Source organism: Talpa europaea (genome assembly GCF_964194135.1).
Source record: "Talpa europaea genome assembly, chromosome: 7".
In the NCBI taxonomy this organism is placed as follows: domain Eukaryota; kingdom Metazoa; phylum Chordata; class Mammalia; order Eulipotyphla; family Talpidae; genus Talpa; species Talpa europaea.
In genome coordinates, this window is record NC_140074.1 from 70,128,057 (window position 1) to 70,416,414 (window position 288,358).

Consider the following 288,358-nt stretch of genomic DNA (forward strand, 5'->3'; position numbering starts at 1 on the left):
CCCAGCACTTCTCAAAGAGAGATTAATGGAACCAAGTCAGAGGATGAGGATGGATGTCTAAGCAGATGGCCTGGGGAGCACGGGAAAGATGAGCAAGAGCCTCTGGCTTCACTCTGCTGGGCACCAGCTGGGCCTCCTGCCCACCACCACGTTCCAGATCCCCACTTGCACAGACAAACTTCGGAATACCACGTGTGCGGAGTGCTGACTTATAATCAGCCGTTTCACTTTGGCCAAAAGTCCCCCAAAGTCCCCCTCTCAGGCAGGAGCCAGAGTATTCCCCGATCATCCTACCACATAGCTTTGTGCAGAAGGCAGATCACTGGCTCAGTCTTTCCCCCAGCTTTCCCCTGGGGGTGCAGTGATGAACCCACCAGGTGGAAAAACTGGGGTGAGGGAGGCCTGCCTGTATCCAAAAGGCCTCGGCCCCCAAATGTAAGCGGCATCCTCCTCCTACCCTGAGGCCTATTAATTCCACCATTAGTCACACCAATTGGTTTGAGGTATCAAAGTTCAAACTGTGCTGTGAAGGACACCAGGAGTCCCCAGAGTCCCTCAGGGGCTGGGGCAGGAGAAAGAATTTGGATAACTGAGAGGAGGGGGTTGCCAGGCACACCTTTAATTCAAATGCTTTGACTTTCATCTGATCTCACATAAGGATGAAAAACTAAAATCATTAGATTAAGGGATATTAAAAATCTCTTATTTGTATTATCTAACATCTGTTCAATGATGGCATGTTAATTTTGTGAAGTGGCAAGAATGGCCCGTGTTAAAAACACTAGCCCCAGAGCACTGAAGCACCCGTGCCCTCCCTGTGCGGGGGCATGGGCCCACAGAGAACATCATGGCTCTGCTCCTGCCTCTTGGCTGGCCCCCCAAGACGCCCAATCAGGAAGGTTCGGGAAGTGGTTCCATGGATCAGTTTATCATATGAACTCCTAGCACACCTTAGAGTGTAAAGTTCCTGGAAAATGCATTTGATCCTGATTCCTTTTCCCCTGCAGGCTGTTGGAGGAAGAGCTGCTGAGAAGGGGACCTCAAAACCAGCTCAGAGTGGCTTAGACAGGAAATTCCCCCAAGTCTGATGGAGAGGTCAGAGTAGAGATGGGGAAGGAGGTGTGAACACTGGCCCAACAGATGGTGGGGGGGAAGCTACCCTGCCTGCCACTGACTGTCAATGTGGATATCCTGTGATGACCTTGCAGAGACATCTTAGCTTCTTTTTACAAATGGCCACACAGGCACAGGAGTCATGTCAGCCACGGAATGAACTCTACAGAGCCATCCCTGGACACAGGCTCTTGGGTCCTGGGCCTGGTTAGGTGCAAGAGAGGGGGTTTTGTCTGAAAGAAGTTGAATGAATTACAGAGCAGACAAATGAGGGTGACTGAGCAGTGAGGTCTGGTCACTGGGGAGCTTCTCACTGACACTCCCCTAGGGGTATCAAGACCCTGAGTGAAAAATGAAGGGATTAGACCTAGAATATTGGATTTTTGTTTTGTTTTGTTTTGTAAATTGGGGGACTAACATAGATTGCCATCTTGTAATTTTACTAAGGTTTTACCAAAAAATCATCATCAACTATCACTGCCATTTAATTTATAAAAGACATGCACAGGAAGATACACATACTCTCAGAATACAGGTTGATTCAATAAATGGAAAGAATTTGCAATAAATAGAAAGGACTCACTATAGTTTCCTTATTTTTATAATTCTGACATAAACTGGTGAGGATGGATCAGTTCTGGGTGGCATGTGGCAACCTCTTGGTTGGACAGATGACCTATGAGGGTCCTTCCAACCCCAGGGGGGGCTGGGGTGTTAAACAGGGTGCCTGAGAATGTCTCTTTGGCCCCTTGAGCTTCGAGAGCTCTCTTATTTCTGGAAGCATAGCTGGGCAAAGCCCAAGAGATGAGCTGAGAATGACTTCTGCTTGCCTGCAGACAGACAGGACAGAAAGAACTGTCTAGGTTAAGAGTTGGCTACCTTTTTCTGCCAAGAGCCTGATGTAAACATTTTTGGCTTTTGGGTCTGTTGCAGCTACTCATTTCACTCTTGTAGGATGAAAATGGCCAACTACCATACAGCAACAAGTGGGCTGTGGCTGTGTGCTGATAAAGCTCTATGGGCACGAAGTTTGAATTTCCTATCATTTGCATGAATCACATACTATCATTCTTCTTTTGATTTTTTTTTAACCATCAAAAAATTCAAAAACTATTCTTAGCCATTCAAAAACAGGTGGCAAGCTGGATTTGTAGCAGTTGGAGCCTGAGCCTAGACTGCTTTCTCACCCTGAGTCTGTCACAGATCAGCCACGTGGCTCTGGGCAAGTTGCTGCAGCACTGTGACCATCAGTCTCTTCATGACTAAGAAACTGAAAAAACCCGATTCAGTCCAGACTCATAACAAGGTGGGAGGTACCTGCCACAGGCTGTATGCGCAGCTGCCTGCTTGACTTCAACCTTCACAAATGGAGAAAGTGGACAAATATCCTTTCTCGGTTGTGTCAACATACCTTCTCCTGAGACAGAAGGCTGCCCGGGCTCACCGACAGGGAGTCGTCCCCTCTGCATTTGGAACAGATCTGATCCTTACAGTTCCTGGGAATACATGAACAAATTCCACTGAGGGGGGGCATTCATGACTCCCCAGCACCAGCCTGCATGCTGGTTCCAAAAGCTCAGCCCTTGCCCAGGGCAACAGCTACTATATGTGACATCAGCGCCAACAATCCTGCACCCACCATTCCCAACCCTCGAGGGCATGGGGCACCCAAAGCTTTTCTGTAGTTTGCAGTAAGTTTCTTCAGCAGTCAAACCTGCCCTAAATAAGGCTATTACAGACCTTATTTATCCCATTTGGTGGAACATCTCATTGCAGAAATATTAACATGCTTGACTATAAGGTGCTGCCCCAACCCCTGCTGGAAGAATTATTAATACAACAGCAATACACTGATTGCTTCTCTAAAATCTAAAATAAATTCTGAATTCCCAAACACATCAGACCCAGGGGTTCAAGTAAGGGATTGTGGACGGGTGACTATATTTGTTTTTTCCAGGTTCCTCTATTTAGTTTCAGTCTTTTATTTTTAGTCATCACAGATGATTGTGGCCTCTTAGAAGGAGGGGTCCTGGAGATCACCCAGCTGGGGTGCTTCACTGGGGCTGGTGTCAGACTGACTGGTAACACAGGGATCTATGCTTCTTTGAAGCTCCTGAGAGCGAATGACCTGGAGTGAGTCACCAAGGAGGCCCATTTTACAGCTGAGGGAGTGGGGCCTCAGGGCACATAAGGACTGGCCAAGGGACAGTGATTCTGAGCACAGCTGGAGTTCTGGACAGAACTCTTCAGGCTGGTCCCTGCCACATCCAGTTGGCTCCTCCCCCTTCTCTGCCAGGTCTCAGAAGAATGGGCAGGGAAGCCAGGAGACCATTGCAAATCCCAAGATGAGCAATGGGCTTAGGGGGAAAACCAGTCAAGTTTTGCTCTGACCCTTCCACCACTTGCCCCTCCGCCTCACTCAGCCTCACCCCACCCCCATCACCAAATTTGACATTCTTACTGACCTGATTCAGTTTTCCCACCTCCTTAAGCTGTAAAACCCCAAGCAAAGGTCACTCTGGCGCACGTGGCAGTTTAAGAACATAATTGCCAGGAAATGGACCTGGGGCAAGCTGATGGTCTCTCTCCGTTAGGCCTCAGTGTCCTCATCTGTGAAATAGGAAACTAGTAATGCCTGCCCTTCCAGGTTCTTCTGCGGGCCCAAGGATAGAGAGAGCCGGGCACACAGTCGGTGGTTAGCAGTCGGTGAGATGCTAATGGTTGTATTAAAATATACCCCTCTGAGTTATTTATGTTTAAGTATAAATATATAAATGTTACCATATCATATACAATGTATTACATATTTTATATACATACAAAATTTCAGTCAATATGGGTCATAGACATATGTTCAAATATAAGTACAGCTATATACACATATATGCATTTTTATATATTATAAAATATATTTATCGAAAATACATACATATATTTTCCCCTTTAAAAAGGTCTACAGCAAACAGTATGAGCTTGGGTAATATTCAGAAGGAGATATATTTGCATACCAGTTTGTCATTTACCAAGGGAGTTTACATTCATTATTGCAAGAATGTTTTTTGAATATTCTCGGTTGGGCTTTATAACAATCCTGGGAGGTAGAAAATAGCTTTACAGGCATTTCACAAACAAGGAAGCTGAGGCGTGGAGAGGTTAAGCAATCTGCACCAAGTAGCCAGCTGGGCCTAGAGTGGCCCCCTCTGCCCTGGACAGCAATCTGCTGGGAGGGGGAGGGGCTGTCACCTTTCTGAGCCTGTGTCTCCTCATGCCCATAGTCAGAAAGGGCAGCATCAAGCACTACCGGGAAAGGATGTGGGAACTGAGGCCCAGAGAGGTGCAGTCACCAGTTCCTGTCACCCTGCTTTCCGTGGGGGTCCCTCCCTGGCACCTTCTAACCCACCCTTTGCTCTACTGTCCCCTCACCTCACGTTCTCAGAGAGACAGGTGGTGCAGCGGAGGGCCCTGGACGAGGATGGGTCCTGGCAGACAGCGGGGGGGCATCCAAAGGGAAACTCATTCTCATCAGGAGCCAGGCGGGGGCTGCTGGCTGAACCAGAGGCCATCCTGGGGTCCCAGCTTGCTCAGGCGGCCGGTCCAAGCTCCTCGGAGCAGGACACCAGCCCGTGGATCCTCTGCTAAGAAGAGATGAGTGCTGGTTGGGCTGCCCTCCTGGCGAGAGGGCGTCTGATGACTTTATCTTCTTCTCTCTGGCTTGTGTGGTTCAACGTCACAGCTGAGTCACAGCAGGGATGGGACAGGAATTACCCTTTGTGGTGAAAAAAAAAAATCCCCTGGATGGGGCCTGAAGGCTCTAGGAGTGTCCAGTCATTCTTTAGTGAGAGAGCAAGAGAGCACATCAGGGAGGAAAAAGAACCATGTCACTGCCTTTCAGGAACTAGCTAGTGTTTCCCCAGCAGAGGATCTGGGGCTCCCGCCAGCTTCCTCCACCTCCTCCCAGGGGGCACTCTGCAGAGAGCCACAGCTGGTGACTCGCCTGAGCTCCCCGGGACCTCGGAGCAGCCTAGAGAAATCTCGGAGGAGGTGCTGACCTCCCTGGTGGAAATTCCCCAGGGTTCTGGAGGCAAGTCCAAAAATGCAAGTTCCAGGCACATTAGCTCTTTCCTGTCCAGAGTGTCCCAGGTAATAAACACTTCCTCTCCGTGGTTCTTTGGTTACCCCATCTGTAAAAACAGGAATTTAACAGGTGGTTTCTAAGATTCTAAGATTCAGGGACTGGTATGGAGGCAATCAGAGGCAGCAGGGAGGTCTCCACTGGCCCAGCCTCATCGCTTGTGGCAATGACACGGGGCCCTGCCTGCCTTTGAAGTCCAAGACCTCAGCACCATGGCTTGCTCAGGGTCCTTCCCCACAGTTCCACTCAGGAAGTCATAGGTGGCTACACGGTTGGGTCAGGCGTCACCACTTCCCTACCCCGAGGAGACCAGAGCTCTAAATAAATACAAGGTCACAGGGAGTTAGTCTCAGCGGCCCAATGGGGCAAAGATCCACAGCCACGTGGGAACGATGGCCCTGGCGTGTCTACTTGGTGCCAAGCAAGGTTTTCCTTCTGGATCCTCAGAGCAACTGCCAGCTATTCTGCAGCCACATAAGGCTCAGAGCAGCAAACTGTCTGGTCCAAAGTCACACAGGCCCTGGTGGGGGAGCAGATTAATTCTGTTTCTCTGCCTGTACAAGGCAGCCTGGTAGAGCCCACAGAGACCCGGATGGAAGGCTGAGCTTCCAGCCTCCATTTTCTTAACTATCAGATGGAAATGATGATCCCTGCACATCTTTTTATCCTACTGGGTTGCATTTTACAAACTCTCAGTGGCTCAAACCACAGGCTTTGAGACATGTCAGCTCGGACAGCCCTGAGCTGGGGTCCTGAGTCTACCACTTACTAGCTATGGGTCCTGAAGTGCTCTGAACCTGTTTCTGCATCTGTGAAACGGGGTAACAGTAGTACCCACATCATCTGACTGCTGTGATGCTAACCGAGATGAAAGGCAGACAAGAAGCACTGTCTAAGGGAAGGGCTCGGAAGACAGTGACACTGGATTCTGGCCATGGCCACAGAGCCTCAACACGAAAGGACAAATATGGCAAATTATGCTGGTATAGTAGTTTCCCATTCATCAACTGCACTTGAGGCCCACAAGTGGACAAGGCAGATCAGATGTTGTTCTCTGACCCTAGATAATTACAACTGCTGCTCCTAACCTGGAAGATACTGGGGCTGCCCTCAACTGCTCACAAAGAGGGCATGGCACTCCAGTGCTGAGGTCTAAGTCAGGACCTCCACCCTCAACTGAGCAAGTCCTGACCCGGCCCTCTCAGCAAATGACCTTGAGACCTACGTCAGGGAAAAGACCACCTCAGAGAGACATTTAACTGTTTACCTCACAACTGCACCCCCGCTCACACCCCCACCTTTTCCCTCCAACCCTGGCTTGGCATAGACAAGGCACCCAAGTCTTCTCCCTGTCCACATTCTGGGTCCCCTTCTCTTTCTTCTGTCATAAATGACTCTTTTCCCACCAGTTCCTTCCTATCAACATCAAAATATGCCAACCTGCTCTGATAATAAGTGAAAAATGAAAGTGGTGCCTCTTAATGCTGCTAGGTATTTCACTGGCATCACCTCATCTAGTCTTCACATGGACCCTCATCATCCCCCTTGTACAGGTGACGGATGTGAGGCTCAGAGACATTAAGAGACTTGCCCAAGATATCACGGATAGTGAATGAGGACTCCTGAACCCCAGCCTGTGGTCTAACCACACATGCTGCTGTAGCTCTTCACTTTCACCCTTAATTCCTCTCTGGCAAGCACCTCTCTCCTCGTTTGAACAGTTTCCAGAAAGGACAGTCCACACAGGCTAACTCTCCATTTCTGAACTAGAACTTCCTTTAGGTTTTCCCAGTCCAGGTTGACAAAAGCCCTGGGCCCTCCCAGTTTCTATGGCCCTCCTTCCAGAAACTGCTCCTTCCCTTGGTTTCTCATATTCCCTCCCAGTCTCCCTTCCACACCCCCACAGCCCACCACCCTTCTCTAGATGCGCCTTGACCTCTCTCTTCCATTCTTAACTTTCATCGGATTCATCTCTGTGACTCCACCTGCGGGGCTCCACACACGCGTACCCCCATCTCGCAGGCTTCCACTTGTCCTTAGGGGCACATCTAGACCACATCTCACTTTCCCTGGGCGTTTCCGCGGGCCACTCCCTGGATGGGGTTGGGCGCCCGTCTTCAAAATTCCGCCTGCAAGAGCACAGCCTCCCGCCCTCGGCGATACCTGCTGCCCACCTGTACCCCCGCGACCGCCCCCCGCCCCCTCCAAGCGCCCTCGAGGGCAGGTGACGGCCGCGGGCCACCACAGCACACCTGCCCGGGCGTGCGCGGCGCCGCGAGCAGAGCAGCGGCCGCGCCTGGCAAGGATGCGCGAACTCCGGGGTGACCCCGCGCCGGCTAGGGGGGCTGGGGCCGCGAGTTCGGGGGCGGGCTCTACGGCGGAGACTTCCAGTCCCAGGCCGCGCGCGGGGAGCCCTGCACTGGGGAGTCCCCGCCTGAGCGAGCCGGACCTGGGGCGTCGGGGGACAGGCGGCGGCTGGGAAACTGCCAGCGGTCCTGGGGCGCGGTGGGGCGCGCGTGGGGGGTGGGGTGCCGTGCAACCAACCTCGGCGCGGCCGCCTCGCCGCTCCCCGCCGCCCGGCCCAGCGCTTCCGGCGGGGCGTCGGGGACGTGGCCCGGCGGCGGAAGCCGGGGAGGGCGGCGCCGGGGAGGGCCGGGGCCCGGGCGGCTCCGGGGTGCGGGGTGGGGTGCGGGGGGCGGGGTGCGGGGTGCGGGGTGCGGGGGTGCGGGGTGCGGGGTGCGGGGGGGCGGGGGTGCGGGGGTGCGGGGCCGCGCGCGGGGAAACTGAGGCCCGGGGCGGGGTCTACGGCGGAGTCCGCTCGGGTCTCCCTCGGGGGTCCCCCGCCACACTCCACCCCTGTCCTCCCCGCGCGGCCCTGGTGCAGGTGAAGGTCTCGGGAAAGTGTTCCCCGAATAAGGGGATACAGCCCGGGACGCGGGCCTCCAGCAGCCCCGACCACCTGCAGTCCCGCCTGGGGTTGGTGACCAGTGGCAAAGCCCGTTTTACCTGCCTTGGGTCCCACCAAGAGCCTGGGAAGGTACCGGGCTGGCCCAAACTTCCTGGCTTGGCGTGACCAGCGGCGATGGTCGCCCAGGTCGCTGTGCTTTTACACAGTGGGCATTTTAAAGAAGGATTTCTTCTTTCAGAACACACGCGGCTGACTCAGTCACTTATTCCTATGAAATTGTTGTCTCTGTTCGTCAAAGTAGTTAGGGAATTTAGTGTTGGGATAGAATTTTTCACAGATAACCTTTATTTTTAGGAATTTGGTTCCATTTCTATCAGACCTCTCAGATCCGCTGCAAAATGAGGTGAGGCAGGAGGGAGGCGGGCCACTTTGCTGGTGGTGTTTTGTTTTAATTACTCAGAGGCACTCATTAAATTCTCTTCATGTGAGAGGGTCCCAGTTTTGGTCTTGAGAGCCAACTGCCATTGGGAACTGCCTTTTTACTTCTTTGGTCTTGTTTGTTTAAACCTGGGATGCACTTAAACCTCTTAACCATCCAATGAGAGCTTCCTCCAGAATCTGAGGGGAGTCCTAGTTAACCCCTAGGCCTGGGGACCCCACCCAGAGGGCAGATGCCTGGTCTCTGACTAGTAGAAGGGTTCAGGATTCCAAGCATTCTGTGGGGCCTTTAAATTCTAAGAGAAAAGGATTCACAATTCTGAGTCTCTGACTTAAAAATTTATTGGTTCTCAGTCCACTGCTCGGAGGAGTTGGGGTCTGTCAGAGTTATGCTCTGGGCCTACCCCTGTCCCACCCACCCCTTCCTCTCTGCCTCCAGCCAGTGTAAGTGATAAGGACAGGCCACCTGATTCACTCTCTTCATGTGCCACATCCTGTTTTCAGATTAATGAGCTCATTTGGTGGAAATTTACCAAGGGAAATAGTTTAATTTTGGAAAGTACCAAAAACTTATTAGTAGTCACTCAGTTTAATTTGGGGGGCTCATGAAATAGAGGGGGCATCACCAGAGGAACTCTGAGCACTCAGGGCAGGGCAGAGCAGCAGAAGTTGAAAGTCAAGCCCAGTGAGGCTGAACCTGACTCAGAAAGGAAATGAAACCCCTCGGAGACCACTCATCTCTACCAAAAAAAAAAAAAAAGTAGAAAATTTTTTTTTCTAAAAATACATTTAAAAAGAATAGTCCATCTGGTTAGGACTCAGGCCTGGTGGCCTTAGCAGGAGGCCATGATTGAGGAACAAGAGAGCAAACAGGGAAATGAGATGTGTTCTTGCCACAGCGGTCCCTTTCACATCCATATCCTTTGCCTGTTCTAAGAGGCACCAAAATGCTTTCATTCTCTGGTTTTGCCACAGTTCTCTAGCATCAGGCTCTTGACATTGACATTGCCTACCTAGTCTTGTAGCTTTTTGAGCTGGTGGCTCCTGCGAGGAGCTAGGGAGGGACTGAAAGGCCAGGAGGACTCTGGTGCACTTGCCACAAGCTCCCAGACTTGGCCTGTCAGTGGCTGACCCCTTCCTGCCTTCTGTATTTCCTAGAGCAGAGAGTGGTGATCCCTTCTCATCTGCAGACTAGAAAAGTGGTAAAAACTGATAAAGCCCTGACAGTTCAGTACTGGGATGAAAGTAATTGTGTCTCCCCTCTTTCTGCCACATCAGAAATCTGTGCTGATATATTGGAGGATATATTTATAGGTTGGAATAAGGCCTGGACTGGGAGTCAGGAAACTTGTGTTCTGTTTTTTATCCACCGCTCTCCCACTAACCCAGTTGTTTGGAGGGGGGAGAAGAAATAAGTAATTAATGCATAAGCAATCATTTAAAAATGATCACTGATTTTGTGTGTGTATGCATAAAAAGACCTTAAAATCATAGCAGTGTCGGGGGTTTCAAACTTCCTATTAGCTGTAGGACTATGTCTTCAAATATTTTCTCACATGGAGTTCCAACAGCTAGACCAGCTGGAAGCTTAGATGCTCTGTTTGACACCTACTGTGTGCATTGTGCTTCTCTCCTCCCCAGATGACTTCTGTGCTCTAGGGACGTGGCTGGCATGTCGTGGACCTGATGAGATGTCCTCAGGCCCCAGAAGTGGAGTCTAGGATTCACTCCTTACTGACTTGCCTCTGCAGTCCCAGCCTATTCAACTTTTCCCCAGACAACTGTTAGAGTCAGGACACTGGTCACCAAGGGCATTTAGAGAAGGGAGAGATCACACAAGCCTGGAATATTAGCACTCTGGGGGGGAAGCAGGACCACATTGTAGCCTAAACATCTGGAGGATCAGGGTCCGATGACAATTATAGTGACTGCCCTTCATTCAATGACAGACACTCTTCAGCTATGCACATTACAAGCTGTGCTCCCTTTACTAACTATAGCTTATTCTATACACTTTGTGTTGGTGAGATGACTAAAAATAGACCAAGTTTCCTTCATTAATCTCCATCTTTGGTTCTTATTACACTTACTATATAACTGGCAGTTTACAAAATGTGCCTGTTTACAGGGTCTTTTTTTTTTTTTCCTTTCTGCCTCACTGGCATATATGAAGTTAGAAGGGTATATGAAATGAAATTAATTAAAGTCATTATAGTCAAGTTGTGTCCGATTCAACAATGACTAATAATGCAAGACACAATGCACAGACCCTTTCACTTAGGTAATGACAGTTGGTGATGATTCTGCCATCATCAGAAAATATTAATGAAGGATCTTTGGCTTGGTTTTTTCCAGGGTATTGTGAAGTTAGAAATAATATTCTAACTAAAATTGGAACTGAAATCTGGACTTGTTTGTTGAAGGGAGTTTCTGTGTTTGGTGATCTCTATCTGAATAGATTTCCAGATTTTTAGAAAAGAAACAAAGCTCTTTGAGTTGTGGGCATCAGAGCTGCCCCCAGGGTTTTTCCAACTATTTGTGGGACTGCCTGCCTTGAAAGTGCATCGGTGTGTGATAGGAGTGTCCATGACATTCATGGGGATGGTGACATGGTCCAAGGACAAGCTCCTAAGATGCCAGCAATGAGGAAGGCAAACACCTTCGCATCGATACCAGCCAACTGACCTCTTCCCTTTGCCATGTCCGGCCACCCATGTGTCTAAGAGACTGTGTCAAATTCTTTCATGAACTCTAGCGATAAAAATTCTTCCAAAGGTGGGTGCCCTGGGGTAATTTGCCAGGCTATGGAATTACTCTTACACTTACCCTTGTGAGGCTTGGGTGTCCTGGCTCTTGGCTAGTACAGAACAAAGGTAACTTGGAGTCCTAGCTCATTAGCAATCAACATCTGGCTGGAGAGGGAGGCAGCCTGGTGGTCCTTGGTGCACTCCATCCTGAGGACTCAGCCTGAGGAGAAAATCAGAGAGTGGGGAGCCCTTGCTCAGGGGCTGGGAGGCCTGTCTCTGCAGTTAACTTGAGGGTGATAGGAAAGCCTGGCCCACCCTTTGGTCTCATTTTTTTTTCTCCTGCAAAGTGGGAGAATGATCTCAGAGGAATCCATCAGGGTAAACTCTTTAATCATTCAAGCCCTGGAGCCAGGGAAAGGGTGCAGATCTCCCCACCTGGCCTTAGGGCAGCTTGGGGAACCCTTCTAACAGAAACTGGAAGATTTCACTATAAGCCCAGTCATTTTGGACTTCAGACAGTTTTTTTTTTTTTTCATATAAGAGAAAGCTATGTGAAAAACCTCTTCTGATGGATTTCTTTCAGAGCTCAAGCCAGCTGAATTCCCAGCACAAGCCAAGACTTGGAAGCAAGAATGCAGGGCAGGGAGTAAGAGGCCAAGAAACAGGGTTACAGCCTTCGATCCCTCAAAGAAGACCCAAGCTGGGGGCATGGAAGATTGTGAATGGGGGGTTGGTGTTTGCTCATCTATCTGACCTTATCTTCCTAAAGAGGTAACGGGTGTCCCAGGGAGAGGGATGAGCTTGCGCAGTAAGTCAGAGAGGCCTACAGGTGTCTTCCTCTATGTCCTGCTGTCCTCTTGTTCCCAAATGTCTCTGTGATACCCTGTCCCTTCTCGTTCCAGCACTTATCTCTCCTCGGATAGCTCTCCATGAAAATGAGTTTCCTGAAGGCTGGGAGTAGGGCATGTACATCTTTGCAGGCCCGGTGTGTCCAACCTCTATGTTGCACATTGGAGACTCAGCAAATATCTATGAGGAGCCATTGACTCGCCATCTTAATGTCTAGGGATATTAGGAACAGAGAAAACCCACCTTTCACAATTATTTAAAGGTATTTAATAAATAGATATTATTTATTTAACATATTTGATAAATACTTTTATTAAATAACCTTTAAAATTTATTAAGGGTATTTAATAAATACCCTTCACAATTTAACAAATATACTTTTAGCCTCTACTAGGAGCATATTTGCTCAGTTTTATGAGAATAGTTGCATACATATCTAGTGATACTTTCTGGGGAGATCAGTGTCTTAATCAGTTTTGGAGCTATACTTGGGGCATTTAAAAACGCAAACATTAAAGAAACAAGTCAAGCCATTTTGTTTAGCTTCCATCCTTGGTTAGTATCTTCTGTCACCAGTGTCCAGCTGTATAGCCAGAGAGCCTTGGGGAGGGCCGAGAGCTCTCCAGGGCCCGCTGATTGCAGAAACTAGAGCTTGAAGGGCGGGAGGCCGAGAGGGTCAGGCATGCCCTACACCAGCTCCTGCTGGTCCTGCTTCTCCTTTCACAGAGAACATGTCTGCACACAAGCCTTCTGGAGCCACCTTGGAACTCCTCCAAGGACAGACTTGGATGTCCGCCAGGGGGGAGGGCGCTCCCGGGAAGGACTCATCTCAGGAAGCTGAGACCATGGCATGCAGGCACACACACGCAAACACTTGTAGGTGGCCAATTCTTCCAGGGTTTCAAGAGGAACTGAAATCAGGACTTTTATATGCAATGTAAATGTTTCTAGACCCCTCCATGAGCTAAATAACAAACCCAAACCAAACAAGCATTTCCACAGTATCTGCAGGCCACTATCTGCAACCTCGGATAGTTAATGCTCAAGCCCTCCAGGTAGCTCATCCAGCCTTTGCCTATTGCATGTGCTTATCCAGGGGCAGACCTTGCCCTGGAAGTAGAGACCCAACGTCTGACACTGACACATGCTATCTCCTAGGCTGTCTTCTTAATATTTCAGCTTCCAGTTAAGGAGACTTGTGTCGGAGATCTCCAAGACTGTGTGGTGGCTGGTTGGCCTCGCATCCCAGGCCGCCTGACCACAAAGCCTGTGCTCTGAACCGCCACACACGGCCTCTCAGAAACAAGTTCTCTGAGCCGAAATGTCTGCTAATTTGCATCCCGCACTAAATTCAGCTCCGCAGAGCTGTATCTCTGTTACACCCCTACTGAGGAGCACAGAGCCCAGCGGAACACATAAGATGCCCCACAGAATGCACCTGGGACTGTGCCCACAGGCACACACGGTCAGGGCCGCCTGTGCCCAAGGGCTCGGGATACGCGCCATCCCCTGCCTCCCCAAGTCCCCCCTGCCAGCCTTGCCCAAAGCCTGCAAATTGTTTCCTGGAAATCTCGAGGCGGCTGTGGTGTTCTTTTTCCCTAACTCAGGAGACAACTCAGCAGTTTTGTTTTTCAAAGTCTGGGACTCATAAACCTGGAATCCTTTCTTCGTTTTTTCCACTAGAATTTTCCTTGGCGGGGCCTCTTTCCCCAGGGCCTCGGCCGGGAGGTTACACGCAGAGCGCCCCCTGCCGGACGCCGTCCCCTCAATCGGCCGGCAGTGACAGGATCAGGCTCGGGATTGCTTTAGAGATGGGGAAACTGAGTCAGGCAGTGGTCCTGGGGAGAGATTGGGGGATTGGGGGGGGGGTCTCATTCCAAGTGTGCGCCAAAGCCTGCTGCGAGTACGTGATTTTTTTTCCATTGTTGAAAATAACAAAAGAAGCAATAGCTTCTAGCTCAGACCCAGCAGAGAAAGGTCCTTGGCTCTCTCCAGGGGCTCTGTGTGAGGCAGACGGCAGAAGCTGGAGAACATCATCAGATTCAGTTTTATATCTGCGCTCCCAGCACACTTCATAGTTGAGGAAACGGAGGCACAGGGAGATGTTGTGGGGAAGGAGGAGTAATTATGGAGCCTCTGGCAGGAGCTACTTATGCTTAGGTGTTGTCACTTCACCTTCACAGCAGCCTTGTGAAGTAGGTGCCTTTGTTTCCATTTTACAGATTAAGATGTAGAAGCTGAATGAGGTCTCATGATCAGGAAGGGAAGGGGAAAAGCTGGGACTTGAATCCAAACCTGCTGTTTTCTTGGCTCCTCCGCCTTCTGGATTTTCCCCACTTGGCTCCAGAGGGTCCAGGGTGGAGCCTTTGCGGCTGGGCTCACGGAGGCCCTCCTGGTCAGAGGGAAGGGCTTCTCCTGGGCCTCTTCCAGAGGACAACCGTAGGGCTGCGGGGGATGGGTGGACAGGGCCATGGCTGGCGCTAAGGGCCCCAGAGCTGGAAGGAGGGCCCTGAACTGGCGGCTGTGTCAGGTGCCTTAACTAACAGTAAAAACAGGATTGAATGTCTTCATGAATGGAATGCAGGAGAGGTTCTGAAGGTCAAGGACTTTCCTGGAAAAGAAAGCAGGTCTTGGAAGGTTTGGTTTTGTTTTTCTTCTTAATGGGGCCCTGTTTAATGACTCAAGGAAATTAAGAACACATTTCACTGAGACTTAGTCACTGCCCTTCCCAACCCATCTTGCAGCCTGTTTAAGACCTTCAAACCTTCTTACTACCTGCTGGAAAAAAATCCAACCCCCTTATCGTGTTTTTGGTTTGGCTCACTTGTCTCATTTAAACAAACCACTTAGGGATCTCTCTCCACACCTCCCTTGAGTCCCACCAGGGACATGTGTTCATATTATTTCTCATCCAGACCTTCCTCTCTCAGCTTATCCAAACCTTAATCATTCTTCAAGACACAGCTCAGAGGTCGACTTCTCCATGGAGACACCACCACTAAGCTCAGCAGGAACTGTCCTGCTTTGTGCTAACCTTGAGGTTAGCATGTTCCAGCTCCCTTAGCAGACTGTTTCTCCCTTGAGAAACAGAGTTGGATTCATCTTTGATTCCCTACACGAGCATGCATGTGGTGTGTGTGTATACCCCCTCTGCGCTGCCTGATGGTCTGGTGCTGCAGGAAGTCCTGAGACCCTCAGCTCTGGCATTAGGGTTGAAGGTTAAGGTTGAAGGAAGATTGTGCTAGAGAGAGCTGTGTGCTTCTCCCCTTCTCCTGTCAAGAGAGAGAGGCTTTGTGGAGTCCACTCAGTCTGCACGGAGAGCTTACTTTGTGCCTATGGTAGTTTGAGATGGGAGACATGGTGGAATGTACCTAACAGTCACCAGAGAAATCAAAAGGATGTGGTAAGGGTGTCAGCTAAGGCAAATAAGACAAAAGGGAGGTGGTACTACCAGCTCAATGTGAACATGCAAAGCTGGTTTGTTCCCATGGACTAGAAGTGGGCCGTGCACTGGAACAACTGATGTCGAAGCCTTGTAGGTCTGTTCAACAAGAAGGAAAAATTGAATTTAACAGTGAATGCCTAGAGCTGCAGAAGGAGTGTGTGTAACATTATCAAAAGACTTTTCTAGATTCTTGGCTCATCTTTATGATGATCCTCTTTAGCTGCAACATAGTATTTCACAGAATGTGTGTAGCACTCTTTATGCAATTATTTCTCCCTTTTTAGTCATTGTATGTCACTTTAATGTATCATGTAAGTACTTCAATAAGGGTCAATGCATTACTTTATACGCCGTAATTCTGGACTCGTATATCCAGATGCTCTACTTGATATCTCCACAGGGATGTCTAAAAGTCTTCTCAAAACAAGGGCCTCACAGAAATCCTTCTTCTCTTCTGTATTAGGTTTCTAGGGCTGCTGTAACAAAGTACCACAAACTTGGTAACTTACAGCAACAGAAATGGATTTGCTCACAGTTCTGGAGGCCAGAAGTCTGGGTTCAAGGTGTCAACCGGATTGCTTCCTTCTGAGGACTCCATGGAAGAGTCTTTTCCATGCCTCTCCCCTAGCTTCTGAGGACAGCTGGCAGTTCTTGGTGTTTCCTGCTGCATAGACACAGCACCGTCTTACATTCACGCCACCGACCTCACTTCAGTCTCTGCCTTCACACACTATGCGGCATTGGATGTATGTCTGTCTCTATGTCCAAATTTGCCTCTTCTTATAAGTACCCTCCCAACTCCAGGATGACCTCATCCCTCCTGACTGTTTACATCAGCAACAAGCCTTTCTCCAAATAGGTCACACTCTGGGGTACTGGGGGCTAGGATTTCAACATGTCTTTTTGAAGGGACACAGTTCAATCCACAAGCTTCCTTCCTCATTTCCCCAATTTGCCCCTTCTCTGGCCCTGCTCCACTGGATAAATGACACCTATAGTAGTGGAAGCCACAAATCCACGAGTAATCCTTGATGCCTCTGTTTTCATCACTCTTGTTGTGATTCCTTCAGCAAACCCTTTTAGCCCTAGCTCCAAAAATATCCTGAATCCATTCTCTTCTCTTCATCGCTATTTCTACCTTCTAAGTTGATACCCCCGTCCCCCAGGACAGTTGCAATAACTCTTAACTCTCCCTGTCCCTTTCTTGTCTACCACCTGGTCTCAAGTCTTGCTCTGCACAGAATCAAATCCAAACACCTCACCTGTATTACCAATCCTCTTGATCTGGCCCCTCCCTCTCTTCTCACCTCATTTCCCATCACTTGCTTTCTTTAACTGGCCTTCTTGCAGTTCCCTGGACCACTAGGTGTTTATATTTGTCTGCCTCCCTTTCTGGAATGTTCTCTTCTGGGCCTTCATATGACTATCCCTTTTTGATTGAGATTCTCAATTTACATATCATCTTAGTGGCATCTGAGAGACTTTCCTTAATGACCCAGTCAAGAGAAGCCACCCAGTTTTTCTCTATCACAGACCCTTATTTTAATTCTCTGCAGAGAGTTTAAGTTTAGCAAATGGGTTATTTTTCTCACTTATGTGTGTATTTATTGTCTTTCTCCCCAGTTATAACCTTTGGGAGAGCAGGGACCTTGTTATCTTGATTACACCACCTAGACCTATGTCTGGTACACGGGAGCAATTCAGTAAATATTTATTGAACGAATAATTAATCTTGCACAGAAGATCTTTGTGTATAAACCTTTTGTTCCCTTTTGAGAATTTGCTTTCTATGAATAATCCAACAGGAGGAGGACTACTGGGTCGAGAGATATAAACATATTTTGATTCTCGAAATACATTGTCAAATTGCTTTGCAGAGAGGTAAGATCAGTTTTCATTTGTTAGGCAACCTTTGGAATTTTGAGTGCCAAGCTAGCGGTTTCTGGTATGTGGGGGAGAGAGGGAGGGCATGGGCTGAAAGTGGTGGTGGCCGGTCACAGCTGCTGTCGCTGGTAGGTCAAGGTGCTCAGCAGCAGTGGCAGTCAGTGAGCAACCAAGTGGGCAGGCCCTTACTTGGCCACCTGTTGCTTGGTCCGTTAGGAGGGCCAGTAGCTTGGCCTCCAGCACTATCCCCTGGTGAACCTGGGTCTGGCTGCAGGAGCCAGGGTGAACAAAAGAGTTCACCAGAGCACCTCGCTTCAGTGCAGCGAGGCTGTCCTGGAGGCCACCTGGTTTGGGGAAGTGATGAGGGGGTGAAAGTCAAGGACACTGGAGGTACTGGACTCCAGTCACGGTACTGGAGACCCCTTCATAAAGGCTATTTCTGGACTGGAGTCTTTCTGCTTAAGATGTGGTGTCTAGAGTATTAGGTACTCGAGCATCTCTGCACATACACCCCCGGGAATAAAGAGGCCTGTTTTATGCAGTTCCACACACAGCAGACCAGCATGGCCCTGCTCCTGTGTTCGTATCCTTGCTCAGTCACAGGAGCAATAGGAGATTTTTTTTAAAAATGAATGCATGTGAATAACAGTTGCTAGGAACATTATTTAAAAGGTGAAATAAAAAAGAAAATACCTCCCTAAGAAAAAGAAAACAGAAAACAGTAACTATAAGAGGTTAGTGACTAGAGAAGTGATTACAACAGCATAAAAGGAGATGCCCTGAAGTGGAGGGAAACCACAAACGGAACAAGCTCCGTTTGTTCTCATCACTGTATGCGCATGATCTGGTTACCTTGTTGAGGTCTCCCAGAAATCCCTGGAAGAGGGAATTACTAGTACTCCCATTTTTCTAATGTGAAAATGGAGGCTTCAAGAAAGATGGCAGGTGTTTTCCTTTTGCTAATGGCCTCTCAGCTGAAGGGACACCAGATGTCACAGGCCAACCTCCTGCCTTGCATTGCTCCTGCAATGTGGCTGGAAGGTGTAGGGTGGACTGTGCTTGGTCCCTCGTAGGAGCCTGCTCTCTCTCTGAACAGCTCTGGCTGTGAGAAATGCCTCTTTACAGGGAGCCAAAATGGACTTTTCTGTAATCTGCACTTGTTTGTGTGGTGGAAAGAACACCGGGCTGAGGGTCAGAGGACTTGGGCTCGAGCCCCAGTGCCGTGACCACTGGCCGGTGCTGCTCTGGGCCTCAGCGTTCCCAGGTGAAATGGAAGGAACTGGCTGAGATGAGCTCCAGGTCCTTCCTGGCTGGACATTTTAGGGTCATTTAATTCATGATAGCGTACATAACGCGGAGGCATATCTGATTATAATGATGGAGACAGTGAAGGGGTGGACACCGTGTTCCGTGTTCCAAGGAATAGTTCCATTTCTGCCAACGTGTCTGACATGGTGGGGACTCTGCCAGCTGAGAAAAATCCAGAAAGTTCTTAGAAATGGAGTTCTCATATTAAAACAAAGCCCTCTCCCCCTCCCTCTTTCTCTTCTACCCTCTCTCCTTCATTCTTTCCCTTCTTCGTCCTCATGTCCTTCCTTCTTTTCTTTCTGATTCAGAGGCATAAAGGAATATTTTAATCTCCCAACCAAAGTTGAAGATCTTGTCCCTGGTGACATGTCTCTGACATCACCTTAAATAGGCAGAGTCAATGATTTGGGGAGTAGGGAAAACTCATGGAAACCTGTTCCAGAATTGCTTTGTGTCTCTGTGAACCTCGAGGATTTGGCTGCTAAATTTCTAGCTTTCTAAGGAGGGGTTTTCAGTCATATGCCCCCTGAATGGACTTTAAGGGGCCACTGAAATAGCATGCAAATTTGTGCATTGTGTGCACATGCATTTTCTAAGAAAGAAAATCTGTAAGAGAAAAGCAGTCCTGGACACCTGGGAGCCAGGTTGGGAGTCAGGCCTCAGTATCCCCAGGGGCCAACCTGGTTCTCAGAGGAAGAGGTGGTGTTCCCTGGGTCTGATGTCACAGAATACCAGCATCAGGTAAATCTCCATGAACATGCGAACAGGGAATAAAATAAGAACATCACCCAAATCACAAAAATGACCACCATTCCCCTTTTCTTGCTAATGAACAACTACTAATTCTTTTCCTTATAGCTGGATAAGAATTAAGGTAATCATAGGATTACCCCTGGTTTTCTGTAACATCAAATCTCAAGCAAAGCCCCGCTTGCTTGAACCCTCCCTAATAGCCATCACCAACCCAAAGCCTGTAGTAAGTCCTGTTTAATATCCTTGAGAATCTCCAGAGAAGCCCCATGGTCCCCACAGCGTGTGTTCTGTCACAGAGTCAATGAACTCAATTTTGTTCGATTACCAGCAGCTCGTCCCTGGTTTGCAGTCATAGTCTCCTAAGTGTGCTCTCTAGTTCTACCTTTGCCTTATTTGCAATGTAGCAGTTAGAGTAAGTCTTGTAGGGGGTAAGACAGACCATGTCACTCCTTTGCCCCAAACCATTCAATGACTCCCCTTCCCTCCAAGTAAAGCCAACACCCCTTCCATGACCCTGTAATCTGGTCACTATGACCTCACCAGCCTGGTCTCCAACCCCCTTCTCCTTAACTCACTCTGCATCTGCCTGGACATCTCTTCTCTGACATACCAGGCAGGCTCTGCTTTATGCTTGAGCAGCAGCAGGTGCTCCCTCTGTCTGGAACACTTGTTCCCCAATTTCACCACCTCCAAGACTTTGCTCACCTCTCACCACACTTAAGCCCACCCTGATCTGACTATTCTACTTAAAATGCTACCCCTCCCAGTCTCCCTTACTCTACTCCACTCTTTCTTTTCCCACAGCTTTTATGACCTGCTAACATTCCGATCAATTCCCTAATTATTGTCTATATTATTTACTGCATATCTCTCCCAGCTGGAGTCTAAGTTCCATAGGCAGAGGTTTTGGTACTCAGCACAAGAAGAAGGTCTGACCTATAATTACCAACCAATACATACTTATTGGATGTTGCTGAATAGATTCATATCACAGGTATTGGGAGTGTAAGGCTGAACATGACTTTGGCTCAGGATCCCTCACTGAGAAATGTGGAGTGAGGTTGCCTGCCTCAAGCTTGACTTATCATCAAGCCCACATATTTTCTTAAGATAGAGTTTCCTGGGCATCCCTGGTGGCACAAGGGGTTAAGACGCAACCTTTGAAGCTATCTGCAGCCACTGCAGCATGAGTTCGATCCCTGGCTAGGGAGCAACCCACATGGTGCAGCAGACCTCTCCTGACTCGCCCGCTGCTCCCCTCAGCAGTGTATTTCAGTCATTCTGCCTATTCTGTTCCCCACTCTGTCTCTGATGGATCCTCTCACCCCCCCCACACTTCTGGCCTGTACCCCAGTCCTTGTATGCATAAATAAATCTTTAAAGAAAAATAGATAGAGTTTCCTAAACTTCACCTATTGATAGATGCCAACCTCCTGATTTTTGCCCTAAGAACAACCTAGACTTTTATTTACTTAAAACTAGTCCTTAAATAGACTCACTTTTAGAGCAATACATTTATTTTTAAAGAAAATGTTATAGCGTAGCTTTGATGTGCATAGCAGCTAGGGGAGAGAGGAGATGGTGAATTTCTAAAGTGCAGGCTAACTCACAAAGGTGGCTTTTATGTTTGAAAAGTCAAGTCCTGCTCTGTTGTGAGTTGATTAGGCCACTGAGGCCTCGCCTGCTCGGGCCATAGTGCTATGGAGAAGGTAACCCAACAACTGAAGGACTCTGGTACTTCAGAAGAGCTGCAGGGGTCCCCCTCTACCCTGTGCTCAGCAAGATGACCCCAGATGCTTCAGGCCTGTGCAGGAGAAGCCCTCATTTCTCACTGGCAGGGAGTTTGGGCAAATTGGACATGTTGATTGTCTTTGCCCAGGGAGCACCTATCCTATGAGCTCTGACATGAACAGAAATAAATCCTTAGTTCCTAGAAGTGGAAAATCCTACAATGACTTACAAGGCTAACTGCAAGCCTAGAGTCATTTTATCTAACTGGTAAAATATAGTTTTCCCAAAGGGCATGCATTTCAGACACTGCTATTACTACAGAGGATTTATCTCCATGTTTCCTTGTTCCCTAGGACTGATTAAACCATATCTAAGAAACTCCAACTATGTCCTGCCTCAGTCTTAGAAAATGTCACCTGACAAAGCAATGTGATTATGTAGTGATGTAGAATAAGGAAGTGTTTAGGGGATTTGGTCTCTGACCCTGTTCCTTACATGTTAGGAAAATTGTTTCATTTTTCTGAGGCTTTCATTTTCTGGGGATAGGAATTATTTCACTACCTTCTGAGATTCTTGAGACTTCAATGGCCATCTATGTGAGAACTGGTCCCTAAGATCTAAAGTGCTACAAAATGTCACTTAAGATGATCTTTCATAAAGCTCAAGCAGAGGCTCAGAGGCCTTGTAAGGACTGGAACCAAGGTCTCTGATTCTCTCAGCTTCTCCTCAGCAGGTTGCTGTACCGGAGCCTGCCGTCCTTAAGGGTAATCATGGCAAGAGCAAGTTCCAGGGGAAGTGTGTGCTGGGAGGGGGGAGTGGAAGAGGGAGAGGGATCTCTTACCCAGTTGGGGAGAAGGTAGAAGAGGGGAAGGGGAAACAAATTCTCCTACCTTCTCATTCTGCAGAGGGCTCTGAGGCTGGGCCTCTCCAGTTAAGGGTCTCTACTGGTGTCTTTCTCCACCTCTCTCAATTTGCCTGTCTTTGTGGGTGAAGCTGACCTAGCATAAAATCACATGCTTTTGCCCTCATTTTGAAAGCACAGTCAGGCTTTAATGATCAGTTTTCTGTTCCTTGGCATTTTCTTTCAAGCAAAGGCCGTGTTTTTGTAAGATACTACATTTCAATGGGCTCTTCTTTCATCCCCAGCAACAGTCCTGAGTGGCAGGTTTTAGGAGAAATTCCATTTTATTGCTTCTGGTGTCCGGTAACCTTGGAATGAGTGTCTGTCACCATCCCCCCAAGACCATGTTATTTCAGAAAGTTACAGTCTTGAAAGCAGTCTCTAATAAAAGCAAGTGCCACTAATCCTAGGTAAATGAGCGTTCCAAATAAGACCAGCCATGAATGTTTAAAAAAAAAAAAAAAGGCAAAAAGAAAGACTCTTCAACAATAGGAGTCCACAGTAAAAACTGTGCCAGCTCAATTTCTTCAGGCATTTTTGCAGCCATTTAAAAATATGTCTTCAGCAAATTCATCTAATCGCCCCAAAAATTCTTGGCAAGATGGACATGTTGTGTCTGTAGGCCAATATTCAATCCAGGTAAAGGAATCTAAAGGATAGATGTACCTGCCAAAAAAACATGAAAATGAAGCACTTGTGAGATGGCTACAGATAGAAGAGCTGCATCTGATGGCCTTTGTAAGAACCCAGCTACCAGCAGGTCCCCAGAGGTCAGGCTGCCCCCCAAACTATGCCTGACCAGCCTTTCCCTCTGGGAACACCCACAACCCCTGAGATCAGATCATGATGCTGCTTGGCCCTCTTATGGTTAAAGGCAGGGATGGCAACAGTTTCAATGTCTGCTTTTTAAAACCATATGATAAAATGTATATTTAAACATGTTCCTTTTTGAACACTCTTACACTGCTGGTGAGAATGTAAACTGGTCAAGTCACTATGGAAAGTTGTGTTCCTCAAAACTCTAAAATGGACCTACCATATGACCCAACGATTCTACTCCTAGGAATCTACCCAAAAAACACAAAAACACTAATTTGGAAAAAAAAAACAAAACCTGCACTCCTATATTTATTGCAGCACTATTTATATTAGCTAAGATGTGGAAACAAAACCCAAATTCCCCAAATGGATCACTGGATCAAGAAGAATATAGGGGAAGCAAATAATATATCAGGGGAAAAAATAATAACAACAACAAAAAAAACCACAACACAACATAACCAAAAACAAACAGACAATTACAAACCAGAGACATCCTGCAGGGGAGGAGGAGGGAGAGAGATCAAAGGGAGAGAGGGAGGGGCACAGGGGACTGAGGTGATGGTGCATGGGTGCACTGGTGAAGGAAACTCTGTGGGGACTACACCTGAGGTGGGGGGAGCGGGAAGCAAACATTATTTAAAAATGAACAATGATGTAAAAATATATACAAATTAAAAAAATAAAAACCTGAAAAAAAGAAGGTATGGTATATATACACAATGGAATATTACTCAGCGATCGAAAAAGATAAACTCAAGCCATTTGCAGCAACATAGATGGAGCTGGAAGGGATCATGCTCAGTGAAATAAGCCAGAAGGAAAAAGAAATACTGGATTGGTTTCCGTATATAAGGAATGTAGAGAAACCAAACAAAGGGTCAGGAAAAAGACAAAACTTACAAGCTGACCACAGATCTAAGGCATACAGGAGGGAAAGGGAGGGGGAGGGGTTAGAATAGGGGAGGGAAGAGCATACGGGATGGTAGAGTTGAATTACTGGTGCTGTGGTGGTGGGAAAACTACAGGGACCAAGCCTGAGGGGGAAAATCAAATACTGTCCAAAATTAACAATGATGTAAGTACATGAATTTATTAAAATTTTAAAAATTTCCTTTTTACAAACGGAATATCCTGAGGAATGTTCAGAGGAATATCACTAAAGAATCAGATATGGCATGGGGGTTGGGATGAGTGCCCTCAAATTCATCATCGGACTTGGCATTCAGTTTATCAGTGAGCCAGTGCAAGCCTTCCCTGATGGCTTTAAGTAGTTCTTCGTTCTAATCTCATTTATGTTCATAGCAAGCTGTTAGCAGCAGGGCATTTAAGAAACATGCAGTATATTAAAGAATCAACTATACTCAGTTTTGGAGGAAAGATTAGAGACTCCAAAATATTGGTGACTTACTTGAAACTGAAATTGTGTTTGATGTGGAGGCCTTCTTTACCCATTATTAAATACTGTCTTCCTTTTACTAGGTCAGCATTAGGACAGGTTGTCTTTTTGATGAAGGTGATTTCAGAGTTTTTCTCAGTTGCAGCTTCGCCTGAGAAATACACAAGTAATGTCATCAAATTCAAGTTTATAACGTCACAATTATAATCAAGCATTCTAGTTCCTCATGACTATTTATGAAAGAGCATAAATTTACCTCAAGAGGCTGATGGCTTTTGGAGAGCTGCTATGTCCACATAGTTAAGACTTGGGATTCTTTTTTTTTTTTTTTGATTGATTGATTGATTTATACAAGCACTGGGTAAAATCAGAAGTGTGAGAGGGTGAGAAGATTCACCAGAGCCAGAGCAGGGAACAGAATAGGCAGAATGACAAAGTACACTGCTGAGGGGAGCAGCGGGCATGGCAGGAGAGGTCTATCAAACCGGTGCTGCACAAGCTGCAGGCAGCTTCACAGCCCAGCGCTCAACCGCTGTGCCACTGGGGGAGGCCCCAAGACTTGGGATTCTGGAGTTGGACTCGGGAGTGAAATCCAGCTCTGCCACTTCTCAGCTGGGTGGCCCTGGACAATGATTTATGCTCAGATCCCTCATCTGAAAATGAGCATGATTATAAACCTACCTTGGAGAACTGTTGTGAGATTCAGGGGAGCAATGTGAAAAGTGCTTATTAGAGGAGATACAAGTGCTTCTTATCATCACTTTTGCAGAATGAAGAATTAAAAGAACCTTTCTGTAGTTGAACAATATTAATCTCCATATGTGATACAACAAAAGCTAAAAGCATTTGGTAGCTGGCAATGGGCAACTTTGTAAAAAGGTGCAAGATGTGTGAAAGACTTGGGGATTTTTGGACAACTTTTGTAACTTCAAATGAACTCAGACATTCTTTGCCTGTGATGCATTCCTTCCCATGTTAACACTGAATTTCTACCCATCTTTAATTGTCACAGTATTCCTAAACATTCTTTGAAGCTCTTTGTCATAAATATCTGTCTCTTACTCCCACCGAATTTCTATCACAGCATTTCACTCCACGCGTCTGTCTCTTCATCTAGGTTGAAAAGTTCTTGAGGAGTGACTAGGTCTGATGCTGATATTCAGGACTATAACAGCTAATAACTCTGGCAGGGTTATCCTAATTATTCATTCCTGAAAAACGCCAAACCTGTGGATAAGTAGTATGTAATAGAAACTGTAAATGGTAACTGTGTAAAAGGTAAACATTATTAGTGATATTAATTCTAGGGTACATACATTGCTTCAAACTAATTTTCAGCAAACTTCTGAAACTTCCGGCTATTCCAATCTAATACTATCAAATGTCTCTGGATAATACAATAAAAAAATACAGGCCAAGCAAACATGTTGAAACATGTTGAATATAATTATTGGCAGTTTAGCAATAACTGAGAGTGGACTCAGTGGCACAAACAATACCATTGCTATTAGGAGAGGTTATTTATTGAATCTATATGTAATGACTATATATTTGAAAGAGATGTGATTGGAGAAGTTTGATGTGGTTTCTCATTGTCAAACCAAAGCTCAGACAGGGGCACCCTATACTAAGGATGCAAAATAATACTTGACAGTTTCTAAAAATTGAAAATTTATTTGGAATTATTAGAATTATTTAATGAATCATTTGTGTTATAATTGATACCGGTAGGCAAGCAATTTTATACTATTTGTAACTTAGTTAACTTAGAGAGTAAAAGGAAACACACTTTACCATGTTGTTTTATGTTATTTTACATATGAATTCAATTTACTGTATTGCTATAACAATTGTCACTTATTCAAAACTCACATAACATCAAACTTAAGGCTTTATACTAAGGCATAGGTGCTCTTAATTGGTTTCCCTGTTTCTAATCTTGCTCCCTTCAACAGAAGACAACATAAGCAATTAAAATCATAAATTAGATCGTGGTACTTGCCTACCTAAAACCTTCTATTAGCTTCCCTTTGAACTTCTAGCATGAACTCCAAATTTCTTACCATGCCTTTTAATTTTTTAAATTTTTTAAAGATAGATATTTATTTATTTATGCATACAAGAACTGAAATGTAGGCCAGAGGTGCAGGGGGTGAGAGGATTCACCAGAGACAGATTAGGGAACAGAACAGGCAAATCTACTGAAATAAACTGCTGAGGGGAGCAGCCGGGTAAGATAAGAGAGGTCTGCGTTAGCTCCTTGGCCGGGGATCGAACTCATGCTGCAGTAGCTGGCAATAACTCAATAGTGCTGAGACTTTAACACCTGCGCCACCAGGGAGGCCCTTACCATGCCTTTTAAATCTCTGTATGACCCAGCTCCTGCCTGTCTCTTAGCTTCCTCTCACACTAGCCCCTCCCTCACTCATAACACTGATGATCTTTCAGTTCCCTTAGGGTGCCAAGTTCTTTCTGTCTCAGGACCTTTGCACATTCACTCTCTCTACATTCTACTCTGCCTTTTTAAGGAATGATTAACTCTTATGAGTACCTCCTAATTATTATTTATAATTATACATATATAATTATATCACTTATAATTATTTTATATAAGTTATTTATATAAAATAATTTATAATTATTATAATTATTTCCTCTTTTAAAATATGTATCCTCAAATAGAATACAAGTTTTATGAAGGCAGGAACTCTGGATATCTTATTAAAGTTATCTAATATAATGCCTGGCATATAGTAAGTAGACTACAAATATTTGATGAAGGAAAGAATGATTGAATGAATTCTCACCAGCTTTGAAGGTATCCAGGAGGGTTGCAGTGTACTTAACAAAAACATTTTCTTCCGTGATGGCTGTGATTTTAACTTTGTAGGCTTGTAAAAACAATAACAACAACAACAAAAAAACAATTCATGCTTAAAATCGCTAATGTTATGTGAAATAAAAACCAGAATTTGTCAAGCAAATGAGCCCTGACATAGGCCTTACTTCTTCCAAAAAACTTTCACAAATATTCTGTCTGATTCACTCTTAGTCTACTTAGAATCACTAGCCCTGGCCATTGTATTGAAACAGGCAGATGAGGATAAGACTTTTAATTAAATGAAAAGACAGAAGCACCAATACAAACAGACTGTTGTTACACATAAATTTCAGATTCTGATCCTTTAAGGTAAGTGAAGTTCTGCCTATGAACCCCTATCATTCCCCTCTGCATGGGTATCAAGGGGCCCTGACCTGTCATTCATTGCCTCAATTCCACCGATACCTCCACTGATTTTTGCTCTTTGATTTTTTGATCTTTGACTTTTTGATAGGATTCTGTTTTTGACTCATCTTTGCTGGGTTGACAACTGTCTGATGAAGCCATTTCCCTCCCATTTCTTCACTCAGGCATCAGTGCTCAATCCATGTACCTCTGGAGGGTAACTTGATGGGATCACCTTGATGGGATCTGTTTCTTCTGTGAGGCCTGAGAAAAGATCCTTATTTTTCACTTTTGGGTTGAACTGAGTGACCTAAAAGCTTTGTCCATTTTTGAGATCCCAGGGAGCTATCTAGGTATACAGATGAATGAAATGAATTAATTGTGGCAGGGCCAAAGACTATGTTAGTGGCTTAAAACAAATTGAAAAAGAAAAGTCCAGGTTGTCAGATTTATCATTCCTTATGGCAGATATGGACAATGGGCATAGGTGGAAAGAGGCATCTATTTTGTTCTTATTCTTTTATTCCAGTATCCACCTGTAGTCACCAAGAAAGCCAGCTAATGTAGTCTCAAAATTACCTTTTTGTAAATAAATGGCAAATCAATAAAATTTGATTACCCCCCCCAAAAAAGGAGTCTTTTTCTTGAAAGTGATAAGCTAAATCCAAATTGCATTTATTCTCTATGCTAAAGTGGGGTTCTGATATTTAAGAGTAAAAATAGTTCTAGAATGGAAGGAAGAAATAATTTAGCAATTTTTTATCTGCTAAAACAACAAAGCATCTCTTCAAGTCTCTGTGTATTTAAAAAAAAAAAACTGTAGTGGGTCTTAGCTGAGTTAAGCATATGTTTAGCCTTTTTAAAAAATCAAGGTAAATATTAAAATAAAAACTATAAACCATCCAAAATTAAATCTGATGGTTGAATTTCCATGAAGCGAATTCAGTGTGATAGCATGAAAATAACACTGGAGGCCAGAATGCACTTGAGATCCACCATCTACTTCCTGCATGACGTTGAGTGAATTACTTAATCTTTCTGAGCCTCAGTTTCTTCACTTGTAATATAAAGATAACCCTCTGTTACCTAGGAAGAGTCTTGTGGGACTCCAAAGAGAACCATATATTAAAGCCATTGGTAAACTCAAAATGCTGAATCAATTGTTCTATTCTTCCCTCCTCCTGAATTGTTCTATTTTTTATTTACAAATAATACCATGCCAACTTTCAAGAAAGGATTTTAGATAGTGTGCAACATTTACTCTCTCTCTCAAAAAAAAAAAAAAAGAAACAAAAAAAAGAAGGAAATATCACAGACAATGAACAGAAAATACAGGAGTTAATCAGCTGAGGACACTGAGAGAAATATTTGGGCATTTGATTTAACTCTGAGATCTGGACAATCAGAAGGGGAACTCCATGAGAAACGAAGAGAGTTTAAGACATGGATTCTAATTCTGTATATAGTAAACATTATTTTGTATTTATATTTTTAACTTTGTCTTTGAAAGGATTTTGGAAAAACCCAAACTCCCAAACTAACTTTGTTTCTGCTTCTGCTGGATGAACTGGAAGAATACAGTACTGAAACCTTATACCTTAGTGGTTTCTCTAAAGTTCACTTTGAATATGTCTTAGCAACATAATTCAAAGGGATATATTAGAGTAAAGTGTCTTGGCTGGATGTGCCTGTCACTCTCATCATTTTTAATGAAAATCACATTTCTTTGCTGAAGGATAAATAACTTTGCATGTTAATGCTGAAAAGGATGGCATTTTCCTTCAAAGGAACACATGGAATGTTGTATCCATATAATCACTGTGTAACAGTGTTGATCTTCCTAACTAATCATGTATTCATAAAATTTCATGTTTAATGGAACTGTATATTGAACTTACCATATGCAATTTCTGGTTTACAAGCTGTTTCTTTTCTAGTATCTGCAGAGATTGTCAGATCCAATTCTTTCTGTATTTGTCCACAGTCAGCTGGATTTTGTAAAAAATGGGTAGAAGTTAGATTAATGTAAGGAAGCAGACACTCTCTTTGGGAGTAAACATAGTTCCTCATGAGCCCTGAGACAGTCCAATATAACCTTACAAATACCAGATTCCTAAGACCTGTCCATTTTATGCTCTTGCACAAAGTAAAAGATCACATAAGCAAAAAACAAAACAAACAAGAAAACCATAACAAACAAAAACAAAATCTTGGCTGCAAGACTTATTCTTGAAATGGGTAGTCACTCCACATACAGTTTTTTAGACATGTAGCTCTGGGTATATAGCTTCCATTGAGGAAAGAAGGAAAGTTTTCCATTTTGAATATTATCAGAAGTCTCTTGAAAGAACTAAAATGATAATTGACTTATTTATAGCTGTAATGTGGTGCTATACATACCTAGGGAATGTGCAGATATTAAGGATTTTAAAAAATAAAACCTAAACCAATCCATGAAGTAGTTGAGCTCTTGTGAAGTAGTTGAGCTCTGGGTCTTTTCTTTGCCCAAGGAGGTTGCCTTAGATTTACAAAGGACTGAATGGAACTGAAAAATCAACAGAATGTCTGTCACTAATAAGGAATGACAAGGGGGGAGAAAGAGGTGCTGGCGCAGCCACTATAGAAAATAATATGGAGATTCCTCAAAAAAAAAAAAATAGAACTACCATAGTATTCAGTAACCCCACCTCTGGGAATATAGCCCAAGGAACTGAAATCAGAATCTTAAAGGGATATCTGTACTCTCATATCCATGAGATACTATCACAATAGCCATAATTTTGTGACAATCTAAGTGCCCATCAACAGATGAATGGATAAAGCAGATGTGATATAAAGACACAGTGGAATATTATTCAGTCATGAGAAATAAGGAAATCCTGCCACTTGTGACAGCTTGGATGAAACTTGAGTGCGCTATGCTAAGTGAGATTAGTCAAGCAGAGAAAGACAAATACTATATGATGTCACTTTTATGTGGAATCTAAAACAGTCAAACTCAGAGAAACAGAGCGGTGGTCACCAGAGGTTGAAGGAGTAGGGAAAAGGGGAGATATTGGTCAATGGGTACAAACTTCCAGTTGTAGGGTTAATGCATTTGGGAATCTAATGTATAGCATGGTGATCACAGTAAATAGTACTGTATCATACACTTGAATGTTGCTAAGACAATAGCCTCAAGTACCAGACCCACAAAAAAGAAATGGTGACTATGTGACATGATGGAGGAATTACCATCATGCTGCTGTGGCAATCATTTTGTATTACATAAATGATTCAAATCAACATGTTGTACACCTTAAACTGAAACTTGCACAATGTTGCTTGTCAATTATATTTCAATTATGGTGGTGGTATGGGAGAAACAGGAGCTAGCAGCTGTGTCCTGAGCCTCTGTTCTCTTAGGTTATGGGCCTGTAACATTAAAAAGACCAAGTGAAAAGTAAGAATTTCATATCATGTTACCTATATGATATCCAACAACTATTTGAATGGTGTTTCTCTGTCTCTGCTTCTGCTTAGTGGAAACTATGGGTTGTTCAGGTGTTGTCAAAACTTTACAGGGCTCAAGAAATTGGCTCTCAGTCAGGTAAGATTACATTTCTATTTCTAAGAAAAGAGAGTTTGTCAAACAGCTACCCACAGATGAGCCCCTGATTAGGAGTGGCGGCTTTAAGGAAGCTGCCCAAACATGTCAAGTGAAGCTTACCTTCTACACACTTGCATATTGCTCCTTCACAGACTTTCTGAAGCTCAGTACGGGACGTACTATAGAACATGGTGCACTGTTTATCTGTGGCAATGGAAGTTAAGAGAAGTGACTGGATTAATGTACAACAATATTTGCTGATCAGTGAGTCTCATGGGCCTTGGAGATCACCTATTTCAAACCCTCTTTTTGCAGCTAAGGACCAGAGAGATTATGAATTGTCTATCCTGCCATGGACCTCTCTGCCCTCAAAATGGTCTCCCTCTGCAAATTAGTTTTGGACTTGAAATTTTACTGTTCAATATTCATGTCTTAGAATGAAAATATTTGGTGCAAATGAGAGTAATAAATTATATTACAAGTGTCTAATGAAAGAACTGTATTTGCTTAGGGTGGAGAAGAGAAGAAAAACCCACATGTATGTAAGAGCTTAAAACACACACACATACACATACACACACAGGAAAAGACGGTATTTTCTATAAATGAGTGTGTGTCAGAGTTTGTCACCTTAAGAATTTTCTAACAAGTGGGGCCTCCCTGGTAGCACAAGGGGTTAAGACGCAACCTGCGAAGCTATCCGCAGCTACTGCAGCAAGAGTTCGATCCCCGGTCAGGGAGCAACCCACATGGCACAGCAGACCTCTCCCGACTCGTCCACTGCTCCCCTCAGCAGTGTGCTTCAGTCAATCTGCCTGTTCTGTTCCCCACTCCTTCTCTGGTGAATCCTCTCACCCCTCAAACTTCTGGCCTGTACCCTAGTTCTTGTATACATAAATAAATAAATCTTTTTAAAAAAAGAATTTTCTAACAAGTGTCCAAAGTGGAATAATCTGTGTGAACCAAAATTTTCCAATTAACATTCTCAGTAGTGGCTGAGTGGTCAAATGTGGGATCGTTCATTCAACAAACATTGTCCATACCCAATAGGTACCTGACACTGTATGAGATACTAGGGATACAAGAATGAAAACATTGTGTCTGCAGTTGGTGAAAAAGACATGCAAAGAGATCATTACAATGCAATGTGACAACTGCTATAAAGAAAGTATTACAAAATTTGATGAGAGTGTAGATGGAGCAGAAGTTGACTCCGGGAAGATTAGGGTAGGCTTCTCTAAAGGAGAGATGCAATGAATACTGAAAGTGAACAGCAAAGACAAACTCAAGGGAAAGAATTTTAAAGCTGGGAGAAATATAGTTATTTTAAAAATGAAGAAACTGAGACCTGGAGAGGTGAAATGATTTGCTTGATGCCATGGAGCTATTTATATGTCCAAGTAGGGACTTCTATGGAGAGTGAGCCCTGAGAGAGTCAATATACGAAATTTACAGGCCCTGAGTGGATCTCCTTAGGTCCTTTAATGAATACAAAGTATTCTTCTGAAGAAATATTAAAGTAGGTTTGATTACCTGGCCTGTGGTACTCATACACCGTGAAAGTTGCAGGACTCAGAAACCCAACTTGAAAAAGTTCAAATATCCGGAATCGGACACAAAGGTAGTCATTGGAGGGAATCTGTTTGATGAATTAAGGATTTAAACTTATAGGAGAGCAGAGACTCAACATATTTTAGCCTGTAAATTTTAAACGGTAATAGTGAAGAAAAAATTGTGGGAGTTGATGTTACCGAGCTCAGTTGCAGAATCACATGTCCATCTTTGACTTGGTAATCATCTAATAGTCGGTCCACCGCTTCAACAAGCTGAGGGAGGAAGAGAGAAGCTTGAATTTAATTTCGCAGTCTTTTGTTTAAATAATTCGCCTGATGAGATATTAGATCCCAGAGATGTAATCCTTGAGTTCACAATTCAAAGACAATGAAGGGCAACTCCTCTTGACAAAGTCTGAACATGTTATCACATGACTCATATTTTTTTAGAACATGCAAGTATATGCCACCACTTCACTTTGAAACATCAAAACTTAGGTAGATTGTCAGTTTGGAAAGAATATTCCAGGTGATTTTTTGAAAGTGATATAGTGGAAGGAAAGGAAATAACTTTACGAAATAATGCAGTAGAGAAAACCAATATCATACTAATACTTAAAAAAAACCCAGTCCAGGCTTTTGGTGGACTACAGGTGCTTTGGTAGTAGGTGTGCTACCATGACTGCACCTGGGAGTGGGGCGATCCTATGCTTAAAAAATGTTATTAATTATGTAAATCAATGGTACTTCAATAAAATTAAAAATATTCCTAGCATTTTCTCAGGCACAGACTAGTGCTTGACATTTTTGGGCTCAGCATAATTCTGTCCACTAACATAGTGTCTTGGATATTCAGTGAATATTTGTTGTTTTTCAATAAAAAAAAAATTACAGCTTTTAAGTCTTCTGAATTTGCACTGATTCCAGTAGGCAAAGAGATATCCATCACTGCATGGGAAGACCCAGATGATGATTCTTCACTGCTGGGCTTGTAACTAAAACAAATTAGAGATTATGAAATGGAATAAATAAATGAGTTATTTAACAAAGACTTTTTTCCTTTTAAGCTTTAATTTTTGAATTGGGTCTCTATTTATTTGCTTTTCTACAACATATACAACATACACATTGGGATCTCTGAGTTGCAAGAGAGCTCTGTGTCTCCTATTTCAACTCTTTACTCACTTAACTGGTAATCTTAATGGCCCACCATTCTGGAGCTGGAAGAGACCATAGAAGTCATTCAGCTCCAGCTGAGAACACTGAGGCTGAGAGCAAGACACTTATGCAAGTCACATGACTGACTAGCTTGTGGCAGAACTCGAAAGTCTCTTGACTGTCACTCTATTTCTTTTTCTCACAGGAGAAATTAGTCATATATTGGAAAGAGATACAGTAAATATATTCAGGAAAAGAGTAGAAGGACATACACTAAAAGTTAACAGCTACTTTTTCTGGATGATTATAATATCTCATTTCCCTTTTTTTCCCTAAAATTTCCACAACATATAATTTATTTTTAAAAATGTTTCAAGGACCATCCATTGTCTAGGAATTGTGCTTAGGGGATGTTTAAGGGAAGCTTAGGAGAAAGGTATTAGTGCTTTTATTGTTTGTTTTTTTTTCTGGTAAGAGAGAACACTGAAGTAAGGAATCAGGAAACTTGAGTTTTACCCATCCTCTCCTGAGAGGTTTCCACAAATCATTTTCCTTTTCTGGAGGCTATTATCTTACTATAAAGAAATATAAACTTGTGTTTTGAAGTTATCTTTGTAATTCCAAGGCTCCATTTTGAGTGGCGAGGGTTGGTATACCCTTTAAGGAGAGCTGGAAAATCTAGAAGAGGGGCAAATTGGGGCAGGGTGAATGTGCTTCTGTAAGGCTGAGAATCAGAGTGGGGCTGGGAAGAATGGTAAGGACTAAAGGAAGACTCTGGGAAGATAACCTCTTAAGGAGGACAATGAGTTGATCTCTCCTAAAGGAATGAGTAAGTGTGAAGGGAATGTTGTGAGTTTAGTCAGTTGGCAGGGATCACCCTTTCCCAATCCCACTCATATCACACATTTAAGAAGCAGAGCCTATCAGAAATTTTAGGTATAATATTTATGGTTATAACTTAAAATACCAGAAAAATCTCTGGCTTTAAATTTTTTTTTTGTGCTCAGTGTACTTTATTTTTTAAAAAAATTAATATTTTATTTTATTTTATATAATTTTTACATCATTTTTCATTTTTGCACAGTGTATGCTTTAAAATATTTAACCCTATTCTTTACCAAATTAACAAGGCAAGTTAGAGTATAATATGACATCTGGACAGCTCCCTAGCTGGATCAGGTGACTGTGACCAGAAACAGAGAACCATTGCTCATAGATGCAAATGCGCCCTGGACAGGATGAAAAGGGGCCTCCTGAGTGGAGACCAGCTATGAAAAGTTGCTGAGCCTTGACAACTTGTTGCCATGGCAATGGTTTCAACCAGGGAAAAGAAACCTTCCTTTCAAGAAGGCCTTTGCTTGCTGCCAAAGACAGCAATCTTTCCTGAGAGAAGGGGAGATAAAAAATACTTTTTTCTTTTTTCTTGTAAATACAACAGAAAAATTGTAAAAGTTAAATACACAGAAGAGAAACCAACATAGAACTGGAGGCTGGCATTTTTTTTTAAATGGGAAAGAGAATATTTGTAGGCAAAGACTTTCTCACATGAACAAGTACTATACTACACAGTTACTTTTGGAATTTATCCAACCTAACTCCAGCATCACAGAGCCAAACATATTTCACCTGGTATTTTTGAACATTCTGTCCCCAATTTGTAAAAGTCAAAGGATAGAATAGTCCATATAACTGGAAACAAGTTTAACAATCTAGAGGAGATGGACAAATTCCTACAACTCTACAATCACCCAAAGCTAGATAAAGAAGAAATAGAACACCTAAACAGACCAATTACAATTAGCGAAATTGAAATGGTAATCAAAAACCTCCCCAAAAACAAAAGCCCAGGACCTGATGGATTTACAAATGAATTCTACCAAACATTCAGAGACGAATTAGTGCCTATCCTTCACAAACTCTTCCAAAAAATTGAGAAGGAAGGGGCAATACCAAACACGTTTTATGAAGCCAACATTACACTAATACCAAAACCGAACAAGGACAACACAAAAAAGGAAAACTACAGGCCAATCTCCCTAATGAACACTGATGCAAAAATCCTCAATAAAATTTTAGCTATCAGAATCCAACAATGTATCCATAAGATAATTCACCACGACCAAGTAGGATTCATTCCAGGGACACAAGGATGGTTTAACATCCGAAAATCAATCAACGTTATCCAACACATCAACAAAAAGAAATATAAAAACCATATGATAATATCAATAGATGCTGAGAAAGCTTTCGACAAAGTGCAACACCCATTCATGATAAAAGCCCTTGAAATTCTTGGGATACAAGGAACATACCTCAACATCATAAAGGCCATCTATGACAAGCCAACAGCCAGTATCATTCTCAATGGTGAAAAGCTGAAAGCAATTCCATTAAGATCTGGAACAAGACAAGGATGTCCACTCTCACCACTGCTTTTCAATATAATACTGGAAGTCCTAGCCAGGGCAATAAGACAAGAGAAAGACATCCAAGGAATCCAAATAGGAAAAGAAGAAGTCAAACTATCACTATTTGCAGACGATATGATATTATACATAGAGAACCCCAAAAACTCCACAGAAAAGCTAATTCAACTCATCAATCAGTTCAGTAAAGTGGCAGGATACAAAATCAACACGCAAAATTCAGTAGCCTTCCTATACACAAACAATAAATCTGAAGAAGAAGAAATCAAAAAAACCATCCCTTTTGTTATTGAAACAAAAAAAATCAAATATTTGGGAATAAATCTAACAAAAGAGGTAAAGGACCTATACAAAGAAAACTATAAAACACTGTTAAAAGAAATAGAAGAAGACACAAAGAAATGGAGAGACATCCCCTGCTCATGGATTGGAAGAATAAACATTATTAAAATGGCCATCCTTCCAAAAGCAATATACAGATTCAATGCTATTCCAATCAAAATTTCAATGTCATTCTTCAAAGAAATAGAACAATTATTGATGAAATTCATATGGAATCACAAAAAACCCCGAATAGTCAAAGCTCTCCTGAAAAAAAAAGAAGGGAATGGAGGCATCACACTCCCAGACTTCAAACTATACTACAAAGCCATAATCATCAAAACTGCATGGTATTGGAACAAGAACAGACATACAGGGCCTCCCCGGTGGCGCAGCGGTTGAGCTCTGGGTTGCGAAGCTGCCCCCAGCCTCTGCGGCGCCAGTTTGATCCCCGGTTGCTCCCCAGCCACCAGAGGAGGGTCCCACATGGTGCGCAGACCTCTCCTGCCGCCCGCTGCTCCCCTCAGCAGTGTACTTCGGTCCTTCTGCCTGCTCTGCTTCCCGCTCTGGCTCTGGTGAATTCTCTCACCCTCCCGCGCTTCTGACTATCCCCAGTGCATGTATAAACAAAACAAACAAACAAATAAATAAATAAATAAAACATGCCTCTATAAAAAAAAAAAAAAAAAAAGAACAGACATACAGACCAATGGAATCGAATAGAAAATCCAGAAATAAACCCACAGATTTATGGTCAACTAATCTTTGACAAAGGAGCAAAGAATATGCATTGGAGCAAAGAAAGTTTGTTCAATAAATGGTGCTGGGAAAACTGGGTCGCTACATGCAAAAGAATGAAGCTTGACCACTACCTCACACCATACACAAAAATCAACTCAAAATGGATTAAAGAACTAGACATAAGACCTGAAACCATAAAATATATAGAAGGAAATATAGGCAAAACACTACGTGATTTGCACATCAAAGACATCTTTACAGACACATCACCCAAAGCAGTGATAGTGAAGGCAAAGCTAAACAGCTGGGACTACATCAAATTAAAGAGCTTTTGCACAGCAAAAGAGACAATAACAAAAACAAAGAGAAACCCCACCAACTGGGAGAACATTTTTGCACCCAACACTAATGATAAAGGACTGATCACAAAAATCTGCAAAGAGCTGATGAGACTCAACAACAACAAAGAAAATAATCCAGTCAAAAAATGGGCAGAAAAGCTAAAAAGAAACTTCTCTGAAGAGGAAATGCAAATGGCCAACAGGCATATGAAAAAATGTTCAACATCACTTGTCATCAGGGAAATGCAAATCAAAACTACCATGAGATACCATCTTACACCAGTGAGAATGGCACATATTAAAAAAACTAGCAACAACAAATGTTGGCGAGGGTGTGGAGAAAAAGGAACTCTTCTGCACTGTTGGTGGGAGTGCAAACTGGTCCAACCACTGTGGAGAGCTGTGTGGAGATTTCTGGACCTACTAAACATAGAGCTTCCATATGATCCAGCAATTCCACTCCTAGGTATTTACCCAAAGGACACAGAAACATCAATTCCAAAGAACACCTGCACCCCTATGTTTATAGCAGCACTGTTTACAATAGCTAAGCTTTGGAAACAACCCAAATGCCCAAAAATAGATGACTGGATCAAGAAGATGTGGTACATATACACAATGGAATATTACTCAGCATTCAAAAAAGATAAACACATGCAATTTGCAGCAACATGGATGGCACTGGAAGGGATCATGCTCAGCGAAATAAGCCAAAAAGAAAAAGAAAAATACCGGATGGTCTCACTCATAGCAGGAATCTAGAAAACTTAAATAAGGGACCAGAAAAATGAATAACTATAAGAAAGTGAAAATCAAAATCAACAAAAAACTATGAACCAGAGACACTTTTAGGGGGGCGGGGGCGGGAGGGGAGGGATTGGGGTCAGAATGGGGGGGCTGCAATTGTATGGGGAATATAACAATAAAATTTATAAAAAAAAAAAGAATAGTCCATATAACATTTCTATTCATCTTCTTTTGTATATTAGCAATGCAGAATTAAATCTCCTGTCAATGAATTGGAATGAATGAGTTTTTGATAAGAGCCTTTTTTGTAGAGCAGACTAGAACTGGAGGAAACTTGGAGAGCAGAGTCTAAGATCCTTGCTTTTTAGAAGGAGCCAGGAGAAGTCAGCTAACTTGCTGAAGACCAGTTGAGTACTTTATGGCAGAGACTCTCCCAGGTGTCCCACTGCACCACACAGGAGCTCTCCTTTATGTGCACTCCAGGAGCCCTCTGCAAGGTCCCCTTGTGCTGATCCTAGCTCTGCCCAGAACACAATCACTGACAGGGCGCTAAGACAGTACAGGGGGCTTAACCACAGCTATTATCAAGCTCCCTCCCCAGAGGGGAGCAGGAGTGGCAGGAAAGGAACTGCCTAGGACCTGATGGCGCAGCGGTTGAGCGCTGGGTTGCGAAGCTGCCCGCAGCCTCTGCAGCATCTGTTAGATCCCCGGCTGCTCCCCGGCCACCGGAGGAGGGTCCCATAAGGCGCGCAGACCTCTCCTGCTGCCCACTGCTCCCCTCAGCAGTGTACTTCGGTCCTTCTGCCTGCTCTGCTCCCCGCTCTGGCTCTGGCGAATTCTCTCATCCTCCCGCGCTTCTGACTGTAACCAGTGCTTGTATAAATAAATAAATTAAAAAAAAAAAAAAAAAAAAACAGCCGGCAGAGGCTGGCCAAGGAAGTGGAGTTGCAAGGTGTCTGGTAAAGGAATCCTAATATGGGCGGGCTGGCCTGAGGACCACAAACAAGGATGAGAATGGCTAGTAGGGAGGCAGTGAGAAACCATTTGTTGCTCCTCAGGTCAGTAGTCTCAGCTTACTCTGACTGAAGGAGGTGGTTTTGAAACTGGACTGGCTATCAGGGTCTGGGGTTTGAGATCTTTAACACTGTGAGAACTTGGCAGATTACTTCACCTCTTCAGGTCTCAATTACTTTATTTCTAATAACAAGTGAATAATTATATCATTCCTACAATCCTTTTCAGCTTTAATCTATTACAAAACTCAATAAAATATCTAAGTTATCCATACTGAGTGTTTTGCCATCATCATGTGTGATTACAAGTAAAAATAAGTGAAATACCAACCATACAAATCACTGTTATGAAAATAGATAGAATTAAGGGAAGAAAACAGTAAAAGTTTTTGAGGGGTGAGGGAAAGAACTAGTCTATTCCTGGCTCTGCTACTAATGTATTCACGCTGCAACTGCTAAGGTATGCATGTATATTTTCAAAACCCTACACTTTCACATACATTTTAGGATGGTGGCTGTGGTAGGCAGAATAATGTCCATATCATAATCCCCCAAACCTATGAATATTCTACCTGGTAAAAGGAACTCGCAGATGGTATTAAGTTAAGGATCCTGCAGTAGGGAGATTATCCTGGAGAATTTGGGTGGGCCCAGTGTAATCACAAAGGTCTTTATAAGGGGAAGAAGCAGGAGAGTCAGAGAAGATATGATGATGTGAAGCAGGGGTTACAGCCAGAGGGAGAGACTGGAAGATGCTGTACTGCTGACTTTGAAGATGGACGAAGGGGTCACAGGTCAAGGGATGTGGGTATTCTCTAGAATCTGGAAAAAGGAAGGGATTGGATTGGCCCCGTTGGCCTCCAGAAGGAAAGCAGCTTTGATGACACTTTGATGTTAGGACTCCTGACTTCCAGAACTGTAAGATAATAAGTTTAGGTTGTTTTAAGCCCTTCAGTTTGTGGTGAATTGTTACCTAGTGACAACAAAAAAATGAGCACAGTGGTCAATTTCAGTCTGTGGCATTAGTCTTCAGAGGGTTCAACAGAGTGGTTTTCAAGCCTACCTACCATCACAATAACCTCTGGGGGTATGGTTGGAGTTTGGGGATGGTTCTAAAAGTTCTCCCACTAAATTCAATGCACAGCCTGAGTTGAGAAGCAATGGTTGAAAATGGCCAAGGATTTTGCTGGGAGAATGTTATTTTTCTAAGAGAGCTGGGCTCCTTATAAGAGAATGTTTTGATCTTTCTTTTCCTAATACATATATTAAATCTCCACCTTTCTGAAAGACAGAAAAAACTAATATTATAATGTTTGAATAGAAGGAGGTCAAGAACAGGAGGAGAAAGTACATATGAGTAAAACAAAGTTGTTCTATATTAAGTAAGAAAACCACTATGTTCTACATTTTAAAATGTGCGCAATTTTATATCTGGCTGTTCTAAAATTAAAAAGATGTGAAGAAACGATATCATGACAAACATGAGATCTTGCCATCTGTACTCCCCTGCGGAAACTGGCTCACCTGGCACATGCCACTATGCGCTGATATCCTGAGTCCTGGTAGCTTCTGATGCTGGATGCTAATTAGCACAACAAGGAAACAAACAAACAAATGAACAAAAATGTGAGTAAGCTATTTTCAGCTGTTTGGGAACTATCAGAACAAAATCATTAATGAGCAGGTCTCTGAATACATTTAAAAATGATTTGTGATTTGGAAATTGGTACTTCTGGTAATTTTAAAGGAAATTCAGGCCTATTGACAACACCAAGAAATCTTTAAATAATGAGACTAGACTTTAAATTACTAGAACAACAAACTGTTCTAATTATCATTTATAAGATTTTAGATTATAAGCTGTCAAAGAATTAAAATTTGAGGAGTCATCTAAGGTAAATATGCATTCGGAACATGTTTAGGAGGAAGTTGAAAGGAGGAAGAGTGGATGCCCGACTTTGCTGGTAGTTGGATAGTTCCCAAGGGAACAGATTTCTGAGCCATGAATGGAAGATCTCAGGACAGAGAGGCAGCATGCCGTTGACCACTGCAGTGTGCAAGTGGATTGTATTTGGGTGAGAACCAGCCCACCAAAAGAGGGGTGTGGAGTCCGCTGATAGAAAAAGGGCACATTAAAAACAAGATCATAAGTAGTGGAGAGACCAAGGTAAAGGTGGAAGCAGAGAAATGTGCACTAGTCAGGCCTTTTGGCGTACAGACAAGGTGGGGATAGAAACCCAACAGGCAATAAGGGAAGCTCAGGGTCCTGGAGTGGGGACTCACATAAAAGTAACAGAATTCAAGGCCCTGAAATTAAACCTTTCTGTGGTTTTATAACTAGTTACATTCTGTAGAAATAATGTAGTCAAAATAATTTCTTGATCAATGGTACATATATTTAACTTAGTTATTAAATTATCTAATATCTGTTTCCAGCTATTTTTAAAGAGTTCCCTCTATTATGATAAAAGATGGTAAGGTTTACTAAGATGTCAACCTGCTAAGGAATTTAATTAAGAAATTTTGTTTTCCAAGCAAACATGTTTTTCCTAGTCAGGGAAGCTCTCTGACATTCTTTAGGCTCAGCCAAAATGACAGTGTAAGTCATGCTTTTTACCTTCAATGTCCTGGACTTCAATTTTCAAATGAAAGCTGCAAACTTCCTCAGAGGTACTGATTTTGTGAGCCACAGTTGTTACCTGCATTGGGACAAATAAACAAGAAGATTCTAGTTAAAATGGGAAGGTTGAAAGGACATCAAGGTAGTGCTGCTGTGCAAGTGGAGGCTCAGGTATCATTTTCATAATCCAAATGGTGAAAACTTGCAGCAGCTGTACTTTCAGTAAATTCCACAACTGAAGCATAGCTCAGAAACCCAAAATAAGCAAACCAACTTCTGACCAGGCAGAATCTTGGTCAGGTCCCATGCAGATAAATCTGAGTACCTTACTTCACAGGAAAGTTCCTAAAACATTAATCCCTGAGCCTGTACACTGTAATTTGACATGTAACACTAGTGGTCAGGGAGTGTGCATAGCACTGTGGTAAACAACAAATTATAGGTATGCATGGACGGGCAGGGGTGTTGCCAAAAGCAGGTATATTGAGAGTAGCTAGGAGTGACAAAAAGTAGACAAATCCATTCCACCTCCTTGCGCAATCTTATAAACAGTTTTTGAAGGAGTAAGTGTGCTAAAGGGAAGTGCATAATTAAAATCATCAATTTATTTTCAGAATACATAGTTTATTTTATTTTAGCCATTTGGTAGTTGCAAATTTCTCTAAGCTGTTTGTGTATGTCCATGCAACCTATGGCTAGTATACATATACACACATGAAGATATATATTTAATACACATATATTATGTGTCTATATTATGCATATGCATATTTAATACACATAATATATATTATTAACTACACATAAATACACACACACACACAGAGTGTCCACAATGGTGTTCCAAAAAGAGACTGTTACTAACCTTAAAATATTTATGTGTGTGTCCACACACACATCTGTGTGTATGTAACCATAAAACTTACAGATCCATAAATGTAATTATGTATTATGTTATATATATATTATCTCCACAAATACACAGACTATATAAATACAAGGATTAACATAGCCATTTTCAAAAAGAAATTGTGAGGCCAGCTGCCAAGAAAGCTAGAGAAGATTAGATCAACGAATTCTACTTTAGTCATGGTTACCCAAGTCCAGATTTCTGTGATTTTGTGGCAAAATCCCTCCCTTTCTCTTACATTACCTAGAACAAGTAGTCACGAAACTCCCACAAAAGCAGGCTCTCAGTGAAATACTTACGTGCACTGTAGCCAAGCCATTGCTGTATCCAGTACTGACCACAAGGTCATCATTGAGAGGCACCTGGAAAGGTGAATAGAGACCAAGCTTTCTTTTATCATTTAATAGGCAGGGGGGATAGAACAGTGGAAAGAGAGGACTGCCCCTCTCTTCAGTTTGAAGCAGCCTAGGTTTCACACTAAGGCAGCATCATGGGCTAAGGTTTAAACGATTTTAAGATGATGAGAGGCCCCTCACAGGATTTCCCGTAAAGAAAAGACGGCATGAGTGAATATTCTGTCAGCTCCTCAAAGACAATCAACAGGCACAAAAGATCCTACTGCCAGATCTTTTGGTTTTTCAAGAGCATTTGGAAACCAGATTTTTATTTGAAACCTCTGGATGTTTAAGTATTGGAATATGTCTGTGTCTCTATCCTTATTGATATTTATGTATGTCTTACTATGGGACACCAATTTGTAATTGTGATGTATCTTAAAATAATATAAATGTGATCATTTAAAAATATGTATTAGCAAATATAGGCTAGCAGTTACTATTATTGATATTGCTGTCCTCTGGGAAATTTGCATAAGGTTTTATTAAAAATTCAGTAGTAAAGAAAAGTCATGGGACATGTTGTTAGGGGATTTATTGGGCAATTTCGATTTGGTCACAGTCATCACGTGTGACCAATCCGGGTGGAGTCACTGGCAGATCTGCAAATGTGACTTGTCTTATTCTACAGCCATACCTGTGTGCCTGCTGTTCTCTATGCTGGAAGGTTCTTCCCTTTTCTTCACTGGTTAACTGTTTCCGATTCTTCTAGATTTAACCCTACCATTTGGATGTATTTGGCAAGCTCTTTCCACTTCTCAGCTGGGTCACAAGCCACCCTCTGTTCTTTCATGTCCCTATCAAGGGTCTTATTTTTCTCTGTCTTTTTAATGAGGTCTCACCCAACTCCACAGGTTCTTTGTGCTTTCATTTTGAATGCCCAGTGCCCAGGACACAGCAGGTACTCCTGCTTAGGCCATCTCAGGGACTCAGTATATGCTTAAGGAGATACATTTAAAAATAAAGAGCGGAACATATGATTTTTAAAGGTTCCATCTGATTATAAATATTATAAAATGTTAAAATTTTCATTTACCTCTACTGGCTTCCCAAGGAAATTATTCTTTGTCATCTTATAATGGTAGAAGTCACCTTTATTCTTGTAAGAAACTTTGATGTCCATGTTCAATTGAAGTTGTTTAACCAATAGTGAATATTCTGTTAGGCCCTCAATGGCACTGATTGTATCCTGTCAACAATCAGCAAGTCACAAAAGTAAGTTTTTTTTAATTTATATACACCCTGTTTCCAAATGCCCTTCCTGATGAGAGGGTGGGACATCACCATCTGAATATGAAACTCCAGCCGATGGAGTGAAACTAGTTAAGGGTACTGTGTGGAGGTGGAAGGTATGGTCCCTCTCACCCCCTTCACTACCCCCCACCCCTGCCTGTCAGTAAGGATGCTGTTGTTACCAGGGTCAAGAAGAACATGCAGCCTCAGGTCTGGGTTCTCTGTGTATCTATAGTGTGTGACAGCAGCAGATTGCCCCCACCTCCTTGCAGCACTCTCTCCTTCTCATCCTTGGGTCTCAGTTTAAATATCTCCTTATCAAGACACGTTCATGTCCCATTATTCTGTTTTCATATTCTCCTTCTACCCTTTTCAGTCTTTATCTCAATTTGTAATACTTTTAACTACAGTGGAACATTGGCCTCTCCCACTGTAACGTAAGTTTCATGGGTGTAAGCATTTTATCTTGGAACCCCTTACATTAGCAGGTATGCACTTGGTAGTCATAAATGGATGGGTCTCTGGACCTCATCTTCCTCAGAAAGATGAAATCAGGAAATGTATCTGGTTCAGAGATGTTCTTTGCCTATGGCCAGGTCAGCCAATGCTGATCAGTATGAAACTCCTACTAAGCTTACAGTGTCCCCAAGATGAAATCCCTTGGGGATTAGATGATGACTAAAGTAGTCCTGAAGCACCCCCCTAGCCCTAACTTTTACACACACATGCTCCATCACTGCCCAAACATTCATAAAACAGAGCCCATGTTAACATTTGAGCTAGACTGTAGAGGTACACTAGAATTTAAGTGCTAGAAGGGAACTTAACAATTCAAGTAATGTTTGAGTTGGAAATATCTTAGAAAACCAAACTTTTCAAACAAAATACAGCAAATCTGAGTTTTCAAGAGAGAAAGAAAATATCTTGTACACAATGATGCAAATACATACAGATGTACATTACACAACTACATAATTGTCATACTATGAAATATATATACTCAAATGAGTGTGCACTGGTAAGAAGATAAACATCTAATGATTAGTATTTGTTTTTGAGGGAGAAGGAATATCAGTAGCTTAGCCTGAGTGGCAATCATGGCAACATAGGATGTGACATAATTGCTGATAACCTTACTAACCCTGCATGGTCACTAAGAATCATAAGGGAAATATTGGGCTTGGTATCAGGAGTTGTGAGTTCTGATTTTGGATTCATCACTAACTCCTTGCATGAACCTCCAAGGGCTGACTTCCTTCTCTGAGTAAGAAGGGTGTCAGCAGATGTCCTCTAAGAGGTCTTCAGTTCTAGTCATTGACTTATATCTAAGATGCACTCATTTGGTGGATAAAAGCACGGAGTGCAGAGCAAGTATGCAATATGAGGTGTGGGAGGCAATAAAATGTCACCAAGAAGATGAAACCAGTCAAGGAAACATTACCTGGGTAGAGTAAAAGCCTCCTCCATACCTCTGCTCTTCAGACAGCCATTTGATGATTGGGTTAACATAATTCATGTCTTTTAAGCTCAGGCTGGTGAGTAAAGCATATGCAGTGGTCTCTACCATACGTGCTGTACCGGTGTGAGAAGAAGGGCTGGCTTTCTCTTCAAGATCATCTTTCCAAAAACGATACATGGGGGATGGACCACCTAATCATCAATAAATCATAACCATTAGTATGATTAGCAGTGTGAATATGACATAATTCTAGAGGATTTCTAGAAGGTCCTTACTCTGATAAGAAGAACTTCCTCAACATGGTCAATACAAAGCAAGATCCTTTAATACTACTTGTCTTTGTTTAGAAAGGAAGTCCACATACACAAGGGTGAAGCCCAGTGGAAAGTGCAGTAAGCTGGGAATTAGTACTTCCAATTTTTTAAAAATAATTTGTTACAAAAATATAGTGACAGGTTTAAATTATTAGAGAAATAACAATTATAATTTAGAACCTAATTTTTGAAAAGTGCTGCATATATGAAATCATCTTTAAAGCTTTATAGTGGGATAAGGTAGTCAAAGACTGAAGAAAGGCTTTGGATGTGATCTCATAATTTCTAGGATGTAGATTTTTTTTCAGTCAGGGAGAAAAGTTCTCCAGTTTATCTCATAGATAGTGTCAATAATGATAACAATAAGCCTTTATGTGCATATGGTGCTTTCTGGTTTAGAGAAATATTTACATTTGGTATCTCACTTAGTTTCATGGCAAGGAAGAAAATACAATGTACATTTTAGGTATGAGGAAGTTGAGTTCCACAGAACTAAAAGAATTTGTCCATGGACACATGGTCATGTTATGAGTAGAGTTATTTTAAAAGTATTGTATGTGTGGTTTTGAGGTGTATGTTAGCATTCAGTCATTTTTAAACGATGTCGGGAGTCAAATATTTTAGATAGTGATAAACCTCATATAAGATTTATTAAACTTTCAGAAAACCTCAGCCAAGAGAAGACTTAGAAATGCCCAACCAAGCCTGTACTATACAGGCACAGGGGTCAGTGGCACCACTCCTATCATCCTATTCTTTTACTCTTGATCTATGAGGAGCATTATCTTTATTCTGCAAAACAAGATACATGCCTTCCTAGTCAACCTCATACAATGTAAGCAGGTCATATATGCCTTTGCTCAACCTCCTCCCGTCTTCTTTGTAATAGAGTTAAAGTTCTAGGGCTTGCACCACCTTGATGTGAATAAGACACTGACACCCCTTGCTCTGGGTGGCACGGCTGGGGCACTGCAGCACAGGCTGGAGTTCAGTCACAATCCACCTACTTGCTTGGGAGCCTTGTCCATCGTACAACTACACACAGAAATCCTGCAGAGTTCTGGGGATGATCTCCATGGTCCCACATGACCTCTCACTCCCATACCCTTCCTCTCCATCAGCTCACTCCTCTCCAGCCTCACACACTTTCTTGGAGCTGCCTTATGTTGGATGCACATGCTACTTCTCCTCTAGAAACACCCTTCTACAAAGCCACCAACTTGCTTCCTCGCTTCCTTCGGGTCTCCATTTTCTCAGCTGGGCTTAAGCCCACACCCTCCCCTGCTTTTTTCCCCCTTCACATCTGTCTTTACCAACTAATTTACTGTAGCCAGCATTTTATTTATTCTCTATCTCTCACTAGAATGTAAGTTTATCAAGGGCTTGGAATTTTTGTGGTCTGTTTGGTTTGTTGCCTTACCTCAAAATCTAGAATTGTGTCTGGTACATAGAAGGTACTCAATACCAATTTGTTGCATTAAGGAATGAATAACAGATGTTGAATAAGTGAGTGACTAAATGTTAGCACTTATTATGTTAGGTTGTGATGGTTTGTTCCTTGAGGGCAGGGATTTTTGTTTCTTAGTCAACTTTTCAGGCCACCACCCCCTTCCCAGAATTAGCAGACTCTAGGTTTAGCAAGGCTTGCTGAATAAATATATGGAGCAAGTCATACCTTTAACTGAAGCTTTCTTCTTCAGGGCTGAAACAATTGAACGAAACTGTGGGTGAGTTTTATCTCCCAGGGAAAGAGCATAAGCAGCAATGGCCAGTGTAAAGGTGCTTTGGGCTAAAAGGGTGTTTTCAAGCAGAAAGTTATCAGCTTTAGTTATGGCCGTGTTGATTTGCTGGAAATGAGAGCAGAAGAAATCTGAGTTCCTTTGTTAAGCATCAACCTATCAACTGATGTGAGGTCTCCCAGGTGGCACTATCTTGGGGCAGTTGGGAAGAAGGGTGAGCAGAGAAATGACCTAATGAAAAGGATGGTATGTCGCTAAAGCAAATCATTCCAGGAGAAGGGGCAGTGCCTAATCTCAGAAGGGAAAAAGTGGTTGCCCAAATGGGCTTAAGCTTTTGTCTCTGAAATCTCACTTCCCCTGAGAGGCTTCTATCTTTAGTTTCTGCTTCCCTCATCAGACCTAGCTTCCAGAGAGAAGCACCAAGCACAACTACCTCTCATCCTTCTCTCTCGGCAAATGGAAGTTTACATTTTCAAAAGGAGTTTTAGTAAATACAATCATAAGTAGTGGGAAAAGAGTCAGATTACCACAGTGCTTTTTGATCCTAAGGATTTCTGGGAAAATATTCTCTATTACTTTGTCCTGAGACAACACAGTTATTTTGGTTAAGTGAACTAGGAGGAAACTTGGTGTGATGCTGCTAGCATCTCGCCAGGTTGCTGCTCTTCTGGCTCCATCTCTGTCTCCCATTTATGTGCCACAAGGTGCCAACTTGTCTCTTAGGCCCCTGGGTACTGGTCCTCATTGACTATTTTGTCCTGTTAAATATAAATAGCAATTCTCTTGAAGCAAACTAGAAACATTTCCTTGTTTAGCGGCTCATGTCCTGCAAATCCCCTTGGGTTTTTCCATCTCAGCTCTGTATGTTGGTATAAAGGATAAATCTAATTTACCTGTGATTAATGGGCAAGAGTCTTTAATCTCAGCTCAGGGATCTGTCTTTCCCCAGATCAGAGTATCATCTATGCTCCCCTTTGGGATTCCTTCTGTTGATCACTTAGGTGAGTTCTCACCTTTCTCTCCTCTGTTTTCAAGTAAATGAGATCTTTAGCACTTTCAGGATCTAGGGTGCCCGACTGTGTAACAACAGGCATATACATTTCATACAATAGGGCAGAATTAAGAGAAGAAAACTGGGAACACTGACTCATTCTCTCATTACAGTATGAAGTGATTGGTCCCAGCTCTATGATTCAGTAGCTTGCAACCCTGGACAGATAAATCCACCTTTTATACAGGCATCAGTCTTCTCAACTGTCAAGAGTAGGCTGGACTAGCTGGTCTTTAGTATCTATCCTATTTCTGAAGTCCTTAGACTTTGGAGTGCCCCCCACCCCCCAGCACGTGGAACAGAAACATATGATGGGTATTAGAGAAAGAAAACTTACTTACCATCAATGGGCATATATCAAAAGCCCTTCTAATTCCAATCACAGCAAAGGCTGTAAGATACAAAGTTTTTTCTCTGGTTTCAGCAGGCAAAGTACCCTAAACAATAATCAAAGTTTAAATAAGAGAGTAAAACGATGTTTTTAAAGTGAAACAACGTAAGATGTTTTTAAAGTGAAACAACGTAATCCTAATATGTTTTGAGGTTAATCTCTGTAACCTTTCATGCACACCACCTGGACTGCTCACCCCGTCTCAATAAGCTCCTGTGTGCCTTCACTTGTCCATCTCTCCCACCTCCCCATCCTGAAGTTCCATTTTATACCTTATCACCACATTTTAATTCACCCCCTCTTTAAGACCCTCTTAAAATGCCACCTCCAGAATGAAGTACTATTCAGGCTCTGTTTGCCCATATTTTTTCCTCTTTAGGGCAATGACATTTCAATGCAGTGCTTATAAGATCTTCCAAGAAGTGTGATGTACCTCTCCAGCTTTATGCCATGCCACTGACTGTGAGCTTTTCAAATGAACCACCCTCTTTCTCACCTCAAAATACCAGGTATATTGTTTGCTCTGCTTGGAGCACTCTTCCTGACTTGCTTCCTCCTGTAAGCCTAGGCAGCTCATTTTTTTTTTTTTTCAACTCTCCTGATCTAAGTTAGACCCCTGCTATCAATGAAAATATTTCCCTCTTCTGAACATGTATCATACACTTGAAATGTCTTAATGTCTGATATCTCTGCCAGGCTGTAAGCTCTATGGCTTTAATGACCACAACTGTTTTGTTCACTGTTGTGTGTCTACCATGTAGCGGCACTTAGTACACATTTAATAAATATTTATTAAATAAGTGAAAGAACATGTATACTTACATCTTTATTAGAATTGCTAGTATTTATACCCCACTTTTCGTACCAGCACGTGAGCTCCTTTGTGGCAGGGATACTCTCTGGTCCTTTCTTCCCACTTTTCCTCCCCCATTGTGCCCATAACAGACCAGTGCACATACTAGATACTCAGTGAATGGTTGCTGAATGAATGTAGACAGATGAATAGGTGTGTGGATGGAAGGCTGGGCCGATATGTGGGTATATAAAGAAAAAATGATTACATTATTTTGCTCTTCAAATAGCACCCAGATGATGTCAGTTACCCTCATTTCTTGTCAGAATCCTAATCTACCAGTGCAATGACGACCATTAGACAGGGATCACTTTGCTTTTAGATCCCTTTAGATAGGGAGTCACTTTGCCTGATATGAAAAGGATTATACTGAGGCAGGAAAAATAAACCCCAAATATGATGAAGTCTTTAAAAAATGTTCTAAGGAGAGGATATTGTAGCAATGGTTTTGGAAAGATAAAGTAGTGACATTTTGGAAAGATATTGTAATTACTTTGCAATTCAAGCATATAAGTGGATTCCAATCACAAATAACAGTTTGTTGCAGTGTCTAATAAACTGATACCAATCTCTCTTGCTAACAGTATAACTGGGTCCCTTCCACGTTTTATGATAACACCTTATAGCCTGGACCTATAAGAAGGCTCTGAATTTTAGGTATAGATTCCATACCAATGATACATGGACAAATTAGCACATTTCACACTTTCTGAGATCTCTAACACTCACACCTTGTGAACTACCAAGGCTTGTTATACAGGATGTCTAACATCATTTATCTGACCTATATAGAATTGACTGAAGAACAGTGCAAGAGGACCTTTTGAATTTTTTGTCTGTATACATGAGGAGTTTCTTGTAAGACTACATATATTTTCTCCCTCTCTCCTTCATCCTTCTAAAATGGAATGAGAACAAAATTCAAAATTCATGTAAATAAAACCGTTGCTAACTTGTAATTTTCACTTTCTTACCTGTAATTTTACTGGTTGATACTGGGACTTTTCCTGGAAAGATCCATTTTCTAGTTGACAATTCTCAACCAGCCACAATACAGAATTACAAATTGAATTTTGGTCCTGATCTATATATTTATTTACTTGCCCAAGCACTCTTAAAACAAAAGCTGTTAACCTTTAAGACAAAAACCAATCAATAAATATTTAGACATTGAGTTCTTTTTGGTTTCCAATTTATACGTTTATTCTTTAAAATAAAGCATTTATTACTTTTTTTTTTAAAGTTGACTACATCATTTCCTTTAGAATTCTGATCTTTCTTTTTTTTTTTTTTTTAGATTTATTTATTTATTTATACACGCACTGGGTACAGTCAGAAGCACGGGAGGGTGAGAAAATTCACCAGAGCCAGAGCAGGGAGCAGAGCAGGCAGAAGGACCGAAGTACACTGCTGAGGGGAGCAGTGGGAGGCAGGAGAGGTCTGCGCGGCCTTGTGGGACCCTCGCCCGGTGGCTGGGGATGGAGCTGGCACTGCAGAGGCGGCAGGCAGCTTCACAACCCAGCGCTCAACCACTGCGCCACCGGGGAGGCCCTAAAATAAAGCATTTAAATACAATTCCTAAGTAAGTTGTCATGGTTTTACAAGGGATGGGAAGATTTTAGGAAAATCTCCAAAACACTGTCAGTAATTGTGAGCAGCATAATTTCTGTGATTGCAATATCAAAAATGATGCCTGATGATAAAAAAAAATTATTCTCAAAAGTCAAAGATAATAGTTTCGAAACAAATTGTTTTGAGTCAGAGCACTGACCCATGAACATAAGCCATGGAGGAGTAAAATCATAAAATTTTAATTCATAAAATTTGTACAAGGCGTTTAATCTATCCCCATCTGAGGTCCGAATTCCCTTCCCCAACATTTGGGAGTACTTATCTCTCTTCCACCCAATCCACACAATAAGTAGAACTTATTACCTATCAAGGAAGATTTGTTTATTTTTGTATCTTCCCTGTATTTCTCAAAATTACTTTTGAAAGTGTACAGGTAACTGCCATTTTCTTCTATTTATTTCTTTCAAGAAACATGGGAGTTTGGTCTAGGACAGTCCCCAGGTGTTTCTATGTGTCTAACTAAACATTACCCACTTAGTCTTGCTCCAGAACTGTACAGAGGTTCTGGGTGTTTACTGAGAGGCACACCTTGTCTTGGGGATTTCCTGTCTCCACATCTAGTTACTGTTGTGGTAGTGTCCTGTCTGCGTCAATTCCCACCCCTGTACCCTGGTAGTTATTCTCTGGTTGGTGAGCTCCTGGGGTCTATATGCCTTTTAAAATGTGCCACCCACACATGGTTAGATCGGTGGGACTTGATGACTGATTAGATATAGAGCCAAAAGAAAAGCAAGGAGTCAAACCTGTCAGTGGGGACAAAGCAGAAAGTGTGGCTATGCACTGATTAAGGGAACAGAGAAACAAGAGAATGGAGTTGTTATAGATATGTTCAAAGGAGCTTAGGAAAGAAGGTAGGGCTTTAGATATCAATTAGGAAATGACTAGGAAATCATTGGCATAGAACTTGTGGAGGTCATGGGCAAAGATGAGATTACAGAAAATATGGGAACCAAAAATGAAATTCTGTGGAATCTCTATAGTGAAAGTACATGATCTGAAAGTCAATTATTCTATATTGTAAACTTACTAAAAATATTTGATATAGTAGAATCTATAAAGTATCTGGACACTGTTTTTTTTTTTTGGACACTGTTTTAATTAAATGTTATCAAACATTGATAGAATTTTTTAAATGAAATCCTGGGAACTTTCAGTAGTGAAAGGGCATGCTCTAAAAGTCAAGTACTCTAGATTGTAAATGTGTTTAAAATGTGCTCTACACCTGAAACTAATATGTTGTATATCAATTAGAGCTCAAAGTAAAAAAAAAAAAAAAAAGAGAGAGAGAGAGAGCTATGGGAAGCTCCTGAATGGGATTGAGCAGTGGTGTGACCTAACATGTTTTACCAGGATGACTCTGGCAGCTGTGTTGGGTATAGCCTGAAGAGGGCCAAGTGTGGAAGTCACAAGACCAGAAGAGGCTAGTGTAATAATCCAGGTGATATGTGAGTGTGCCAGGATGGTACAGTGGGGTTGGTGAGAAATAGTTAAGGATATATTTTGAAGGTGCAGCCAAAATATTTGCTGGATCAGATGTGATTTGTGAGAGAGAGAGAGAGTAGTGAAGGAGGACTGGCTTTTCAGCTGAACAATTGCATGAATGGTTTCCAGTAAGGTGTTATTTGTTAGTAAATCAATGAACATGAAAGCCAACCTTTCACTTACCAAGTGTTAGAACTTCCACCCTTCCACATGCTGTAAGAATAGTCAGCATTTTTATAGGACATGATGCTCACCATTCCTAAGAGGCATCAGAGAAAGAACACAGGGCTTCACTGACCTGCATTTTCACTCAAAAATCACTTTGTTAGCCCATGGGAATAGAAAACTTCCTTTGGGCTGGGCAGCAAGCATATTATTTTGGCCAACATTGAATTTGTCAAAGAAAATATATTAATTACTTGAATGGGAATTATCAAATAGAACATTCTGAGTTCATTCAAGGAGGAAGGGAGCTTCTACAGGGTTTGGATTGCAGGCATCTTGTCTCTCATCCAGGCCTTTTGGTAAGTTAAGCCAAAATGCTCCAAATAGCATTTATTTTTATAGTCAAGTTCATCTCAGGGGCTGAAGTGCTTTTACAGTTAAACTTTTGTATAACTCATAGCAACTTAATTATTCAATTAAATATTAGCCCAGAAATCACAAGATATTTATGTATAATAGATAAAGTAGATATTTTTTACCTTCTTTCATTTTTTTCTTCAAGTCCTGTTTTTTCGCTAACGAATTAGGATAAAAAATGTTCCAATTATTTCCTGCTTCCAGGTAGTGATAAACATAGAATATTGGGACAACACTCATCAGTTCTGCCTCTGCGCTCCCCTTGGGGAGGTGGGTAAGAATGTCAATGCTTTCCTGACTCAGAGCTGCAGACATAACCTCACCTAGAAGCATTCCTGAAACAAGCAAACAAAAATTCAAGTAGACCACAATTTCTATCAATTTTTAACTGACAGTGTATTTTATATACAGACAAGAGTAATCATCACTATTCTTTTCCATTTTCATAAAGGCAGTTTAATTACTTCTCAGCTGATGAAAGAGAGAGAGAAAAGATCTTGTTAAGAAGATAGTTTAAAAGAAAACACTAAAAACAAGCTTAAAATTCCAGTGTCATATGGTGGTGAGATTGTGTGATACAGTGAACTGCACAGAAGACAATGCAAATTGTTACTGTTCAACCTGATGTCTTGAGATACTGTAAGCCTCGTGAATCAATGCTTCTACAAAGAAAAGCAAACAGCCTGAAATGTGAATGCTCTATAAGCATTGGGAGGGCTCCATCTATAACTCACTTCAATCTTGGGCAAGCCACCTTATTACATATTCAACAGCAGGTTTGGAGGATCAAAAAGGTACTTTCCACTACTAAGATTTTGTGATTTCAGGATTTTATCTGATAAAACCATAAAATGTTGTCAAGACAGTCAATTATTTTGATGCTATGTTATTGAATGGTCAAGAATGGAAACCAGGAAAACCCCACCAAACACACCACTTCTGCAAACACACTGGAGGAAAGAGACCTCCTGGGAGTGGGATAGCACAGCGCTGCTCTCTTGGGGTCATTTGCAGGTCACCATGCCTTCTCTGAAGCAGGACTGGTCACTAAGATGGTGAAAAGTTCTTTAAGTCTAGAAGCAGCTGAGCCCCCATTTATGAGAAGCCTTTGAGCCAAAGAAGGCCCCCACTTTCCATTATAGAAGAATGAATCCCCCATTTGAATTAGGCCAGAGGAAGAAGATAGTGGGAAGGATGATTGGGGTTTTAATAAGAGTAGGGCACTCTCAGAAGTAAATTTGTAAATGCTGAGTAGAGAAGAGAAGAAATGAATTATCATGAGAATATTTGATTTTTGTCCAAAAAACAAATTAAGAAATAAAAATGACATTTGTTAATTTACCTTTTACACTGACAATCCTCTTGACTTTTGTTTTGGGGACCAAATCTAATGGAATCCTGTATGGGAACTCCTTTTGTCTACTAGGAGCACCTGAAATTTAAAAAGATTGTAGCTTTATATGGCATTCTTGAGTTAAGACTATTTGCAGATTATTTACAATATACCTACATCCAGGGAATTTTTTAAAATAAGGCTCTCTTATAATAGCAATATTAAAATTTAAACACAAAGTTAAAAATGCCTGAGTTTTATCAAACACTAAGCTTATATTTTCTCTTTAAATAAAACATTAATTTCAGCTCTAAGTTTTCTGGTCATTACAAGAGAGAAAACAAGTAAGTGGTATAAATCTTTTTTACCAGTAAAAGGGGCATGCCATTTTTTTCTCCAAAAAAAGAAAACTGTTCTTGGAACTGAAATCTAAAAGAACTAACATGTAATTTAGGAAATGACATGTGATGATGTGATGATTAGCTCCATTGGGAAGTGTGCCCTGAAATTCTTTCCACCTTTCCCTCAGATGGAATGCTGTTCTTCACTGCACAATAACAGTCTTAGTCTACCTGTATCAGAACATTTTTCTACTATAATAATTGGTTTATTAATAAAGTGATCATATTTATCATCTTACTGGTAGAATATGAAACATTAGAAAAAGTGCAGTAATTCACTGGATCTTCACAATAAACCTGCATGATAGGTATTTTACTTTTTTATCTTATAGATGAGGAACCTGATGCTTAGAAAGCAAATTACTCAAGGTAACAGAGCTAGTATAGGTGGAACTGTGATCTGAACAGTACATTCATTCCAAAGAGCATTATGATAGAAGTAAATGACTTTCAATATTTTCATGACCTTTGACCTAGTAGCCTCACTTCTGGATATAAAGTCTAGATAAATGTTCAATTACAGATTCATAAAGAGAGATGTATAAAGATGTTCACAGTAGCATATTTATGGTAGTGGGCAACCCATCACTAACTGATGGATATTAAAATTTTGGCGAGACACACTCTGGAATGCTATATAAGAACCAGTGAATTAAATGTACATATAACAACAGAGACATTTCTTTAAAACAGAGTATTGAACTTAAAAAGCTAAAACAATAGCATATGATTTATAGTACAACACCTGAGATATATATATTTTTTTAATTTATTGAGGTAACACTAATTTAAAACACATTGTATGATTTATGGGTATAGGTTCACACCTCTTCAGATGGATGTGACCATACCATACCCACCCCAAAGCACCCATAATCCTCTACCACTGCACCCTGGGACCTCTTCTCCTTTTACTTTCCTCCTCCAATAACCTCAATTCTACAGATTTCTAGGGTTTGTTTTGGTTTAGTTTTTTCTGTTCTTTTGTCCCACTTCTTTATATTCCACATATAAGTGAAATCATCCAGTATTCATGATAGATGCTACAAAGACACACAGACATGAGACATTACCTACCTACTCAAAGATTTATAGCAAACATGTTTGAGTAGTTGCCTTTGGAGGTAGGGAAATGGGAGTGGGGGTCAGGGATGAAGGGAGAAAATAAAATATGAGAGGGGCCTGCCCAGACCAGTGACAGTAGTTTGCCAGGAAGTGAGGGAGGGGTGAGGAGCTAACTCTGACTCCAAGATTTGAAAGGAGGGAGAAAAGGTAGAGACTAGAGCTGGTCTTGAGTATGGCATCTCTGTTTTGCCTCTTTTTAAGCTATGTCACACAATTTAAATTACTATTGGTCATTTTTCTGATAGCTCATTCTCCCTTGCTGATTTTTTTTTCAGATTTCCTAATATTACTGACCATTTACTTCTCCAAATACATTTTAGCCTTCAAAAAAACCTGAATTCTATGAACTGTCATACTGTTATAGTAAGTCCAATATGTAAATATTAGAATTATTTAATAAGATCTCTGAAATAAATGAGACAGAATGATTGTCATTTTTATCCTTTTAGATCTCTAGAAAATAACAAAGACACCTAAATCTAAGTAGTAAAAAATGACAAGGGTAAAGAGATTTATTCCTAGATAGAGGCCATTCCTACCTTGTGGACCTGATGCTTGCATCTAGAATGTATATGACAGGCCATTTTGGAAAGCTGCTTTCTATAATGTCAGTATAATCATGAGAAGGGAGAGAAGCCAAAGGACATGATAGCTGCAGAGGCAGAACTCTTGTATCTCCACTCTCAGATGGGAGGAAATTTGTGTGATGACATTAGAGAAAAACATTAGATTAGACATTAGATATGTATCCATATCTTGTATGGATACATGTACATGGATGAATTTTTCATTGCCTCCCCCCAAATTGAAGTCATCTTTATTCAGTTTACAATATGCAGCTGATTTAAAATGTAAATGTATTAACTCTTTCCTTCCCAGAGGATATGGCACCGTGAATATAGAGGTCTGATTTCTAGCTAACTCCCCACCCTACTACACAATATCACTGAAAGAAAAGCAATTCGATGAAACAATAAGGCAATTTTTAACCATGTAATAAGACCTAGGATGGTCTTTCTTTGTTGAAAACAAGTAAGTAGCACATTCTAAATTTAATTAATACATATTATACTTAGACTTTTATTAAGTGCTCAAGTGTTTATAAAATTCAAACGTTTGAGAAGATTCAAAATCTCTCATTTCAAAGGAACTCTCCTGCACTGCTGGTGAGAGTGCAAACTGGTCCAACCACTATGGAAAGCTGTGTGGAGATTCCTCAACCTGGTAAAGATGGAGCTTCCATATGATCCAGCAATTCCAAAATCTCTTCTATATTTACCCAATGACACAGAAACATTAATTCAAAAGGGCACCTGCACCCCTATGTTTATAGCAGCACTATTTACAACAGCTAAGCTGTGGAAACAACCCAAATGCCCAAAAATAGATGACTGGATTAAGAAGATGTGGTACAGATACACAATAGAATATTACTCAGCAATCAAAAAAGATAAATGCATGCAATTTGCAGCAACATGGATGGAGCTGGAAGGGATCATGCTCAGCGAAATAAGCCAGAAAGAAAGAAAAAAAATACCAGATGGTCTCATAGCAGGAGTTTAGAAAACCTAAATAAGTGAAAAAATCAAAATCAACAAGCAACTATAAATCAGAGACACACTACAGGGGGAGAGGAGGGAGCAGGATTAAAAAAAAGGGGGAGTGGGAATTGTATGGGGACTATAACCAAGATGAAAATGCATACTTTGTGCAAAAATGAAAAATGATGTAAAAAAAATATAAAAGTAAAAAAATAAAAACTCACACACAAAAGAACCCCAACAAAACAAAATCTCCATTTCATGGAAAAGTAAGGAAGCAGGAAAAATGAGAAATGGGTTTAAGTAATTAGAGTTATTGTGTTTTAAAACAAAACATGTAAATATGTATATACATGACTTTTTCTTAGATGTTCCTTGGACAGATAGTTCTCTAAAAAATGTTATAAATTATTATTGTGATGGAGAGAAAATGACTGATATATAAAGAAAGTAATACAGGGCCTCCCCAGTGGCACAGCGGTTGAGCGCTGGGTTGCGAAGCTGCCCGCAGCCTCTGTAGCGCCGGTTCGATCCCCGGCCACAGGGTGAGGGTCCCACATGGCGCGCAGCCCTCTCCTGCCGCCCGCTGCTCCCCTCGGCAGTGTACTTCGGTCCTTCTGCCTGTTCTGCTCCCCACTCTGGCTCTGGTGAATTCTCTCGCCCTCCCGCACTTCTGACTGTACCCAGTGCTTGTATAAATAAATAACTAAATCTTTAAAAATAAATAAATAAAAGAAATCCATGGTGAGCAAGATATTAAAATTTTAGGACAGGATCCTAAAAAAAAAAAAAAGAAAGAAAGTAATACAATTATTACTATCTCACAAAGCTTTGCATTTAAAACTAGTGGAGGGTCTCCCTGGTGGCGCAGCGGGTTAAGCGCCGCGCTGTGAAGCTGTCCGCAGCTTCTGTAGCATGGGTTCGATTCCCAGCAGGTCGTGGAGAAACCCACATTATGCTGCAGATCTATCCTGCCTCTCCTGCAGCAGTGTCTTCGGTCCGTCTGCCTGTTCTGCTCCCTGCTCTGTCTCTGGTGAATTCTCTCACTCTCCCGTGCCTCTGTTTGTACCCCAGTTCTTGCATAAATAAATAAATCTTAAAAAATAAAAATAAAAATAGTGGAATTCTTCTTTCTTCTAAACCCATCTAGATGATAGCAAAACACATATATAAGGAACGTTAAATAACTAAGAAGTATATATTTCTGATTCAGATAATTAACATTTTGAAAAACAGTGTTTCAAGATACACATATACTTTAGTTTCTAGAGCAAAAGATGTCATATAAAATACAAAATCATTTTGCCTACCATAAATTCCCTTTGGGTCCAGAGTAACACCAGCATAAATTTCCCTTTTGATACCTTCTGGCTAAAATAAAGGCAGGAAACATTAAGTTAAGAACATAATTGAAACATTACAACTTAAAACATTAAATTAAGAACATAATTAAATTTATATTACTTGAATTCCCTAGATAGCTTTTCTTGACCACATTTCTAATTAAAAAACATTTTTTTTTTCTTTTTGGGGAAGACCAAGTATGTATAAATACTTATATGCATACATGCAGGAATAAGTTTTTCTGGCTATTTGCATAATAATCAGAGCAAATGCTTAAACAGAAGTTACTATAAGCCAGATAACTGGTCTCAGTGCTTTGGATAGATGTGCTCATTTAATCTTAATGAAAACTTTATGAAGTAGTACTTGTATTTTGAGCCTGCTTGACAGATGAGGCAACTGACACACACACAGATATATATATATATATATATATATATAATATAAATATATCCAATGTCATCTTGTTAGGAGGTGGAGAAGCACACGATTTCAGACTTGGTGCAAGGAGCCACCATGAAAGGATGCATGGAATGTGCCATGCACAGAATAAGTTAATACATGTTCACTGAAGTGAATTTTAAGACTGAAAACAACTCAGAGATGAAGACTAGGAAGATGCAGTTCATCATGAACTAGCCATGTGACTCTTAGCAAGAATCTTAAGCTAACAGGAAAGTACTTAGCAGACCGAATAACTAAATAGCACATAATCAATGATAGTTTTCCTTTTTGTGCCTCTTTATTCATTTACAAAATGGAAGGTTTTCTAGACTATACCTTCTAAACTGTGAATGCATGGGCTATATCATATTTATTGTTGTATCTCAGCACCTATCATAATGTGGGGCACAGATTTCAAGATAAATCTTCTAAATGTCTTTTTTGGGGGGAAAATCCTAGAAAGATATATACCAACTTATTTAAATGGGTATCTCTATGTTTTGGGGTTACTGGTGATTTTTATTTTCTTCTTCGTGGTTTTTCAACATTACATATTTCAACAATGAACAACTGTTATTTGTTTGAAATTTTTAAACATAATTTCAGATTAAAGAAAAGTTATAAGAATAGTGCCAAAAACCTGAGATAACCAAATCCCCCCAGAATCCACCCAGAATCCCCCAAATGTTAACATTTTATTATATTTATGTTATCATTTTCTTTGTCTGTCTGAATCACTTAAGCATAAGTTGCTAATAATGTTTTTATAAGTGTGAAAAAGTGTTTTTAAAGAAAGAATTGGGGGCCTCCTGGGGGCGTAAGGGGTTAAGCACAGCACTGTGAAGATACCCACAGCCTCTGTAGCATAAGTTCAATCTCCCAGCTGGCCAGGGAGCTACCCACATGGCACAGCAGACCTCTCCTGACTCGCCCACTGCTCCCCGCAGCAGTGTATTTCAGTCTGCCTGTTCTGTTCCCCACTTGTCTTCGGTGAATCTGCTCACCCTGCCACCCCTGCACCTCTGGCCTGTACTCCAGTTCTTGTATGCATAAATAAATAAACCTTTAAAAAAAAAGAATTTGGAAAAAGCATTTTTTTTTTACCACCACTCTTAATGTTTTTACTAAGATTTCTCTTCCCAGCAAAGTCTCCAATGAAAAGTTGATGTTGTGGAGGCCAATTTCCAGAGGAAGCACACTGAAGGTCACCAAATGACTGGAGGAGCCCTCTATTTTCTGGCGCACACATTTGGAGGACTTAGTTCCCCGACGGTCCGTGGCTGGACTTCCCGACACACAGATTCCCTCCAGAGCAGACATTTTAACACAGAACTGCAATATTACCAGCGAACAATTACATACATATAAATGCTTTATGATAAGGAAAGGATGCCCTAAGTTTGTCTGGTCACAAACTCACTGCTGATACATCTCCAGTGTTAAACAATGTTGTGGATTCAATGCAGAGGAGAAAGCTCACACAAGTTGCTGTAGAGCTTAAAATCTCAACCCTGGCTAAGAAATGTTTTCCAATTAATTTCCAATTAGATTTCCAATTAGCTGTTACTAATTAATTCTGGTGGGAAGCTACTGACAGTCTGTTCACTTGCTATGATGGCATTTATTACACCACTTCTTTATACTCATGACAAATATATTTATATTAATATATTGAAGACAACGGGCACCCCAGGCTCTGACACGCTGTGTGTCTTACTCATCTTTGTATCCTTTGGTAATGAACAAACAATGGTTTTATGAAAGACTGAGAACTCTATATCTGGGCATTCAAGGTCCTGCCCATTATTTCCCCAATATACTTTTCCAACCTTACCTCTTATTAATGTCCCACTTACACCCCATCTCACAACAATAGTCTGGCTCCAGGATGACCTTGGTTCAAGTCCCGGCTGTGCCTTATACTAACTGTGCTTAGAGCAGGTTGCAAGACCCCTTTCACCCTCACTTTCCTCATCTTTATAATGGGGAAAATAACAGTACCTACTGACTTCTGGCTCAAATAGTGAATATTCTTCATCACCCCTCCAAAATCTAATGAGCTGACAGAATTGAGAATTATACCCCCAAAGAATTCATCTATATGAATAGATGAACATCCTGCAGGGTAAGGGAGGGAGAGGGATCAGAGGGAGGGAGGGAGGGAAGAGCACAGGGGACTGCTGTGTTGGTGCACGGGTGCATTGGTGAAGGAAATTCTATGGGGACTACACCTGAGGGGGGGAAGCAAACATTGTTTAAAAATGAACAATGATGTAAAATACATATAAAAATAAATTTTAAAAAGAATAAAAAAATTAAAAATGGAAATACCATTTAAAAAAGAAATGAATCTTCATTGTAGGTGAGAATACATACACAAGAGTGCGTACAGGCAGATTCAAAGGAGAATCACCTTAGATGGGTATTTTTTATTTTTTTATTTTTTTTTTAAATGACATTTGTTTTATTTATTTATTTATTTATTTTATTGACGCATGTTTTTGTTTTATTTATTTATTTGTTTGTTTGTTTTTTGTTTATACATGCACTGGGTACAGTCAGAACACGGGAGGGTGAGAGAATTCACCAGAGCCAGAGCAGGGAGCAGAGCAGGCAGAAGGACTGAAGTACACTGCTGAGGGGAGCAGCGGGCGGCAGGAGAGGTCTGCGCGCCATGTGGGACCCTCCTCCAGTGGCCAGGGAGCAGCCTGGGATCGAACAGGCGCCGCAGAGGCCGCGGGCAGCTTCACAACCCAGCGCTCAACCGCTGCGCCACCGGGGAGGCCCAGATGGGTATTTTTTAAATGGAGTGCTATGGTTTTAAAATTCTGCACTCTAATTTTCAAAATATCAATACTTAAATATTCAAAAAGTTATAAATTTGCATGTTGTTTTAACTTGATGAAAAAAATTTAGATGCTAACTTTTTAAAAAAGTGTCAATGGGGTACATAATTCTTTCTTAATAAGATTAGGGAGTATATAAGCAAAATGTTTGGAGATTATTGAAATACTCATTTGTAAGAATGAAATTAGAGTTTAAAAATATAGTTAGATTTTTGTTTTTAATTTTTGAATTGCCAAACTAAAAGTTTGTGATTTGCAAAGGAAATCAGTCTATTGTACATTTCTCTTCACAGATGTACTGGCAAAAAGAGACTCGCATGGTGAGTCTGACTCCAGTTTGTCATGGAGTGTACTCTGTTGATAGAGGACCAAGGAGGTTGGCATGATATTAATGATGGTTTGTGAATTCTAAACCTGAACAAGGAGTAAAGACCTTAGTGTTAGCAAGGTCTCATGGAGAATAAATAAGTGGTGGAGTCAATGGATTGGAGGTTTCCATGATGCAGTAGAGCTATGGTTTTGAAATAAGAGGTTTAATGAGTTAGAAAGACAGGAAGGAGATTGTGATTGCTTGGTGAGATGTTTGAAATAAAGATTTCAGTGGGATGACATGAGCTACAAAGTGAAGATGAGTATAAATCAAAAGGAAATCAAGAGACTTGAAGTCCAGGGTGCTAAATGAACGAAGTGTGAACTCATCTTTTTCTGAACCCCTACAACACATCGATTATCCTATGGACTTGTATTCTTTTTTAAGTTAAATATGAATGTGTAACTCTTCCTCTTATTTTCATCCCCTCATTTCTTAATTTGTACATCTAGTTTAAAATTCATTATGAATGCTCAGTTTATGATGTTGTGTTTTTATTTTTTGTTTTATGTGATAATTCTCAGAAAATTAGATTCTCCCTTTTCTATATTTATTCAAACATACAATAAATACTACTTACTTGCATCCCAGATGTCCTGTAGTTATAAACAGTTCCTTTCAATTGGATCTGTTCCCCTCGTACAACAGAATGTGGTATATGCATTTCCAGGAAGACATCTTTAAACACCTTTACCTTCAGAGTATCAGCGACACATATACCTTAAGCCAAAGGTGAAAGCAAAGGAGAAGGATATTGGGGAATTCCTATATTGCTTTATTAGTACTAAAATGTCTCACATTTGATTTGCTTCAAGGAAAAAGGAATATTAGATCATGTTTTTCTTTGCACTGTTGCCCCTAGAATTTCTACTCACTGATTTTATTTTAACAATTATTGGTATAAACAGAAAATTTCTTTTGTCCTATAGATATTTAACACTAAGGCCTGAGAAAGTTTATCAATCAGAGCATCAAATCTCTTTTTCAGATATTAACTATTGGCTCCACTAGACTGGTGTACAATTTTATTGTAGAAACCAAGATTTTCTAAGATAAAACAAACAAAAAGAACAACAACAAAAAAACAAAACCAATTCTGAAGTAATGTGTAAAGCATATGCATTAAACCACAAAAGGAGATCTACCCTGGAAGGAAGTTGTTTGTTTCTAACTCTACTTAAGCTGAGAAAAAATAAAGGGTAAGTGGGAATTGACAGTATTTATAAATTGCTGGCTAGTAGAAGAGACAAAAGAAGAAAATTATGTGGTGGACACATCCAAGCTTTTTGTAACACATTAAAAGTCATATTTTTTAAATGACATCATTTTTAAAATGATTGGTAAAATAGGTCTAAACAGAAAAACAACATTTTACTAATCAACTCATTCCTTAAATACAAATATAACTCAAGTGTGCTTACCACTATTTGAAATGCCAACACCTTGAACTTCCCAGGTAGTGAGAGAATCAGGTAGTGTAAATTGCAGCTGCTTTCTGGAAATTAAAATGTTGATTTTCAAATACAGTGAAACATTGATTCACCTAACTTGACAGTATTCATTAACAGAATTTCTGCCTCAGACTGCACTTTGGAAGAAGAAAAAAAATCACAGCAAGATATAATCCCATTATATCTTAAGAAATCCTTAAGAAGAAAAATACTTTCCATAACTCTTCTATTTGTTCCAAGTTTTTAGATATTTCTCTTCTATAATGAGAATTTGAATTAGGAAGATGCCTTTGAAACACTGCTAATTCAAAACATAGTAAGCAAGGAAAAATTATTTTCATTGTGCAGTATAAGTGGGGAAACAAAGTAATGTATCTTAACATTGCTCATTAAAAAGCTGGCATAACTTTAAATTTTTGATTTAGATTAAAGTTGTATATTTATTTATTTCATTCAAAAAATAGCTATTGTTCACCAACTTTGTGTCAGGCATAGCACTAATTTATTCTTAAGCTGTAAAGTCTAGTGGTAGGTACAGTAAAGTAAATAAATTGCAATTCACTGTAATTACTATACTAATAAAGTCTTTTAGAAGTTCAGAGGAAGTATATATTAATTCAACACATTTTAGTCCCCCCTATAAACTGGACTCTATTGCAGGCCCTGAATGTAAAACAGTTATCTGAATTGAGACTTTGCCTGGAGGTATTTATGGTTTAATGTAGAAGACAGGTAAAAAGACTATTATAATACACACAGTAACAACTGGGAAGGGCAATTATACCAATCACTTCTAGGGTGAGAAACAGTGGTGGGGAGGCTTAGCAAAGGAAATGTCAGGAGAAATGTCAGCTAAAATGGGCAGACACAAAAAGAAAAAGAAAAATACCGGATGGTCTCACTCATAGCAGGAATCTAGAAAACTTAAATAAGGGATCAGGAAAATGAATAACTATAAGAAAATCAAAATCAAAATCAACAAAAAACTATGAACCAGAGACACTTTTTGGGGGCTGGGGGCTGGGAGGGGAGGGATTGGGGTCAGAATGGGGCATGTGCAGTTGTATGGGGGAATATAAAAATAAAATTTACTATTTAAAAAAAATAAATAAATAAAATCAGATAATGTAAAAAAATAAATAAATAAAATGGGCAGACAAGAGGAGGAAGAATTACAGGGGACATGGTCAGGACAAGGAGACCCCTAGATGATTATTGCCAGGCTTGGGGCTCTGTTTTAACCGCTGCTTTGAAAGTCAGCGCTTTGAACCCCCAAGGAAGGATGACACTTAGTGATTTGGCACAGTGCATCACTGCTTTCAGTGCCTGGTACAGAGAAGGCATTCCATAAAAACGTGTTGTATAAAGGACTTTAACAAGAAAAGAGCCTTTCTTCTTATTAATCAATGTTTGCTTTATAGTTTGTTTTACAGACAATATACGATGAAAATGGTTGCTTTATATAGTACACAACATGTAACTGTACTCAGTAAATGTTTAATGAAATTGAATGATATTAAAGGGATAGTACCCTTTCCCCCCAAGAGTTAGTCTTGCCCTGGAACCAATCACTAGAGCCTAGGAGATATCTGAAATATAAGTCAAACAAAAATGGAACAAAATTTATCAAAAGTGGTAGTATTATCTTAACTCTTTAAATAAATTACTGGGAAATGAGTAGTTGATAGATTTTTGGTCATAATATTTGCATTCTACCACATATTTTGAGAAGAACATCAAGGAAGTATAATACCTTTGGGGGACTTGATGAACTTCCCATAACCAGCTTTCTGGAAAATAGCTCCTTATTTCTGGCTTGGTTACTGGTAGCAGAGTCTTTACATCTGGGGGAAAAAGACAATTAATTATGGAAAAAACAAATACTACTTATAGTCAAATTTTAAAATATGAACACTTGTCTATAACATTTTTTTCCCCTAAAGTCAGTGAAACATTTTGCTTAGTGATTTCAAAATAGAGCTATGAAGGTCTTAGGATTTCTATGCTAGTAACATTGACAAAACAAAACATAAACATACATTTAATGATTTGTTCCTTAAATCTTTAATGTTGGCTAAAAGTTGAGTGTTTCAAAGACTATGTAAGATATTGATGAGTATACAGTTATTTGTATTTTTATAATTGCAACATTCATGTTAAGGTTTTTTGATTCTCTGTGTTAGCTCTGAAATTTATTTATATTTATTTTAATAAACATGGGTAAAACTTCTGCTTCTGTCCAAGATGCAAGATCCCTCCACCTTAAAAAACTAGAAAACTATATAAAACAACAGTTTTCAGACTTAGAACACAAGCGATCCAGAAGTGTGATCCCTGTGAAAAGGGAGACAGATTAGGTGAACCCTAAAATTGTCCATGTTTAAGTGTGCAGGCAGTTTAAGGCTGCAGGATAGGGAGAAAACCCATGAAAAGACTTGAAGAAACACAGCAATAGCCACATGGATGGGAGTTTTGGAAGGTCAACTCTCTGAAATGAGCAACAGAGAGAGCTGTGGAGACCGAACTCGGTATAGCTGAAGCCAAATCAGCTAAAAAGTTGGGCAATGAAAAATGTATATACTACATAAATATATGTTACATATATCTTATATATACTATTAAGCATATTGTCTATTCATTAGATAGTTCATGAAAATGCTGCTTAGTATAAACAAAAATCTGAAAATAACCTAAATAATCTAATAACATGACTTAGATAAATGACCACACAAATTTTTATTTGCAGAAATATACCAATTCAAATAGACCATGTTTAACATGCAAATTTAGATTTTTTTTGTTAAGCAAAACAATCAGAATACAAAACAGAAACTATCAATCTGCTTTTGCTGTGTTTTGACATTATATATAAATAAAATGAAAGTTCTAAAAAAAATACATCTTGGTTGAAATGGAAATAAGATTTCAATTTTTTATATGCACACTTAACCTTGAGCTAAATTTATAATTATTTTGTTATATCTGGCCTGTATAGGTATAAATAGATTTTTTTTATTTATTTATGCATACAAGAACAGGGGTGTAGGCCAGAGGTGCAGAGGGGTGAGAGGATTCACTAGAGTCAGAGTGGGGAGCAGTGGGCAAGACAGGAGTGGTCTGCTGCACCATGTGGGTTAGCTCCCTGGCCAGGGACTGAACTCATGCCACAGTGGATGGAGATATCTTGATAGCACTGAGACTTAAACCCTGCTCTGCCAGGGAGGCCCTAAACAGAATTTCTGATTTCTATAAAATCACAGACCAATAGAATTTTATAACCCAAAAGTATATTGGTGATTATCTGGCCCAAGCTTCTTGCTTTAAAAATAGAGAGCTGGAGCTCAGAAGGGGTAAAGTTTTTTTAATGAATTGGTCTTGACTATGATCTACTGCACTCTGCTTTATAGAACACAGGCCTCCTTTCACTGAAAAAATGTTCACTAATTTTTTTGGGAGATAGCATTTACAAATCATCTTTTTTATTTCCAATTTAAAATAAAGCATAAAAATTGATTTTCTTAGCAGCATGAAATTACAGAGTTGGGCATAATTTCAGTAGAAAATGTCAGACTTACGTAGTCTTCCCAATATGAGAGGTTTATGAGAAAAGTTAGCACGGAACTCACTGGCGATGGTACAACAAGCCATGAAAGCTTGTACACATCTTGGGCCTACTGTAATCCGGGCAGCTCGCTGCTTACAGGTCTCATCATAATGACGAAAAGTTGCTCCATCATGACAACATTTCTTCACATTTACATGTTTATATTTAGAAGCTGAAATGGCAATAAAAGTGATGGATTATGCAGAGTCCTAACATCTCAGGCTTAGAAGGGAGCTCAAGGAATACCTGGTTACTACTGACATGAGATCCCCCTCACCTCACAGCAGCCATGTCTGGTTGACTCACCAGTCTCCCTTTGAAACAACTCCAGGAGTGGCAAGAATGTGCTCATTAGGTAGTCCACCACAATTCACACTAAATGGCTAAGGGCTCCTGTAACTAAGCTAATTACTAACCTTTGAAACTGGCACCTTGACTTCAGCAGTCTAAAATAACTATTTGAGAAATCCAGATATATGATTACAGCTGTCATCACTATACAACATTTCTTTCTGCAAGCTAAGTATACTATTTTTTCCAAACATTTTTTATATTACATGGTTTTTGGACCTTCACTTAGCATCATTCTTCATCATAAATGCTCAAATTAATCAGTTGCTCTTTTCATATCATTAGCACTGAAAATGAAGATTAGAATTAAAATGACTCAAAAAAAGAATAAGAATGACTCATACAAACAGAAGAAATTATTATATAACTATAGAGTCATGATTATTGGTTGAACTCAGGTCACTGCCTCTCTTGGTTAAATGTTCTTTCTATTGTAACATTGCCAGTTATCTATCATATGTCCATTTTAAAAACTGATCTAAAATAATTTCTATTAGGTGTATATCCCAAAGAAGAATCAAAAATACTGTATTTAGATTTTCATGAATTAATCTTTCTAAGGGAGTAAAGCTAGGCATATGTAATTATCTTTCTTTTACCCTTTCTATCTGAATTGGGGGAAGTCAGGTAATATCTAACTTTCTCCAGTTTTAGAATGATATATCTATAACTTTTTTACAATCATATGAAACTTTTAGTGTACCTTCTTCATCTATTTTCTTTTGTAGCATTCTTCTTGGTCTGAGAATTTCCTTACAAAGTTCATCTGTTTAAAAAAGATAAAGAAGATAAAGGAGGAAAAGGAGTTAAAAATCTCAAAAAAGAAAATCCCGTAAAATTAATTAAGAGTTTAAAACATTTACAAGTGTAAGAATGTGCAACAATGCGCTGCTGTTATTCAGAAATAGATCTAGTCCCTACAATATTCTCCCTATTATAGAAAGAGAGAATAATCAATTCTATATAGGAAGGATCCTTATAGATGAGATGAGGCTTATAGTAGCAGCTTCTCCAGGCTATTGACAAGGAAAAGTCCTGATGAAGAAAGGCCGCATGTGCATCACAGCATAGTGCCACCCACACACCACACGTGGTTCTGTATGGTTTAGACACAAGAAGGCCAGAAATAGTTGGAGAGATCTGGGAAGATTATGAAAGGCTGTGAGTACTACACTAAAGAATCTGTACTTTATCTTGAAGGTCCGTGAAATATTTCATATAGGGGAGTTATGTAGTCATGTCATTAGGACCAGTGCAGACAATATTCTGGAGGGAAAAAATGAGGTATGGGAGGCAAATGATCAATGTAAATTTCAGTAAGCAATTTGAAAAACACACCAAAAATGCTGAGTATTTTACCGTTTTCCTGGGTGCTATCTGCATTTGCATTGGTGAGGAAGGTGAGTCCTGCCAGATGGAAAACATCTGCATTGTTGAGACCTCCACCTGCTCCACAGCCCAGGTCACTCTTCTCTAAAGCTTGAAATACCTGTCCAAAGAGGTAAAATGTTGAGCCTATTCCCTTATGTAAGTCATTCCTCTGAAGAACTAAAGGTAAGTTATTGTATGGGGGTAACAAACGTGCAGTACAAAGGCCACTCATTTATCATATCACCAAAGACCAAATTCCTCAGCTTCATACCTTTAGTTTATCCTTTTGTATTTATAAATATAAATCTATTCAAAATTAAATGCAAAACTAAGTCTTAAGCCTTAAGTAGAGTTCTGGAAACTGACCTATGGTGTTTTGTTCAAAGCACGTTGCAATCAACATCCCCCAAAAAGAATAAACGGGCAAATGCATAAATGAGTGAATTAATTTTTAAGTTGTAAAAAAAAATCACAAACTCATGTGTCTTGGGGATATGGGTTCTAAGGTTAAAACTTACTTTGGGGGGCCTCCCCTGGTGGCCTAGTGCTCAACCATTCCTTCCCTGGCCACCAGCGAGGGTCCCACAAAAAAAAACTTACTTTGGGGGTTCATTCCAGTTTTAATTTCAATCCCCAATGTTTTCTATCCTTAATATCCTTAACTTTATAGTTTCTCATTTTTTTTTATTGTTAAAAAAATCAAACCTAGAAAATGGTAGCACAGGATAGATAAATGGGAACTTGGGGGAATGCAATCAATCATTTTTGAATTCTTCTGTGCTACAGACTTTAGTGAGAGCAAAACAAAACCCAAAAATCCCAAAGGATCCTACCCAGTCATCTTTTGTGCTACTATCGTCTCCTCCCCACCCTAATCCCAAATCCCTAAACCTCCACTTCTGCTCCTTGAATATAACTGTTCCCACAGTTATATGTTTTTAAAGTGCTTAACTCTATACTTGGAAACCAAAAAAGGATGAACTTGCACTTTGGGGACCAACATGAGGATGGCTTACCTTCCTATGAACCACTACTTTGAGTAGATTATAAATGAGCAAACTTAATCTTCCCTTAAGAACTCTGGTTCCTGGGGTCTCCCTGGTGGTGCAAGGGGTTAAGTCTCAGCACTATGAAGCTATCCGTAGTCACTGCAGCAGGAACTCAATCCCCACCAGGGAGGTGACCCACATGATGCTGCAGACCTCTCCTGACTCACCCGCTGCTCCCCTCAGCACTGTGTTTCTGTCAATCTCCCTGTTCTGTTCCCAACTCTGTCTCTGGTGAATCCTCTCACCCCTCACACCTCTGGCCTGTACCCCGGTTCTTGAATACATAAATAAATCTTTAAAAAAAAAACTTCCCTGGTTCTTGCTCCACAACCTACCCTGGTGCCACACTAGGTGCACTAACCATGTGCCAGCACCCAAGGTCAGGCATTACTTAACTCTTTCAAAGGGCTTCTTGACTGTCGTTTGAACTCCATAAACAGCACTGTCCACTGCTGTTAAAGCCACCCAGGACTCTGACTCAGTTGCCATATTAAGATAAACCTGTTGGCCTGGAGAATATGCATCTGTGCTTGGAGACAGCCGGACCTAAAAAGGTCATTTGAAAAATAAAATGTCACTTGTATGAGACAAACCTTCACAGAGAGCTGTAGATTACAATCTTTTTTATGCAGAAGAAAATTCAATTGTGATTTATGATTTGTAGTTTACCTGGAGCTGGTTACCACACTTTTCTTCAATATTTAACCAGACTGAGTCAGACACTAATTCTGCACTCTGCTCCCCAGTGACGATGTAATAGACCAGGAGACGAGCTGAAGGAACCATGTTCTGTGTTATTGGAATGTTTATACTTTGATAAGAAGAATCCAGAAGCTTCTCCCTTGTACCAAAATGAACGATTTTGCCCTTGGATAAAATCTAAAAATAAACAGCAGCAGCAACAATAACTACAAAAACGAAACCTTTGTTCTAGTATTGAGCTTAGAGGAGTAGAAATTATGTATGTTAAAGAAAAAACGGTTAACGTGTGAGCCTACTATGTGCCAGGAACTTTAACCTTTATTTAACTCCTTTGATTCTCACAGTGACCAGTAGGATTGGAATGTCACCCCCTTGTGCAGATGCAGGGACTAGACTTAGGAATTAGCTAAACATCATACCGATTTTAGTTAAAAATAACTAGAAAATCAGCTAAAATATGGGCCTAAGTTACAATCACTAAAATTCCCTTTGTTTTATTGATTGAAAAAAAATGACTAACAGAAGGAAAAAGAAAAATATCAGATAGTTTCACTTATAGGAGGAATGTAAGGGAACAAAATAAAATATCAGGGGAAAAAAATAGTAACAATACAAAACACAACACAACACAACAAAAACAAACAGACAATTATAAGCCAGATACATCCTGCAGGGGAGGAGAAGGGAGAGGGATCAGAGCGAGGAGGGAGGAGCACAGGGTTCTGTGGTGATGGTGCACGGGTGCATTGGTGAAGGAAATTCTATGGGGACTACACCTGATGTAGGGGGATGGGGGAGAAAGCAAACATTGTTTAAAAATGAACAATGATGTAAAATATATATAAATAAAAAATAATAAATGATTAAGTGGGGTATGTCTTATTTGGGAATTAAGCTTTAAAGTCAGAGATTAGGTTCTAAAATGGAGATATGGGGTTAAAAATATTACAAATTCCAAGAAGTCAAAATGTCCTCAAAGACCCCTTAAGTTTTTCTTAGAGAGCAAGATGCCTAAGTTTTTGTACATAGTCCCAGGTCCCCTAACTCTTCATCAGTTAATATGATCTAAAATCTTCACTTATTTTTTAATTTCCTCCTCAAAAATATTGAAGAAGCCATTACCACCTGTTTGGCCTGACCATTGGAATAATGTATTTTATTTCCTTGGCAACTGTCAGGAAGCCCTTAAACTTTTTCAAACATTCTTTCCTAGGCTTCACTGATGGGATTGATTAGCCACCTCTGTTTAACACAAGTGATACAGCAGGGATCTTGCAGAGCTATAAACCTGGATTTCGGTCCCTTAAGTGCAGGGTTTGGGTCCCTTTCTATGTCAGCGATTTCTGATTTGAAATAAAGGTGTAATCTTTGCCCATGAAATAGAGCAGAGGCAAAATGAGAATTTAATCAGGCTCTTTTTGGTGAAAGGCATATTAGACTCAGGCACGTGGTGTTCAAATCAAAACCTTCCTCTTTAAGATGAGTGACCATCAGAGAGACGTTTCTCTCTATCCCTCAGTTTCCTCATCTGTGACATGGTGATGAAAATCATGTGTTATCATAAAGATTTTTGTAAAAATAATCGAATTAGATGATGTTCTTGAAAGACTTTTAAAAACAAGTATATGGGATCATTCTAATGCTCTATAAGCAAGCAAAAATGTTTCAGTTGGGGCAATAGATATTATTATTATACTTACCAAATAATTGTAGTGACTTATTTTGTCAATATATGGACTTTTGGGGGTAACAATAACATTCAGATGTTCTCCCACAAGCAAAGGTTTATAGTTTTCAGTCCAGTCAATATAAAGGTAACTTTGGCTGAGAGATGAATATGCTACAGCTCTGTACTCTTTAACGGCCTGATTTTCCTCTGGAAGATGTGGGTCTTTGGTCCTCACCTGAAAGGAAATTTCCAAAACAGACATGTGCATTGTGATGACATGGTCTCTGTGAAACAAATATTTAAAATTTTTCTTTGCTTTATAAATTTCTAAACTTCACAACATCAAATGTTAAAGGGAAAATAAAAACCTCTGCTACTCCAATGTTTATACAGTTGTGCTGCTACTTTACAAAGACTATGGATAATAATTGGGATAATGGGACTATGGACAATGGTTGGAAAAGCCTGGTGAAGTAGACAGAAGGGTGCTCCTAGAATAAATATTGGCACCTTTCCTGAAATACCACAGCAAGTTGGGGATTCATCTTCCTCTGGATTGGGATGGCAGGAATTGGGGGTAAGAGAAGGATAGTGGTGGGGAAGTCTTGAAGACTGGGAGCAGGAGGTGTGAATGAGCATCACAGATACCCAATTTCACTGTGGCTCAATTTCACTGTGAAGCGGTGGCCCAGAGGAGTGCTTATAAATGATATTATAACAGCAGTGTTGGCCTCTGATAGCAAAAGGGCTAAGGGCTCACCCTCTGGAGTAAGATCTTCATTTGTTTACATCCCAGTTACTAACTCTGGATAAGTTATTTAATCATGAGACATTAGAAGCCTCTGTAACATCAGCTATGAAATGGCAAAGATAATGTTCTCTAATTCACAGAGCTGATCAAATGGGTATTAAATGTGCTCTATATAAAGCTCTTTGCACAATGCTTAGCACTTTGTAAGTGCTCAGTAGATGGTAGAAAATGTACATGTGCCGCAGTTGCTGACATGCATTAACTACTCATTTTTGATTTGGGATTGGAAATTTAAGCATCATTGGCCCTGAGAGAAGACCATTAACTGAGTTCTAAGATAAAGTGGTACATGCAGCTAGAAAAAAGGGAAGCTTTTACATTTGACCTTTTTATGGCCCTAAAAAGAAACAATAAGTAGGGGAAAAGGGAGGGTAGAGAATATTCCTACCACTGACTTCTATTGCTATTACTTCTATTACTCTGAAACTTCTAGATTCTAATATAGTCATACTGTGTAAAAGAAATGAAAAATTGATAGATTTGTCTTCCTTAAGGGCCAATCAATGGATTAGGAGATTGTTTCTGGTAGTTTTTTTTTTTTTTTAGATGCAAAATTGTGGAACTGTTCACTGGACTGAAATACAAAATCTGCCACATCTGTTCTGCAAACCAGCCAAAACACACAGTCAAAAGTACACACTGTCCTAGAAAATTTAACAGGAGAGTTATGCTCACATTAAATTCCAGCACCATCACTCCAGATGGGAGATTGACCACAAACGAAGCTACTCCATCAGAGGGACGTGTTACACTTTGCTTTGAGTCCAAGTTAGACACTTCTAGGTTTTCATCATGGGTTTGTGCGCTCAGGGTCACGGGAACCCCTCCTATCAACTGGTCAAGCGAGTCCTTAACCTGCACCTGTTTGTCAGAACAATCCAAATTCATTTCAACATTTCATCTCTTCTTTCAAAGCATAGCAATTCTGAAATAATTTTCCCTCCTCCCCACCAAAGTATAAATTATTCATCTTTAATTCAGTAAACAGAAGTTGTTCTCAGTTTATAGAAAGATTTAATTCTATTTAGTTAATTCAGTTGAATGGATTTTCTTGTATATCAAGCAGAAACAGAACATAAATATTAGTCTAATAAGTCTTCCAAGTAGATGTTACAAGGTCTTCTGCTTTCTAATGTCTGTTTGTTCAATTGACTTAGGATTGGATAAAGGAGAAAATGAAGCAATAACTTCTGGGAATAATTCTCTTAGATATGAGAAAAAAGTGTCTCTTAATTTCCCTTTAATTTCTACCTCTCACCACCAGGCATGTCCACAAAGGTATATTTCACATTATTTGACTTTTACATGATGTGAAATATAAAAATATATTTTATAATAATATAAATATTATATTCTATATAATGATGTATTTTATAATATATTCTATATTATTCTATATATTCTATATATATTATTATTCTATATATTCTATATATAGAATATTATTCTATATATTCTATATATATTATATATAATAATATATAATATATTCTATATAATAATAATCTATAACATATTAAATTTTATTATGTGTATACAGTAATCTACATTACTATATATTATATATGTATATAGAAGTTGGGATTGGTAAATCTTTTTCTCTTAAAAACCAGTACCCAAAGTAAGTAACAATACAACTTATGATACTAAAGTTGATTTTCAAAAGAAATACATTTTCAAAGAATGAAAAGATATTCTGCTCTAGTTTCCTAGAAGGTACAAAAAGAATTAAAGCTATAATAAAATATAATCCATATGATAGTATAGATAAAAACATATGAAACACTAAATATAATTTAAAAGTCAAATGAATGTTTTAATTCCATACTATCAACATTTTAAAAAGGATAAAGGAGGGCCTCCCCGGTGGCGCAGCGGTTGAGAGCTGGGTTGTGAAGCTGACTGCAACCTCTGTAGCGCCGGTTCGATTCCCAGCCCCAGGCGAGGGTCACATGACGTGCAGGCCTCTCCTGCTGCCCGCTGCTCCCCTCAGCAGCGTACTTTGTCAGTCTGCCTGCTCTGCTCTCCGCGTCTAACTGTACCCAGTGCTTGTATAAATAAATAAATAAACAAATAAATAAATAAATAAATAGGATAAAGGAAAAAACCTGAAAGAGGAAGGAGGAAGCATAAAAAAGACAGTCAGGGACACACAGTCAGATGAGAAGAGCAGAGAACAATACAGAGAGGAGACTCGATAGAATTAGACACAAAGAGAATACAGAGACTAGTGAAAAGCACAGGAGGGCATATTCAAAGACACATAGGAAGTAAAAAATGCTGAGAGAAAGGGATTTATTTTCAAGAAATGATATCATCAACCCTCAGGTTAAAGCTCTGTCCACATCCCCAGGAGGGGCGGGTTTTACAGAATTAGTTCCCTCTGTGATTTGCCTGTCCAGCATCCTTCCCATTTGCCATCCTCATGTTTTTGTAAGCAGAAAAAGACAACTACATTCAGCACTTTCCCTCTTCATCTACCTTGACAGAATACGGAATTCCAGGCTTTAAGAAAAGAGGAGTAGCCACCAAATTCAGTTTGTAGGGAGAGAGGACATATTGGATGCCAGAAATTTCTGCTTCTTCGGAAAGTCCACCTGAAGAAACCATAAGGATCATGTTGACCTGTTATTTTAGGAATATAATAATTTATGTGGAGATCTATTTGTCTGTGTCTACACACACTTACTGATTCTCTTACTCAGTTCCTGCACTCATTCACTTACCAACAATAGGTAGGATGGGAGTCTTGGTTCGGGGGGCAATACAAAGAAGAGTTTAGACCACAGGAGTTTCCAAGATCTTATGTACAAGGAGTGTATGGAGAGATGTCTGTTGTGAAAGTAGAGCTTTATGCCTGAACTGAGGAGAAATGTCAGGAAGGAACATTGCTTTTTATCAGTGGCTTGAGTTTTAGTTGAAGATACAGAAGAGGTTAAGAAGAGAAGGAAAGGTTAAAACAAGAGAGTGAATCTTAGAGAGGGTTCACCATTACAGCAAAAAAGAGAAGAATACAGAAAAAGAGTGATTGTAGTAGAGTGGATTCTGAGGGTTCATTGGCAAGAGCTCAATAGTATCATCCTCAAATAAAATTTAAGAATTAAAATTATGAAAAATATACAAAGCTCTATTGTTCCCAAATTCCTTCCTAATATGACCTCCCTAATACCCCTTTACATATTTTATTCTTCAGGCAAGCTAATAAGCCATAATACTCAAAGATCAATGATTCCATCCTTGGTATGTCCCTTCTATGGAGGGTGCCCTACTTCACCCTGCTTATCATCCATGCCTCCAAACCCTACTTTTAAGACTGGTAGAGTTTCATCTTTCAAAGCTGATCATCTTCAGAACACTGGTTGCTCAACAATCATCTAGAAGTTCACCTTCCTCTAAATGTCAAGCATTAAGCACTTTGCTTAGAATACATGGAATTCTTTTTTTTAAGATTTTTTAAAAAATTGAGATAGCATTAGTTAACCACACTGTGTATGATTCAGAGGGATAGGCTCACACCTCTTCAGATGAATGTTACCATACTATATCCACCACCAAAGAACCCACAGTCCTCCACCAACATCTCCTGTGCCCCTCTTCCCTTTGCTCTTCATCCCAGCCTCCTCCTCTGTGGCCTCAATGGAATTTTTTTCTTGTAACAGAGTTCTTTGATACCTAACTTATACCTGATACTAGTTTCTAAGCCAATTGACTTATACATCATTCATATTTGTTAGTCTGCATGTTTATTAACACTTTTTAAAAAGCTCATAAGTATTGTTTTACTATATTTTTAAAGAAATTGAGAAAAATAAAGAAGAAAAATTAAAATAATGTCAAAAACCAATATGTAGGGTAAGGAATATGTGTTCACCATCATTCTCTAACATCTACTGAGAATCAGACATATACAAAGTGCTCAATACCTAGATTAAATAGCACAATACTTCTATCACTTAGAAGGACAAAATTTAAAGAGGTGAAAGGGGCCTTAGGGATTATTTGTTTGAACTTTCATTTTACAAAGAAAAGGGTTCAGTTTAGTTATTTGTTTGTTTAGTTGGGTGCTCAATATATACCTGAAAACATTTTAAAAAGTTTTTTAACATTTTTTGTAGATATATCAGCTGACCCAAGTTGGAATAATTAATGAGTATTTGAAACTATTGGAGTGGGCTTGAGAGTGCTAGACAAGATGTTAAGGATGTTAAGAAGGACTCAAAAAAAAAAAAGAAGAAGAAGAAGAAAGAGAAGGGAGGGTGCAAAGAAAAGAGGGGAAGCAAAGGAGAAGATGAGGCAGAGATGGGAGAGGAGAAAAAAAAAAAGAAGCAGAAGAGGTGGTCTAAGTGCTTTGCATATTGATTCTTTGATCTTCACCACAATCCTAGAGGTTTATACTATACACCCATTTTAGAAACATTATTACTTCTAATCTTAGATAGAATTCCTGAATATTATAGCTGAACATGGTTTTGGACGCATTTAGTTCAACTCCATCATTGTAGAGATAAGGAGACTAAAATAATAATAGTAATGCTTTTCATTTGTGTACTACTTTATCAAAAGTTCTACATACATAATCTCTAAATTTGATTTTCACCAGGTGAGAATATCGGGGTGCCCATGTTCAAACCAAATAGTCCATAGTGCCACTTGAATTATCAGCTGGGAAGGTTTTATTCTACTTTTACCATTGAAGCAATAAGGATCCAATCACTAAAGAGTGGCAAAGCTATACTCTTACTCATTTTCGATGATATAAATATAGAGTAAAATTAACTATGAAAGAAAATATGAAACAGCTGTCTAAATTATTTATACCTTTAAGATGTTGTCTATATATTATCCAAGAGATGTTAAAAAAAGAAACTTACCTGTCGACTCTATGACGGTGACACCAACATAAAGATACTTGCTGTCTAACTCTTCTAGACTGCTATAGAACAACTCTTTAATTGCCATTTCAGAGTTAAATGTGATGTGAGCTACTCCATTTGACAACTTTTTAAAAGAGGAAAAATAAAAGAGTTATTTCAGAAAAGAACCTGAAAAGAAAAATGAATATCTGTTTTTACTGGTCTCTAAATTTTAGGCAAATCAGAGGAATGGTATATTTTCATCAGTAAAGTGAATGACTGTGTCCTCAGTTAAGTCCAGAATGTTATTTTCTAATGTATTTTGTATGAAATTATAGACTTGGAAGAGTCTTAAACATCAGAGGTTCAGTAGGTCTTTTTCTTACTAACAGAGAGAGGCCTTCTTCCCACCACCAAATCATCATCCATCCAGGCTCCTCAGCTTGTTTTTGCTCTTAACTGAGATTGTGTTAGGTTTTAAGATACTTAATTTGACTTCATTTCTTACACATTTAAACACTAATTTGAAAACATACAATGAGTTAAAGGATATGGGGTTAAGTCATATTTTTTATTAACCACAAAAGTAAAATAAATTTTGTCTAATTTTTTTTCTTTTAAAATTGAGTAACTTGGGGCCTCCCTGGTGGTGCAAGGGGTTAAGCACCACACTATGAAACAATCCACAGCCTCTGCAGCATGAGTTCGATCCCTACTGGCCAGCGAGCAACCCACATGGTGAGGCAGACCTCTCCTGTCTCGCCTAATGCTCCCCTTTGCAATGTATTTCAGTCAGTCTGCCTGTTCTGTTCCTCACTCTGTCTCTAGTGAATCCTCTTACCCCCAGCATCTCTGGCCTGTACCCCAGCTCTTGTATGCATAAACAAATAAATCTTTAAAAAAATAATAAAATAAAATAAAACTGAGTAACTTGAGGTCAGGGATTTTTATCTTATTTAGCTTTAAATCTCAGTGTCTAACACAGAATCTTGCATTATAAAGAGGTATTTAGTTTATACTTTGAATAAGCAAAACATTTTTGAAAGTGCAAAGGCTAAGTAACTGACAATATGAACTATATGAATATTAACAGTGAGAAAAATGACATGAGCCCTTATCATATCTGTGGTGTAATGTCAAGAACACTGAATAGGGGACCAGGGCCTCTACCCACTAACTGCAAGTAGCACCCCTCTTCCAGTTGTGACAGCCACAAATGTGTCTGGACATAGCCAAATGTCCACTCTGGGATAAAAGTCATCTCTGACTGAAAATCACTGCAATAAAGTATGAAACATGCTCCACTGAGAGTCAAGGGCTAAGGAAGTCGTGGGCAGGGAAAGTTAAGCTGGCTTCAAGGAGTCGGGGGAGATTGCCCAGGGAAAGTGTGTCGTTGTTGAGACTTAAAAGAATGGGGCTGAGTTAGCCAAGGAAATAAGAGGCAGGTGGGGACAAAGGGAAAGCACATTCCCAAGCAGAGGGAGCAGCACTGTAAAGAACTGGAGTGCAAGAGACACTACAGTAAATTTGAGAAACTGGAGTGACTTGCACAAAGGAGAAGAAAGGGGGTAAATGGTGTGAGACAGGCTGCTGAGGGAGGTTGAAGGCACGGGTATTGGACTTTATCCTAGGACATTGAGAAGCCAAGAAGGGATTTTAAGCTTCAATTTTCACACCTAGATCAAATGAGGGATGGAACTAGATGGTTTTGAAGTAACTTCTATCTCTAGCATTCTTGATACACCATGAGGTACCAGTGAACATGTCTTAACATCTTACCATTGTGTTTTGTGTTGCTTCTTTCATCATTTCTTTTTTACCACCTTTTAAGTCTTCTGTTATTCCAAAAAAGACATAAACATCAGCCTCGGGGACTACTTTATTATAAAAATATCTGTCGAACAATAATATCATAAAATTGTTTTGCTAACATGGTTATAATAATAAAGTTCAGACAAAATGTAACAATTTGAAATACATAAAGCACTTGATATACACTTTTAAGTGTCTTCCATCCACAGTTACATTTCATCTCATATTATATTTCATCTGCAATAACAAAGCCAAATTATTACTATGTTCTAGATGAAAAAACTAATCTTAAGTCAAAAGACTCAAGTCCGGAGCCCTTCTCTAGAGAGGACATGCCACTACCTTGATTCTGTTGGGAGCAGTGGGGAGCTGCTCCTAATATTTTTAAAAGCAGCAAGTCCAATCTCATTGTTATAAACGATGTGATAAGATATCTTTTAAAATAATTCTAGGGGGCCTCCCTGGTGGCACAAGGGGTTAAGATGCAACCTATGAAGCTATCCGCAGTCACTGTAGCACAAGTTCCATCCCCGGCCAGGGAGCTACCCACATGGTGCAGCAGACCCCTCCTGACTCACCTGCTGCTCCCCTCAGCAGTGTATTTCAGTCAATCTGCCTGTTCTGTTCCCCATTCTGTCTCTGGTGAATCTTCTCATCCCCCCCAACACACCTCTGGCCTGTACCCCACCTCTTGTATGCAAAAATAAATAAATCTTTAAAAAAATAATTCTAACTTCAGATTTTTTAGTTCAGAATGGAAGGAAGAATAAAGGAAACTTTCTACATAGTATAAAACTACTGTAGGAGTTAACTTTTGTTGTTTATAGTTTGAACAAAAGAGTGTCTCCATTAAAAGTTGGTTTCTATAATTCTGTCAGGGGGTCCTTTCATGTTGACTGAGACTTAGTGACACTCTAGGAATAAATACTAGTAAGAGAGGCAGCTTAAGGTAGCATTTGAGGGTATGGACTCTGGAACCAGCAGATTATATGACTTACTACTTGTGTCATTTTGAGTAAATTACTTAATGTTTATGTACCTCAATTTTTTCACTTATATTATGGGGATAATATTAACACCTACTTCATAGAATTTTTGTAAGGATTAAATGAACGAATATATAAAGAATGGTGTAAAACATGCCCAACACATACAGTTATATAAATTGGTATTGTTATTAGAAACTATATTATATTTTTATTTTCAAATGACCTCAGTTTTTGCTGCAAATTCCTTGCAAAACTAATCCAAACTCTCCACCTCTTTATGTATCCAACACCTTTGCAGCAACTTGCTTGCAGAGCATGTGAAAGCAATCTATTTCCTGTGGGCTAATCTTATAACTTGCTTTGGACAAAAAAATGTGGTAGAAATAATGGTGTGCTGGTTTTTAGCCTAGGCCTCCTGATGACTTTTTTCCATTCTTTCTCCTTAAGCATCATTACTGCTATAAACCAGCCTGTTAGATGAGAGTCTCAATGGTCTGATCATCCTTGTAGCTTCAGTAATCTGCCAGCCAAACACCAGATACATGAGTGAGACCCTCCACTAACCAGCCCCCAGCTGACCTGCTAACTGACAGTGGGCATGTGAGTGAGCCCAGCTGACATCAGTCTGGCCCACATCAGTAGAACTGCCCAGTTGCCTCACAAATGGTTGTGGTGTTAAGGCATTGAGCCTTGAAGTAGTTATGCAGCATTAGAATTTAATGGCTAATTAAGTAAAGCCTTTGTATCTCAATCCCAATATCCTAAGTCACACTGGCTCCTAAATGTATATTTGAATTTAAATCGTTAGGATTTGGGGGCCTCTCTGGTGGTGCAAGGGGTTAAGTCTCAGCACTATGAAGCTATCACCAGTCACTGCAGCACAAGTTTGGTCCCCACCCAGGGAGCACAGCAGTTCTCTCCTGTCTCATTCACTCCTGAGTATAATATAGTAATATAATACAGTTTTTAATAACAATACCAATTTATATAACTATATATGTTGGGCATGTTTTACACCATTCTTTATATACTCGTTCTTTTAATCCTTACAAAAATTCCATGAAATAGATGTTAATATTATCCCCATAATATAAGTGAAAAAATGGAGGTACATAAACATTAAGTAATTTACTCAAAATGACACAAGTAGTAAGTCATGTAATCTGCTGGTTCCAGAGTCCATACCCTCTCCTGCTCCCCTAAACAGCTATTCTGCTCCCCACTCTGTCTCTGGTGAATCCTCTCAACCCCCTCTGCCATCCCACACCTCTGGCCTACATCCCAGCTCTTGTGTGCATAATAAGAATAAAATAAATCTAAAAAAAAAAAAGACTTCATAAGCAAATAAAAAAATGAAATGTTAGGATATTTTTTGTTTGTCAATAACCCATAAAACTAAAACCAGAATCAGCTAGAATTTAAATCAATAAAATCATGGCAGATATTGATAATAAATCACAGATCTCAGCAATATATGTGCATTAAGTCAACATGCCATGTGCCTAAGTGTGTGTGTCATATGTTATTTACATCTCAACACAGCGGGGTGAGGGGGAAATCACAGATCTCACTTTGGGCAGCTCACCAACTAAAATGGGCACAAAATTTAGCTGGATGATCTGAAAAAAATAACTTTCTTACCTTGCTTTTATAGTAATTTCAAAATTATTAAAATCCTTATAACCAATGAAATGATTTTCTGGTTCTATTGAGACAGAAAAATGTGGCAACACTGAAAATAAAAAGAGTCAATATTACCATTTAAATTAGAGGAACCTATTAAGTGTAGCAACCAGTTGTGCTTTCTGATATACTGATATACAAATTGCCCATCAGCACAACATCCACTTTGTCATCATCATCACCATCATCAACAACATCCTGGAAAGTCTCCTACTCCACCAATCAGAGGTCAACTCAGTTTGATGTATCAAAAGCACTGTTCTTACAAATTTATTTCAGCCCTTACTGTGGGTGATTATTTTTTCCAGTAAAGGATGGGCTCCTTGAAATCAGAAATGATTGTTCCCTATTTATTTTCATTTATCTCCCCTCTTCATAATCCTTTATTTTATTATTTGTTTTATTGAGGTAATGTTGGTTTACACATTGTGTGTTTTAGGGGTACAGTGTCATAAATCCCTTTGTTTCTTTATATTCCACATAACCTCATAGATTTTGAACATAGAATATAATCAACAAATGCTTATTAAATTGAAGATAGAAAAGGAAACCTCTTTCTGACTTAACATTTCTCTTAAAATTCTAAATTGGTCAAGAAGAGAGAACTGACAACTAGGTATAAAAAAGAACATTCACACAAAAGTAGTCAAAAGAGGAGAATATGGGGCCTTCCCGGTGGTGCAATGGTTGAGTGCTGTGCTGCGAAGCTGCCCACAGCCTCTGCAGCACCAGTTCGGTCCCTGGCTGCCAGGTGAGGGTCCCACATGGCATGCAGACCTCTCCTGCCACCCGCTGCTCCCCTCAGCAGTGTACTTCGTCAGTCTGCCTGCTCTGCTCTCCGCTCTGACTCTGGTGAATTCTCTCACCCTCTGGTGCTTCTGACTGTACCCAGTGCTTGTATAAATAAATAAATAAATCTTTTTTTAAAAAGGGGGGGGAGGATATGGGCCTCCCTGGTGGTAAAGGGGTTAAAGACACAGTGCAATCAAGTAATCACCAGCCACTGAAGGATGAGTTCAATCCCCGGCCAAGGAGCTAACCCACATGGCACAGCAGACTTCCATCTCGCCCACTGCTCCTTTCAGCAGTGTATTTCAGTAGATCTGCCTGTTCTGCTCCCCTTTCTGTCTCTGGTGAATTCTCTCATTCCCCTGCACCTCTGGCCTATCCCCCAGTTCTTGCATGCATAAAAAAATAAATCTTTTAAAAAGGAGGGGGAGATTTCCCCCATCTCTTTGATATCATGACTGCACAAGAGAAAACAATTTGATCTGTCAAAATGGCAATGTCTTCTCTTTATAACAAGTCAAGCAATAGACCAGGGCTTAATGGATTCTAATTCTATTAACATGCATAATAGTTAATAGAAAATTGGATGAGTGATTGGTCCTGATATTATGGGCAAACAGAAACTAATAGACAAGAGTAAGATAATTGGCTTCTAGATGGTAAAAGAGTAATGAAGTTTATTGCTCTAGGTTGCAGTCCTATGTTATTAAAGTAGCAGGAGTGTTCCCCAGGATATGAGGTGCAGGAAAATATTTCATCCTTTCATCTAATACCTATTTGTTATGTAGCAGGCAGACTTCTATCAGCAAAGATATACCAGTGAACAAGACAGGTATGAAGCCAGCCCTTAATGATCTCACAGTCAGGCAGGGAAGATAGACAGAAGTAAATAATTATACAGATAAATACCTATGTCACAGTTACGAAAAACTACTATGAAGCATGGGGAATCTTTTCCAGGAAAGAGAATTCAGAGAATGCTTCCCTAAATAAATGACATTTCAGCTAAGACTTGAAACATGAGTATGATTTGACAAGGCAATGAGGAAGGGGGAAAGTATCCTACACAGACAGAACACCATGTGTAAAGATAGCACAACTGAAGGAAGGTGAGAGGAGGAATGGTATAAAATGAAGCTGAAGAGGAGGTAGGCAGGGGTCAGTTCAAAATAAGAATTTTTTTTTTTTATAGAGGCATGCTTTATTTATTTGTTTGCTGGTTTGTTTGTTTGTTTTGTTTATACATGCACTGGGTACAGTCAGAAGCGCGGGAGGGTGAGAGAATTCACCAGAGCCAGAGCGGGGAGCAGAGCAGGCAGAAGGACCGAAGTACACTGCTGAGGGGAGCAGCGGGCGGCAGGAGAGGTCTGCACGCCATGTGGGACCCTCCTCTGGTGGCCGGGGAGCAGCCGGGGATCGAACCGGCGCCGCAGAGGCCGCGCGCAGTTTCGCAACCCAGCGCTCAACCGCTGCGCCACCGGGGAGGCCCTCAAAATAAGAATTTTGACTTTGATTAAAAAGGAAGGAGAAGCAGCTGGGGACTCCATAGTGAAATAGATAATATGGTGATTTACATTTCTACATTATTTTGGCTATATCTGGAATCAGATATAGCTATTAGAAGGCCTTTGCAGTAATCCAGGAGGGAACCTGGAGGTGAATTGATGAGGGTGGCTAAAAGAATAGAGGTCGATGAATTCCACATATCTATGGAAAGCAGCATAAAAAAAGGGAGATCAGTTAGGATTCTGGTTTTTGTTTTTTGTTTTTTTTTTAGAATTGTTTATTTATACAAGAACTGGGGTACAGGCCAGAGGTGTGGGAGGGTGAGAGAATTCACCAGAGACAGAGTGGAGGGCAAAACAGGCAGACAGACTGAAAATGAAAATAATGCTGAGGGGAGCAGCAGGTTGAGACAGGAGAGGTCTGCTGCACCATGTGGAACTCTCCCTGGCCGGTCGGGAATTGAACCCGGGTTGCAGAGGCTGCAGACAGCTTCACAGGGCTGCGCTCAACCTGCTGCGCCACTAGGGAGGCCCAGGATTCTGTTATTGAGAGTCTATAATTTTTAAAGTTAGGTTTCAGTATAATAAGTTGATTTTGTCACTGTTTTGTCTGTTAATTGTTAACACTTTTGTATTTATTCTCCATATCTTTATTAGTCTCCTGGGAAAAAGAAAAAGACTTCAAGCAGAAGAAAGTTACATTTGTTATCAGAGCACATAAATACTGTAGTAAAAAACTACAAGAAGTGGAAACATTAAGCTGTTTACATGTTAATAGTTAAACCATTAATATGATTGATTTCACATAGGAGCATTATTCAGCAATCAAAAAAGATAAACTCATGCCATTTGCAGTGACATGGATGGAGTTAGAAGAGATTATGCTCAGTGAAATAAGCTAGAAGGAAAAAGAGAAATATTGGATGGTTTCACTTATAGGAGGAATATAGGGGAGCCATACAAGGGATCAAGGAAAAATAATAATAATCATATGATTGATTTCAAAATAAAAATATTTTAAATTCCAAATAAATGTATTAGGGATTTATGAGGCAGAAGGAAAACAAGACTGGACTGAGGATAAGGAAATCCAGTTGTTCTTGTTCTGTCACTAATTGGCTGTAATGACCTGGATAAATAATTTACTAGTCTCACTGAATTCTGTTTACCTCCTCTGATTGCTTAAGTATGTTCTAAAATCATAATTTTGGAAAGGACCTTAACTAGTCCAGGTACTCAAGGGACTAGGTCTCTTCCAACTTTATGATGAGGACCTGAAGTACAGAGAGGTTGATGTGCTTGTTCAAAGTAAACAAGTACATGCTGAAACTAGAGCCCAGCATTCCTATAACCATTTCTTCCCTGACCCCTCAAGCAAGACTTTTAACCATACCAGCAGGCTGCCTCACCCTTGTTTCGGGGTGATTTTGCAATAATTACATTAATAAAAAGAATTATTGCAAAATACTAATTCTTTATAAATAAACTTTTAATTGTCAGAAATTACCATATTCCTTAACTTCAAAATACGTGGTTCCAGTTGTTGAAAAATCTTTATATTTAGCTCGAATTTCCCACACACCGTATCTGTGGAAGCAAAATATTTAAAGTTACAGTTGTCATCAAATACTTTTAATTCACACAGAAAATATCTAATAAATTTCTGGTTTAAGGAAGGAAACGAAAGCAAAGATGTATATAGACTAAGGATATAGTTTATCTATGATAGCAATAAATAAAAACAACTGAATGTTTTCAGGAATTTTAATAATTTACTTTCAATAATTAGTTTTTTTATACATTGTGTTATTTTTGTCAGGTATTTTATCTTAACATAGTCAATACCTTTAATTTAAAGAGCTCATGATACTTGAGAATTTACTTATTACTGGAGTTTAATTATGCTATTGTAAAAAGTAAAATCCACATTATAATAGAAAATCTATAAAAATATCTTTAGAAATATATAATTCACAAGCCTATCCAGTGATAAAATTTATGCTTCACATAAATGAAAGTATGGTTGGAGACAAAATATGGTTTGTTTAAGAGGCAAATGATCTAAGTTTAATTAACAATCTATATTCAACCTATATTCAAAAATATTTACTAAACACTGTGTTAAGAACTGGAAATTAAAAATGAGTAAGCAAGAGTTTTTCAAAGAGTTAATAGTCATGAGAGTTCAATTTCCTATCTTTCTATTTACTAACATTGACTTGGACAAGTTACTTAACCTCATTTGTAAAATGGGAAAAATAAAATCTACTCTGCATATTGGTTATGCAATCAACACACTTTAAAATTATGGTAGTTACCATCATCATTAATTCAATAAACATCAAGTGCTTGTTATGTTGAAATGTGGGTGAGACCTGAACGAAACTGAATAATACAGACAAGACCCCTGTCCTCAAGGCACTTGCAATCTAGTGGGGAATAAAAAGGCAAGTAACTTAATAAGCACCTGCAGAATTGAGATACATGTCACAAAGTAAATAAACAAGAGAAAGTGGAAGAGAAGGACTACATTAGATTGTGCATTCAGGGATAGACTCTTTCATCTACATTGTGTCCTAAAAGATGAGAAGAAGCCAGTCTTGTGAAGAGCAAGTGAAGCACATTCTAAGTAGAGGGGACATCTGAAAAGGTACTGGGGGTAGGAAAGCACTGGTCATGGGAGTCCACTAGGGTTGACATAATGTGAAGTTAGAGAAATTATAATAGTTATTAAAAAATAATAGGTTCAATTCTGTGCTATAAAACTTTAGTATTTTCAAGAAGGCATATAATTTTAAAATTATCAAAATTATTTATATTGTCCAATTATATCCAAAATTCTAGATAATCTTTACTACAGCAAATTAACTGCAAACTCCCTTTTAGAAAGTATATAGCAAAATGACATTGAAAGATTTTGTATTAAAGTTATACTATAGTCACTTAAGGTACACTTTTCTTATTTGTCCTCCTCTAAGTTCCTTGAAAACAAGGATTCTTCATTTCTGTTTTGCATTTCTCATTTTTATTATACTTTGCACATACCAGAATGTGTTCACTAAATATTTATTATATTGTATTCTGATTAAAAGTATTCTTAAATACTTCAGCATGAGGCCAAATGAAAGAAATGGATCCACGAACATCCTCCATTGGAATCTGTCTTCTGGTAGTTTATGCAAAAATTACAGATGACCAATACTTTTATAACTCTTGGAACAAGGCATGAGACCACACCAGTCTTTTAGGTTGATAATCGACTAGATTCCTTGAAAGGTAGAGGGTTGATGATTTCAATTAAAAAAAAAAAAGACTGGGAACTATTTTTGTATCTTCCAAATTTTTATTTCTATGTGTGAAGAGGATTCATAAGAAGTACCTGGAATTGTTGGGGGTTTTACTGGCCATACACTGAGGCTAATTTCTCATTAGACTTGAAAATATTTTGCCTGTTTTCATTTCTTTCTCACTGGCACTCTCTGTTAACACTACATAGCTCAATTTGACTCATTATCTGCCTTAAAATGAAAAGTTCCAGATGTGCTTTTTAGAGATTTTATTAACAAATACTTTCAAAATACTTAGGATTAGATGGAATCTTGAAGTCAGGAAAAGATATAATTCCAGTATAATCATTTTCTTCTACAGTGTCAACTTCTGATCCTTCGGGATCCTTTGAATAAAGACAAACAACCTCAATGCACATAAGCTACATTAAAATATTTAACTGATCATGTTGTCTTTGATCTACACAAATATTACCAACAAATATTCCTATATTCAAATCAAACGTGAAGGAAGATCACTTAAATGTTATGGAAGACAAATAGATTCATTTAAATCACTTCCCTCTCTCTTTTTGGACCCTCCATCTCCTGCCTTGCCAAAAGAAAAATAAAAGTATATCAGTGTCCAGGGTACTCCAGTCTCAGTTACCAAGAAGAAACTCAGCTCTCTAATGTGTCACTAAAGAAAGAAGTGTAACATTAATTGATGTTACAATAGCCAAATGTGAACTTATAGGCTTTCTAGATGCCAGAATCAACATTTCATATTTGTTCATTTGAAGTATTCCAAAGCAGTTATAGTACAGACTGCATTTATTAACTAGATGTTTTATAACTGCATATGGCTATTTTGAGATTAATAACACAGTCAGAATGGTTAAACAAACTTGAAAGTTTTCACAAAGCTCCCTATAAAATTCCTTTTATGTGTAGTTTGAAAATTATTGAAATGAATTTTTTTTTTATTCTTAACTTTCTTTGGATTATATATGGAGGGCCATTTTGGCCTTAACCCAGAAATTTATGACTATGTGGCATGAGTGTGAAATTCATTGTTGGAATTTTAAGGTATTTTTTTCTCGAGTTACAAAGGTCTGTTTTGGACAGGATTTAGAATCATTGCTAAATATCTTCCTGCCTGTTCTTCATGCCTGCAGTTCTTTATGAACAGAACTCCCAAGATCATCTCTCTGGAGTGCTGTTTTCAGGACACTTTCTGTGCAATAACTCCCCACTGCCGTACGTAGGACTAGATTCCTCAATTTCCCTTACAGGGAATGACGGGTATTTGTTCTTCCTTGTGTGCTGCCAGGATTCTACATCATTTGAGTTCACCCACAGAGAGAGACAAGAACTGGGATATAAAACAGCTGTCCACATCCACTAATACTTTCTGATGGAAAAAGTGTATTCAAGCTAACACTTACTCTCTTCTGTCAAATTCCTGACTTCCAAGAGCACTGAGGCAGGTTATTTACCATCCTCATTTCTTACTTTTTCCTGAAATCATAGCTTAACTCATGCTGTTTCTTACATGTTTCTTACATGTTATTTCAAAAAATATCTATTCCTTTCATTGAAGCCCAGCTCAATGTTTCTTTAACCTGGTACTGTATTCCAGGAAGGGATTGCGTGAGCCCTCACTCTCAATGGGATTTTGTCTTCTCTGAGCTGAACTGTCATTGGTCCTATTGTATCATTTGCTTGGTTTATACTCTAATATGGTTCTGTTCTGTTAGTATCTACCCTTATATGTAAGTGTAATCACCTAAACTCAAATCTTTGTTTCCAAAGGTTTAAGGCTCCCAGAACCCTGCTTTAAAATAACTCATGTAAACCCATGGTTATAAAAGGGTAAATTTACAATGGGATCTAAGATTCATTTTCACACTGTCGAGCAGTTTCCTTATTTCTGTTGATGACACTCTCACATCCTTTCCTCATCTTCTCATTCAGTCAGTCTGAGAGGACTCTCTCTGCACTCGCCCTGCTGCCAAAATCTCTACACCTCTCCCTGTAGCAGCCCAGAGGGCTCCATTTAAATACAGCATGCCTTCCCTTCCATTCCAGCAATACTCATGGCTATACACTTTCCTTCCATCCTTTATCTTAGTCTCTTACAATAAATATACAGGGACTCCCTAAAACCCGACACAGGTGTGGCTATCTTAACTTCTAGGTGTGGCTATCCAAGTCCTAACTTTCAAATGTTATTTATCCTTCTGTTTCTGCTCTTAAATTGCCTTCTTCCTGTCCTTCTCCCTACTCTGTCAATGTCCTGCAATCCGCCTACGTCTTTTCCACATATATATATATATTTTTTTTTAAGATTTATTTATTTATTTATACAAGCACTGGGTACAGTCAGAAGTGCGGAAGGGTGAGAGAACTCACCAGAGCCAGAGCAGGGAGCAAAGCAGGCAGAAGGACCGAAGTACACTGCTGAGGGGAGCAGCAGGCGGCAGGAGAGGTCTGCGCGCCATGTGGGACCCTCCCCGGGGGCCCGGGAGCAGCCGGGGATCGAACCAGCAGCGCAGAGGCTGCGGGCAGCTTCGCAACCCAGCGCTCAACCGCTGCGCCACCGGGGAGGCCCTCCACATATATAAATTTAACGTACTGTTCCAGGCCCATTGCGAATCTCACTTCTTCCAGGAACCTTCCTTATCTGTTTGAATTCCTGGACTTTTGCAGTCACTAACAATAACTGTCAACCACAACCTTGAAATGCTCTCATATTTCACAAGTAGTTAACTATCAATTAGCTGGATGTGAAAAAAAATAAGGTTTTTATAAGTTATAAAGGGTTCAAAACTATCCCCCCCATACATCACTCTTTTTTACTTGCATTCTGCCAAGGTATTTTTGTTTTTGTTGATTTGAGTAACAGGAAAAGGGCTGTATCCTATTGTGAAGGACAGTTATGACTACACCTACTTTAATAAGTGAGCAGTTATTTCCTCCCCTCCCCAAAATTTTTTAGGGTTGTAAGACAAACTGGAGTTTGTTAATATATAAGTTCCTTAAGAACAAGTACCAAGAATTGCTATTCTTTATCCTCAATTATACAAATAAAAAAATCTCATATTTAATAAATGTTGAATTAATTTTTGTTGACTAATCAATGTTCATTAAGAAAGAAATCATGAAGGGTGTAGTTAAATGAATTTATTCAAACGCATAACTTGTTTGGCCTCCCTGGTGGCGCAGCGGTTAAGCGCCGGGTTGCGAAGCTGCCTGCAGCCTCTGCAGCACGTTGGACCGCTGGCCTCGGGCGAGGGTCCCACATGGCGCGCAGACCTCTCCTGCTGTCCGCTGCTCCCCTCAGCAGTGTATTTCGCCAGTCTGCCTGTTTTGTTCCCCGCTCTGGCTCTGGTGAATTCTCTCACCCCCCCCCCCCCCCCGCGCTTCTGACTACCCAGTGCTTGTATAAATAAATAAATAAACTTTTAAAAAAAATGAAAAAAAAAAGCATAACTTGTTGAGATTTAATTTTCATGAATTCTCTACATATACCTATTGTAGAGGAACACAACTACAATTTCAAATTCACAGAAGGTGTTCAATACCATTTACTAAACATTCACTGAGTTCCTGTGGTTCTAGGGTAGGATTTTGGAACAATGCATCTGAGTTAAATTATTACTTAAATAAATAACATACTTACTATGAAAGTTAAGACTGTTTCTCTTTTGGCTGGCTTCAAGTCATCATTCAGTGAATAAACTCTGATCTTTACTGTAAGAATAATTGTATCATTAGGGTTTTTTTTTTTATTTTTTTACAATCAACATCCTTACAAGAGATGAGTGTCATTAAAAAGAACTCAATCACAAAAATTCATATTTAAAAGAAAGTGCTAGCTTATAGAGATTACTGAAGATTCTCTTCTTTTAAAGTAAATCCTTTCAGATTCCTTTAAAGAGCTATTTTTCCTCGTGAATTTAAAGTACATTCACCTTATTAAAACATGTTACATACAACTTTTTCTTCAATACATGTGTAGTAAAAAATGAGGGATAACCATTGTTTATCAAGAGTTTCACAGTAACAAAGTAGTGATGTTTACCATATGGTTATATCTCATATTAGAGTCCAATATTTTAATGGGTTATTGGGTAGTTTGAGTCAAATATAATACATTCTTCCACTTAGAAAAACCAAGTCCCTAAAATACCACTTGTGTTGTTAATGGCATCTTCGAATGGTCTGGTTTTGCTGTATTTGCGGAGGCAAGTTCTTTTCTAGTAAAGACTAATGGCAGGAACTCCCTGGTGGCGCAAGGGTTAAGACACAAGCCATGAAGCTATCTGTAGTCACTGTAGCACAAGTTCAATTCCTGGCCAGGAGCTACCCACATGGCGCAGCAGACCTCTCCTGACTTGCCCACTGCTCCCCTCAGCAGTGTACTTTGGTCAGTCTGCCTGTTCTGTTCCTCACTCTGTCTCTGGTGATTCCTCTCGCCCCTGCACCTCTGGCCTATACCCCAGCTCTTGTATGCATAAATAAATAAATCTTTAAAAAAAAAAAAGACTAATGGCAGGGGCTCTATAATGATGGGTTCTTTTCCATTTCTTTCTGTCAGTTAGATTTCCCACTTTTTAAACAAATGCATCTGTTCAGCTTTTAATTCATAGCAGTTTGAGACATGCTGATCTAGCTCCTTCCAGTGACATATTGTAATTTCTCTAGGGTTTTGTCATTGCTTTAATCTCTTCATGTTCAAAACTTTATGCACAGAATAAAATGGAACTGGCACCATAAGCCTTTTAAAGGATCAATATTACAGTAAGTTCTACATAAGAAGTCACATTGGTTTCACTGGGGCCACAAAATCAAAGCAAAATGATCAGTAAATCTCCCCCTCTCCTCTTCTCTCTCCTTTCCCTTCCCCTTACCATTTGCCTTTATCTCCCACCTTCAGTTCTTCCTCCTGCCTTACAGACACACCTGGTCTAGGCTTGAGCATCATTGGGAAGCTGCCAGAGGCAATAAGTCACAATAGTTAAGAGCACAGGCACTAGAGTTCAAAATTTTAGTTTCTCTCCTGCCTCTGGCACTTCCTTATGTAACCCTGGGCACTGTATTGATTTATAATTATTGTTTCTATATTGATTGATTGATTTTATTATATTGATTTGTAATTACTATTTCTACAACTATTACCTGTCCAATATATGCTTAGGTTATAAAATTAATCTTGTCTTCACAGCAGTGGTATGTGAGAGACAAGGTCAATTCAAGTTTTTGCACCAAAGATATGGCTTATTAATTTTATTTTTATCTAATTGTAAGTTTTTTCTTTTCTTTTTTTTTATTGTGGTAACATTGATTTACAACACTGTATATGATTTAGAGGTATAGGTTCACACCTATGTATATCACCCCCACCATTAAAATGGCTTATTGATTAGACAAAAATGTACAGTACTATATAGGCATGAACGTGCAGTATTGAGAAAAATCAGACATGGAAATCTTCTAAGGGAGTAGAAGAGAGATACAGAAACATGATCACACAAGCAAATTCTAAGATTTGGTAAGCATTAGAAAAGGATGTAGCCTGGCTTTCTGATTGTATAAGAGGAAGATTTGAAGCATTGAGGGAAGTCGAGGAAGGCTGCCTTCTGAATGGTCTTGCAATGACAAACAAGGGTTGAAAAAAGTTCACAGGGTAGCGGAGGATAATGAATGTACCAGGTAGAGAGAGGTATGGTGCCTTAACATGGATGGGAAATGGTGTGAAAAAGCAATGGAAGAGAGGTAAGTTTGGCTGGTGTCCACAGATGAGGGAACATAGCGGATAATGAAGCTGGAGAGAAAGGTTAAACACAGTCATCTATCCTATAAAACTTTGAAGAGTTAAGCCTTTATCCTAAAGATGCATTTACTAAAAATAACTCAAAGATATTCAGGTTAAATGTGTCAATCAGAACATCAGAACCTAAGTAGCAAGATCTAATCAGTTGCCTTTTAAAAATTACTTTTAAGTAATTGCTTTTCTTCTGTATAAATGAGATTTTGTGCTACTCCACAGATTAAGTAATATTGGAAAACACTTTTCTAGTTCTTATTCTGTGCTGGGAAGTGTTTTAAGTGCATTACACATATGAATTCACTTAATTCTCACAACAACTCTATGAGTAAAATCTATTATTATCTCCATTCTCTAGACAAAGAAAGAGGGGCTCAGAGAGGTTGAGTAACTCCCAAAGGGTCACAGAGCTAATAACAGCCCAAGATGAAATTTGAACCCAGACAATTTGGCTCTGAAATCTGCTTTTTAACCATTATACCTCACCAGCTTTCAGTAAAGGTTCAATATCTGGAGGAAAGTTTTCTAGTTTTCCTCTATAATTAGAACAGATGAAGATATACCTTATAGTAAAAACCTGATCTATAATTAATAAGTGAAGCTGTTCTTAAGAAAAACCTTGATAGCTTAGAAAGGATTCAGGCTTTGACTATCAGACTACTTATTAGATAGATTGAGGACACTACATGGTAGCTAGTGTCAAGGGACTTAATTCAGGAAGCATCCTCTAACATAGAACAAAGACAAGAGAGAGGATGTGTTTACTTCTAGGTATGAATATGTTTGAAAGGGCCCACGCTTTATGGGTGGAGACTATTTCCTCATATACTAAGTCATCTTCTTGGAGTCAAGAGATGGCACTATCCTGGCAATGATATTTTGTCATAGCCAATGACAATATCCCATCCTGTCCAGGCCTTGTGTTCCAAATCAATCAAAAATCGGCTCCTGCTGAAATGGTAAGGGTGTAGGCATGTTCAACCCCACTACTGTCATCATCAACATTAACCACCATTTAGCAATTATACATGTGTCAACGTTTTTCAACAAAACTGGCTGGATCTGCCTTCTTTCTTCTGTGCCTTACCAAATATCACTATTGAAATTCCATAACCACCCCCTGCCACATACAGCTATATCACAATTCCACAGTCAACGATGGTGAAAGGGAGTGCAAAAGGGATCAAAAACTTTGAAGACATGTGAACATATCTGGGCAGCATTCACACTTTCTATTTCACTTTTGGTTCACCAGGAATAAGTCTAGTCATTTCTCAATCGTTGAGTTTGGCCACTCTGCCCATTCCCCCCTCTAACAAAGAAGCAGACTATGGAACACTGTTATAACAAACTTTCTTAGATAGATTCCCCTTAGAAAATGAATAAGGAGGGGCCTCCCTGGTGGCACAAGGGGTTAAGCACTGCACTGTGAAGCAATCCTCAGCCTCTGCAGCAAGAGTTCAATCCCCAGCCGGCCAGACAACAGCTCACATGGCGCAGCAGACCTCTCCTGTCTCGTCCAATGCTCCCCTCAGCAGTGTATTTCAGTCAGTCTGCCTGTTCTGTTCCCTACTCTGTCTCTGGTAGGTCCTCTCACCATCCCCCCAACATCTCTGGCCTGTACCCCAGTTCTTGAATGCATAAATAAATAAATCTTTAAAAAAAAAAAAGAAAATGAATAAGGAGAAACCTTTCATCCCACAGGGCTGGATTTGTTTCCTAAATTTGAAGATTAGCTCCAATGCCAGTAGAACTGCTTTTCAGGAACATCTCTATAGGTAAGTTATTTTCCCATTGCCAAAATTATATTTTCAGTTACAACTTACATTTGTTTAATAAGCAAGAACTTAATAATAAGTTTAATAATAAGTTTAATAATAAGTTTAATAATAAACTTAATAATAAGTTTAATAAGCAAGAACACATTTCACAAATTTCAAAGAGCTTTTTTTTTATACTTGAAAATAACTGATAGGATAGATAATGAAATTGTTAATTATGTAATTTCCATATGCATTTATAATTCATATATAAAATCAAATTTAAAATTACATTCCATTTGATTATTTAGCAATTTCCAGATAAATTTAAAATTAAACTGGTATTTATAACTGTAAAATTCATTGGCAATTACAACTTTAGTTAGCAGTTTGAAAATGTGAATTCATTTAAATCTAAGTGTTCAAAAGCTCTTCTATATAAGTCCATATCCCCTGTCCCCCCACTTCCCCTACCTCCCACACCCCTGCCCAAAAAAGAACTTATACTCTACCTGACTGGTGTGGAGTGTAAACAGGTTTGTCTGTATGAATGAAGAGAAATCCATTGTCATAGGTTATTGGCATTTTTTTTGATTTTGAAAAATGCTTTGATACAACTTCCAAATACACATGCGAAACTGGGGTTTGTCCTGCAGATAACTGTTTGGGTTGTATCTGTGAAGGAAAATGTTGATGGAAAAGAATATAGTAATTTTAAGCTTATAAAACAGGTTGACTTTCTAAATACCACTCTAGTGTCATTACAGCAAAAACAAAACAAAAAAAAGTATGAACATTTAATATTTAAGAAGTAGTACAGTAGTAAATTTATTTACTAAGATAGTAAATATTTACTAAAATAGTAAATAAATCTTGTCCTAAGCTCTTCAGTGTCAAATATCATAATCAAAATTTAGCTTTAAGCAGTTAGAAATCTTTCTGGTTTTGTGTTTCCTAAATTTTGTATGCACTTAAAAACTATTATTACAGAAGTTCTCTTAATGAACTCACTTCATCACCTTCCTGGTTCAACATCCTGTGTCATGTTTAGTACACTTTGTATTAGATCTATATCCTTCCATCCTGCTGGGTTGAGTTGCATGCTTTTTAACTTGTGTGTGCTATTGCAATTATCCACATTATATTGCATGATGTGCAAATTTAACATACAAAAAGTAATAAAAGAAAGAAAAGTATTTTCATGAAATTGAGAAATATGAAATATGAGATAAAAGTCAATCACTGAAACCAACTGCTATGGAGTTAGATACATGAGAGAACTATAAAAACTTGGAAAATAGGACAAATCTATAAGGATTCTTCACTCAGACTACTTAGCACATGTCTTTAAGTTCTTTCTCCACTTTAAGAAAATAGAAATGGTAGAACAAATGATTCCTTAAAGATATGACTCTTATTAGAAATAAGATTTGATGCCTCAACCAGTAGATCCATATTTACTGAAAAGATCTGGCACAGCATCAGCTGGTAAGTAAAGATACATTATAATGTTAAGATTAAATGCTGAAGACATGCATCTGTTTTTATGATTCCTTACATTGATCCACTTTTCCAAATAATCATTTAAGTGAGTACCTTTCTGTAAGACTCTCTTTGATGATGGAAGTGTTCTCTATTTGTACCATTCAATACAGTAGCCACCTGTCACATGTAGCTATTGAGCCCTTGAAAGGTGGAGCGTATGACTGATGAGTTTAATTTTTTTATGTAGTGCTCGCTTCAGCAGCACATATACTAAAATTGGAATGATACAGAGAAGACTAGCATTGCCCTGCTCAAGGATGACACACAAATTCGTGAATTTTTTTATATAGTTCTGACTAGCATGATTTGAAGGTAACAGTCATATACGTGTGTCTAGTGGCATCAGAATTAGAATTACTACTGGAAAAACACTTTTTGGGGCATGAATTTTAATTCTTATTACACAGTATGTGGAAGTATTTGTTAAGAGATTAAGGCATTTACTGTTAACATTAGTGAAAGAATTTCTACATTTGGTTAGAATTTCTACATTTGGTGAGTACTTCTTAAAGCTGGGTTATATACAGATATCTTCTAAAGGACGAAAGTTCTGAAAGACTCTTAATATTGATGTTTTATTTATTATTTATGATATAACAAAAATCAGCTTTATTACACTGTTACTTAAATATGCACAAATATAACACTAGATTTAGCCTCATTATGCATGACTTTTATCTAATTATAATTTTTTTTTAAATTATAAAATAAACTCAAAATGCTAAAAAGCAATATTAATTTTAAGCTCTTTACAAAATTTCCAATTTTTTTTTTTAGAGAAATGAGTTTTGAGAAACACTGGTCTAAATGAACCCCAAAGCCCCTCCCAAGTCTAGGAGTCTTTGATTTTCTGACTTTTTATTTTTGAATTTATACTGGAATTTAAAATAACATTTTGGCTATAATTATGGAAATTATTTTTAGTTAGCAGAATTTTTAATAGGAAATGGGTTGCAAGCACTTCTCTAACAAGCTACATCATAATGTCTTAGAAGGAAAAGTTATTCAGTCTACATTGTATTATTAACTACAGGTTAATGAGAACTATTCACTGTGGTAATCAATTTTACTAGTTTTTGGAGCTATAATTATAAAAGACTGGAGTTAAACAAACAAATGTTCAATAGCAACTATAGGATTTTGTAGGCAGTGCATTATATAGATCAATATGCACATTCATATTTCTCTATTTAATAATTTTCATAGTAAACAAGTTTCTTCAAATCATTTCCAAATATTTTCACATTAGTACAATTTTATTCCCCAATAGGAACATTACAACTTACATTGATCAAAAAATCAGAAAAAACTCTTTTCTACTTAGAGCTTTCGGTTTCTCCCATATTATCATCAGTGACTGATGACATCATCTATTTACACAGCAGTAGTGTTACTAGTGATCAAATGTCTATATTAGCAATATTCACACTTTGTACTTATTTTATTGAGAATGTAATGTATATATAAATAAAATAAAGGATAAATACATACTGTTAAGAATGCAGAGTTTTGGAATTTATTTTCTGTGGATAAGTGAACATACTCCGAAGAATAACTAATTTTTTTATCAGGATAACTTTTAATAGAGATTGTTGCATCAAATGCTTCAGTGTAGCCATAAACTTGAATTACAATATTTTCAGCGGCTCCAACTCGGAATACTTTTGGTGCTGAAATGACATACCTGTTGAAACATAAAAGAGAAGGATCAGTTTATTATGACTTTTCGTCTCTCACTTAAGATTCGATTTAAAACAGGCCTGCTTCTCAATTTAAAAATGATATTTTAAAATCAACTTATTTGTGATCTATGATAATTTCAGCATTATCCAAGAAGTTTTCAAGAAGAAATAGCTGAGAATTAAGACCTGAAAAATAAAGCCGGGGGGTTAGCAAGGTAGTAATAATACCTACTCTGAGCTAAGTTGCTGCAGTGAAGGAAATAAAGGAAAACTTTTAATGGTGTTGACTTGAACATATATACATGACCAGTATTTTTCACAATAAGGAAATAGCAAAATAGGCACCAGTGATTGAATTTTCCAGCCCTGCCACCTATTGGCTGAGTGATTATAGTAAAGTCACCAACACTCTATGGGACTACAATAATTTGAGTACTAGCAAGCTTAGTATTCAATAAATGTTAAGATTTACTGATTTCACTACATTAGTTGAAAGGAAGTAATACAAGTGAGCTGAGGGAATGCATTTGGAAGTGGAAGTAGTGATGTAGGTCGTTGAAAGTAACAATCGGATGGCAATAGTAATAATAAGATAATGGAGTGCTTGCCTGATACCAGCACTGGTGTGAGCCTTCTACAGTCATTCTTTTAATCTTGACAACAGTCAATGATGTAGGTACTATTCTTATTCCTACTTTACAAGTGACAAGAGGTTAACTTGACCTGGGTCACACTGCTCGTAAGTGAATGAGGTAGGACTTTATATTCAGGTCTCTCTCAGTTATGTGTATAATTAAGGTCAAGGTTACAAATTATGTTCACAACCTTCTGTTCCTCTATTTTATTTTTCATGTGATTTATACAAGAATGGATGACTTTACATACCAAATTTTCAGTGTGAATTTTTCATTGTTCATTTGTACACATATAAACTACATTACTAATTATATAACACAAAAGCACCCAATTTGAATGAGAGAGAGCTCATTAGAGAGAGAGTGTAGTGAGAGCTACATACACTATTAAATAGAAAAAGAAGTCTATTCAACCTAAAAGGTGATTGCTTAATTCAAATGGAAAAATAGGCCTGTGGGCACCTGCCAACCCACCCAGTCAAATTTTTTTTTAAGTTATTTATTTATTAAGATTTATTTATTTATTTATGCAAGCACTGGGTACAGTCAGAAGCATGGGAGGGTGAGAGAATTTACCAGAGCCAGAGTGGGGAGCAGAGTAGGCAGAAGGACCGAAGTACACTGCTGAGGAGAGCAGCGGGAGGCAGGAGAGGTCTGTGCGCCAAGTGGGACCCTCCTCCGGTGGCCGGGGAGCAGCCCGGGATCGAACCGGCACTGCAGAGGCTGCGGGCAGCTTCGCAGCCCAGCGCTCAACCGCTGCGCCACCGGGGAGGCCCTCTGTCAAATTATTGTGGGCTCCTGTCAATATTATGGTATTTTAAAAGTCTTTTTAAATCAGTAAGTCTTTGGTAGCAATGAAATTAATTTGGAAGCAATAAATCCTGTAAAGCATCTGGCAGTTCTATATTACAATAAATTGGGAATTACTTGTAGGCAAGTTGTACGAGGGAACAGAATCTTCAAACTTCCAACAATCATCTGAATTCCCTATGTACTTAGTCAAGACCAGCAAAAAGTGAGAAAAATTTAGCTTTGGTGATAAGGTACACTGAGTGAAAGCATGTTTTGTGCTAAGTACTGTTTTAAGCACTACACACACACACACATTGTGTTGTTTCAACTATTCTACAAGGAAGATCTTACTATTACTTTCATTTTACAGATGAGGAAACAGATAATTAATTTGCCCTAATTCACACAACTGATGTCATAGAATTAGAAACTGAACTGATCTGTTTCCTTAATTGTTATACAAACTGAATTGATTAAGTTTTCCCATCAAAAAAACCTAAAGAAAAAAACCTATTTTCATTTCAGGGTTCTTAGAAGTTACATATGTTTCAGTTTAGCATTGTTTTAATTTTGAATTGTTTATATGGTGGTGGAGGTGAAACAAAATATTGGTGTTTACTAGTCCCCAAAAGATGGTTCTGGAAACACCCTTCATACAGATTTTGGCCCTTATTGATTTACCAGTAGCACAACTTATTCATATAAACAACTCATTATTTTCTTATTTTCTTTCAATAGCTGCAGAGCATCAGGCCACTGAGTTGGTTGAGAGACAAGAATGTTACTTTGACCTCTATCTGGAATGTTCTTTCCCCAGCTATTCGCATGACTTTCTCCCTCATGTCCTTCAAAGTGTCACCTCCTTATAGAACCTTCCCTGTCCACAATTTTTTTTTTATTTTTTTAATTAAACAAAATTTTAATATTAAAATAAATAAAACAAAAAGGGATAAGAAAACAGAACAAAGGAAAAACAAGTAGTATCATGATAGCCTTAATTACAAAGGAATAAGAATTATATAAGAATAAAAATGAAGAATAAAAGAATAAATAAATAGAAAAAGTGAATCTGTAATCCAATATTACACTATTACAGTGAAGACAGATAATCTGAACAAAAATGCAAGATAAAGATTGTATCTATAGAAAATATTTTTTGCTCTCTTTTTTAATTTAAATATTTTATTTTATATAATTCTTACATCTTTTTTCATCTTTGCACAATTTTAAATAGCACCTTATCATTTTTATGCTCTTACTCTCCTTTATTTTTTTCTTCATAGCACAAATAACTACCTGACCTTATTTATTCATCCATTCACTCATAATTTGCTGCTCCCGCTAGAGCGTAAGCTCTATACAATCTACTACATCCCCAGTGTCTATCACATGGTAGGGGCTCAACAAATTCTTATTGAATAATCAATTGATTAATTAAATTGATAGATTACCATGTTGTAAGTGGCATACTGTCACTTTGTTAGAGAAATAGAGATCCTTATTAATTACCAGGATAATCCTGTGGGAAAAATTCAGAATAAGTCTGCATAAGAACCATGGGTCCCAGTCTCTAATCCTAATTCTAGTACTAATTTAACTCACACAATCTCTCTGAACTTCAGTTGTTGGTCTTTCAAAAAGGTATAAATAAAAACTAAGGTAAAGGGGTGCTTGTAAGAAAACCAGATTGAGGAGAGAGATGTTATAAATTTATGACATATTAAGTATATTTTATACTTATATTTTACACACATGTATACATTTGTGACAAAATGGAATAAAGTCAAAGCAGTAGAGACAAGTCCTTAATAATCTCCTGCTTCTGTCTTTCTCTAGCTGTGTGACCTTGGCAAGTCACTTCCCCTACAAAGAAGATTTATCTTTACATGTGAAATCAGTCGGTTCGATTAGATACTCTCCAGTGTGTTTACAGCATTGAAAGGCTATTTCTAGATATGAGATCACCATTTTTAAGACCGTTTAAAATGTACAGTATTTCAATAGAACACGAAAATTTGTGAAGAGTTAGCTCATATATTTAGAAGTCATTACAATAATTTTTTGATTCATATTAGAATTGACCCTCAAGTAATCCTTGCTTAACTATGTTCAGTACATGGAAAACACAAAGAAAATGATGTATCAAACAGAAAGAAGCAATAAAAGCCAAGATGTAGGTACTATTCCCATTTCTATTTTACAAGTGCTAAGGGGTTGATTTGACCCAGGTCACATGGCTTATAAGTCAATGAGAAAGACTCTGCAGTTCCTTTTTGGTACTGAAAGTCACCAAGTTTTATTTTTTCTTTAGTTTTTTGAAGAGATATTTAGTAATCTCTTATGTAGATTTTTACAAATAACGATCCCATAAAACTGTCATGTTGTTAGACACTCATCAAATCGAAATGCTTCCATGACTTTCTCATTCAGAGAGGAGACTATCCCTTTGGCATTCTCAGAAGTAGAAAGTTATGTTCAAATTAACACAATCTGTTGCATTTACTTTTTTCCTTACTACAACTAAGATGCATTGAAAAAACAAAGATGGCTTCTTTTACTTACGTTTGTTCCTGTGCCCAACTTTTCCCCAAGAAGATTATAAAACAAAGTATGCCCCAAAGGCCCATGGCTGGAGGTAAGCAGTAAACCAAGGATATAACTTTCTTGGTGTTACTCTCCTTTTAAATAAACCAAGTTGGAGAAGTTAGTTTAGTGGTTAATTATTAATGTCAGAAAGAGGGACTTCAAAATAGGAAAACCAACATTGGAACTGAAATACCCTTTATTTTTTTTTAAACTTCTTTCACATTTTATTTTTTAAAAATTTTAAAAAATTTTATATATATTTTACAACATTCTTCCTTTTTGTACAATGCATGCTTTCTGCTCTCAGGTGTACTCCCTGTAAAATTCCCCACCACTAATTCACCAGTGCACCATCCCAATAGTCCCTTGAGCTCTTCCCTCTCTTGTTTTGATCCCTCTTCCTCCCCATCCCCTGCAGAATGTCTCTGATTTATAGGTGCCTGTTAATTTTTTAATTATAATTATTTTTATGATCCCTTATTTGGTTCCCCTACATTCTTCCTATAAGAGAAATCATCTGATATTTTTCTTTTTCTTTCTGGTTTATATCACTGAGCATAATCCCTTCTAGACCCATCCATGTTGCCACGAATGACATGAGTTTATCTTTTTTGATTGCTGAGTAATAGTCCATTGTGAAATACCCTTTAAAGCCTAGGTATAAAGGTGGGAGATATCTTCTAGGGATTTACACTTAGAGAATTTATTTTAATTAATACAAACACAGGGTACCTATAATAAATAGCTCAAAGTAAGTCACCTTACCTTTGGTCTTTGCTCTCGCTCTCTCTCTTTTTTAAAATATTTATTTATTTATGCATACAAGAGCTGGGGTACAGGCCAGAGACAAGGGGGTGAGAGAATTCATCAGAGACAGAGTAGGGAACAGAACAGGCAGACTGACTGAAATACACTGCTGAGGGGAGCAGCGGGCGAGACAGCAGAAGTCTGCCTCGCCGCGTGGGTCTCTCCCTGGCTGGCCGGGGATCGAACTTGTGCTGCAGAGGCTGCAGATTGCTTCATAGTGGGGTGCTTAACCGTTTTGCGCCACCAGGGAGGCCCTGGTCTTTGCTCTCTCGACCAGGGCAATTACTCTGAAGTTGTATGGGCTGTGATCATGTCTCTGGTAGATCCACTCTGACTCTGACAAAGACCACTGGATTCAGTTTCAAACTGAGGAAATTTAGAATGGGCCTGGCATAGTCAGGTTATACATGGTGGTATTTCTAGAGAAGACCTAATTGATAGTATTGTAGGTACTAGAAATGGCCTAAAGAAAAACTATATCTGCAAAGGAAATCTATGGGATAACTCTGGTCTGTACCACCTAGAGAAGAAGGTGAAAATTAAGTAAAGGAAAGGTTTTTTTTGTGACTAACAATGAAAATGCTGTACTGAGGATGCTGTCATCATTGTCTAAGAAATAAGTAACCAGGTGCTGTAGTATTTACTAGGAAATTGATACCCTCCAATATCTATTAATTCAGTTACCACTAATCCAATACTTGCTTTCATTCAGACACAAAGGAAAAGTTAATAGAGAAATTTTACTAAAGGTGTCTCATGCATATATTATTGAAATGGCAAAAATATACCACTACTATCTGACCATCTAGCCTATTTGTTTCAAAAGGAAATCTGTAAAATAATTAAACTGGGTTACGAAAGATGGGTCAAGTTAAAGCAAACAAACCACTTTCGCCATCATTTTCGGGAAAAGATAGAACACTCAAATTATCATAAACAATATTTGTATTTTAAGTGTAAGGGAATTTGCTTATATTATAGGTCAATATAGGTAAATGATATTTGAAAACATTGGTATTTTTTTTAATCCCAAACTTATAAGTATCTCTCATTACTCACTTGTCTTCCTATATATTTAAACGTATTTTAAAAGATGCTTAACTACAAAGAGAGCTACAAAAAGGTGTGTTCTAAAAAAAAAAGTGTGTCCTGCCTGACACACTTATATTGACACACAATATAGATTGCTACAATCCTACACACATTTTTTTTTTAAAGAGTAAAAGATCATGAACATGTTTTAAGTCAATAACACTAATAGAAATACTATTGGCCACTTTCAAATTTATGATATGTGCCAAGAACTTTATATACTTTATATACTAGGTCACAAGAGTAATGGGTTGTAACAGCATGTCCCAAAAGACCACTGTCGGTTTCTAAATCAGTAATGGAAATGGGTAGGACTTCAGAGTAGAGGGTATGGAGGAAGAGGAAAATAATGTCAAAAGAGACAATCAGGTATTAATGATGGAATGCTGTTAAGCACATTTTCTTAAAAGCAAACCAAAAAAAGATACAAAAAAAGGTGCCCACTCTCCCTTTATCTGTTTTATTACCTCACTAAAGCTGGTCTATGCCCTAGACCTTCTCAAAAATCAAACTCAACCCATTAACCTCCACTTTGGCTTCACTGTCCCACACTTTCAGACAATCTTACTTTTTGTTCAACATAAGTTCTCTTATCTAATTCTTCTACCTATTACTCATCCAATCATCCAGTGGCTCAGTGCAGTAGCCAATCTCCAACATGGCCCCCAGTGTTCCCACCTTCCTGTTACTGATGCTCTTTTGTGGTTCGCCTACATACACACATTGTACCAGGGTTGGTCCATTTGACCAACAAGATATAACAAAAATAAAGGAGGAGTGTGACTTGTGAGGTTATGGCATACAAGACATTGCCATAAACACTTTGCACTCTCTTGGATTGCTTTCTCTCAGGGAAACCAGCCACTGTGGAGTGGAGACACTCAAGAAGACTATGGCCCCTCTGGAAAGGAACTGAAGCCTGTTGCCCAGAGTCACATGATTAGTAAGCCATGTTGGGAGCGGATCTTCCAGCCCTAGTCACACCTTTAGGTGACAGCAGACAACATCTTGACTGCAAACCTACGCCAAAATTCCTGTTAAGCCATTCCTAAATTCCTGCCCATAAAAACTGTGAAGATATTTAATGTGCATTGCTCTTTTAAAGCACTAAATTTTGGGGTAATTACAAGCAAGAGTTAATTGATATTAAAACAATTATCCAAGGAGCAGCTGTTTTTCTAAAAGTACAATTTTGGTGAAACTTCCTTGTATTCACTACCACCACTAAGGGGCACTTGCTCCTTTCTTTTTTTAATTTTTAATTTTTTTGTTTATTTTTTAAGATTTATTTTTATTTATTTATGCATCCAAGAACTGAGGTGTGGGCCAAAGGTGCGGGGGATGATAGGATTGACCAGAGTAGGGAGCAGAACAGGCAGGTACTGAAATACACTGCTGAGGGGAGCAGCAGGTGAGACAGGAGAGGACTGTTTGCCCTCATGTCTACTAGACAAACAATTGCTGAAATTCAGTTATAAAAAAGGATTGTGGGCCTCCCTTCTTTTTTTTAAATTGATCATCAATAGTTTTGTAAGTGCACTTTAATTCTTAAAGAACAGCAGCTTCAGAGGCCTACTTGAAGGCGCCACCTGCTGGTTGAACTGAATAGTACACCAGAGCGATAATTGGTGCTGACAACCAATGCTAACCCCACCTTTCCAAGGGAGACTCTAGCTTCTACCTTAAGTCAATTCTGAGATGTAATGTCTTCATTTCCTAGAGATAAAAACATTTACCCTCCCCTCTTCACAGAAATGATGAAATTTGATATCCCTGAGTACAGAAATCATAAAAATGTAAGGAATTATTATTATTCTGTCTAGTATCTTAAAAAAAAATTAAAGATATCCTCACCAACCTTGCTCCCATCCTCTTCACCTCTGGAAACCTTAGTTAAGTTATCAATGTCTATTAGTTTGCTTTTATTTTATCCATTTACCCACTTTGTTTCCTTATATTACACATATAGGTGAGATCATTCAATGATCTAATTTCTAATCTGACCTCATGTAATTCTAATTTTTAATTTCACCTCATGTAACTGAGTTCAATTTTGTTGCAAATGGCAAATTTTCATTACACTAACAAGTAAGTTACAGAAAGAAATGGCAATAACAGAAACTGTCATCCCTGTCTGAGAAGCTAGTCTGAGTCTTCTCTAAAGCAAATTTGCAAAATGATTAAACTGGTTGTGAAATATGAGGCAAGTTAAAATAAACAGTAGTTTTGCTGTCATTTGAAAAAAAGAACTAAGGATAGCCAGGTCACTCTGTCATGGTTATCATTTGTATTGTAAATTCAAAGATCAGTGCAGAATGAAAGAGTTGCCTTCCTTTCCTATCCTCATTTCTAACTTATGGAGGGAGGTTCTTTTAACATACTGAGAGGCAATTAATATTAAAGTAATTAGAGAATGATTTCCACTCTGACACTCTAAGGTCTGAGGTATATCTAAGGCCTTTACCACATCAAACAACAACAGAGGGTACTGCATCTGGATAAAGGAAGCAAACTGGGCAAGACTGGACTGAAGAATACCCACTCAGGGGCCTCCCTTGTGGCGCAAGGGGTTAAGAGACAGCACTATGAATCTATCCCCTGCCTTTGCAACATGAGTTTGATCCCTGGCCAGGGAGGTGACCAACATGGCACAGCAGTCCTCTCCTGCCTTGCCTACTGCTCCCCTCAGCAGTGTGTTTCGATGCATCCACCTATTCTGCTCCCCACTCTCTGTCTGGTGAATCTTCTCTCACACACACCCCCCCCATACCTCTGGCCCATACCCCAATTCTTGTATAAATAAATCTTTAAATAAAGAAGAAAATACCCATCCAAGGTTAACTGGGTAAGGACAGAGACTACCTGAGGGAAAAATATGTACTTTGCACCATTTTCTAGACTGTGTATATTTTTGATGGCTACTAATAAAATTGATAATGAACTATAACAGCACACTATGATTTGACAATGGAGCCCACCTGCATATCACCGCAGACTTTGAAGGGCATAGCAGTGAGGTTATGCAATATGTTCAATTTTCTAGTGGAAAAGTGAAAAAGAAATTAGCGTCAAAACAGAAAAAAAAAGAACTGAAATTCAGCAATATATACATTTCCAAGCATAAACTATTAACTGAACTTTGATTTAAAAAAATGGGTATATCTTTCTTTTAAAGTGTAGAGCTTTTCAGGATTTTCAGTTTTTCTACAAAGCTCTTTTAAAGTGTAGAGCTTTTCAGGATTTTCAGTTTTTCTACAACAGAGGGGAAATAGCACTGGGTACATGTAAATGTCAATGGTGCCCTCTGTAGGAAATCATCCGAATTTCCTAGTGAGGTGAACCCATCTGCAAGGTATACCTTCAGGAAATGTTGAAAGTGCCTCATGTGGCTTATAAGGCCCCTCCTCGAGCGTCAGTACCCTCACACCAGATTTCTGCACCAACCCACTCATTGCCAAGCCCTTCTCCCCACTTACCTGGGGCTTGCACAAGTTGTTCCTTTTGCCAGGCCCCTTCCTTCCCACCACCCTCCTCCTTGAGGGTGGAAATGTTGAAAGTGCCTCATGTGGCTTATAAGGCCCCTCCTCGAGCTTCAGTACCCTCACACCAGATTTCTGCACCAATCCGCTCATTGCCAAGCCCTTCTCCCCACTTCTCCTGGGGCTTGCACAAGTTGTTCCTTTTGCCAGGCCCCTTCCCACCACCCTCCTCCTTGACTAAATTCTTTCCTCTTTCAAGCCTGAGATGAGACATCCCTCCTGTTGGGGAACCTCAGTTGCCTAATAGCAACTGAGGCACGTGTGAACCGACGATTTCACTGATGGGGAAACCAAGGCACCAACAGCAGGACTTTGTAAAATCCACCTTCAAAGCCGGACCATGAGCTCTAGCATAAAGAAGGGCACAACAGATGATGGGAAAATGGCATGAGGAAGTCAGTAGAGTTAGAAGTCAGTAGAGTTAAGAATCGCGCTGGGACGTGGCTTTTTGAGCCAGCATGGAGAGTAGAAGGTTTCGGTAAAGGAGAGGTCATGTCAGCAATGGATATTTCTGGAGCCGGTGCAGCCTCTGTGGGTGACCCGGTCCCGGGCACAAGCTTGGAAATGGAGGCTGAGTGGAGGGCGCCTTGATGATGCTTAAAAACAATTCCCCGTGTCTTTCTAGCACCCAGAACAGTATCTGCGAGATCCGCTTCAACTACTTAATATGTGGGACAAAATGCAGCCCTGGCCGAACTCTCCTCCGAAGCTTTGTGCTTTGGCTTCCCTGTCCTCACGAGAGGACTTTCCCCCACAGCCCACAGGCACAGTCGCTCCCGAGCTTCCCAGGCTGGACTCGCGCCCTCAATCTAAGGAGGCAGCTGAGCTGTCCATCCACGCCGGGCGAGCAGTCCCCGGAGAGGAGAATTCGCCTCACAAGCCGGCCGCGCGAGGCGACGCGTGCTGCGAGGCCCGCGAGCCCCAGAGCCGGCCAGCCGCGAGAATGAGGGCGCTGGCTGACGCGCGCTCCAGAAGAGGCGCGCCGAGGCTCGGCGTGTGGCGTCTGCGGCTTTTTGTCAGGAGAAAGAGACCACTCAGCTGCCGGCCGCGGCTGGAAACCTCGCCTCGCGCTCGCTTCGCGCCTCCAAGAAGCCGCCCTGCTGCCCCGCGCGCCGGCCACTAGGGCGGCCAGGTCGGCGCGAAGCTCCGCCCGCCCCGCCCAACCGCCCGGGAGGGGCGTGTCCAGGGCAGGCCCCGCCCACGCCGCGCGGGGCCCCTCGGCAACCGGCACAACACAACAAAATGGCTGCCGCGCCGCTGCGCGCCTAGAGGGAAAGAGCCGCGCGTCTCCCGCCCCCCGTCGTCAGCCCGCCCGCTCCGCTCCGCTCCGAGGCGGTGAGTGCCAGGCCCGGTCGGGGCCGTTCTCGGGTCTCCGGACCGAGCGGTGGGGCCGGTGGCGACGGCGGGAAGGCCTGGATCGAGCGTGGGGTGGGTCGGCTCGGGAAGGGTTCGGGGCGGGGGCGTGTGCTGGGAACTGGGATTGGATGGGGAGGACGGGAGGGCCCGGAACCGGCGTGGGGAGGAGGCTGACGGAGGGAGGTGTGGACCGGGAGTGAGGAGGTCCAGGGTCGGGGTGGCGAGGGCGGTGTGGTGTAGTTGGGTGCGACGCCTAGAGGAATGGGGGTCCCGCCAGAGAGGAGGGAGGGGCGCGGTGTGCCAGGTGTCTGCGGGGAGTGGCAGCGGCAAAGGATGGGTCGATAATACCCTGACAGGTGTCACGCTGTGGGGCGGGGTAGGTACTGGAGAAAGACGAGAGGATATTGGGAAGAAATGTTAAAAGGCGGGGAAGGAGCGAGTACTTTATTGTATAAAGAATAAAGGACAGGTGAATTTTGAAGACAAAGCTTAGATTCAAGCGTTGATTCTGCCACCTTGTGCTGCTTAACCGGCTCTGTGATTTTGGACGTGTTCTTTAACCTTCCCGTTGTTTTCTCATTTGTAAGAATTATTGCCAATTACTTTTCAGCCTGCAAAATGTGTCCGATTCAGGACTAAATCCTTTGCATGTATTAACTATTAGAATTTAAAGTAACTTATATGACATTTCCACCCCTATTTTGAAAGTGATGATATTGAAGATCAGAGAGGTGAAGTAATTTGCTTAGTGTCACACAGTAAGAGGAAAATCAGGGGGCCTCCCTGGTGGCGCAAGGGGTTAAGCACCGCACTATGAAGCAATCCACAGCCTCTGCAGCACGAGTTTGATCCCCATAGGCCAGCAACCCACATGGCGAAGCAGACCTCTCCTGTCTCCCCCGCTGCTCCACTCAGCAGTGTATTTCGTCAGTCTGCCTGTTCTGTTCCTCACTCTGTCTCTTGTGAATCCTCTCACCCCCCTCCCCTAAATCTCTGGTCTGTACCCCAGCTCTTGTATGCATAAATAAATAAATCTTCAAAAAAAAAAAAAGAGGAAAATCAGGGTTTGAACTCAGGCTGTTTAGTTACAGAACCTAAGTACTTAATTCTTAATGATATTCTGCCATTTGTAAATAAGGTTAGTAATTCTGATCTTAGACAATATCTGTGAGGATTTAAACCTAGTCATGTCTTTAGAGGGCTTAGCACAGTCTTTATGAGTCCAACAAATATTTACTGTGCACCAAATAATAGAGAGATAGAATCCCTGCTGTCTGAACTTAAACACTAGAAGGAGAAACAAGCAATAATCAAATCATTTCACAAATAATCATTTAGTTTTAATTGTGAGTTGTGATAAAGAAGACTACTTGGTGCAGAGGCCATGTGTAATAGGGAGGTATATCCTGTTGTGCATCTTCAGTGGAGAAACCCTGCCTTCTCAACTCTATTCTTAGAGGCTGGCACAATTCTTGAAATATAAAAGTTCCTCAATAAAATCGAATGATTGAATAAACAAATTAATGGAAATTGATTGGAAACTTGGGTTTTAGGGTACCTGAGTAGAATTCAGGACATTATTAGGATTGGGAAGGACATAGAGGTCAGGGTGAATGAAGGGAAAGGCAAGTAGGAAATCAAATTTCTTGGGATAAAGAGAAATGGCTGGTGTTTTGATTATTTTGTTTGAGAAGGGGAATAATTAGAAGTCAGAGATTTGGAATGGGTTAGGATATCAGAAAACTTGCTGGGATGAACAGTTTGGGAAATCAGGGTGGTGAAGTGTTGAGCCGGAGTATTAGAACTATAAATGAAGGACAGTAAAGACAGTGTTAGTGTTAGAGAAATCGGGACAGTATTTGTGGGGAAACTTGGCAAAGAAAGATGGGAGGCAGAGGTTGATGGCACAAAATGGGGAATTGCCTTTGGAAAGGAGAGTGGCTGGGTTAGAGACTTTGGAAAGGAATGGGAATCAAGCGATTTGAAAAGACTGAAGAAAGTTCCAGTATGTAAATGTGTCAGAGGGCCTCCAGGGAAAGTATTGAGATGTGTGATTAAAGGGCTAAGGGTTGTAGTAGAGAGGACATGGAGGTTAAGAAACAGCAATGGCTATTTGCATATTGGAGTGGACTGGGAAGAAAGATGGAGGATTTGTGGATTATTGAGGTCTGCCTCATTTGGAGGAAATGAGAGGAAACAGAGAGTTAGCAATGTTAGGAAAGGCTGGATAGAGGAGGAATGGGTTCTAAGCTGTGGACAGGATTGTTAGATTAAGGCAAGCATCTGAGTTAGGGAACAACAGGATGGGTGTGTTTTGTGCCAGGTCATATGATTCTGAGTAGCACATCATTCCAATGACTTTCTCTCATTCCGTAGACCACCTTTTGGTTCTTCAAAATATATCTCCAGCTTGGGATTTGTTTTGCTTGTTTTCTCTTTATTCTGCTCCTTTCCACACTGCAGCCCTATTTCTCAGCTACATCTTCTCTTTCCTGTTGCTTGGTCTTTGTTTATGTGATTGCAAACTGCATCCTAGGGTCAAGCAACATCCCCATCGCTCCCTTAAAATTATTGTTCAAGATTTACTACTACCAAGTGATTGTCTCTGAAATAATGCCAGCCATTCTCAAACACAGTAAATCCCAAAGCCTAGTTCACTGAGCTAGCTATAGGATGGCAATGCATACCTGTCTTTTGATGTCCAGGCTTTATAGGAGCTATGGCAACCCAGGGAAGGGATCTGGGAATGCATTATGACTTTGGAACCATCGTTTAATTTTTAATGTTACAATTCATAAAAGGAAGGAGTTGATCTAGATTTTGGAATCCATTTGAGTATATATTCTAATATATATATTGAGCTCTTTGAGTAAGGCAGCGTTTTGCTAATCGGGGAGATAACGAAGGATCTCATGATAGTCTAGGATGCACAGAGGGCCTTGGTCATTACAGTAATATGAGAGGAATTCAGAGAAGTCAATTATTAAAAATTTAGAGAGAAGACTAATTTCCAGGTTGAAGAATATAATTACATTTCATAAAAATATAGGATGCACTTTTTGACCAAGAAGATATATTTGTTTTTGGTTTTTTTTTTTTTTTTTAATAGAGGCATGTTTTATTTATTTATTTGTTTGTTTGTTTATTTTGTTTATACATGCACTGGGTACAGTCAGAAGTGCGGGAGGGTCAGAGAATTCACCAGAGCCAGAGCTGGGAGCAGAGCAGGCAGAAGGACCGAAGTACACTGCTGAGGGGAGCAGCCGGCGGCAGGAGAGGTCTGCACGCCATGTGTGACCCTCCTCCGGTGGCCAGGAAGCAGCGGGGGATCAAACCGGCGCCGCAGAGGCCGTGGGCAGCTTCGCAACCCAGCGCTCAACCACTGCGCCACCGAGGAGGCCCAAGAAGATATATTTGTATACACACACACACACACACTCATAAAAAGTATATATCCAAAATATGTAGCATATACTGTTGTTCTAATTTTATAATTTTCTATTATGCTGTGAGATAGAGAAAGATATATAGAAGTGAGAACTGGGCCCTGTTTCTCTCCCTTTTTATTTTTTATATTTCTTGCTCATGTGAAAACTACATTTAATTCTGTAGTGAACAGTTTTACCTTCAAAGCACATGACTTTTAACTCTTCTCAAGTTGGAGCATATTGTTATCATTTAGAAAGAATGCTAGTGCAGCTTAGTATAAATAGCAGTTATGTTAATTGGAGGAAAGCTTTTGTGGACAAATGATAGTTCCAAAGTCATAATACATAATGCATGGAGGGTTTAACATGACAAAATGAAAGAGAAAGTAACTTTGCAGCTTAAAGTAGTGAACTAGACTATAGGAACTAGGCAGTTGACAATATTACAGTGTGTAGCTATGAAATAATAATTGACTTTTAAAAAACGAACGCACAGGTCTTTGTTCCCTTCAAACTCTAGTCACTTAAGAGGCTACATCATGATTTCAGTACTGTATTTTTCTAATAAACCTTAAGTTTTTCCTTTAAGAATTTTTTATAGTACCTGTCATTCTTTAATCCAAGTTATGTAGTGGCATTTGTTGATGGTCTGTAAGGCATCGTGCCACGCCCTAGAAAACAAATCAAGCGAATCAACCATGTCAGCAATAAGATACGATGATGAAGATATGGGCTTTAGAATCTGAAAAGGATTCAAGTCTTGGCTTAAGCAATCAGTTATGAAACTTTGAGCAGGTTTACCCTCTTCATCTTTAAAATGGGAGATATTAGCATAGAGTTATATTTAATCTTTCCGAAATACTGGTTCATATAAAATTTTACCACAGTATTTGGCACATTTTAGTGATCAAACTGGGGAAATAAAAACTATTATGTAGCTGAAGTGATAGGCCTGATTTTCTTGTCATACTTATAAATCAGTTCTGCAAGCAGGACCTGAAGAGAGATTCCAGAAGTGTTTTGGACAAGATCATCATTCTTAGAATAACTGTATGGTCATTGAAGGGTATTTATTTGCTAAAATGTTGGTTAATTAATTGAATATACTAATGGCAGCTCTCCTTTGCATATACTGTCTATATGTCATTAAAAAAATGTTTCTTCATAATTACTACCCATATACCTGCAGTTATATGTGAAGATTTAACAGTCATTCCACTATAGTGTCCCTGTGTAATTCCAGTTAATTCCATTAATATTTGAGCTACACCAAATCTTTGGATTAAAACTGCTTTCCTGAAAAATGATTTGTTTTGTCTTTATATTTTAATCAATGAGAATAGGGGTCATTGTGGATGCTGAGCAAAAGGTCCTTGTTTAATGCAGCCTTGCCAGAGATCTGTACATCTTACAAGGTTGTTTTGCCAAATATTTTTCAATTTTATAATTTTTGTAATGTTTTTAGACTGCATGTACTGATAAAAGCAAATGTATGTCATGAAAATCTTTTTTGCATAAACCTAACCATGCAAATTAGAACTCTTGACATTGAAGACTAATACTGCACATGAAATTATCCTTTTCTGAGGTATTAGGTAGCATTTTTATCATTTCCATGTATTTTATGACTCATTCATTCAATAACTATTAATTATCTACTATCTGCTAGGCTCTGTTCTAGGCTTGGACTACATCAGTGAACACTATCCCTGCTTTGATGGAATATAGCATCTTTTATATTGATGATGTTATATGACTGACATATTAGTTTGAGAGGAGGACTTGTTTGCATCTTTACTCTGCTAGCACTGTCTGACCAGGTAATTTATTATTCTGGGCCTTAATTTTCTTATGTGGAAAGTAAAGCAATTTGACTAATTTCATCAATTAATGCTTTAGTTCCTTCTCGAAGACCTAAATTTCAATAACATTGGTTTTTGAATAAGCAGTAGTAGGTATTTGAGTTTGAAGCATTGTTTGCTATATAAAAATTCATAGTACACTTACGATTTGTGCACCTTTCTATGTGTATGATGTATTGCAACAAAAACATGCACACACAAAAAGAGAATACTGTTGAAAGTATGTTTTTTTAAACAGGCTGATTTCTGTATACAAGAAAAATCTTGTATACATTTGTGACCTACCAATCAGCTTGCTGAGAATACTGAGATAAATAAGATGTTTTCCATGTGGGAGTTACATTCTGAAAATATACAAATTGCCAATAAGCACAAGAAAAGATGCTCAGCATCACTAATCATTAGAGAAATGTAAATCAAAATTACAGTGAGCCCCCGGTCTCATTAAAATGTCTATTATCGGGCCTCCCTGGTGGCGCAAGGGCTTAAGCACTGCACTATGAAGCAATCCACAGCCTCTGCAGCACAAATTAGATCCCCAGCCAGCCAGGGAGAAAGCCACATGGCGAAGCAGATCTCTCCTGTCTCACCCGCTGCTCTCCTCACCAGTGTATTTCGTTCAGTTTGCCTGTTCTGTTCCCCACTCTGCCTCTGGTGGATCCTCTCACCACCTTCATCTCTGGCCTGTACCCCAGCTCTTGTGTGCATAAATAAATAAATCTTTTTAAAAAATGGCTATTATCAAAAACACAAAAAATAACAAGTTTTTGCAATAATAAGGTAAAATTGGAACCCCTTTTGGGAAAGTAAAATGGAGCAACTGCCATGGAGAGCAGATGGTGGTTCCTCGGAAATTACAAATAGAATTGTATTGTGACCCAGCAATTCCACCTCTGAGTCTCTGCCCAAAATAATTATAAATAATGTCTCAAAGAGATATTTGTACACCATGGCCATAGCAATATTATTAACAACAGCTAAAACATGGAGGTAATACAAGGTCCATTGTTGGAAGAATGGATCAGCAAAATGTGTTCCATACATGCAATAGCTATTACTCAGTCTTAGGAAGGAAGGAAATTCTGACCTAGGCTACAACATGAATAAAACAAGACATTATAGTAAGTGAAATAAATTAGTCATGAAGACAGAAATATTGTATGAGTCCAGGATGGAAGGTGAATGAGGGAGGAATAGGGGGGAATGACATGTTGAATTTAGGGTATCAATGAGATATCCAGTAAGCTGTTGAGAATAGGATTCTGGAACTCAGAGAAAGGTTGCATTAATGATGTAAGTATCAGTGTACAGACTGCACTGGGCTCCCTGGGTGTGCATCAGATGTCAGCATGACATTAGAGAGAGACTAGAAGAGAACTTTGAGGAACTCTGACATTTAAAGACTAAATAGAGGAGTATAAACCAGCAAAAGAGACTAAGGAGTAGTCGAGCGCAGGAGGACACCAGGAGAGTGTGGTGTCCCAGAAGCTAAAGAAACTGTTTCAGGAAGGAGAGAGCACTCAATAGTATTAAATCAGCATTAATCACTGAATAAATCAGTATTAAATACTGATTTTGAGCTTCCTGAATTCTAGGACTGCTTATGGATAAAAAGGATGTTGTGACTAGCTTGGAACAAAAAGTTGAGAACAAAAATGACAGATAAGACTTCTGGCGGAAACATTTATCCATATAAGACCCTTTGGAGGTCTTTATCTCCCTCTGACAAGGTGATCAACAATGTTTGAAATTATGTTTGCTCTTATCATCTTGGAACAGTTGGGGCCAAGCATCTATAGCCTTTGAGCTTCTAACTTTGTAGTTTTGAAAATTTTAGAAATAATTTAATGGTTTTGACAGCTCAAAAGATAATCTTGTTAAACATACTGAAAACTCTTACAGGTTTTGATGGACACCGGGCTTTGCTTTTGCAATGAAGAGAGGTCCTAGGCAAAAAACATTCTCCAAAGCAAAGATGCCACCATCCACTCACTCTTCTAGTCCCTCATCTCTTAAATCTAATATGAGATCTAGATCACTTTCACCTTTAAGTGGAGCTGAGATTCTGCCTTTTCGTTCTGGAAGACAGTGGCCTGAGCAAGTCGAGATTACGGGTAAAAACAATATGCTTTTGGACTACCAAGACCATAAAGGTATTGCTTTCTAATCTAAGAATTTTACTGTCTACTGTTAAGTAGAAATGGAAAATATTGAGCTAATGTTTTCAGTTTGAATTAACGTGTATCCTGGTACTAATTTGACTGTTGTTTTTATTGGCAGAAATTATATAAGGACAATAGAGGATGGAGCCCTCTGGGTGAGGGTAAAGATATCTGAGTTAGGAAAATAGCACTTTCTCAAACAGAAAACTTTTATTTCCTGTGGTGGGAGAGTACCTTAAAGCTCAAACCCTAAAATTATCATCATCCTTGGATAGGTGGAGGGCATCTGTTCACTTCAGCATGATTGATTTATTTTAAAAATGTTATCTACTTTGGGCTACGCTAATTGGTTTGTTAGCAAAGTGCTTATCTATGAAGAGACTGATTTCATGGACGTATAAGACATGTATATGATTTGTTTGTACAAATTAAAATTTTAGATGTAAAGCACTTAGCAGAAAACTTGAGGCAAAAATGTTAAGAGTGTAACTGTTATTGTCATTATAAATTGCTATATAAGTAAAATATTATTAAAACATTGCAATTAGAACTAGCTAATTTACATTGATGTGACTTTTTAAAAGTTTGTTATATAATATAAGCCATTTGTTTTTCAGAGTATTTCTATCTTCCTCTACTGACAAGTATATGTTTCTATAATTTCAGAAGTTGATTCACACGTAGGAGTCCGATATATTACAGAGGAGCTTATTAAAAAACTTGCTAAACAGGACAATTTGGCCTTGGTGAAATCTCTTAATCTCTCACTTTCAAAAGATGGTGGCAAGAAATTTAGGGTAGGTTTTCCACAATTTCTGAATATAGGTGTTGTTTTTATTTTTCTGTGCTTTAAAACTGAAAAAAAAAAAAAAAAGGTTACTTTTACAGTGACATCTCAACCTCGGACCAGTTAATTTATAACAGACTCTTTATTGTTTCTGATGAAGTTCTATAGCAGAGATATGATATATCCAAATTCATAAGCTCCTATTATTCTATACATTACCACCTCTCTTTAGAGGAGGCAAGCTATAGTCTACAGGCCAAATTGAGCCTACTGCCTATTTTTTGAAATATAATTTTATTGAAAAATGCTCATTTTTTTAACATACCATCTGTGACTGGTTTTGCACTATAATAATAGTTGTAACAAAGACTCTGACCAAAAAAGCAAAAAATATTTACTGATCTTTAAAGAAAAAGTTTGCTGTTATCCTTACTCTATATAGTTATGTTACACATTATTTAAAGTAGAAAAATTTGAAATAACCAAATGTCTTAATAATCTCAATTTAAAATTTTTTTTCTAAATGTGTGTATATATATAGATATGAGTGAATAGAAAGTTCTAGATGTATATACACCAGCTTCTTAACAATTGTTACCTTTGAGCAGTGAGATTTTTTTACCAGGGCCTGGGGATCTGATATAGTGTGCTTCCTATATTTTGCTTAAACTTTTATAAGGATGCATTTATGTTTTGTATAATTACAAAGGAAAAAAAGGAACCATAGTGTTCCTTAAAAGTTGTAAAAATGAAATATTAAGTTTTTGTAAATCTTACTTTGTGGTTATTATATATCTGGCATTATATTAACTGTGGGAGTAGATACAGAGGTAAGTAAGCTTCCTTCCTGATCTCTGGGAATTTAGTGTTTACTATGAAGAATGCCTAGAATTAAGAGGAGAAATAGTAAGAGAGAATCAGAGAGAGATTGTGCACAGGAAATGCAGAACTAGTGAAGAAGTCTGAAGGGTTCTTGAGACAGAAGATCCAAGTGTATGATGAACAGACTCCAAAGGAGGGTGAACTTCAGGTCGGAAAGGATGATGTAAAAATGCTACAAGATAGTCATATAGGAAAACTTGGAAGTTACTGGACTTGATAATTTAAAAGTCATTTTTTCTATTTCACAAAGCCACCAAGTTCATTCTTTTAGGGCCTTTGCATTTTTTTTCCTCTGTCTGCTATTCTCTGCCCCCAGATGTTCACACAGCTGGCCCCTTATTATTAAGTTCTCCACTCAGTATTCTTTCTCTATGAGGTCTTCTCTTAACATCCAATTGCAATTAGCCACCTTCTCCTCTGTCACTCCCTCTCATTCTTTCAGTTGACAAATACTTCTTAAGCACCTATTGGGCCAGGCATTAGCATTATAGCAGCAGAGAAACTGCCTCCTTCGCTGGTTCTCCATTTCCTGGTGCCACAACTGATATGTAGTAAATGTAAAAAGAATATGTAGTGAATAATGACTGTTTTTAAGCCTGAGAGGGAAGATCCAGGTAAGAGAAAACAAGTGAGGATGCAGGAGCTTTGGCGAGGACATGGGTGAGATCATACAAGAGCTTAAGTACCAACTTGAACTTTGAAGAAGGATAGGAGGGAAGGAAAAGAATAGGAAGGTTGAGGTGGAATAGCGGATTTCGGGGGACTCTTGTTGGATAGTTTTGAACTTCTAAGAGAGCGGGAAGAGTTTGGAGACTGTGGAAAGCTGCTACTCCTGCCCAAGGGGAGCCCATCAGGGACTGTCAGGAGAGCAGCAGGGCTCATGGCTCTCTGCTGACTGGCCAGCCCACCCTGGTGCACATACTTACATGCTGTGATTCATGTCAAGACATCTGCTGTGTAAAGTATTTATTCATTTATTTCCAATTAGTACATTGAAAATTTGGAAAAATGCATTAAACTTGAAGTACTGAATCTCAGCTATAATATAATAGGGAAGATTGAGAAGGTGGACAAGCTGTTAAAATTACGTGAACTCAACTTATCATATAATAAAATCAGGTAAGTAAATTCTTCTTTAGGTAGCATTATATAGTCCTTATTTTTGTTTGAGACAGAGATTGATGCTGCAGATGTTGCTGAGAGAATTCTTTAAAACAGCAGGCACTGTGATCCTTACTCATTGATAATGTAACCTTCAAATGTGATCGCTGCCTTCATGTTTTGGTATTACTAAAGTACAGAATAATATCTAGCATCGTCAAAGGAGATATATATTTGAGTACCGAAGAAAGTTGACATAAAGCAGAATGTTTTAACCCTGTTATTTGATCCTAAAGATACTTCAGCCTGTTTTGATCCTACTTGTCCTTATGGTCTTTGCTCATTTCTTGTTTACACTTCATAATATATACTAACTTGAGAAATAAACATCATAAAACAGTCAGTTACTAACTAACACAGCACATTGACAACTTGTTGTAGACAAAAAGATGCAATTATCAAATCTTGAACATCTTTATATCTGAATACTCTCCCCCCACATTAGACATGGTATGTATATGGAAATAGTTGCCCAGTGTGCACTTACCTTGGGGAAATATTCAAGATGGGTGGTAAATGTTTTATTAACTTATTCTGATTAAAACATTTATCTTCATAAATTCAGTATTATTCTAGGGGTCCCACCAGCTCAAAACAGCAACTCTATCCTGCTGATACAGCTAATCTTTTAATGATGACTTAAGGCAATAGTTAAGGATAATTTTGTTGTGCAGGACTTCAGCACACAGCAGTGTGTTGAGTTTTCCAGCTTTCCCCTGGCTGTCCACTGGTACTCGTCACAGTGGTTAGTAAAGCTGTCTATCCAATAGTGACAGTATTCCAATATTGACACTATTGGAATATCTAGTATTCTAATAGTGACAATATTCTGTGTTGTGGGATCCTGACATCTGATAGTAAGATGGGTAGGGTTCCTGGACAAAGTAGAGAAGAGTTGGCAGCTTAGCGCTTCTGGTAGATTTATTTTTAGACACTTTATTTATTTATTTTAGTTCTTATTTATGAAAAGGGTTGATAAGCTATAATTAGGAAAATAATATAAAACCAAGGTGGTTTATTCTAAAGATATAATGGAGGGACTCTATCATTGTCTACTTACTGTCAATCTTGATATTATCCTTTTGTTTCCAGCAAAATTGAAGGCATAGAAAATATGTATAATCTGCAAAAGCTAAACCTTGCAGGAAATGAAATTGAACATATTCCAGCATGGTTCGGAAAAAAGTTAAAATCTTTGCGAGTCCTCAATCTGAAAGGCAACAAGATATCATCAGTAAGTTTTTGAAGTAACAAGAATTCATTTCAAAGTTTTGGATTTGTTGAAAAAAATTAAAATCTAAATTTTTTTAAAAAAAGGATTTCTTCTTTTATGGTCCTTGACCCTTTGACCAAATATCAAATTCAGACATAACCTAGGATTCTCTAGGGTAATTAAAGGATCCTAGTTCTGGTTTTGCGAGGTTCCATGCTAACTGAGAGTTGACCTTGTAGCATTTTCACATCTGTCCTTTCATTTGCACTCTTTTTTTTTTTTTAAGATTTATTTATTTATGCATACAAGAGCTGGGGTACAGGCCAGGGGTGTGGGGGTTGAGAGGATTCACCAGAGACAGAGTGGGGAACAGAATAGGCAGAGCGACTGAAATACACTGCTGAAATACAGGCAAGTCAGGAGGGGTCTGCTGTGCCATGTGGGTTGCTCCTTGGCCGGCCGGGGATTGAACTCATGCTGCAGAGTCTGCGGATTGCTTCATAGTGCTGTGCTTGATCCCTTGTGCCACCAGGAGACCCTGCACTCTTATTAAGGAGACACTGCAGGGATTATTTCTATAATGCTATGAATTAAGTATCATAGTCTTGTTCCCTAAGAGGGGTTAAGTCTCTTACCTAAAATCACACAACTTATGCCAGAATCCAGGTGACTGATTATCTAGAACAGAGTTCTTTTTTCCAAGCTATGGATTAATCTTTATAATAAAGTTAGGTGTTATAGTGGTTAATTACTAGCTTTTTTATAGTAGAGCAGCTTTGTTTTCATGGTTCACTTAATCTGATGATGAGGAAAAATTTCATATGATATTTATACAGCTAGATGTTCAGTAAGCATTTGCTAATTAAAAACATAATTTACCTAAATCTGTTTCAAAATTGAAACAATCATACTATAAAGAAAATCAGTCAGAGGATAGAAAACAATCCATGTGATTTCTGAGTCTGGACTTGCCTTCTGTGACTTTGAAGGTTCCCTTCATCTAAGACTCACCATTTCAGTTGGAGAAAACAATCCCTAGACTGCCTCATTCACAGGAGTGTTAAGGGGCTCAAATGAAGGGATAGATGGAAATGCTTTAAAACACTGAATAACTCCGAAGGTTGTGTTCCTTAACCTTTGCTAATGGAAACCAATAATAGCACACTACATTTAATGCTGTGCAGTTAACAATGTCTAGCTTTCTTATTTCATCTTTATAAAGATCTTGTAAGGTGACCCCATACCATTTCACTGCGACAACCTGAGAGCTTCAGCCCAAGCCTCATGCCATGGTGTAAAGCATCACCTTGGAGCTCATGGAGCTTGTGGGGTGATGGGAAGAGGTAGCCATGAAGCTAAAATTTGCAAAAATATTCCTCAAAGTAGTTGATACTTTAAAAAGTACTCAGCTGTTGTTAACCAGAAAACCATTCAATCAATATAATTTCTAATTTTGTATGACCTTTTTATCCCAGTTATATTTGTCATTGGCATCAGTGAGTGTGATATTTGGGAGAGAAGATTTGTTTCTACTAACTAGTAGGAATTGTGTTTCTCAAACTTTTAAAATGCCCTTTGGATAGTCAAAAATGTGGTATCTCCACGTATCCTCATTTCTTTTAATTGTCGATTATAACTGTTAGTGAAGCCTTGCCAAAATCTTTTTTTTTAACAGACATTTTCAGTTTATTCAATCAGTTTAGGGTTAGACAGACTTGAATTCAAATCCATTTTCAGTCATTTATAAGTCCTGAACTTTCGGCAACTCTTTTAAGCTTTGAATTTCAGTTTCTTCATCTGTAAAATTAAGATAATGCTTTTAGCATAGGTTTTGAGGAATCACCAATGAAATGGTATATGGGAAATGCCTAGTACTTCCTGGTATGTTATAGATGCTCCTTTTCTGTTCCTCCCCTCCTACCACTATTGGATAATAGGTTCTGTGAATAGGTTCCTTCCCATGTTAATAAAATTTCCATGATTTATTATTCCCTTTAGTTATGTTTACTCTTTTCAAATTTAATTATACCAATACTAATTCTATATATTGTTTCAGCTCCAGGATATTAGCAAGTTGAAGCCACTTCAAGATTTGACTTCTCTGGTGCTGGTTGAAAATCCAGTTGTGACCCTCCCTCATTACTTCCAGTTTACAATTTTTCACCTCCGTTCACTGGAAAGTTTGGAAGGTCAGCCAGTAACCACTCAGGCCAGACAGGAAGCTTTTGAGAGGTTCAGTTTAGGTAAGGTAACTTTTAAAGAAAAATTAAATTTGAGTGGGGGAGGAATTCATTTTTTAGATGTTACCCAGAAGAATATATTGCATTATGAGCTTTATAATGCCATTAAAATTGGCATGAAAAAAGTCATCATAAACTTATTCATTCAACAAGTATTTACTGAGCATGTACTACGAGCCTGGCACTAAGGATATAGTGGAATTTTAGTGAAGAAGACAGACAAAAAGCCAGTGAACTCAGATGAGGTATGTAAGGAGAAATATCCCCCTATTCCCCTTTTGGGAGAGGAGTATAAAAGAATGATTCTGAGGAAGTGATATTTAAGCTGAAAGCAAAGGCAAGAGAGGATCCGCCATATGAAGAAAGGTATTGAGGGAGAAGGAGCAGCGTGTCCTTTGAGGTTGGAAGACCCCGATGAGGTGAAGAACTGAAAGATCAGTATGACTGGAGGGTAGCTCAAGAGAAATTTTAGATAAGGAGAAATGAAGTAACACAGGGCCTTGGAGTTTGGATTTTATCTAGGTGTGCAGCTTTTTGTGAGGGTGGGACATAATCCATTTTATATATTTAAAAGATTGTAGATGTAGGATGAAGAATGATTTGGAACAGAGCAAACTGGAGGTAAAACGTTTGTTAGGAGACCCTTGCGGTTGGTTAGGGTAGAAATGTTGGTGGCCTATATGTAGGCGATGAATGTGGAATAGACCAATCAGTTTTGGAGGCAGAATCAGCCCCACTTCTAATGAATGGGATAATTCCCAGGTATCTAACTGAATAGGCAATTAGATGGTGATATCCCTTATAGAAATGGAAAATTTGAGGATTTGCATACAGAATTTGAATATCTGTAAGACAGCCAAGTGGAGATATCAAGTAGAATATTGGAAAAATGAGTCTGAAGTTCAAAGAAATCTGTACTAGAGACATAAAATTGGGAGCATAAAAATATTAAATTCCATGGGAATCAGTAAACTTACTTAGACAGGGGCTGGGAAGAGCACAATGGGGAACCTGACAGCGAGATCAGCAATTATTCTGAATCATATATAGTGGTATAAACCAATGTTACCTTAATAAAAGAATTAAAAATTTTAAAACATAATAAAAGTAAAAAGAAGAAATGTAAGAAGAGCACCCCTTGGAAGATGCCTCACTTCACAACTGAAAACTAAAATACATCATTTAATAAAAGTAAATAAAACATAAGTAAATGGAATGAGCAGGCTATTGAGGAGAGAAAGAGAGAGACCTACAAGGTAGGAGAAAACTAGGAAGTAGTGGGTTGCAAAAGCATAGAGAAGATTTCAAAAGAGGAAGTGGTCAGCTAAGTTGAATGTTGCTGAGATGTGAATTAAGATGAGCACAGAGATGTGCTTTAAATTGGCAACATGATCTTAGGGAGTGATTGGGACAAATGCTAGATTATAATAGATTTTTTTTGTTTTTGTTTTTGTTTTTGTTTTTTTAAAGATGTATTTATTTATTTATACAAGCACTAGGTACAGTCAGAGGCGCGGGAGGGTGAGAGAATTCGCCAGAGCCAGAGTGGAGAGCAGAACAGGCAGACTGACGAAGTACACTGCTGAGGGGAGCAGCAGGCGGCAGGAGAGGTCTACACACCATGTGGGACCCTGACCCAGTGGCCGGGGATCAAACCGGTGCTGCAGAGGCTGCGGGCAGCTTCGCAACCCAGCACTCAACCCCTGCGCCACCAGGGAGGCCCTGGATTATAATAGAGTGAAGAATGAATGGGAGGGGGCATTTGGGCAAAGAGTAAATAGAAGCAAAGAGGATATTCAAGAGTGCAGAGGACAGGCAAATCATGGCTCATTTGTTATGGTTTGAGAAGACAGGATGCATTAGAGGAAAAGAGAAAAGATTATCTCTTGGCCAAAGAGAGACTTTCTCCAGAAAAGAGGGAAAATGTATGCAGGCATTGGTAGTTTTGTTGCTTTGGTAGAAAGAAAGTGAGGAATTTCCCACTGGTGAGGTGTTTTCTTAATGAAATATAAGATTATCAGCTGAGAAAACAGAAGGAGAATGAGAGATTTGAAGAGAAAGAGGAAGGTATGAAATAGTATTTTTAGAATGTTGGGAAATGAGACTGTGCATTCAAACATTTGAAATTGATGTCAGTCCATTTGACTTATAAAAACAGCAGTTTTAAATAGTTTGAGTCAATATTTGAGAAATAGAGTAAATTTTTATTAGTTTGGGATCCCTGACTCAACATTTGATGCCCCAAAATTTCTATTTTGCAGTCATTAAAAATATAAATAAGGGCCTCCCCGGTGGCACAGCAGTTGAGTGCTGGGTTGCGAAGCTGCCCACAGCCTCTGCAGCGCCGGTTCGATCCCCGGCTGACTGCGAGGGTCCCACATGGCACACAGACCTCTCCTGCCGCCCGCTGCTCCCCTCAGCAGTGTACTTCGGTCCTTCTACCTGTTCTGCTCCCCGCTCTGGCGCTGGTGAATTCTCTCACCCTCCCGTGCTTCTGACTGTATCCAGTGCTTGTATAAACAAATAAATCTTTAAATATATATATAATACAAGAAAAGCCATGATATAAATATACTATGGGAAGAAATGTTTAAACTACTAATGATGCATCCATGACTTTGAATAGTAAGTAGGAGCCTTTAATGTGCAGAGTTGTTGGGATCCAGAGGTAAGACAGAGGAATGTGGTTTCTGCTTTCCCAGAGCTTCAGTGAGGGAGGCAGACAGCTCAACTATTTGATCACATTTCACAACTCAGTGTGTGACAAGGTCTGCATTAAAGGTGCAGGGTGGTGTGAGAACATCCCTGAGATGCATCTTACCTGGAGAAAGAGTGAAGTCAGGGTAGGCTTCTCAAACCAAAAAAAAAAAAAGAGAGAGAGAGAAAGAGAGAATTCTTAGAATATAAGAACAAAATAGTGGTTACCAGAAGGAAAGGGAGAAGGATGGGTAATTGGAGCAAAAAGGGTCAATTGAATGGAGAAAGAGGGAAACTAGACTTTCAGTTGTGTATATAATGTAGTATATACAGATGTTGAGTTATAATGCTATGCATGTGAAACTTGTATATATAATGTTGTACATCAATTTTACCTCAATATAAAAATTTTAAATTAAATTACATGTTTTCAAAGAAGACTTTCCAAATTGCCCCAAACAAAAAATGAAAAATTCAAGACCTGGAGGATGTAAAATAGCCTACTAGGAAACAGAAAAGGCCAGTTTCAGGCAAAAAGTGTGAATAAAAGCCTGCAGGTCAGAAGCAGGATCACCAATTCCAACAAGTAGAATCATTTCAGAAAGACCACAGTGGGGTGTGTTTGAAAATGAGGCTGGAGAGGGAGTTTGGGACGAAAGCAATGAAAAGCCTTGACAGTTCTTTATGTAAGAATGGGTCCTAGGGCCTCCCTGGTGGTGCAGGGGGTAGAGTCTCAGCACTATCAAGCTTTCGCCAGCCACTGTGGCATGAGCATGAGTTCGATACCCAACCAGGGGATCCTTTCCTTTCTTGCCTACTGCTCCCCTCAGCAATGTATTTCAGAGATCTGCCTATTCTGCTCCCTACTCTGTCTCTGGTGAATCCTCTCATCCCCTGCATCTCTGTCCTACACCCCAGTTCTTGTATGCATAAATAAAAATAAATCTTTAAAAAAAAAAAAGAATGGATCCTATCCTAACAGTGATAGGAAGCCCTGAAGGATTTTAAGTTAGCACAGTATTTTGAAAATATGCTTGTAACATCCTTTAAAGTATAATTACTAATACCAAATTTTTTTTATAAGAGGCCTGGGGAAAAAACAACCCTCATTTGTCAATGCATTAATTGAATTAAATACTTGGAAATAAAATGTTATCTTTTAAAATTGTTATCCAAGTAATAATACCTTTTTACCTTTAATGTAAATATAAATCAGTTTCAAGCTCAAAATAGTCTTTTTTCCCAAAACCATAGTAAATCTTTTTTTTTTTTTAAAGAGGCGTGCGATGGTGAGAGGATTCACTAGAGACAGAGTGGAGAACAGAACAGGCACACAGTCCGAAATACACTGAGGGGAGCAGTGGGCGCTACAGGAGAGGTCTGCGGTGCTATGTGGGATTCTCCCTGGCTGGCCAGGAGTTGAACCGGCGATACAGAGGCTGCGGACAGCTTCACAGCACTGCACTCAACCCGCTGCGCCACCGGGGAGGCCCCATAGTAAATCTTTTCAAAAGTGGAATTGTATTTATACTGTTCTAAGACTTCTTAGACTTGCTAAGTCTTCTGAGACTTGCTATTCCTTGTGAAATAATTCTTACTTTTTTTCAAGAAGAAACTATAACCAGTAAACTATTCAATTTGTATTGGCAGAAGAGGTAGAAAGACTGGAAAGAGACCTGGAAAAAAAGGTGACAGAAACTGAAGAGCTTAGGAGCAAACAAGCAAGGTTTCTCGAGGAAATTAAAAACCAAGATAAGTTGAACCAATCCTTAAAAGAGGAGGCTGTGCTACAGAAACAGAACTATGAGGAGCTAGAGAGTAACCTGAATACAAAAAATGAATTGGTAAGTCCCTGTTTTACATTGGGTTGACTTAATTCTCTTAAAATAGTAAATTCTTTACCCGTAGGCCTAAGAACACAGTCTTCTGACTATAGATAGGGGAATATTTGGCTTAACAGAAATAAGTGCAAAAGATTATATGAATAGTCATTAACTGTGCTCTGTATGATGTCTGCCCAAGAGGTGAATGCTGTCTTCGGTGGCTATATTATGTATGGCATGCTGTCCAGAGCCAAGGGGAAAGGTAAAACACACACTATGAAGAATTGGTCAGACTGCCTTTACATGTTTGTATTTTTTAAAAAGAGCAACAATGTTAGTGAGACTGTATACTGGCAAAGACTTTTAGAAGACAATTGGCAAAGTTAGCCAAACTTATAGGGACATACCTTTTGTCTTCTGCACTGGAAATATTACATGTAGTTATATTTCAATTGTTATGATATTAATTGGTATTATGTAATATGTAATATTTATCATGGAAAGTGGTAAATCTGTAACTCAGAGTGAAAAAATGTGCCCATATAAGAATAAGAAAGGTGCTAATAATCATATCTCAAAGGTAAGTTTCCAGCAAAGAGCAGCAAATATTATTACAGTTTAATTTCTAGAGTCTCCAGGTGATGGTCTGTTTGCTCTTTCTCCCTTTAGCCCTTGTCTTGGTTTCTTGCAGACCCTCTTCTGCTGATTCTTTATTCTTCCTTAAAGGTAGTTCCTTCAGGGCTGACTTGCATACTGTGTTTTTCATGATTTGCATGATAACTTTTATTTATATATTTGTGTACATTTTAAGTTTTGAAACTGGCTTGCCTTCTTGAGAAATGTGCTTGTGTGTATATGTATAAGTTTTTTATAGATGTGTAAATAGGAGAGGAATTTGAATGTGGGGGAAGAATTTATAACATTTTTCAGTTGGTAAATATGTTAACTGCAGTCAGCTCTTGATTATCCACAGCTCATACCAGAACTCTGGACTCCAATTTTGCTCTTAGTTATGCTAAGCCTAGAACTATGAAAGACACAAAAGTATTTTAACACACGCACAAACACACACACACACACACACACAGTGTTTGCTATTATTTGCCTACAGAGACCCATCCATGCATTCTCCATGTTTCCAGTCACATTTGCCTTTGACTCTACTGCCAGTGATCTTTGGGGAAAGGCGTCCAAGATCAGTTGATGCTATTGTTTGTGAATTGCTTTCTTGAGACATGGGAAATTGTGAGCATTCAGTGAATACAAGATACTCAATGTAGTAATACACTGGATACCCTGCAGTTCGCCATCAAGGCAGCAAAGTATAATAGTGTTGGATTTAAAATCAGAACACTTGAAAATTCATCTCTGCCTCTTCCACTGCCACTGTGCAGTTGGACAAGTTGTTTGACCTCTCTGTGCAGCTTTTATCATCTCTATAGGTTAACTGTGAAGACTCAGTGAGCTAGCACATTTAGATACTTTGTTGTCTGGCACACAGTGAATTCTCATCAGTATTACCTTTTATCCAGGTTAGCATTAATTCCACACTTTGGCAGGTAATCAGGAGGTGACTGTAAGTTAAATCATGCACGTCTTTGATTTCCTGGGCCTTGTAAAATGTTCATGTTTGTTTATGTTTTATTCTTTTTAGTTTGCATTTTTACATTATAAAATTTTTCTGCATGTTTTGGGTATGGTATCTAATGTCAGACACTGGTTTTAAAAAAAGGCAAAAATCACTTAGTGGACCTTTGAAATGAACTCAAAGAATTGGTTGGTATACTGGTACTTAGTTAATAAGCCATTTAACTCCTTTCACTAATATATTGTGTAACTTTTGACAAATCAGTTCACCAATCTGGGATGTAATTTCTTTATAAATTCAGAGAATTAAATCAGATGATTTTTCTTTTAGCTTCAAAAATTTCTACAAATAATTTAAAAGTTGTAATTATAATAGAATTGCTTTATTAAAATATAACACTACATATTTGGGTCCGATCAAACTTATTCACATCCTCTGTTACAAAAAATAAAGTTCTGAACAATTGAAACTGAAATGCTGTACATTAGCCAAATACAACAGCCATAACAGTGCAATTAAAACCAATTTCATATTTTTTTTCCTTCTCATTTCTCCTACTTCCTTTGTAATTAAGGTCAAATATCATATCCATCCATACTTTGGATGGAACAATCATTAAAATCATAGAGTAAGTCAAATAAATTAGTGCAAATTATTAGGAGAACAGGTCCCAGACATTTAGACTAGTTACTTAAAAATAATTGATAGAAAAATCAAATACATGGGAATAAACCCTAACAAAAGAGGTAAAGGACCTTTATAAAGAAAACTATAAAACACTGTTAAAAGAAACAGAAGACACAAAGAAATGGAAAGACATCCCCTGCTCAAGGATTGGAAGAATTAACATTATCAAAATGGCCATCCTACCAAAAGCAATTTACAGATTCAATGCTATTCCAATAAAAATTTCAGTGACATTCTTCAAATAAATAGAATATTGATGAAATTCATATGGAGCCACCAAAAACCCCAAATAGCCAAAGCTCCCCTGAAAAAAAAAGGAAGGGAATGGAGGCATCTCACTCCCAGGCTTCAAACTATACTACAAAGCCATAATAATCAAAACTACATGGTATTGGACCAAGAACAGACACACAGACCAATGGAACCTAATAGAAAATCCAGAAATAAACCCACAGATTTATGGTCAACTAATCTTTGACAAAGGAGCAAAGAATATGCGATGGAGCAAAGTTTGTTCAACAAATAGTGCTGGGAAAACGGGGTCGCTACATGCAGAAGAATGAAGTTTGACTACTACCTCACACCATGCACAAAAACCAACTCAAATGCATTAAAGAACTAGACATAAGACCTGGAATCATAAAATATACAGAAGGAAATATAGGTGAAACAAAGTCAAAAAATGCCAAAAAGAAACTTCTCCTAAGAGGAAATGCAAATGGCCAACAAGCATATGAAAAAAATGTTCAACATCACTTGTAATCAGGGAAATGCAAAGCAAAACTACAATGAGATGCCATCTTTCACCTGTGAGAATGGCACATATTTAAAAACTAGCAACAACAGATGTTGGTGAGGATGTGGAGAAAAAGGAACTCTCCTGCACTGATGGTGGGAGTGCAAACTGGTCTAACCACTATGGAAAGCTGCGTGGCAATTCCTCAATCTGCTAAAGATAGAGCTTCCATATGATCCAGCAATTTCATTCCTAGGTATTTACCCAAAGGACACAGAAACATTAATTCAAAAGGGCACCTGCACCCCTATGTTTATAGCAGCACTATTTACAATAGCTAAGCTATGGAAACAACCCAAATGACCAAAAATGGATGACTAGATTAAGAAGATGTAGTATATATACACAATGGAATATTACTCAGCAATCAACAAAGATAAACTCATGCCATTTGCAGTAACATGGATGGAGCTGAAAGGGATCATGCTCAGTGAAATAAGCCAGAAAGAAAAAGAAAAATACTGGATGGTCTCACTCATAGCAGGAATTTAGAAAATCTAAATAAGGGACCAGGAGAAAGACTAATTATAATAAAGTAAAAATCAAAATCAGCAAGCAACTGTAAACCAGAGACACACTACAAGGGGCTGGGGAGAAGAGAGTAGGATCAAAACTAGGGGGGTGGGAATTGTATGGGGACTATAACCAAGATGAAAATGCATACATTGTGCAAAAATGAGCAGTGATGTAAAAAATATATAAAATAAATTTTAAAAAATTAGACACAAAAAAATTGATAGAATTATTTTCATAGATAAAGCAAATTTAAATGATTCTTAAAGTCTTCATTGAATTCTAAAATAGCATATAAACTTCAAAGGTCTTTTATGTAATCTCTTATGAAATAATTTACAATAATTATTGTATTTTACAATAATTATTGTAATTTACAATGAATTACAAAAATACAATAATTTTGTATTTCATTCTTTCTGTTACATTATACTTAATATAAAATGCTCTGAAGTTTGTGCTATGTGCTGTGGGGTTTTAAAAATATTAGTTGTGATTAGTTATGATTAGAAGTTGCCATACTAACTTACTGATCCTATATATTGTTTCATATCATATTGGGCCAATAGCTAAAACAGAAGACCATTGAACTAACGCGAGCATGTCAGAAACAGTACGAGCTGGAACAGGAATTGGCCTTTTATAAAATTGATGCTAAATTTGAGCCGCTAAATTACTACCCATCAGAGGTGAGTTATTTCAGTTTTTTAATAACCTAAAATTAAGCCAGCATATGGGTGCTATAGGGAGGGCAGGGGACTGAGACATTCCAAAGACTTTATCAATAACCACTCCACTTTCTTGTTATGAAGACACAAGCATAGTAAAGTGTGTTTTGACTGAATCTGCAAAATGTTTTGTTCAGTGAATTTGAGCATAGTCCAAAAGAAGAAAAAAGTACCAGCTGTATCCATAACCCAAAACAGCTGTCTAGCCCCCAGTTATCTCACTCAGCAATGTGGTTCTCATTGTCAGCTCCCTTAAATTCATACTTTCAGAAAAAGTGTACTACATGCTTCAGTGACCACAGAATATCATCTCCCTACATTGTTCAATAATCGCTGGCTCAGTATAGTCAACATTATTTGTACAAAGTGCCATAAATGCCACTGTAAGAGATGTATCACTTATGACCCACTAAGTCTAATAACTAATCTGTTATAGAGTTTAAAAATGCAAATTTTTTTAAAGATTTATTTTTTATTTATACAAGTGCCGGGGTACAGGCCAGATGCACGAGAGGGTGAGAGGATTCACCAGAGACAGAGCAGAGAGAGCAGAACAGGCAGACTGACGAAATACACTGCTGAGGGGAGCAGCATGCGAGAGCGCCTTGTGGGATTCTCGCTGGCCGGGATCAAACCCTCTGCGCTGCAGAGGCTGCGGACAGCTTTACAGTGTGGTGCTCAACCACCTGTGCCACGAGGGAGGCCCTAAAAATGCAATTATTAAAATTAATTAGACTGAGAATCTATATATAAACTAAGAAACCAAAATAAAAATTCTAGACTTCTGACTTTAGAGATTCAGCATGTGAGAAATCACATAACTGTAGGTAATTCTCTAATCAGTTAATCCACATTCACTCTTCAGGGATAGACGGGAAGAAGAATCCTTTTGAGATCACTTTTTTCCTAGATCCTTTTCTTGTATTAAGACTAAGATAAAAGAATGATACATATATTTCAACTTCTAGGCATGTAGGGTTAATATTTAGACAGTTTTGTCTTAGTTTCTTCACTAATAAAATCAATGTTTCTTGACAACTTATGTATTAAACCATAAATCTATTAATTGATTTTGTTTTTAGTATGTTGAAATTGATAAAGGTCCAGATGAAAGCCCTTACATTGGCAAATCCAGATACAAGAGAAATATGTTCACCACAGAGAGTTACATTATTGATAATGCCCGGCCAATAGAGATCAAGAGGATGGAACCAGCTGAAGGAGAACAACTTAAACATGAACATGTAAACCTGAGAGTACATGAGCCCCTGGACATACAACTAGAAGACAAAGAAAAAAAAATAACTGCAGGTTTAAATGATATTTTAAATTCTTTAAAAATATAAAAGAATTGGACTATATAGGCAAATTTTGCCATACCCATTCTTTTAGTTAAGTATGCTGGAGGTATTGTTTACATGAAAAGTCTAAAAACAAAAGTAGTGACTCATCAAGCAGATTACTTTTTAGTGATTCCTATTATGGTGGAGAATGGGGTTTTTGACAGTAGTTTGGTGATATCATATCCAGCGGTCCAAGAATCCTCATCCTGCCAACATGTCCTTCTCACCGTTGGAGCTATACATTCCAAGGCATAACTAGTAATAATAAAAACAAGGAAAGTACCACCTCACTGATAACTATGCATGTAGCATAGCTGTGCTTTGGATAAGCTAGATGAGTGTACTTTCCTTAGACTTAAGCCTAAAAACTCCCCTCTAACTTTTCCTGATCTATCCCACCTAGCCCCCAAAACAATTCAGGGAAACTTACCACCTTCTGGTGAGTCACAAAGAGGAAGAAGTCAATCTAATAGGGGACCTAGAGACCCTGCCAGTGACACTCTGAATCTTCTGACCACTAAGCTGCATAGATGGGGTAGGAGAAAGCAGTCCTGAGTGCCTGCTTCACATTACTAATCATGGCCCATCTTGGATGCTCACCAGTCAGATTAGCAGCTTATCTTCCCTTGATTGATAGTTAAATGGAAAACATAGAAAGCCAGTGGAGTTTAATCAGCAGGAGAAAAGACACTTAGTTGTCTGTGTCTGCATATACTAAATGCAAGGCTGTGTAGAAGAGAAAAATTAACAGATATGTGTGCAGACTATCGTCTTGAGGCTCATAGTTTTACAAGAGGCAGGGAGGAAAGGAGAGAGAGAGGAATTGGAAATTTGAGGTAGAAAATAATTGATGTGAGATCACCTCCAGCTGAGAAGACTGTTCCATAATAAATTTCTTGATATTGCATCCCATCATATATAGCATTTGCCTCTTAACACAGTTTTTTTAAGGTTTATTTTATTTATTTATGCATACAGGAGCTGGGGTATAGGCGAGAGGGGCAGTAGCAGGGGTGGGGTGGGGGGCTGATGTAAAGGATTCACCAGAGAGAGTGGGAAATAGAACAGCTGTATCTACTGAAATACACTGCTGAAGGGAGCAGTAGGTAAGACAGGGAAGGTCTGCTAGGGCATGTGGGTTAGCTCCCTGGCCAGGAATCTGGATCTAATTAATGCTGCAGTGGCTGCTGATAGTTTCTTAGTGCTGAGACTTAATCCCTTGCACCATCCAGGGAGGCCCTCTTAGCTCAACTGCTTATTTACCAATAAAATTCTTATTCTCTAAGAGTTCTTTAATGTTGGGAGTATCAAGTAAAGTCCCTTTTATGTTAAATTTATAAATAAAAGGATTGATTGTAGTTCTATAGCATGTTGAGATTATTCTAGAGAATAATAGGAAAACTAATATGAAATCACTGTTTTTTAGTCCTTTGATCTGTAATAACACCCATTAATTGGGAGGAGGAAGTTATAACAGAAAAAAATGGTAGAAATGTGAGAATTCAAGATTTTTCTTCTCTGTGTCTCTGTGCATGGCTTTTAAATTTGCAGCACAAACTCGACTATCAGAACTGCATGATAAAATAGAGAAAGCAGAACAACAAATTTTAAGAGCTACTGAAGAATTTAAACAACTGGAAGAAGCTATACAACTCAAAAAAGTATGTAAAAGCAGCAATGCTGAGAGGAAATACAAAATATAGACATTTTTTATAATAGTACTGGCCAAAGCTTTAGATAGATTGACTGATAGATGTAAATACTGTACATAATTTTTGTACAGGATGGAAAAATAACTTAGAAAAAGTAGTTATTTTAAGTGAGTAAATATATTCCTACATTTATCATTATACTATAAATTTGTTTAACATACTAATAACATGGATAAGTACTACATAAAGTCAGCCACCACGAATATTATGGTTATTTATAATTTATAAACTGCCTTATGCTAGAATGACAACTTCATCTCTACCTGCTATTAAATTATTAGTTTTCATAAACTTAAAAGGTTTTTACATAAAAGTACAAAAATATAAGCTGAATGGAGTGCCTAGAGAACACCTACACTTTACTTTTGTTAAAAAACCTGGTAGAGCATAGAATAACTTTTTAAATTATGGAAGTTGTTTTCTTCCAATTTGTGAATCAGTGTTGCTGTTCTCTGTTAATCATGTGTTGGTTTGTGGGGGGGGGGATTAGATTTCAGAAGCTGAGAAAGACCTTCTTTTCAAGCAGTTGAGTAGTAAGATACAGCTTCTAAATAAATTACGCCAAGAAGCTCTGGATCTGGAAATGGAGATGGAAAAGCAAAAGGAGGAAATTGCTGAAAAGCAGAAGGAGATCAGGGACCTGCAAATAACCATAGACAACCTGGATTCCAAAGACCCAAAACATGTGAGTAAATGAAGAGATGTTGGCCTGTTCTATGGGAACTAGAAAATTTTTCTAAGTATTATATCTCCTCATTTTTAGAAGCAGAGTCCCTGCTGAAAGTCTCTTTTAGTCTGTTGCACAAATTTGAGTGATATTATATGTATGTGTATTGAGTATAAATACATAATATATGTATACATATTATATATACATGTGTCTGCATATTTACATACACACATGCATATATTCGTGTGTGGGTGTGGGTGTGGGTGTTTAAAGCAAAACAACCTAGGCTTGAAAAAAATAACTTTTCGGTAGAATGATCAATGCATGGTACATTTTTTTCTAAATGGTTGAATCTAATTATATTTCAAATCAAGAAACTTCATTGTGTCAAACCTGCTCCAAGTTGCTCTCCCAAGCCTCTTCCCCTTTCTCTCTCCCCGTGCTTTTTTTTCTTTATTATGCACAAAGTGGTGAGACAGGAGAGCTAAAGGGGGTTCAGAGATCTTTTTTTTTTACCATTTCTTTAATCCTTTATGCAAGTATTATACTAAAGATATACATTGTTTCATATTGTTTTGTCCTTAAAAAGGAAATATTTCTCCATAGTATGTCTTCCTAAAATGTGGCCAGAGGTGATTAAGGGTTAGGTTCTTTTTACTGTCCCTGCCATGAGAAGTCTTACTAATGGCTTATATTTTATCCAGCATTTGAAAGGTAGAAATAAAGTATTCCCTTCATGTTTTACTGGTATACTTTGAGTAGTAAAGTGATTTTTAAAAATAATTTTAAGATTTCAGAACTAAGAGAAATTGTAAAATTTAATGTGGTAAGGGCAATGAACTAATAATTGCTTTATGTACCTGTTTAATTAATCCCTTTAAACATTTTAGTAAACTATCATAGATATTTTTTGCAGGTCAGCTAATTTTGACAAAGGGTCACCTCATCTTCATAGATATAAGGTCCTTTCTAACAAAAGCCTAAGACAGTGTTAAAATTGAAACCAAAAGTAGCTTTGACTACTTTAAAGAATTTTTATTACAAAAACAAATTGAAGATTTTAAGTAATGTGTAATATGGCCAATAATAGCTTACTAGATTATAGTTATTTGTTCAGAAGTCTGCCATCATCATAAGGCCGCTGAGGATAACCGAACTTTATCCCCACAGACTATGCTTATGAATGCTTTCATCAAGGCAGATAGGAAGGAAGCAATCTATAACCACTACCCAAATATCCTTTCCTGCCTCTTCTATGAGTCTAACCAGAATCCAGAACTATTTGTTTGCTTTCAGTAAATGACTATGATATTCTTGCCAGGCAGGGAGTCTAATGCTCATTGGATTTTTGTAAAGAATTACATATAGGAAAAAGTTAAATGAGAACTAGGAATGGCATCCAAGTGTTGAGGGTAGCCAAAATCAATTTGTGTTAGTAGGAATGAGATATACAAACAGATTTAAGGTTCCTCTTTGGTTTTGTTAAAACTACTAGAGGTTGCTTCATTCTTAAGGTTATAACCTTAGTGGGAGTGCCAGAGCATCACTGATTTGTTCACCCAGAGGGAGCATCATTTTCTAAATTGTCACCTTATTGACTAGTGACAGACACACCATTTTAAGCTACAAAATGTGAAAATTTTAGCAAAAGAGAGAAAATGAATATGTAATACCTGCATATTTTTCTATAGCTGTAGGTACTTTAACTAGTTTTTTTTTTTAATCTAATCAAATGAAGTGTCTTTCCAAATAGCAAATAGCATTAAAAGTAAAAGCTTGTGAGATTAAGAAATAGTATGACTTAATAAGTGCCAGCTGTATATTTGCACTGTGCTGGGGTTTTTCCATATACTAGTGAGGAGTTTTATGTATCCATATGGGATTGGTGGCATTATATTTTCAATTTTCAGAAAATGAAAATGTGATTTTTAAAAGATTAAGTGATTTGCCCAAGGTCACTCTTTTAGGAAAAAGTAGAACCCAGGCATATGCTAATATAAATGGCTCTTTCTCCACAAGAGAATTAAAAGTCTAAAGAGACTAGTTATGTTTAAAATTAGCTCAGAGCCAAGCCCAGTCAGGTTTTCAACAAAGCATTTAACTAGTTTTCAAAAAGTAAAGGTATTATTTAAAAGTCATATCTCATTTTAGGTATAAAAAATGTTAATAGCTAGAAACACAAATATCACAGGCGCAAACATCATAGAGGAAGATTTGTTTTCCTCTTTCCCATCTGGAAATGCTCTGTGCAAGTAAGTAACAGGTAACAGTTCTCTGGAGGGAATTTGCCCGTAGTAATCTGTTGCAAAGGCTGTGAGTGATTGGCCCTCCAGAGCTTCCTGTGTTGTGATTTAAAGTGAGGAGGGTGGGGCCTGCCTGCTCAATCTGCCTGTGATTGGGCGACTAGGCTGCCGCTCATCCCCACCGGGACTGTGCTTTGGAGCACTGGGAAGTTACAGAGGCTCCTAGGCGTTTACCAAAATGTGACTGTCAGAGAGGGAAGTGCACATGAATTTGAAGACAGCATTAGAAAGCGTTCCGCCCACAATTTCGCTGTTCTCAGCGGCTCAGTTTTAACCGGACAAAATTAAGGTATGATCATTTTCTCTCTGTACAAAGGACTTTAAAGGAGGAGGAGTCAGAGATGTAAGTTCCTGTTTCGACAATAACTCTTTTGTGAGCGCCGAGATAATGAAAAATCGCTCTCTGTTTTTGCACCATGTGTTTAATGCTTCGGCATGTTGAGCCAGTTGCCCTCCCCCCCCTCCATTTATAGAATTTATAGAATTCAGTGGAATTCTTAATGGTGAATTTTAAAGATTCATTGGTGTAGATAAGAGAGCAGGAGGGTTTTTTTTTAATTCTTTCTTGACCCATAAAATCCTAAATTTGTGCAGAAGGTAAGCTGTATGTGCAGTTACCTTTTCAGAAAGATTTCAGATGGGCATTTTGAATGTGGCCAGGGAAGTTTTGAAAAGCCCATCAAATTTTACCAATAATGAAATAACCTTCCAATCATTTGGTCTTCAAAAACAAAGAGACTTTTCTTTCTTATTTTGGAGGCAGCAGACATCTAAAACTGAGAAATGTTCTTTTATAATCAAATGAGCTCTTAGACTTGGAACCTTGGAGTCTGATTTTCAGGCTGTGAGCTAGTTCTTTCTCTTGATATATTGTTCTGTTCTTCTCAGTCTGTGGAGACAAATGAGAGCAAGAAGAGTGTGAGTGAGAGGGAAGTGCTTCTTTGGGGAATTTTGTCTCCATATGAACAGTTGCCTATGGAATTATTTTCTCTCTCCATGGGCAATTCGTTTGATGGAGCTGATACTCAGAGTTGGCGAGATCATTGGTTCTCATTTTTGTCTCCCAGCATACCTGACAATCCACTCATTTCAGTTAATAGCTCCCTAATGTGATGACTATCAAGGGGTGAGAAGGTGTGTGGGTACCTGAAAGCTCTTTTCCACCATGCCTTGTGTGGTAACTGAAGGAATGCCTCCTTAGAGCCTGACATCTTGAGAGTTGTTGGACTGAATGCTTTTTTTTAATGATTTTTTATTTATGCATACAAGAACTGGGGTACAGGCCAGAGGTGTGGGGGTTGAAAGGGCCCACCGGAAACAGAGTGGGGAACAGAACAGGCAGATCTACTGAAATACACTGCTGAGGGGAGCAGCAGGCAAGACAGGCGAGATCTGCTGCGCATGTGGGTAGCTCCCTGGCTGAGCGGGATCAAACTCATGCTGCAGTGGCTGCAGATAGCTTCATAGTGCTGTGCTCAATCCCTTGCACCACCAGGGAGGCCCTGGACTGAATGATCATTGCAGCTTCCCTCAACTCCCAGTTTATGGGACCTAAAAACAAAATGTTTGTTTATGTCAGGGAAAAAAACTTAAATTCCAAAAAAAAAAAAAAAAAGAAAAAAAAAACCTTAAATTCCAAATTAGTATTTATTCAGAACTCTTTTTTTTCCCCCCAAGGTATTTTTAAAGTACATTTAATGTGGTGTTTTTTGGGGAGGAGGAGATTAGAAAGTTATGTTACTTATCCATTACAAAACTTTCTTAATATAAAAAAATCATTAAAAAAAGGAAAACATACCTCCACCCATATATAATCCTTGCTAATATTTTGGAATATAATCTTTTTCTATGGATAAATATATATTTATAATCAATTAATTTTATGGAAACCTTTTTAAAAAGACATATTTTAATGGTGTGCAAGGAACACTTGAACTTGATCACATTACCAGCTAGCTGTGCTCTTGGAAAAAATCATTTAACCTTTATGATCCTCAATTTTCTCATCGATAAAATGGAAATGATTCCCATATCAGGTTATCATGAGCTTTAAATGAATACCATTCACATGAAAGCAACACAGGGCCTAGCACAAAATAAATGCAGATTGTTGCATTTTATTTTTCATTCTTCCTTATTTAGAAATATTGTTAAGGGTTATTATTTTCTTAAAAAGTTTAAAGAATTTATTGTTTTGTTTTGTTTTTCAATTCAGTGCCATATGAAGGCTCAGAAAAGGGGTAAAGAACAACAACTTGACATTATGAGCAAGCAGTACAAACAACTTGAAAGCCGCTTGGATGAGATTCTTTCTAGAATTGCTAAAGAAACTGAAGAGATTAAGGACCTTGAACAACAGCTTACTGAAGGTGAGAATTTAAGTGTGATTTAGGTAAATCAGTTTCAATGTTAATAAAAGACAACCTATACAGCCATTGATGCAGATATTACCCGAATACTCAGGCTTTCAGTGTCTAGTTATAAGAAGAGAGTAAAAAGAATTTCAAACTCTACTTTTGCAGTGCAATTTTAAATTGTGGCATTGCCATAATAGTGGAGGCGAAAGATGGTTGGTGTAGTGGGGAGAGACTTGACTTGGTGTGAAAAGATCTCAGTCCCTATTTTGCCATTTTCAGCTGTTATTTATAACTAACAAGTTATTTCTTTCTATCTCTACCATTAGTTGTCAGAAAGATTAAATGAGATAGTGTTCATAACGTGCCTGATATATCGTAGGTACCCAATATATGGTAATCTTTTAATTTAATTTTTTTTTATTTTTAGTCTTCACGTTGCACATTTATACTGCAGTCCTGAATTAGTCTTGCATGTTGACTGGTTTTGTTTTGTGTATCTTAGCAGCAAGAATTCAGTTTTGCTGCACATTTCCATTATTTTATTTGCAAATTGCTACTTTAAAACTTTTTGCAGTATGAATTAAGCATTTTCTAAACAATGCCCACTGACTATACTATACTATTTCTGTTGTGTTGTCTAATACTCCTATGGGTAATAGAAGAAAAAATTTTATCTTAAAAAAGGAAAATGAGGGCCTCCCTGGTGGCACAAGGGGTAAAGCACTGCACTATGAAGCAATCCACAGCCTCTGCAGCACGAGTTTGATCCCCGGCCGGCCAGGGAGCAACCCACATGGCGAAGCAGACCTCTCCTGCCTCGCCCGCTGCTCCCCTCAGCAGTGTGTTTCAGTCAGTCTGTTCTGTTCCCCACTCTGTCTCTGGTGAATCCTCTCACCCCCCGCATCTCTGGCCTGTACCCCAGCTCTTGTATGCATAAATAAATAAATCTTTTAGAAAAAAAGGGGAAAATGAGACAAGACATAATTGAAAGCCTCAAATTTCATTCTTAGAAAGTAATATCTAAAGAAACTAAATGCAGTCTTTATTTCGTTATCTTGAAAGTATTTTCTTATGTACATTATTACCTTCCTTTCCCCCAATTTGCTTAGGCCAGATAGCAGCAAATGAAGCCCTGAAAAAGGATTTAGAAGGTGTTATCAGTGGGTTACAAGAATACCTGGGGACTGTCAAAGGCCAGGCAACTCAGGCCCAGAATGAGTGCAGAAAGTTACAGGACGAAAGAGAGACATTGCTGCAGAGACTGACTGAAGTCGAACAGGAGAGGGACCAACTTGAAATAGTTGCCATGGATGCAGAAAATATGAGGAAGGTATGATTTGCTTCTTCTTGCCTCTTTTCCTTAGCCTTAGAATCAGATGGTGCCCAAATTAAGTTAGCTAAGGAGATAGCAAGGTGCATTTATGTGCCAAAAGTATTAGTGGCTTTTTGGTGTTTTTTTCTTTTGCTTTCGTTATAATATACTTGGAATCATTATTTTTTCCACTAGGAAAAGGAAGGTCATTTTGAATAAATTTCTATCCCTGAAAGGTATTGTTATCTAAAAACTCCAAAGAATGAAATAGGCAAATGTTGTATTAAATGTTCAGATTTTATTATTTGTGCAGCAAAATTAAGCACAACCTAATTTGCTTTATCGTTATTACACAGTAGTGTAAATTATACCTTAGGGTATCTGATTTGTTGCCATTTACTTGGAGATTTCACTTGCTCTATTTTAGTTTTTGGCAAACTTGTCATGCTAGAGAACCCAGATTCCCAAACCTCATCCTCAGTAGGGCTGACTTTGGAAATTTGAATTAATATCTTTTAATATTTTGAAACTTCTCAGGGATATCAAAATATCAAAAGTAATATTTAATACCATGTACTCACAACTCAACTTAAGAAATAGAACATTGAAGATGTATTTGAATCCCTCTGCACACCCCCTTCTAGAGGTAACAAAGTCCTGAATATGGCTTTTAATATATACACTATGACAGCCTTTTATATAAATCCTAAACTTATGTAAAACAATACTTTTTTTTTAAGAGCTATACATCTCTTAAAAATAAGAATTTTTTTCCTACATTGTGATACCTTTATTATACCTAGAAATGTTAACTCTAATACCTGTATCATATTCAAAATTCCCTTATTGCACCAAGATGTTGAGTCAGGGTTTTATTTTCCCACCTAGATACACATAGCCTGCAGCTTCATCATACTGTTAATGAGCATTTTATTTACAGTACTCAGGATCCTTATTATGACTTGCAAATGCTTACAGCAGAGTGTGCGTTCTGTAGTTAAACATGCACTGAATCCCTCCAGGAGCTCGCAGAGCTAGAAAGTGCCCTCCAGGAGCAGCATGAGGTGAACGCATCCCTACAGCAGACCCAGGGAGATCTCAGTGCCTATGAGGCTGAGCTAGAAGCTCAACTAAAAATAAGGGATGCAGAAGCCCACCAGCTCAAGGAAGACTTGGAAAAACTTACAAGACTCAGCCAGGTAAGTAAGAGCATAAATCTGTCTAGAGACCAACTAGCATGTGGCCTTAACTCATCAGCTTTAATTTAATGTAAATTTAAACTTTTTTTTTAAAGATTTATTTTTATTTTATGCATACAAGAGCTGGGGTACAGGCCAGAGGTGTGGAGGATGAGACGATTCACCAGAGACAGAGTGGGGAACAGAACAGGCACATCAACCAAAGTACATTGCTGAGGGGAGCAGCGGGCGAGTCAGGAGAGGTCTGCTGTGCCATGTGGGTTGCTCCCTGGCCAGCCAGGGATTGAGTGTCTGGGGATCAAACTTGCGCTGCAGAGGCTGTGGATAGCTTCACAGGCTGTGTGTTAACCCCTTGAGCCACCAGGGAGGCCCAGTTTAAACTCTTAAATATAATGTATATGGAGTTATAGAAAGAGTTCATTTTTGGAATCGGATATTTACCCCTTGAGAGCATGGCTAATCAGTTCCTAAATCCGGACCTCTAAATACCTTCTCATGTGTAGAATGGATTATGGTAAAGATAGTGATAATGATCATAGAAGCATCTTGTAGTTGGTATTCAATAAATTCTCGTTTTTCTTTCTGAAAACAACTTAAAGAGAGCTCTTTTAAGTTGATGTTAAATTTTATTTTGCTACTTTATATTTTAGTTGGGTGAAATATCCACTAGTTCAAATTATACTTGCAAATTAGAAAATTAATTATTTATTCAGTATTTATTTGCCACTGAAGGTCTGGAGTTGTGTATGCTGCAGTGGACAGCACAGTCATAGTCACTGTCCTTGTGAAGTTGAGAATCCACTAGGTGAAGCAGGTGTAGGAGAAAAGTAGGGTGGTCAGGGAAGACTGTCTGACAGGGAGGATTCAGTCAAGACTTGAAGTGTGAGTAGGATTTGGATGTACAGAAGGACGAAGGATGAAAACGGCAAGGGTAAGGGATGAATACTCTAGGCTTCTCTGTGTGGGAGCCAGCACAGTGCATTGGAAGTGCCGAAGTATGCCTCCAGTGTCCCAGGAACAAGGAGAGGAGTAGGGAAAGACAGTGAGAAATAAAGACAGAGAGGCAGTGAGAGGTTAATTATAGTACATTCTATCAGATTGCAAATGCAATTTTATTTAGCTATCAGCCAAATGGGCTGTATCTTCCTCCAGGAAACATACCCAGATGTTCCCCCTCTGCCTGCTGAAAGTGCGGGTTAAAGACTCCAATTTCGTTTCCCTGCAGCTTGTGCTTTGTCAAAACGCTTTGTCAGGTGTACGATGATCATCTGTTTAGATGGTCTGTCTCCCCTTCTAGACTCTGCGCACAGCATATGCCCAGATTGTAGGTGCCTAGCCTGTAAGAGGGGTCAGTATGTACATAGTGGATGAAAGTGAAATAAATTAGAGAGTTTGAATCCCGGGGACACATGTAGAGTAGCATTCATGTGATTGGAAAAGGAAATAAAAAATAGGTTTAGCTTACTATAGTAATTATGATCATTTGTATTCCTGTATTTCTGAGATATTAAATGACAGTTTGCTAATTGTCAGGATTATATTTATCCAGATTGTCAAATTTTACAAATCTATAGTTGATAAAAGTACAGAAAATAGGCTAGGGGAAAGCAATTAAAATAATAGTAGACATATATCTTTAAATAACAGTAAGTACAATTTCTAGATGGCATTGTCCTTTATACTTCCATTATCCTTTGTCTTTTCTCATGAATCTTGACAAAATTATTAAAACAGCCTGGTCTTTTCACAAATCCACTGAGTAGTAAAAGGGACACTTTCTTCCTCATCAGCAGGACTGCCAGGACTGGTCCTCAGACCGCATAGACCATCACAGCTGAGATTTTCAATTATCTGCATTTTCATAGGCACACCAAGAGATTTTGATGCAGGTATTTGAGGGCCTTCATTTGAGAAACACAGTCTTAGGGGAAAAAGAGCAATAATTGTTGGTTCACTCATAGAGCTTTTAAAAGTAGGTACTGGGGCCTCCCTGGTGGCGTAGGGGGTTAAGTCTCAACACTATCAAGTTGTCACCAGCCACTGCAATGTGAGTTTGATCCCCGGCCAGGGAGCTGACGCACATGGCACAGCAGACCTCTCCTGTCTCGCCTGCTGCTCCCCTCAGCAGTGTATTTCAGTAGATCTGCCTTTTCTGCTCCCCACTCTCTCTCTGGTAAATCCTTTTACCTCTCCCCTGCATCTCTGGCTTATACCCCAGTTCTTGTATGCATAAATAAATACAAATAAATCTTTGTAAATAAAAGTAGGGGGACCCACCCCTGGTGATTCTGATTTGGTCTTTGTGCGATGAGCTGATTCTAACTCTTCCCTAAGTGGTCATTTCAGGAAGCATGTGAAAAATTACCTCAGGCTTTTAAAATCTGGCACACAAACATAATACTGAGTCATAAACCATAGTAATTTTATTTATGCCTTTTTATATCATGTATCACTATTTGATGTTTTCATATCATTGCTTCCAATGGCAATAGTTAGAACAGTCAGCCCTTCAAGCAGAACTTGAGAAGGAAAAGCAAGCCCTCCAGAATGCCCTCGGAGAAGCCCAGCTCTCAGAAGAAAAGGAGCAAGAAAACAGTGAGCTCCGCATGCAACTTAAGCAGCTGCAGGTAGAGACTTGTTTGTTCAGAATATATTCTTACATAGGACACTCAAAGTGTCCTTTGTTTTAAATCAAACACCTAACCAATTCTAACATGTAGCAAGCAACCTGAATTATTAGAAAAAGGGAATTCTGAGGGGAACAGTGCCATAGTCTCTGTTCCCTTGTGAGCCCATATTGTAAGATCATTACTATGCATATCTTTTGTGTTGTTATGATGGTGCAGAGATGGAGGCAGTGTTGATAGTAAGGAGAGAAAACTTGGTAAACGCATGGGTGAAAGTTAACACCTTGCATTTCTCCTAGCAGCAGATTTGTCATCAGACTCAGCTGAAAGGATCCGATTGGCGCATTCTTCTTCCACTGAAATATCTTTATGATTATCCAGGAATTTAACTAGAGTGGGTTACAGTAGAGCTTCTTAACTGTAAACAGTTATCACAACCCCCTTTCCAGAGGGGATGTTACCAAAAATGCAGTCCTATACATTTCTGGGGTCTTCTTTAGCAGAATATTTTTACAGCTATTGTCACAATAATCTGCCCAACAAATGGCAAGAGAAGCAGATGGACATGATTTTCCAGATAATTAAACTTTCTCAAAGAGGGCAGATGGCTGAACAAGCACCTGGGTCAAGGCTCCATATCTGCAAGCTCTGGAGCCACTGGGCAGACAGATGGCAGCTGTTACACTTCACTGGAGATGAAAGGGCAGGGTGGCTGTGGTTTGGGAGAAGATTTCCCAAAAATTGTTCTCCAGCGTTCTCTCTGCTTCTCTGCTCTCCTGCTTCTTCTGGTGTCCCCGTGACACCACCCTTAAAAGCCCAGTCTTAGACCAGGTGAATCCCATCTATAGATGCCCACACCCTACTCCAGGTGCCCGCCATCAGGCATGCATTCAGGGCCGCAAATTTCTGTCATCTATCCTAATGGCAGGAGGGCAGAAAAGCCTGGTACTTTTTACCTTACCCTACACACCCCTAAATATATCAGTATACGGGGACTCCCTGGTGGCTCAGGTGGTTGAGCGCAGCGCAGTAAAGCTGTCCGCAGCCTCTGCAGTGCCGGTTCGATCCCCACCAGCCGCGGAGCAACCCACATAGTGAGGCAGACCTCTCCTGTCTCGCCCACTGCTCCCCTCAGCAGTGTATTTCAGTCAGTTTGCCTGTTCTGTTCCCCACTCTGTCTCTGGTGAATCCTCTCACTCTCCCGCACATCTGGCCTGTACCCCAGTTCTTATATAAATAAATCAATCTTAAATAAAATAAAATAAATATATCAGTATACATAACCAAAGGAAAAGGATTAAAATACTTCTATAGGGATCTTCTCCTTTAAGACAGAAACTGAACTTGGCTTCCAGAATACTGACCAGTCCTGTGAGACTGCTTAGCTGGAACTGGACTTCACGTGACCGCCTGACTGGCTGAGATCACACACAGCTAAACTCACTTTACATTTATTTGTCGGAAATCACGTCTTCGTTGTGAACCAAATCCTACTAACACTTGCTCAATCAAGGAGGCAGCCTGCTAGGAACCAGAATAGCTTTCACTGATTCAAGGACTTCACAGATCCCTCATCTCCCCTTCCTTCCTTCCTCCTAGCATTGCATTTGACTGGAGTCCCCAGCCTGAGCTGACATATGTTTACAGGTCGAGCTCCTGCACAGACTTCCTGTACTGAATCTTGGTACAAATGTTGGAGAGAGTGAGTTTGTTTTGTATCTAGTGAGTGGATGGGCTGGTTTTGGTCCCTCATCTGAAGCCAGATAGATAATAGTGCAAATATGGGCAGCTGAGCATAGTGGGCAGAGAGTGTACATAGGTTAGCGATTCCAAATGGGACACCACTTAAAAACATTCATTGCAACTCTGAATTCTCCATATTAGTTCATAATGTTATAGCTCCTTTGAAGTTAATTAGTCATCCAGGTAGACCGTAGGTATCTAAGTGCATACAGTCAGTAGCTTAGGATGTGGAACTATTTTTCTTCACAATTTAGGAAAATTTTCACAGTTTCTTTTTACTTGAAGCGCTGTGTGAATTTAATTCTTGGGTTTAGGTATGTTCCTTTGTTATATCTTCCTTTGTTTGAAAACATGCTGGTTATAACATATACTGCCACAGAGAATTAGAACTTACTAGGAAAACTTGAGTAGCAAATGTTCCATTTTTCGGTGGATTCACAGATGGAGCAGAACATAATAAGGAAGTGATTTTGGTTTGTTTTTTTTTTTTGACTTTGATGCCTGGTTATGTCTTTTGTAACTTTAGTTTGGTCAATAAATTGGTCACCTATTGTCAGCCCAAGTGGAAAAGCTTTTGAAAAATTGGTAAAGGCCCAAAGGACACAGAAACATCAATTCCAAAGAGCACCTGCACCCCTATGTTTATAGCAGCACTGTTTACAATAGCTAAGCTTTGGAAACAGCCCAAATGCCCAAAAATAGATGACTGGATCAAGAAGATGTGGTACATATATACCATGGAATATTACTCAGCATTCAAAAAAGATAAACACATGCAATTTGCAGCAACATGGATGGCGCTGGAAGGGATCATGCTCAGCGAAATAAGCCAAAAAGAAAAAGAAAAATACCAGATGGTCTCACTCATAGCAGGAATCTAGAAAACTTAAATAAGGGACCAGGAAAATGAATATAAGAAAGTGAAAATCAAAATCAACAAAAAACTATGAACCAGAGACACTTTTTGGGGGGTGGGGGGCGGGAGGGGAAGGATTGGGGTCAGAATGGGGCGTTTGCAATTGTATGGGGGAATATAAAAATAAAATTTAATATAAAAAAAAAAGAAAATCTTACTTAACTATCAATTGGGTAATAAAGACTCAGACTTTATCATTAAAAAAAAAAAAAGAAAAATTGGTAAAGGGAGTTAAATAAAACTACCATATGACAGATAATGCTGGCTATATGTATATGTGAGTGTATTTTTAATTTTGTTTTAGTAACTTTTATCCCCCCACTTCATCCCCTCCATAGGATGACAATAAACTGTTAAAACAGCAACTTAAAGATTTCCAGAATCATCTTAACCATGTAATTGATGGTTTGATTCGTCCAGAAGAAGTAGCAGCTCGTGTGGATGAACTGAGAAGAAAACTGAAATCAGGAGCAGGAGAAATAAGGTAAGGGGAATCAAGCACCCTGAGTAGAGAGTGGGGTGAGTTGTAAATGTTAGGGTCAGTGATGAACTTACCTTCCCAAGTGTGTGTTTGTTTCCTTACACCCGCCCTTATACCACTGTGACACTTTCTCCCTTCCCCTCCTCCCACCCTCCTCTTCAGAACCTTGCTTCATTTATTAATATCTGCTAGTTTTTATAAGTATTTCGTTTTATTGAACTGCCTGCTATGTAAATGTCTCATGTTCGTCCTTGTCATTTTGACTTGCTTTACTGCACGTAATTCTGTCAATCTCATTCCATTTTGCGCTTAGGAAATGCTCACTGAGTTGCTATGTTGCCAGCATATTTGTACCCAGCATCAAAAATAAAATGCCATGTTACCATTTTTTTTGCCCCTTACCAGAATCCATAGTCCTTCAGATGTCTTAGGGAAGAGTCTTGCTGATTTGCAAAAACAACTCAGTGAAATCCTTGCACGCTCCCAGTGGGAAAGAGAGGAAGCACAAGTGAGAGAAAGAAAACTCCAAGAAGAAATGGCTCTGCAACAAGAGAAACTGGCATCTGGACAAGAAGAGTTCAGGCAGGCCTGCGAGCGAGCTCTGGAAGCAAGAGTAAGAAAAGGGCAAGAGGCAGCTAGAGGGAAGCATTTGGCAAATATTCATGTTTTTCAGCAAATTACAATGCTCTCTTTATCATGTAAATAAAGTATAATTATTGTTATTTTTACTTATAACTAGTCAAGCTGGGTATGACTAAAATTCATCTCTGAAAATGTTTACTGATGTCAAAGCTAGGCCTCTATGAGTTTTCCTAGTTTTGGAAACATGCAGGTATATCACACCATATTGCTGGAGTATATTGTGTGATGCCAGAATCTGATTTTTTGGTACAATTATTTCAGTGATGAGGCAAATACTAAAATGGATGCTAGGGAACATTCAAGATAAAGCCATCTCCCGTGGTTCATTAGTATAAAATTTCATCATGCTCCTTAGTCAACTGAATTTCCTAAAAAGTTTTTATTTTGCTCAAAAATCATCTTTGAAACTTGATTTCCCCACAGATTAATTTTGATAAGAGACAACATGAAGCAAGAATCCAGCAGTTGGAAAATGAAATTCACTATTTGCAAGAAAATCTAAAAAGTATGGAGGAAATCCAAGGCCTTACAGATCTCCAACTTCAGGAAGCTGATGAAGAGAAGGAGAGAATTCTGGCCCAGCTCCAAGAATTAGAAAAAAAGGTTGGGAAAACTAGAAGAGTGATATGCATGGGTCCTTGCTGCTGAGGTCCTTTCCCTGGCTGCATTGCCGGCCCGGATGTGAACCTGACCTGGGGAAAACCTGACTGCGTGTCATCAAATCTAGGGGCTGAGGCCAGGAGGTCGTTGGAGGTAGAAACGAGACCTGGGGATGTAAGGAGTGACCTCAGAGTTGCTGGATGGCACTTAAACGCTATGAACATGTTTTTTCCTAGCCCACCGGAACATCTCTGTGGAAAATTACTTTGAACCCTTCATCTTCTTTTCTAATACCTACCCTGACCTGTCTTTGAACTTCTCCATTCCACCTCAGCCAGCTACTCCCATGGTCCACATCCTAGACCTTGTCCAATTCAGAGATTGTGTGTTTCTGCCCCCTCTGAAATCTTAAACTGAAACATTCCATTCTGATCATAAACTCTTATCTGCTAGTACCCTCATACTGTTTGACAATTTTCACACTATTGAGAATTTCAGTGCATTAGGCTCCACCTTTTCTGTCAAGTCTTCCTGTTTTTATGTTTCTCCTTGTCCAAGTTAAATTTCAACTTAAAGTCTGCCACAATTATCAATTTTTTTGCAAATATGTATGTTCAAATCCCTTGTCCTTTTCTCCTATCTTATTTCTGACACTTTTCACTCTTCACACGACCCCCTCTCCCTTCTCCCAGCCTCAGTGAATGACTCACTTCATACTTCACTGAGAACCCATCAGTCAGAACCCATCAGTCCAAGTCCCATGGAGTCAGCTTCCAAAAGGCACTATGCTCGGCACAGGGCAGGTGGCAGTGAACAGAATCCCTGCTCTCATGGAGTTGCGATCATAACTCATTGCTACCAAATGACTCATATGTTTAATGTTTCTTTTCTTTTAGAAGAAATATGAAGATGCCAAATCTCAAGAGCAGTTCCTTGGTTTGAATAAAGAACTGAAGAAACTAAAGAAAGCTGTAGCTGCCTCTGATAAGCTGGCCACAGCTGAGCTCACCATTGCCAAAGACCAGCTGAAGTCCCTTCATGGAACAGTTGTGAAAATTAACCAGGAGCGAGTGGAGGTGAGTCACATGTACAGAATAAGTTTCCACCAGTGCTGCTGTCATGAAAAACATAGCAACTTGCATTACTGACTTCTCATAGAAGTTAGCTATTTTATAAACCACTGTACATTTGTCTGTTTCTCTTCGCATCTGAAGGTTAGATTTCCCCCAGCCCAGCCCCACCAGGGTCCTTTATTCTGTGGAGTTGTGCAGGGACCCATCAAATGAAGCATACATACCTCTCTCAAGGTGCAGGATCTGCCTGGGGAAGTAGCAGTCTATGCACACCTGAACAGAGGTCTTTGACCCTCCTGAACCTCAAACTTTTCATCTTGTGCAGTCAGATGATAATATGTCTCCTCCTCGAATGTTATGACTGCTGGGATAAGTCTGTTTTAATCTTTATAAGGTGCGGATGCTAATAGAGCACAGGAGAGGAAATGATGAGCATCCGGAGAGATGCCAGTCACAGAAGACTGTAGAACCACTCAGAAAAAATTAGCCTCCTGATCTTTCTGATGCAGCACCCTGCCCAGTTGGCCACCACAGAGGGGTAGAGCAGGCGGCCATGTGGTGGGGACAGCACAGGTGTCCTGTCCCCTCTTGGTGCTACCTCTTAAGGGATTTCAGGCAGGCAATATGAAGGAAACAGAAGAACCTGTCTGACAGGAAGGAAGAATGAGAGGACAACCTTGATAGCAGGGCGCCTTTCTCCCACCTCTGTCCCAACAGGAAATGCAAGAAACAGAGCGGTTCAGCAGAAAGGCAGCACAGGCGGCCAGGGATCTGACACGAGCAGAAGCGGAGATCGAACTCCTACAGAATCTTCTCAGGGAAAAGGAGGAACAGGTCAGTGCTAGTGCCCTCCTCTTTACTGGGTCCTGATGAGTTCCTGAAAGACTGAATTACTGTAGGCAATGGGTCAAAGAATTTGAAGTGCAACCAGTAGTTACTCAATACTCTATTCCTCTGCTGTGTTCCAGGCACAGTGTAGTTTAAATATGAGGAATAATCCCAAGTACATCTGGGAAAGAATATTTATTAGTGATTTTGTGTGTGGTTTTTCAATAGTTTCGAATTGAGATGGAGAAAGTAGACGTTGGCACTGGAGGAACAGACTCACAGGTGCTAGAAATTGAAAAGCTGAATGAAACAATGACGAGACAAAGGACAGAGATTGCAAGGCTGCGGAATTTACTGGACCTCACCGGGACTGGTAAGGTATTAGGCTTTGATTTAGGTAGTGGTTTTGTAGTTATTCTAAAATCAAATCATGCTATTTGGCTTTTACTTTTAACAAACCTGTTTAACTGTTATAGATCACTTCCATGCTTGATTTATGTAACTGTGATAACCAGCAGGATATGTTGATCCTCTTTAAGTGTTAGAAAAAACTTGTCACCAACAGGTGGGGTGAAAATCGGTTTTGCAGAACTGATAAAACTCATTAGCTCTCGCTGGAATCACTTTTGTATCTAGAGACAGAGGAAGTAGATGACTTCATGCTCAGCTTCATAGAAAGGCTTTCCTTTACAGATAACAAAGGAAACTTCGAAAACATTCTGGAAGAAATTGCAGAACTCCGGCGGGAAGTTTCTTACCAGAATGACTACATCAGCAGCATGGCAGATCCTTTCAAAAGACGAGGCTATTGGTATTTTATGCCGCCACCATCATCATCAAAAGTAGGAAGTCTGTGGTGCTGGGAATGTCTATTGAATTTTCTTGAAGAAAGTGTGACAGTGTTCCCTTCCCCAATTTTGTGAGCAGTTGTCAAGAACAGCTTCTCTATGCTAAGCCACATGTTGAGGTTTTTAAGGGTGTTTCATATTTGAGGTGAAAAGAGACCCATCCCTGGGAAGATGGCTCTGGCCTGTTTGGGCTCAGGTGGCATGTTGTTGAATGAGGATGCCATGAGGGGAGCAGCCTGGACAGCTTGTTGAAAATAGGTGTGGAATTGTACAGAGGCTCAGACAGAAAACAGGCACCTGGACTTCACTTCATTTGAACAGATGCTCGTTCAGTCCAGAATGGAGAGCAGGTTTAGTCCCCGCTCTCAAATACCTCATGGGACACATATGCCGATGTCATTGCAAAATAGTGACATGCGTGTGACAACTGACTTGACCTGTGTGCTCTAGTGAGAGGGGAAAAGGATTCCTGTCCTGGGGGAGTTGAGGAGGGAAAGCTTCATGAGCACTTGGTGTGCCTCAAGGATTGGGCCTTTAGGTGGGAGGAAGCAGTTTGTGTGGAAGAGGTGAGTTGCTTTAGCATTGGCATGGAGCCTGATGGGGCTGGAGAGCTGGATGGGAACAGTGAAGGTGAAGCTAGAAAAGTAGATTGGGGTCATGTCTTTTTTTAAAAGAACCTCAGAATCCTTCCACCTGATTAGGTAGGCCTTGGACAACTGAGGTCATGTAATAAGATCAGGACTGTAGTTAGGAAAAATAATTGGCTGAGTGTAGACACTGGACTTGTGGCAAGTGAATGTTCTGTGTTACTTTTGAACTCATTCAGGTGAAGAATAGAAGAAACCGGGACTAGAGCATTGGAGCTGGAGCAAAGGGGGTGGGATTGAGGGATGGGCCAGACTTGGTGCCTGAGTGTGGGAAGAGGAGAGACCTGTGACTAACACTCATGCAAAGCAGTGGGTCTGAGTGACATCCTGTTAGAATCAGCAGAGGAACATCAGTCAGGGAAAAGCATTTCCTACACCCCAAAGAATAGAATCTGAAATCCTTCTCCAAAAATCTAAAAGAAAGTCAATATCTTTGGCACAGTGGGGTGGAGGTAGAAGCTGTAGGTTACAGCAAAACATTGTAAGCCTGAGCTGGGTGAGGGTTTGGGGGACAGACCTGCAGAGTAGAAGGAGGTGGCAAGGAGCAGAGTAGAGCTTTACCACCACACCAGCTCCCAGGTCATGGGAAACGGATATCCCCAGATTCCCTTGAAGTTCACTGCATTCCTTTGCTCCATCGCGGACAAGGTCAGAGAAGGGAGCTCACCGGGAAAGATGGGCCTGAGGTGAGGCTGGCTCGCTTAGGGAGAACTTGCATTCCCTTTTCACTCATGGGAAGCTGCAGCATAAAATTAAGCCAGGCAAGGGAGCAGATTACATGCTTTTCCCATTTCAGTGTAGTCAAGGACTTGTTACTTTTAGAACTTCATACCTAAACACAGGAGAGGAGAGGAATGTTATGAAGTAACAATTTCTGAAGTCATCAGTAGACATCTGTTTGGGTCTGTTGCTTTCACCACGTTTCACGCCTTGCACTTTCACAGGGCAGTGTGATGTGGCCCAGCCATGGCACACAATCCACCCCTCTGCTTGCCTCCCTCATGCTGCCATGTCAGCTAAGTTCACCTGCCTTAAGAGGGACAGAAATAAACTAAACCTTGTGTCCAGGGCTGCAGCTTACAGGGCCATGTAATCATGTCTCACTTCTGTCTGTGAAAAATGAGAATTACAACGTATTTTAAAAAATCAGTTCTCTCTTAGCTTTGCAGTAGATTTTGACATTTCTTTCCATTTGTAATCAATGTTCAGCCATCTTTCATTTTAGGTTTCCAGCCACAGTTCCCAAGCCACCAAGGACTCTGGAGTTGGCCTAAAGTATGCAGCCTCAACTCCTGCTGAGAAAACACACCCCGAGCAGCAGGATGGCAAGGAAGGCAGTGGGCCGCCCCCTGCCCTAGGATACTGGGTTTATTCTCCCATCAGGAGTGGGTTACGTAAATCATTTTCAAATAAAGGTAAATCATATAAGGGAAGTAGCTTTTCTCTTGCCTATGTAATCACCTTATTGGTTCCCTGATAGTCATAAGACACAGTCTGAGCTCCTTAGCCTGCTTTGCAAGGCCCACTGTGGTCTGGTTGTGGCCAGTGACCTCTTGTCTCACCTCTCAGAGGTGAGACTGCTCATGTCAGCATAGCCAGCTGGTTAAGATACTCACTGCATGCTTTGTTCCTCCATGTTTTAAACCTTGTCTTTGAAATGTTCTCCTTTCCTCTCCCAATCCTATTCCTACTCATCTTTCAACAAGTCCCAGAGCCTCGAACAACATGCCTTCTACGGAACCTTCCTCCAGCCTGCCTCACCCAGGCGGGCGGACCGTTGCTTTGTGCTCCCAGAGTATGGCATCCTTGTATCCTGGCATGAAATAGCTTTACTGAAACGAAGTGTTATAGGGCTGTCTTCTAAAGCTCAGGGGCGTGTGTGAGAGAGAGAGAGAAAGAGACAGACACCTGGGTAAATCCTACTTATGTTATCCTAGGCAAATTCTTTATCACTGCTCTGGCACTGACATCTGTGAAATGGGCATCTGAGAATTTGTTCATTCAGGAGCTACTTAACGAGTGCTGCCATGTGCGAGGGTCTGTCACCATGATGAGCATAGTTCCTGCCTAGAGGAGAATCAGCAGCAAGCAGCACCTTAGGAGAATGCTGTGTTTCACGGCCGTGGTAAATGCCGAGAACTGGCTCTCATGGCACATGTCTGTTACTCTTCTCTGTAGCACGAAGCAGGTACCTGAATGATGCAAAAGGAAGGGAGGGAAGAAGGAAGGCATAAGGAAAACCTCAAGTGTCAGCCACTAAAGATAATCTAATCCTCACTTCAGAACTGCTTTTTACCATTTTTTCAGATTTTTATTCTCATATCTCTAGTATCGTGGCCTAAGTGCTGCAGTCCTTTACTAACTTGTTTACTGAGAAAGCCATGGGAGTAAAGCACTCTGCTTTCTTCTTCCCAACATGCAGACAGTGGAGGAGACAGCCAGGAGGAGAGTGAGCTGGAAGACCAAGAGGACCGCACCTTTGTGCCCCCCTCCGGGTACATGGTATACACTGTGTTTCCTGATGGGTCTCCCGTCCCCCAAGGCATGGCCTTATATGCACCACCTCCACCCTTGCCCAACAATAGCCATCCTCTCACTCCTGGCACTGTTGTGTATGGCCCGCCACCTGCTGGGACACCCATCGTGTATGGGCCTCCACCCCCCAACTTCTCCGTCCCCTTCATCCCCGTGGGCGTGCTGCATTGCAATGTCCCGGAGCACCATGACTTAGTAAGTACAACGTGGGAGACCCCTGTTTACTCTGTGTTCATAACTGAATAAGATTATATACTTAGTAGTTGACCTGTTTATGAATAAGTGACATCCCAAAGTATGTTTGATAGCTGATGTTTGGAACCGAGCAAGCATTCCCTCATTAAAATATTATTCTGGACAGTCATTTGGATAACAGACCAGTCTACAAACCTGATTTAACCTCTTACAACAAAAATGCTTTTAGTATTACCCATGGTTATTGACAAGTACTGTGTTAATGTGCATGTGTAAGTATGTCACATGCTTGTGCCTGTAGCTGTGCACATCTGTGTAAGGTCTGTGTGTGTCCACATGCGTCACATGTGTGTGAGCAGCTTACAGCAAGGTTTTGGTGGGGATAATCCTCTGGGTGGTGGGATTCATTGAATATTCCTTCTTTTTGTAGTTTTATATATGTATATTGTATGTACAACTCATAGTCTGTTTTTCTTGTGTAATGTTATAAGAATTTCCCCATCATTTTATAAATGTTTTAAAACTATTTTAATGGCACAGTACTTTTTTATTTGTAGGCACGATAGCCAACTTAACTGTATAAATTTTTATTGTATTTCATACTCTTTTTTCAGGCTAGATTCTGAAAAGTGAGCACTAGATTACCATGCATTTCCAGGGTCAGAATAGCAGATACATTATCTTGTCAGTCTTCGGTGTACTTGGTACTTAACAATATTCTAGCAACTCCACGTTTGATTATCTCTCAAGCTAGTTCTTTTACCTCTACCAGTACTTAGCCTTTTCTGTAATTTCCCAGAAACACCTTTATAACTCCATATGTTATTTCTTCAGCCCAGTTCTTTCTCCTTTCATTTGTTCTTCAAAACTCAGGCAAAACACCTCTTGGGACAGCCTGTCCCCACACTCCCCTCTCACATACCCCAATGGGGAGAGATCCCCGTGGCTGCCTCTCCTGCCAGATGCTCCACCTGAAGGCAGAGATTATCCTCAAGAGGTGCTTGGGAGAGGGGATGGTTATAACCATAGTTGGACTGAGGAAAAAGATAAAAGCTCTGTTAGTCCAACAGTTTTATCTGTGGTGTGTGAAAAAAATTCATTTGACTTAATTTTTCTCTTCATACTGAAGTCTTAGAAGCTGCCACTGTTTTCACATCACAGATACCACTTCATCAACTTTTGGCAGGAAGGAAAGGAAACATTGGTGTTTCACTATTGCATTTTTTTTCCTTTTCAGGAGAATGAAGTTTCAAGATTAGAAGATATAATGCAGCATTTAAAGTCTAAGAAACAGGAGCGGTGGAAGAGCACATCCAGGCAGCAGTCTGAGAAAGAAATAGAAGAACTGCATGATAATATTGACATTCTTTTGCAAGAAAAGAAGGACTTAGAGCATGAAGTAGAAGAATTACAGAGAACCATCCAGAAACATCATCAGCGAAAGTAATTATTCGTCATTTTGTAATTCAGATAAATATGAGTTTGTTAAGATAACCTGTATCAGTATTGTCCAATAGAACTTTCTGTGATCTTGGCAGTGTTTTAGATCTATACTGTCCAAAATAGTAGTCATTAGCCTCATGTGGCTAGCGAAGCTCTTGAAATGTGACTAGTGGAGCTGAGGGACATACTTTAACTTAATAGTCACATGGTGATTGCCAGACTGATTAGTGCAAGTCTGAATTCTCTTGACCAGTAATCCAAATCAGCTCATGTAGTCCCTCGGGGAGAATGACAGCCATCCCCTCTCCCAAGTTTCCTAGCTACAAACATATCAGAGTTCTTCAGCTCCTCCTCTTCCCTCACTCCTCCAGGCATTTAGTTGCCTCCAAGTCCTACTGACTATACATAAAGGGCACTTGTCCCCTTCTTCCACTCCCACTGCCCTGGTCTTTAATCAGTCTCTTCCCAAGTCATTGTAATAGCTTTTGCACTGACCTTCCATGTCTAGTCTCTTTCACTTCATTCTACTCTGGACATGGCCACTAATCTGACCATGCCTCTCCCATATGACTCAATCCCATTATATAATACATTGTCCTTCAGGAGCTGAACCTTGCCTGTGTTTATCTTTCTCGTGCCCACACAGTGTTTGTCCTGGTGCTGCTTGCTTCTCTGTGGTTTCTCTGAGCATCATATTTTTTTCCTGCCTTCCCACCTTTGCACATGCTGTCCTCGCCCTCAGATGCCTTTCTCTGCCTAACTCCAGCGTGTCTGGATGAAGGTCAGGGATCCTCTCTTACACGAGGTGTTTCTCATTCCCTGCTCCCACAGTTGAGGCTGACAGCCTTGAGCATGGTACTCCTCACGCCATGTCGTGAGGCACCTAGGAGTCAGCAGTGGGCCTCCCCTCTGTGCTCCCGCCGCCTGCACAGGGCCTATTAACCAGGGCAGCATCTGCTGCCTGGGTCAGTTGTATAGGAGCTCGTTTTCTGCAGTAGCTTGTAAAATATGACGGCTCCCTAGTTTTTGTCGTCTAGGCAAGACTGGTCCAGGCACCAGGGTTGGAGGGAAACCTGTGGTGGACACAGGTCTTTTAATAAATGTGTGTATGATTTTTTTCTAGAGACTTCATTGATGGAAATTATGAGACTCTTATGAATGAACTAGAAATAGAAAAGTCTCTCAAACACCATGAAGATGTTGTTGATGAAATTGAGTGCATTGAGAAGACCCTTCTGAAGCGCCGAGCAGAGCTCAGGGAAGCTGACCGACTCCTGGCAGAGGCTGAGAGTGAACTCTCAAGCATCAAAGAGAAGGTGTGTTCTGTTGTGGTTTGGGGTGAGATATAGCTTACTGCCTTCAACATGAAGGATTAGAAAGAAAACATGAGAAGAGCAGTCATCTATATCAGACAGCTGGTCTCCAGGCTGGATTCTGCTGGGAGCTGGGAGAATTGGGGTCAGTCTTAAGTCCCTGAGCTTTGCTTTCCTTATTTATAAGTATCTGTAAGTACCTAGGCTGCACAGTGTGAATTAAATGAAGCTCCCAGAGTCTTACAATTCTTAACACACCTCATGTCTTCTCCTGTGTCTTTTTAAAATTATTTGGGCTCTAAGATTTGTATTTATTAAATAGATCGCTGTTTTAGTCTTATAAAGCAATAAGGGGCCTCACAAGACTCCTAGTCTTTCTTTGTTCTCCAGGTTCAGTGCTATAAAGTCAAATAACTTTTTGGTTTAAGGTAGTATTTAGACTAAAACACAGAAGGAAGTTGGGCAAGAAGAGGAGGTACCATTTGTTGAGCCCCCATTATGGCTACATGTTGTCTGTTTTATAAATACCACTTTAGGGCCTCCCCGGTGGCGCAGCGGTTGAGCGCTGGGTTGCGAGGCTCCCCGCGACCTCCACGGCGCTGGTTCAATCCCCGGCTGCTCCCCGGCCACCAGGTGAGGGTCCCACATGGCGCGCAGACCTCTCCTGCCGCCCGCTGCTCCCCTCAGCAGTGTACTTCGGTCCTTCTGCCTGCTCTGCTCCCCGCTCTGGCTCTGGTGAATTCTCTCACCCTCCCGCACTTCTGACTGTACCCAGTGCATGTATAAACAAACAAACAAACAAATAAATAAATAAAACATGCCTTTAAAAAAAATTATTTATAAATACCACTTTATTTAATCTGTAAGACAGTTATTAGCCCTTCACAGATAAAGCCCAGAGAGGCTGGAAATGCACCCAGGGTCACACAGCTATAGTTCTGCCTCACCAAGAGAGCTTTTTAATTAGATGAGAATTCCAGGATGAAAACATCCCTTACCCACAGAACTTCTCAAGAACTACTATTTGTACATTGTTGCTTTGCCATGGACTGATTTAAGTTTTTAGAACTCTATTACCTAGGAGCTGAGATGGATGGTTTATTAAATTCTGTGAGCAGTGGCCTTTGATAAGGATGGAAAAGCATTCTTGACTCTTTTCAGGTGGTCGGTTCCTTCTGTCACATGTTAGATCATTGTGTAAGAAAGTAACTGTGAGCAGAACTAAGGAAGAATTTATCACTGGTCTGTAAAAGAAAATCAGTGAAACTGATAAGAGGAAGAGGGAGTAAGTGACCAAAGCTAATAAGCTCTTCCCCCTTCATCCTCCCAAAATGGCTCAGGAAGGCAGTCTGGTAAGGAGGAAATGAAGGGAGAAAGTGCTGCCTTTGTGAGGAATGTGTCAGACGCATTAACATCTGACTTAGGAGAGGAAAAACTGCTTAGCAGCATGGCCTTCTGGAGTTAATAGTGAGTTCTGTCTAATAACATTGCTGATGAAATTAATGGAAATGCACAATCTGAAATGGAAAGAAGTATGGCAAAATATCTAGCTCTTCAGATACCTACCAGCCCTTCTGCATCCACAGGATCCTTTAGTATACTAGCTTAACATACAGCACTTCTGATTTTAGTGCAAGTGCAGATCTTGATTTTTTTGACTGAAGGGGAATCACTGCTCAACCAAGTGCCAACCAAACTCTATTTTTGGACCTTGGATGACATTGTTTAAACCTCTTATTTCAGACAGAAAAAGAAACCAACTTGTTGGGAAAAAAAACAACAACCTGTTTTTGCCAAATCTCACATAGGAATATTTTGAAATGTTTCAGAAGTATTTAATATTTGTGTTTATCAGCCATAATTAGTTCATTTCAGATTAATGAAGTTTTAAACTTGATAACATCTACGGTATAAACAAGAACCCCTATGGGGAGGAAATACTGCTAAAATCACTTTATTGTCTCTTACTTGGATATTTTTATTTTATTTTTTTTAAGACTTGTCTTTATTTATTACAAGAACCAGGGAACAGGCCAGATGTGCGGGAGGGTGACAGGATTCACCAGAGACAGAGTGGGGAACAGAACAGGCAGACTGACAAAATACATGGCAGAGGGGAGCAGCGGGCAAGACAGGAGAGGTCTGCTTCACCATGTGGGATTCTCGCCAGCCAGCTGGGATTGAACCCGCTCTGCAGAGGCTGCGGACAGCTTCACAGTGCAGCGCTGAACCACCTGTGCCACCAGGGAGGCCCTGGATATTTTTAGATGAAAAAAATGACGTGTAATTATAGATTCGACAATAATAGTGTCACAGATTATTTTTAAAATAAGTCATCCATTGTCTCACCACCCTCAAATGATTTTTATTTTTGTATTGCCTTCCAATCATTGAAACAGATACAGTTTCACATGGTTGTTCTTCTAATGCTTTTATCATTTTAAGTTGTTTTTTTTTTTTCAGCCAACTTACTATCGTTAACATTCTTCCACATTTAAGGTTACACCGTATTCCATTGTGTTGATGCATTATCACTGACTGAATCTATTATTTGTCAAGTTCCTTTATTATTTCATTATACAGTCGGCATTGTTGTATAGTTGTTCCTTTCTTCTGAATTCTTTTCTGAGAATTAAGAGTCAAAGTGAATGAACATTTTTATAAGTCTCTGTATTGCCTTATTGTTTTCCATGAATTGTGCTAGTTTATACTACCAGTAGCTGTGTGTAGGTATTGTAATTGAATTGCTTTTAATGACAATTTCTCTTCTAGACAAAAACTGCTGTTGAAAAGTTCACTGATGCCAAGAGAAATTTATTACAAGCTGAGTCAGATGCTGAGGAGTTAGAAAGGAGAGCTCAGGAAACTGCTATTAACCTTGTCAAAGCTGATCAACAGCTCAGGTAGGTGGAATCCCTAAGTCATTGATGTGTTTAATGAGATGAATGAAACGTTTGCCTCTAAGGGATAGTAATTGCTTTATGACAAATAATGCATGTTAAGTCTGAGGGGCTGAGGGGAAATAAAGTGTGTGTTTTAGATTGCTCCAGGCTGACACAAAAGACTTGGAGCAGCACAAAATCAATCAAGAAGAAATCTTGAAAGAAATAAACAAAGTTGTTGCAGCAAAAGACTCAGACTTCCAATGTTTAAACAAGAAGAAGGAAAAACTGACAGAAGAGTAAGTCGTCTCCTGTGGGGCTGCAAAGGGCTTGTGCTGGGAGACAGTGCTCGGGGGTCAGTGTCCCTTCGGGTCTGCTGTAGCGATGCTCATGCTTTCTAGATTGCAGAAGCTGCAAAAAGATATTGAGGCTGCAGAACGCAGTGAGGACCACCACCTGCAGGTCCTTAAGGAATCTGAGACCCTCCTGCAGGCCAAGAGAGCAGAGCTGGAAAAGCTGAAAAGCCAGGTATGGCAGTCAGTGCCTTATGTACCCCTCACGCCACTTTGAAACCCACATTCATAGGATGATTATCAAAAGTAGTACATGTTTGTTTCTGGAAGTCTGAAAAATAACACCCCAAAATGTAAAACATCCACAAGGCAATACCACAGTGGTTAAGGGTAGAGTCCAATTCAAATTTGAATCCCATACAATACAGTAAAAGAAGTGAGTCTCAGGAAGGACAGACTCTGAAGTCGTTTATGTTAAATATGTTTATGGATGCTGAGTTTGTGTTTTCAGTGTATACCAGTACAGAAGTGGTCATCTGATAATGGGGGTTATGAGAATTTTCTATTTTCTTCCTTTGGCATGTATATATTTTTCTGTAAACAATTGTTTTTGTCCTTAAAATTGTAAGTAATTTGTAATTTACAGAATGAATAAAGTTTTAAAATCCTTGCTTAACTTCACAAATGTGTTAAGGTGTAGATAAGAAAGTTCTTTGAAAAACCACAACCATTATTCTTGTTCTTTAGCTTTGACTTATGTGATTTTACATATGTGAGTTCAAGGTCTCAATTAAGCATCTCATTCCTGTACTCTCAGTGGGGCCTGTCTGATTTGCTGCTAAGATAATCAGAATTAGACTAGCTCCTAATTTCTCCCCTCTCCCCCATGCCTTTTGCTGGACTAAATATTCTCTCTCTTAGCACTGAATCTACATGGCATTTGTCAAGTTTTACAATCTTCCCTTTTTGTTACTGCAGGTGACAGGCCAGCAGCAGGAGATGGCTGCCTTGGACAGGCAGTTAGGACATAAGCGGGAGGAGCTGCATCTACTGCAGGGAAGCATGGTCCAGGCCAAAGCTGACCTCCAGGAAGCTCTGCAGCTGGGAGAAACTGAAGTAGTTGAGAAGTGCAATCACATTAGGGTATGTTTTCCATGAGGTTCTCCTAAGAGTCATAGCGTTGTGCTGTAGATTTATTTTGAGATATCTTTATTACTTCTTCCTGAAATGCATATATAAATCCCTAAATCTTAACTCCACTGTAGCATCACTTTGATGGTGTGTTATGTGTCCATGCTGGCACAGCTATGTTATGACTGCCCCAGGTTTTCTGAATCTGCCCAACGTTTTCCTGTCTCTGTGTCTGTCTCATGCTATTTCTTCTCCAGAAACTCCCTTTCCCCCACCACTAGCCAGATCCTACCCATTTTTCATGCCCAGCTTCAGGCCACTAAGACAACTTCCCTGACATTTCCTTTGCCCTAGAATGTGTTTCTCTCCACTGAGTGTGATAGCACTCTGTTCTTTTCCTGTGGCATCTTAGCCCTTCGTGCCTCATTTCCCAGCAAGATGCTAGGTACCCTGAGGGCCGGAGAGGGGGGATAAATTAAACCTTTTTTTCTTTCTAATACATTGCCTTGCACTTAAATATGGTGTTATACATCTAAATGAATATATATAATGTTAATTTCTTCTGTATATGCAGAATATTTATATGTGCCATAAAATATGGTGCTGTTTGTAATATAGAAGGAAAAATGAAAACTTGTTTTCAAATTATAATTTCTATGAAATGAGAATTACCAACAAAAGAATATTTCCATTTATAATTTTGAGGAGGGAGGCTGACCCTTTTTTTTTTTTTTTTTTGCACAGGAAGTAAAATCTCTTCTAGAAGAACTGAGTTTTCAGAAAGGAGAACTGAATGTCCAGATTAGTGAAAAAAAAACTCAACTTGCACTTATAAAGCAAGAAATTGAAAAAGAGGAAGAAAACCTTCAGGTAGTTTTAGGGCAAATGTCTAAACATAAAACCGGTAAGTTAAAACAACGTTATAATGTTTGAGTATACATAAAAATACAAATGATCAAATAAATTTAAACATTAACCTTACTAGTAATAAGCAAAGAAAAGTAGATTATAAAAAGCACGTTATTTTCTGCCATTCAAATTGATAAAATTTATTTAAATGCAAAATAATCACATTACTGACTAGAGTGTGTTGAAGAGCATTTATAGGTTGTAGATTATTTATATAAAATGCAATAGTTCACTCTTGGTGATACAAATGCTATTTTTTGACAATATTATTTCTGATATCAGTAGCATTATTTTCTGCTTCATTTTGTGACTCTCTCCAAGTTCATTTAATAGCATGGACCATACTTTGTTTCTGTTAGAACTAAAGAATATTCTGGACATGTTGCAACTTGAAAACAATGAGCTACAAGGTTTGAAGATACAACATGACCAAAAGGTGTCTGAGTTAGAGAAGACTCAGCTTGAAATGCTAGAGGTAATAAGTGAAGCCATGTTTCTCTTAGCAAACTGCAGTCTTTCCCTTTTAACATGTTTGAATCCTCTTTTATTTGGTTTAGGAGAAACTGGAGTTAGAAAACTTGCAACAGACAGCTCTGCGGCAGAAAGGGGAAATAGAGTGGCAAAAGCAGGTCCTTGAGAGAGGCAAACGGGAAATAGAACAAATATCTGCTGAGACACGAGCATTACAATCCTGTCTTGAGTCTTTGGGTAAAGAAAAGGAAGACCTTGAAGATAAATGTGACAGCTGGGAAAAAAAGTTGGAGCAAACCAAACGGTAAGAGCAGAAACACATAAGTTGGCAGGATCACTTATTGAAAGCTAAAGCATCGTAAACACTATTAAAGTAAAAAATGTTCAACAAACTCAGTCTCATAATACAGTTCACTGATAGTATTTTGGGGAGAATGTCCATTTCGACCACCCCAAGGCATTCTTTAAAATAACCTGTTGTGATTTTTCTAAGTACAATAACACATGCTGGAAGATATAAATAAAAGAAGAAATATACCTTGTTTGTCGATGGGAACACAATATCACAACAAAATAATGTCTCAATTGATCTGTAGATTCAAAACAATCATAAAGTCCCAACAGACTTTTTTTTTTTTAAGATTTTTTTTTTTTTTTAATGTATCCAAGAACTGGGGTATAGACCAGAGGTGCAGGGAGATAAGAGGATTCACCAGAGACAGAGTAGGGAGAAGAACAGGTGGATCTACTGAAATACACTGCTGAGGGGAGCAGCAGGCAAGACAGGAGAGGTCTGCTGCACAATGTGGGTTTTAGCTCCCTGGCCAGGGATGAAACTCACATTGCAGTGGCTGGCAATAGCTTGATAGTGCTGAGACTTTAGCCCCTGTGCCACCAGGGAGGCCCCAACAGACTTTTTAAACAGAAGTTGACAATATGGTTCTAAAATCCATACAGATATGCAGAGGACCTGGAATAGAATCCAGCTGTAAAAAGGGAGTGAAATGTTGCTACACAAAATGACATCGATGCATCTCAAAGTAATTGTGTGTTAGTGAAAGAATCCAGACAAAATAAGTCCATCCTGTTTGGTTTCACTTATGGGAAAGAATGCAATAAATCATATACATACAGTTGTTGAAAAACTTGTGTTTCATGCTTTTTTACTGATCAGAAGTTAGCAGTCTAGTCTAACCACTCAAATTTTTGGAATTCTGAATGCTATACATATTTTTATCCCTGATTTTATAAAACTTAAATTTAGGGAGTCACTTTTGGAAAAAGCTCATTTGGAAAGATAAAAAAATTTCTTTGGAAAATGAGTTGAAGAGCTTTAATTTTGTTAATATTTATAATTATTTAGACTCCATAATTACATCATGAAAGCATAACAGTATTCCTCAGCTATCTCTTCTGTGTACTTGAACATCTTGTATTTGACAGTCTGACTTTTCTCTGCTTGTATGGTAGGGTTTTAGCAGCTACAGAAGAGAATAGCAAAATGGAACAGTCAAACTTAGAAAAGTTGAGATTGGATGCCAGAAAACTGCAACAGGAGCTAGACCAGTTAAACAGAGACAAGCTCTCACTGCATCAAGACATCACAGCAATGCAGCAGCAGCTACGAGGTAAAAGGCTCACATGGGAGAGGTGTGGCTCTTCCTTTTGGTAGATTCTTTTTTGAAATGCATGGTTTTCCCACTACAGAAGTAATTAATGCAAATGAGAATGGAGTTTCTTTTAGAAGTAACAAGAATGTTCTAAAATTAGATTGTGGTAATGGTTGAATATACTTTTTTTTTTTAAAGATTTATTTATTTATTTTATACAAGTACTGGGTACAGTCAGAAGCGCGGGAGGGTGAGAGAATTCACCAGAGTCAGAGCGGAGAATAGAGCAGGCAGACTGACGAAGTACAATGCTGAGGGGAGCAGCAGACGGCAGGAGAGGTCTGCGCACCATGTGGGACCCTCCTCCGGTGGCCGGGGAGCAGCCGGGGATCGAACCGGCGCTGCAGAGGCTGCGGGCAGCTTCGCAACCCAGCGCTCAACCGCTGCGCCACCAGGGAGGCCCCTGAATATACTTTTTAAAAAAGCCATTGAATTGTATAGTTGAGGAGAAACAAGAGGTATGTGAATTATATTGCAGTAAAGCTGTCAATTCCTATTTCTTAGAGAACAATTTAAAAACACATCAAGAAGATGAAATAAAAATTATAATTGATCTTCCCCCTCAGAGATAATTCCTATTATCAGTTTAGTGAATATTCTTCCAGATTTTTTATTGGCGTTCAGGGGGATAGGTGGAAAACAAAGATGCAAATAGCATGTTTATTACCAAATCTTTTTAAACATTCATGATTATTTAGGAAAAGTTACTAAGTAATTCTATTTGATAATGTATTTGTTGAGACAAAACCATTGCTGATAAAAAATTTATACCCTAGTTGTCTTCCTGAAAGGTTGTGCCAAATTTACATTTCTACCTAGCGTTGTAGAAGATACCTGTTTTTAAGCCATACATCATCAACAGTAGGTCTTACCTATCAATTTTCTTATTGTGAGGATTTGAATATATACATCTCCAAAAATGGAGGCTCCAGCCCAGATCTGGGTTGTGCATATCATGCTGTCCTTTGGCTTTTAGTGAGATCATGTGGTATAGTCTTACATGTCACAAAAAGAAATTTAAATTAATTTCCACTCTACTTTTGGAAAAACTGATGGGAATATGAAAGATTTCTACATATGTACTTGTTCTTTTTATAAATGTTATTTCTGTAGAAAAACGAGAAGCAATAAACTCACTACAGGAAGAACTAGCTGATGTCCGAGACCATTTGAACCTAGCAAAACAGGTAAGCTTAACAAATGCTATCTAGTAGTATCCTGAAGGCATACAGACAGCTAGTTAAAATAACAAACAAAATAACAAACAACGGAAGTAAGCTGGCTCCTTTTCAGACCAGCAGATCTCAGAAGGTCACGGACATAACATAGACATCCTATGTACACAAGAGTTTTGAAGCAGAACAGTGGCTTTCTAGTCTGTTTTAGCCCTGGGACTCTTGAGTCAAAGCTAATGAGGAAGGTGATGTCTGGACCAGAGCCTCACTCCTCAGGGTTTCGGGGATCAAAATGACTGTCTCTTATCAGTGGCACAGAGGAAGAAGAAGCTGGGTTCAGATTTGAGCATTCAGTGAGGTACAAAGTAACTGCAGATCTGGACTCCTCCTTATTAGATGTAGAATAGACTGGATCCTTGTCTCTTGTACTGCCTACAATCCAAGGTCAAGGTAATTCAGTGTTGTCCTGTGAGAATAATGCTACAATTCGAGTGCTAGCCTCAGTTTCCACTGGTTAAATTAAGGGTTGGATTAGACATCCAAATTCTCTTCATTCTACCTTTAGGATTCTGTGTTTATAAGATGAATGAAGCTTTAAAGTGTTCTTTCTTTAAAAAATTTTTTAGAAAGATCCTTATAAATATATTCTGTCACTATAGGTATAATTTTTCCAAAAATGCTTAATTTGGGGTCCTTAAAAAAGAACTATTTATTGTTTTCTGAGATTTTCAACCTGTATATATATTTCAAATACTAACAAAGCCATTACTGTTAGCTCATTTCCCATAAGGATTAAACCTTTTCTTAGTCTTCATAGCAATCCTGTGAGGGTGGGTGTCACTTACTCCCACCTCAGTGACAAGAGAACTAAAGCTCAGAAGACTTGAGTCTCTTGCTGAGGTTTTGACATCTTCTCTCATCTTAATATTTAGGTACTAAAAGGTGGAAACCAATGATTAAATTGAGTTCTAGGTGCCTTTGTTTAAATAATAATGTGGCACCTTTATTCTTCTCATTCTGTTAGACATAATAGTGACTGGAGTGGTCCTAGCTACCTCTGGTAAACATAGATGTGTCATAGTTTCAGTTTTCCTTTCACCCAAAGGACCTGCTTCACACCACCCAGCGTCAGGAAGCCCTGCTCAGCGAGCAGACCAGGCTCCAGAAAGGCATCAGTGAATGGAACACCAAGGTTGAAGACTGCCGAAAAGAAGGGGAGACAAAGCAACAGCAACTTCAAATGCTTCAGATTGAGATAGAAGAAAGCAAAGTCAAGCTAGCCCAACAAGAAATGGTACTATACACCTTTCTGGCTTTACATAAAAGGAAGCACTTTGTCACTTGTATGTTATTTGCTCCTGGAAGAAAGCTGCTGAAGTAGCCCCCCTGGGACAAACTTCCCTGTGTAACCAGGAGTAATTTTACACCCACTCTTGGACATTTTGGTATTAATATTGACAGACTGTGAAGACTGTAGAACATTGGTTCTGGTTAGAAATTTGATGGCACATGCCTTTGCTGTTTAAATCTCCCCTCATGTGCTGGCCAAATGTTTCTTTGTAAAGGAAACTCACTTTCTGTCACTTAGAGTTGTTTTCTACTTTATATTGAACCGGAATCCATCTTAGCATCCATGAAGTTTCCCTCAACTTGGATACTGGGTATTAGTTATTTTATGACTGTTTAAGGTTGTTAAACCTGTTAAGGTTAAACTGATTAAGGTTGTTCTCTATTCAGTTGGTTCAGAGACTCCAGAAAGAGATGGAAAGTGAAGAAAAAAAGTTCGAAGCCAGCAAAATGATGCTGAAGGAGCAGCAGCACCAGCTGGAAAAAGAATTAACAGACCAGAAAGGGAAACTGGACCAGGTAGTCACTGAAGTGTTAGTGGCTGAAGAGCGTGTCAGGACTCTGCAGCAAGAGGAAAAGTGGGGTGAGACCCTGGAGAAGACGCTTTCCCAAACCAGTATGTATCCTGAAACACTACTCTGAGGGGGGTCTCTCCTGCTTGTGAGGTGTGTAAAAGAGGGAAGCCCAGGCCCCCAACACAGCCCAGAGAGGGGATAGGCGAGGGGGGGTGGGAAGTAGTCCCGGGAGGTGAGGAAGCGGGTTCAGAGATGAAGGAACTGGTGCTTTGGGAAGTGAGATTTAACCTGAGCCTATCAGGCCACTTTACTTGTCTGCATTGCCTTCCTCAGACATGTCACCTCAACGGTTCACGGGTGATGTGGTGGTGGGAGATTTATGGGATTACACCTGAGGGAAGAAATCAAATATTGTACAAAAATCATCAATGATGTAAAAATAAATAAATTAAAAAAAAAAATGTCATCTCAAAAAAGTGTGACATGAAGGTGAAGCTCTTAAGACTTTCCAGGAAGAATATGATTTCTGAGCTTTGGGACAGTGATCAGCTAGCTTCACCTCAACCAGTCAAAAACCAGTATCAACAATTCTAGTTCTGTCCAAATTTGACATATACTGAATAGTACCAAAATACAGGTGTTTGCCTTTGGTTCTGTTTGCTCTTTCTTGAGCCAAATATAAGTGAAGATGATTGTTCTCACATTAGTAAATGATTTTTCTCTTTCTTAGGCTGCAGAGTTCCAAAATGCTCAGAAAATGTTGTTTGCACTGCAGATATCCCTCTAAACTCATTGGGCTTAGCAAACTAAAGGGTTCTCTGGGAACTCTTTATACATCCAAACCTAACTATTTCATTGTAAAAATGAAACTTAACAACTATGCTGAGTCTGGCCAAGCCAGAGGTGTGAAAAGTGAAAGGGTGGCAACCTGTTACTTTAAAGAGAGTCATTAGAAAGATTGGTTTGGAATGTGACTATGAGCTTCATTTATTGAGTTTTCACTGTATGCTGTTTGCATTCATGATTCCTATTCAACAGTAGGAGGGAGATTCCTTCTGTTAGCAAACAGGCTCACACTGCTCCAGATCCCTGTCCTCCCCATTGCACCTTCTCCTGTGAAGGGAGAAGTACTGGTGTGCCTCCTTTATTAAATCAAGGTTTATATGGAGCAGTTCCACAGTCTGCTATATTCCCTGTACCTCAGGATTGATGCTGTTTCCTCTTGCTGGTCTCAAAGACTCAAAGGGCAGGACAATAGGTCTGTGACTTTGGAATCAGGTGCTCCAGGAACCAGTTATATCAAGAGGCCTCTGGTCCTTTTCTGGGCCTCCTGTGTGGGTCAGGGCACTTGGAAGAGAGTAGTTGAGTGGATGGCATGTGGTTATGGATCTGCCCACAGGAAACAGCTCTGCCTGCTGCCAGTCCTGGCCTCTGGCTAACCTACTAAAAACGCTCATTTCAGAACGACAGCTTTCAGAAAGGGAGCAGCAATTAATGGAAAAGTCAAGTGAGCTGCTGGCTCTCCAGAAAGAGACCGACTCCATGCGGGCAGACTTCAGCCTCCTCAGGAATCAGTTCTTGACAGAAAGAAAGAAGGCTGAGAACCAGGTTGCCACTCTGAAGGAAGCACTGAAGATCCAGCGGAGCCAGCTGGAGAAAAACCTCCTTGTGAGTACCTCCTGCCCTGACACTTTATGAAGAAATGATGAATTTAAATGTTTAAACTAAACTGCCTCTGTGCAGAGAAAATAAATTACCTGGCAACCCAGTCCTTAACCCAGCTATTCTTGGTGTAATTATGCATCATTTGTTCTAGACGTTGATGGTAGATTTTGCCAGATTCTTGGGCTGTAGCCCTAAAACCGGAAAGCTAAACCTACCATGTTCAATGAGTTCAAAACAATTTATGGTGGGTGGTGGGAGCACTCAGTGCTTTCCCAGGAGTGGAGTCTCACAACACCCTCTGTTAACTGGAGGGTGTTAACAGAGCCCTGTGTGAATGGAACTTTCATATAATGTATTTCCCAAAGGGTAATGCCCTTCCACCTAGATAGGCAACATAAAGGTAGAATGTAGATGTCTAGACTTTAATCCAGCAACCCTGTGGTGCTGGGTTTTATTATCCCCACTTTACAGACAATTAATGGAGACTCAGAAAAGGAAAGTAACTTAATATCAAAGGCACTGTTGCTTATCTAGGATTCAGACTTTGGGCTAACGGACTCTGACCACCTAGGTGCCCCACAGCTGCTCAAGAAGGCAGGTAGTTAGCCCCATTTTCCAGCTAGAGAGACTGAGGCCCAGGTGGGAAGTAAAGTGCCCGTGCTAGTGAATGTGGAGGCCAGAACACACACCTCCATACACTGGACCCCAGATAGCTTTTCTCCTTCCCTTCTGCCTCGTGCTAGGAACAAAAGCAGGAGAACAGCTGCATGCAAAAGGAGATGGCAACAATCGAGCAGGTGGCCCAGGACAACCACGAGCGGGCCAGGCGCCTGATGAAGGAGCTCACCCAGATGCAGCAAGAGTACACGGAGCTCAAGAAGCAGGTGCGCGCCCAGGAGCCCAGCAGAGAGCACTCCCTAGGCATGCTCACTCCCCACTGGGCTCAAATGGATTTTATTTATTAAACAAATCTTTTAAGAGGAGTGTTTCTTTATGGAGATGCTCCGGTATCCCTTGGTGTCAGCATCTGGACTCAGGACCATCCCTGAGCACGCTCATCATGGCCACTCAGTGACCTGGCTGCATTTGTCCTGTGGATGACCCCATAATAACCTCTTAGTTTCACACATGCCTCCAAACACAGGCACCCTCTCTTCACATCCTACCCCCAACCATCAACACACCCTTTGGTTCAAGAAAAAATAACTTTTAAAGGCTCCAAGTCCCTGCAAACTTGGAAGGGCAATTAGCAGTGGATATAATCCCAATGTTTTCACTAAACTCTATGGGGAGTGCTACATAGAACAATCTCAGGGTTAAACAATCTGAGAAACCTCTACATTGTTCACACCACTGGATTCTTCACCTATAAAATGAAATTATTTAGCCACATCCTTCCTAAGAGCCCATGCAAGATTCTCATGGATAATCTAGATTGCTTATGACTTCTTTCAGTCAATGGTCCTTTTCTCATTTGGGGCTTAGTCACTGTAGTTGTTATTTATTGGGTTACCACTAAGGTGCTTCCTATAAATTCTTACTTAGTTATTACATTTCTGAACACATGGCATTATCTGCATATGTGGATGAGATTGCAAAATTAGCTAACTTGCCCTAAGCTGTACTGAAGTGTGTACTGGCTGTGAGGTTGGAATCCAGCTTCCGCCTGCAGGCTCTGACGTCTAGAATAATTTGCTCCGTGAATGTTGTGCCTGTGCTCCAGTCAGTATACCAGTGAAATCATGGACTTGTGTTTTACAGTTACTTGTGTAGTTGAAAAGTCATAAATTTGTACCAGTCTAATAATCATAGTAGTTGACATTGTAGGTGTTTAAATACATCACACATTAAGTAAGTACTGGTAAGTCCCAAGCGTGATGCAATGGTGTTTGACTCTCCCTCACTGTCTAGATGGCAAACCAAAAGGATTTGGAGAGAAGACAAATGGAAATCAGTGAAGCAATGAAGACACTTAAATCTGAGGTGAAAGATGAAATCAGAACCAGCCTGAAGAGTCTCAACCAGTTTCTTCCAGAATTACCACCAGATTTGGAAGTTATTTTGGAAAGAAATGAAAACCTCGGAGGAGGGTTGGAAAGCTTGAAAGAGAACTTTCCATTCTCCATGAATGAGAGACCATCACCTTTTGAAGAAAAACTGAACTTGTCCCAGGTTCACATAATGGTAAGGGTTTATCCTGCTGTTCTCTGGAATTTTTCGAAGGATAATTGGGTTCCTCCCCTTCCCCGATAAGCTGAAAAACAGACTTCTGGAGGTTGGGGGAGGCTGGTTCTTTGGTGATTCTTTGATGTTTCACTTTCCCTCTGAAAAAGGATGAACACTGGCGAGGAGAAGCACTCCGAGAGAAACTGCGTCACCGTGAAGATCGGCTTAAGGTTGCGTATTTGGCATGTGGGGGGTTGCTGCTTACACTCAACCCCGGCTCCTACCATCGCTCTCTTGCAGCTCACCCAGCACTTGGATAGATTACATGGTGGAAGCTCAGGGATGTTGGCATCACACATTCAGTAAATGACACTGTCAGTATACAAAACCATGAATTCTGGTGTGAAGCTCAGGTTCTTTGACCTTGGTAATATGGCTCTGCCTCAGGTCAAACTGATAGCTCTTGAATGTTGGGGTGCACAGTGAGGAGCTCACAGCCCAGTGGCTGGGGGGAGTTTGGGAGCACGTAAAAAGTTAGCTTGGGCTCAGAACATGTTGTGTCTGAAGGCCTCATGAGACATCCAGGGAGGGAGCTGTCTGTGGGCACCTGAAAATAGGAGTCTAGGATTTAGGGGTTAACTGACCCTTAAGAGATTTGGGGTTGACAAATGCCCAAAAATAGATGACTGGATTAAGAAGATGTGGTACAGATACACAATAGAATATCACCCAGCAATCAAAAAAGATAAACACATGCAATTTGCAGCAACATGGATGGAGCTAGAAGGGATCATGCTCAGCGAAATAAGCCAGAAAGAAAAAGAAAAATACCGGATGGTCTCACTCATAGCAGGAATCTAGAAAACTTAAATAAGGGACCAGGAAAAAGAATAACTATAAGAAAGAAAAAATCAAAATCAACAAACAACTGTGAACCAGAGACACACTTTGTGGGGTGGGGGGAGGGATTGGGGTCAAAATCAGGGGGTTGCAATTGTATGGGGAATATAAAAATTTAAAAAAAGTGAAAAAAAAATAAGAGATTTGGGGTTGAGTCTGGGTGGGAGTGTAAAAATAAGAGTGAGGTGGATAAAGACGTATCTTGGACAACAGCTACCATCCGGCCTGGGCTGAGGGGCAGTGGTGTGCAGCGGGCCGTGGGCTCCAGCCCACATGGCTGTTTACATGTAAATTCATCATAAATAAATCAGAGTAAAATTCAGTCACCACATTCAAGTGTTCACAGCCACTTGTGACAAGTGGCTACTATATTGGACAGCACAGATACTGAGCATTCCCATCACCATGGAAAGTTCTGGACAGCACTAACATAGATTTTGAGAGAAATATTTCAAAGGTGTAGCATGGAGGAAAGCCAGAAAGTAGGCTATGGCTGAAATACATGTGGGAGACACTGAAGGGATCACATATAAATCAACCTTGTAAGTCAGAGCAGAAGAGGAAGAGAGATGAGGCAGTGATTTCACTGGGAAGTAGGAAATGCACATATCCTGAGCTTAGTTACACTAGGGAGAGTGGATGAGTTTGGCCCGGTTAACGACAGCACCGAATAGTGTAGAAGTTTCCACACACTGGCAGTAGCCATCTGGTGCTTCCATTTTTTTCAAATGGGCATTTTTTTTAAAAGATTTATTTTTATTTATTCATACAAACACTGGGCACAGTCAGAAGCGCGGGAGGGTGAGAGAATTCACCAGAGCCAGAGCGGGGAGCAGAGCAGGCAGAAGGACCGAAGGACACTGCTGAGGGGAGCAGCGGGCGGCAGGAGAGGTCTGCGCGCCATGTGGGGCCCTCCTCCTGTGGCAGACGGGGATCGAACCAGCGCTACAGAGGCTGTGGGCAGCTTCACAACCCATCGCTCAACCGCTGTGCCGCTGGGGAGGCCCTCAAATGAGCATTTTTCAATGGTCATTCCTACTTTATGGTAGATTTACTTACCAAGTGATACATATGAAAATGCTACTAATCGTTCTGGTACATTTCTTCTGTGCAAAACCCTAAATTTTACTGTTAACACTTCCAGGCCCAACTTCGACACTGCATGTCCAAGCAAGCAGAGGTGTTAAGTAAAGGGAAGCGGCAGACAGAGGGCACTTTACACAGCTTGAGGAGACAAGTCGATGCTCTCGGGGAATTGGTCACCAGCCCCTCTGCGGACTCGCTGTCATCGACCAGTCTGTCTCAGCTGGACTCTTCTTCCCTTGCAGAGGACTCTCATCTTAGACCAGCCCAGGTGAGGGGGCGCTGCACAAGGGGTCTAAACATGCAGAGTACTTGAAAGCCTGTGTGTAATCCAAAGGAGATTCGGGACATAAGTGCCACCTTCATATCTTGTCTTAGGAAAGATTTGTTTATTTATGGTCCCTAGGAAACATGGAATCAATTGGCTTGAAGCTTAGGAAATAGACTGGAACTGGAGACAGGTGATCCCTTGGGAATGGAGTGCATCCTACTATTAATGATCTCCCCATTGGATATCTTTGTTTTCATTTTTTTTTTTTTAAAGATTTGTTTATTTATTTATTTATTCAAGTACTGGGTACAGTCAGAAGCGCGGGAGGGTGAGAGAATTCACCAGAGCCAGAGCGGGGAGCAGAGCAGGCAGAAGGACCGAAGTACACTGCTGAGGGGAGCAGCGGGCGGCAGGAGAGGTCTGCGCGCCATGTGGGACCCTCGCCCGTTGGCTGGGATCGAACTGGTGCTGCAGAGGCTGCAGGCAGCTTCGCAACCCAGCACTCAACCGCTGCGCCACCGGGGAGGCCCCCTGGATATCTTTGTTTTCTATTCAGTCAATGCGTAGAACTTAGAACTGTGAAGCCAGTTTGAGTCCTAGTTTATAGTCTGACCATCTCCCTTTCCTCAACAAATGGGTGAATGCAGATCTCTTAACCCAGGGTCTATAAGAAATACCTGAGTTATGGGCCTCCCCGGTGGCTAGCAGTTGAGCACTGGGCTGCGAAGCTGCCTGCAGCCTCTGCAGCACCGTTTCGATCCCTCCCCGGCTGCTGGCTAGGGTTTCATATGGTGCGCAGACCTCTCCTGCCACGCTCACTGCTCCCCTCAGCAGTGCCCTTCATCAGTCTGCCTGTTCTGCTCCCCGCTCTGGCTTTGGTGAGTTCTCTCACCCTCCCACGCTTCTGACTGTACCCAGTGCTTGTGTAAATAAATAAATCTTAAAAAAAAAAAAAAAAAAAAACAAACCTGAGTTTTCCAGAGGTTCTCCGTGTAAGACTTACTGTCAGAGACAATATTTACCATTTATAGTGCCTACTATATGCATGCATTTTACATACATCCTCTCATTTAATCTTTATATTCTGAGAGGTAGATAATCCCTTTATTTAGAGAAGGGTATGTTATGAACTATAAGATGATTGAAGATCACAGCAAAAGACAAAACCAGGACTTAGGGGTTGATGAAGTTTTGCTGCAGAGCTGTAAGAACATTCAAGGATAATCACCTCTTTAACAGGCCCATAGCTCAGCAGCAGGAGACCTAAGATTTCATTATTGTTACCTTTAAAACCTTCTCTGTGTTGTAGGACCCAAAGTAGGCACAGGCCAAACCCTTCATGGGCCTCAGTGTAGGCTTTAAGAGTGTCAGAGGACTGGCGATAAAAATTAGGTGACTTTGGAGGTAAGACAGCCCAGAGTGGGGGACATGAGTGCACAGAGCCAGGTTCAGGTCTCAGCTCTTGTGGCAGCCAGGAGAGCTCAGGTGCTCTAAATTTAGGAGAATGCAAAGGAAGTGTTAGGGGCATAGTAAGGAGACTGATCGAGTAACAGTTGACCCTTGAACAACATGGACTTGAACTGCCTGGGTCCACATCCTGTGATGTCTTCATGGATACACCTCACACCTAGGGAATAAACAGGAGACAGCTTCATGGAGGTGAGTGCTCCCCAGCCAGCACCAGCCAGGGCGAAGGCACAGAAGCAGCAATGCCGGAAGAGAAGCTGGCCTCAGACCATCTGGTAGAAGGGTTCCGACAGCTCAAGACTGCTTTGAAAGTTTCACAACAGGGGCCCTTCTGTGACCCGGCACCAAGCTAAAACAGGAGGTAGAAGGGTTGGTACTACATAGAGACATTTTCAGAGAAGTGAAAAGACAAGTCAGAAATGAAGTTACATTTCTATAGCTACACTGGCGGCCCCTCCTGCCTCCCCTTCCACCTCAGCCAGCCTGGAGCCAGCAGGGCCCACACTCCCCTCCACGGGGAAAGAAGGCCTGTGCTGATGCTCTTCCACGGAATGGACGGTGAATACAAGTATGTGCTCACCCGCTGTCTAGACTCTGAAAGGCTTCAGGTAGGGCTTCCGGTCAGCAGCAGGCTATTGTAAAGTGTACGGGGGGATCTCTAGCTGCACAGGGGTTGGCATCCCTAACCTCCAGGTTGTTCAAGGGTCAGCTGTATTTGGGCATTTGGTGTCATAGCCCGGGTATGTGTGGGAGAAAAGCCTGGATTAGTTGGAGCTGGGGCTGGCATTTGTTCCCAGTGTTTTATCTCCCGTCTTTTCAGAACTCCTTCCAAGTTCTGCAAGGTCCACATTCAGCAGACAGTTACCGACACTGACGCCATTCCTTGCCTCCTGCTCACAGGGTACGTTAGTTCTTAATAACACTTTCAATTAGATCTTTAATTCTAATTTATCAGTCTTAAGTCACCTTTTAAGTTCTCTCAATTTAGTAAGATGATTCATCTCAAAATAGTTTTCAAAGTACTCAAATACACATTGTATCTACCAAGTAGCCATCATGTCATTGTTAATTTTAAGTCCCTTTTCTACTGCTGAGAACTCATCCTTTCTACCTTTTTTGTATTACTGCAGGAAAAGGACTCCGCTAGTGAGAAGTACTGTATCTCGCATAAATGTATCTGAGGAAATATCTTCAGTACTACCTCACTAACTTCGTAATTGGAATGCCATTTGGCTTTTATGAAGATCCAGTGAACTCAGATGCTAAAACCCCATTGTAGTTTATTTCACTTGTACGGTTAAGCCAGTTTTTGTAAATCACTTGTACATATGGGAATAGTTGCACACAATTCAAACCAAGGTCCTGGTATCGTAAGGTTTTTTTTAAATCTTTGAAATGTCTATGAAACCAATAATGATTTTAACTGCAAATTTAAGCCTCTGAACAGGTAAAATCTATAGTTACACAGGAAAAAAATGTACTTGAAACTCTTCATTTATATTGTATCAAAAGGTATTTTTTAATTTTGCTTAAAAATTTATTTTCATATGAAAATAAAAGATAAAATCAACTTAGGTCTGTTGTCAGACTTTATACATTTTGCAGAGCTACAGTAAAGCCTTAATTTTACCTTAAATCCAAGAAAATGACAGTATTTTACATGGCCTTCCTTCTTTTGTCTGGAGGTTGAAAGGTGTTGTACTTATGAAGAAATACATTTCATTATTTGGAAATATCTAAAACTGGTATGCTTCAGGTAGTTTTCCTCAACCAAACAGTCTTTGGTAGACAATTAGAACTTTGTACTTTGAAGACTCCAGCCTTCAAATGCAAATTGTATTCAGACTTTAAAATTTTGAAGTACTATAATTAATGGCTCAGAGCTCTATAATTTTATCTTTTTTAAGATTTATTTATGCATACAAGAGCTGGGGTACAGGTCAGAGGTGGGGGGAAGGCAGGGGGGTGGTGGTGAGAGGATTCACCAGAGACAGAGCGGGGAACAGAACAGGCAGATTGACCAAAGTACACTGCTGAGGGGAGCAGCGGGTGAGCCAGGAGAGGTCTGCTACGCCATGTGAGTTGCTCCCTGGCTGGCTGGGAATCAAACTCATGCTGCAGTGGCTGCGGACAGCATTATAGGTTGCGTCTTAACCCTTGCGCCACCAGGGAGGCCCTGTAAATGTATTTCTTAAAAAATAGCAATGACTGCCACAGTTATGTGGCAATAATATTCTTCCCATGGGTTAAGTGGCATATGAAACTACATGTAATAGATTTGATGTTAAAATACAAGGCAGGCTCCCTGACACCTTTTGAACTATAACTGATACATGTTATAATACAGAATAGCAGAGCAGTAACCATTACCATCTACTGAGACTTACTCCTAAAATGTTGTTTGGCTAGAATGGAACCATTAGGGAATAATATGATAAAGACAAGTAAAGTGGCATAAAATTTAACAGTTAAGTCCTAGAAGGTATCTACTTCCAAAATAAAATTGACTTGGTAGTAGCCTTTGTACTTACACTCGCCTTTGATTCATTTCACAAGTCTTAGCAACTAACACTTAAAAACCTGGCCTATTCACGATTACTGAAATCTTTCAGAACATATTTTCCTGTGCTATCCATGTGTTGAGAGAGGATAAGTATCTTATCACTGCCACCTGAGCCTTCTCTGTATTCCTGTATGAACAGGAATCAAAGTAATAATGTATCCCTCTGTTTAGGGGGCGTGAACTGAACCATACTTCTATAAAAAGCAATCACATTTAAAACAGTTGATGTGTGGGCAAAAAAGATCTCAAGATCTTACGGAATTAGAAAAGTGGACTAATATACGGAGCTAGATACTTGGTTCCACGTACACTTTTCCAAAGAAACTTTACTACCTCTAACTACTAATACATGACCACCACCTCCCACCGCCCCCTCAAAAAAAAAAAAAAAAAAATCAAGATCATTGCATCAAACACTTTATAACCCATGAAAAATACCTGAGCAGTGTAGTGGACTATCTAAGGCAGACAGTACTGAGCGTGTGACTCATCAGGTGGGCCTCCTCGAGTGTGCAAGGGCAACGGGTGACTCAGACAAGCAGATGACTGCACAGGTTAAATAAGCCCTCATGTAAGAGATGAGAAGAATCTCACTCTTTCCAGAGTGCATGGTCCAGTGCCTGGCACACAGATGTGATGTTATGACAATGTGTTCCTGTCTCTGAGCACCCAAGTTCATTACAGGGGATTACACATGCAAACAATAGAATTTGGCCCCAAGTAGAGTCAATGGAGAGCATGTCAGTCACCAAATGTGCTGACTGTACACTGAAAAAGGTTGACTTGAAACTGATGTCAAGTGTGATCCAAACACAAAGGTAACTAGCTCAATTACTGAGGGGTGTGGACTTAAATACTACATATGTAGAATTCTCTATACAATAAGGACAATTCCGCAAGAAAAACTGACAACTTCTGCCAAGTAATTGAAGAAAATATGAAATCTTATTATAGCTTAGAAAATAATGCAAACGATTTTAATTTAATCTAGATACAGGTACTTTATTTACAAATATTTAGATTAATAGCATTTTGTTACATCAAATGAGGAGTACAGCAGTCTGCATAAATCCTGTCACAAAACAAAAAGACCCACTGTAACTAACTTGGGAGTCAGGGTATTGCACCTAAACAAGCCGCAGTCTGTAGTCTGTGATTGCTACCTTATATCCCAATGGGTGGTTTGTTTGTTCTGCTTTTGTAAATATATACACACACCGGCAGGTCATGGTCCCTGGGCAAATCCCTTGTGATGCAACAGTGTAAGCAAAATGGATCACTGTATAAGTCTTGAAAAGAATACCAATCTACTCAGCAATCTTGTTTTGAAAAAATTAAAGACAAAAATAAAGATGAGTCTCCACAAATTAACAAAATCCTATTTTCTGCACATTCCAGTTTTGGCTTTTATTTAACATTGACTATACAATACTCTCATACTACTACGTTTACAACCCAGAAAGATGTATTTTTTTTTTTTACGTTAGTGTCTGTAAAGAGGGATTTAAAATGTGTATTTTAAACACAGCATTTGAGTGCATTTTATACAATATGCTCAGGTTTATCTTTCCTACCTCAAGTAACTTCTCAATTCCCAGCCCAAACCATAAAGTCAACTAGAAGTCAACCAACAGAAATAAAGAAGTTGGTAAAACATAAAGTATGCTGTCTAAAGAAATAAGATTGTTCCCCTTGCAGTACAGTATTCTTTCTGTCGCCAAACCACCTAATGCAAAGTAAAAACGTACTTTGTATTAGCACTAACATAGAAACACCATTAGAAACACTTTCCCCTCTTACAAAACAATTTATGCCACCATGACATAAAATACCCCCCATACTAAGAACACAAGGGATAGCTTAAATTATTTCACTGTAGTGTTAAAAATGCACAATTTAAAATCCCTTAACAGCAGACCTATGGTTACGGCTGTCTGGTTTAGAATCTCACCATTCCAAGAAGATAAAGGTATAAAAGCTTAAAATGTGCAATAATAAACCCAGCCTTTTTTCCTTTTCTATACAGTAAGGCAAGAAATGCAGCCTGTAATAATGCAAAACATTTACAAAAAGAGAAAAGCAGGTTAGCACATTGTCGATTGCACAAGAACAGTTAAGAAAATCAGCAGGTAAGCCACAGTGCAAAGATGGAACAGAACCTGCTAGTGTTAATCCTCTCACACTAGGAGCTCTTTCCAGCAGAATGTCCCCTACACTGCCAGCACCAAAGGTTGGAGCCAGTATTACTTATGAACTGCAGCTGTGTCTATTTCCTTGTGTGAAATGGAAGGGGGGGGGGGGTAACATGGTCACATATAGGTCATACTGTACAAACTGGTATTTTATACTGCTCCAATGCCAGTAATCAATTTATTTTCTTCATTAAAATAATATACACAGAATGTATTGTTACTTCAGTTACTTCAAATTTTATACATATTTACTTTCTGCTAAAGAGAAAAGGATAAAATGGTATAAAAAAAAGATAAAGCTATTAATTAAGCACAAGAAAAAATAATAAACAGATAATTCCCAGTGCAAGGTTAAAACAAGCAAACTTTCTCAAGAAAAATGCCACCCACACAACAGGGAATTTATCCAACAAGAACAAAACCAATGCAGTTACAGAACCCCTTCTCTACCATCAGAAGTCATTTCACAGCAATAACCTTAATGGTTACAACAGACATACTCAAACAGTTAAAAACGGAGAGAAAGTCTTAAGATGTCAAATTAAACCGTAGAGTGAGACAAAGCTTCACCAGGAAGAGGAAGGGTAAAAATTGTGTAGTCCAGCATCAGTGCTCAGTTCAAATCATGTATTGGTGACATACCTATCACAAGAACAATCAAGGGGGAAAAAAAGTCTAGATTTACCATGCAGGAGAGATTTATTACTCTACTCGCCTTTGATAACCTGATTACAGCTAGCTGTTTAGCAGTTTAGTATTGTGTTAAACGATTTTACAACAGAGTTTTTTTCTTTTTGCTTTTTTAATTAAACCCAGTAAGATGTACAGAAGACAATGAGGCAGTAAAAAGTACTGCTCCAACAGACAGAGGTGAAAGGTCAAATGAGGGCCCCCGAAACAAGGTCACTAGCAGCCACATCCTTCTCTCTGGGGTTGGGGTTCACTGGTTAGCCGGCCTCCCTGTGGAGCTGAAGGTTTGTGTTGTACACCAGACTCGGCAGCATTCAGATCCAAGCTTCCATCCTGAATATTCTGATAGATTTTCTTGGCAGCCTCAAGGAATGCATCTTCTACATTCTCTCCCCTAAGAGGCAATACACAACTTTATTCAAGAACCATAATTTTCTACAAAAGACATGACATTATACAGTGACCTTTTTGCTAACCTTTAATCAACTGCCATGGTATCTTCAACTTAGCCACTGTCATCTAATAAGAAATGACAAGACTAAGAGAACATGGGAAAATATCTTCTGTGAAAAGTATATAAACACGGTATTTTAAGAGCTATTTCTATAACCTCTATTTGCATAATTATGTATACTAATCATTCAAATGTTCTACAGTCATATAAAAAGGCAGTGAAGAAAGGCCTTTTCTATTATAATAGAAGTAATGCAAACACAAATATCTCCAAACACACAGGACAGGAATCCAGGATTACACAGCCTGGTTAGCCACATACGAAATGCAGTGTTTTTATCATGTGATAGTGCCCTGTTCATGCCTAGCAACAGTCAGACTTCAGTTCTCTTGGGCTAACAGTATACAGATGAGGTAAATAAAAAGGCACTAAGCTTCACACACGGGACTTTTTGCCTAATAAATGAGGAATTTCGATGGGAGTCCTGGGTTCAAAGTGGACATGGAATAAAAATTTAGAAACTGCTAATTATGCAATTATTTGTAGACCTTGAGTATTTTATTAAGCCATGTTTTTCTTTACCACAATCAGAAGCATTAAATGAACAGGTTGACCATGCTTGGATCTAAGATGCCAAACTCAATCTCAGTTGTGAAAGTCAAAGACTTTGGAAATGTTAACACAATTTCATTAAATAACCTGGGTTATCAACAGGCATAATCAAGGTACAATCTTTGAGGTAAAGTATAAAAAATATTCTTTTAAAATGTGAAACACGGGCCTCCCCAGTGGCGCAGCGGTTGAGTGCTGGGTTGCAAAGCTGCCCGCAGCCTCTGCAGCACGGGTTTGATCCCCGGCTGCATCCCGGCCACCGGAGGAGACCAGCAGACCTCTCCTGGCGCCCGCTGCTCCCCTCAGCAGTGTACTTCAGTCCTGCCTGCTCTGCTCCCCGCTCTGGCTCTGGTGAATCCTCTCTCTCCCCCACGCTTCTGACTGTACCCAGTGCTTGTATAAATAAATAAATAAATCTTTAAAAAAAAAAAAATAAAATGTGAAACACAAGGCAAACGGATGTTTGTTTCCTTTTTCTCCATAAGCCGTAAGCATTACACACGTTACATATATACATATTAGACATTTTCCATATATATGGTTCTACTTTGAGAAATTGAAAATTGAAAATGATCTGCATTTTAGCGATACTTACGTTTTTGCACTTGCTTCAAGGAACAATAAGCCTAAAATGAAATTCAAAATTATGATTAGGATGTTTGAAATGAACTTACAGGGCATGTAACCTCAGTAACATCTAAATAAAATTTTCCCATTAGCTTTCAATACTCTAACCATACTATTTTATGAGACTAATAAGAGTCTGAGATGGAAAAACTCTGTAGTTTCAAAATGCCACCTTTCCTTAGATATTCTCAAGTGCAACACCCCAAAAAAGTCATTAAAAGTCTTTTAAGATACCCACCATTTTCTTCAGCAAACTGTTTGGCTTCTTCATATGTAACATCTCTCTGTGCCTCCAAATCTGCTTTATTTCCTATGAGAATTATTACCTAATTTGTAACCAAAAGAAAGATATCTTAAAATAAAAGTATTAATTCAAATCAACTGTGAACATTCTGAAATCCAAAAAATGTGACAGAACAGGCATGTGAGTCTAAAAAGGAAGCCAAGTACTAATAATTATCTACCACAAAGGATTACAGAATTACAAAGTCAGTACTAAATAGTGTCTCAGCAATCATCTAGCCCAGGGGTTGACAAATTTTCTATAAAGCAATCATCTAGCCCAGGGATCAACAAATTTTCTATAAAGGGCAGGTTTGTGGGCCCCATATAGTCTTTACATAGACTTCTTTGCTTTTTTTTTTTAAACACTATTTTAAAAATATAAACACCATTCTTAACTTGAAAGTCATTCAAAACAAACCAAACCATGAGGAAACACCAGGTCCAGGAAGATTATGATTTATGTAAGACTACGAAGGGTTCAGACAAGCTAGGGGGATCCATGAATGCACTGAAATTAAGCGAAAATGCTTTAAGCAAGGATATTCCCGGAAAGACAAGGCTCATGGCTTTCATCAGATTTTCAAAAGTTTCTGAGACCCGCAAAAGACTTAAATGCTGTTACTTAACTCCTTCAAGCTACAGGTAAGGGAATTAATTGGTCAATTAAGGCAAAGAGATTTGCCAAAGGTCATTTGGTGAGCCGTTGACAGGAAGATTCTGGAACCCAGGTAGAAAACCTAAGTGGTGCCCTTCAAATACTGTCCTACTCCACACTATCCCTAGGCAGGGCTACATTTATAGCATTGACAAATGTGTGTGTGTCCACTGAGGGCAGGGTGGGGGGGATACAAATGGACAGTGATTTCTAATCCAAAGGAAAAATATCACAGACCAATATCCACTTTGGAATCATTTATGTAAGTGAAGTTAGGCCACAGTTAAAGGCGTATCTGAAAAGTTTAAATTGTGCAGCCTTGGCCTTTATTCGGCTTGGGACTAGGGATGGGGGTAGTTATGGATAAACAGTCTCTGTACATAAGCTTACTTGACACCAACTGATAAAAATAACCCTCTCCCCCACTTCCAAACAGATGTGGCAATCCAGATAAAGATACTTTAGGAATAGTCTCAACTAAAAGGCATTTCCATCATTAACTTCTTTTTCATGTGGAATTAGAGGCCCTGGCTCTTTCTTTTCCAAAATATGGTATCCAGTGAACTAAATAACTATCATAATTTTAATGTAAAGCTTAAGTTATACGACAAAAGCATTTGGGGCCTCCCTGGGGGCACAGGGATTAAAAGTCTCAGCACTATTGAGCTATCCGCCAGCCACTCATATTTGATCCTGGACCAGGGAGCAAACCCCATGGCACAGCAGACCTCTCCAGTCTTGCCCGCTGCTCCCTCAGCAGTATATTTCAGAAGATCTGCCTGTTCTGCTCCCCATTTTGTCTCTGGTGAATCCTCTTACTCCCCCACACCTCTGGCCTGTACCCCAGTTCTTGTAGGCATAAGTAAAAAAAAAAATAAAAAGTTAAAAAAAAAAAAAAGCATTTGTTAGTCAATGTAGACAAATACCTCCCAAGGAAGAAAAGCTTTCACATAGTCCCACTAGTTCTTTATAGAATATGGTGACAACATTTTTTAAAAGTTAATTTTAAAAATCCAGGCTGGACCTCCCTGGTGGCACAGGGGTTAAAGTCTCAGCGCTATCAGGGAGCTAACCCACATGGCACAGCAGACCTCTCCTGTCTCGCCCACTGCTCTCCTCAGCAGTGTATTTCAGTAGATCTGCCTGTTCTGCTCCTCTCTGTCTCTGGTGAATCCTCTTAGCCCCCGCACCTCTGGCCTATACCCCACTTCTTGTATGCATACATAAATATTTTTTTAAAAATGCCCAGGCTGGTAAACTCATAATGGCCCAGTGTAGGGTCACTCAAAACAAGAAATGTTTGCTGAATAGAAACACAACCTTCTCTCCCAATTCCTTATGAATTTCCAAGCTATACATCCTGTCATCCAGAAAGGGGAGACAAAGGGGCATGCTAACACAACAGACATATAAAGTACACCAACAAAATGAGAAAATACCTAACATCTACATAGAAATCAAAGGCAGCATTATAGATTATGTAGCATCTGAGCTGGACTTTAAGGAGATTTTCTTTCTTCTGAATATTTGGTGAGATTTTGAGACTTTAATAGAATCATAGAAGCTTAGAAAAGAACAGAGAGGTCCTGTCACACCTTCCAGCAAACTTCTCAACAGTAGCATCTCCCACACTTCTAATATTAAATCAGGAAACACATTGGTACAATCTACAGCCCTTACTCAGATTTTACCAGTTTCATACACAAACGCGTACAGTTCTGTGCAATTTTACTACAGGTATAGATCTGTGTCATCATAATCAGTATACAAACGCTCCATCATTACAGAGGAACTACTTTGTGCTGCCCCTTTATATATCAGGCCCACTGTCTCCATCCCCACAGCTAACCCCAGCCAACAATGAATTCTACTTCTCTACAATTTTGTCTAACTGAAAATGTTTTATAAATGACATCATATGTACATCATATACATCATATGTATATGGTATGTAATCTTTTGAGGCTTTTTTTCACTTAACATGATGCCTTTACGATCCATCCAAGTTGCTGCATGTATCATTCCTTACTATTGCTGAGGAGTATTAAAAACCAGAGTACCAGATCTCTAAATCATTTGCCTATCAGTGGCCATCTAGGTTTTAGCTATAGCAAATAAAGTTGCTATGAACCTTCATTTATAGGTCTATATGGCTACATACAGCAACGTTAATGAGATAATGGATATGAAAGTTCCAGAGACAGTCTGGAACTCTTCAGACTGGCATAACAGGCAAACCATGTTAACTGAATCAATATAATTAAATTGCTGTTCCCTGATAAAGGCCAACCCAACCACACTCACAGAACCAGGCCTTTGCCAGGTAGTGGGGTACACAAAGCTAAGTGAAACACATAGGCCTTGTTCTCGAGAACCTCGAAGTCTGCGACAGATCAGTGTCATTCCTTATTCGTTCCTGGAACACTTCCAATAGTACCTATTGAAACACTACTACCCCGAAAGTCTCAGCTCAAATACCACTTGGTGTCCTCTGTAAAGCTGGGTTCTCCAGATAGCACGGCTCAAGCTGGGCCCCTCATTCTATTTCTAACTCCTATTTCACTCTGTTTTGCAGCACAGTTGTATGTATACCCCACTGATTCCTCCCTGCTATAAACCTTTGAAGACCAAGGACTCGCACTTATCTTTGTAAACTCTAGAGTTGGCCTTTAAAACCTTAATAAGTATCTTTTCACTCAGGTTTAAAAAACAGTTTTTTAAAGCATGGAGAGCTCTTTTTAACTGAGATCTTATTTAGATAACTGCAGATTAACATGTAAAAATATCAGCTACAAATACTTGCACAAATTTATAGCAGTATAAAAGTATTTGTATGCTGCCCAATTTCCTCCAATGGCAGCATTTTATGAAATGAATACCGATCTCTTTTAAAGTGGTGGTTTCATATTTCGTTATCTCCACTTAACATGTGAAATCACCAACTCATTAACTTTCATTTTTTAAACCACAAACATATACAAAAACCATAAGTTAGAAAACTGCCCTAGCTAGGGCAGTTAGCATTGAAGATAGAAGATAAGATAGAAAAGCTAGGGCAGTTAGCATTGAATAAATGTTAAATTTTCTTCAACTAATTTAGGAATAATAAAGATTCCTTCATTCTTAGTGCCCACATACAAAAATTCCACCAGAAAATGACTTTCCTTTTTGGTTAGCTTCCATTTCAAATTTCCTGTGTATTTAACTTACAGTATTTGGATTGGTGAGATTCCTTGCATCTGTCAACCAGCTGCTTAAGTGGTTATATGTACTTCTTCTGCAAAAATGAAAGTTTATATTTGAGACTACCATATACAATTATCATTCTCAATAGAATAAAGAAATCAGTAATATTTTAAATATATACTTTAATCAATAAACCCTAAAAAAGAATTTTGCCTTGACTAATTGTTACCCTAAAGAATAGCTGTGGAATCTAATCACATTTTTCAAAACCTACCCACAACCATAATTTTTAAATAAATAATTCAATAACTTTGATGATGACTTGCATGTGAGGAATAAACTGTTTACATCTGTAAACAGACCAATAAGCAAGCAAAGAACATAGCAAGTTGATGGAAAACAATTCTGAACTCAGAATTTCCAATGTGATATATAAACTAAATTTATTTTTACGTCATCTAGATTTTCAATCATTTTTCCAGATTTTTCAATCAGAAAATAGAGACAATACCAAAATGTCTAAACCAATAACGTTCACTGGAAAATTTTTTTCACATCTCTTTTTAAATCAGAAACCAAGACAGTCACATTGCTATAGGCTGATACAAAATTCACCTTTCCTTAATAATAGAGGGCCTAAGTACAACAGCATATAAACTGGCTTTTAAAAAGCATTTAATACATTTGACTGGAAATTCAGTCCCCAGGTATCAGAGATAAATTTATCCTAACTTTGTGCTATTATTTACCAGCAGCTAAATCATTTTGAAATTTAAACTGCCTCAGTTCTCCACTTTCTCCAAGCAAGAGTTTAGAAAGCCACGCACATATTTGCACAAGTCTCATAGGCCCTAAAATAGCAAACAAATCCAAACAATTTACAATATTATACAGAGTACAATACTCATCAGACTTTACTTAATGGGTCAAGGTAATAAAAATTTTGAAGGTTAAAAATGTTTCTGATTTATAAATTCACAGCATATTGATCCCACTTACTCATTTAACAGGTAAGGAAACAGAAGCCTAAGAAATTTAAGTAAGTCCAGAACCAGGCCTAGCAGCTTTTTTACATACATCATGTCCTCAAAGTGTTTGAGTTCAGCTTTCTAAACACATTCCATGATCTCCAGCTGCTCGTGCCATATAAAATTCAGTGTTCCAGACATTTAATCCTTTCCCAGTGAGAAATGAAAAGAACTCTTTGTTCAGACTCTTTTTAATGTGCTTTATATTACAGACAAATCATCATCTAAATGTCAAAGAAAGTCATATAAATAACTTTCCCCACAATGTTTTAAAATTTTCCAAGTAGGGGCCTCCCCGGTGGCGCAACGGTTGAGCACTGGGCTGCAAAACTGCCTGCAGCCTCTGTAGCGCCGGTTCAATCCCGGCCGCCAGCAAGGGCCCCACATGGCGCACAGACCTCTCCTGCTGCGCCCGCTGCTCCCCTTAGCCGTGTACTTCATCAGTCTGCCTGTTCTGCTCCCTGCTCTCACCCTCCCGCAGTTCTGACTATACCCAGTGCTTGTATAAATAAATAAATATATCCTTAAAAAAATAAAATAAAATTTTAAATTTTCTAAGTAAACAATCAAATAGCATTTATTTACTTTTATAGTACCAGCATACCTTGCTTTTACACAATGCACAAAGCCTTAAATAACACAAGTCCAAAAATACTTATAATGACATTGATAAATTTTTAAATGTGGAAACTGGTAGCAAGGGTTAATTACAAACTGTCAACACTATGATAAACAGAAAACCTGTATAATCTCTGTTAGTAGCACCAAAATAATGTAACTTTTTCTAATGGTTCTGGTAACTGTTTCATTATTAATTTAAAATTCACTATCATTATTATTCCAAATCTATAAATATAGTATCATCCAAATTTTCATTAACTGATGGTACAAATGCTAGAAAAAAAGTGCTAAAAAGAGCTTTGGCATGGATATTAGATATATCAATAAATGATATACCTACACAAAACACCACAATGAACTACGCTATCAATTTAAGCTAGTACCTATAACAAATGGAGTTAATGCCAAGAATAAAAATATTATTAAAGCAAGGACTTTTAAGTTTGTAGAATGTCAAGGATTAATAGGAAAATAAAGTGTCATGGTTGCAACATGATACTTGAAGTATCAATGAGTCAAGAAAGCCCCTCTCAAAGTCTGCAGTGCTTTATTTCAATAACAATTTTATTGTGCTAGAATGAGTATACCAGAAAGCTTATCCATTCAGTAAGTACAATGGATGGTTTTTAGTGTATTTGAAAAGTTTTATGCGCACTGATCACCACTATCTAATTCCAGAACATTTGCATCACCCCCAAAAAGAAATCTCACACCTGATAGCACTTATACCCCATTCTATGGCAATTCAATTTCTATCTTTATGAATAGGCCTATTCTGGGTATTTCATATAAATGGAATCATACATGTAATCTTTTGTATCTGGCTTCTTTCACTTAGTAAAATGATTTTAAGGTTGATCCCCCTGGGCCTCCCCGGTGGCGCAGCGGTTGCGTGCTGGGTTGCGAAGCTGCCCACAGCCTCTGCAACGCAGGTTCGATCCCCGGCTGCTCCCCAGCCACCTGAGGAGGGTCCCACATGGCGCGCAGACCTCTCCTGCCGCCCGCTGCTCCCCTCAGCAGTGTACTTCGGTCCTTCTGCCTGCTCTGCTCCCCGCTCTGGCTCTGGTGAATTCTCTCACCCTCCCGCGCTTCTGACTGTACCCAGTGCTTGTATAAATAAATAAAAATAAATCTTTAAAAATAAAAAAAAGGTTGATCCACCTTATTGCATGTATCAGTACTTTCCTTTTAATAGTTGCATTATATTCCATAGTATGGATATAGCACATTTGCTTATCTATTCATTATTGATGGACATTTGGGATGTTTTCAGCAGAAGTACTTTTTATGACTTGAAAAGACACACAAATTTTACCAAAAATATGTACTATGTTTAAAAGGCATGTTTAAATACAAAATACGTATGTATATCTTTGCAGACCTTAAAATATGTCACTTATATGTCAACGAAGCAGGGGTAAAAAGAATACATATGCACATAAGCAAAACAAACTATAACACTATATAAATCGATATATCCTAAGCATACATCACCATATTTAACTTTTATTAAAAATCATGGTGTTTTGGGGCCTCCCTGGTGCCTACGGGTTAAGTTTCAGTGCTATCACCACTACAGCCTGAGTTTGCTCTCTGGCCAGGAAACTAACTCACACACAGGGCAGCAGACCACTCCTGTCTTGCCCGTTGCTCCCCTCAGCAGTGTATTTCAATAAATCTGCCTGTTCTGCTCCCCACTCTGTCTCTGGTGAATCCTCTCGACACCCTCCTCTCTCAAACCTCTGGCCTAATACCCAGTTCTTCTGTGCAGAAAAAAAAAAAATGGCGTTTTTAATTATGCAAAGTCTTTAGATCAGAATACTTCCTACACAGATGCCCAGGTTAAGAATCTTCCCACAATGCTATTTACTATTGTTACCAACTACGTGGCTAAAGTGAAGAACATTGAAGTCGTTCTGCTCTAAAACTTCCAAACTTCACAATTTACAGAAATTTCTATATTTATTCTAAGCATTTCCCAAAGTATTTTCCTCAATAAAATAAGCTTAAACACCAAATTAAAGAAGATCTTTATTGCAGAACTTCTCATGGTTCTGATATGCTAATGTGCAACTGTGACTCAAGAGGAAGCAGAATAAAGCAATCCCCAAAGGGAAATATGCTTGAAAGTCTAATTACCATTTGGTCCCACTTATTCATCCCTATTCCCTCACTGTCCCCACCTCCACCACAAAAAAATAGTGTGACAGAGTCTCAGTGTTTTAGACTGGCAATCTGCATGAAAGGCGATCATTTTCTAGGTTGTGGTAAAATAATACTGGGTCTAATGAAGTTGTGTAGGTTTCCACGTTCTCTTTTATAAAACAGTTTTTGTTACTTGTAGCAAGTGCTTTGAGTTTCCAAAAAGAGCCATGTTGAAGTAAATTTAATCTCCCAGAAAGAAGTACTCTAAGCCACTTCAAACAATTTTATGACAAAAAGAACTTAAATGGGGCCTCCCTGGTGGCACAGCAGTTGAGCGCTGGGCTGCAAAGCTGCCCGCAGCCTCTGCAGCGCTGGTTTGATCCCTGGCCACCGGCAAGGGTCCCACATGGCACGCAGACCTCTCCTGCGGCCTGCTGCTCCCCTCAGCAGTGTACTTTGGTCCTTCTGCCTGTTCTGCTCCCTGCTCTGGCTCTGGTGAATCCTCTCACCCTCCTGCGCTTCTGACTGTACCCAGTGCTTGTATAAATAAATAAATAAATCTTAAAAAAAAAAAAAAAGAACTTAAATGAACAATTAAATAGTCAAACACCTTCCAATGCAAACAGAACTATTTATAATCTACCATGTTGAATTAGCAAAGCTACTTAACTCCTTGCTTGGCCTTGTTTTAAAGAGGTGTAAACTTTTACACTGAACAGAGTAACTCCGCAAGATTTGCTTTCTACTAAAGCGAAAAGAACAAAATTTGGTATAAAATATTATTTCACCTCAAATAATTCAACTGATGCTGCTTTTCAGAACAGTATTCTTCTATTAGCTCCACCAGCCTCTCCTAAAGTTTTTCTTCAGCCATACCCACTTTCAGAAAAGGAAATCAACATGTTACATCAAGTCTTACACAATTTAGAGAACTATAAAACTCAAATAAACTCATTTATATTCACATACACACAATCTAAAGAATGTCTATCTCAATTAAAAAAACAACACATTGTTAAGACAGATTTTTTTTCCCCCCAAGAATGAAAGATGAAAAATCATTAACCTCTTACCTAGTGATATCATACACCATAAGTGCTCCCGCAGCTCCTCTGTAGTAGCTTCGTGTAACAGCCCTAAACCTCTCCTGTCCTGCTGTATCCCAAATCTGCAGTTTGATTTTTTGGCCACTAACTTCAATTATTCTTGTACCAAATTCAACACCAATTGTGTGAGGACAATCAGCCATAACTGTCAGGGAGGAAAAGAAATATAATATAATGTACCAACTTCCAGAAAACTGCAAATAAAGACGGGGGGGGGGGGTAATTAGGTTGGAAATTCATTGACTAATCAAACAACTTATTAATGCTTGTAGTTTATGGATAAAATTAACACTAAAAAAGATAGGGAGAACTGACAAAAACCCAGAAATAAAAAGTCACAGAAGGGAGCTCTCTGGTGGCCTAGAGGTTAAGTATCAGCACTATCACACTATCGCCACTGTGTTGCTTTGGATCTGGCCAGGCAGCTAACCCACATGGCCCAGCAGTGTTTTTCAGTAGATCCACCTTTTCTGCTCCCCACTCTGTCCCTGGTGAATCCTTTCACTTCACCTTCCCCCCTCACCTTTGGCCTATACCCCAGTTCTTCTATACATAAATTAAAAAAAATAAATAAAGTTGGGGCCTCCCTGGTGGCGCAGGGGTTGAGACGCAACCTATGAAGCTATCCACAGCCTCTGCACGAGCTCAGTACCCAGCCAAGGAGCTACCCACATGGTGCAGCAGACCTCTCCTATCTTGCCCGCTGCTCTCCTCAGCAGTGTATTTCAGTCCATCTGCCTGTTCTGTTCCCCACTCTGTCTTTGGTGAATCCTCTCGCCCCCCACACCTCTGACCTGTACCCAGTTCTTGTATGCATAAATAAATCAATCTTTTAAAAAAAAAAATTTAAAAAAAAAAAGCCATAGAAATATCACTGAAATATAATGGCTCAAAATTTTTTTCTGTAATAGACCTAATAATAAATATTTTAAGTTTTGTAACCCAAAAGTTTTCTACCACAACTACTCAACTTTGCTGCTGAAGCACAAAAGCAGCCACTGCCAGTATATAAAATTTGCATAGCTGTGTTCTAATAAAACTTTTACTACAAAATAGGCAGTGGCTCGATTCAGTCATCTGACACCGATTAGATACAATAAATTAATCAACAGCTTTAGAACTTCTAGGAGTTGTAATCAAATTTTTCTCCTAGAAAATATTATTAGTAAAGAAAACCACATTTACTACATACCTATAAATATATATTAGCAAGTTATGTATGTAGAGTCTAGCAGGACAAGCTTACTAGTCCTTTCCTTATAATTAGGCAACTGAAAACCTAAACCCACTATTTTCTGTTACAAGTACTACTAGATACTTCATAAAGTGTCAGGATGGGGAAAAACATGTCATACAAACAATTTCAACTATATAGAAACAATTTCAACTATACTTAACCTATCAGTTACATAAAATAAATTGCCCCTCTTTCCCTACCATCCAAGATAGAGTTGTACTTTGAATCTTAACTAGTCATAATTATAAAGAGAATTCCATTTTAAATATTTCCAATTTGTTTTTATTTAGTTAATAAATGTCATAGGCAGGAAATTTCCCCTAGTAATGCAATTTCTGTAACAGAGAATAATAAAGATTATTTAGATGACATAATACACATTTTTTTGAAATTAAGATTTACCATCAAGAAGGTGAAACAAATGAATCAAGTTTCATGTGGCACATAAAAATCTACACCCCCTACACATGTACTGGTATATTTCATTTTTATTTACACCTACTTAAAAGATAAAGTTACATTCATAAAGATATTTAAATGCACAGAATACATTGAGAAAGACAATTTTTAAAAGATGGAGAAGTGAAAATAGAGAATTTACTAATGTCTTGCCTTATATATTGAACTTACATTTTTTTTCTGTAAATTGATGAAGCAAGCAAGACTTTCCTACTCCCATGTCCCCTGTTTAAAAAAAAAGAAGTTGTTTCAGGTAGCAATTACATTTCTCAATTTTAACTCTTATAATTACATGCAATGATTACCATACCCCTTTATGATATCACATCACAACTTTCTAGGACACTTAGCAAAGCTGTTTTCCCCTACTTACAATAAGAATCTAAAATCTTACAGGTTAGATTTCAATGATGTACAAATTGACTCTCCCAACCTTCAACTGTTATAGAATTTGGTTATAAATGATGTTAATAGTCACCTGCCGGGGAGTGCTCTATAACAGAGAAACTGTTGTGATGGTATATTTTTAGTCTGAGCTGTTTCAAATCTTGTAGCTTTTTTCCTCTTAACCCATGTATAAAAGCAAAAGACTCCCCTGAGTAACAATAGGGTAGGGAGCAAAGTAAGAAGCAAAATTAAGAAGTTTTGGAAGTTTATTCACTAGGCTTCATTTCATATTTCTCATATAATTACACACACGCACACACATACACTCTCTCACAAAGAATAATGTGCATTACAAACTGTAATAAAACAGATGTCTCTGATTTCACTACAGGAATTTTATTTTTTTATTATTATTATTATTTTTTTTTTTGTAAAATCATGTAATCATTATGCAGAGAAAATGTATGGGAACATGCCCTCTGATTCCAAACCACAAACACCTTGAGGATGGAAAGTAACTGAGTTTTCATTCCTTGTTATTTTTATTGGTTTGGGTTTCTAGTATTTTGTTCTTTTCCAGCCAAAATCTCCTGATGGCTAAATGGTGAATTAATTGAGTTGGATTCTAGGGGAAAGTTCAAGCAATTCCCTAATCAAGCAACCCATGGATTCCAATTCAGAGCCAAGGTTGCTGATCAAAAACCAGCAGACTCAGGGACTCTATCTCAATTTGAATCCATTTAGGCATAAATTCTTGGTTTAGAGAGCATCTGAGAAAATAAGCCAATTCTAAGACATTGAGAACTAGCATGAAACTCTAACTAGCCTTTTAATTGACTTAGGAAATCTCAGAATGAGAACCCTAAACTGGGACCCTGTTCTTCCCAGGATTCCTAAATTCAGAACCTATACATATTCAATTTAGAGAAAAAAGAGGGACTCAACAAGTCCATTGCTGCCCATTCCTACTACAGGAATTTTAACCCTTGAAGGAAGCATCATAATGTGATCACTTAAGTGCAACATTAAAGCAAATTGTTCTAATGTGAAAAATTAACTGAAAAGCATATGTACTTTCAACTGTGTTCTTACCATATTTGGAAAAGCAGCACTCTATTCTGAGCAAAAATTTTCTTGAAACTTAAGGGGAAATCACCACTTTATATTTTTTATGTATTACTTAATTATTCTGAATTAATAATCTCTATCCATTTCTGGAATCCAGGAATTTCTGAAGGCTTTCAAGATTATTTCTGAAACAGATCCACACTCCTAGGAAATTAATCTCATTCCCACTATATACAGGTTTTCAGGTAGCCCTCAAGAACAACCAACATCACTTGATAAAGCACCCAGCATTGTGCTATGGAAGTACCTATAGCCCCAATGCAAAAGGTACATTGTTAAAGCCAAAATTTATCTTAATCAAAGGAGCTTTAATTTTGCAGTGAGAAAATCATCCACTGCTGCTGTAGTGGTACACTTAACTATCAGAATATAAATATTTAGTATGTTAACCTCCTTTGGAGAACACTAATGTTAAGTTAAATGAACTTACCAATAATAATATATTTAAAGATGTAAGAGTAGTTGTATGGTGCAGTTGCCATGGTGGCACTAAAAACAAAGAAAAATGGTATTATGTCAGAATGAATGTATATACATGTTATCCAAGCTGATCACTGCTCTCCTTTAAAGACATAAAATAAAGCAAACCAAATATAAATGAAACAGAGTAAAACTTTATTTCCCAAATGGAGCAGATGCACAAATTCTCTTCAATGAACAATGCTTTAATAACCTCACATATTATCCACAGAAAAGCTAGAAACCATTTATACCAAAACATTTCCAATATTTCACTTCAGGAAATATCCAATAAGAAACATTACTTTGGAAAACTTCAAACAAGAAAATCTTTATAAACTTGTGTTAAATATCATTATACACAGTCCTTTCCTCCTTAAGGCCCCCATTCCCGTTAACTGATAGCTGAATTGCTACTCTGTTTTCACAACAGAATGGTATAAAAAGTAGCCTCTGTCTTATAAACACAAAATAACCCATTTACTTTATATCAATGATTAGCACAGCATCCAAAGAAAATCAAATTATTTCCAAAATAAATTAATGTCAGAATCACATGAAACTACTGTTCTTGTGGATTAAAAAGTTATTTATTGGCAATTTCATATGTCTCAACCTAATAGATTTGAAAATAAACGCTATATCAAATGGCTATTATATACTATGCTAAGAGTACAGAGAAATAATAAAATGCTACGTGTGGTTGTAAATTTTGAAAGTTTATGTATTAGAACATATTTCAAAAGATGACAGCTAGCTCCATGCTCTTGGAAAGACTTAACCTGAAGATATGTAATTTACTTCTCTCCTACTTTTAACAACTTAAAAAAACACTCCAATTTATTCAAATGAATGTCTTAGATGTGTCAGACACTGTGCCAGGTGCTAGAGAAACAAAAGTGAATTCTAATACTGGCAATAACAAAATTTATTTTCAACCCAGTTTTCAGTTTAAAGAAATATTACATTTCTTCAGGCCTCCCTGGCAGCCAAGGGGTTAACTCATAGCACTAGGAAGCTAGCAGAAGCCACTGCAGCATGAGTTCAATCCCTGGCAAGGGACCAGAACTCTCCTGTCTCCCCAACTGCTCCCCTCAGCTCTGTATTTATAAATCCGCCTGTTCTGCTCCCCACTGTCTCTGGTGAATCCTCTCACCACCCCCATACCACCCTTCTCCCGCCTACACCTCAGCTCCTGTATGCATAAATAAATCTTTAAAATAAATAAATAAATTTCTTCAATATATATAAAGATTTAATTCCATCTTTAAAAATTTGATTTGCAGTACTTTATCTGGTTTTTACTGTTTTGTTCAACTGTGACATTCAATACAAGACAATGCAAGACATACAAGACATTCAATACAACTGGATAAATTCATTTACTGACATTAATATCATACTATACATCATATCGCAAATAAAATTTTATATAATAAAATCTAACTTGTAGAAAAAGTATATACAAATGACTTGTTATGAGGAAGAGGTAGCTATTAATTACAATAAATAAACAAAACAATCACTTCACACAATATATTCTTCTCACTTACCTGTATGAATTACATTAACAAAAGTAGCCAGCTTGACATGTTCTAACACATTTATAAATCAGTCCTTGACATCACAGAAAACTCCCTTAACCAGTTCTTTCAGGAAATGGAACTTTCTAGTTAGATTAACTCTGATTGTGAAGATCTTAACTTGAATCTCTTTTCCAGACACTGGGGATTCAAACATTTAAGAATGATCTTGGTCCAGAGGCTAAAACTAGTACAGATTATTTACCAGACTCTGAAGCAGATCACAAACAAGGAGAAAAATAATTTCAAACAAAAATGTTATCGTTAAGGTTATAAACTTCCTAAGCTGCATTCCTTCCATACTTTTCTTTCAACAATCTTTAACTCCTTTTTTTTAGAAACCTTTCTCCATTCAAACTTGGAGGAAAATAATCATTTAGTTACCTTAAAATTGCTATTTGCCTCATGCTCCTCCTCTTCTGATTTTCCTATGTGCCTTCCTCTTCTTGCTGAAAGTTGCCACTTTACATACTTTGCTTCCTTCCATTTTATCATGTCAAAACTCTGGCCTCTGACAATTTCAGTGTTCACTGAAGCCTAATCATGTAATTATAACCAAACTCTAGTTACACCAATTTGTGTACTTGCTAATTATCACATAAACATTCACTAACATCTACGAAGATGATTGATTCTGAAATTATTTTTAATATCCATTAATCAGTATAAATTATTTCCAAATGAAAAGAATAATCACTATTTCAGACTAATCTACTGACACCATGTTTCCACTTCACCATGCAATTTTGTGGTTCTGTTACAGGGCAACCCCAGTGTGAAATGGGTTGGCCTGAGTGTGGGTCCTCACCTGTATGCTTAAAAGGGACTTACAATAACACTCAACTGCAGGCACACTTAAAAGTTTAATAAAGGGTTCATTTACAAAAAGGGGAAAGGAAGAGAGGAATAACCCAGGGAGAAAGAGAGATAAATTGGTAAATGTGTCCTACCAGTTCCACTGATCTGGAACCCCAAGGTTAGTGAAAAACCAACCACCCCCCAAAGCCCATGTCTTTGGTTTTATACCAAGTCTGGCTGCTTAACTCCATCCCTAGTTCCCAGCAATCCTCCCTTTGGTGGTGGTGATGGCATTATGGGATTTGCAGTCCTTGGCACCTTGGATCTCTGGTCTGGGGTGAGGGTGGGGTCCATAAAGCCTGTATTTGTGGGATTCATTCAGGACGATTTTCCCCTCCACAGTTTAAGTTTCTTAAAAATTACAAATAAAAATTCTAAAAGCAAAATCAAAGGAAAACTACTCAAATTTACTAATTTCAGTAGAAAAGAATAAAACGGAAAAGAGCATTAGACCCCACTAAAACAAAAGAATCTTCCCTTTCTTATTCTAAGACACTTACTAGGTTTCTATATATTCCAAAGTTTTTTTACTCAAAAATATGCAGAATTATATTCAAATGGTCCCTGTTAAGTATTAGTTATAATTAACAGTGCCGTAACAAAGGATTTCTCAACCTCAATTCTTAAGCATGAAATATACCACTGTTAAGGTAAGGCATATATTTTACCTAGATTTGGAAAAGGGAAAATTTTTCCCTTCATTACTTTAAGGGTGCTTAGCTTTTAGTTACTTTGAAAATTCAAAAGTAAAAAAAAGACAAGAAACAATGTACTTCAAACATTCTGAAAACAGGAGTTCACGCAGCCCTACAATATCCATTAACCTAAAAACCTTGGTAATATTCTATGTAATCAAAATGCAATTCCCTCCATGCTTCACAAAACGCATCTCAATAAAGTTCGTAGATAAAATCTCCTTTAATGTTTAGGATTTCTCTAAGAAAAAGAGTGCTACATTCAGACAACAGGCATTATTAAATACATATGAATGATACGTAAACTAATCACAAACACAACTGTTATATATCACATATTGAACACATGTATGTGCAGGCTATATGCTAAATACTTCATATGTAATCTCATTTAATCCTTACTACCACCCTTAAGACAGTTACTATTATCCTCATTTTACAATGGGTAAGTAACATGCTCAGGTCTCAAAGTAATCAAGACCACACCAAACCTAGGACTGTTTGGAATGCAGAGCCCTTCGTAGCCTCTGAGCCAGCCTCCATCCTCCACAGTTATGAGATGCACCAGGAAACCTTAGTGGTGCTTTAGGACACAAACCTTTCTCAGTTCACTGACTTGGTCCTAAAATTCTAAATAAGCAATATTAAATAATTTTTTCAAAGGACCATTATCTTCATGATTTGTAAATATGGATAAATAATAATACTAGCAATAGTTACTATTCTACCTACTTAGAAAAAGCTCCTGAAGGAAACTAACTTTCATTGAGAGTGAATTCTTACTTAATTCTCACAACTCCGCAGAGTAATCATCATTATTATGTCCATGTAAAACTTGAAGAAACTGGGCCTCCCCTGGTGGCACAGCGGTTGAGCGCTGGGCTGCGAAGCTGCCTGCAGCCTCTGCAGCACCGGTTCGATCCCCAGCCCCCAGCGAGGGTCCCACATGGTGCGACAGACCTCTCCTGCAGCTCCCACTGCTCCCCTCAGCAGTGTATTTCAGTACATCTGCTGTTCTGTTCCCTGCTCTGGCTCTGGTGAATTCTCTCAGCCTCCTGCGCTTCTGACTGTACCCAGTGCTTGTATAAATAAACAAACAAATCTTTAAAAAAAAAAAAAAAAAACTTGAAGAAACTGAGGTTTGGAGAAATACATTCATTTGGCCAGCATTACAAGTTAGTAAATACCAGAGCTGAAATTTGAACCCAGGTCAGATTCCAAAGATCATGATTTTCTCTAAGCTTCTTAAAGTACATAAATGTAGACTGATAAAAGCAAAAAAGCAGTATCAAACAAAGATAAAGTTAAACTAAAAATTTAGTAAAATAATTTTACTATCAGTGCCTCTAGAATTTAGCTCTAAATTTCCTGCCTATCAATTGACATGTTTACCAATTGCACAGCAAAACTGAATAATTGTGTGGGCCTTTACACATATTTACTACACTTAATGCTTTAACATTATTAAGAAAGAATTTCTCAACTTCGTCTCCCAAACATGAAACATACCACTGTTAAGACTGGAAATACTTATTTTAAATGAGGCATGCAAGCTCTTGCATAAAACTCTGCAACATGTTTTTCACTTAAAATCATAGATGTATTTCCAGGCCAATGTGTATAGATCTAAATGGTTACTAGATGCATATTAAACACTAACCATTGTTGTGCCCAAAAGGAATTGAATGTTTACCAGAAGATAATACTGATAATTAGTTTTGAAATTGTCCACACATAGATGTGAGGGTAGGCACTTTCATACACTCTGCTTGTGGGGATCTGCACTGCCACATTGGGGAAGTAACTGGTATATTTTAAAATCTTAAAAATAACCCAAATCACCTTTGGTCAAGAAACCTACTTCAAAGTATCCTACAGAAACAAAAATTTCATCCATGATGCAGGTAATTTAATTCACCATTTTTATAGCAATAAAAACCATGGATGCACTCTCATCAACAGGGAAATGACTGACTATAGTACATCTGTACTATAATGTACATCCAGTTAAAAATCCATTTCAATCTATAGCTATAAACCTGGAAATATATCCATGATTTTTTTTTAAAGATTTATTTATTTATACAAGCACTGGGTACAGTCAGAGGCACGGGAGGGTGAAAGAATTCACCAGAGTCAGAGCAGAGAGAGCAGAACAGGCAGAGTGATGAAGTACACTGCTGAGGGGAGCAGCGGGCAGCAGAAGAGGTGTGCGCGCCATGTGGGACCCTCGCAGTGGCTGGGGATGGAACCGGCACTGCAAAGGCTGCGGGCAGCCTCGCAACCCAGCGTTCAACCGCTGCGCCACCATGGAGGCCCTGGTATATCCACGATTTTAAGTAAAAAAAAGTTACATACTTTTGTGCTACATACTTTTAAGCATTTTAAGCACAGACAACACATTTAAGCATATACACCAAATTGTGAAAAATACGTTAATTGAGAGTAGGAATAAAAGGGGAAATTATTATTTTCCTCAGGAATTCTTATACTAACAGCACAAAAATATGCTATAACATTTAGTAATATTCTAAAATATTTAGAGAAAATAAAGGGCTATTAAATATTTTAAGAGCTTTTATGTATGTAGTTCTAATACAAAGCAAGTAAAATAATAAGCTCCCACTTTCAATATTTGTAACATTACTTCCACATTTACCATTAATAATATGGCGAACATCATATGAAGTCAGTCATATGATCAGCTCAAAAAACAAAAACACCACAATAACCAAAGGCATTTCCCCCATTCTTTAATAGTTCCTTAGTATTAACTTACGCACTGTATCTGACTAATCCTTTCTTGATTGTTCTATAGCTATTTTATTCTATTCTTTAGAACATATAATGTTACTGTGTAATTTTTACATAACTTATTCAAGACAGAAGAAATGTAACCCATTAAATATTCCAGGTGATTTAAATTCAGATAGTCATTGTTGAGATCAGGTTTTTTTTCTTACATGTAAGGCAGTCTGCTAAAAACATCAGATCCAAGATTAGACTGCTTTTGTGATTTCAGTATAAAAATATTTATTGAGAATCTACTAAGCACAAAATATGATGCTAGCATCTTGACATAAGTATGGCTGTCCCTGCCTTTTGGGGGGTTTCCATTTGCTTGTAGGATTGTTTTCCATTTACTTTGAGTCTGTTTATCGTTGGAGCGCTGATGGGTCTCCTGGAGACAACAGAAAGTTGGACTTTGTTTTCTGATCCAACTAGCCACTCTGCCTTTCAATTGGTGAGTTCAGCCCATTTCCATTTAGGGTTGTTATTATAATAAATGAGTTCCTACTAATGCCATTTTAAACAGAAACATTTCAATTTGCTTACAGGTCTCCTACTAAAGTAGAACAGTACTTGATTTGTCAGTCAAGGTGAACACAAAATTGTGGCAGTTAATCTAATATAATCTAAATGAGCACTTAATTACCCTTCCTCAACAGTTTGTACAGTCTCTGAAAAGAATCCACCCATTTTCCAAGGCCCACTTGGGAAAAAAAAAAACTCATTTTTTACAAGATAGTTAATGTCACACTTTATATATAATGTGAGTTAAGGAAAAAAAAATGTACTCCTATATGTATCAAGAAAAAAACAAAATTTTCCAATTATGATGCTGTGGTATGAATAAGAAATAAAGTACCCCAAAACTGCACCTTTCTTCATGAAGAAAAGTACTTAGGAGGGATAAACAACCACCACCACCACCAATCCTGCACTTATTAGTAGAACTAAAAGTATTAGTATAAGAAATATTTACTGATGAAATATGACATCTAAAATTTTCTTCAAAATAAAAGGTGTATACAGATGAAGATCAATCACTACTGACACTGTCACTGGCTACTTGAAGACTCAGTAGACAACTCTGTTTTATATATTTAAAGTTGCCTAGATGAAAAGGTTTTTTAAAAGTAAAATATCCTACCTTTGATACCTCTATTTGTATACTGTTATCTCCAGTATTGCCTGGCATTTTTAACCATGCAGAAATGTTTCAAGCTTTTTTTAAAAAAAATGAAAAATCTCTCAATAGCCCTTATTTCAACATATTTTATCTGTCTTACCAAAAGTTTCTTCTAACAGTATAATTATGCAGCAGTATTTAATATTGATAAAAATCAGTTTCTAAAGCATTCCAAATTTTGTTGCATAGTTGAAGCATGCAACAACTGTAAAGCTTAACATGAAATATAAAAAGTAAAAACTTCTTAAAAGTTTTAATTCGACAAAAATTTTTAGGTTAGTAGACTACAGTTTTACATCTTTACAATAACTGCAATTTATTGAGTGACTAGTAAATGCCAGCTACTTTATAAGCAATCTCTAATCCTAAAAAGCTCATTTTACAGATAAGGAAATCAGCTCTAGACCATCTATATAACGATGACCACCTATATAAGGATGGTCATATACTACTAAAGATGAAGACGTGGGCCTACTTCTAACACTACAGCTCTCCAGAAACATGCTCCTCTCATTTATTCAACAAATGAAACACCCACTACATGCTCAGGACTCTTACAGGCAAAATGCTAAGCGGTTTTAATCCTCACAACTCTAAAATGCAAGCACCATTCATTATCCACTGTATAGTATGACTCTGAAAGGTTAAGTCACTTACTTAGGGTCACTTAACTAGGAAAGGGTAGCACTGGCATGGGAACCCTAGCCAATGACACCGAAAGTGTTAACCACTATGTGCCTCAAGGCATGACAAAGTAAAAGAGCTTAAGCAGAACTCTAAAGAAAATCTTAAGGGCAGAGGGAGTGGGAGCTGGAATATAGCAAGGTCAACTTTGTCCTCCTATAACCAAATCTAAATCAAAGGCAGCTGATAACAAAATTATTACTTTCTTGAACTGCAAGAGCTCAAGGCTGGGCTCTATCCCTTGCTGTGGGACCACCAAGCAAGTACTTGCCCTCTGGGAAACCCAATTTCTTCTTCAAATATAAAATGAAAAATCTTGCCAACTCTCCTCAGAAGTTGTGAGAACAAGGACCGGCCGGGTAGGGCAGACTCGACAGACTCTGGGTTATAAGGGTTACAAGCGGGGAATCAGCAGTCATCCGAAGCAAACAGGGGAGAAAACCAACTAGGTGGTAAGTACCATTTAAACAGTGTCTGCTACCCACCCTAGCCTAACTTGAGGGGGACACAGAAAGCACCCGCCAGGTGAGGGAGGGGCTCCCACGCGCCATTTATAACATCTCCACGCTGCCACAGCACAGCTACAGGCCTCAGTTTCCTCGTTGGAAAAATGGAGAGCGCAAGAAGCAGCTGCACGGAGTTACCTAAATCCGTGACTGGCACACAGGAAAGTGCCAACCATCGAAAGACTCGCGTGCCCCTTCCTTCCCTTAAATTGTGGAAATGCCCAAACTTTCCGTCTTCTTCCTTATTTTTAGATTTTGTCCGGGCTCAGGGCCTTACAGGAGGTCCTAGGCCTCGCAGAGCCTCAGCCAGCCCAGCAGCCGCACAGCCCCGCTCCCTCCCGGCCGGGGCCCGGCGACAGCCTCCCTCCTTCACAAGGACGCCGAGCCCAAGATGCCGGCGAGGCGGCGGGCGCAGCCTTAGTACAGGGGGCCAGACGCGGCCCAGGGCCCGCGGAAGGCCGGGCCGGGGCCCCTGGGCGGCGCGGCTCGGGGGGACACACCGCGGGGGTGGGCTGCGGCCGCCGAGCAGCGCAGCCCGGAGGCCCGGGCCTGCGGGAGGCGCGCGGCGGCAGGCCGGCCGAGGAGGCGGGGAAGGCGAGGCCGATCACACCCTTCCCGGCGCGCCTCGAAGCCTCCGCGGGCCGGGGCCCGTCGCTCCCGCGGCGCAGGCACACCGCGCCCCCGCACGGAGCCCCCTCAGGCCGGCGCCCACCGTCGACCCCGGCCAGCCGCGGCCTGACAGGGCCGGCCCGGCGACGGCGGCACCGCCCGCAGCCCGGGCCCGCCGTCGCCCCCGCCCCGGGCTCGCGGAGGCCCCGGCCGGCCGGACACTGCGGAAGGCGCGGGTTACCTGGGGGGCTGCTGGTGGCTGGGCAGCTTTCCGGGCGGGAGGGGGGCGTCAGGACGAGGAAGAGGAGTGCGGGCGCAGGGGCAGCCGGGCGGGCGCGCTCGGCCGAGGTCCCGGCAGGTAGCGGGCTGGCCGAGGAGGTGCAGGCGCGCCGGCGGCGGCGGCGGTAGCAGTGGCGGCGGCGGCGGCAGCGACGGCTCCTGCGGCCCCCTCAGGGTCTTCCTCGGGCAGGTCCAAGATGGCGGCGCTCCCTGCACAGGGTTTCCTGTCACCCTCGCAATGGGCCGGACCACAAAAGAAGGGGGGGAGGATGCGCGCGCAGCTGGAGGAGCCCGGAAGAGGGCAGCCGGGCCCGGCGTGCTAGCCACGCCCCTTCCTCAGTACTCCCCTCTGGACTCGTCGCCTCGCCGCTGCGACCCGCCTTGGTGGCCCCCGCGCCTTCAGAGACGGAGGAAAGCACTTCTGCGCAAGCGCAGTTGCGTGTCCTGGGGAAGTTTTCTGCGCAGGTTTGCGAGAACCGCTGGGTTGGGTCTGGGTGTTGGAGCACTAGGGCTGTTGCTGGGAACTGTTTGTAAAGACAACTCCCACTGACTGGATGCTTGTCGTGCACTGGCCACGGTGCTAATCACACATACTGTTCATGGGAAAAGGGAAATGGTGACCACATTTTTCACAATTTGTAAATCACATCCCATCTTCCAACATAGTCTGTGATTATAAAGTTTAGCCACATTATGACTTTGGGTCCTGGGCACTTTGACCGGGGGTGTGTATGACCGGGTGTGTGTGTGTGTGTGTGTGTGTGTGTGTGTGTAAATTCCTTCCAGCCCTAAAGGTCTATGCTTCCATTCCTACAGACTTTATTTCTAGTAAGTATAGTTTGTGATCCCAATTTAGCATCTCTGAAATAAAAAAAAAAATTGCCAGTGTCAGAAAGGAAAAGAAAGCTGTAAACCAATTGCCATTACTTGTCCAGTTTTGAAGTTAAACTTAGCTAGAACGCTTCTATATATCCAGCTGTCACCTGAATTAAGATCTTTATGTATGGTGAATGCTTCTTGAACACTTACTATGTGCCAGGTACTATCCCAAGAATCACGTGTGTTATTTAATTCCTACAAATTCCCCATAAAATATATTGATCCCATTTTAGGTATTGGGAAACTAAGTCTCACACAGGTCTAAAGTTACATAAGTAAAAATTGGCAGTGCTGGGACTTAAACTCAAGCACAGAGAAGTTCAGAGTTCCAGTTCCTAACACCACACTATACTTCCCCCCATGTTTGCAGTTTTTGAAGCTTCAATCTAGATCCCTAATTTTGTTTGAGTCTATGTCAAAGACATTACACATCGTGCAGTGTTGAAGAGAAACATTGTTGTGAATGCAGAGTGCCTGTCACTCACTAAGCCATGCAAATAGAAAGAGTACAAATGGCTGATTCTTATAATTCACAGAATCTTCAATGTTAAGAGAGACTGTGTATGACCAATCACAGGATAATTAAGGACTGACCTTTATATGGTAATCTCTTAGGTTTCTAGTGCACATTTTTTAAAGCTGTTTATATGAAAAGAGATGTATTTATATGCAAAATATTCATTGAAGCACTGTTTGTAATAGCAAAAGGTTAGCTCTCACTAGAGAGCTATTACAGTAAATGTTAATACATCTGATTGTGGAATATGTGCAGCAATTTTAAAAAATGAGGCACATGTATATGTCCTGGTGTGGAACAATCTCTAAGAAATACTCCAAGTGAAAAGAGCGAGATGCAGAAAACTAAATTGCATGTCAGCATTTGTTAAACTCTAAAAGGAGAGGGAAATAAACATATGGGTTCATGTAACTGGACCTTGAGAGGGATTTCTCTTAGTGTGCTGAAATACTGCTGAGACCCAGATCTGAAAACAAGAAGTCCAGAAGAAGCCCACATTTTGCACTGAAAGAACTGCCAGCCCTTGGAACCAGCTATATTCCAGCAGAGCATCTGAAGAGCTTTTGTTCAGGAAGCCCCTCCCACGACCCCATTACTCCCCATCCATTCCCATTCCCACCCTTTTCTCCATAGACAAACCATCACCACTAATTCATGGAAGGGAAGAATGGAGAGGTGGGCGGTAGAAGAAACCCACCTTGTCCTCACCCCACTTGGAAGGTTGGGGCCCCTCTTAAAGGCAAGGAAGAAGGACTTCAAGAAAATCGTGAGTGAAGCCCTGGTATGCTTGCAGAGAGAGGAGACTGGTACCCCCCAGAACTCTGTTATGGAAACTGATCTGCTCTGCTCCCATTTCTTCCTAAGCAAAGGAAACACAGATGCAGAGAGACAGTATAATTCCCTCCAGATGCCCATCTTGGGTTCTCAGAGAGACTATGAATAAGTAATATCTTACTTGCTTTGTCTGCATTCTGAACAAGTTGAGAAATAAAAAGAAGTAGAGGGAGGGCAAAAGATCACCTTTATTACTAATAGAAGCCAACTTGGAGAAGTTTTGGATTGGTAACTAACAGTGAATCCCAGAACTGAGCAGCAAGACTAAGATAGCCCCCCCACCTCACTGAAGGGTGATGGAGCCCCTGAGACAGCTCCCTCTCAGGAAGGAAAATGCCCCAGTAGCATGACCAGGTATTCTGAAATCTACCAAATGAATCAGACCTGAATCTACCTAGGATAAAACAAGAGGAGCCCAGAATGTACTCAGAAAAAAACCCTTCCCTGTTGAAATGAGGACTAGAGAAAATGGCTTCATCTCTTCCGTCCATGATAAACAAAGAGTGAGGCTTAGAAACAGTAGAGGAAGCAACTATGATAAGGCCTACAAATATAAGAAGAACCCAAACTGACAAATCAGAATTACTTAACATTACAGTGTGATTTTGGACAGGTTCCATAAGACTTCTAATTCTTCATTTGTTTGCTTCCAAAATGAAGAAATAGTAGCAGCTAATTCCTAGGGTAGTTGTGAAGAGAAAATGAGATAAAGCATGAAAAGCTCTCAGCAGAGTGCCTGGTAGTGAATAAACCCTCGGGAAGCAGTTGCTGCCGCCCGGTTAGTATTTCTGAGAGCCAATCAATAGCTCCTGGAGCAGTTTCTCCGCATAAATTGGGAAAGAAAAAAACCTTTATCTGCTATCATGGAATTCAGCAGAGATTGGAAGAGTTTCTACAGAATAATAAAAATAATTGGAAAGAAGGGGGAAAATGGGAAACAGGCCTCCATGGGCATAGCTGGGTTGAAAGATTGACTGGAGGGCCTCCTGGTGCTGCAGGGGTTAAAGTCTCAGTACTATCAAGCTATCACCAGCCACTGTGGCATGAGTTCGATCCCCAGCCAGGGAGCTAACCCATATGGCGCAGCAGACCTTGCCTGTCTTGCCTGCTGCTCCCCTTAGTGGCATATTTCAGTAGATCTGCCTGTTCTTTTTTCTTTAAGATTTTTTTTTATTATTTATGCTTACAAGAACTGGGGTGTAGGCCAGAGGTGCAGGGGGTGAGAGGATTCACCAGAGGTAAGTGGGGAGCAGAACAGTTGAGAATCTTCTCACCCCCTGCACCTCTGGCCTACACCCCAGTTCTTGTATGCATAAATAAATAAAAACAAATCTCTAAAAAAGGAAAGATTGACTAGGTACCAGGAGGCCAACTGGGCTGGGCCTTCCTTTTACCATGTCCACTGTGCCCACACACACACAGGCCAGCAAATACTTCTCCAGAATCTGACATCTCTACTTCTTATTCCCAGAAGAGAAATATTGCCTTTATAGATTTATTAGTTAGGAGAAACAAGGTCTTGCTATGTAATAAATAGCCCCAAGATCTCACTGGCTTATAAGCCTAATGGTGTATAAACACACCTGTGTCCTTGATGAATCAACTGCTTCCCTCTTCCTTCATCATTCCAGATCCTAACCCAGAATAATGAGCTCCCTCCCCTGAAGGAAAAGAAGGAGACATGGTTGGGCCTCCCCGGTGGCGCAGCGGTTGAGCGCTGGGTTGTGAAGCTGCCCGTAGCCTCTGCAGCACCAGTTCGATCCCCGGCTGCTCCCCGGCCACCGAAGGAGGGTCCCACATGGTGTGCAGACCTCTCCTGCCGCCTGCTGCTCCCCTCAGCAGTGTACTTCGGTCCTTCTGTCTGCTCTGCTCCCTGCTCTGGCTCTGGTGAATTCTCTCACCCTCCCGCGCTTCTGACTGTACCCAGTGTTTGTATAAATAAATAAATAATCAAAAAAAGAAAGAAAGAAAGAGACATGGTTAACTGCTGGGTCTTCAAGTTTCTGTTCCAAAATGACTTACATTCCTGTGGCTCACATTTCATTGGCCAGAGCAGTCTTGTGACCTCATGTTGACAGAGTTGGGCGCATACTCCCCTATGGAGGTAAAGAGTAATCTAGTCAACCAGGCTCGACTCCCTCCCCATCCAAATACACTCAAGTGCCAGAAGGACAGACAGCCACTGAGAGCTGTTTATTAGCTGACTGACTCTGGGCCTTCTCTGAGCCTCAGTTTTATCCTCTGTGAAATGGACATAACTATCCTTGCCCCCAAACCCTGTGCTCAGTTATCAGGATGAAAAGGCTGGTAGGGCAGAGCATATCCGACATGCTCCACTAGGGGGCGTAAGATGCCCAGCCTAGCCAGCCAGCAGCCAGAACTCCATGGCTTTTGGCCAGGACCGGTATGTGTTGCTCTTCTGAGCTGCTGGGGCAGCAGTACTTCCTCAGCCATTTGAGTTCCTCTCTATTCCCAACTCATGAAGAAGTGGAGTAGCTTTTACAGTCAAGTGGACTGGGATTAAAAGCCTGCCTCTGCTAAGACATCAGCAAATCAGTTAGCATTCTGAGTCGCGTGAACATTGATATTCACAGATGTGGACTCTCAGTGTAAGAAGGGGCCTTCAGCATTGGCCAGTAGCACCCCAGCTTCCACAGATGGGCCACACGCCCAGCTTAGGCCAGAGCCAAGTCTCTGTGCACCTGAGCCTGTGCTTTCTGCTACACCAGCTTCCTCCTTCCAAAAATGCATAAAACATAAGAGCATTCATCAAAGGACGAATGAGTGGAAAGATAAACAGCCCTTTAAACAGCAGGCTTCCCTCCTTTAGGGAGCAAGGACTTTCCTGGGGACTAACAGACAGAGCAGTCCAGCTTCAGCTGTGACCAGCCCTAGCCAGTGTTTTGGCCTCTTGTGCCTTGGTTTCCTCAACTCCATGGGGTGGGGAATATAGGGATAATACTAGTCCCTACTTCACAGGGGACTGTGAGGATCCAGAAGCTCATAATATATGTTAATACATCCTCTGCTCGGGTCTGTCCCTGGCACCTTGTGGGTAAAGTATAGGTGTTAGCTCTTGCCGTCTCTGTCAGGTAACCTTTCCCAGCCTCGGTATTCTCAAGGTCAGAGCAGGGATTTTTCATAGCATTGTTGGAAGGATTGAATGGCACAATATGTACAAGCCCTCACATAGGAACTGGTTCATGGAAATGAAGTGAAATAGAATATATAATAATAAATATTCGTTTATTCCCCTCCATGAAGAGCAACTGTTTCTAAGAACACAAAAAAATAAGCAAATTCCAAAGAGCTATGAGATAATTGTTTCTAAGAAGACATTATGTTTCCTTATTATTCCATATCTCACATCCCTACAGAGCTCATGTCCAAGGTCTCACAAGCCAACTCAACTGGTGAGTCTTATCTTTTCATCCCCCATTGCTTCTGTATTAGCTGAGAACTGGTCTTTTCTCCCCTGGACTGTTGCCAGAGTCTGCATGTTGCAGGAATGAGTAATCCCACTTGACTGAGACCCACCTCTTGGGTCATCCTTCCTTGGCCCCAGCCTTTGCAGCTGGGAGGACATGTGAGTTCCCTGTTCTAGTTTCCTAGGACTGCGGTAAGAGTACCACACACCGACCCCTGAAAACAACAGAAATGGATTCTCCCACAGCTCTGAAGGTAGAAATGTGACATCCAGGTTTGAGCCAGGCCCTGCCTTCTGGAGTTGAGTAGAATAGCTGGTGGTGGTATCAGTCCTCAATGTCCCTGGCTTGCTCCAGTCTCTGTCTCTGTCATCAGCTAAGTGGCATCTCGCTCTTGTGTGTCTGTCTCTTCTTGTATGGATGTCAGTTCTATTAGATTAAGGGCCCACCCTACTCCAGTATAAACTTAACTAGTTTTATTTCTTTTTTTAAAGATTTATTTATTTATACAAGAGCTGGGGTACAGGCCAGAAGCATGGGAAGGGTGAGAGGATTCACCAGAGATAGAACAGGGAGCAGAACAGGCAGACAGGCCAAAAACACTGCTGAGGGAAGCAGCGGACGAGGCAGGAGAGGTCTGCTGCGCCATGTGGGAATCTCCCTAGCCGGCCAGGAATTGAACCCACTCTGCAGAGGCTATGGACAGCTTCACAGCTCTGTGCTCAACCTGCTGCACCACCGGGCCCTAGTTTTATTTCTTTAATTCTATTTTTATTGAGGTGATATTGCATGATAGCATTATATAAGCTTCAGGTATATAAGTTTCCAGTGGATCCTTGGAAACTGATATCTTACTTGCATCTGCAAAGATCCTGTTTCCCAATGAGGTTTAATCAAAGGTACTGAGTGCCAAGATTCAACATCTTGAAAAGTGGACACAGTTCAACTCATGACACTTGTTAAAAGATTTTTCCAAAATGCTGAAATTTGAGGGATGTATCCAATCTATGAATATTTGTGATTTACATATAAAGCCTGTTAACATAATTATAATATATTGGTTTGTTTTATTAATATAAATGAATACATTTTTATTATTATAAATTATGTTATATGGGATATATTCAATTATATTTTTTAATTAATGATTTGTACTTTAACTGATGGAACAGTTAATTAATTTTTAAAAATCTCTAGGTGAGTCAAACACATTTTCCAAAATCACTAGGTGCTGGGGCCATCAATACCCCTGCCTCTTGGACTGTCAGGGTGGTCGCCACACAAAGGGAATACCGTTTGCTGCTCACTCAGCAGCTGTCAGCGCTAGCTGACCAGTGGATACTGCAGCTATACCCCCCACAGCTGCTCCGTGAAGCCTGAGTGCAGGAGCTCCCCATCTGACTCTGACCCAGAGCAGACCTTCACTGCCAGGCCTTTGCCTATGTGTTTCTTCCACAAACACCCCCCTTCTCCCCCATCTCCACCATCCCCCACCCCCAACAACCCTGGCCCTTTTTCTCTGCTACTTGTCGCTCAAGGCCCAACTCAAAAGCCACTTCCTCCATGAAGCCTGACAGTTATAATCGTGTTCTTCAGCCCCCAGTTCCATCGTTGCAGGTACTGCTGCATTTTGCAGCACTTCTCATGGTATCAGAGTGAGGTTAACTATTAACTGCTTCTCTCTCTATGCTTCCTAGCACTCAGAGCCAGGCACTCGCCTTAGTCATTGCATTCATTTGCTAGAGCTATAAAGATTCTTTACTTGAGTAAAGATTCTTTACTTGAGCAAACTTTAGTCAGGCTCCTAGGCATATCTGTGGACTTCCTTGTAACATTCATTTTTAAGCAAGAACCCCTCTAAGTCAATAGAAGTGAAACCTTACATCTGATCAGGTTCTTCATCCTCCACCCCCCTCCCCAGGTAATATCTGGTCACCTTGGTCTGTCCTCAGTTATAATCCTGTTAGCCAGAAACACCCTGACCCCTGATGTTCCCTTTTAGTACTTTTCCATCACTGACCGCCCCCCCTGCTCCTGACTATAAATTCCCGCTACCCCATGCTGCACCTGGAGCTGGCTCAATCTGTGTTCTCTGTGAAATCCCATTGTGGTCCTAAGGTGCTCTTCAGTAGAGTCTGCCTCACCATCTTCAGCAACACATGGTATTGAATGTTTTTCTTTAACAGTTGCCATAACAAATATCACAGGCCCAGAAGCTTAAACCACAGAGATGTATTCTCTGACAACCCCGAAGCTAGACCTCTGAGACCAAGGTGTCCCAAGGTTCATTTTTTCGGAGGACTCCCTGCTTGGCCCATGTCTCCCCGTGTCTTTCCATGGTCTTTCCTTTGTGTGTGTATGTCCTAATGTCTTCTTATAAAGACACTAGTCATACTGGGCTAGGGCCCTCATTTTAATTTAATTAACTCCATACAAATACAAACACATTCTGAGGTACTGGGTGGGGCAGGGGATGACTTCAACACAAATTTTGGAGGATATAATTCAGCACAAAATAGTCATTATTTAAAATTTTAAATACCAGGGGCCTCCCTGGTGGCGTAGGGGTTAAAATCTCAGCTATCAAGCTATCCACAGCCACTGCAGCATGAGTTCTAACCCCAGCCAGGGAGATGACCCACATGGCACAGCAGACCTCTCCTGTCTCTCCCGCTGTTCCCCTCAGCAGTGTATTTCAGTAGATCTGCCTGTTCTGCTCCCCACTCTGTCTCTGGTGAATTCTCTTACCCCCTGCACCTCTGGACTACACTCCAGTTCTTGTATGCATAAATAAATAAAAATAAATCTTATAAAAATAAATAAAAAGTAAAATTTTAAACAAACCAAATGGTATAGAAATTATTATTACTATCCCTTCAAATAATTCAGGTAAAGCTGAAGACCTCCCTTCTCTACCCTAACCAATAACACTGTTACCAGGTCTGTTTCTAAGTCTTTGCAAATATGGGGGCAGGTACATAAAGATGTAGTTTTGCTGCTTTATTCTTTTACATAAGTAAGATATGATGGTTCATATTGTGCTTTCTTTCATGTTTGTATCCTCTCCACCCCCTGCTCAAACCCAGAGTTCAGCTCAGAGTAAGCATGTTCAGAACAGGTTGAAAGAGTGTAAGGAGTGAAGGCGTGAGGTTGGCTATGAATTTTCTAGCAGTCCTCTGACAGTCTCATTTTCCTTGCACGCAAAATGGAGGGCCACATTTGTAATACCTCCTTGTGTCTTCAAATTGTCATGTATCTTTCATTTTAATACTCGGCCAGTATTGTCCAAGCATCCATCCTGCATGAGCACTGAAAGTTACTCTCTTTGTTCAGTTTCACTTCCTTGAGATCTCTGAAAATCTGGGGGAATGCTTCCATTTTCTATAAACCCACCCTGGGAGAAGCTAACCTCTGTGGACCAGACAGCACGTCTGTTGGTCTGTCTGCTGCTGCTTTCTCTGCTCTTTACTCAAGCAAAGACCCCCAAAACACCAAATACCAGAAGATTCCTGCTAAGGAATTCCTTTTCACCAAGGCCTTCCATTAGTGTGATTATAATCCTCGTCTCTGTCACCAGTTATTACGTCTTAGAGAAGCCTCTGGGGTAGCTTGTCAGTAAATGCCTTTTTCAGTGAGAAATTCGAACAGGGTGGTCCTCAGGAAAGGGGGAGGTTCTGGGTTCCCTGCCCCACCCAAGAAAGGGTTTTGCTGAGCAGAGGGAAGAGAAGAAGCTGGAGAGGAGACTGGAGGAGGAAGGAAGCAGGATGGAGCCAGAAAGACCAGGAGGAGGCACATGAAGCAGAGAGACATGTGAAGAAGCTGCACTTGCTTCTTGGTCCTGGACTGGTTGAAACAGACATGGGTGAGAGACCCGTGGGGAGGTTCACAATGGCAGCTTTTATCTTGATTTTGCTGCTTTTGTCCTAGATGTGCTGGGCCCCTTCTGCCCCTTTCCTATGGGTCCCCACCAGGAGGTGCCTTAGATTTGTGGCAGGCTTTCAGGCCTCAGTGGCCTTATTTGGCTGGGTATTTACCCGTGAGTAGATGGGTAACTTCAGGTGTTTGATTTGGAACCTATATTCTTTGTCTTTTCTTTGTTACACACTAATTGTATTAAAGTTCCTTTCCGTTTATGGTCTTGTGCATTAGAGTATGTTTTGTCTTGATGCAGCAGATGGCAGAAACTATTTAGAGCAAGCAGGTTTGGGGGGCTCTGGGGTGCCCCTCTCCCTGTCCTGTAACAAAATCAGGGGGTCAGAGCCATTGAGAATCTTTCTCAAGATCATTCAGGAAATTCCTAGGAGAGCAGGGTGTCCAAAGCATTTTCCAAAGTTTGGCTAGTTGTCGGTGGTGTGACCACAAGTTCACTTAAGTTGTTTCACACAATGGCTTTAAGTAACTGAAACACATAGTAAGTATTCTATTTTTAATTATCTTCCATTTATTCTGATTAAATCAAAGAAAGCTCAGCTTGTTTCTAATACCCTTCTAATAGTCCTCTCACCTGTGCCAATCTCCTTTTCTAACAAAGTGGGCAACAGTATCTAGGAAGAATTTAATCCTATTACTTTGTTTTCCTTCTAACTATTTTTATGGAAATAATGTTGTAGGGTAAGGTAAACGGTATCAGGCTTTTCTGCCCTCCCACCATTAGGATAGATGACGGAACCCTGCGGTCCTGAATGCATGCCTGATGGCGAGTACCAGGAGTAGGGTGTGGGCATATGTAGATGGGATTCACCCGGGCTAAGACTGGGCTTTTAAGGGCGGCGTCACGGGACACTGGCAGAAGCCGAGACCGGAGAGCCCAGAGTGAAGACCCGCTGGGAGCTGCAAGGCCTGCCAGCCTACCGGTCCCCCCAGCGCCCCTGCCTGCCATGTACCGGGTAATCCCAATAAAAACCTGCAAAACCACTGAGGACTCTGATTCCTCCTTTACCCAGTCTGCTGGATCAGAAAACCTGCACTGTGTCCATTCCTGCCCTTACAGATGTTGATCTCCATGTAAATGCTCTTTAGAAATTTATTTAATAAGAAAAATAGCAAATCAACAATAGTGTGGTTCATTTGTGGAAATGACAAAATTCATGAGATCTGGGGCCTCAGGCTGAGGCCCCTAGCATGTAAGAAGGAGGAACCTAAGTCTGGGTGCCAGAATCCCTCACCTGGTCTGGCCTGGCCTCTTTGGTCCCGAGGGGCTGCCTCTCTCCTTGGTTCCAGAGTTACCCCAAGAAAGCCACTGGACCCAGCCCAGCACCAGAAAAAGCCAGTTGATATCACTGTACTCCACCAGGGGCTCAGTCTTCTTTTTATTCTGCGTTATTGTCCTAAACTCCATTTCAAAGGGGATTTCCATCCCCTTTGCATCAAAGTCTCCTGACTCGTGATTTTCCTCTACGGAAAAAAGAACAAGCAGTTTTCTGTCAGGTGCAAGTAAGTGGTAGGCCAGTTAGTAAAAGCCATCTGTTAAAGGCCTAGTGGGGTGTTATGGCCTAAGAGTAGCTCCCCCTTTATGGCCCAGTTCCCACTGAGGAGGGGTGTGCTCCTTGCTGCTCTGAATGGAAAGCTTCCTAAGACCTGCTCTGAACTTGGTCCCAGCATGCTTGTTCAACATGCCTGTTTCTGTCTGGCGCATCTCCTGAGCCCCAATATGGTGAGATAAAATCGCTTTGGGCCACAGTCATGGTCTAGTGCTAGAATGACCCTGTAGGGTAAATAAAAGGTTTCAGGCTTTTCTGCCCTCCCGCCATTAGGATTGATGATGGGTCCTTGTGGTCCTGAATGCACGCCTGATGGCAGGCACCTGGAATAGGGTGTGGGCACATTGTAGATGGGATTCACCTGGGCTAAGACTGGGCTTTTAAGGGTGATGTCATGGGGATGCCAGCGGGGAAAAGCAGAGCGAAGTAGAGCAAGAGAACAGAGCACGAAAGAGAAGCCGAGAGCACGAAAGAGAAGCCGAGAGCACGAGAGAAGGCCAGAGAGCCCAGAAAGAGTGAAGATTTGGTGGGAGCTGGGAGGCCTGCTAGCCTCCTAGCCCCCCAGCACCCCTGCCTGCTGTGTACCTGATAAATCCCAATTAAAGCCTGCAAAAGCTGCCATGGGCTCCAGGACTCCTCCTCTATCCTATCTACTTGGATCATAGAAAACCTGCAGTGTGCCCTTCCTGTCCCTACAATTGATATAGTCAGCAGGATGATATGATGCAGATGGGTGTGGAGCCCTCTGAAGACCTCAGGAGGGACTGAGGAGTAGCAGACTGAGCCTGTGACAATGCTGGAGGTGTCATGGTAGTACAGGAGGTTAACAAGTTCCTGGAGCTGCAGGACGAGACCGCGCATGGAGGAGGAGATGGCCTGCGAAGACCAGCCCATGACCCTTAAGGAATCAGAATCATCAGGAAAGAAAGGTCACAATTCAGAACTTGCCCAGTGCTGACACAGGGAAAAACCCATGGACTTGGACTATGCTGCCAGAAGATGGAAGAACTTTGGCTGGTTGATGTTATGACTATGGGACCCTGGGGGTAGATGGTATCATTTGTAAACCTCAGGAGATAAAAATTAAGACATGGCCGGTGGGCCTTGGTAAAAGAGCCCAAGAGGCTGAGGGAGAAAGCCCTTGCCAATTTCTCTGCAGGTAAGCAGAGGAAAAGCCAAATCAGAAAGGCAAAAACTGGTGCTGAGATTGGGGAAGCCCTGAGCGGCTGTTAAGCAGCCTAAGTATGCTAAAGAGTGAGTCTCTTAAAATCACCTGTGGGTGATGCCCTATTCATTGTTGAGTAAGGGTGAGGCGCTGAGGAACCCGTCCTTGGGGGACGGGTGGTGAACGTGGATTGTGGTGGAGCCCACAGCCAAAGAGGGGACCCAAGAGAGGCCGCATGTGGATCTTGTATCCATGGATCCCCGACCCATGTGCATGTGCAAAGAGTTGGCCTGAGTGCAGGGGTCTGCGTGTCGCATTGATGGCTATGAAAGCCGAGTGTTGGAGTGGCCGCACACAGAAACCCTGAGGATTGGGCGATTACCCCGAAAGAGTACAGAATCGCCAATCCAAGAGTGAGTGCATCCTGGGGGTGGATGTGGTGTGGCTTGTGACTGAGACCACAGCTGGAGAAGGCCAGGAAGCCTGATGGCTCCTGACATGTGATGGCAGATGCTTGAGTGGTTCCCCCTTCACATGAGCAGTGCCTTTGGGAGCAGAAGTGGTGGATCATCTGCTGGTGCCAATAATCTTGTCTTTTGCCCCTAGGTTGGTGCCCTGTCTGGACTTATTTGTGTTCTGTTGTATTTTGTTATATTGTGATGTATACTATTTACTTTTGTGGGCCATGGCTGCAGTGTTAATATTTTTCAAGGGAAAAACTTGCATGTAACTTGTGTATAGACTGATAATAGACTCTATGGCAGAAAACCCTGAGGGGGTGAATTGTAGACTGAATAAAAGGTATTGGGCTTTTCAGCCCTCCTGCCATTAGGACTGATGATGGTTCCTGCAGTTCTGAATGCATGCCTTATGGCGGGCACCTGGAGTAGCGTGTGGGCATATGTAAGTGAGTTCACCTGGGCTGAGACGGCTTATGAGGGAGGCCTCACAGGGATGCCAGCAGGAAGAGCAGAACGAAGTAGAGCAAGAGAGCAAAGTGCGAAAGAGAAGCAGAGGCCATGAGAAAATGCTGGGGAGCCCTGAAAGAGTGAAGACTTGATGGGGGCTGGGAGGCCTGCCAGCCTCCAGGTCCCCCAGCACCCCTGCCTGCCATGTACCTGGTAAATCCCAATAAAAGTCTGCAAAAGCCACCAAGGGCTCCAGGACTCTCCTTCACCCATCTGCTCAGGTCATAGAGATCCTGCCCTGTGCCTCCCTGCCCCTGCAGACCCCCTAATTTGTTGTGTGGCCTCAGGGGGTTCCTTCCATTCTCTAGGCCTCAGGTTTCCCATCAATAGAAAGAAGGGAGTGGATCAGGTGGGTCTTTTCCAGGCTGACCCTCATTGGGTTGCGTTGGAGGCGAAATTGATTGACCAGCTCAAGATCAAAGAAGCTGAGTCAGAGTTGAGGTCCAGCTCAGCCTTGACCCCCTCAGCCAAGAAGAGGGTTTTAATGATCTGCCACTTGAATTGTTACAGGCCTGAGAGCCCCACTCAGGAAAAAACAGGTTTGCTGGGGGGTAGGCTACCCTGCCCCCCAACTTCCCAAGGGGTCTCCTTACATAAATTACATAAACTGCAAAGCCCTGATTGAGAGAACTACATTTGACCTCTCATTACACTCTCTCCTCCCATCCCAAATCACTGTTTCCGACAGGATCTTGTTTTGTATTTTAAAAAAGGATCTTGGGCCTCCCCTGGTGGCGCAGTGGTTGAGCGCTGGGTTGGGAGGCTGCTCTCAGCCTCTGAGTGCCAGTTCGCTCCCCGGCCTGCCAGGGAGCAAACCACATGGAGCAGCAGACCTCTCCTAACTCGCCTGCTGCTCCCCTCAGCAGTGTATTCCAGTAGATGTGCCTGTTCCTCTCCCCACTCTGTCTCTGGTGAATCCTCTTACCCCCCATATCTCTGCCTGTACCCCAGCTCTTGTATGCATAAATAAATCTTTTTTTTAAAAAAAGGATGTTTTGAATTGTGTCTTATATTTTATTTTTTTAGAAGATTTATTTATGTATACAAGAGCTGGGGTACAGGCCAGAGGTGTCGGAGGTGAGAGGATTCACCAGAGACAGTGGGGAGCAAAACAGGCAGGTGGACGGAAATACACTGCTGAGGAGAGCAGCGGGCGAGACAGGAGAGGATTGCCGCGCCATGTGGGACCCTCGCTGGCTGGCCGGGATAGAACCAGCACTACAGAGGCTGCGGACAGCTTCACAGCGCTGCGTTCAACCACCTGAGCCACCAGGGGAGGCCCTAAAAAAAAGATTTTTTTAAAGATTTATTTATTTATGCATACAAGAGCTGGGGTACGCACCAGAGACATGGGGGGGGGGGTGAGAGGATTCACCAGAGATAGAGTGGGGAACAGAACAGGCAGAATGATAGAAATACACTGCTGAGGGGAGAAGGGGGCGAGACAGGAGAGGTCTGCTGCACCTCGTGGGTAGCTCCCTGGCCAGGGATCAAACTTCTGCTGCAGAGGCTGTGGATAGCTTCATAGGTTGCTTCTTAACCCTTGTGCCACAGGGAGGCCCAAAAAAAGATTTATTTTCATTTATGCATACAAGAACTGGGGTACAGGCCGGGGGGTGGAGGTGAGAGGATTCACCAGAAACAGAGTGGGGAGCAGAACAGGCAGATCCACTGAAATACACTGCTGAGGGGAGCAGTGGGTGAGTCAAGAAAGGTCTGCTGTGCCATGTGGGTGAGCTCCCTGGCCAGGGATCAAACTAATGCTACAGTAGTTACAAATAGCTTCTTAGTGCTGATGCTTAACTCCTTGCACCACCAGGGGGCCCCAAAGACCCTTTTTTCAAATAAGTCACATTGGGAAGGATTAGGGATCAGGACTTCATCAGATTTTTTTTGTGGGGGGGTTGTGGATGGTTGTGGACATAATTCAACCCATAACAAGGTGTATTGTCTGCAACCAGCCATGAATGTCAGTTTCATTTGTAACAGAAACATAGCTAAGCAAACAAAGACTATATACTGGAGGGATATTGGGTGACTCCTGGGGTCCAAAGAGGACTGAGAAAGTTAGGCTTTGGGGACAATCAGGGAGCCCAGAGCAAAAACTCCAGGACACCCCCAGATGACTGCTCCAACATACTGCCAGCATAGTGGCCATTTTCTCAAGACACAAATTCACAGAAGAGTCCTAGGTTCAGCCTGTGTGGAACCAGGGCTTGTTGAGGGCCTTGTGGTTGAGATCAAAGGGTGGACAGGCTTGCTGGGACCTCCTGGGGTGCAGGGGGACTGTTCCACAAAGGAAAGAGGGGACTACTAAAAAGAGGGGGGAGGGTTGTGTTGTGCAGTCAAAACCACAGGTTTGCGGCACATTGAAATTCGTTTGAGAAAGATGTTCAGCTCAGGCAGTAATATTTCTAAGTATTTTGGCACTTAAAGGAATCATTTAGTCATCTGGAAAATGCAGAACTGTGGAAAAATGTAGTGTCATGTGGTAAAAAGAGCTCTTGAGGTGGAATCGGGAGAGCAGGTTTTGTTTTATAAAAATATCTGCAGAGGGGTAATGCCATTCTGGAAACCGAAGAGAAGCAACTGAAAAGCTTGGAAACAACAGGAACGTTCTACCATGAATCAAGTTACTAAATGGAACTACACATAATGCTCTATAAATCAATTAGGGAAACAGCAGAACAGAAGCGAAGATGGTTTACATTAGCTACGAAGCCATTTGTAAAGGAAAATTTTCAGCAAAGTGTCTCTATTAAAACAAAAGCAAATCAGATTCTCTTTGGAGGCATAAAAGACAAAGGATGAAGATTATAAAGATGTCCTTTCTCGCTAATTTGATTTATTTAGGGCAAACATCTCTGCCACCTAAAGCATTTCAGCTAATTGAAAATCTTAACTTTTTTAAACCTGAAAACAGGAGTCTGAAATTCATGGGGCCTCCCTGGTGGCACAAAGGGTTAAGATGCAACCCATGAAGCTATCCGCAGCCTCTGCAGCACAAGTTCCATCCCCAGCCAGGGAGCTACCCACATGGTGCAGCAGACCTCTCCTAACTCACCCAATGCTCCCCTCAGCAGTGTGTTTCAGTCACTCTGCCTGTTCTGCCCCTCTCTCTGCCTCTGGTGAATCCTCTCACCCCCCTCCCCACACCTCTGTCCTGTACCCCAGTTCTTGTTCAAGGTGTCAAGAATTCTCTTGTTCTTGGAAGTCAGGGCCTCATAGCCAGTAAGCTTCCTCCCAGCGGTCCAGAGGCACCTTTTTATTCTGGTTCTGGCACTTAATGATCTGCGAGGCCTGGGCAAGGAGCGTGACTGCTGAAGGCTTTAGTTTCCTAATCCTGGAAGTGGGATAACAATACCTTCCTGCATCACAGAGCTATAGCAAGGACTGAGTGAGAGAAAGTGTGTTATCAATTAAAAGACATGCTTCATGTTATATCTACAATTTTTTTTTTTTTTTTTGTGGGACCCTCGCCGGCGGCCGGAGAACGAACTGGCGCGGCAGAGGCTGCGGGCAGCCTTGTAGCCCAGTGCTCAACCGCTGCGCCACCAGGGGAGGCCCTATATCTACAATTTTTAAATTTCCCAACAATACCAGATAAATGCAACAATCACACAAGAAAAGTCTGCACTGCTCTCATCCTAAAACAAACAAACAAACAAACAAAAAAAAAACAAAAACCAACAGCACCGTTTCTGTTATCAAAATCAGTTACATGATAATTTATAAAGATTTATAGGGCCTCCCTGGTGGCTCAAGGGGTTAAGGCTCAGTTTTATGAAGCTATCAGCAGCCACTGAAGCAGGAGTTCCACCCCCACCCAGGGAGCTGCATCACATGGTGCAGCAGACCTCGCCTGTCTCGCTGGCTGCTCCCCTGAGCAGTGTATTTCTGTCAATCTGCCTGTTCTACTCCCCACTCTGGTGAATCCTCTCAGCCCCCCACCCCTCTGGCCTACACCCCAGCTCTTGTATACAAAAATAAATCTTTAAAAAAAAAAGATTTATATTCTTGGGGCAGAGAGAAAAGTTAATGTGAGCTGCCAGCATTATCTTAGACAACTCGTGTTTTTTTTGTTTGTTTTAAAGGTTTATTTATTTATAATAAATACAAAGTGTCCAGAACATAGTAAATGTTCAACAAGTGGTAACTATTACAATTACCATAGTAAGAGCAATAGTTACTGCTACTACTGGGAGTCTTTGCAGCTCTGAAATTCTAGGATAATATATCAGAGGAGGGCCTCACCTGGTGGCGCAGCGGTTGAGCGCTGGGCTGCGAAGCTGCCCACAGCTTCTACAGCGAGGGCTCGATCCCCGGCCCCCAGTGAGGGTCCCACATGGCGCGCAGACCTCTCCTGCGTCCCGCTGCTCCCCTCAGCAGTGTACTTCGGTCCTTCTGCCTGCTCTGCTCCCCGCTCTGGCTCTGGTGGATCCTCTCACCCTCCCGCGCTGCTGACTGTACCCAGTGCTTGTACAAATAAATAAATAAAACTTAAAAAAAAAAAAGTCAGAGTATAGCCAAAAACATGAAGTCAATAAAAAAGATACTCTAATAGCGCTTGAGTCAGTATGGCAAGTGGGACTTTTTTTTTTTAAAGATTTATTTATTTATTCATTCAAGCACTGGGTACAGTCAGAAGCGCGGGAGGGTGAGAGAATTCACCAGAGCCAGAGCGGGGATCAGAACAGGCAGAAGGACCGAAGTACATTGCTGAGGGGAGCAGCGGGCACGGCAGGAGAGGTCTGTCGTGCCATGTGGGACCCTCGCTGGCCGGCCGGGATCGAACCGGCGCTGCACAAGTTGCGGGCAGCTTCGCAGCCCAGCGCTCAACCGCTGCGCCAGCGGGGAGGCCCAAGTGGGACATTTTTTCCTGAAGACAGGCCCGCGTGCTCACAGGGCCTCATCTAACCGTGGTGACTCACAGCCAGAGTGCAGCTGCTTGGGCCTCCTCTGGAAAACGGGAGAGAAGAGGGTGGAAGGTGCTGGACAGGGGAGACCCCTGGCCTGGAGACCACAACTGATGGCCCTTCAGAGATTCTAGTCCCAGGATTTTTAACTTTTACATTAAACTGAGGGACTTTGTTTTTCAGCAAGTAATTTTATGAGTAGACGCCAACCCAAAAAGGCCAACGCAAAGCAATGCCCCCTTCCTTCCTTGGGGAGGGAACAACCCTGTTACAGGCCAGGATCATCTGTGCCGCTCAGGGAGAAAGATGCTGGTTCGGGGAGGGGGTGGAGCCTAATGACTCTTGTCAGTGATTGGTTTAGAACAGACCATGTGATGCGATTCTGGCCAATGAGATGTGAGGGGCCATCTGCTGGGGGGGGGATCTCAGTCACTCCCATAATAATTGGCATCACTGTGAGCCCCCTTGATAGGAACGGAGCACAACGCCTGGGGTGCAGGGAGGGGTGTGTTTGGGTATGCTGACCACGTGAGGGTGTCTAGAGGGGGTGGGGAATGGAGTGTAGGGACAGGAAGGCTCTGAGCAGGATCTCTATGATCCAAGCAGACGGGTAAAGGAGCGTCCTGGAGCCCTCGGTGGCTTATTCAGGGTTTTATTGAGTTTACCAGGTACATGGGCCAGCAGGGGTGCTGGGGGTGGGGCGGGCAGGAGGCTGGCAAGTCTCCCAGCCCCCTGCGAATCTTCACTCTTTCTGGGCTCCCTGGTGTTCTGGTTCTTCCTGCCCGTTCCTTCCAAACCACTGCTGCTCTTGCTCTCCTCTGGTGGTTCTGTTTCTCTGGCTCCTGACGCTGCCCTTACAAGCCCAGTCTCAGCCCAGGTATACCCCACTTCAGGCACACATTCAGGACCGCAGGGATCCATCATTAATCCTAATGGTGGGATGGCAGAAAAAGCCTGATAATCACTTACCCTACAAGAGCCTACTGTGAGCTCAGGTGGGGGCATCATCCCACTGTGGAGGAAGAAGAGGGCAAAGCTAAGAATAAACAGAGGGCACTTGGAGACACTTCATTACCTGAGTACCACGTGTCCCACAGAGCAAGTCAGGGAAACCATACTCTACCTGATAGCTGAAGGATGAACAAAACCCTGTCTGATGGTGGGGAGGAAGCGGGAAAGAGACAGAGCATGGACAAAGGTTGGAGAGAACACGCACATATACAAGCATACAATGCATTCAAAGAACTGTTGGAAGTCCAGTAAGACAAGAGCATAGATTGCAAGGTGGGGATTAGGAGTCTGGAGAGTCTGGAGAGCACAAACCGTGGGAGAAATTTATATTGATAAGACTGTCACAAGTGGGTCTCCCTGGTGGTGAAGGGGTTTAAGTCTCAGTGCTATCAAGCTATCACCAGCCATTGAGGCATGAGTTCCATCCCCAGCCAAGGAGCTGACTCACATGGCACAGCAGACCTCTCCTGTCTCACCCGCTGATCCCCTCAGCAGTATATTTCAGTGGATCTGCCTGTTCTGCTTCCCACTCTGTCTCTGGTGAATCCTCTCACCACCACCCCCACATCTCTGGCCTAATCCCCAGTTCTTATATGCATAAATAAAAATAAAATAAATCTTGGGGGGAAAAAAAACTGTCAGAGGTAATAGAAAATTCAAAGTGACAAAACAGTAACTATTGGCTCATGCAACAGAGAAGTCCAGATGCAGATGGATACTTGGGTTAACTTAATTCAGTGACTCATATCACCAAAGACCTCTTCCCACCATTCCATTCTGCCACAGTTTTACATTAATTTCAAGGCTGCTTCCATTATGGTTACAAAATGGCTGCTCACTGTTCCAATAACTGCTTCCTTATCCATGTCTAGACAAGGGAAAGTGGATTTCCTCAGCTATCAAGTGCTTTAGAACTTCACCCTGATTGCACTCACCTCAGTCATAAGCCCTCTACAGAGACCAGGACAATGGTGGCCCTCTGATGGCCATGTAAGTACCATGGACTTTATCTTAAGGGCATGGGAACCATTAAAAGGAGTGAAATATGTGCATTTTAGAAAGATGGCTTTGGCATGCTGAACTAATCAAGACCCATTAGGAGACGGGTGCAGTCATGGAGGTAAGAGGTATGAAAGTGCAGGCTAGGCACCTCCCTGGTGGCGCAAGGGGATAAGCACAGCACTATGAAGCTATCTGCAGCCCCTGCAGCATGAGTTTGATCCCCGCTGGCCAGGGAGCTACTTGCATAGCACGGCAGACCTCTCCTGTCTCGTCTGCTGCTCCCCTCAGCACTGTATTCAGTGGATCTCCCTGTTCTGCTCCCCACTCTGTCTCTGGTGAATCCTCTCAACGCCCTCCCCCACCTCTGTCCTGTACCCCAATTCTTATATGCATATATAAATAAATCTTTTTTTTTTAAAAAAGTGTGGGCTAGGATGGAAGATATAGATGAAAAGTTTAGGAGGTAGATTCCAAGGTTTGATGATTCAATATCAGGAATAAAAGAAAAGATGGCACCAGGTTTCTGGCTTTGGTCACTGGGTGGAGGGTGGTGGTGGTCTTTGAAGGAGAAGAAAGAGGAGGGTTTTTTTTTTAAGATTTACTTTATTTATGCATACAAGAACTGTGTGTAGGCCAGAGTTGCAGGGAGTGAGAGGATTCACCAGAGAGAGAATGGGGAGCAGAACAGGCAGATCCACTGAAATATACTGCTGAGGGGAGCAGCGGGTAAGACAGGAGAGGTCTGCTGTACTATGTGGGTCAGCTCCCTGGCCAGGCATCGAACTCATGCCACAGTGGCTGATGATACCTTGATAGCGCTGAGACTTAACCTCTGCACCACCAGGGAGGACCAGAAAGAGGAGGTTTGTGGGTAAGATGAATTCACCTTGATGTCTGTTGAACTTGAGATATATTTGTGGGACATCCAAGTGGGGCTATCCAGTGGGCAAATGGTTAGAGATCTAACATGGGGGAGAGTCCCACCTGGGAATACTTGGTTGTCATCAACTTAAAGAAGCCACTGGAGTGGATAAACTGCCTACAAAGAGTATGAAGATGATGGGGCGAAAGGCATGCATATCTGTAGCATACTGCATTCCTTCTTGTCCTGTGCATCCACTTCAGTTCCAAAATAGGCTAATGGCTCATTTGTGCCCCCCATGAAAATATGTCCACATCCTGACTCCTGGAGCCTGTGATGTGACCTTATTTGGAAAAAGGATCTTTGCAGATGTAATTAAGTGAATCTAGAGGTTAAGCCATCCTGGGTTATCCTGGAGAAACCTAAATCCAATGACAAATGTCTCTAACAGGGATATCCAGTGGAGAGACACAGAGACAAGAGAGTTCATGAGAAGCCAGTGGCAGAGACTGGAGTAGTACAGCCACAAGCCAAGGGTTGCCTAGAGCCACGAGATGCTAGAAGAGGCCCTAGAAACTTCAGAAGTAGCAGGGCCCTTCACTTCAGACTCCTGGCCTCCAAAACTGTGAGAGAATAAATTTCTGTTGTTTTAAGTCACAGAGTTTGTGGCTATTTGTTATGGTAGTTCTAGGAAATTAACAGGAACTGAGGAGGGCCCGAACTAAGGGACAGCCACCAGGTTCCGGGGGGCTTTGATGTGTATGTCTTTGCTTCCAATCCACAACTGGGAAGCAGGACCCCTCACTATCTGAAAGCCCAGATCCCAATGACCAAAGACTTGGCCTTAACCACAGAAAGGTCATGAATCAGCCAGAGGGTGCCCCAGGCAGTTGGCCCCTGGGTACACTCTGTCCCAACCCAGGGAAACTCAGGAAATAAGACTCTGGGAGCTCAAACCTGTTTTAGGGTTTGGCAGATTCCCAGCTGCAAAGACTTAATCCAGGGTCAGAGTCCATATCCCCCACCCAGACCAGAGATAGAGTCACACCCAGAAACAGACAGTGCAAGTAAGAACTTCGTGGACATTGGCATTTGGAAAATTTGAGAGCTCTAACAGATCTGCATCTAGAGCCAGTTCTGGGCTCAGAAATGCTAAGAGAAAGCAGCAGAGATGGTAAGGAGATGTGCGGACATCGAGAGTGCCACGGAGATGTAGGCATAAGATCCTGACTAGGAAAGAGCTTAAAAAGGAAAAAGAAACATATAGAACTTTTGGAAAGAGGGACAATGACACTGGTATTGGAGAATGATCTCCGGATATGTAGACTCCAGACTCCAGTTAGCATGGTGCTTAGTCCTCTGTGCTTCTCATGACGTCTCCCACCTCAACTAGATTAGTTACCAATTCCTTCTTGTCCAGGTCTACTGAATTCAAATATTACTGTGTACCTTTACTGGGTCAGGGCCCAAGCAGAGTGCTGACTAAATAGCTAACCAAGATAAGAAGTGACCAACAAGGGGGCACACTAGGTCACATTGCCATGGGTGGCTCTTAATGGCTCCAAAAATGGCAACCTAGATTGCCTGACTGACTACCTGCTAAAGTGAATAGAGGACATCTGCTGTTTGGTTGTGCAGTTTTGGTATACAATCAGAGGGACAGTCACCCTGACAAGGCAGATAATTTGAGGAGCCATAGAAATGTGATGTTGGGCCTCCCTGGTGGCCTAGGGGTTAAGTCTCAGTGCTATCACCTCTACAGCCTGAGATTGATCCCTGGCCAGGGAGCTAACCCACATGGCACAGCAGACCTCTTCTGTCTCACCCACTGCTCCCCTCAGCAGTGTATTTCAATAAATATGCCTGCTCTGTTCCCCACTCTGTCTCTGGTGAATCTTCTCAACCCCAGCACCTCTGGCCTACTCCCCAGTTCTTCTACTAAATAATAATAATGAAAAAAGTGATGTCGTGCTCCTGGAATAGTGTGGTTTTACCTGCATGGGTCATTGACAAAGAGTTCCTTGTCTTAAAGTCAATTTGTTTTTTCTTAAGTTCTGGCAAGGTGATCCGCAAGAGAGAAAATGCTCAAAAATGGCTGCTGAATAAAGAACTCAATCAATCGATCAAAGACTGGACCCTGCCCTTGTGGAGCTTACAGTTATTAGGGTAGATAAAAGTCATAAATCACCCTAATAGGAGTTAGATGGTAGGCAAGGTTATTAGGGAGGGCCAGCAAAGGCACCAGAAACCTCTTCCTGTGGTACAGAATTTGGTCGAGTAAGACTTCCTGGAGGCGATGGTTTTTGAGCTGTCTTGAAATATCAAGGGATTTAGAGAATGGAGACGAAAGAACTACTTAGCAGGGCATTGGGTGCACAAGCATTGATCCATCAGAGTGGAAGTTGGCTGAGGTAGTCAAGAGTCTTCCCTGTGCCAAGTATTATCTCTTTGGATTCTCTGGATAAGAGATTATGAGATGGTCAGTAGAGACTTCAGGGAAGGCACAGTAGCAGGATTAGAAATATGGCAATATATGTATTTTAAAGATTTATTTATTTATGCATATAAGACCTGGGGTGTAGGCCAGAGGTGTGAGGTGGTGAGAGGATTCACCAGACACCTAGTGGGGAGCAGAACAGATGGGTTGAATGGAATACACTGCTGAGGGGAGCAGCGGGCAAGACAGGAGAGGTCTGCTGCACCATGTCGGTTAGCTCACTGGCCTGGGATTGATGTTGTGCTGCAGTGGCTGGCAATAGCTTCATAGTGCTGAGACTTAACCCCTTGTGCTACCAGGGAAGGCACAGTATATGTTTTTTAATCTATGTAAACATACTACTAAATGTGAGCCCTATCACCACCACCGGCTGAGTTCATTCCCCGGCCAGGGAGCTAACCCAAATGGTGCAGCAGACCTCTCCTGTCTTGTCCCTCAGCAGTGCATTTCAGTAGGTCCGCCTGTTCTGCTTCCCACTCTGACTCTGGTGAATCCCCTCATTCCCTGCACCTCTGGCTTTCACCCCAGTTCTTCTACACAAAATAAATTTAAAAAATTTTAAAAATAAAATGAATGTGAGCCCTGGATATGGGTTTTTTGTTTGTTTGTTTTTGTGGGACCCTCGCTGGTGGCCGGGGAACGAACCAGTGCTGCAGAGACTGCGGGCAGCCTTGCAGCTCGCAGCCCAGCTCTCAACCGCTGCACCACCAGGGGAGGCCCTGAGCCCTGTATATGAACAAACCTCCTGAGATGGACACATTCTAGTTAGCCCGGGTCATGGACCTTCCTAGAATGCAGACCACAGACCCGCAAGGGCTGCTCTCTGCTGCAGTGCTTTGGGCTTGCAACAGTACCTGGAGGGCTGGGGGAGACTCAGTAAATGTTCATTAAATGAACAGACCCATTCTTGGGGTCCTCTCACTCTTCATCTCCTTGCACCTACTTTCCCCTCTAATTCATGCTCCACACCAGACCTCTACATGATAGAACTGGAGTCTATCATTCCACTCAAAATATTTATTGGCCAGAATACCATTCTCCCCATTGTTTATACGGATTGAACTGCTACTTCATCAAATCTCACATCGAATTTGCCTACTTCTGTATTACCTTCCGAGGCAGAATTAAACTCTCTCCCCTAAATATTCTTTGAGGAAGTGTTTGGCATCACTTGCTAGCCATTCACCTCATTAGGACAGGAACAGTGTCTTGTTCACTTTGGTGCCTTGAGTCCACAGCCTAGTGTCTTTAGTGCCTGGTAGGTGCCTGGTAGGTGTCTTTAGTGCCTGGTAGGTGCTTTGTTGCATCTAAGTGCAAATGGCATTCCAAGCAGCAAGAACTGGATGAACAGAGGTAGTAAAAGACTTGGGGGAAACATGGATTGTTTGATTTAGCAGGAATATGGGGGGGGGCACTGGTAGATAAGATGAGATGGAAAGTTCTGTTGGGGAGGATTTTTAAGGGACTTGGATGTGGGCTAGATGGAGAAGATGGGCAGATGAAAAGTACTTTGGTAGTGGTGAGAAGCCAAGAAGCCAATTTGAGCAGCAGCCCCTGAGCCCCGTCCCTTGTTTCCTCAGTGGATCCCAGTCCCAGCTTCAGGCCCCACTGCGCAACTGCTGCTGTTACTGCTGGTCCTGTAGCCTGTCCATCCCCAGGACCAGGCCCAGATGCAAGGGACTCCACTCATGGGAGGAGAAGCCAATGAAAAGTAAATTCAGTTTAATCCATCGGAGTCCCCTTCATACATACACACAGCTTTCCATTCCTACTCAAATTCCCCTCCCAACTGCCCACCCACCCATCCACCCCCAGTAGCTTGCCCTATCCCTTTATGGACTCCCTAGCTGGGGCAGGGATGTATATATAGGCTGCTTCTCCTGTCAGTCAGAGGATGTGGGGGGCCCCAATTCCCTAGCTCCCCTTCCCTGCCAGGGGCTGGGAAGCAGGCCAAGGCTAGCTGAAGTTGGCTGGTGAGCAGCTGGGAGGTGCCAGGGAGAGTCTGTGTAGCGCCAGGTGGTGCCTTGGGTTCCAGGTTGAGCCCGTGACCCCGATAACCTTCTGCCTGCACATATACCTGCCCCTCACTGCACCCCCATCGCAACTTTGGTGTCGGAAAGGGGGCACAGGGCCAGACAGATCCTCGGGACTTTGGCTCCATTTCTACAAAAGGGCACTTTCTGAGTCAGCCTACTCCCCTCCAGGCTTGCTCCTCCCCCACCCAGCTCCTGTTTCCAATGCACGTACAGCCCGTACACACCCGTGCACACCGTGCCCCGGAACACCCCACAGTCAGCCACATGGCTCCCCTATGCCCCTGTTTCTTGTTCCCTCTGTGGATCCCGTTTCCAGCTTCAGGTCCTGCTGTGCAACTGCTGCTGTTACTGCTGGTCCTTCAGCCTGTCCATCCTCAGGACCAGGCCCAGACGCAAGGGACTCCGCTCGTGGGAGGAGATTCATCTGGGGAAGATGCTCCTCTGGGCAAGGAGGATCTGCCCAGTGAAGAGGATCCACCCAGACAGGAAGACCCACCTGTACTGAAGACTGAGCCAGGAGAAGAGGACACTCTGAAGATAGAAGATCTACCTACCAAGGCTCCTGGGGACACTCAGGACACCAAGAATAATGCACACAGAGACCACAAAGGTAAGTGGCCACAAGCCCTCTAAATCTAGGCCCCAGGAAGTTTGTGTCCCCCAACCCCTTTGTAAACCCCAGCCTAAGCTGGGATTATTCAGGGAAGGAGAGGTGCCTGTACTCTGAGAGCAGCCCCCACCGACCCCCCAACTCCCAAAGCAGCCATGCCACTAGGCCCTTCCCCTCTCATAGCTGGGAGGGAGATTGGGTGGCGAGACAAAAAAGGGGCACAGAAGGAGAGGTGAGCAGGAAGAGACAGGAAAGAGAAAGGGGGAACTGGGGAGAAGAGAGTGGAGGAATGTGGAGAGAGAAAACCGAGATGGAGAGAAGTAACAGTGAGCAGGATCCAGAGGGAGAACAGGCAGGGCTTGTAGAGATGAACTGTCTCCAGCCTACAGATGAGAACAGATTTGGGTCCAGGAAAACGGCAGGGAGGGGGGCCTGGCATCTTAACTCCCAAGCCAGGAGCTTTGGGAAGGAGTGGGAGACCAGGAGGGAAAGAGGCTGAGTGGCTGGGAGGGGAGGGCTGTGAAGGGGGGGAGGGAAGGAAAGGTGGCGCAGTCATTTGGGACCAGGGAGTGAGTCCCAGCCCACCCCAGCCCACCCCAGCCCTTTACAGACCGTAAGACAGGGGTTGCAAACTGGTAGCTCAGAGGTGGGTGGTACTTTTGTGAGGGCAAGCTGTAATCTATTGTGCTTTCCACCTGGCCAGCCTCAGGCAGTCTGTTACTTGCTGTGCCCCTGTAAGGCATCTGAGTTTGAGAACCCCTGCCAGTGAGGGGAGGGCATCTCTTTTGGCCACTGGGGAAGGGCAGGACTGGAAGACTGATCTCTTCATCCTCATTTATACAGGGGGTGACCACAGTCACTGGCGCTATGGAGGTGAGAAACCCACCCCTGCACACACCCCATCTGGGCACCCAGCTGTTTTGGCATACTCCCCAATCATGCCCGAACTCGGGTCCTTGGTCACCTGCCCAACGCATCCACGTTGGCCAGTCTCGGACACCAGCGGCTGCCAGTCTCTGTTCACAGTCCAGATTTCTATTTCCTGCCCCAAGCCTCCTGACTCCACCCTCTCCCTTTTTCTGCCCTGCTTCTCTCAAAGTTCTTGATCTTGTCACCAGACTTCCCTGGCCCTCCTCTCCCACCCCAGGCGGTCCGTCCTGGTCCCAGGTGTCGGCAGACTGCGCTGGGCGCTTCCAGTCCCCGGTGGATATCCGCCCCGAGCTCGCCGCCTACTGTCCCGCCCTGCGACCTCCGGAGCTCCTGGGCTTTGAGCTCCTGCCTCTCCCAGAGCTACGTCTGCGCAACAATGGCCACACTGGTGAGGGGTCTCCGGGCAGAGCCTCAGAGGAGGTGGTGGGCGGCCTGGGGTTGTGGGATGGTGCTGGGGTTTGGCTGGTCCCCGTGGCGGGCGAGGTGGGGCCGGCTCACCTGCCTCTCCCACCTCAGTGCAGCTGACTCTGCCTCCCGGGCTGGAGATGGCCCTGGGTCCTGGGCGGGAGTACAGAGCCCTGCAATTGCATCTGCACTGGGGATCTGCCGACCACCCGGGCTCAGAGCACACGGTTGGTGGCCACCGCTTCCCTGCCGAGGTGAGCACCCAATTGTCTGCAGAGGGATGAAGAGGAGGGAGGGTCTGGGGAACTTGCCCACTCCTTCTCTCCTTACTCTCTAGATCCATGTGGTTCACCTCAGCACTGCATTTAACAAAGTTGAGGAGGCCTTGGGGCGCCCTGGGGGCATAGCTGTGTTCTCCGCCTTTCTGCAGGTATCAGCCCTAGACAGCCCCCCACTCCTTGCTTCCCTCCCTGGGCTCAGGGTATCTTTCGGGCAGAAACCCCATGCCAGCATCCCTGTGATGCCTGGCTATCATCCTCATTCACTCGTTCTTTTTTTTTTTTAAGATTTATTTATTTATGCATACAAGAACTGGGGTACAGGCCAGAGGGGTGTGTGTGTGTGTGTGTGTGTGTGTGCTTGCGTGCGTGTGTGTGTGTGTATTCACCAGAGACAGAGTGGAGAACAGAACAGACAGACTGACTGAAATACACCGCTGAGGGGAGCAGCCAGTGAGTCAGGAGGGGTCTGCTGAACCATGTGTTTCACCTCCCTGGCCAGGAATTGAATTTGTGCTGTAGTGGCTGCAGATAGCTTCATAGTGCTGTGTCTTAACCCCTTGCATGACCAAGGAGTCCCCACTCATTCTTTTTTTTTTTTTTTCATTCACACCTACTGGGAGCCAGGCACTGAACCACAAAAGGAATTTCAAAACTGAGTCCTTTTCCTAAGGAACCCACGGTCAGTGGGGGAAATTGACACAACATACATTTGCAGAGGACACTGTAAAAGAGGGGATCAGGGAAGGCTTCACGGAGGGGGTGAAACTTGAGGGTTTCTCTAGTGGGAACACAAAGATCTTCCATGCCCAGCTGATAGTACCTGCAAAGACCAAGAATATGGCCTATTCAGGGAATGGCAGGTGGAATAGACCAGATTCAGGGAAAGTAATTTCTCTAATACTTCCCCTTTGTGAAATGCAATAAAGTTTAAAGAAATGTTTTATAAACTTTTGGACCAGTAATGATGAAAGCTACATGTGCATCGATGATTATAGGCTAGCAAAATGGAAGGATCTAAGATACTTTCTAGGTCCCTAACTGACTCCTTCGTGCCAGCCTCACGGCACAAAGTTCAGGAGGAGTGCCCCAGAAATAGCATATCCTTGCTCCAAAAGTCAAACAGATGGATTACTAAGGTGCATGCAGAAGAAATATATATATATACAAAGTTGTTATGGTTTTCCGAATATAAAGGCAGGGACTAGTTAGGCTGGAAAAGTTGGTTGGATCCAGGCTATTGAGAACCTTGGATCCTAGTCAAGTGTTCCATCTTCATCCTGCTCCTCCAATTTGCCATTGAAAACCAGTCCACCATGCTTATTAGGTTAGTTTGCAAAATAAGAGTAAGTTGACTTTGAATATATTAAGTTCTGTGTTGCCCCAGCATTCTCAGAGCTGAGGAATGGGGTAGGGCCTTGTGAACCTCACCTCACCTTCAGGCCTGCAGCCATAACCCCTGGACATATGTCTTAACCTGTCTTGTGCTGTTATTTCCTAGGAGGGCCCAGAGGAAAATAGCGCTTATGAGATTTTGCTGTCACATTTGCAAGAAATCGCAGAGGAAGGTTAGTGTGTTGCTGTAGTCACTGCCCCAAGGGAGCCTCAGGTCTGGGAGTGGAGCTGAACACCCTTGAGGAAGGGTTTGATGTGTGAACTGGTTGACTGTGATCTTGATAATAAAGAGGGAACCTATTAAAAGAGATAAATAGGCAAAAGCAAACCCTGCTAAATAAGACTTGGGGGTGGAACGGGGGCAGAATGGGCCTAGGAAGTCAAGAGGTATAAACTTCCAGTGAGAAAATGAATAAGTCATCAAGTGTAATATTCAGCATGGTCATTGTATATTTGAAAGTTGCAAGGGAACTAGATTTTTTTTAAAGATTTATTTATTTATGCATACATGAACTGGGGTATAGGCCAGAGGTACAGGGGGTGAGAGGATTCACCAGAGACAGAGTGGGGAGAACAGGTGGACTGACTGAAATACACTGCTGAGAGGAGAAGGGGGCAAGACAGGAGAGGTCTCCTGGGCCATGTGGGTAGCTCTCTGGCCAGCCGGGGATCAGATTGGGGCTGCAGTGGCTGCAGGTAGCTTCATAGTGCTGTGCTTAACCCCTTGTGCCACCAGGGAGGCCCAGGGACTAGATCTTTTTTTTAAAGATTTATTTATTTATTTATTTATTTATTTATTTATTTATTTATTTATTTATTTAATCTTTTTAAAAAGATTTATTTATTTATTTATTTATTTATTTATACAAGCACTGGGTACAGTCAGAAGCACAGGAGGGTGAGAGAATTCACCAGAGCCAGAGCAGGGAGCAGAACAGGCAGACTGACGAAATACACTGCTGAGGGGAGCAGTGGGCACAGCAGGAGAGGTCTGCGCACCATGTGGGGCCCTCACTGGTGGCTGGGGATCGAACCAGCGCTGCAGAGGCTGCGGGCAGCTTCGCAGCCCAGCGCTCAACCGCTGCGCCACCAGGGGAGGCCCTCAGGGACTAGATCTTAAAAGTCCTCATCACAAGAAAAAAATTGTAACTATGAGGGTGGATGTGAATGAGGCTTACAATCTATACAAATATCAAACCATTATGTTGCATACCTGAAACTAATATAACATTTGTGTCAATTATACATCAATAAAGAACATTTTAATAAAAAAGTAAGACCAAAAAATAGTTTGTAACTTCAGGAATGAATCTGGAGAGCTAAAAATTTTCTGAGAACCGTATTTCTCTTTCATAAACATCAAATATTTAAAATTTGTAAATCTTTTTATTGGAACTCTTTCTTACTCTGGGTCATTTTAAGTTTCATTAGTTCCACTAGACCTTAGGTTTTGCTAGACCTACAGCTTTTGAGTTTTTGTGTTATAATTATAACACATATTTAGTTTTGAGTTATTGTTTATAGTTTGTTTTAAAGATTTATTTATTTATTTATTTATTTATTTATTTATTTATTTATTTATTTATACAAGAACTGGGGTACAGGCCAGAGGTGTTGGGGGGTGGGGTGGTGAGAGGATTCACCAGAGACAGAATGGGGAACAGAACAGGCAGATTGATTGAAGTACGCTGCTGAGGGGAGCAGCAGGTGAGTCAGGAGAGGTCTGCTGCGCCATGTGGGTAGCTCCCTGGCCAGCCAGCAATCGAACTCATGCTGCAGTGGCTGCGGATAGCTTCATAGGTTGCGTCTTAACCCCTTCCGCCACCAGAGAGGCCCTATTGTTTATAGTTTTAAGTATTTACTGACAAGTTTTCAGCTCATTTTGATTCACTCTGGGGTTAAATCTGAGGTCCAGCATGTTATCACAGTGGAAAGTAAAAGTGAAGACTCAGAGGGAGGGCCTAGGGGGCTCTTCTTGCACCCTGGGAAGCCCTTTACTCTTCGCTCCTCTGAGTTATGTCTGTGCTGAGTTAAGGAAAGGGTACATTTGGTGAAACAATGGTCTCAGAGAGGTGAGTCAATATGGCTTCTGAAAGGTGAAACTGTACTGTACCCCCAAAGTTCCCAGGGTCGGGTGGGGAAATCCAGCCGGGACTCCAGCACACACCCTCTCCACAGATTCCGAGACGTGGGTCCCAGGACTGGACATATCTGCACTGCTGCCCTCTGACCTCAGGCGCTACTTCCGATATGAGGGGTCTCTGACCACACCCCCTTGTGCCCAGGGGGTCATCTGGACTGTGTTCAACCAGACAGTGAGGCTGAGTGCTAAGCAGGTAGAACTGCAGTGTGATGGTGACATAGGGATATGAGGGGTATACGATGAGGTGGGAAAGAGGAGGCATAAAAAGATCAAAGGGCTGGGTAGGGATGAGGGGGACATAGAGGTTCAGTCTTCTAGTGCTGGTTGTGATAGGTCTGGGAACCTTTTGCTTCCTGGTCATGAGCTCATCCCCTGTCCTGTCTGCTGATCTCCCTAGCTCCATACCCTTTCTTCCTCCCTGTGGGGACCTGATGACTCTCGGCTACAGCTGAACTTCCGGCCTGCACAGCCTTTGAATGGGCGAGTGATCGAGGCCTCTTTTCCTGCTGAAGTGGACAGAACCTCTAGGACTGTTGAGTCAGGTGTGACTTCGTCTGGTGTCCCACATTGCCACGTTGCCCTAGTCAAACTGTGTCTGTCACTGGTGGCCACAGCCCTGGCTCTAATGTCTCCTTTTTCTCTTTAGTCCACCTGAACTCCTCCTGCCTTGCTGCTGGTGAGTTTTGCTCCTCCTTTCCCCTGAGGCTGGGGGACACCCCTTTCATCCATTTAGCCCTAGGGGCTAGTGGGAAATACCTCTGCTTTCTCTCCTCTGCAAACTTCGAACCCCAATAGGACAGTGTCAAGTCAAGGTGGAGGGCTCCCCGGGGGACAAGAGTTGACATGATGAAGTTCCAGAAATCCCTTAGCATCCTCTTTTCCAAACAACCTTTTACTCCATGTTTAGGCAGGAAAAATGTGCTTACTTTGCCCTTCTTGTGAGTCCACCCACATCCCCTTCTGGCTTCTTCTGGATTCTGAGCCACCGAGGGCAGCTGGAGACCTTGGGGTGGAGGCATACATTAAACAGGTTTTCAGGGAACCCTACTGGCCCCTCTTCACCTTGAGGCGATTTCCCCTCTCCCTGCAGGTGACATCCTTGCCGTGGTTTTTGGCCTTCTCTTTGCTGTCACTAGCATCCTCTTCCTTGTACAAATGAGAAGGCAGCAAAGGTATGAGCTGTGCTAACCCCTCCCTCGGGTGCAGTCCTCACCTTTTCATGCAAGTGCCTGCAAATGAGCTCAGCACCCGCAAGCTTTCTGACTAGGCTTCTTTGTTGTACAGAAGATTCCAAAGCGGGACCAAAGGGAGTGCCAGCTACCACCCAGCGGAAGTCACTGAAACAGCCGCCTAGAGGGCTGCAACCTGGAGAATGTGCAGAGAAGCAGCCAGAGGATTCTGAGGGGCAGCTAGAGACATTGTCTTACCCCTTATACCACTTTCTTTTTAACCTCCAAAGATTTTTTTAAATAAATGTTTCTAATAAAAATATGGAACACATCTTTTTTTTCCAAGTCAGGATTCTGTATTCATTTGCTGTAACAGATTACCACAAACTTAATGGTGACACAAATTTATCTCTGGCCTCCAGAAATCCAAAATGAATTTTTTTTTTAAAGATTTATTTATGTGAAGAACTGGGGTATAGGCCAGAGGTATGGGGGTGAGATGAGTCACCAGAGACAGAGTGGGGAGCAGAACAGGCAGCTCTACTGAAATACACTGCTGAGGAGAGCAGCAGGCGAGACAGGTCTGCTGCACCATGTGGGTCAGCTCCCTGGCTGGGGATCCATCTCATGCTGCTGTGCAGTGGCTTGATAGCTTCATAGTGTTGAGACTTAACCCCTTGTGCCACCAGGGAGGCCCCCAAAATGAATCTTAAAGACTCAAAGTCAAGATGTGGGCAGGGTTAGCTGCTTCTCAGTGCTCTGAGGGAAGAATGTTTCCTTATCTTTTTCAGCTTCTAAAAGCCAAGCATTCCTTGGTTTGTGGCCCCCTCCTCACATCACTCCAGCCTATTGCTTTCGCTCTCATATCTCCTACTACTGTTTTTGATCTTCTTGTATCCCCCTGGTGATTATGTTGGGTAAACACAATGGCAGCAAAACTTCAGTTTAACCACAGGCCCGTTTCCCCTGTAAAGCAATGTCTCAGATTAGGGAGTGGACATCTTATCTACCACATATGTTATCAGGAAGGAGTCAGAAATGACTGACATTGTTGGAAGGGCCGTGTGCTTGTGTATGTGCGTGCATGTGCACCGTACACACGTCACACTGTACGTCTTAGGCAGGTTTAGCCTCTAGGCCTCAGATCACATGGAAGCTTTTGGACTTTCACCTGGTTTGAGTCAATCTGTGTAGCATCTTGCAGTTTTGCCTTAAGGGTGTACCATCTGGCCCAGGCACATGGAGACAGCAGTTCCCCTGCCCTGCAGGGAGTAAGGGCAGCTCTGCTTCCCACAGGCAAGTCACAACTCCTCAGAAAGCCGATTGAAAAGGAAATAATTGCAGAGCATAGTCCAACGCCCTCCTCATTCAGGGGTCCTTCCAACTCCACTGCTCTCAGGCAAGCTCCCAGCTTTCTCTACTTTGAAAACTATTAGCCTCCCCCCATCCCCCCAAAAAAAAATGCTCAAAAGGATCCTGTGACACCAGTAACATCAGTTTTATTAGGTTGGGGTGGCAACTCTAGCCTGGCCAGGGGTGGGCCAGCCCTCACATGTTGTTGAGTTCCAGCAGGGTCTGGTCGAGGGTCTGGTGAATCTCCACATTCTCCTCCTTGGCACTGGCCAAGGTCTCTGTGAGGGAAGCAGCATGTGAGGAAGAGGGAGACCCAAGGGAAGGGAACACAGGAGACATGGACTGGGGTTCGGGGACAGATATGGGATGGGTTGGAGGCACAGGAAGACACAGCATTCAGGGACCTGAGGGGCCAGTGGCAGGACAAGGGATGGGTTGACAGGGACGAGGGAACTAGGACAGACATGGATGCCTTACATTCCTTACATGGTGGGGGATTTCAGAGTCATGGAGGTGGGGTGGGAAGGCCTGAGTCATAAACCAATTTACTCTCTTCTCTAAAGGTCTGAGAGAGTTGAAAATAGAAGGAAAGACAAAGACTGAGCCAGGTAGGGGAGGCCAGACTGACAGACTTGAGGCAAGAAACAGACCTGCTGTGAAAGCCCCTCGTTGCTGGAATCCATTTTTCCAAACTTCATCCCTGACCTTTCACAAGATTCTTGCCCCTGCCCTGCACCTCCTCACCCCACTGCCCTCAGTCATTCCTTTAGCTCCTAGAACCCCAGCTGAGTGGTCTGAGGTCAGTGACAGTGCTGGGTCTGCAGCAGCACATCTCAGGGGTACTGGAGGCTCATGGTGATGGGGACAAATGCCCACGTGCAGCAGTGAGAATCAGAGTGGCAGGCGGGGAGTGCCTGTGCAGAGGGGCTTTTGGTATGGGCCACCATGGCTTGTGGGAGGGCTCAGGTAAGGGAGTGACAAGATTGGGGGTGTATTTAACAGCCAGGGTGATAGCAGTGAACCAGTGCTGGCGGGGAGGTGGGGGTGCTGATGGCAGTGCTCTCTGGAGGGCAGGAAAACAGCATAGAGACCAAGTTGAGTTTATTAAGCAGCAGAGAGGTAGAGACTGGGGGTTGAGGGTTGGGGAGATGATGGAGAGAAGAATAAAGCAAGTGCCAGGATAGGTGGCAGGCGTGACGGGGCTCTCCCAGGCCGCGCCCAGTCTGGCTGTGCAATGTTGGCAATTTTTGCTCCTCCTGCCCACGCCCATCCCCATGGAGAGAATGGGAAGGAGAGGAGAGACGGCCGCCCAGGGGCCACACTGCTTGGGGCTCAGAGAGAGGTAATGTCGTTGAGTGCGTTGTCCAGCTCCTCACTGATGGCTTTGTACTTCATCTTCTGTGCATAGACTTCATCTGGGGGTCCAGGTGAGGGGGTGGGTGGGAGTGTGGGAGAGGGAGTGGAGGGAAAAGTGGAAAGGGAGGAGAGAGGGTGATGGAAAAAGAGAACGAGAATCAGAGCGAGGTGGGCAAAGATAAAGTGCGGGAGAGAGGCTAGAGAACAGGCTGACAGCCACTGGGGCTACCTTGTCCCCTCTTGGTACCCCTGCCTTTTTTTCTCCTTCTCTGTACCCCAAACTGGTTCCTCCCCAGGGATCTGGGGGCACAGTGCTTTGGATAAGCAGGAGTGCTTGCTTCCAGAGGAGGTGCTCAAGCCAGAAAAGTACTGGGCCTCCCTGGTGGCGCAAGGGGTTAAGACCCAACCAATGAAGCTATCTGCAGCCACTGCAGCATGAGTTCCATCCCCGGGCAGGGAGGTGACCCACATGGCGCAGCAGACCTCTCCTGACTCGCCTGCTGCTCCCCTCAGCAGGGCATTTCAGTCAATCTGCCTGTTCTGTTCCCCACTCTGGTGAATCCTCTCACTCCCCGCCCCAACACCTCTGGCCTATACCCTAGTTCTTGTATCTAAAGTGCTAAGGCTGGGCCAATGAGGCTTGCTTGAGAAGGCTGGTGTAGAGGCGAGCGAAGTTGTCATTATGAAAGTGAAAGTATCAGCGAATCGAAGGGAAAGACAGTTTCAGGCACAAGGTTACTGACAACATGAGAAATAACAGCCATAGACTAGCAAACATCTGGCTGTTTTCACTGAATTTAGCTTAAATTAGTATTTCCTATTAATGTGGTCACTAAAACCTAGATAGTAAACACAGCTGCTGCCTGTTTAATAAAGAAGTCTCATGATGCTGCTCTGCTGGGCTGCACTTGGAGACAGAGCTATCCAGATCAAGGTCAGGACCGCTGCAAGTGTGGCCGAGGACAGCAGCACCAGTGATACCTCAGAGCGGAGCATGAGACACGCAGGTCCTCCAGCCAAGGCAGCCACCATGCTGGGTAGGCCCACGGACCTGGCATCTCCTCTCCTGTACTCTCAAGTCTGAGAAGCACTCAATCATGTGCTGCATCTACCTGAACGGCACGCACAGACCCCCCGAATTTGTGGAGTTCTAGGTTGTCCAGTCCTAATTTGTGGATGGCAAATGAAAGAAACGGGAAGGGACAGCAGGCCAGTCAGGGACCTATTTTAAAAGGCCTGGGGAGATAGGGTATTCCTTTTACCTTCCAGGTCATCAATGGTTTTCTCCAACTTTGCCACAGACCTTTCAGCAAACTCTGCTCGGGTCTCAGCCTATTTGTGAAGGCGAGATGGGGAAATGACAAAAAGTTAGGTCCCCCAGACTATCGCTTGCCCCAACCATGTCTTCCATCCCTATGCCCCAATTCCTTGCCATGGGTAGTCTCTGGGGAGGATTGCGGGGTAGGCGGGGGGAACTTAAGGGAAGGGAGGGGTCTGGAAGGATTCTCACCTCCTTTAGTTTCTCCTCTAGCAGTTTGATCTCCTCTTCAAATTTATCTTCTTTGGTGGAATACTTTTAGGGATATACACATGCCATCAGTGGTTTGCCCCCACAAATCCTTCATTTCTTCAAAGTCCCACAGGCTCCTCATGATCTTGTCACCATCAAACACCCAGCCCTCCCTGTCTGGCCCACTGCTGCCCTCCCCTGCAGGACCCCATCCTCACTGCCCCTCTGCCCCCCTCTACCTTGTCCGCTTTGGCTTCCAGGGATTTCAAGTTGTTGGTAACAATTTTCAGCTCCTCCTCTAGGTCCCCACATTTACTGCAGGGGGTGTGTGGCAGGGTGAGGTGTGAGGGCACAGTGGGGTGAGTCAGTGGAGATGGCACAGTGGGGGAGGGTGGAGGAGAGAAGAGAAAAGCAAAAGTTGTGAGAGTGACAGCAGGCAGAGCTCCAGGCCCTACCCAACGCCCAGCAGGTGAGAGAGCAGCCTGAGATGGAGGAAAAGGTGAGCTGAGAAAAGGTGCCATTGCCCAGAAAGGTCTAGAGAGGTCACTACCTCCTCCTCTGAGGCTATCAGGGACTTGAGGGCTTGGTCCATGGTTCGAAGTTCCTCCTCCAGCTGCCTGGCTCGGCTGGGGGCAGCGGGTAATGGTCAGAGGATGCCCCTGCGACCCCCAGCTTGGGAATCTGCATTCCCACTGTGTGAGAGTGTCCCACAGCCACGGGCTCAGGTGGAGTGTCACCTGCCATCCTGAGTGTCCTTACCTCTCAGCCACCTCAGCTCTCTCTTCTGAGCGCTCCAGCTCTCCTTCCAGGATCACCAGCTTCCTGGCCACCTAAGGGACGTGGAAAGAAAAGAGTAGGCATATGGTGGGTGACTGGGGGTGTCTGGGACTTGGGAGTGATTAGGAAGTGGAATGGGGCTGTCACCTCTTCATATTTGCGGTCTGAATCCTCGGCAATATGTTTGGCCTCCTTCAGCTGCATCTCCTGCAGTTCCATCTTTTCCTCATCCTTCATGGCTCGGTTTTCAATGACCTTCATGCCTCTGAGAGGCAGGGAGAGGGGCCGGATCAGGACCGGCAGAGACACACTCCCCACCCACTCCCCAGGGCCCCCCTGCAGATCACTCTGCCTACCTCTCACTCTCATCTGCAGCTTTCTCAGCCTCTTCCAGCTTTTGTAGGGCTGTGGCCAAGCGCTCTTGCGCCCGGTCCAACTCTTCCTCTACCAGCTGGATGCGGCGGTTCAAGGAAGCCACATCTGCCTCGGCCTGTGTGTCAAAGGTCAGAGGTCAGAAAAGCTAGGTCTACCTTGGAGGAGGATCAGAGAGATTCCAGAGGATGGTAAGATTCTTGTCAGGAGGAACTTAGGCTTCCTGGTTTTCAGACTTCCAATCTACTTTTCCCTAACCTGCTCAGATAATGTGCTCCAGTCAAACATGTATCCTTGGCAAGGCCGCCTCCAGGGGGCCTCTTCTGGCTCTGTGCATAGTGTCCTGATGGCTATTGGCATGCAGGGCCCTCTTGTCTCCCCTAAGAGCACCCCGAGTGCTGCGACTGCGGCTAAGGAAGCCCTGACCACCCTACAATAGAACCTGGATCAGGTAAAGGGTGCTGAAGAATCAGGCCAACAGGACCTCAAGCCTGCTGAAAACTGCCAATCACCGTGAGTCGAGCTGCACGGCACCACCAGCTGCCAGGCCTAGTGGTCTATAAGGGACGTCCACATGGGCTTCCTGCCAAGGCCGGCATGCACAGGGGCTGTAGAGGGCCCCTGTGAGTGACTGATACTCAGCTCCTGACTCTGCAATATAGAGGCAAAGCCATGGAGGTTTGAGAGAAGGTCCATGTAAAGTGATGATACCTTGAGAAAAAGAGGGCAGACCGAGGGCCCTGACAAAGGAAAAGGAGGGAAACAATGCTGTTTGGTAACAGCATTATCTCTGAGTCAGGATGCCTTCTCTGAGTCATGATTCAGCTACTCAACACCTGTGTGACCTTGGGCAACTTATTTAGTCTCTCTGAGCCTCATTTTCCACCTTTTGAAATCAGAGTCACAATAGCTGTTTGGAGATCATGCAGCGCTTCTAATACTCATTCAACCAACCATTGGGAGGCTTATAAGATTGAGCAGCTCTCTAGCTCCGTGCAAGATCCACAGAATCGAGATTTCCAAGGCAGGGGCTTGGACATTCTTTGATCTCCTTTCTTTTTTAAATGTTTCCAAGTAATTCTGATAAGACAAGTTTGGGAAATAGTAAAATACCATTGCAAAGAGCACATGCTGGCAGAGGCCGCACTCTATAAACATTAAGTTATCCCTGACTCTCCCTAAAAGACAAAGACATAGAGATCCTGAGATTTAAGGAAGGTGAAGGGGAGAAGGGAAGAGATGGGCAGCAGCCCTAGGGCGGAGGGGGTACAGCACAGGTCCCGGGCAGAGGAAACACAACACTATATGTAGAAAGTGGATCACAGCTTGTCCCCCAGGTGCTGAAGGCCACCTAGAGTGACAAGAGCCCGCTGTGGGCATAGGTCAGGATGACTCAGTGTGGAAGGATTCTGGGGACAGGACTGAGATTGGGAAGTAAGCCTCTGGAAGACTACCCTAGAGGGAGATGAGACTATAGAAGGAAAGCTCTCGGCGTGGTGGGGGAATGACGAATGACTGGGTGATCTGGGAAACCCTGGGGTCTTCATCAGTGAACTCATGTTTGCCATTTTCTGCTTCTTGAGCGCTTCCTGTTATGGATGCTGCTCTCTAACCATAGGACAGGCACTACTGTCCCCAATGGACAAACAGAAAGCAAGAAAGAAGAGGGAAACTGAGGCACTGTGTAAGTTAAGTGCTGCGTTCAAGGTCACAGTAAGTTTCAGCAGTGTTTCCTAGCTACTCCTGGCACTGCTGCCTTGCTTCCCCAGCTCTGTCCTGTCTACCCCTCCTCCCTTCCACCCCCCACCCAGCTCCTTGGGTTTCCAGTTTGCCTCCAGCTGCACTGGGTCTTGGTTATTTATAGAGTGTCAGATGCCCAGGGTCGTCTTCACTAGCAGCTGCAGGTCAGCTCCCTCCCAAGCGCCAGGGCTGATGGAGAACCAAAACCAAAGACTGAAGGTCAGAGAAACCAACCTTGGTGGGGGCGGGGGGGGGTGTGTGTGTGTTGGGGAATGTGAATAAAGGTCAACATTAACAAGTAGTAACATCATTTCTGATGTTTAGACCAGGGTTTATGCTAATCCTCCCATAGACCCAACCAAAGGCTCATCTTAAAACAATCCTGGAGGAAGACAAATGGGGACACTGAGGCAGAGAATGGAGAAAGTGCCATGTCCAAAACCATTCAGCCATTCTTCTACCTCAAGTTGGAGGTTGGGAATGGCAGGAAGTAGAAAGGTCTGTTTAGGGGGTGTGGGGGGTGGGCAGAAAATTCTGAGTAAGCAGAATCTGCCAAGGTGGTTGCTTTGGCATTTGTGCCCTGTCCCGTCCTGTGGCCTGGCATGCTCTTGAGACTGACAGCTTAATGAGAGCAAAGGAGAGTTTGTGAGAACCTGAGCTGGGGCCCCAGTACACCAAAAGGCTGCTGAAGGCAGAGGTCAAGGCCAGGGAATTTCTAATGACCATGCAGAAGTGTAACTGACCCAGGGCCCATCGCTGGATTCCTTCCTCCTGTCCAACAGTACCTCACACCCATACCCCACACCCCACAAATGTAGCCGTAGTCTCCTTTCCATGTTCAGCTAGAGGATTGAGGCGTAGGGTAAATTCTTGTGCCATCCGCCCCCACGGTGACTCATTGCTTGATCACTGTATATTCTAAGAGCTGGAACCAAACAGAATTGAGGACTATATACTCTGGGGGAAGTGGTAGGTGCTTTTGATTTACCCACTGCCTTGGATTATTTGTGCAGGGCTGCCCTAACCCAGGTTCTTGAGAGGAAACCAATTCTGGACTAGCACTGGGGAGACTGAGGTCCCCTTTTCCTTTTATCCACATGGTCAGGAGGCCTCCCAGTGCACTAACTCTTCCACCATTTTCCAAGTTCTCACTCACGTCAGTGGCCTTCTTCTCGGCCTGCTCCAGTTTCTCCTGGGCATCCTTCACCGACTCAGAATACTTCTCCACTTCATCCTCAGTCCCCTTCAGCTTCTTCTGGAGGGCCTGTTGCTCTTCCTCCAGCTGTGAAAGAGAGGGTGCTGTCAGCCAGGTCACAGGGCCCAGGAAGGAGACAGGGGTGTGTGTGAGGAGGTACTAAGAGATCTTTGGAGGCTGTCAGGGAAGAAGAGGAATAGGCAATGGAACAGTGCAGCCAGGAGTGTTGGGGGGACATGGTGAAGATACAGAAAAGCTTCTGGCTCCAGGGAGCAGGGGACTGGGGCTCCCCAGGTTATGGTGGATGTGATGAAGCATGTCTTTGGTTAGAGCCCTGGGTGGAACTGTAAAAGCCCAGGTCCCATATGGGATAGGAGAGTCCCAGACAGCAGGCCCAAGGCAGGGGGCACAGAACAAGGCCTACACCGCCCTGTTAAGGGAGGGGTTACAGGAGAGGGCCCCCACCTGCTTGCAGCGGTCCTCAGCCTGCTTCTTGTCGGCCTCGGCCTGCTCGGCGCGGTCGATGGCATTCTCCTTGTCCAGCTTTAGCATCTGCATCTTCTTCTTGATGGCGTCCATGGCTGCGGTGGGGGGCGGGTCGACCGGCGAGCGGTGCGGACGGGGCGAACTGGACTGTCTGCTCGGACTGGGCGCACGGGAGGCGGGAGTGGCGGGCCAAGAAGGGCTGGGATGTCACGGCCGCGCGGGCGCCTAAAAGGCGGGGAGCTGTCGGGCGGAGCCGGGGGCCTGGACCCTCCCCCACCGCAGTTCAAACCTTGTAGGGGCAGAAGCACAGCCTGGCCTGGAGGCGCGGTCGCCCCCTGCGCCCACCCCCTCGGGACCGCCCCCTCGCAGCTCCGCCCCTCGTCCACCTCCCCCTCCCCCAGCCGTCGGAAGGAAGAGTAAATGGGACTGTGGGCTGCAAACACCTAGTCCCGGGGAGGGAGCAGGAGTGGACCCTCGAGCTGGGGGCTGCTTGCTTTCTCTCTGAGTGACAGCTCGGCCCGGTGGCAGCTGCGGCTGGGGCCCCTGGGGCTATTTCGGGGCGTGAGCTCACGGCAGCTGCCCAGGAGTGGAGATGCCTTCCCACCCCCCCTCAGCTGCTGCAGCCGCTGCCCTTAATTTAGAAGTTTCCTGCAAATCCCCCCGGATTAAATGTCTCTTGGGAGGCGGGGCTCCTCTGCAATTCTAGTGCCTCAGTTTACCCCGGGTTTATGGTACAGACGTGTAGTAGCAGCGGAGCGTCACTAGGGACTGGGGGAGACCGAGACAGGAGGGGAGCCCCGAGTCGGGGTCTCCGCGTGGATGCAGTCGGCGCGCGGCCCCCGGGGGCGGGCGTGACCTCGCTTCCCCTCGCTTCTCCCTCCAACCCCGGCCGCGGCGGCCAGGCCCTCCCCCCGCTCACCCCGGACTCCGAAAGCGGCCCCGCCCCGCCCCCACGCGCCCGCATATTTTCCACGCGGCCACAGGGGCCCTGACGCCGCGCGCTCCCCGCTCCCCACCCGGGGCGCGCTCTCTCCCCGCCCACTCTTCGCCCCTCAGACTCCCCCCGCCGGGTCGCGCCTCGCCCCTCCCCAGCACCCCGCGCCCGCGCTCCCCTCGCCCCGGCTGCCCAGGGTGCCCCCCTTCTCCACCCCATCTCCCGGAGGACTCTCCTTTCCTCCCTCGTGGGCCAACTTTAAGAAATCTCTTTTCTGCCCTTTTTTGGGATGCTTCCCGGTGGGGAGGCGGGGCCGGGCCGGCGGGGAAGGCAGCGGCGGAGAAGAGACCAGGCCGCCCCCCCACGGGGGCCTGGACCTGCAGCTCTGGACCCCGGGCCGGGATCTGGACGTCCACGGCGCGGGGCGAGGCTGGCTGGTTCCCCGGGTGGGGGCTGGAGGGGAAGTGGAGAGCCCCCGGGGGGAGGCGGGCACGAGAGACCGGGCGGAGGAACCTTGGAGGGAGCGGCCAGCCCTGCTCCCCAGAGGCGGAGGGGCAGGACGGTAGGCTCTGGCTAGTTGGGGTGGGACCGTGGGAACCCTGGGCCGAGGTTCGGGAGGGGTGGAGGGAGGCGCGGAAATGTATTTAGATCTGCTTAGCTGCGCGCTGCTACCCATGGAGCAAACCTGACCTCGCAGCGTTCACTTCAGTCCATCCCCCAGTTTTCCCAAGCTGGTGAAAGACTCGTCCAGTGCCCCTTCCCGAGCCAGCGCTAGACCCCTGGGGTAATTCAGCGCTCCCCTGTCCCGTGCTACCTATATCCACTTAATTGTGTGGATTATCCTTACAACACGTTTTTTAAAAGATTTATTTATTTATGCATACAAGAGCAGGGGTACAGGCCAGAGGTGTGGGGGGTGAGAGGATTCACCAGAGACAGAGTGGGGAGCAGAACAGGCAGACTGACTGGAATACACTGCTGAGGGGAGCATTGGGGAGACAGGAGAGGTATGCTGCGCCATGTGGGTAGCTCCCTGGTCGCCAGAGATCCAACTCCTGCTGCAGAGGCTGCAGATTGCTTCTTAGTGCCGTGCTTAAGTAGTGCGGTGCTTAACCCTTACAACACATTTTAAAGTTCCTCCTCAAAGCCTTTGTAGTTGGCTTGAGCAACGCCTATGTCACTTCCTGCCTCAGTCTGTTGTCTTATATCTGGTTCTGCAACTCTTTCATTTAGTCAACTATTCCTCAATATTGCCAACAAAGATCTTTTTAATCATTTCAGAGAGTAGACTCCTAAAAACCTCCCAACCCCTCCCTACTCCCTCCCTCCTTGGGGGATAAAATCCACATTTCTTAATATGGTAGAGAAGGCCCTTTGTTTTGGCGCTGCCTACCTCTCTAGCCTTTCATTCCCCACCTCAGCTGCAATACTCAGACTTGTGCTTCATGCCACATTCACACTCAGCTACTGCAGGAGTTGGAATTATTTGTGGTAAAGCTGCCTCCTTAGGCATCTCTTCTCTTTCCCTAAAATGCTCTTCCCTAGGCTGATTCTGTTACAGGGGAGGGAGAGGGGCACCCCAGAAGCCCCAAACCTAACTACTCTAAATGGGTTCTGCCATTTGCCGCATTAAGACAAAACATACTCTAGTGCATAAGACCTTTTTAAAAAAAAAAATTTATTTATTGATGCATACAAGAGCTGGGTCACAGGCCAGAGATAGTGGGGGTACAGGCCAGAGGTGTGTGAGAGGTTTCACCAGAGGCAGAGTGGGGAACAGAACAGGTAGACTGACTGAAATACACTGCTGAGAGGAGCAGCGGACAGACGAGACAGGAGAGGTCTGCCTCACCATGTGGGAAGCTCCCTGGCTGGCTGGGGATTGAACTCATGCTGCAGAGGCTGCGAATTGCTTCATAGAGCTGTGTTTTAACCCCTTGCGCCACCGGGGAGGCCCTAGTGTGTAAGACCTTTAATGGAAAGGAACTTCAAAACAATTAGTGTGCAACAAAGAGAAGGGGAAGAATATAGTTTCTTCTTTTTTTTTTTAAAGATTTTATTTATTTTTATACAAGAGCAGGGGTACAGTCCAGATCCGTGGGAGGATGAGAGGATTCAACAGACACAGAGCAGGGAACAGAACAGGCAGACTGACGAAATACACTGCTGAGGGGAGCAGCAGGCGAGACTGGAGCGGTCTGCCGCGCCATGTGGGATCGAACTGGAGCTGCAGAGGCTGCGGACAGCTTCACAGCGTGGTGCTCAACCGCCTGTGGCGCCAGGGGAGGCCCAAAGAATATAGTTTCTAAATCAAGCACCCGAAGTTACCCATCCCCTCATGGGTAAATGCCCAAACAGAGTTGGCCCAAAGCAGGACCACTGGGGCCATAGTCCTGGCACACATGTAAAGCACCTTCTGGTGGGGCCCATAGGGAAGGGGCAAAAAGGGCCCAGCATGTTTGGGACAAAAGGAGCAAAATCAAAACAAAAGTTGCCATTAATAACCACCCTTCCCACCCCCCATTCCCCTGCCTCTCATCCACATCTGTTTCAACCAATCCAAAATCAAGAAGCAAGTGCAGCTTGCTCCATATGCCTCCTCCAGGTCTCCTTGGTGCTCTCCATCCTTCCTCCTTCCTTCTCCAGACTCTTCTCCAGCTTCCTCTCTGCACTGCTTAGCTCTACCCTTTCTTGGGTGGGGCAGGGAACCTGGAACCTCTTCTTTCCCTGGGGACCACAGTGTCACAATTGCTGATGGCCTTGCAGACTCAGATCCTACCAGCTCCCGCGCGACACAGAGATGGTAGTTGTATCCAAAATGACAAGTTATCATAAAAGGGAGAGAATAAAGGACAATTGCATAGATACAAGCAGGCAGAAAGGGTTGCCCCCAGAAGGGACAGGTTTGCTAAAGGAGAGGCCTACGTAAGCACAGATGGGTGGCCTTGAGAAGAGCTGCCTCTGCTGAGGGAGGTCAGTGAAGAGAAGCCCTGGCATGACTGCTCCTGCTCTACAAAAGGGAAAGATTGGGCCTCCCTGGTGGCACAAGAGGTTACGCACAGCACTGTGAAGCTATCCACAGCCACTACAGCATGAGTTCAATCCCTGGCCTGCCAGGGAGCTACCCACATGGCACAGCAGACCTCTCTTGACTCGCCCGCTGCTCCCCTCAGCAGTGTATACAGTCAGTCTGCTTGTTCTGTTCCCCACTCTGCCTCTGGTGAATCCTCTCACCCCCCGCATCTCTGGCCTGTACCCCAGTTCTTGTATGCATAATTAAATCTTTAAAAAAATAAAATAAAAAGGGAAAGATTGCTGAATAGAAGCACCTATATGGTCACAAGTGGGCAGAAGGGCTGCTGCCCTGTACCAGTGCAGAGGTTGCACTGATATGCCTCCTTTCCAACTTTTTTACTCTTAACTTCTATCACTAAGGTAATAAAGCACAAAAAGGTTATTGATAAGTTTCAGTTTCTACAAAATTCAACTAACCCTTACAAAACTACCATTTATCAAGTGGTTTTGGTATAGTATTGATGGAGGATAAGGATAGAGAAGTTGGAAAGGAAGCACCACAAGACCAGAAACTGGCTCACACAATGCCGGCAGCTGGAGGTGGGGGTAGAAGTGATTAATTTGGTCATTAAACCAGCTATAGTAATGAAAAATCCTTAGGCACTGAGGCGCAGACCTGAGCAGTTGTCAAACTGCTGTTAGAGTGTCGTGGGGCTTGTTGAGCACAGACTAGAGGTGAGGGTATGGAGATTGAGGGCCACTGTAGAATCTCTGGTCCCTTTCAAATTCTACATAGTTATTCAAAATCAACAAAAATGAACCACTCCACAAAGGAGTGAGCGCCTCCCAAAGACTGTCTCAGTGCAATCTCTGCTCTGGCACTGGGTAGCAGCCCTTCCGCCCGCCTGTGACCATGCAGTCCTCTCTTTTAACAAAACTGTCCCTTTTGGGGATAGTCCTTTCTGCCTGCTTGTGTCTATGCAAGTGTCCTTTTTTCTCTCCCTTTTATAGTAAACCTGCCCTTTTGGATACAACTAGCGTTTCCGTCTTGTGGAGAAACTCATCTGGGAAGCTTAGTGGTGCTGCTGAAAGGGAAGTTCTGGTAAATGTTTCCTAGAGTTAACCCAAGGACTCCACCCTCCAAACCCAACTTCTCCAAAAATGACTATATTAGAATCCATTGGTCTATAATGTACTTTGGGAGGATCTTCACCCCATGGGTAGTATTGTAATGCCTTGCATTGGTTTGGAAAATAGTACTTCACTGAACTATGCAGATCTCAGGTTGATGATGTCGTTTTTGGAATGCAGTGCAGAGAAACCCCGGCAGGTACAGGTCACGGGCAGGCAGGAGGACTGCTGCCCTGCAAAGGGAGAGAGTTAGTGAAAAGGAGCACCTGCATAGGCACAGGTGGGCAGAAGGACTGCTGCCCAGTGCCAGTGCAGAGACTGCACTGATACTTTCTTCTCCTCTTTGGGAGGGGCTCATTCCTACCCAAAGTGTTTGGTTTGTTGTATAAATTTGAATAAACTTGAATAAACTTGAATAAGCCTTCAATGAACTATGTAGAATTTGAAAGGGACCAGATTTCTACTATGGCCCTCAATCTCGGTAGCTTCACCCTCAGGTCTGTGCTCCGGACACTCCCTACAGCAGTCTGACACCTGCTTGGGTCTTGTGCTTTGTGACCCAGCCTTGGTGCCTAAGGATCTTAGTTCCCATAGCTAGGTCAATGGCTATGTTAATCCCTTCTACCCCCACCTCCAGCTTTTGGCATTGTGAGTCAGGTTTCTGATCTTGTGGTGCCTCCTTTCCAGTTTTTCTGTCCTTATCCTCCATCATTAACACATTTCATTATACATTATTTTAAAAAATTGCATTCCTTGATATGACCAATTTCAACATACAAGTCCAACTTTTGGGAAGTGGTAAAGCTTCTGCTGGCAGATACAAGTTTTCTACAATTTTAGTTTTCACTTGAAAGTTCAAATTGTATCACTGACAAATACTGTCAGGTTTTCCCCTGAAAAGACAGATTTGCTTTATTCCTTTTTGAGAGAAGATCTGCCAGATACCCAAATCTGGTTAATGATTTGTCTGCCAGCCATTAAAGCACATCTAGTTCAACTTACCAGCGAACAATCGTCAAACTTAGCTGTGTATCACAAGTGTGCCACACCTAATTTCCGGTTTATCACACAGTGTCGGTAAGACATGTTACTCGAGGTTTAAGATTTAATAAAATTAGGACCTCCCTGGTAGCACAAGGGGCTAAGTGTCAGCACTACGAAGCTATCTGCAACTAGATTGCCAGTCAGTGAGCTGACCCACACGGTGCAGCAGACCTCTCCTCTCTTGCCTGCTGCTTCCCTCAGCAGTGTATTTCAGTACATCCGCCTGTTCTGTTCCCCACTCTGTCTCTGGTGAATCCTATCACCCCCCCCACCTCTAGCCTACACCCCAGTTCTTATATGCATAAATAAATCTTTTTTAATTAATTAATTAATCTATTTATTTATTCATTGTGTAGAACGGGGGATGTAGGCCAGAGGTGCGGGGGGTGGGTGGAGAGGGGTGGTGAGAGGACTCACCAGAGACAGAATTGAGAGGAACTGAGATTAGGAGAACTTTGGGAACGGGAAAGGTTGAGACACGGGACAGTGATTTTAAACAATATAAGAACAGAAGGAACAAAACAGCTCCCAGGAAAATAGAAGTGTTTTACTGAAATGTTGCTGAGCTAGCCACCACCTAGAGTAAGATCTGGTACAGGATAATCAGGGAACAGAAAAACAACCACCACAAAACTTCCCAACCACCTCGTGCCTCATCAATATTCTGGCACATTGGACAACAGGAGTCTGACAGTGTATAGTCATAGACAGGGCTGGAGTAAATGGCATCCTCCCTTGGACCCCTCCAGCTGTCAGGAGTTCTTTCCTCTCACTTCAATAAGTCCACACTTCCTTGCTTTCATGTTTGGTGTGGTGGCTGTTATTCTTCAACCGGCTTACACACCCGGACCCACGAACATCCGCTCTCCTGACAGAATGGGGAGCAGAGGCAGGTGGATTTACTGAAATACTCTGTTAAGGGGAGCAGTGGGTGAGACAGGAGAGGTCTGCTGCCATGTGTGGGTTAGCTCCCTGGCTGGGGATTAAACTCAGGCTGTAGCAGTGATAGCGCTGAGACTTAACTCCTAGGCCACCAGGGAGGCACCAATAAGCTCCTAGTTTTTTTTTTTTTTAAAGATTTATTTATTTATGCATACAAGAGCTGGGGTACAGGCCAGAGATGCGGGGGGTGAGAGGATTCGCCAGGGACAGAGTGGGGAACAGAACAGGCAGACTGACTGAAATACACTGCTGATGGGAGCAGTGGCCGAGTCAGGAGAGACCTGATGCACCATGTGGGTTGCTCCCTGGCTGGCGGGAATCGAACTCATGCTGCAGTGGCTGCAGATTGCTTCATAAGTTGTGTCTTAACCCTTGCACCACCAGGGAGACCCCAATAAGCTCCTAGTTTTAGTATGAAAAAAGCATTGACTTTACAGACCCTTGAGTCTTGTAAACTCCTAGGGGCCTGAGGACCACATATGAAGAACGACTGTTATGGGTATTTAAGTTTCTTCCCCGGCTCCCTGAGGCATCACCAGTAAGAGGTTGGCCACCCTTCCTGATCATGGCAGGGTCATGGCAGGGAAGTGGTAGCAAGAGTAAGCAGCTGTCGTGGACTCACAGCTGGATCTGAACAGTCTGGATTACCACTTGCTGGGGAGGTTGTAAAAAGGATTTGATCTCCCAAGTCCTTAACTCATGACGCTAGGACATTGAATCTGGGGTTAAGAGGGCCACAGCAGCGTGCACTGGAGGTGCCAGTCCTCTGCGTCAGAGAGGTGATAATACATCTTTATTTTCCAGTGCTTAGCACGGGTATGGCTTAGTAAATATTGAATGAATTAATCACAGATGACATGATTGCTGGTAGGAAGTTGGCACCTTCCTTAACTGGCTGCTCTGGGGAGGACAAAGTAATTATGACTATTTGAAATTTACCCTAATGCGGTGGGAGACAAAGAGTCCATGCGGTGCAGGCAGAGGGGGTGAATGCCTAAGGGAGTGTGGAAGCATATGGCACCAGGTAGCCTCCCACAAACCTCCAGATTAGCAGGGCAGCAGGAACACCTCGACCAACCTAGGCCTGGCCACTAGGGGAGCTCTGCCCCCAAACTATGCAGTCTCACACTTGGGTCAAACCTTTCTAGTTCATTTTCTTTAGTCCTTTTCCAGGCAGGAGTTGTGACAAGGCCTCTGAGGGATTTGTGAGGCCCGAATCCAACCAACAGTAGAACCTACCAGAGCTGCCTCAGGTTGGATATTTGCTAGTTGCCTCAACCAAATCTGTGGCCACAGTTCTCTTAGACTCATACACTTCTATCTTATAGGCTTATTATTTTTAGCAAAGCTGCTTTTGAAAATTCTAGTTTGTCCGGATACCGGATTTGCTCATATACTCTGAGTAGCTATGAAGAACAGACTGTCCCTGGTAGCCAGAGAGCAGCTGCTGCAGGCGTAGGCGCTGGCCAGTGACGGGGACAATAGGAATATATCTTCTCAGGGCCAACTTTGCTGCTGCTAGGATGACTTTAGAGATTAGGGTACAAGGAGGAGGAAGTGGTCTCAGGGTGAGTTGCCACACTCTGTCCCCACACCATTTCTGAGCCACATCATGCTGGGTGACAGAATTCAATTCCATTCTCTCCCCCACTGCCCCACCTCAGGAAGCCAGGCAGAGGTTGAAGGAAGAACCTTTACTGATACACGACTTGTTTGGGACTTACAACCCCAGACCCCCCAAAGGTGGCTAGGGGTGGGGAAGACAGTATCAAAAAGGATAAGAAGGCTGTGAAGACCGGCTGGAAGCTGCTGGCAGGGTGGAGCGGGCTGGGGCCCTGGCACGTTCAGACTGAGGTACAGCAGCGTTAATAATACTCTCGGAGCGTTAATACTCTGGGGAGGGGCAGGCACTTGGCCTTAGGGGGCCCGAGGGCATGAAGGCACTTGGAGTTAGGGAAGAGAGAGGGATGTGCAGTGGGACTGGGCAGGGCCAGGCCCGGGGTTGGCAGGCACTTTGGGGAGTGCTGGGGTGGGGCAAGTTGGGCCCTTCAGCCCCGAAGGCTTTGGTAGAGGCAGGCACAGTCTCTGAGCTGGGTCTGCTTTAAATAGAAGTGGCTGCCTAGTGCTCATCTCGAAGCTCTGAAGGCAGGAACTTGTACTGTTGCTGCCGGATCTGGGCCAGCTTCTTCCGAGCTTCTTCCAGCTCGCGTTCCTTCCGAAGCATTTCTTCCTGTGCAGCAATGATCTGAGGAAGGAGATCAGGGACTCAGTTCAGCGAGCACATGCGGTAGGGCATAGGGTAGTCAGGACTTGCACAGACAACGGGCCTGCCTGGCTAATAGCGTTACCCAGCCATGCTCACCTGGGCAATGCCCCCGACCATCTTCTCCTTCACCACCACAGTCTCATTCTCCTGGTCCTCAAAGGCTGCGGCCTTCTGTGCTGCCTTTACCAGGTTATCTGAGGCTCGCTTCACTGCATTGCCAGCAGCCTAGACAGAGAGATGGGCTGAGGATTCAGGGAGGGTCCCAATTGAAAGCAGAAAAGCATGTCTTGGAGATGGCAGTTTGAAGCAGTATAGCCCAAGGTACGGTGGATGGTCAGGGTTCCTCACCTGAAGCCGTTTCATTGCCTCCGAGTCCTGGTCAGCCTTGACCTTGCAGGCTACAAGGAGCTGGGCTGTGGAGGCAGCAACCTGCTTGGCTGATGAGATGAGCTTCTCCTGGCTGGCATGGCCTTGAACAGCTGCATTGGCTGCCTCACATAGATTGTTGGTAGCTGCAGCCACCATCCGGGCCTAAAGTGGGGAGATTAGATTAACATATTCCTCTGCCCTCATCCATTCCCTCTCTAGGCTTCAAGTCCCTCTGCTCTGAGGGACCTGGTAAGTGTGGCATACTCACAGCGGAAATGAGGCCTTGGGACCACTGCCCATCATCCAGTGCATTGGCTGGAATGGCGCCCACCTGTGGAAGGGGAGGCACCTGCTCAACCTGTGTTCTCCCTACTTAAAAGCCTCCCACTACCAAGCAGGTGAGACAGCAAAGCTGCTCTCCCTATTCGACTGGGTGTCCAAGTACTTACCTTCCCTTGGGCCACCAGTTCCCTTTGGGCAGCTGATGCAGCCTTTACCAGGGCACTGGTGGCTGCCGCAATGGACTTGGCAGCTTCCAGTATCTGCTCCTCGAAGTTCAAGGACTCATCTGCCTCCTGAGATGAGACAAGGGGTGCAGAGAGATGCTGTCAGAGAAGGGCCATCGGTGGGTACACTGTGCCACTATGAGGTAGGGGGAGGGAAGGAGCAGTACTGGCCTTGGGTTTGGCCCGGGGCTTCAGCTGCTCCAGCTTTTTGGCTGCAGCCTCAATGGCAGCCGCAGCTCCCAGAAGCTCATTCTCAGCAATAACTGTGGGGTCCTCTGGGTCCACCCATTCTGTTCCTGGAGGGAGGAAAGGGCAAAGGAAGGGGCTAAGACAGAGCAGTGAGTTCTGGAGTATGAGGCCCCTGGCACCTTGGGGATGATGGGCAGGGGCTCTTCAGAGCAGTTCCAAGATCCTATCACGAGGGGTTCCCTTCCTTCCCTGCCCGTTTGCCCCTCACCCTTCATGGCCTCAGCAGCCTGGATGAGCTCAGTGACTGAGCCAGCCACACGCTTTGAGTGTCCCGTCAACTGCTGCTTTAGTTCTGGGTTTGGCTTCTGCAGGGTCTGGGGAAGGGGTGAGTAGGAAGGAGAAACCATCAGATCTTAGCTTCTAGCTAATCTCTGAAACAGGGCACTCCAGGCCTCCCACCCTTACTCCACAGCACAGCCTCCGAAATAGCACATTCCCCCATCCAGGTGCACACGGGCATCACACTGCACACAGCAGGAGACAGTGGGCTGCATGCCACTCACCGGCTGACAGGGAGCAAGGAGGATGGTGAAATGAGAAGAGATGACGGGAAGAGAAGGGGGAGGTCAGGTGGGAAGAGAGGAGATAAGAAAAGAGCAAGGGGAAGAGGTGAATGAGAGCACCAAAGCGGGTAAGAATGATGGGGCCCCAGGGGAAGGGAGACTTGGAAACAAGAACAGATTTGGGAAAAGTGGGGAGGGGAGGAGATATGAACAAAAATTAGATAGTGGCTCTGAGGCTGGTGGCAAGAGGGCTGTGTATTCGGGAGGCTGAGTGGAGGAGCTGACAACTCCTTCCTTACCAGCAGCACGTGGTCCAGCAGTTCCAGGTAGCCATTGGCACATTCCCGGCCATAGTGCAGGGCTCGAAGCCGCACGTCGGGGGCCACCTCTGGGTGGTAAGCTGCTTCCTGTATCATGGAATAATATGTTAGTTTTAGGATCCCAAAGAGCTCCAGGTGCCTAGGACTCTGCAGTTTCTCCCTGTATTCTGCCTTGAAGCTGCTTCACTGATGGCAGCTTCTGCCTCACCACTAGGATTTCTACCTTGCAGGCCCGAAGCATATCTGCAATAGCACGACGACTGAGATTGGCTGTGGCAATGACATCTTCCTGGCGACAGGAGTTGCCAGCAGCAACAGCCTTGGCTGTTGCCATAGTGATACCCTTGGTCATTCGGATAAAATCTTCAGGGGTAGAGGTCTTGGCAGGTGGCTCTGGGGAACAGAAGACCTGTTGGGGCAGAACAGGAAGAAAAATTTTAAAGTGACTGAAATTGAGACAATGGAGCAGGCTACTTGTGTAATTTGGTTCATTCAACAGACATCCACTTAGGAATTACCAGAGGTCAAGTCCTTGGAAAAGTTCACACATTCATAGTTAATATAATAGAAGGCAGGTGGCTGTCATTTCTGACTAAAGTGATTGGGGAGAGTTTGTTTGAAATTAAAGAAGTATTTTGGTGCAGCCACCATGGAAAGCTGTGTGAAGGATCCTCAAAACATTAAAAATGAATCTACCTTATGATCAAGTGGTTCCACTCCTGGGAATCTACCCAAAGGGCACAAAAACACTAATTTTTCTTAAATCATCATATTATGCATTATTAGTTTCTTTTTTCTTTTTTTAAATTGATTTTATTTATTTTTTACATCATTGCTCAAACAATATTTGTATCCCCCCCCCCCCCTCAAGTCCCCAGAATTTCCTTTACCAAAGCACCTGTGCACCATCACTTCAGTCCCCTGTGTTCCTCCCTCCCTCTGATCCCTCTCCCTGCTCCTCCCCAGCAGTATGTCTCTGATTTATAATTGTCTTATTTTTGCTTTGTTGTGAAAAACACTAATTTGAAAGGAAACCTGGACCCCTATGTTACTGCACCACTATTTACAATAGCTTAAGATATGGAAACAGGCTAAATGCCCCCAAACAGATGACTGATGAAGAAGATGTGGTATATATACACAACGGAGTACTGTTTGGCGACCAAAAAAGATAAACTCATGCTATTTATAGCACGATGAATGGAGCTAGAAGGGATTGTGCTAAGTGAAATAAGTCAGAAGGAAAAAGGAAAATATCAGATGGTTTCACTTACAGGTAGAATAGAATATAGGGAAACCGAACAAAGGGTCAAGAAAAAGACAAAACTTGCAAGCTGACCATAGATTTGTGGCATACAGCAGGGGAGTGGGAGTATGAGGGCGAGGGTCATAATGGGAGGGAAGAGCCCTAGGGACTTTGGTGATAGTCCCTTGTGTGCTGCGGTGGGAGAACTATGGGGATTATACCTGAGGGGAGAAATCAAATATTGCACAAAAACAAACAATGATGTAAGAAAATAAGTAAATAAAAAAAAATAAAGAAGTAGTTTGTGAGTTGAGGTTTCATTTCTAAACTATAGAGAAGCTTTGAGGAGGTGAGTGGCAGGGGTTGGGCAAGAAGGAGTTAGGATAGAGATAACAGGAGGACATGTTATGTACATGGTAGGACATGAATTAACCAGGAAGTGAAGGGACTGAGTAGCAAGGAATGTTCTAGAATATAAGGATGGTTACTAAAACGTGCCATTTACTGAGATGGGAAAGATGAGGGAATGATGAGATTTAGGAGGCAGAGAGTTCAGAGTTCATCTTGGACATCTCCAAGGAAAGGTGAAAACAGAACATCAGAAAGCTGAATTTAAGAAATGAGAGAGATGAGTAGTAGAGCTGAGACACCAGGTAGAGAACCCACACAGAGTCAAAGGGAGGAGCCACCAGTGGAAATGTGAACTCGTTGCTATGGCAGGAGTTGAGAGGGAGGACGAAAGAAGAGAATGGAGAAGCACAGTTGGAAGGGCTTGGAAACAATGCAAATGTGGTGGATGAGGCAGTACAAAGGTGGCTGAATTGCTGACTGGGAAGTTGTCCCCATCACAGCATGGCGGCAGGAATGGCTATTCACTGCATCTTGGTGATGATGTCAAATAGGCAGTCGAAATAACTACACTGAGAAACAGAAGTAAGCTTGTGAGAGAACAGTAATGTAGGTGGTAAAACCAGCCAAAGGAAAGCAGAGCAAAGGGCTGGGTACTTGTACAATTCTGGGAAGGCCTCCATGTTTATCAGGTTGAAGGTGATTCAGGGGTGACTATATATAGAAGAAATGTTTGAGAAGCAAGAGGAAAGCCAGTGTCAAGAAGGGCAAAGGAAGAAAGAATTCCAGAGAGGCTTGTTAAAAGAGTCAAATGCTTTGGAAATGTCTGAAGAGGTTGAAGGCCAAGACTAGAGAAAGTGGGAGGATGGTGGTAAAAGAAGGTAATTGTTGAATGCTGAGGAATAAATAGGTGAGGAGGAGAGACACAAGTGCAGCTCACTTGAGAAGTCTGGCAATGAAGGAGAGGAATGTGTGTGGCTGTTTATTTTTCTGTGACCATATGAGGCACATGTTCACAGTCTGGCCAAGCCCTGTCTCTGACCCACATCCCTCATGCCCCCAGCTTGTGCTCACCGCTAGTTCCTGCCGTATGTGCTCTGTGGTTGCCTCCAGTGCCCGTGTGCCTTTGGTGGCCTCATCTTCCACAGCTTTCACGGTCTTGAGCAATGATGTCACATTGGTCACCATCACCTGGGGATGTCAGAGGGGTGGGGGAGTGGGTCACTTTAGGAACAGGAAGAAGTACATCACTCCACTCCCTCTCTTGACGTTGTTGGTCCTTCCAACCTTGGCAGAGTTCTTGAGCTGCCACACGGCAGGGTCATCCCCGACTTTGCCTGCTGCAGCCTTCGTGGCACTGATGAGGTCTCCCAGGGCTTTGGCCACATCTTTCACTGCGTTGATCAGCACCACCTATGTGCAAGAGTGGAGGCTCGGGTCCATGGGGGGAAAATGCAGAACAGGAAGTGGTTCTGGCTAGAATTTGGGGTGTCAGGCGGATACCTGAGTCTCAGGGTCCTCAGCTCCCAGGCTGGCTGCACCCAGCTTGACCACATCAGCGAGGCGGGTGATGGTGGCCACAGAGGACTGGGCAGCCTGTGCCAACTTCTCCTGGCTCCCAGCTGCATTCTGCACCAGGACCTTGGTGTCCTCCACCAGCACCTTTGCAGTCTTCAGAATGCCCTCCCTGAGGGGACACCCAGCTAGTGAGTTCTCAAGCCTCCTCTGACCCCTCCAGCCTCTTCTGGCCCCAAGCCCCACCCTGTCTGAGTCCAGGTTCCCTCCTCACCGGTGGTCAGCAAAAGTTTCAGTGCCCTCGCGATTGAGTGTGCCGGCGGTGGCAAACATGATGGTGGTGTCGAGGTCAGCGATGATGCCAGACACAGCACTGGCAGCTGTGATGCAGGCCTGGGTGCCACGATTCCCGGCCTGGAGCGCGGCCAGCACATGGGAGACCTGGGGAGGAAGGTTGTGTGGTGACAGTGGTAGGAGCCACGTGGCAGGGAAAGTGACCTGTGCCTGGGAGGAGACTGGGAAGGGTTGGAGCAGGATCGGAATGGCTACAGGGTTGGGGAGTCAGCCCCCCAGTCTGCAGGATGAGCACAGTCACCTTCTCGGAGACTCTTCGGGCACACTCGATGAGCTCCTTCTTGGTGTAGGCGTCACTTGGGCTGCACTGCAGGGCACCTGCCTTGGTGACCACAGCAGCACAGCTGTGCCCCAGCTCCTGCACCCGGTGCTTGATGTGGGCACCTATCTGTGAAAAGGTGGGAAAGGAGACGGATTTTACAAGAGGCACTCAGTACCTCCCCTGTGCCTGGAGGAGTCACTAAGGACCTAAAAAACCCACATCGCAGACTCAGGGTGTGAGAAAAGGTCCCAGCACATAGGCTTTTCCTGTCTCACATCCTTTAGGCAGGAGGTCACCTCTTCCTCCACGTGGAGAATAATAGCACGTAGGGACCAACTGGTGCCGACTGTGACGACTGTGTTAAGCACAGTGAGGAGGCGGGGAGAAGCACTTTATGCTGGGGATTTGAATCAGAGGGCATGGATTACAACTTGGCTTGTACAGGGTGGTGCAGGGTTTTGGGGTTGGGGATTAGGTGTCTCACACTGGGATCCAATTACTTGCTTTCTTGGAAAGCCAGGAGCTTAGGGAAGGAAGAGCTCCGTGGGCTTGCCACAAGGCAGGCATGAGAAGGGAATATAGACTTGGAGTATAGTGGAGAAGCAGCCACAAGCCTGGAAGAGGGTTGGAAACTGGCAGGCAGGGAAGCCTCTAGATCCTAGGCTGTCATCTTTATCCCTTTGACTGAAGGCTTTGACGGTTCTCTACAAAGAGCCCTGATCATTCCTTAGTGAAGTGGCTCTGAGGGTGGGACAGCCCGAGGCTGACATGATGGGGACAAGGGACACAGCACTGGGATGTCCTGTGAGGAGCACGGGGGAGGTCAGAGCTGCCTCCCTCTTTACCTCTTCATTTTCAGCAGCCACAGCTGCCGGCTTAGCTTGGGAGGCCAGACGGCCATAGTCACTGGTCAGCTGGTTAGCGAGCGGGCCCAGCTCCTCAGGGCTGCTGTTTGACTTGGTTACCTGGTGATATGGAGGAAATGAAATTATTTTCAGACTCAGCTCTCTAAGGGGCAAACCTCCTGTACTCCTCTCCCAAACTTACCATCTCCTGAACAGTGACAGCAATGGCCTTGGCTGTCCGCACCATAGTTGTCTGGTAATCCACAAAGGAACCTTCTGGTTCACCCATTGGTCCTTCATCTAGCTGAAGGGGGAGGATGGGCGAAAGAGAAAAATGGTCAGGGCCTCTGCCACTGTGCTTGGGAACTCTGGCTCAGGAGAGCCTCAGTGTCCACAGGCACCCCAAGACTCTAACCTGGTTGATGGCCTGGGTGATGGAGTCCACCATGCCACCAACAACCCCAGCAGCACTGGCTGCCTCGTTGAGGGTCGTTGTCAGGTCTTCTACAGCCTCCGTCATCATCTGCACAGCCTCCTCCAGGGCTTCCTGGGTATGAGCTGCTTGCTGTGGGAAAGGGGAACGTGAGTAAATGGAGGGTGTGCTGCTGTCCTGCTTCCCCCATCTTTCCAGTGGCAGCCTGGCCTTCCCAGCCCTCAGTACCTTGGGGTTACCGCCAGCCTCCTTGGCCGTGTACAGCAGCTGCAGGGCCGACTCTGCCAAGGTCTTAGTCTGGTCCAGGAGCGCCATCTGCTGCGGGTGGCTCAAGGTCTTGGAGGCGGCACCCACTGCAGCCAGGGTGAGTGGCTCGAAGTACTGAGCCATCTGGGACACCTGAGGCAAGGGGTTGGGATGGGGCTCAGCTGGGCATGCACCCTCTTTCACTCTATCTCCTGGAGAGCCCCACTTTTATCCTCAGATACCTTGTGTCCCAGTTGTGAGGCTTCTGCCCGGGCAGCACTGGCCAGTGGCTCAATAAGATGGGAGATCTCCTGCACTGCAGTGAGCATCTGAGTGTGCAAGGCCTGGGGAGGAAGCGGACTTCAGCCCTGAGTGTCACCTGGAACAGGACCCCACTCTTCCTTCCATACCGAACTAACTAACTTCCCTCAGCAAGCTCCATCCCCTTGATGTCTCCATGAAGCCTATCCCAGAGTCACCATATCCCTCTCCTCCCAGACACAACCTCTCACAGAGCCTTCTTCCCCCTTACCTCTTGAGAGATCCCCTCACGGGGAGCAAGCTGCTGGCTGACTGCAGCAAGGGAAGCCTGGTCTAGGTCTCGCAGACAGCTATTCAGAGCTGCAATGGCCGTCTCACACTCCAGTTGCCCTGGAGCCTTGTCCCTGCAGACACATCACAGGCTCCAACTCCAAGACCATCCCTTTAAAACAAGACTAGCCTATCTTTCCCTGTATCCCCTAAATCTGTGACAAGAGGTCTCTTCCAATACTGTCTTTATCTAACTGCACCCCTCCATTCCGCCACCATGTATGTCCACAGTCACAACGGTTCTCCATGCACTCAATACCTCATGCTCGTAATAAGCTTCTTGATAGAGTCCGAGACAGTCCGGGAGTGGCCGGCCAGCACCGACCAGCTTGGGGGATCCCGGGGATTGACTGCCAGGGCCCGGGCTGTCTGGATCAGCCCCCCAGCACTCTCCAACATTGTCTTAGCAGAGATCACGATGGGTTCCATGGCAGCCCGGCCCTGGGGGGAGGAGAGGCTTGGAGTTGAGTCTTCTGACTCTAAGATGTGGGGACAGCTCACCCATTAGTTCTCCCATTGCATTGCCTCACCTCAGGGCTGATCTGGGCAGGAATGCTGGAGAACTCAGGGTTGGATGCAAAGGCACTCAGGTTGTCCACAGCCTCCAACAGAGGGGCTGTTGCTGCTCGGCACTGGGCACGGTTCTCTTCTGTGAAGGCCCCATCAAGTGCCTGAAAGTGGGAGGGACAGAGAGGGCCTCAGGAGAGACTGCAGGCCAAGGAGGCAAAGCCTCAGCTTTCTTCCTGGGCTTAAAGGATGTGTGTGGGGAACCTGGTTCAGGCAGAGGGATTTGGTAGAAGGCCTCAGGGAATGAAGAGGGGCTTAGGGAATTCAAACACTGGGGACCTTGATGGTCTTGACAAGGTTGGCGGTGCTGTTGGCCACTTCCTTGGCTGACTGTACAAACTGGCGCTTGGCGGTGGGATTGGCAGTCCGAGCAGAGGCCAGGCGGCAGCTGTTACACAGTGCAGAGGTGTGTTTGGCCACAATGGTGGCTGCAGAGAGCACCTGAGGAGACAGACACGTGGAACGGGCATGATGAGGGTGGGAGGGAAGTGTCCACACCCCAAGAGGAGCCACTTTTTGTTACAGGATGGAGAGCAATGCGTTGGAAGTCAAAATAGAAAGATAGAGTCCCCTGAAGAGTCAAGATTTGGGAGGCAGAAATGGATCTGGGGTGGGGTAGGTGGGGATGAAACACAGACACTAAAGGAGAAATGCAGAGGGTGTGCAGGAGAGTGAGTCCAAAGTTCACTGAGAAGAAGTGAACTTAGCAGTAACTGAAAGAGTGGTGAGAAACGGGCAGGAGAAGACAGTTACCCAGAGAAGCCATGTGTGGAAGGGCTCCACCCTCTCCTTCCACACATGCTTCCCTGCCAGGTCACTCAGTCCTGACGTTACCTGGGCCTGGGTACAGCCTGGCTCCCCCAAGCTTTGACAGGCCATCTGAATTGCCTGGTTTGCACGGGCAAACTGTGTGGGCTCCACCAGCCCTTGCTGTCCAGCTTGGCTGTTGGGGTCGGAGACGCCCACCAGATATGCTGCCTGTGGAGAGAGAAGGGGTGGGTGTGAGAAATAAAGAATATGTCACAGTTGGGAGCGGAACAGTGATAGTGGGGACAAAGGAGTAGGTGCAAGCTTGGCAGCCAGGGTTGTGTGAGTGGAGGTATATTAGCAAAGTAGCTACACTGTAAAAAAAGAAAAGATGGAACCTCTCCTCTCTCTCCTATTTCAGTATGTTCAAACATTCAGAAGATTAAAAAAGTAAAAACCACATAGTAAGGGTTCAATCAAACTTCTATTTAAATGTGTCTGTGTCTGTGTGTGTGTGTGTGTGTGTGCGCGCGCACACACACTCTGGGTCTTAGGGCTTTCAGGAAAAAAGTCTAAGATTCTAAGATGATGACTTCTCAAGCCAGGATGTTTTCCTGTTTTTTTTTTTTTTTTTTAAAGATTATTTATTTATGCATACAAAAGCTGGGGTGTAGGCCAGAGGTGTAGGGGTGAGACGCTTCACCAGAGACAGAGTGGGGAACAGAATAGGCAGATCTACTGAAATACACTCCCGAGGGCAGCAGCGGGCGAGGCAGGAGAGGTCTGCTGCGCCATGTGGGTCACCACCCTGCCCGGGGATCGAACTGGTGCTGTAGTGGCTGCTGATAGCTTCATAGTGCTGAGATTTAACCCCTTGTGCCACCTTAAAACATCCCCTCAAGCCAGGATGTTTTAAGGATTTATATACTCAAGCAAAATACTCTCTGTGTTGATCTCTACTTGATAATGTAGAAAAAGACAAAGTTAAGAAGTGACTCAAGTAATTGGAAATTTAGTAATTGTCACTATTTTACACACTAGTAATGACTGACATATGCTAACATATGCAAATCATATGACAAAGCTAGGGTTGGAGGGTGCTGGTGAATGCAATTATTGGTGTTGTGTGATGGCTGCCAGGTATCTCCAAGAGGGGTTTTCACAGAGTTGGCCTGGCAAAGATCACTTTTTGATTAATCTACATGCGTGGCAGGCTGCGACAAGGTAGGGAAAGCAGGGGTATTCCAGGTAGCCATCTTAGGACAATTACCTGTGCAGCTGCCTCTGTGAAGCCACAGAGGGCCTTGGAGGCTGTGGCAATGGCCTCCCCAAACTCCGGCAGGTTTCCATTCTTGGCATTTTGGGAGATGCCAGTCATGGCCTCACCCAGGACCTGAGGAACAGAAGGTGTCAGGCGAGTCAGAGCCTATCCTCAGAGGGCAGAGCAGCCTCATCCACCTTCCCACTCTTCTCTCCACTGGGCGCCTGGCTACGCTCACCTTTGAATTCTCCATCACACTGTCCAGGCAGCCAAAGTAGGACATGTCGCTGACTGGCTGGACGGGGTTCTCCAGGAGCTCCCGGACCGTCTGAATAGGGGGGTGCAGTAAGCCCGGGACGCCGGCCCCCATGACCCACCTCCCTCAGCAGCCTCAGCCCCCAGCCTGCCAGGCCCACCTCCAGTTCCCGGAGGGCATTGTCACACTCCTTCTGGCCTGGCGCCTGCTGGGTGCACATGGAGATGAGCTGGTTGATGCTGTCAGTTACTGCCCTGGGGGAGGAGAAAGCTGAGTGAGCAGGTGACAGATCACCATTCGGGGTCCTGCACACATGGAAAGTCTCCGGCTATTTCCCTCGCCTGAAACCACTCCTAAGTGGGGCACTTCTCACGAAATGCCCCCCTCCCAGGCTCTCCAACATTCTAGGCTGGGCTTCCCAGCCTCCACTAACCGGGCAGCTGCGGCCAGCTGAGTCTTGAGATTGGGGGAAGCAGGGTCTGTGGACAGGGCTTTGGCAGCTAGGAGAAGTTTGCTTGAAGACATGGAGATACCCTTCAAATTGGACATGACCTTGGCACGGTCTTCCTGATTCTGTTAAAAGTAAGAAAGTCAACACATCGTCCAGTCCTTTCATCTGTCTTTAAAAGGGATCTTCTTTCCCAGACACTCAAATAATGCTAGAGGGCAGGGAGGGGAGGCAGCCAGGAGCAGCTAGGACTTGTGTAGTAACCCAAGGGTCACTCTGTCTAACCCTTGAAATAGACCCAGTTGACACTCGTCATACCGGAGCCTGTCCTGCCATCTCCACGCCAGCTTCCAGGAAGGTGCTGAAGTCCTGCCCAAATCGACCCGAAGCTCGAGCCATGTCCTGAGGGGTGCCCCGAGAGGCCTGCACCAGTTCTGTGGCTGCCTGATTCAGCCCGGCAGCAGCTTCATTCAATCGACTCTGAGCTTCTTGAAATGTCCCAGTGCTGGGGGGAAGCTGCAGGGTCAAAGAGAAAGCTGGATGGAAAAACAGGGAATGATATGGGGCAGAGTTTGATCAAGGAACACTGGGAGGTGGGCATGTAACCTGGGAGTAACAGAGAAGGACAGATCTGGGAAGTCAGAGTCAAAGAGGGGCCTAAAGTGGAAGGAGAAGCTTGGAGTTCTTTGGCTCCGGTGCTCCCCCATTGCTTCCGTGCACCTACCGAGTCACTGAGGAGCCGCTTGCTGGCGTCTCCAATTGCTCTCAGGGCATTGTCCACATCTTGCTGGCCAGGCAGGCAGCTGACACAGCGGTTCAGAGCCTGGGTCACAGCTTTAGCCACCTGAGGTGGGAAAGGAATGGGATTACCCAAAAGGAAACAATTTGGGAATCCCCTCCACCCATGGGGCATAGCAGATAACCAGCTCTACTGCCTCTGAAAGTGAAAGAGGCAAGAGGGGGTGACTTGGCTGAACAGGCTGAAGTTAGGTCATCAAGTTTCTGTAACCAAACTTCTGCAAACTTGGTATTTAGCTAGGTCCCTGCTTTAGTCTAATAGATGGAGAAAAAGAAGGGTAGAGTCTAGATAGGCGCTCTCAAGAGCAGACCAAAGAAGATGTCCCTCTGTCAACATGGATGAGACCATCCTTCCTTTCTGATGGGATCTGGGGGAGAGGGAAGAGTGGTTTCTCTCAACACCCAACCTGGGCAAGTCGTTGCTGGCTCTCAGGGTCCCCTGGATGGCCAGCTGCCTTTTTCGCCTCCTCGATCAGGCTGCTGGCCTTGTCCAGCACATCACTGGCTGTGTCAAGCACGATGGCCTGAACTGCTGGGTCTGACGTCAGGGCAGCTACACCCCTAGCAGCCTGGGCCAGTGCCCGCAGCCCGCCTGCCACATCCCGAGCTGCAATACCTGAGGAAGCAAAAAGGGCGAGGAAAGGAAAAGCACCCTCACTGCAGGCCCTGATCCCAGTGGTTTCCCCTGCAGTCACCTCTCTCATCCAGCTCCTATCCTCCCACCTTCTTTACCATATGCCCCATTCTTGGCTCTGCCATATACCTGCATAATTCTCATTGCCCTGGGCAACCTCTCCCAGCAGCTGGGCAATGGCAGAGCTCACAGCTTTGGTGCTGTTGCCCAGGTCCTGGGCACATTTCTCCATCTAGGGATGAAGGAGAGACTCAGAGGCTTAAAAGAGAGAACTTGAGAAACTATTTGGGGACAGCAGGCTGTTTATAAATAAACAATGCAGTGCAGTGCAGGGCATTGGAGGTGGGGGTAGAGACTTCAAGGATTGAATAAGAAGGAGGTCTTAAGAATCTTACCGTCTCCCCAGGCAAAGGTTTAAGCTTGCCATCTCGAGCTGCTGCCTTCACTTCCTGCAGGTCTCTCTCTAGGTTCTGTACCACACTCAGTGCAGAATCCATCTCCAAAGGCCCGCATGCTTCCTGAGCCTACAGCGACAGGGGGTTATAGGGGGTGCAGTAGGTACTACTGAGCCACCAATGCCTCAGGTTACACATTTTAGGTTATTCTGCACAGATTCCCCATCATCCCAGGACTCCTCCCTCATCTTCCAAAAAGCAAGCCAGCTCCCATACCTTCTGGGCAGCAGTACGGAGCTCGGCCAGTGCGGTGCCAAGGTTTTTAGCACACTGACTCAGCTGCATGGCTGAAGCCTGGTCCTGAATTGTTGGCACTGAGGCCTTCGCAGCTGCCACCATCTTCCCACCTGGCTGTTGGGGAACAGGAAAGCAGATAAAGTGTACATCCTCCCTACAGGCTTGGGGTCAGGGGCTGATGATGACCAGGATGTGGTGAACACTGGGGCTTAGTCTTGGGACAGAGGCCACTGGCAGAGATTTAATTGTGTGTGGGGGGGACATCTAGGAGTCTTAGAAGAGTGGGAGGGTCTGGTCTGAGAGGTGGGGGGGAGGGCAGGTGTCTTGCCTGCAGGAAGCTCTGACTGGCAGCGATGAGGGCCAGCTGAGCACTGGGACTATCAGGCTGAGCCTGGCTCCCTCGGACACCCTGCACCAGCAGTGGAATTTGCTCCGCCACCGCCTGTAAGTGAAAATGTCACAAGAGCACCTCTCCACAAGCTGGGGGAGTCTCCCTCCTCCCACACCTTCTTCTGCCCCCAAATGCTTCCTGGAGTCTCACCTTGCAGCTCTGTGCCAGCAGGGGTTGGGGGCCAGCAGAGGCCTTGGGGGCAGAGGTTGCATGTTGAGCCGCAGCAATGGTCTGCGTAGCGGAGGCTGCAGCCTGCTTGGCCGCATGCTGTGAGGACAGAAAGTCAGGACAGGCCCCAGGCCCAGGCCTACATGCCCATGCTGTCTCCCGGGAACATATTCATTGATTCTCTCTGTGTGTCCCTCCCAGTTTCATTTTCCCCACAGTACTCACACTCTCTTGCTCCTGGATTCTCTCCCAGTCTTACCTCCAGGCGCTGCACCAGCTTTTTCTTGATGGCATTCTGCGCAGCTGCATTGGTAGCCATGCGCAGCCCCTCAGCTGCCTCCCTCAGTCTCTGCTGCTGCTCCTCACTATCAGGGTGGGCAGCTGCTCCCTGAGGGAGGTGGAGCGATAGTCACCACTTAGCACTCCGTAGATCCTAAAAGCTCCGCTCTAACCCTTCCAGGCCCAGACTTATTTTTCTGAAGTAATTTCTGACTATCCCCTCTGAAAGATAGTCCCTGGAAAGGAGTAGCCTCAGGGGCCCTGGATTCTCTTAGGAATGCTGAAATCCATTAGGCAGAATTTTTCTTTCCCTCTTTGGGGAAGGGGCCACATTTTTTCCCCACTTCTCACAGAATGCCACTAGCAGGCAGAGGTGAGCAGAGATCTCAAGAATACCAAAGCAGGGGACCCAGTTACTCCTGCAAACTGAAGAGCTGGGCCTGGGAATCTTGGGTCTTCCTGAAAGTCTCTGCTCTGGGTCCCTGTGTCTAACTGCCTAGTACTCCTCTGTTTTGCTAGGAGCAGAGGCCATGTGACTGAATGCCTCTGGCCCTTCACAGGAAGACCAGGCAGGTGGTGGCAGTAAAGTAGGGAAAGTAGAAAGAACAGACTTTAGAGTCAGGGGAGAAAAAGGGCACAGTTGCCTGTCAGTCAGCGTCACAATGAGTTACACTGGCTGGAAGTGAGGGCCACTGACCATCCACCAGCAGCCTAAGGGTGCACTTCCTTCTGCATGCTCCTCTATTTGCTGTCTTGTATTTCTGTTTTCCTGTATTTCCCCCATGAGGGTGACCATCTGGACCTTTATACTTCCCATCAGGGTCCAGTCTAGGGATCTACACAGAAGGCTCTGTACCTTGGCAGCCTCTACCATCTTGGCCGTGGCGTCAGCCAAGATCTTGGCAGCACTCAGTAGCTTGCGGGAGTTCTCCAGATCACTCTCCCCCTCGGCATCAGCCTTGATGGCATTGACCAGGTCGGAGGTGGCTTGGGCTAGAATGCGGGCCTGGCGCACCATCTCACCTAAGAGGACAGGGCACAGTTGAGGAGGCCAGAGACACTGAGAGGACCCTGGGGGTGGGATAAAGAAACATGACAGGTAGGGAGGGCTTCTCCAGACAGGAAACAGCAGATGTAGGCAAGTGAAGGTGCTTGAAATGATTTCCCTGGATTATCATTTTCTGGGTTTGGGATCTTGGAGTGGAACAGATTTCCAGGTAGATTTTGATGGGAGGAAGGACAGTCTCCAGTGGGTGTTTTCAGCAAATAGTCTTGAGAGGTTGAGAAACTCTGTGAAAGCTTTTGAGGGCAAGGGGGTATAGTGGAGAGTGGAGAAAGCTATCTCTTAATAGTGCTGCTTTCCATCTGCTTTTGGTATGTTCTTTAAATGCACCAAGGAAGGCAGAGCAGTGACTATTCTTGCTTTACAGGTGGGGAATTGAAAGTTTACTAAACACACAATGTCCCCTCCTAGGGAGCAGGCAGTCCTGCAAGGGAATGTCCAGTGAGCTCGGAGTTCCTAGTCTTTCCGTGGGCGGTGTGCTTACCAGCATCACCCATGGAGCTGAAGATGTTTTCAGTGACAGTAAGGATGGTGTCAGTGGCCTGGTCATAACGACCAGTGGGCCCAGCCCCGGTGGCATGGGCCCTCACGTGCTGCAGCAGCTCATTCAGGGCCTGGGTGACAGCAGTGGCTGCTGCTCCTACCCCCCGCAATAGCTGCCCGTCCTCTGTGGCTGCTTGGGAGGCAGACACGCAGCCTTCCACAGCTTTGGCCACCAGTCGTCCTGCTTCCACCAGCTGTTCTTGGCAGACAGGTGAGCTGATTGTAGGGGCCACTACCTGTGGGGAAGCCAAGTGTCATAAATGTAGGCAAGTGGAAAGAGGTGAGGTATTTCTGTGGGGTTTACAACAATCACTGAGTTGGGATTAAGGTCTCGGGAGAGATCAAATGAGAGGCTCTTGTGTATGTGGCAACAGCACTTCTTGGTACAGGCTAGAACAACCTGTGGGGCTCACCTTGGTACACGCCACCAGCTGGGAGGTGGACAGGGCGCACTGTGTTGCGGCAGCAATAACCTGGGTCTGAAGCCCCGAGTCCTCTGTCCGCTGGGCCACACTCTTGGCCTTGAGGACCAGGGCAGCTGCGGCACTTGCCACGGCCTTGGCTAGCTGCATCAGCACGTCCTGTGAGAAACAGCAGTCAGCCTGGCTGAGACGAGGCTCGGGGTCCAGGTACTCATCTCAGAGGCATAAGCTGTTTCATTATTCCCACTGACTCCAATCACAGGACAGCGTATGCAAAAGCAACCAGAATCTACCCCAAGCCCCTGCCTTGAGCGCACAGTAGGAGAGAGCCCTCACCAAGGAACAAACCCACACCAAGAGAACAGCCTACACCAAAGGGAGACAGGCAGGAGGCGGATACACTCGGACGGCAGTGGGGAGGTGGGGGCAGTGCTGTCACAATGGGATGGTGAGAGGAGGGGCCTCTTGGGTTCCCATCCACCCCCGGCCTCTTTTCTCCATTTCTTCTCAATCTTGGTTTGGAAGTAGTCACCCTGGAGTCTCAGGATTAAGGCCCTGTACTACCTGATCCCACTTTCCCATGCCCTGCCTGTGCCATACCTCCCCATCTCCCATCACATCTGCTCCCCAGGAGGCTGGGTGCAGAAGCGAGTGTATGCGGCTCAGAGAGGACAAAGCTGGGAAGGCCCAGGCCAGAGGCCGTTACCGTGGGGGGGTCGGGGGGAGATCGAACCCCAGCCCCTCTGGGTGCACATATCTGCGTGGGAAATCCAGGATGACAAGTCAGCTGAGGAGAATGGCATGGGGCAGGGAAGGGGGGAGCTAGAGAACAGTGTCCTCAGGGTGCTATGATCTAAAGGATTGGCAGGGGGTTCAAGAGGTCAAGTTGGGGCCAGGGCTATGTATGGGCAAAGGGAAATAGGGAAAAGATGACAGACATCTGAAAACATCATCAGTGAGGGCTAAGGGTGAACGTGTAGGTCAAGTTTGGATTTGGTGTTTCTGAATTCTCATTCCCCCCAAAAAGAGACTGGGGGTTCCCAGTGTCAGTTCAGGTTAGTTCTGAGGGGTCATTTCATAGTAGTGAGATTAGGAGCTAGGTTCAGGATCAGAGGATACCTCCTAGAAGCTGGGGTTCTGGGAGTTGGGTAGGTCACCAACCTGGAAGTGGGGGTCAGTATCACTTTCCCCAATTTGCTGCAACAGCTCCCCACTGGCCTGGCCCACGTTCCCAGCTGCTTGCAGCAGGTTCTGACGGGGCTGTGGAGAGTGAACACCGGTCAGAAGCTGCCCAGTACCTGCCCATGTGCCCTTGGTCCCTCCATGCCCATGGCTCCCACACTTCCATCCTGTAACTTGGACTGGCTTCTTCTCCTTGGGCCGGAGCTCCCTCTCCTCCCCAGTGCTGACCCCGGGGCTCCTGACCTCGGCACTGGCTGGCTGGGCAGTGCGCAGCAGCTCTGACACTGCCCCTGCAAGGCCCTTCGCTGCCTGTAGCAGGGGGCGGCCACTGCCGCCTTCATCCTCCAGCAGGGCAGCCAGCAGCTTCACGCCGCGGGACATCTCCGTCAGGTTGGAGGAGATAGTGGTGACGGCACAGCCCACTGCAGTGTAGTCTGTCTCTGCAGGGTCCCCTGAGGGGAGGGGAAGACGAGGAGCATGTGTGAGAGACAGGGCAGGCGGGCTGATGGGCTAGGTGGTACAGTCACAGTTAGTCACACACACGTCCTGTGTGAAACACACATCCCTTCCATGACTCAAGGTGCAGTCACATATGGATTCAGTCACACTCATGCTTATACACGCCCGCCTTCTCCTCCTTCACCACATACAAGGAGTTCGGATCCAGCCTACCTGCTGTCAGGTTCACCACTGAGGCAGTACCGGCGGTGATGGCATCTACCTGGGAGTGGATCTCATGCTTTGATTCGTCCATCTTGTTCTTACGCCAGGCCTTCGAGGCCTGAGGGAAAGAGAAACAAATCTCAGGATCAGCTCTACTTTGACTAAACCTAACCTGGTTTCTGCGGGGGGGGGTCCTAGCTTCAATACCATTAATCTTTCCCCATCTGCCCATACTCACAGCGTCCTGGCCCAGAGGAGGCAGAGTGTCAAAATCATCCAGCGTAGCCTGGGCGGCCTGTACAGCCTGCATGCTGGAGTTGATGGTTCCAGTGAGTGCCTGTTGGGCTGAAGTCTGTAAGACAAGGAGAGAAGTCACAGGGACTGGAAAGGAATGTTTAGAGGAAAGAGAAGGTAAAAGTCAACCAGAAGTGAAAGAGGAATACAGAAGAGACTGCCTAAGTCCTGGCTAGGCCCAGGCGGTGGTGGCAGTGGGGGCTCTCTCACCAAAGGAGGCATGTGTCCTCGGTGCATCTGGCCACTGGTAATCTGCTGCTGGGCAGGTGGCATGCTGCCCACCTGGAAATTCTCAGGCCCAGAGGCTCCGGAGCGCATGATGGCAGGCAGGGCCACAGAACCGTGCTCTACTTTCCCCACCCGGTTATATTGCTGCTGCAGGACTGTCGACCTAGAGAGGGGACACACTGGGGAGCACCCAGAGCACTTCCTCCTTGCACTCCCTCCCAGCTCTGCATTCTCTTTGCAAGTTCGGTGGTCTGGGGGGTGGGGAGGGGCTGGGTAGGGTGAGGTCTCATTCAGCCTGCGGTGAGTTCAAGAACCAGTCTAAAGCTTTCCACCCTCCCTCCCTAGGTCCTTGGTGTCAAGCCTTTCCCTCTCTGTCCCTGAGGGATGGGTTCAGCCCAACTCCCTTCATACTTTTTGGGGGACACTGAGTCCTCCAGCATAGTAGACTCCTCATCTCCTTCCAGCCCAAAGTGATCTTTGCTTTTTTTCTGTAGGGAAAAAAAGAAACGAGGGTTAAAGGAGGAATTGGGGAGAAGATAGCCTCTTTTCCCCCAGTCAGCTATTTTCCAGAACCTGGGCCCCCATCTCTATCCATCTGGCTTAGGGACAAGGTAAGGAGGAGAAGGAGAAGGCAGGAGAGGTAGTGCTCACCTTCTTCAGGATGATATCGATGTAGCCAGCAATGAGCTGTGCAATCTGCTCCCCCTCAGTCGTCTGTACTGAATAGTAGCCATCCTGGTAGTCCCCAAAGTCCTAGGGTGACAAGGTGGGGGCTTAGTGGGAAAGCATGAATCTCTTCAAGCTGGAAAAGGGTAGGATGGAAGCTCTGAAGACAAAGAGGGTCTTCCCCAGGCCAACAGCCCTCTAGAGAGAAGCCGGCCTTGTTTTAGGCTCCTCTTTTCTTAGTTTCTTCCTTGGAGGGAAATACTTTATTTCTAAGTCATGGTCTCTATGATAATATTTATGTGTTTTAAACACATGCCATTTAGGAAATCTCTTTCCCCTCATCTTGATAATCAAATTGGGAGGATATAAACACATTTCATTAAGCTGCCGTAACTGAAGGTTAGCACTAGTATCCACAGTAGCCAAAGTGCCTTTACTAATTTGTTTCTCTCATTGGGGCAAGTTGTTATCAGTTTTCAATTAATAACAGAAATATAATGCCAGGAAAGGAAAACTACTATATGTAGTTGATGCTGAAAGAAGGGAAGCTTTTCTTTCTCTCACCTCCCTCTCCCCTCCAAGTTTCCTGTGATCTCAGCCTGCTGGTGAGTTTTGTTTCACTGATTTAAAATAAGTTTCATTTGAGCCTCAGACATTGCCCAGCAGTTTTTCCTCTGCTCTAACCTGTGTTCTTGCATTAGTTTCCAAGTTCTCATTTTGACTAAAGCCATACTCATTTCCCCTGCCCTGAGGGACCCTGGGACTGACCCTTCTCTACAAATCCCAAACCCCTTCCACCTCCGACCTGACTCACCAGGGTAAAGCTCTTGGGAGAGGCAGCCCAGCGCTTGATGTTGGTGAGGTTCCACTCCTGGATCACTTCTTTGGTCTTCTCATCCACACGCATCACACACTCCTTGGTGATACCCAGAAGCCTAGGCACCAGTTTGTTCTTTCCTTTCATTTTTTCCTGTAGGCAGGGGTTGTTGTTGGTGTTATAGGTGATTGAACAAAAAGTGAATGGACAGACCAGATCTAGACCACAAGGTGGGTAGGACAGCTAAACTGGGGTGTCCGTGGGTGGAGCCAGGACAAAGCTCCTTTAGGGCAAAGGAAAAGGGAGGGAAAATGCAGGGTAGGAGTGAAGTAGTGGTGGACTGGCCACTAGGCAAGAGTTCATAAGGACTCTTTCAGAGAGCAAAAGTAGGGGTGAGAAGGGTCCACAACCCACCTTTTTTTTTTTTTTAAATTATTATTTTTATTTTTTTAATAGATCTATTTTTTTTTAAAAAAAGATTTATTTATTTATTTATACAAGCACTGGGTATAGTCAGAAGCGCGGGAGGGTGAGAGAATTCACCAGAGCCAGAGCGGGGAGCAGAGCAGGCAGAAGGACTGAAGCACACTGCTGAGGGGAGCAGCGGGCGGCAGGAGAGGTCTGCGCGCCACGTGGGACCCTCCTCCTGTGGCCGGGGAGCAGCTAGGGATCGAACCGGCGGTGCAGAAGCTGCTGGCAGCTTCGGAACCCTGCGCTCAACCGCTGCGCCACCGGGGAGGCCCCACAACCCACCTTAACCAGGAAGAAGGAGACACCATATGTCTTGAGGGAGCGGGCTAACTTCACATAGTGCACCTTGGCCTCAATCTCACTCATTTGCATACAATTCTTGTGTGCCTGAGAGTATGAAATGAGGAAAGATTTAGCAAAATATGGGGAGGATAATATCACAGGCAAAGAGTTAAGTTGGCATGTTAACTACAATGGGAGAGTATGATGGGGACATAGGAAAGGTTAGGGGTGCAGGATATGAGAAATGAGAGGACAATGGGGGCTGATGAAGGATATGCTAAAGCAACAATTCAAGGGACACAGTTAAGGAACTTGCAGACATTCTGGAGATGTGGATGGAAAGTTAGGAAGTAGGTGAAATAGAAAGCCTTTTGGGCTGACTATTCAAAGGTAGGGGATAATACCTTCCAGTTGCACAAAGATTTACTTTTCACAGTATTACAGTACACTAGCTCATTTGATTCTCCTATCATCCTATTCAGGGCAGGTACTGTTATCCCATGTTAGAGGTAAAGAAAAGAAAACAAGAATACTGAATCGAATTCTACAGCAAAAGCAGCAAAGGAGCTGTGACTAAAAGCCCAGGTCTTCTGCTTTCTTGGCACAGGAGAAGTGGGAGAATAGCTTGGTGTGGGTAGAAGCAGGGTCAGGGATCCATTTAGTCAGTAGGGTTAAGCAGCAAAGCTCCCGGGTCATCCCAAACACTTTCCCCTAGCCCCATTCACCTGGAAGATCTTACGCTCTCCCTTCTGCTTCACATACTCCTTGGGCAGGAAGTCCTTCAGGCTACACCAGAAAAGGGAGGGTCAGCATGTAGTGGACAGCATCAGGGATATGTGGGCCATGGACTGTGGGCCTAGGGGTGTGAGGAAATGTCTAGAACAGTATTATCTTTCAGAAGGGAGACTCTGAGGGAAGAGAGTCTGATTGTCCCTGAAATCAAGGTGACTTAGCATTAGCTCTTAAATGCTGCCTGTGTCTCTCCCTACAGGAAAAAGGGACTGAGGGAACTTGAGTTGGAGGCTCAGTCCCTGAGGGAAAGAGGATCAGAGCCCCATTTCAGGGAACCAAGAGCAGAAGGAGCTCACTAGAAAGATGATCAGGCACGTAGAAGCTGGGAAAGCCACACTGAACTCTATACATTCTGAGAAATACCAGTGGATGAGATTTGCCAGACTTTTTAAATCTAATGTTCCTTATGAATAGAAATGTACCCTGTTTCCCTCTGGCTACTGTAGTAAAATTAAAATTGATCAGGGAACCTCAAGAAAGTTACATGCTTGCCTCAGAGGTAATGGGCCAGAGATTTTGGACTGCAATTAAGTTTCACAGGGGCCAGTTAGGAGACAAATGGATAATGGAAGCTAACAAGATACCCACATTGGCCAAACCCTAGTGCTTCAGAGGAGGCACAGGGGAAGAGGGTCTAGGAGGTGGATCACTCACTCAAGGAAGCCGGCCTTGTGCTTCTGCTCATTGTGGGGCCCAAACTGGATCTGGCACTGGAAGCCAGCAAACTCACAGGCTTTGTCGAAGGAGACAGGGTGGGAGCCATTCAGGATGTCATCTCGTGCCTAGAGAGCCAGGAACAGGAGGCAAATGCTCTGTGTGGGCACAGGGTGGTTCCTCACCGTGCTTCTGCTCCTCTCCCCACCTTCCCCACCCCGGGCAAGCCCTCTCCACACCTGCACATAAAGGAGGTTCAGCTGTACGGGGTCCCGGGAATCCACATTCTGATCTGAATAGAAGAACTTCCTCCGCAGCAGAAGCGTCTCATGCTCTTCCACTCCCTGTTCCCTCAGTGTCCGGCCATGGTCCAGCCAGTTCACTGGGGCACCAGAGAGCCCCTCAGTGCCAAGCCCACGGCCCCCATGCTCATGGCCCCCGTGCTGTCTGTGTCTGATTGCTGGCTTTTGGTTTATTTCATTTCCTACCTTCTCTCACTAAAATGTTAAGCTCTGTGAGCGTAGGACTTTATTACTAATGCATCCCAGTGTCTAAAATAGCATCTTACAAAAGCACATATTCGATAAATAATAAACAGCCCCCCGCCACGACCCAGTCATTTCCAACACCCTCTTTTTCCATTTCCGCTTACACTCGTCATCTGTGTGCAATTTCTGCTTTAGTTTCTCCATTTTCTTTTCATCTCTCAACAGTGTCTTGTCCTTTCGTAAGGTCCCCGTCACCTCCTCCTTCTTCTCTTCCATCAACTCTCGAACCAGTGAGTATTCGTCATGGTTGGTGATGCCTGTGCGAGGGGGTGGGTTGGCAGCATCCCAGGCATGGAGCCAAGTCCTTGGGCAGAGTCGGTGCCACCCTACCCCAGCCCTCGGCCCCATGGGCCCTCTTACCAATGCGGGCACAGATGGTCATGAGCATGTCGGTGACGGTCTTCGAGTCATCCACCATGATGGTCTTCACGGTTCCATCTAGCATCCGGATCTTCAGGGGTCTCTGTTTCTTCCTGTATTCCATGGTGTCCTGTTGGGGCAGGAAAAGGAGGGAGGGGCTCACTTTAAGCTAAAGGTATTACTTCCTTTTTACATGGCCAGAAGGGAGGAAAATTGAGCACCAAAAGGAAGACTAGATGCATTAAATGAGGGATATTACGGTTGTCTGTAATAAACAGAAAGCAGTGGGAGGGTCAGAGACAACATATGTGGGGACTGAAAAAAGGAGGTATGAGGACACTGATGGAAGAGGACATGAGTGATCTTAGATGGAGTGATACTCACCCCATTTCGGAGCATGTAGTAATCCAAAGCTTTCCCAGACTCCAGCCATATGCCCTTTTTGGGGTCATCATCTGACAGAAATAGCCCAAAGTCGCTGGCTAAAAGAGAGGAAGGTTCACTTCAGACTGAGGAGGACCCAAATGTAGCCATTTTCTCAGTGACCCTGGGCCAAAAGGGGAGGGAACCAAGGAGCACAGACCTGATGGAGGGGGAAAGCCTAGGGCGACAAGAGGGTCATCTCTCAAGGCTAAAAGCCTGGGGATGAGAAGGGATGGAGGACTCCCACCCCAGGCACCTGAGTAGTCAGACTCACGAGAGCCAGCTGGGGCCTCTGGTATACGCTCACGGATGATGCGACAAGCGTCGTACACCATGGTGGATGGCTCAAACTGCATTGTCTTCACCACATTTCCAATGCTGATCTTCAGCGAAAGTGCAACCATGGTGGCGGCTTCTCCTCTCCAGCCTGGCTAGACCTGGCCCATGGCATCAGGGCATTAGAATAACCCTAATTGGAGAAGGGGAGGTCCCCAGACAGAGTCCCTTGGGGGTTGTTTTTCAAATGGACTTACCAAAGCAGGTAGCAGTGAGGTTGTTTTATTTTTATTTTAAAAAATTATTTATGCATACAAGAACTGGGGTGCAGGCCAGAGGTGCAGGGGGTGAGAGGATTCATTAGAGAAAGAGTAGGGAGCAGAATAGGTGGATCTACTGAAACACACTGCCAAGGGGAGCAGTGGGTGAGACAGGTGAAGGGTCTGCTGCACCATGTGGGTTAGCTCCTTGGCTGGGGATCTAACTTGGGCTGCAGTGGCTATGGCTGCTGACAGCTTGATAGGACTGAGACTGTAACCCCTGTGCCACCAAGGTCAGCAAAGAGATTGTTTTATATAATAATTTTAAAGAGTAAAAGATTATTAACATCAAAAGGGCTAGTTCTAACCATATAAGACATGTGAAAAGAGACTAGCATGATGGTGCAATAGGGGCAGGACTAAAATGCAATGTTACCTGAAGATACCACCCTCCTGCCCTAAAGTTGGGATCTGTGCCTCCCTTCTTTCTTCCAAATGGCTCTCTCTCCTCTCTTGTCCCCATTCCTTTCCCACTCCTGCTTGCCTTTTAATTTTTTTAATCTTACTTTTGTCTTTTCCTGGTATATTTTTTCCCTCCTACTATGTCCTGCTGGCTTTTCCCTCTCTGGGATTTTTTTTTTTTAAAAGATTTTATTTATTTATACAAGAACTGAGGTAGGTACAGGTCAGAGGTGCGGGAGGGTGAGAGAATTCACCAGAGACAGAGCGGGGAGCAGAACAGGCAGACAGACCAAAGATACTGCTGAGGGGAGCAACGGGTGAGGCAGGAGAGGTCTGCCATGCCATGTGGAGAGTTTCTCCCTGGCTGGCTGGGAATCGAACCCATGCTACAGAGGCTGCGGACAGCTTCACAGTGCGGCACTCAACCCGCTGCGCCACCAGGGAGGCCCCCCTGTCTGGGATTTTTAAGGCTCAGCCCTGACTCATCATGTGAGCTTGTCTCGTAGGTTTGGCCTCCTTCTTTGCAAAATGAAGACCTTCAATTAAATAATTCCCAAGGGAACTTGAAGCTTGCAAACACTGTCTCTAGTTGGTCTGGTAGTGTGGTAGGGGCGTGTGTGTCAAACATCGGCTGTTCAAGTTAACTAGGCCTGAGATGTTGGGGGCTCCCCTGAGAAGCCTGGCCCCATATTTGGCTTCCCAGGCAGTCAACCTACAATTTTGATTCCCTAATCCACAGGGACCTTAGGAATGATCAACTTCAATTTTACAGAAATGAAGCAGACCTGGGGGTGGCACTGGCAGCAAGTTTCAAGGTGGATCACAGGAAGAGTCCCAGCCCTTCTAAGTAGTCCTTGCTCTTTGAAAGTCGCCAAGTTAACACCTAGATCTCACTGCAACTTTCCTGTTTTATGCAGTCCTTTTTAAACACTGCCTCCATCTCTGATGCCTCCCCTGATGGTATTTTCAGTGCAGCTCGGCATCCCACCCCACTCTGTCCTCTCGCATTCTCTTGGCACGCCTCTGGTCTGGTGGAGGAGCCCCTAGAGGCAGCAGGTGGCGCATGGTGCCTAAGACGACACCTCTGCCTGGCAGCTGATGATGCGACCCAGGTCCAGTATATGGATTGGTGCTTTCCTAAGAGAATGAGTCACCCAGGTTGCCCAGTCCCCTCCTGGCAAATTGTTAGCTGCACGGGAGGAAAAGCAGGACTAGAGGGGTAAGGCTGGAAGCAGAGGAGGGGGTATAAGGATACAGAAAGCTGTTGAGAACTAGGAAAGCTGGGAAGAGGGCTGTTTTTGGAGATTGAAGAAAGAGGGCTGGGGTGAGGGAGATCACAAATCTAGGTGGAAATGGGAGACAGGAGGCAGATTAGGGAAGATCTAGATCAGGGGCGTGAGAGACCACTTCTATCTTATATACTACCCAGAGGCTCAAAAGAAAGAAAACCATTCACTATCTTCACTCCCAAATGAGAGCACCCTCCCCACACCCCCGATCCAGCTCTCTGCCCCTCTCTCCATTCCTAGGGCACCTCTCCCAGTACCTGCAGAGTCCTGGACTGTGGGTTCCTGGAAGACCTGAGGTTGAGAAAAGCTGAGGGCAGGACTGAAAGGACCCACCACCCTAAGCTGAAATTGCATGTTTCCCCCATTTCCTCCGGATATATGGACACCCCCTTCTTCCTTGAGCACGGAAACCTCTGCTGAGACCCCGATAAGCAAGTTGAGTCATGCCAACCCTCACTCCCAGGCTGATCCTGAGTAGACATTCCCATAGCTACAAGAGGGTGAGGGGTGAACTGTGGGTGGTGAGATACAAGGCCCCTGAAAGTAAGGGCAAAAGCTGTCCAGTTCCTGCTCCCCTTTCCATCATGTTTTATGGAGCGGCAACAATGCACCCCCCCTCCACGTCCCCCACCCAGGGAACTCTTCCTCCCTCAAGACATTCCTGAGATGCATTCCAGAGGAGTTGGGCAATGGAGGGGGGGGGGGGAATGGAGGACAGGAGGTCAAATCCCAGCAAGGAATGGAATGTCCTGGGGGTAAGGAATTTGGGGTACATGGAGAATATAGTCAGAATAGATACCTACAACAGAGCTGCAGGAAGGCAGGGAGTTAGAGAGGAACAGAGGGAGAGAGAAAGTTGAACACAGAGTCAGAATGTAAGGTGGGGGGGAGTAACATTCAGTCTGTTACCAAATTTGGCCTCTGAGTCCGCAACTGCGGGGTGGGGGAAGGGCTGTGGGTGAGACTGACATATCCGGCCTCAGGCTGCTAGAGGCTCATTTAGGGCTGGACTGGGCAGTGAAGGGCTGGACCTGGCTTCCCCTGACACAGCCTCTCCCCATCTACACCTCTATCCGTGCATATTCGTTCTCTCCAAATGCACCCTGGCCTAGTCACAGAGCTACTTACGCTGTGTCTACACAGTTATCTCAAACACACAGACCCCAGCACAACCACACTATCTTCCTGTAAAGACCCATCCCACGCATATAGCTTCCCCACAAATACACCTCTATCGGCCAGCACATGGGCTCAGCCCCAATGTCTCTCCTCCACAATGTAGACATTCTCCCTCCATTCACCCAGGAAGTATTTCTCGTGGGGAAGGCCCAAACTCAGTGGCTGGGAACCAAGAAGAGTTAAGTCTTAGCCTTTGCAATCAAGGGGTTCCAGTCAGCTAAGTGGATAAACTCAATACAGAATTAATACCAGAACGGGATGTGGTTAAGCGCCAAGACGTGTGTGCTCAAGGGAGAGACCCCTTTTGGTTAAGGAAGGGGGACCAAAAATTCTCCATGAAAGTGTCATTTGAGGTTAGGGTTTTAAAAAATGAAGATGATAAGAAATAAGAATGATCTATTTTTTATTGACTATAAATTGCCTTATATTTTAATTACTTTGTATATACATAATTTCATTTAATCCTTACAACAACCCTGCAAGGTAGGTGTGGTTATTTCCATGCTTACAGATTAGGAAACTGAGGCTCAAAGATGTTAAACATCTTTGTTTAGGTACTTGTCCAAAGTCATTCAGCTAAAATGCTGTGAAGCCAGGATCCGAACCCAGGTTTCGCTATTCCAAAGCCTAAGCTCTCTCCACTAGGCCAGCCGGAGATGGTCCGGGTAGCAGTCCAGGCAGAGACAATAGCACAAGCAAAGGTGGAGAAGCAGAAATCGTGGAGAAGCATTCAGGGAAGTGAGTAGGCAGGCTGGCTGAAGCACAGGGTACCTGCAAGGGAGCAGTGATGGGGAAGTTAGGGTTAGGATGGACAAGCAGGGGACGACTAAAGGAGAATGAGGAATTAGATCTACTGGAGGGCAGGAGGCAAAGGGAGGCTTTGACCAGAAAAGGGGCATTTTAGGAAAGGGGAATTTGTTTTTTAAAGGTTTATTTATTTATGCATACAAGAACTGGGGTATAGGCCAGAGGTACAGGGGTGGGGGGGTGAGAGGATTCACCAGAGACACAGCAGGGAACAGAACAGGCAGACTGACTGAAATACACTGCTGAGGGGTGCAGCGGGGGAGTCAGGAATGGTCTGCTGTGCCATGTGGGTAGCTCCTTGGCCAGCCAGGGATCGAACTCATGCTGCAGTGGTTGCCACGATAGCTTCATAGTGCTGAGACCTAACCCTTTGTGCCACCAGGGAGGTCCTGAAAGGGGGCCCTGAAAGGGGGATTGAAAACAACTCTGGCAGTTACCTTGGAGATTGGTTAGACCACTGCACCAGCACAAACGAGATGTAATGAAGTATCAGGATGGTGGGAAGAGGATGTCACTCAGAAATTTTAAGCAGCAGAAGTGACAGGGCTTGATGACAGTCTCTCCCGTCAATCCTAAAGTCCAGAGCCCAAACTCAGGCTAGGATCCCCTAGCTTCCTGTCATCGGTAGCTACTCAGTGGCTGGGGCAGCTTGAGTTTAGGTGAGGCAGTGGGAAGGGGGAAAGAAAGGATCAGAGTGAGCTGGGAATATGATGATGAGGCAGTAGTTACACTGTAGGAAAATGGGAATGGAGATGTGGTTAGCACACAGGTAGACACAGAAGAGATGAATTTAGTGAATGAATCTGGCTGAAAATGGGGAAGACAATGTGTAGAGAAGAGGCTGGGGAAGATGGTAGTACGAAAAATACACATGTGATCAGTCACTCACTGAATCAGGCTGGGGGTAAGGGGTAACATAATTCTGTGGATGGTGGCTAAATCAGGGAATGATGGTGTGAGGTCAGAGGCCAGGTCAGGCTAGAGGAGGCTGAGAAGAGTTGGGGCTGTGATCAGTGGCTAAATTAGGCCAGGAGAGGGCAAGAATGACGTGTCTAAGTAAAGCTGGAGCTGGGAGTGGGGGTGATGGGATGCAGCCAGTGGCTGAGTCAGGCTGGGTAGGGGATACTGCTGTGGTCAGTGGCAGGGTCAGCTGGGAGTGAAATGGGGGTGTGGTCGGTGGCTTGGCTGGGCGTGGGATCAGCAAGACCCAATTTCCTCTTTGGGTCTCATTTCCTCTTTTCTGTTTTGGGAGTGGGGGAAGGGGACCTACAAATGGACCAAGAAACTAAAGAAGCTTAGAATTGGGGTAACACATAGTAGGCACTGGGGGTACCGAGCAGTTGTTTTGAGTTGTTGTAGGGTATTCAACAGATGACCGGGAGGTAGACAAATAGATGAGTCTATGATGGAAGAGTGTTTTAAAATGATAGGAACAATCAGTGGGTAGGAGGGTAAATTAAGGTAGGCTATATGGATTAGGGCAGTGGGAAAGGAGGCAGAATTGACGCTGGGAAACGATGTAACATGAACACGGGAGAGTTAAGGACAAGGGAGTACCCTGTAAGGGGCATGCAGGAAGGGTGTGAAACGCTGGGCCAGGGAGGAGAATTGGACAGACCTTAATATCTAGGGAAGGAGAGGAATGGGAGGCAATGACGTTGACCTTTCAGAGGATTCAGTCACTCCCTTCACCCACAGCAGCAATGTTTCCTTGGTCTGCTTCCCCTTTGTCACTGATTCCCATTCCCCAAGGCAGTCCCCCACTTATGACTAGGCCTGATACACCAGGCGTGGGTCCTGTCCCTTTCCTACCAGAAACCTCTGGCCCTGTGGTGGTCACAGCAAGTTACTTGGGTTTGGAAAGTAAAATAAAAAAGTTGGAGTCCCAGATAGCTTCAATTCTAGTTGAAGCCCAGAACCCTGACCTAGAATCTATTTGTCATTTCTCAGGGCTAAAGAAGCCCCTATGACTACGCGGGTATAAGTTCTGCCCAGGAAATAAGGGAATCTATCTACTGCTAATCTCCTCATTTTTAGCTGTCCAAGTTGCACTCCCCTGACCTCAACCACAATCCTGAAAACTGCCCCTAATTCCTAACATCAGCTCGACCCTAATTTGTTTCCTGATTCCCAATACCGGCCTTGACATTTATCCATTTCCTAGACACCTGTACCTAATCACTGATTGCTAACGCTGATCCAATTTTTACCTTTAGTACCAAATCCCCTAACCTTAAACTCTAAATATTGACCCCTAAGTCTAATGCTCCTTTGCCACTGAATTCCTGACCCATCCCTTCACCGTTTACCTGTACTACCGACTATGCTTATGTTCTCTAATCCTTAGAACTGGGTTTCGAACCTAATTTCTGCTGTCGACCCTTAACCCGACGCTATACTAGAGCTTTGATTTATGCTGGCCATCCCAGGAAACAAAAACCTTTAATCCCAACTTTACCCACAAAAACGGAGCTGATTCACCACTGTTTGCATCCGGCTTTGGAACACCTAAGGCTCATCCTGATGCCTAAATACAAGCCCACCTGA

At 42.6% G+C, this 288,358-nt stretch overlaps 7 protein-coding genes across 14 annotated transcripts in view; 2 read left to right on the forward strand and 5 right to left on the reverse strand.

Annotated features, from left to right (window-relative positions):
- The window catches only part of TRAF1 (TNF receptor associated factor 1), a gene marked incomplete at both ends in the record, with an annotated part of 14,793 nt that extends 10,117 nt beyond the window's left edge, over nucleotides 1-4,676 (reverse strand). Inside the window, 2 exons of the mRNA XM_084237342.1 lie at nucleotides 2,525-2,609; nucleotides 4,537-4,676. Coding sequence (XP_084093468.1) covers nucleotides 2,525-2,609; nucleotides 4,537-4,676 — 225 coding nt within the window. The remainder of the gene's footprint in view (nucleotides 1-2,524; nucleotides 2,610-4,536) is intronic.
- An 18,060-nt stretch (nucleotides 4,677-22,736) lies between these two features.
- Nucleotides 22,737-104,386, reverse strand: C5 (complement C5; the record flags this gene model as incomplete). The annotated part of the gene is made up of 41 exons (XM_084236798.1): nucleotides 22,737-22,875; nucleotides 24,440-24,578; nucleotides 27,235-27,318; nucleotides 29,552-29,641; nucleotides 31,363-31,446; nucleotides 32,776-32,881; nucleotides 32,994-33,068; nucleotides 33,688-33,790; nucleotides 41,067-41,124; nucleotides 42,160-42,241; nucleotides 43,372-43,434; nucleotides 44,504-44,656; nucleotides 46,142-46,350; nucleotides 48,149-48,320; nucleotides 49,605-49,700; nucleotides 51,482-51,641; nucleotides 53,805-53,880; nucleotides 54,326-54,538; nucleotides 55,546-55,635; nucleotides 59,914-59,974; nucleotides 61,496-61,723; nucleotides 64,188-64,327; nucleotides 65,029-65,102; nucleotides 66,812-66,902; nucleotides 68,634-68,834; nucleotides 69,717-69,779; nucleotides 70,373-70,502; nucleotides 71,830-71,979; nucleotides 72,103-72,312; nucleotides 73,836-74,039; nucleotides 75,291-75,476; nucleotides 77,097-77,212; nucleotides 79,487-79,613; nucleotides 81,248-81,362; nucleotides 83,911-84,001; nucleotides 87,754-87,833; nucleotides 89,828-89,919; nucleotides 93,198-93,268; nucleotides 97,618-97,780; nucleotides 100,142-100,334; nucleotides 104,322-104,386. 41 exons carry the CDS (start codon nucleotides 104,384-104,386, stop codon nucleotides 22,737-22,739), a joined length of 5,043 nt encoding a protein of 1,680 aa, XP_084092924.1.
- Nucleotides 104,387-118,362: 13,976 nt separating this feature from the next.
- On the forward strand, nucleotides 118,363-179,312 carry CNTRL (centriolin; the record flags this gene model as incomplete). The annotated part of the gene is made up of 43 exons (XM_084236799.1): nucleotides 118,363-118,582; nucleotides 119,258-119,388; nucleotides 121,249-121,379; nucleotides 122,514-122,655; nucleotides 124,691-124,877; nucleotides 129,222-129,415; nucleotides 130,064-130,120; nucleotides 133,548-133,667; nucleotides 134,789-135,017; nucleotides 136,601-136,710; nucleotides 137,252-137,446; nucleotides 141,950-142,103; nucleotides 143,201-143,421; nucleotides 144,426-144,602; nucleotides 147,095-147,229; nucleotides 150,227-150,372; nucleotides 150,775-150,982; nucleotides 151,435-151,614; nucleotides 152,508-152,687; nucleotides 153,402-153,518; nucleotides 153,741-153,885; nucleotides 154,206-154,354; nucleotides 156,233-156,422; nucleotides 157,424-157,737; nucleotides 158,975-159,180; nucleotides 160,304-160,496; nucleotides 163,266-163,396; nucleotides 163,534-163,674; nucleotides 163,777-163,903; nucleotides 164,647-164,811; nucleotides 165,544-165,703; nucleotides 166,068-166,183; nucleotides 166,266-166,483; nucleotides 167,650-167,807; nucleotides 168,963-169,036; nucleotides 170,130-170,318; nucleotides 170,762-170,987; nucleotides 172,349-172,554; nucleotides 173,295-173,435; nucleotides 174,463-174,735; nucleotides 174,885-174,947; nucleotides 176,762-176,971; nucleotides 179,259-179,312. The coding sequence occupies 43 exons, from the start codon at nucleotides 118,363-118,365 to the stop codon at nucleotides 179,310-179,312; spliced, it is 7,083 nt and encodes a 2,360-aa protein (XP_084092925.1).
- A 4,787-nt stretch (nucleotides 179,313-184,099) lies between these two features.
- Nucleotides 184,100-198,295, reverse strand: RAB14 (RAB14, member RAS oncogene family; the record flags this gene model as incomplete). Its single annotated transcript, XM_084239052.1, has 7 exons — nucleotides 184,100-184,277; nucleotides 185,545-185,575; nucleotides 185,815-185,902; nucleotides 189,727-189,793; nucleotides 194,570-194,747; nucleotides 196,470-196,523; nucleotides 198,244-198,295. 7 exons carry the CDS (start codon nucleotides 198,293-198,295, stop codon nucleotides 184,100-184,102), a joined length of 648 nt encoding a protein of 215 aa, XP_084095178.1.
- Nucleotides 198,296-233,300: 35,005 nt separating this feature from the next.
- CA9 (carbonic anhydrase 9) lies at nucleotides 233,301-240,166 on the forward strand (the record flags this gene model as incomplete). 2 transcript variants are annotated; one of them, XM_084237180.1, is made up of 11 exons in its annotated part: nucleotides 233,301-233,661; nucleotides 234,505-234,534; nucleotides 234,809-234,979; nucleotides 235,108-235,250; nucleotides 235,334-235,426; nucleotides 236,776-236,842; nucleotides 238,848-239,005; nucleotides 239,210-239,354; nucleotides 239,459-239,488; nucleotides 239,903-239,993; nucleotides 240,109-240,166. In XM_084237180.1, the coding sequence occupies exons 1-11, from the start codon at nucleotides 233,316-233,318 to the stop codon at nucleotides 240,164-240,166; spliced, it is 1,332 nt and encodes a 443-aa protein (XP_084093306.1). In that variant the 5' UTR covers nucleotides 233,301-233,315. The 2 variants fall into 2 exon arrangements, with proteins under 2 accessions (XP_084093306.1, XP_084093305.1); XM_084237179.1 differs by having other exon boundaries at nucleotides 239,903-239,984; nucleotides 240,097-240,166.
- Nucleotides 240,167-241,489: 1,323 nt separating this feature from the next.
- TPM2 (tropomyosin 2) lies at nucleotides 241,490-249,077 on the reverse strand. Of its 4 annotated transcripts, none has more exons than XM_084238186.1 (9): nucleotides 248,750-249,077; nucleotides 248,246-248,371; nucleotides 245,334-245,467; nucleotides 245,125-245,242; nucleotides 244,960-245,030; nucleotides 244,440-244,515; nucleotides 244,201-244,263; nucleotides 243,953-244,022; nucleotides 241,490-241,612 (listed from the first exon to the last, which is right to left on the reverse strand). In XM_084238186.1, exons 1-9 carry the CDS (start codon nucleotides 248,861-248,863, stop codon nucleotides 241,530-241,532), a joined length of 855 nt encoding a protein of 284 aa, XP_084094312.1. In that variant the 5' UTR covers nucleotides 248,864-249,077; the 3' UTR covers nucleotides 241,490-241,529. The 4 variants fall into 4 exon arrangements, with proteins under 4 accessions (XP_084094312.1, XP_084094314.1, XP_084094311.1 ...); XM_084238188.1 differs by lacking the exon at nucleotides 244,440-244,515 and adding an exon at nucleotides 244,751-244,826; XM_084238185.1 differs by lacking the exon at nucleotides 241,490-241,612 and adding an exon at nucleotides 242,419-242,749.
- An 8,878-nt stretch (nucleotides 249,078-257,955) lies between these two features.
- Nucleotides 257,956-281,942, reverse strand: TLN1 (talin 1; the record flags this gene model as incomplete). Of its 4 annotated transcripts, XM_084236627.1 has the most annotated exons (57): nucleotides 257,956-258,081; nucleotides 258,199-258,327; nucleotides 258,451-258,633; nucleotides 258,740-258,802; nucleotides 258,921-259,046; nucleotides 259,149-259,273; nucleotides 259,435-259,540; nucleotides 260,029-260,136; nucleotides 260,273-260,458; nucleotides 262,718-262,834; nucleotides 262,931-263,056; nucleotides 263,147-263,330; nucleotides 263,433-263,599; nucleotides 263,754-263,900; nucleotides 264,620-264,739; nucleotides 264,822-264,923; nucleotides 265,035-265,184; nucleotides 265,281-265,451; nucleotides 265,541-265,642; nucleotides 265,831-265,963; nucleotides 266,149-266,330; nucleotides 266,420-266,560; nucleotides 266,736-266,897; nucleotides 267,291-267,434; nucleotides 268,474-268,596; nucleotides 268,703-268,792; nucleotides 268,881-268,974; nucleotides 269,154-269,293; nucleotides 269,487-269,684; nucleotides 269,893-270,012; nucleotides 270,374-270,582; nucleotides 270,730-270,832; nucleotides 270,996-271,124; nucleotides 271,272-271,406; nucleotides 271,621-271,734; nucleotides 271,834-271,950; nucleotides 272,111-272,239; nucleotides 272,987-273,153; nucleotides 273,678-273,972; nucleotides 274,150-274,317; nucleotides 274,865-274,915; nucleotides 275,320-275,418; nucleotides 275,584-275,792; nucleotides 276,013-276,121; nucleotides 276,242-276,355; nucleotides 276,508-276,688; nucleotides 276,937-277,013; nucleotides 277,177-277,278; nucleotides 278,006-278,161; nucleotides 278,762-278,866; nucleotides 279,487-279,547; nucleotides 280,208-280,335; nucleotides 280,447-280,589; nucleotides 280,860-281,012; nucleotides 281,116-281,245; nucleotides 281,500-281,597; nucleotides 281,813-281,942. In XM_084236627.1, the coding sequence occupies 57 exons, from the start codon at nucleotides 281,940-281,942 to the stop codon at nucleotides 257,956-257,958; spliced, it is 7,677 nt and encodes a 2,558-aa protein (XP_084092753.1). The 4 variants fall into 4 exon arrangements, with proteins under 4 accessions (XP_084092753.1, XP_084092755.1, XP_084092754.1 ...); XM_084236629.1 differs by lacking the exon at nucleotides 274,865-274,915 and having other exon boundaries at nucleotides 265,035-265,181; XM_084236628.1 differs by lacking the exon at nucleotides 274,865-274,915.
- Between the last annotated feature and the right edge of the window lie 6,416 nt (nucleotides 281,943-288,358).

Coding starts and splice junctions, on each gene's coding strand:
- TPM2 (XM_084238186.1), bottom strand. CDS start 248,863: ATGGACGCCATCAAGAAGAAGATGCAGATGCTAAAGCTGGACAAGGAG. Junction 244,023..244,200: donor TAGAGGAGAAACTAAAGGAG/GTGAGAATCCTT, acceptor CTTCACAAATAG/GCTGAGACCCGAGCAGAGTT. Junction 241,613..243,952: donor AACCATTGATGACCTGGAAG/GTAAAAGGAATA, acceptor CTTCCCTCACAG/AGACCTTGGCCAGTGCCAAG.